A 287,012-nucleotide genomic window follows, 5' to 3' on the forward strand; every position below is an offset into this window, starting at 1 on the left:
TCTCAAAAAAAAAAAAAAAAAGTCTTATTGACAAATTCAGTAGTTTCTTGTCTTTAGTCTGCATGTGTTTCACTTGGCGGTTTGGTAAAAATCTAGATTCCCACATCCAAACCCAATTCTCTTGTTAGCATTTTAAATGACCATCCCAGGTGGTTCTGGGCTGCTCAGAGGTTTGCATATTAGTTACATTATTTATTCGCTGCACGACCATGGACAAGTGGTTTTAACTTTCTGAGCCAACATTTCCTCTTCTATCAAATGGGAATATTAATAATACTTAGCCCTTGGAGACACTGTTAGAATTTGAAGGACAATGAGTAATTTTTAAGAGAGCTTGACTTGTGAGAAAAATAAGCTTAAATGCATGAATATATATATCAAGCACAAATTTACCTAGTGCATATGCATTATACACTGGGTGCATAATATTTTATAAAATAATCCTTGTTTTATGAAATAGTGTTTCATTATTTGGGGAGAGGCATTATCATTTCCTTTCTGCTGACTTCCCCTGTTCAGAGTTTTCTACTCTTCCCCTCCCATCCCACTACCTTTCTTTGTCATAAAACAAAGCCAATAGAATCACCAACAGTTTAAGACTGGTTTACTCAAAACGAATTCGTTATTTTACATAGCTGAACACAGAAATGATAAATAATGTCCTATAAATATTTGTTGGTTGACAGCTTTGGAACAATGTCCTCTAGAAAAAGCTGAACGTAGCCACCCACCTTGTATGAGAGCCACAAAGAATAGCCATGTGCCTGAATATATGTCAACCACTGTGTGACTGGAGGGGCTGAGGAAGGGGTATAGAGTGTTGTGGGATCGCTTCCGACAAGCAGTCAAGAACACATAGAAATACATTACAAAAATTAAATAATCTAGGTAAGTTGAAATGCATGTTAAGAAGAGTCCCAGAGTGAGGTTGCTTGGGTAGGGGTAGGTTCAGGAATTGAAGGGACGTCCCTAGGGCCTGGGTCCCTGCTTCCTAATCTGTCACAAATGTAACAGTGTCTTGTTGCTTCCAGGTCACTCAGGGATTCGACTCTGAGGTCAATGATGCACTTGGCACCAGAGCTCGATGGGGTTGGCACAGACCTGCCAGCTTCAGCCACTCATTCTGGAAGCTGTTGAAAGAGAGAGTTATAAAAATTGAGGAATCAGAAGGGAATTCCTGGTCCCCTCTCTGTCTTGGCAAGCATAGGGCCTGTCCACTTGCTCAGGACTCTTTGTCCAACCTCAGCTCCCTAGACCTTTCCTCAGTGGTGCAGGGGGTCTCCTCAGGCAGCCTCCTCCTGCTAACACTTCCTCCTCTCTTCCCTCTGCCAGGGGCAGCTCTTCCCTGTTTCCTTGCAGACCCCAGGTCAGGCCAGAAAACACATCTCTGGCCCTTCCCTGTGTCCCATCACCAGATAGGACCTCAAAGGCCTGGGGTCCCCAGGATGGCCCTCAAACCAGCTGGTGCCCTTGCAGGCTGCCCCCCTCCAAGTCCTGCTTCTCTCCAGAGATGGGCAGGAACACCAGCCCTTACCTGGCCCAGCTGTGAGTCTCATAATTGCCATCTACCATTTTTCTAGGGGTCTTCTGGGGGTCCTAGGAAAAGCAGCAGATGCCTGGGTGCTTGGGGACCTGGGCATTCTGAGGGAAGGAGCACTGTGACCCTGAGTCATTTTTTACTAGGGACAGGTGAGCCAACTCCTTCTAACCAGTGATAAAATCAGAACGAAGTAGATGGAGACAGCACTGTTCAGGGGATGATTTGGGGATGAGAAGAACTGGCAGGAAGTTGGGGATTTGGGGGTGAGAAGAACTAGCAGGAAGTTGGGGATCTGGGCGTGTGAGCAGAAGAGGACAGGGCTTGGGCACTCAGTCACCAGCCCCCTTCTGGGGTCCAAGCTGTGTCCCCTTCTCTTAAGAGGTAAGCCCTGAGTCATGGGAAGATGGAGATGGCGGCTGATGAGAGAGGATGGTTTTTAAGCACTGTGGTGTCTTGTTGAATTGCACATGCTGGGGTTCTTGGTAGCCACAGGGCTCAGGGTATTTGCAAGAATAGTTGAAGTGCTCACTTGTCTTGGGGCTGTTTATGGGGAAGTGGTTTCCACAGCAAGAGGAGGTGAGATATTGGTGTCACTACAGACTACACTTAGCTAGTTCCTTCTCACTAAAGCTCTGTAGCCAGATCTATATGCTTTTCAAAAATGTTCCATACTTTATTATTTTATTCTTTCACAATCAATCAGCATACCTCATTTTATAATGAGAAATAGATTTAGTTGGTTTTAATGTTCTTTGTTTCTGAGATGCCCCTGGTCTCGTGGGGGCAGGTGGAGTATGTGAACAGGTAATTGTAGCATTTAGCAGAAAGTGCTAAGACTCTTAGTAGAAAAAGAAATGAAAGCTCAGAACCCCACAAGGGGAAGAAGTGACCTTCCACCAGAGGGTTGGGGAAGGCTTCATGGAATGGATAGAACTTTAGTTGTGTCTGCATAACTGCCTGGGATTTAGGCATCTATAGAGGGGTGGGCAGTGGAGGCCCAGCTGAGGCAGAGTCCTGGGTGTGACATTGTGGGCTCAGAGGAAAGAGGGGGTGCTTCAGTGGAGCTGCAGAGCGGTGGGGGCGAATATGGATGATAAAGCTAAATTGGGACCAAACCAGTACAGGCCTTGAAATCCCCCCAATGGGGTTAGAGTTGACACGCTTGATGCTGGAGAACAACGGAGGACAGAAGCAAGTGGGACCATGCCTTTGGAACTCTGTCCTTCCTAAGTGTCTGCAGAGTTAGGTCTTTTAATACACATGGGCTCTGTTTCCATCGCACCCGAATGATGGCTAGTGCTAGTCTTGAGGGAGGAGAAGCAGAGGCAAGATCAGGGGCTATGGTAAGTTTCACCAGAGCTTTGGCATCCACGTATCTTCCCATATCGCTACCAATTCCAAGTAAAGGTATCTCTGCCACTTGTTTCATTAGAAACCTACATCACAGGCAATGCCTCCTTCTTACCCCACCCTCTGCCTCCCAGCTCTCGTTGATACCCCGAATTGCATTCCCTCACTCACTTCTTAGGGGAACTCCCTCCATACTCGTGATTCTGTTTCTGAGAGCTGGCTTCTGTGAGTTGCGGAGCACAAGAAAAGGAAATGGAAACTGTTGAATCAGTCAGTGTTCTGATAAGGGGCATCCTCTACCTCTGTGATTACAGCACGGTGTGTTATAATTAGTTAACTATGTAATTTGCTCTTCAAAAATCTAGACCATGTCCTGTTGATTTTATTTTAGTTTCTTGTTCTCAAGAAATTTATAGTTTAATAAAGGCAATGTGGGAGTTTGAAAACAAACTTTTATTTTGTGCTAATGATAGATTAGCAGCTACACAAATTTTAGTTCACAATAAGTAATATTTATTGAGTGATTACCATGTGCCAATTTCCATAACAAGGATTTACATGTTTGAACTGTTACTCTTCAAAACAGCCCTATGATTTAGTTACCATTATACTTTCTCAGTAGAACAGGTGAAGAAACCAAAGTAAATAGAGGTTAAGCAATTTTCCTAAGGCCATAAAGCTGATGACTACCAGAGCAGGGATTCAAATCCAGGTAGTCTGACTCTAGGTATCACACACTACACGTCCTGTACCCCGACTTACTATATTTGATCCTTACAACAATCCTATCATGGCAGATTTTTTAGAGTGTCTTCTCAGATCAGAAACCAACTCCAGACTATGTCTTGTTGGTTGATTTAAACCGAATCCTAGCACACGATTATTATAACATGATGAGCCTCCTGACCTAGTCTCTATTTCTTAACATTGTGTTCTTTTTAATAAAGATGATTTATTGAATATATAATTCTATCTCAGTGTTTATATATTTGTAAGACTTTCTCTTTCAATCCCCAAACCAGGAAATAGCCCTTTGCCATGTGTTTTGCTTGCATTGAAATATAGTCGTACGCACAGCATGTGCTTATATACGTTGAATGAATAATGTAAGGGAGATGTAGGACGGGGTTGTGTTGGGAGGGTCTTAGACATTTCCTAGGTGGTAAATTGATGTTCCCAGTTGAAATGACGTGTCCAGGGTCATGCAGATGGAATTGGTCAGTTTTATATTCCACTGTCTGTGTTAGTTACCAGCGTATCTCCAGTGATAACCACAATGCCTGACATATAGTGAAGCATAATATCTATTTGATGAATAAATAAATCACTGATTTGACTAACAATATGTGTTATGCCTGAACTCTCACCATGCAATTGAAATACTCATGGGAAGGGCACGATAAGAAAGGCCATGGTGAGTGGGACGGGGACAGGATCAGGAAAAATAACTAATGGGTACTAGGCTTAATACCTGGGTGATGAAATCATTAGTGCACCAAACCCCCATGACGCAAGTTTACCTATGTAACAAATACGCAAAAACAAAAAACAAAACCCCCCCCCAACACACAAAGAGAATCAGGAGAGAGAGTCAGAAGTGTGACAGGTCTCCAGAGCCAAGGAAGAATCTTTAAATAAAATGAGAATTGAAGCCAGGCACAGTGGCTCATGCCTGTAATCCCAGCACTTTGGGAGGCCGAGGCAGGTGGATCACCAGAGGCCAGGAGTTTGAGACCAGCCTGGACAACATGGTGAAACCCTGTCTCTACTAAAAATACAAAAAATTATCCAGGCATGGTGGCACATGCCTGGAGTCCCAGCTACTCGGGAGGCTGAGGCAAGAGAATCACCTGAACCCAGGAGGTTGCAGTGAGCCAAGATCACACTATGGCACTCCAGCCTAGGTGACAGAGAGAGACTCTGTCTCAGGTAAAAAAAAAAAAAAAAGAATCGATGGTCCCAATAAAGACACAATTTGAAAGAGAAATGTAAATTAAACTTGCATAAAGAAGTTTTCAGTAACTTGGATCTAAAAGGTTATGATTTGCTTTAAAAAGAAAGGAAAGAAAGAAGAAAGAGCCTTAAGGATGTCTCTGCCTCACGCAGCCAGACCCAGGCAGAGCCACCCTGGCCAGGTGATCTCAGCTTTCAGTGAAGACACCTTCCTTGTGTCACCAGCTTGTTGGGAGCCTTTAGGATGTCTCTGCTGAGGGTCCCACAGGAGCCCAGGGCTGACCCCCAGAGCCCAAGTCAGACACCTTTCATCTTCATCAGCAGAGGGCATCTCATCCTCCCCGTGGCCACCCTCTATGTCATGGAGCCATGCCCTCTGGCTCTGATTCTGTGCAGCTGACTCTCCCCTCCCTAAGTGTCCTTCTGCCCTCCAGCTACCCGGGCTCCAGCTTCCCTTGGTGCCCACAAATGGGCCAACCAAGCCCAGATGGCAGCATCTCCCCATCCTGTGTCCCCTGGCCCAACGCCACTTCCAGGAGACAACCACAAAGCCCAGCACCCACCCTGTTCTGGCCGCCCCCTGTCGTGGCCTCAAAGTCAGGCTTGCCCTTTTTGCACCCTGGCCCAGGAGGCCTCCAGGGGAACCTCCAGCCAGGCTCCAGGGGATGTTCCCATCCCCCCTCTCCAGGGTAAAGGCCACATGGTGGGGTTACCAGATGGGAGGGTGGGAGGCCTCGGGGTTTGGGGGGCTCTGCAGCTGCCCAGCTCTTCCAGCTGATGGCTCCACATCTTGGGAGAGGGCTCTGATTTCATGATGGGCTGGGGGCTTCTCAGGGTTCCACAGCCCAAATGGCAGGACAGTCCAGGGGCTCCAAGACCATCAGGAGCATGTGGTACCCATGTCACAACCCAAGACCATGTGGCACCTGGTGAGTTTATGGTCCCCTTGGCTCTTCCTCAGAGGCCCTGCATCCTGGGGGGCTGGAGGAGCAGCGGGGGCTGGAGCCCCTCGTGGGGCTGGTGACAGGCTGGGTCCCAGCCAGGGCCTGACCTGGGATGTCGGGTTCCCCATGGGCTGGGAGTTGGGTTTCCTTTCCAGCCCTGGAGGAGACAGAGGCACAGGGATGGGGGCCCAGCTCCCACAGAGCAGGGCTAAGGACAGTGTGTCCACCAGGAGTGCCGGAAGGGGAAGATGTTGGGGGGAGCCTGGGACACTGCCCAGTGTTCTGCACTTGGGGAAGGATATTCAGAGGGCCCTGGAAGAGGGAGGTTTTTAGGGTAGCTCAGGGGGCCCTGAGCACCTCTGTTCCTCCCATCCAGACAAGGAAGGTCTATGCACACAGGGTTCCTCATTCAGCTGGCTTCTCAGGATGCTGAATGTTGGGGTAAAGAGGCACAGGGAGACCCTGGCTCAGGGACCCTCCTTGCCCTGCAGTGCCCTGCTTCCCCAGCCCGGGGATCTGACTCACCCCCCAGCCCACAGGAGGCTCAGGCAGATCCCCACAGGACACACAAGCAAGACCCTCTGCCCAAGAGGGCTCATCCCAGGGCAGAGGGTGGGGCTCAGGCCCAGCCTCATGGACAGACTGGGCCAGGACCCGACTTGGGAGGGCTCAGGGAAGCCTCAAGCCCTGGGGAAGCCCCTCTCTCCACTGAAATGAGTGCCCCCCATAAGGAGCTGCAAGACCTTGTCTGACCCAGCCTCCTGGAGGGGTCGGGTGACCTTCATGGGGAAGGTCACAGAAGCCCCAATGGGCTAGCTCGAGCCACCAGCCCCAGCCTGGAAGGGCCAGGTTGTCCCATGCCTATTTTCCCCACAGATCTCTCTTGGGCTCACCCTGCGCCTGTGGGACATGCATTTGCTGGAAGGGGAACAGATGTTGATGCCGATAACAAGCACTGCCTTTAAGGTTCAGAGGAGTAAGTCCACGTGTGCCCAATGGGGCCTGGGGAGCACTAGGGTCAGAACCTGACTAGCCAAGGGCAGCTTCCTCACACTGTCCTCATGATCGTCTGTTCTGGCCCAGGGGGAGGTCTGGCCAGGTGGGCTGGGCAGGGCACAGTGACACCGAGCCCATCCCTCACATGACCCAGATGAAAGTCTGGAGTGTGGTGAGCACTTCCCTGCCCAGGCCGCCCCCCAGCCACAGCGTTCTTGCACATCTGGACCCGTGGCATGGCCACAAAAGGATCCAGCACTGCCCACTGGGAGACTGAAGTGGCCACGGGGTGTGGGCTCTGACCCTTCCCAGGGAGCTCTCCTGGCCTGATGCCCACCTTGTCCCTAGAGCGCCATATGAAAATGTCCAGGTCTGGCCTGTGGGCATGTTTTTGAGACCAGTTCTTCCATACCTGGGCCCTGGATGATGACACTGCTCTTTTTTTTTTTAATACTTTAAGTTCTAGGGTACATGTGCACAAGGTGCAGGTTTGTTACATATGTATACATGTGCCATGTTGGTGTGCTGCACCCATTAACTCGTCATTTACATTAGGTATATCTCCTAATGCTATCCCTCCCCCCTCCCCCCACCCCATGACAGGCCCCAGTGTGTGATGTTCTCCTTCCTGTGTCCATGTGTTCTCATTGTTCAATTCCCATCTATGAGTGACAACATGTGGTGTTTGGTTTTTTGTCCTTGTGATAGTTTGCTGAGAATGATGGTTTCCAGCTTCATCCATGTCCCTACAAAGGACATGAACTCATCCTTTTTTGTGGCTGCATAGTATTCCTGGTGTATATGTGCCACATTTTCTCAATCCAGTCTATCATTGATGGACATCTGGGTTGGTTCCAAGTCTTTGCTATTGTGAATAGTGCCGCAATAAACATACGTGTGCATGTGTCTTTGTAGCAGCATGATTTATAGTCCTTTGGGTATATACCCAGTAATGGGATGGCTGGGTCAAATGGTATTTCTAGTTCTAGATCATTGAAGAATCGCCACACTGTCTTCCACAATGGTTGAACTAGATTACAGTCCCGCCAACAGTGTAAAAGTGTTCCTATTTCTCCACATCCTCTCCAGCACCTGCTCTTTCTTGACTTTTTAATGATTGCCATTCTAACTGGTGTGAGATGGTATCTCATTTTGGTTTTGATTTGCATTTCTCTGATGGCCAGTAATGATGAGCATTTTTTCATGTGTCTATTGGCTGCATAAATGTCTTCTTTTGAGAAGTGTCTGTTCATATCCTTCGCCCACTTGTTGATGGGGCTGTTTGTTTTTTTCTTGTAAATTTGTTTGAGTTCTTTGTAGATTCTGGATATTAGCCCTTTGTCAGATGAGTAGGTTGCAAAAATTTTCTCCCATTCTGTAGGTTGTCTGTTCACTCTGATGGTAGTTTCTTTTGCTGTGCAGAAGCTTTTTAGTTTAATTAGATCCCATTTGTCAATTTTGGCTTTTGTTGCCATTGCTTTTGGTGTTTTAGTTATGAAGTCCTTGCCCGTGCCTATGTCCTGAATGGTATTGCCTAGGTTTTCTTCTAGGGTTTTTATGGTTTTAGGTCTAACGTTTTTTAATCCATCTTGAATTAATTTTTGTCTAAGGTGTAAGGAAAGGATCCAGTTTCAACTTTCTACATATGGCTAGCCAGTTTTCCCAGCACCATTTATTAAATAGGGAATCCTTTCCTCATTTCTTGTTTTTGTCAGGTTTGTCAAAGATCAGATGGTTGTAGATGTGTGGTATTATTTCTGAGGGCTCTGTTCTGTTCCATTGGTCTATATCTATGTTTTGGTACCAGCATCATGCTGTTTTGGTTACTATAGCCTTGTAGTATAGTTTGAAGTCAGGTAGGGTGATGCTTCCAGCTTTGTTCTTTTGGCTTAGGATTGTCTTGGCAATGCGGGCCCTTTTTTGGTTCTATATGAACTTTAAAGTAGTTTTTTCCAATTCTGTGAAGAAAGTCATTGGTAGCTTGATAGGGATGGCATTGAATCTATAAATTACCTTGGGCAGTATGGCCATTTTCGTGATATTGATTCTTCCTATCCATGAACATGGGATGTTCTTCCATTTGTTTGTGGATGACACTGTTCTTAATCATCTTCAGGCCTCTATGAAGAAACTAACAAGGAAGTATGGGGACCTGCCACCCCCAGGAGGGCTCCAGTACCAGGTCCCCTCCTGAGTCACCCTCTGGGGCAGTCAATACTGGGGGAGTACCCAGGACCCCTAACCCTACTACCTGGGTCTTCCTCTTCACCTTTTCTTCCTCCTCTTCCTCCTGGACTCTAAGAAAGTACAGGAGGCCCACCGGCCCTCAGGGCAGACGCTCAGTGCATATGTACTGGATGTGCTGTGCATGCAGGAGGGGGATGTGGGCAAGACCCTCCAACAAGCCCCCTCCCACTTTCCATGGTGTCTTGCTCTCCCCCTCACAGGGCCCTCAAAGTTACTGGAGGAGCCAGACCCATTTGTGGGAGACCCTGCCCCTCCCTGCAATCACCCACAGCCTCAGAGAGCAGCAGAGGCCTTCACACTTTCCACAGTAGCCTTTTCTCCCCCTCACAGGGCCCTCAAGGGCACTGGAGGAGCCAGACCCATTTGTGAGAGCCTCCACTCCTCCCTGCAAGTGCTGACAGCCTCAGAGAGCAGCAGAGGCCCCTCACTCCTGCAGACTCCTCCAAGGGTGCCAGGACAACAAGCCTTGAGCCAGGGAGACAAGGGAATCAGTGTCTCTGACCCCTAGAGCATTCAGAGAGAGGGCACAGGTGGGACCCCGGGCCCCGAGCCAGAGCCAAGAGTTCAGCCAGGTGTGGGAATGGTCAGTCCTGGTATGGACAGGGCAGCCCAGGAGGGCAGAGGGTGACCCACATCCAGGCCCACTTACCGTGGAGACACGTCCCCACATGAGGTGGCAAGGGGGCTGGGTGACAGCCAAGGCCCCTCCCACCTGAGTTCTGGCTGGGGGCCATATCCAAGGCCCAACAGCCCTGGGATGAGGGTGTGTGGCAGGAAGCCCCCAGCTAGGCTGAACCCTGGGGGCAGTCCCAGGAGCCACCTGCCATGCCCCGACAGCTTCCCCATGCCAGGCGGCACACACCCCTGGGATCAGCAGACTACAGGCATGTCCTCACTGTCAGACCACAGGGGCCACACAGAGACCCTGAGGACTCCAGAGACGCAGGCAGGTGAGGCCCAGCCTGGAAAGGCCTGCATGGGCTCACTGGAGATGCTGACCATGTCTGTTTTCCTTTCAGCCAAACCCGAGCAACGGTCCTTGGCACCCAGGCCTGTGCCGGCTTCACGTGGCGGGAAGACCCTCTGCAAGGGGGACAGGCAGGCCCCTCCAGGCCCACCAGCCCGGTTCCAGCGGCCCATTTGGTCAGCTTCCACACCTCGTCCCACACCCTGTCCTGGTGGGGCTGTCCATGAGGCCAAGGCCCAGGAACATGAGGGGGCTTCTGGGGAGCCCAGGGCAGCAGACTACTCTCTGGGGGCACCTGGGACTCACGGCATGCCCAGCCTGGCCCCGGCTCAGGGAGGACCTTGGCATTCCTGGAGATTCCTGCAGTGGAACCCGATGCCCTGGCTCCCGACGGACCTGGATGTGGGGGGCCCTTGGTTCCCCCACGACAATTTCAAACAGAGCTGCTGGGTCCATGTCCCTTCTGAATGTGTCCCAGACAGCCTTGGGACCATGGTACAGGCCTAGCCCAGGAAGCCCAAGGGGACCCTGACACTGGGCCCAGCGCAGGCCCATCAGGACTAAGAGGGAGGTTGGGAGATAACCCCACTGCAACATGGGCACCTGCATCTGGCCCCCTCGGTGACCAGTGACTGACATGTCTGGAAGAAGCCAGGGTGGCACCCTGCCAGCTGTCCCGCAGCCCCAGACACCTTGGAAAATCCCATTCAATGGGGAGGCTGGTCCCATCAAGGCCACGAGAGAGAAAGAGAGAGGTGAGCATGGCAGCACAGGCCAGCCAGCAGCATGTCCTGGGGCCTCTCTCCCAACCTGTGGACCTGTGTCCCCTGCCCAGGGCACAATTCCCAGGCCAAGAGGGGCCTGGCCTAGATCCCAGCCCTGGGAAGAGAGGGTCACCAGGGGTGTGGTGGGCTCCCAGCTGCAGTCAGTATGACCATGCAGGGGACTCTGGCACTGCAGAGCTCTGCCACTGTCACAGTTCACCTCACAGAAGCCGGGTGAGTCCCGAAGCCTTGCAGCCACTGCTGCAGCCACTGCAGGTGCCACCACCAGGTGTCTTCCAGCTGCCAGTGCAGGCTTTCCTGACAGGAGGGCACCCAGAAGCCCTGGCCTCAACAGCTCAGACTCTGAAGGTATGTGTTATTCATGTTTCCAGTACTCCCACCAAAGAGAATTACTGTCAAGGATGGTGTTTGTCCTGAGTTAAGCAAAACAGCATGCCCTGTGGATGGAGCCGGCTTCTTTCCAAGCTGCCACACTTGCTGGATGGGCCCACGGAGCAAGTGGCCTTGAGACTGGCATGGGGGTGGAAGGGCATCCTGCTCATGCCCTTACCAAGGCTCACCAGGCTGACACCGCTGCTGAGCACCACATTTGTGGATGAGAGACTCACACCCAGTCCCTGGGATGGCACAGTTTCCCAGGAGGATCACCTGGCCACCTGCTGGCAGGCTGACCACACTGTGGAGGGGCTGAGATTGGCTTTCACTGCATTGAGCCACAACGTGGACACGGACTTGTGGGTCCTGCAGTGCACACAGCACTGCCTCCGAGCAGGACTCCCCATTCACAGCTAGGGGCAAGCAGCAGTGCACTCCCACCTTGGGGCCTTGGCTCTGCCACCTCTACTTTGAATGTTCTCAGTTCCCTCCAGGCTTCTAGAAGCATCTGGGCCAGGGCTCATGGCTGGATAAGCACCTGAGATCCCAAACAAGCTTCCCATCCTCGTTTTATTTTTTGTTAAACTTATGAAAATTTATCAAGATATGACTTACTTCCCTGGTAAGCGCACAGCTGAAAAGACATTCAGAGATGGAACACACCAGCCCCCAGATCACAAAGCCAACCATGCCCAGCCCCTCCCAGCACCTGCAGCCCCGAAACCAGTGTTCTGACTTCTGACGACACCATAAGCCTGCCTTCGTACTTTACACTCATGGAAGGATAACCGTCTTCATGTTGTAAAATAAATGTTTACTGTTGAAATGATTTTACATGTACACCTTCCATCCAGCTGCCCTTAATAAGGACGTTTTGCAGTACCATGGCACATAAGGAATTTAGGCCAGGTGTGGTGGCTCATGCCTGTAATCCCAGCAATTTGAGAGGCTGAGGCAGGAGGTTCAGGTCCACTTGAGCCCAGGAGTTTGAGACCAGCCTGGGAAACTTAGGTATACTCTTTCTCTAGAGAAAAGTAAAAGAAATTAGCCAGGCATGGTGGCATGTGCCTATAGTCCCACCTAGTCAGGAGGCTGAGGTGGGAAGATTGCTTGAGCAGTTGAGTTCCAGGAAGCAGTGAGCTATGATCATAGCACTGCACTCCAGCCGAAGTGACAGAGTGAGACTTTGTCTCTTAAAAAAACAAAATAAGAAATTTAACATGGGTGCAATCCTATTAGCTAAATGATAATGTGAACTATTATCTAAGGTTATTAATGCAGTAATTACATGAATAGGGTGAAATTTATTCAGACTTCACCCGTTTTTGCCTAGCTTCTCCTACCTGTCCAGGGATCCCCGCTCTGACTTACCCTCTGTGTTTAGGTCATGTCTCCTTAGCTTCCTCCAAGTGGTCCAGCCAAACACACACCTGGGCTGAGTGGTAGAGCTGATTGCTCCTGGGCTCCAAACCTCTACAGCATGTTACCATATTGAGTATTGTAGGCAATGGTAGCATAATGGTGGCTGTCTGTGTATCTAAACACAGAAAAGGATCATAAAAATACATTATAAACAATAAAAAATGGTACATTTGGCCAGCTGTGGTGGTTCATGCCTATAATCCCAGCACTCTGGGAAGCCATAATGGGAGGATCACTTGGGCCCAAGAGTTCAAGACTAGTCTGGGCAACATAACAAGGCCCCATCTCATCTTAAATATCAATTTTTAGAGATGGTACACCTGTATAGGGCGGATCCATTATAACCTTATGGGAACCACCATCCTATATGCATTCTGGCATGGACTGAAATGTTGTTATCTGACACATGATTGCATAAGTAATCTAGAGATAATTTTAAGTATACAAGAAGACGTACTTAGGTTATATGCAAATACTGCACCATTTTATATCAGGACTTTAGTATCTGTGGGAGATGGGGAAACTGATTCCCCACATACATTGAGGGGCAACTGTAAACATTTCAGGCCCCACAGAAGGATCAATTCCCTGCACCCCCACCCCGAGGTAAATTCTATTACTGGAGATTAGTTTGCTTGATTATAACTTCATATAAATGGAATCACACATTATCTATTCTTATAGATATTATTCTTACCTATTCTTACAGACCTATTCTTATAGGTCTAACTTCTGTCACTCACACACAAGCTGTGGGAGATTCATTCACGTTGTAGCCACAATTTATTCATTTTCTTTGCTGTATAGTATTCTAGTCTTGAATGTACCATGGTTTTTTATTCATTCTTCTGTGATGGGTATTTGGGAAGTTTCTAGTATGAGGCTATTACAAATTGTGCTGCTGTGAGGGTTGTTTTACTTGTATTTTAGTGAAGATATAGACACATCTGTGTAAGGTACACACGCAGGGAGGAAATTGCTAGCTCATGGGAGGCAAATGTTTAGCTTTGGTGAATATTGCCAGATCATTCTAAAGTGTTTGTTCCACTTCACCTGTTCATCCGTGAGCTGGAGCATTCCATCCACAGCTTGGGCTGTCTCAGAAAGACCTGGGTTCAATCCCAGTCAGCCACTTAGTAGCTGTGTCCCTTTGGGCAAACCATGTAACTTCTCTGAGCCTCAGGGTCCTCATCTATAAATTGGGCTGCTGGCGGTCCTTACCTCACAGGGCCACTGTGAGGACTAAGTGAGATGAAAGCTGACTCCCTGAGTGACACCACTTCTCTCTCCCTCAGACTCAACAGGAAGACGCATTCACTGCCCAACGTGAAGGCCATGGGGAGGACGCGAGGCCCCAGGGCTCCTCTGTCCCAGGAACATAAGCCCTGGATTTTTGTTTCCAGAAACAACCACCCCTGGGGTCAGGATGACTCTCAAGTCCCCATAGCCTATTCTCCCACCCCACGAAGGCAGCCTCTTCTGCAGTGGGGAAAGGGCTGCACTGTGCCAGCCTCACCCTGGCCACTGTCTGCCCTTATGATGGAGAGCACAGCGAGGTCCCCAAGCAGAGCAGTGCAGGGTCCGGCCCCAGCTCTGGGCTCTAGACATCCCAGTCAGCCCCACCTGCCCCAACCCTGCCCCCTCCATCCCTCAGCCCCCACTTGCCACCTTCACAGTTCAGGACATTTTAGCTCCTTACATGACACCACCATCTGTCTCCTCAAGTGGCGTGCAGCACAAGGGCAGTGAACTCAGTCAGTCTATGGATGTGTCTCTGGTGTCTGGGAGATGAGAAGCTCAGTACATACTTGCTCAGTGTCTGCGTGCATTTCGTTAAGAAGAAGACAGCTTTGGAAATAAGAAGAGACCCCCCCGAGGTGACAGTGCATAGCTGGCATTTTCCAGGTATTCTCGGCATGCCAGCCACTGGGCTGGACCATGGACACGGGAGCTCTGGAGCCCGTGGGGTGCCAGGTTACAGGCTGCATCTGGTTGGAAGTATTGTTTATTTCTTTATTAAAATTTGTACTTTCTGAGTTTATGTAATTGGCAGGTGTTGCCTTTGTGATCAGAAACAGTAAAGGTATAGAAAAAATGTGTAGAAAAAAGCAGAAAAACAAATCACATCTATAATAAAATCCTCACTTTTAAATAAAATGTGCAGAGAAGAAAGATGGAAAAGAAATGCAGTGGGCCAGGCATGGTGGCTCACGCCTGTAATCCCAGCACTTTGGGAGGCTACGGTGGGAGGATCGCTTGAGGTCAGGAGTTTGAGACCAACATGGCCAATGTGGTGAAACCCCATCTCTAATGAAAAAAAAAAAAATTAGCACAGCATGTTGGTGGGCAGCTGTAATCCCAGCTACTCGGGAGGCTGAGGCAGGAGAATTGCTTGAACCTGGGAGGGGGAGGTTGCAGTGAGCCAAGATTGCACCACTGCACTCTAGCCTGGGCAAGAGATGAGACTCCGTCTCAAAAGACAAAAGCAAAAAAACCTTAATAGTTGTCGTCTCTGAGGGCTGGGGATATCAGGAAACTTTGCTTTTCTGTCTAATTTTGTATATGCTCATCTCCAGATTTGAATGTATTCTATTAAATTCTCTTAGCAGCCTCCTCATTAGTCTCTCTGCCCCCATTCCTGCCTGTGCCTGCTGTGCAAAGGCTTCCCTGGCATTGTGCTAGAGAAAGCAGGTTGCTCCTAGAAAAAGTCTCCATTCTTTATGCCTAGTTAACTTCCACTTACCCATCAGTATTGTACTCAAGGTCTCTCCAACTACTTTATGGAAGACTTCCGTAGAGTCTGCTGTGACCTGCCACCCAGATGTCCACTTCAGGACCAACACCCTCATTCCCTGGCTGCTAGGAGACTTGGAGGTGGATGCTGGCAGATGAGTCTTACTCTGGGAAATGCCCTGGCTGAACGGAGCTGCCTGGGGACAATCTACATCCATTGTCTAGTTCATTGGAGCAGGGAGATAGGATGGGCAATAAAAGCCCAGACCCCTTGCCTCCCTTCACTGCAACTTTGAAGGGTCATCTACCCTCCAGAGCTCCCTGTGGGAGTGGCTAAGACCTTTGTTGCAACTAGAGTGCAGTCACTCTGTCTGGCCAGGCCTGCCAGCTTCACCCTCTCACAGGTGCTAGTCCTGAGGGCACTTCCCAAGGAACTTCCTTAACCTGTGACACCTTCTTGACCTCCCAGGCTAGGGTAGATTCCTTAATTATATGCTCTTCCAGGGCACATATCTCCTTTGTAAGTTTTACATCCATTTGTGGTATCTGGCTAATGTCTGCCTGTCCCATCAACTGTAATAGCCTCAGAGTGGGAGCTCTATCTGATTTTATTCACCATTGCGTTCTGCCATGCTGGCATGCAGTTTAAAAATACTTGTAGAGTGAACAAACAATTTTATTAACCATCTAATCTAATCCCTTAGGAGGCCATCAGCTTCCCTTAGGGCTGCAGAATGTCTCATTCATTTGTTCAATAAATATTTACGAGGAGAAGCTGGCTTCCTACCTCTCAATGCCAGAATAATTCCAGATGGTTCAAAGACGGTTATATGTAAGAAAATGAAACCAATAACTTTCTAGAATAAAGATGAGTAAGTTTTAGAAAAAAAATTGGTGGGCCAGGCATGGTGGCTCACACCTATAGTCCCAGCACTTTGAGAGCCCGAGATGGGCAGATCATGAGGTCAAGAGTTCAAGACCAGCCTGGCCAACATGGTGAAACCCTGTCTCTACTAAGAATAGAAAACTTGGCCAGGCGTGGTGGTGCGTGCTTATAATCCCAGGTACTCAGGAGGCTGAGGCAGGAGAATCACTTGAACCAGGGAGGCAGAGGTTGCAGTGAGCCGAGATTCTGCCACTGCATGCCAGCCTGGGTGACAGAGCAAGACTTCATCTCAAAAAAAAGAAAAAGAAAAAAATTTGGAATATTAAAGGCCTTCATAAGCATGACCATATAAAATTATAAACCTTTATAAAGCAAAAAGAAAGATTAATAAGCTGGGCCAGGCGCAGTGGCTCACACTTGTAGTCCCAGCACTTTGGGAGGCCGAGGCCGGCAGATCACCTGAGGTCGGGAGTTCGAGACCAGCCTGACCAACATGGAAAAACCTTGTCTCTACCAAAAATACAAAATTAGCCGGGCGTCATGGCACATGCCTGTAATTCCAGCTATTCGGGAGGCTGAAGCAGGAGAATCTCTTGAACCTGGGAGGCGGAGGTTGCAGTGAGTCAAGATCGTGCCATTGCACTCTAGCCTGAGCAACAAGAGCAAAACTCCATCTCACAAAGGAAAAAAAAAGATTAATAAGCTGGCCAGGCATGGTGGCTCATGCCTGTAATGCTAGAACTTAGGAAGACCGAGGCAGGAGGATTGCTTGAGGGACCAGATGGGGTGACAAAATGAGACCCTGTCTCTACAAAACACACACACAAACAAAAGTTAGGTCATGGTGATGCATACCTGTAGTCCTAGCTACTCAGGAGGCTAAGGCAGGGGGATAACTTGAAGCCAGGAGTTCAAGGCTGCAGTGAATCATGGTTACGCTTGTAAATAGCCACTGCACTTCAGCCTGAGCAACATAGAGCCTGTCTATATTTATATTTGAAAAAATAAGAAGTAAAGAAAAAGCAGCCAATAAGGAATATTTCCAGCTAGGCACAGTAGCTCACGCCTGTAATCTCAGCACTTTAGGAGGCCGAGGTAAGAGGATTGCTTGAGCCTAGGAGTTTGAGAACAGCTTAGGCAACATAGCGAGACCCCAGCTCTACAAAAAATGCAAAAATTAGCCAGGTGTGGTGGTGTGTGCTTGTAGTCTCAGCTACTCAGGAGGCAGAGGACGGAGAATTGCTTCAGCCTGGACGTCCAGGCTGCAGTGAGCTGTGGTCATGCCACTGAACTCCAGCCTAGGTGACAGAGCAAGTCCTTGTCTCTAGAAAAAGAAAGTAAAATAAAAAATTTAAATGAAGAGTGTTTGCAATACCTATATATGACATCTAACATACCAAGAACCCTTGCAAATCAAAAGGTTAAAAAGCCTACAGAAAAATGGGCAAAGAATGTGAAAAACTATTGGAAACCTTATTTCTATCCTATGAAATGCAAATTAAAACAATAATACAATATCACTTTTTCTATAAAAGTGACTAAGTTGAATGATTAACAATACCCAGTCTTGGCACGAGTGTAGATAAACAAGAAATTTAATTCACACTTGTTGGCAAAAATTGTCCTGAACTCTTTGGAGAGCAGTTTGGCAATATCTATTAAATTAAAGGATTCACTGTTTTTGACCTCACAACCCTACTTCTAGGAATTTATTTGTCTAAGTTCATGTTTTTGTACAGTCTGTACAACGCAGAGTATTGCCACTTTTATAATTGCAAAAAAGATGCCTGGGTGACATAGTGAGACTGTAATCCCAGCACTTTGGAAGGCCAAGGCAGGCAGACTGCTTGAGCTCAGGAGTTTGAGACTGGCCTAGGGACCATGATGAACTCCCGTCTCTACCAAAAATGCAAAAAATTAGCTGGGCATGGTTGTGTGCACCTGTAGTACCAGCTACACAGGAGGCTGAGGTGAGAGGATCACTTGAGCTTGGGAAGTGGAGGCTGTAGTGAGCCAAGATTGTGTCACTGCACTCCAGCCTGGGTGACAGAGTGAGACCCCGCTGGAAGGGAGGAAGAAAGGAAGGAAAGAAGGAAGGAAGGAAGGAAAGAAGGAAGGGAGGGAGGAAGGAAGGGAGGGAGGAAGGGAAGGACGGAAGAAGGGAGGGAAGGAGGGAAGGAGGAAAGGAAGGAGGGAGGGCCAAAAATGAGAAATGTCAACAAAAGATTTAAAGCTCAAAAATGGTAACACAGAAGATGAGAGAAAGCTGAGACCCAGGGTTTGGGGGATTAGGAAGGGGTCAACAGAGGAGAGAGCAGGAAGCACATGAGAGGCAACCACATTCTCAACATACTCTAAAGAAGCTCAAGAATTGGGGCACTGCAGACTTGGAGAGGAAAAGTAAAAGAGGGACCATAAGCAGGGCTGGCTGGAAGTTTCTGTCAACAGCACCAGGCCCCCTCCCAGACCCCTACCCAACTAAGGCAGCCAGGGGACCACCTCTCCCCAATTGAGGAGAAGACAGGAGATTTACTTTTCCTGATTAGACTGGCCTGCTCACAAAGTTTGATGATCTCAAGTATAGGGAAGCTACGAGTAAATGAACCTCCTCAAACACATTGGTGGGAGGTGGGTTGTAGTGGGTTGTAGTAACCACTTTACAGGGCAATTTGACAATGTCATCATTTTTTTAACATTCACGCACTTCATGAGCCATCAGTTCCACTCTTCTTGTTCACCTGAAAGAAACCCTGGCCCGTGTATTGAGGAAGACAGATAAAAGGATGCCCTATGCAGCATTGTTTGCTATAGTGCAAAGACACAAACAATCACTAATAGCAGGGAGGTGTTCAGTAACTATGTAACATCCTGCTGTGGAGAACTAGAAATTAAATGGAATGAGTAATGACAATGAATGGTGACACTGAAAACCCTAAAGAACTAGTTATTGGGCCAGGCATGGTGGCTCACGCCTGTAATCCTAGCACTTTGGGAGGCCAAGGTGGGTGGATCATCTGAGGTCAGGAATTCGAGACCAGCCTGGCCAACATGGTGAAACCTCATCTCTACTAAAAATATGAAAATTAGCCAGGCATGGCGGCAGGTGCCTGTAATCTCAGCTACTCGGGAAGCTGAGGCAGGGGAATTGCTTGAACCCAGGAGGCAGAGTATGCAGTGAACTGAGATCGAGCCATTACACTCCAGCCTGGGTGACAAGAGTGAAACTCCATCTCAAAAGAAAAAAAAACAAAACTACTTGTTGGGTACAGTAAATCCAGTTGGAGAGCAACACACTTAATATGATAAATTCATGTCAACATACACTCAAAAGGTGACTTATTGCTAAGGCCTATATGAATATGTACGAATATATGCATAGGTAAGGAAGGAATCTGATTGAAGGATGGCTGCCAACAGGAACCTAAGCTTAATCTCTATGGTTTTAAGTTTTATAAGAATGTATTTATGTATTTCTTGTTAATTAAAATAAATAATTTCTTAAGTAACACTAAACCACGGACATTTAGAACTAGCCAAATTTCACACAGTCAATACCCTCTTTCCCTCCCTGCACTCACCACTGACATCGCTGTCTCTGCTCATCCACACCAACCCTAGCCTTGAATTGAGAAATGAGAGAGGAAGTTTTTGAAGAGGGAGAACTAGATGTGAGGAGAAGAGAGACCCTCGAAAGGGTTTCTATGCTCCTGCCCCCACCCCTGGGTCCGCCAGGCTAGTTTTACTTCTTTACGAAACAAGAAGGCAAAAGGGACAAGAAGAACTTTGGAAGAGTCTGAATACAGGGAGAGCTCCTTGCAGCTGATGACTTACAGCTGAGGAAAGCCCCTCCCATTCTGGCTCTCCAAGGATCCATGGTCTGGAAGCATCTGAAGTTGGCCTCCCTGGGTGTTCTCACAACAGGCCACAAGGCTCTCCCAGGTGGTGGCATGGACCTGTGGGGCTACAGCTGGTGGCAGAGCAGAGGGTATTCCATGCAAGCCAGCAGCCACCTTGTGGACACAAGTGAGGTATTCCCCTGGGGACTTTCTGAAGTAACTGGAGGAGCTTTAGGGGTGCTAGAGTGGGAACCACCATGTGGGCCATCAGGCTAGAGCTATTGACCCAGTATTGAGGTATGCCTCAAACCAATCAATGTGATGAAGTATGTAGACACTGGGAAGTATGTCTGGCTGGGGGCGCTGAGAGCTATTTAATTACAGAGGCATGACCTTTGAGCAAGAAGCTGACAAACCAGTAGGCGTTTCTCAGGCAGAAGAGTAAAAAGAATGAGGGCCTGGAAGAGATGAGTAACCGGGCCCAGCTTGGGAGACTACTGGCAATTCAATATGGTTGGGCTGTCACAGGAGTGGAGGGGAGGGGGGCGCTGAGGATAAGGTCAGCTGTGAGGGAACTGTAAGCAAGACAATGGAAAGTCATTTTCATCAGGGATGGGATGTGGGTTTTGTGTGGCAAATGGGTTGATGTGCCAAGGGAAGCAGGGATGACCAGGGATAAAGAACCCAGTTTAGGGTGTTTTAAAATAGTCCATGCTAGAGATGAGAGGGTCTGATCCCAGTCATAGTGGTGGGCTGGAGAGTAAAGGACAGAGACAAGACCTGCTGTTATGACCTGATGACAAATGGGAGTGATGAAAGAGAGGGACCCTACACAAAGCACTGCTGTGTGCCAGAGATGCTGGCCGAGTCCTGGACAGTCTCAGCTGAGCAAGACCCCTGCCACCACCATCCCCCAGCCCTGGGATCCATGCCGTCTCTTGGGGAGCCTTGCTCTCACCCAGATGAGGAAGAATCCTATTTACTGTCTTGAAGAGCCCAGCACCAGGACAGGGCAGCGCCGGCCATGTCATGAGCAGCCCAAAGCCGCACTCGGGTCAGGAGGCTGATGCTCTCGGGACTTCAGCCTCCCCACAGCCCAGGTCTGGCCATCTCTGCTGTAGTCTATCTCAGTGGCTTCCTGAGAAGTGGAAACCCAGGAAAGGGGGACGGCAGGGCAAGTAAGCTAGGTCAGGATGGCCCCTGGTGTTCCTCTCCAAGTCCTCAGGGGAGGAAAAGCCAGCCTGACTGGAACCAGGGCAGATGGCGTGGGTGGGGAGGGAGAGCTGAGTTCCTGCACCCTGGTCCAGGGGCCAGCTTCCCCCAGGTGCCACATTCCACAGCCTGGGAAGACAGGGGCCTGGCCTCCTCCTCACTCCCTCTCCCTGGAGGGGAGTACGTGAGCAGGCTCAGGCTCACTCCACACAGGGAGGCACCCCCACCGCACTGATCTTAGCCAGGAGTGTCTCTCTCAGCTTTTGTCCTGCCCTACTCAATTTGGGCCTTATTTGATGCCTCTGCCCCACTTCAAGCTGTGGCCCATTCCATCTGGACTGAGGCAGGGAGAGTGCCAGACACAGGACAGAGAGAAAGAAAATGTCCGGGTGCCTGCCCAGATTCCCAGCACCCAGGCAAGGGCACCTGGGTGCTTCCCTGCTCCCTTCTGGCCAACAAACTTCCCTCCCATCAGGGTACTGGTGGGCTGAGGGGGCGATGCTGCCTCCCTCAAGAACAGATTCTGGGCAGTCCCAGATGAGCAAGACCCCTCCACAGGCAAAATCTTGCCTTTCAAAACCCATCTGATCCCCATGACTCCTGAGTGGGAAGCTTCAGGTCTGTACTTCCCCTCACCTGGGAAGGTTCCCGTCCAGAAACTCAAATTGTCCTCCTCAGATGCAGGGGTCTTGGACACTGCGAGCATTTTCACTGAACACCCGCTGTGTGCTGGAGGTCACCTCCACCCGGCGTTGGCCAGAGTATCCTCCCTGCCTACCTGCCTCCTCCCTTTATCTGGATGGCAGCCGTGCCAGCTCTTCTCAGTTCCACTGGTGTGGGTGTCTTCTCCCTCATATGTCCACCCAGATCCGCTCAGGCTGGGTCAGCATTCCCACCCCACCCACTTGCCCAGCACACATCACAGCTCTGTCTCCCCATCTAGACTTCGAGCTTCTATATCTAGCCCCAGGGCTGACTCCAGCACTAGTAAATATTTAATGATTGTTTGCCAGAAGAGAGCCTTCTCCCAAAGCCCTTTTATTTTATTTTATTTTATTTCTTCATTTAACACCAATTATGGTCCACCCTCTGCGTGCCAGGCACCTTCTAGACTCTGGGCTTCAAGAGCAGGGCAGTCAAAAGCTGCCTGCCCTCCTGGGGCTTTCATTTGGGGTAGGGGGCAGAGTAGCAAAGCCAGGGAGGGGGTCAGCAGGGAAGACCATTGAGGGGTGGTCAGGGAAGGCCTCTCTGAGGAGGTGACGCATGAACAGAGACCTGAATGAGGCAAAGGAGCCCTCAGATCCCCAGGGAAGATTATTCCAGGCCAAGGGCACAGCAGAGGCAAAATCCCTAAGGAAGAGGGAGCTTGGTCTGTTCAGGGAACACCAAGCAGGTGCAGTGGTTAAGAGGGGTGAGCCAGAATGAGGGTGTGCAGGAGATGAGCCCAGAGGAGGCCAGGACAGAGCACTTGGTGTCTGCAGTCTAATGGAGGCGCTGGCGTTTATCCTGAGAGTAATGGTGCTTTGAGCAGAGGAGTACTGGGATGCCCACCCTGCCCCTGGCTGCTCCCTGTGGAGCAGACCATGGGGCCCAGGGAGCTGGAGATCTAATAAGAGGCTCTAACAGAGTCCAGGTGAGAGACACTGGGGGCTTGTTCTGGGGAGACATCAGAGGACTTCAGGAACAGTGGCCTGCTGCAAGGGATATCCTGAGGGCAGAGCCAGCAGGTCAGGCTGACGATTCATGGTGAGGACGAGGGAAGGAGAGAATCTTGCATGGCTCCTGGTTGAGGTGTGAGCCTCGCATTTGCACTGCAGTCAGGAAGCTGGTCTGGGATGGTGGTTTATCTAATCTGCCTCCAGAAGGACATGAATCACACCCGGGGCCCTCCTAGATCTGTATTGGAAGGCGTCCTGGCAGAATTAGATTCTACTAACAAAGCAATGACTGTACCCCGATCTCTGCCAGCGCTGATGACCGCTGAGGGAGCGGAAAGACAAGGGCTGTGTCCACCTGGGCCCTGCCTTCACAGACAGAGCCCGCAGTTAGGGGTTGGTATGAAAGAGGTGACTTCCTTTTTTTTTTGTCTTCATTTTTTTTTTTTTTTGAGACAGAGTCTCACTCCATCCCCCGAGCTGGAATGCAGTGGCATAATCCTGGCTCTCTGCAACTTCTGCCTCTTGGGTTCAAGTGATTCTCCTGCCTCAGCCTCCTGAATAGCTGGGATTACAGGTGCCTGCCACAACGTCTGGCTAATTTTTATATTTTTAGTAGAGGCAGGGTTTCACCATGTTGGCCAGGCTGGTCGCAAACTCCTGGCCTGAAGTGATCCACCCACCTCAGCCTTCCAAACTGCTAGGATTACAGGTGTGAGCCACTGCGCCCAGCCAAGAGACAGATGATTTCTAATGAAGATCTGTGTTTTCCACATTTTCAAAAAAGCAGCAGTGAGCATGTCTCACCTCTAGCATGGGTTGAGGGGAGTGCTTATTATTTTCAATTCTGACTCATGCCAGGCTCCACTGGCTTTAGGCTGGCAAGCGGGGCCTTGCAGACTTGGGGGAGGGGTGCTCAGGTTAGTGAGTTTCTGGACCAGGTGAGCAGGGGGCTGGGGGAGAAGGGGCATTCCTAACAGCACCTGGAAGGAGCTTCAGAGCTGCTCCGGAGACAGGATGCTGAGGCCCTACTCATTGCAGCTCCAATCGGCTGCAGGATAAACATTCACCAGGCAGAAACCACAGAGAATCGCATAGCGAGATGGGCTGCCAGGAGCTGGAAACACCAGGAATGCCCAGGCCTGGGGACTCAGGGGGAGATAAGGGAGAACGGGGGAGATTCCCTTTGCCCCAAGGAAGAGTAGCTGATGCCTGATCCCATGCCAGGGGCCTAGTATCTGAAGGGCTTTTGAAGTCAGTTGAAAAGGAACACCACCCCACCACAAAGACACACACACAGAGTATTAACAGAAGACAAAGCCTCACTGGCTCCCTTAGGCATCTCATGTCCATTCCAGGCAGGAACTACCCAGTGCCAGCATCAGTCCTCAGCAGGCTGCCCAAGCACCAGCCCAAGGCCTACCAGCAGTGCCAGCACCAGAGAGGCACGGGGGATGCACCAAGGAACCACAGTGCCAGGATGCATTTTCTGCCCTCCCCTGGCTCAGTCCTGCCAAGACCCTTCCCCCTCCAGTGGAATGTGCTGGAGTTGGAGAGGAAAGTGCTTCCTCCAAAGTCCTTACCTGGGATTAGGGCTGGAGCCTGTGGGGATGGGAAGATCCACCAGAGATATCTGTCCTTGCTTGGTAAACATACAATGAGGACCTGGCACACAGAAACCAAACAAACACCTCCCAACAGGGAGATCCGTGTCTGAGGCTTCAGAAGAAAGGGCCGGAGCATGGGGAGAAGAGAGGAGGCTTCAGGAACCCCAAGTTTCCCATTCCTGCCATGTCCATGTTACCTCATCCTTATCCTCACCTTGACTGCTAAGAAACATAGTAAGCATCTTCTTGGCTGTGCATGGTGGCTCGCGCCTGTAATCCCAGCACTTTGGGAGGCCAAGGCAGGTGGATCACCTGAGGTTGGGAGTTCAAGACCAGCCTGACCAACACGGTGAAACCCCATCTCTACTAAAACTACAAAAATTAGCTGGGAGTGGTGGTGGGTGCCTGTAATCCCAGCTACAAGGGAGGCTGAGGCGGGAAGAATTGCTTGAGCCTGGGAAGCAGAGGTTGCAGTAAGCTGAGATCGAGCCACTGCACTCCAGCCTGGGCAACAGAGCAAGACTCTGTCTCAAAAAAAAAAATAATAAAATAAGAAAAAGAAACATAATAAGCATCTAAAAGCCCAGCAAGATGATTTAGACAAAACTCCTACACTTGTAGGATGGAGGCATAGAAATCTTTTAGCCCAGAGATTTTCAAGCCCCGCCTGCTGAGCCCTAAGCAGAGAGGTGGGAGCTGAGTGTATCCGCTGTGACCACCCACACTGACACACACTTACACACCTCACACAGTATTCACGCCTACTCACACATACACACACATGCACACACATACTCACACATACACTCACAGGCCTTCTCACACATGCACTCACACTGGTTTTATATACTCAGCTTTCTGTGAGATTTTGCTTCAGCAAAGATTCTCCCTCTTTTAAAGGCCAAACACGTGCTTTAGCCTACCTCCAAAAGTTTGTATAGGTCAGAAAACTGAGACAGAGTGGGGCCTCAGCCTGCCTAAAGTCCCACAGCTGTTGTCCTGCTCAGCAGAAACCAGCAGGCAGGTGCCCTGGACCCAGGATGTCTGTCCCCAGGGGATGACCTGAACTCAGGGAAGAGAAAGAGGTAAACACTGTAGGCTCCTGACAAAGGCAGGAGGCAGGTCGGGGTTGGAGGAGGGACATAGACCCGGGGCTGCTGGAGCTCTAAGCAGTTTCTTGCTTTGCCCAAAGCCATGCCCAGGAAACACCATTCATTCCCTCATTCACTCGTGTGCTGTGCATGGGCCCTGAGCCAGGCCCTATGCCACATGCAGAATTCAGAGATGAAAGAGACTCAGGCCCGGCCCCCAGCAAGCTCCCGGTAGATGGGAGAGGGGAGAGCGGGGGAGGGAAAGATCTACACAAACAGCCACAAAACAGAGGCCCAGCAGTATAGTGTAGCGGGTAAGATTAAGTGACCATGTAGCAAGGCAGTGACAGGCCTGGCCTTTGCAAAGAGCCATGCCTTGGGGTGAGAGCCACTCATTAGCCAGGCCTAGGTATTCCCCTCCCTAAGCTCCAGTTTCCTCCCCTATAAAACATGGACCATTATCACACCAGCATGGCATGTGGTTTAGAGCCCGGGCCTTGGAGCCAGGGTGGCCTGGGTTTGATTCACAGAGCCACCATTTTATTTTGAAGCCATGTCATGCAATGGCCATTACCTCACCTGTCAGAGCCTCAGTGTCCCCACCTCTGAAATGAGGCTAATAACACCAACCTCAGAGGACTTGGGGGGGAATAAATGAAAAATCAGGTATGAAGCACAGTATCTGGCACTCCATAAAATCAATAGCTATTACCAGCAACGCGAAGGTTAAATGGCATGTGTCAGTCATCACCGCAGGGGACAACCACTCAGGAGGTGTGGGCTGGGAGGAGCTTTTTGTTTTGTTTTTTGTTTTTTGTTTTTGTTTGTTTGTTTGTTGAGACGGGGTCTTGCTCTGTCACCCAGGGTAGAGTGCAGTGACACAATCCTAGCTCATTGCAGCCTCAAACTCCTGGGCTCAGGTGATCCTCCCACCTCAGCCTCCTCGGTAGCTAGGACTACAGACATGCGCTACCATGCCTGGGCCAATTTTTTTATTTTTTATTTTTAGAGACTTGTTCTTGCTATGTTGCCCAGGCTGGTCTTGAACTCCTGGGCTTAAGCAATCTGCCTGCCTCGGCCTCCCAAAGTGCTGAGGTTACAGGTATGAGCCACCATACCTGGCCAGGTATGGGTTTCTAGAAAAGATTTTGTGAGAGGATAGGCACAGTGGCTCACACCTATAATCTCAGCACTTTGGGAGGTCGAGGCAGGTGGACTGCTTGGGTCCAGGAGTTCAAGATCAGCCTAGGTAACATCTCTACAAAAAACTATCAGGGCATGGTGGTGTGTGCCTATAGTTCCAGCTACTCGGGAGGCTGAGGTGGGAGGATTACCTGAGCCCAGGAGGTTGAGGCTGCAGTGAGCCATGATCACACCACTGCACTCCAGCCTGGGTGACAGAGTGAGACCCTGTCTCAAAAAAAAAAAAAAAAATTTGTGGGAGTCGCTCACTGCTCCCCGTGCGGTGGGGTGGAGGGAAGGAGAAAGTGTTCTTCCAAAAACCTGAGACTTGAAGAATGAGGAGTGGGAAGAAAAGGGCTCAGGTGGTGGGTGTTTCTGGCACAGGGAAAGCCGTGGGAAATGGCTTGGCCGGGTGAGACAATGCAGGGAGTTCAGGGAGCAGTTCAGTGTTGGAGGCATCACACTGGGAAAGAGTCAGAGGCCTGGAGGCTGGGGAAGGCAGGGGGTGCTCTTTGCCCCTAGCGATAAAAAGGATTTTTGACTATCAGAATCTTTAGAGAATATTGTTGGCTGATATCTTGTGGAATGTCCCTTACTTTGCCTTGAAGGACTTTATTTATGCCTATATGTTTTACTTGAAATCTTACAAGCAAAGACCACATGATTTTTGTCTTGTTTTCCTCCATAGCTAACACACGACATGCCAATAGACTATGGTAGATTGCTTGCAAAACATTGCTTCAGTTATTGCCCTCCCTATATCCATGCCCATTGCCATGTGACTTTGCAGTTCCTCTCCTCAAGAGAAGTCTATTTCCCCTGCTCTTGAATCTGGGCTAGGTTGTGACTTGCTTGGCCAATATAATACAGCCAAAGTGACTTCTCTGAGCCTAAACCTCAAGAGGCCTTGCATGTTTCTGCTCATTATCTTGGAACACTTGCTCAAGCTAGTTGGCTGGAGGATGGGAGTCACAGACCCCATTCATCCTCATCACCCCAACCAGCATCCAGCCAACTACCAGAGGAAGAGCCACCTGGCCGACTTGCAGCGAACCACATAGGTGCATAAAGGGAAACAGAGCTTCCCAGTCTAAACTGCAAAACTGTAAGCTAAACGAATGGTTGTTATTTTTAGCCACTAAATGTGGGTTCCTTTGTTACAAGCAGAAGTTAACCAATAGAAAAGTGAACCCACACTCTTTATAACAGATTGATTATCCCTTTATTCTGTCACCAAGGATGGAATGCAATGATGCGATCATAGCTCACTGAAGCCTCCAACTCCTGGGCCCAAGCAATCCTCCCATCTCAGTCTCCTGAGTAGCTGAGACCACAGGTGCCCGTAACCATGCCTGTCTAATTTTTTTTTTAATTTTTTGTAAAGACAGGTCTCACTATGTTGCTCAGGCTAGTCTTGAACTCCTGGCCTCAAGTGATCCTCCTGTCTCAGCCTCCCAAAGTGCTAGGATTACAAACATGAGCTACTGTGTCCTGCCCACTCTATCCCTTCTTAATCCCAAAGAACAAATGGGTCAAAGTCTGAGTTTGATTTGCAGTAGGAAAGCTTTATTATAATCAAGATCATGCAGGGTGTGAGATCACCCCAGGCCAGAGAGAAGAAAGAGGTCTGTCTCCCCAACTCTGAAGTCATCAAAGATCAAAGCCAAGCAGGGTTGGAAGATGATGGAAAACCAGAGGCACATATGCCAAGTCAGTCCAGTCCTAGATGGGCACAGGGGCTCACCAGCTATCCCTGATGTCAGGATCCAATAAGCAGGCTTCATCGGGGGTCTGCCCATCTGGGGATGCTCATCTGGGGCTGGGCAGGAGAAGTTTACAGAGGCTCTAGTATCATGAAAGGAAGCCTGTGGAGAGATGGAAGGGAGATGAGGGGTAGAAGGGAGGACTGTAAGCAGGAGCAGAGAGGTTGGGACTTGGGAAAAGATGAGGAAACTCAAAGCAAGGACACTAGAGCTCAAAGAGCTGGAGAATCCTGACGGGGAAGGACCCTGGGGTCTCCCAACCTACTGATCCCCATCTAATTCCTGAATCTCTGTTGCAGCAAACCTGGCAGATGCACCCCCAAGTCTGAGGATGGGGGGCTTATGAGGCAGCCCCCTCCATTCAACAGATTTGTTAGTCAATTATTTGGATACTGAGGCAAAAGACGGCCCCAGCCTCACTCTTAGATGTACATCCATGGCCCTGCAGTGCCACTGGACACACAAAACCACATCAGACACCCTGCAGGGCAGCTCCCAGGCACCTCAAGTCTTCTCTGAGCTAAACATTCCCAGTCATATTACCCAGCCTTTTACTATAATTTCATATTACATTTCTATTTTATAAAACTCAATGTGTACATGGGAAAATTTTCCCTGATCTAGAGACCAACTCACCTGTGTGAGTCTTTCTTACATTTAGATTATGTTCATCCTTTTGGCAGTTGCATCATGTAATACTTGTGCAAGCCAACTACTGACTAAAATCCCTGAGTCTCTTTTCCACCTGAACTGTTGCTGATCCTGGTCCCCCATCCTCACGAGAGTTGAAAGTACTGGCTGTGAAGCCCCACAGAGCTGAACCCCTCATTTGTGATTGTATGACTTTGAGCAAACTAGTTATTTTCTCTGAACCTCATTTTCCTTAAAATGGGGATTATAATAAAACCTACCTCATAGGGTGGGTCATGATAATGCACAATTTTCATGACTGAGACTCAGCCATGTGTAGATTTGGTCCTAGCCTCATCCTAGGCTCTGTCAAAAATAATGATCAATTCAGAACCAAGGGCCGGTCTCTGATACCTCACTAGAGATTTCCCTAACATCTAGCTCTATTCAGAATCTGTATTCCCTAGAGATTCAAAAATACTCGAAAAAAAAGAGTGATACCTTGACTCTCCACCCCACAATCTAGAGTTGTGCCTCCCTCCACCCAACAACCTAGGATTGTCTCTTACCTTTCGTCTCATTTTGGTCACCAGATTTTGAGGAAGAAGACTGGGAATGGGATGATTTTCCACTTCCTCCTCCATAGCCACCACCACTTCCACTCCCTTCTTCACCGCCTCTGTAGCTGCCTCCACTTTCACCTCCAAAACCACTTCCTCCACCATGGCTGCCTCCACTTCCTCCCCTGGAGCCACTTCCTCCACCATAGCCACCCCCACTTCCTCCTCCAGAACCACTTCCTCCTCCATAGTTGCCCCCACTTCCTCCACTATGGCCACCTCCACTTCCTCTGCTATGGCCACCTCCACTTCCTCCATCATAGCCACCTCCACTTCCTCCTCCAGAACCACTTCCTCCACCATAGCTGCCTCCACTTCCTCCCCTGGACCCACTTCCTCCACCATAGTCACCTCCATTTCCTCCTCCAGATCCACTTCCTCCACCATAGCTGCCTCCACTTCCTCCCCTGGATCCTCTTCCATGACTGCCTCCACTTCCTCCTCGACCTCCTTGGCTACCCTCAAGGCCAATTTTTCCAGCTCGGAGGATTCACTAAGAAAGAAAGAAAACAAGAGAGTTAAAATGAGCGGCCCAGGCCAGGCGCGGTGGCTCACGCTTGTAATCCCAGCACTTTGGGAGGTCAAGGCAGGCAGATCACGAGGTCAGGAGATCGAGACCATGGTGAAACCCCATCTCTACTAAAAATACAAAAAATTACCCGGGGCGTGGTGGTGGGCGCCTGTAGTCCCAGCTACTTGGAGAGGCTGAGGCAGGGGAATGGTATGAACCCGGGAGGCGGGGCTTGCAGTGAGCAGAGGCTGCACCACTGCACTCCATCCAGCCTGGGCGACAGAGTGAGACTCCGTCTTAAAAAATAATAATAAAAAATTAGTGGCCGACACACACATATATGAGGATGGACCTGGACAGAGTCAGAACCCAAACATGAATCTTTCTGTTTTCCTTCCTGGGAGGCAGAGGACAGAGTCTGGGCTGGCACCATAGCTGGGAGGGGAGAGCCTCCAGCTGGGACTGTGGGGCCCTCCCCTCCCTGGAGCAGGGAGGCGGCTCCTTCTCTCAGTGTCACCATCCCCCTTCCCCAAAGCCCAAATGCACTGAGGTCCCTCCCGCCCCCAGGATGAAGAAGTCCTCAACCCATAAGACCCTGTGTATAAGAACTTCCCCCAGCTGCCTCTATCCAGAGGGATAGAAGTAGTGTCAGAGGCCTAAGGACCCCCAGGGGTTCCACCGAATCCTGGAGCACCTCCAAGTCTTCCTGGCCTCCCTCAAGCAGGTTGCGGTAGGTCTCGATTTCCTGCTCCAGCTGCATCTTAATGCTGAACAGAAGGCTGTATTCCTGATTCTGGCACTCAATCTCTTGCCGGACCTCAGTGATCTGGGCCTCCAAGTTACTGATCTGCTCCTGGATCATCTGCAGCTGGCCACAGTAGCGGTTCTTCGTGTCTTCCAAGCTCTTCTCCAGGGCAGCTTTCTAAGGGTCAGGAGAAGGCTTTAAGAGGGATGCAACATTATAACTCCTCTTCTTCCCACTCCTGGGCTGCAAAGCCTTCCTGTGCCCCACCTTGGCAAAGGGTCTACAGCAGAACTACCAACCTTGCTGAGCTGAGACTGCAGCTCAATCTCCAACTCCTGGACACTGTGCCGGAGCTGGGTCACCTCCTTGGCACTGGACTGCACCTCCTGACCACTACTGGATACTTCATGCTCGATCTGGGTTATCTGCAAAACCAAAGGCTCAGTAAGCACCAGGCTGGGCCAGGAGCTTCAGTGGGTGACATTCGGCCCCATTCACCAGGAGCTTCACCTCCAGGGCCAAGGCTAATCTGAAGCCAAAGACAAGTCATTCTGAGTTTTGGGTACCCTCCAGCCATGCAGGGTTGTCCGGTCCTCTCAACATGACATTCCCTCTCAACAAGGTTGCAGGACCCTTCACACTTTGTCTCACAACCGTCTTTCTAACCTAACCTTATTCCAAACTTCCCCCACCTTTCAAACATACACACACACACACACACACACACCACAGACCATGCCTTCATGTATGTGCCAGACTCTGGCTAGGCACTGGAGACTCAAGGAGGAAGGGAACCACCAAGGAGCTCAGTACAGTATGGGAGACACACTGTATCCCTCTCCTATAGTCTTACAATACATAGCATTAGATTAAATTGTTCACATTCTGCTTTTGTTCACACACATCTAATAAACTGTGAGCTTCTCAAGGGCAGCAATGTTGTTTGGCTCATATCTGAGACATCAATACCTCTGAGACATCAATACTTTACATATAACATGGCACTGAGAAGCTACTTTGTAATGATGTTTGTATGCAGTGAATGAAGATGGTTGAATGACTTCCATTGGAAGATGGATAAATGACAGCTGCACTGAGAGATGCAGAGCTAGGAGGATGAAGGAATGGGAGGAGGGAGGGATGGAGATATGCATAGATGGATGGGAGGAGGATGAATGGGCAGCCCACTCTGCTCACCTGAGTCTCATATTGATTCTCGATGTCCTTTCTGTTCTTAGCAATGGGCTACTCATACTCCTGATGCATGTCTTTGAGGGTCTTGGTGAGATCTTTGCCAGGAGCAACGTTTATCTCCACATTGACATCTCCACTGTTCTGCCCAGTCAGCTGACTCATCTCCTGCCAGGGAGGAAAGGGAGATGAGGTCAGGGATAAAGCCCTCTGCACCACCTTTCAGATTTCTCCCTCTGGTCCCCCCAGGGTACAAAAAGGGGACACAGTTGTGAAGCCAAAGCCCACCCACTACCACAGGTGATGCCAAGGAGAAGCTGAAAGTGTCCTCAAGAGCAAAGGAGAGGGTGTCTCCCAGGCAATGTTCCAAAGCTCCCCTGCTGTCTCTGTATTTCTGCTCCTCCCTCTCCCCAGTAAGCCATAAGCCCCAGCACCTTATCACCTTATGATTCTTCTTGAGGGCCATCAGCTCCTCCTGCAGAGTCTCATACCGCATCTCCAGGTCAGACTTCTCCATGGTCAGATTGTCCAGCACCTGCCGCAGGCCATTGATGTCAGCATCCACTCCTTGCCGCAGGTTTTGCTCCATCTCGAACCTGCAGACCAGCCAGGGGTAGAAAACAATCAAGAGGGAACCAGGCCATACCAGGACCTCCAGAGCGCTGAGGTTTGGGGGAAAGGGCTGATGACAGGAGAGGAAAAGAGGAGCAGGACTCACTTTATCCTGAAGTCATCCAGTGTCATGCGAGTGTTGTTGATGTCCAGAAGAGTTTTATTGTTGCCCACTGTCAGGTCCACAATCTGAAAAAAAAAGGACACAGCCATGAAATCATGCTGTGGACCACTGCTGGGAGGGCAAGAGGCCAGGCAAAGCCACAGGAAGTGAGGATTCCATGCAGGAGGATTCTCAAGAGGAATGAGGAATTTTCAACAGCTGGGACATGGCACAGACCCCTTCCAGCCTTCAGCGAAGATGTTTGGTGTGGCCTTCATTCATTCATTCATTCATTCAACAAATATTTGAAGATCTACTGCAAAGGACATAGTAGGATTTAGAGATTACTGACATCCTGTTCCTCAAGGAGCCCACCATTGACTACAAAGTCAAAAGTGTCCTAAAAGAGTTCAAGGAAAGGAGAGGTGGCTTATGGCAATGGGAGATCAAGAAAGACTTCAGGAAGGAGGTGGCTGGCAATTAAATTGGGCCCTGAAGGATGGCTAAGTTGTAACATTAATAAACAAATGGAAGAGATTTGGAGTAGAAGAAACAGCACATCCAGAGACATGCAGAAGTTAAAACAAGAGGAATCACTGAGAATATTGATGAGCCAGACTGTGAGCTCCACCAGAACTAAGTCTAGCACATCACTATGTCTACCCAAAGCAACCCTGAGGGTAGGCACTCACTGAACTGAGTGGCTGAATAAATGGATAGATAGATAGACATGTGGGTGGAGGGAGGGAGGGATGAATGGATGGATGGATGGATGGATGGATGGATGGATGGATGGATGGATAGATAGCTTCCATTCCCACAGTTCTGGATCCTCTCCATCACTTGAATAACCAACATGTACAATCGGGTCCAAAATACTTTAAAAGATCAAGATACACTCCTAAAGAAGCCCAGGAGAAGTACAAAGGAAGAGAGAGTATTGACTTAGACCAGACCTAACGGAGGTTCCACATCAAGTCCCAGCTCAGCTCATGTTAACCCAGGCCTCCTCTTTGCTCTGCCCAAACTCTGAAAGTTGAGGAAGTAGAAATGAATGCTCAGAGCACAGGCCAAAGTCCTATCCTGGGATCCCCAGAAACCAAACACAAGTTTGTTTCTGATGAAAGTGTACATTTCCAAAAGGTGGATTCCCTGGCTGTTATCTGAGCTTAGAGTTTAGCATTTTACCTTTTTTGGAAGATAAAGAATGTAAGAGACAGAGAACGAGACAGAGATGGTTTCCTGCACCTACCTGGTACTTGAGATCATCAATAGTGTCATAATAAGAGGGGTAGTTCTTCTGGGTAGCAGCAGGTCCCTTCTTGTCATACCAATCCTGGATCTTATTCTCCAGGTCATTGTTGGCCTCCTTAGAGCCTGTACCTTACCCAAGTAAGAGGCCAGCCGAGAATTGAGTTCCTGCATGGTGCTATTCTCATTAGCAGTCAGAATACCACCATCACCACCTCCAGCACCACCCCCAAAGCCCCCAAACCCACCCCCATAGCCACCCAAAGCCACCTCCAGAACCACCACCAAAGCCACCTCCAAAACCCCCAGAACTACCATAGCCTCCTCCAGAAACACCACCAAAACCTCTGGAACCACCCCCAAAGCCACCGCCTAAACTACTGGCACTAAAACCACCCCCAGATCCTCCGCCATAGCTGTAGCCAAAACTGCCGCCACCTCCCCTCCCATAGACACAAGAGCTTCCCCCACCATAGCCACTAGAAGAGCTGAATTGGCCCCCTCTTCCACCACCCCCTGAGGAGCTGCAGTGGCTGTAGGAAGACCTTATGCCACCCCCACTGCCCATGCCGCCCCCACCACCCTGGCCACTGCGGCTCAAGTAGGACAAGGAGAACTGTCTGCAGCTCATGACACAGCTGGTAGCTCACGAGTTGAGAAGCGGTGATAGGAGTGCTACCGGTTCCCAAGTGCAGGGTACAGAGCTGTCCCTGGGGCTGCCTACTTATACTCCCAGCTGAAGGTGGCACACCTGGGTGTGCCCTTGCTCTGTGCCAGCCTCCCCCTACAGACCTGAGGGAGGTCTGGGATACGAGGCAGCCGGGCTGCCCCAGGCTCAGCGTCCTTTGGTGACTGCCTGGGGGCGGCCCAGCTTCTCTCCATTGTGTGGGATATTTTGATGATATTAGGCTGTCAGGGCCACCATAAATCAGCTCTACTGCCACAGGGGTGACCTAGATCCTGGAGTCTGGTCTCCGGCTGGCCCCAACAGCAGGTCTGAGACTTAGCCTCTTCGGGATAGAAACTCCCAGGAGCAGAGTTTGATGATCCTCTATTGATGGTCATTGCTGTCTGCATCCCTCATCCCTCCTTGCTCCCACCTTGTGCCCACTGTGGGCTGAGCTGGAACTAGGGTACTAAGGAGTTATCACAGAGGAGGGGGAGGCACAGCTCCTGCCCTTATAGAGCTCCAAATGGATGAAAACCAGTCCTTGCTCTCAGGATCCTCAAGGCTTTCTGCGGAGACTGAGGCTCTGCCCTTGGGAGACTCCAGTTTGATGAGGAGACAACTGGCATGGCCAAAAGATGGAGAGGCACCAAGACCATGCCCACCGGCACTCAAGGACAGCGTGCAGAGTTCACCCAAAGGGCCGGAAGAAGAAAGTGGACCAAATAAACAAGGTGGTGCTGACACTAGCTGACCTCTGAGCAGGAATGCAAGTGATTCGACTGTCCTGGTCCTTTTGCAGGGCCCAGCAGGGAGTGTGGAATTGACCTTGGTTGAGTGCCTACCCCATACAGAGCTCGGGAGGGGATACAGAGATGTGTGAATTATCCCGGCTCCTGGCAGAAACTTGGATGTATATTCTGGTCACCAAGGCCAGAAGAGAATGGTGAAGAACACACTGGTCTCCGGTGTGCCTACCTGAGCTCCATCCAGCTCTGTGCTCATGAGCTGTGTGACTTTGATAAGTTACTTAACTACTCTGTGCCTCAGTTTCCTCCTCTGACAAAGGTTGATATGACTAGTTCGTCCATCTCCTAGTAAAAGACTTGTGAGAAATGCTCAAAAAATGTTCGGCTGTCTCTGATCATTCAGCCCCCTAACTCCCCATCAACTCTGCCCTCACCCAGACCTTAGCCATGAGCTTCTAACTGCCCTCCCTGCCTCTCCCATATCCCTCTGACTCTTCCTGCACAGCAGCCAGAATGATCTTTCTAATCCACGTCTGACAACATCACTTCACCAGTTTCCCTCCACCCTCAAGATAAGGTCCACATTCCTGGCACTTAGGCCCATCCCCATCTTTCCATTCCTGCCCCATCTCCCACCATCCCCCAGACCCCCTAGAAAATCATACAATGCTCCCCAAATGCCCTTCTTCCCTCTAAGAATACTCAGGACTTGCAATGACCTCTAATTGAAATGTCCCTCTCCATCTTTTCTACACAGAAAACTACTCATCTTCAGTGATCCGTCTGAGTGCCTCTCCTCCGTCTTCCTGTACTCTCGCCCCCTGGGTTTGTACTGTGCTCTATTACAGTGTCACACTGATCTCCATGGCTCTATGAAGCACTTGATGAAGAATAAAAGTTCACGTACTCAAAAAAAAAGAAGAAAACTCTCTCTGTTGGCAGCAAGAGCTCCTCTAAGCCTGCCCCTGCTCATCTTGTACTTGCCCCAGTGCCCAGCGCCACATCTGGTCCAAGTAGGATCCCAACACATACGAGATGGAGGAAAGATACCAGTCATTCCAGAAAGATGCTCATTGCTGAAAAGGAGCTAAAGGTAGGGAAATGTCTTTGCCAGGATGGTCAGCAAGGGCCTGAAAGAGGCAAGGCCTGCATGTTTAGGTGGCATAGATGACTGGTATTTCTTGTGGGGCTTTTAACTGATGTTCAATGACTGTTAAATAATACTGAAGTGGCCGGACGCAGTGACCCACGCCTGTAATCCCAGCACTTTGGGAAGCCGAGGCGGGCAGATTGCCTGAGCTCAGGAGTTCAAGATCAGACTGGGAAACATGGCAAAGCCCCGTCTCTACTAAAAATACAAAAAATTAGCCGGGCGTGGTGGCGCACGCCTGTAATCCTAGCTACTCAGGAGGTTGGGGCATGAGAACCACTTGAGCCCGGGAGGCACAAGTTGCAGTGAGGTGAGATCCATGCCACTGCACTCCAGCCTGGGCGACAGAGCAAGACTCCATCTCAAAAAAATAAATAAATAAAATAATAATAATAATCATCATCATCATCATCATAATACTGAAGCACTTGGAGAGAAGATTTCCTTTTTCCATGTTTGTTTGTTTGTTTGTTTTGAGACAGAGTCTCACTCTGTCATCCAAGCTGGAGTGCAGTGGGATGATCACAGCTCAATGCAGCCTTGACCTCCTGGGCTCAAGCCATCCTCCAGCCTCGGCCTCCCAAGTAGGTGGGACTACAGGCACACACCACTATGCTCAGCTAATTTTTTTTTTTCCATAAAGATGGGGTTTCCCTATGTTGCCCAGGCTGATCTTGAACTCCTGGGCTCAAATTATCCTCCTGTCTCAGCCTCCCAAATTGCTGGGATTACAGGCATAAGCCACTGCACCTGGCCTCTTTTTCTATTTTTCAATCTTCTGATTAGTCAAGGATGAAATCTCATTTGGACACTATGGCCTCTGTAATTGCCCCACCACACTTGTCAATCACCCTGTTCAAAAAAAGACAGCCAGCTTTGGGCTCAGCACCTTTAGAAAGTAACAGCATCTAGTTAGAAGTTAGGTATTTCTGTATGTCATTTCCTTCTGCTTCTGGCAGGTGATTATGATTTTCCATTTTTGGTAGTAATGTAAGATTTCCTTTATAAATATATTTATTGAAATGAAAGGTGAGTTAATTTACCAAAGTGTGTTAAATAAATATTTAAATGGGTGGTACAAAATATGTTAAATTAAAAATTGAACAGGTAGTTTAAGTTTTGAAAATTAAAAGAGAATATAATTCTCTTTTATTCAATATTCAGAGAATACTGAAGGCATTTTATGAATGGTTAACATATGGAAGACTCTTAGATCAAGGCTAGTGGGTATAATTGATTCCCCTTCTACTTTCTTAAGTGATTTTAAACCATTCAAGGTCTTTGCCAAGTTCTGCTGGGAAACCCAGAATCTGCCGCAATGTGTTCCAAAGCCTGGGAAGTTACCCTCTTCCCTATGCCCATGCTGATGCCACCACTCTGGTCGGGATGTAAGCCCCAGGTCCCGGGTCCCTGAGCTGGATGGGGAAGTCGGTGGTGCTATGGATGGGCCACCCTGGAGAGAGCTAGCAGAATGGCACTTCCAGAACCCTGCTCTGTCATCTGCAAATGTATCTGTGTTGGGAGATCCTAAGAACAGCTGAGACCCGCCTGACTGAGCAGAAGCTCCCAGCTGGGGCACCCCTGGCCAGCTAAGCCTCTTGACAGATGGCCCTGGTTTCCAGCCCTGGTGCCAAACACCAACCCCTGTCCTCACCCCCCTTCTCCACTTCCCACCCTCTAGTCCTGTCCTAAGCCTCACTCAGCCCGAAGCAGCAGGGTTCATCCCTAAGAATTTCTCCCAGCTGCCAGGGAAAGTGAGCTGTGCATGAGCACCACTGTGGGGTGGAGAGCGCAGTAGCTCCCCAGCCAGGCAGGGCTGGGCCACCTGCCAGTTTCATCCTCCCTCCTTGTGTGGTGCTCAAAGTTGGCCTCAGTTTCCTCATGAGAAGCCCCTTCGTGCACTGTTGCCAAGGGCCATAAAGGCAGAGGGCTTCCACCTGTAATCCCAGCACTTTGGGAGGCCGAGGCGGGCAGATCACAAGGTCGGGAGTTCGAGACCAACCTGGCTAACATGGTGAAACCCCGTCTCTACTAAAAATACAAAAAATTAGCTGGGCTTGGTGGTGGGCACCTGTAGTCCCAGCTACTTGGGAGGCTGAGGCAGGAGAATGGCATGAACCTGGGAGGCGGAGCTTGCAGTGAGCAGAGATGGTGCCGCTGCACTCCAGCCTGGGTGACAGAGGGAGACTCTGTCTCAAAAAAAAAAAAAAAAAGACAGAGGGCTCCCTAGATGAATGCCCAACTGCTGCCCACATGTAGCCCCTGCCACACTGGCCCTCCTCTCCCCATATCTGGCCTTGTTCCAATACAAAGAGGAGCTTGCTGTGCTTGCAGCTCCTATGGTCCAGATAGGAGGTCTTGCTCCAGCTGCAGCAGGGCACCATCTCTTCCCTTCTCTCAAGCTCTCTGCCTGGCATGGGAAGCAGACTGGGCAAGATGGGGCCAGGGATGAGGAAGGCCGACAGCCGTGGCCTGAGTGAATGATTGAATGATTTCTTCTAGGTCATGTGACATGGCTCACTCTTCCAGTCTCTCAGGGCTCAGGGTCTGCCCTCTGAGCCCCAACTTCAACATCTCCCATGGGAACTCTCCAAAGAATGAACCGGGAATGGAAACCATGAAGCCCACGGCACCCCGGCACCTGAGGCCCAGTAAGAATCAACACTGCCTCTCCAGCCAACGTGCAAGGCTGCAGCCTGGGCCCAGTGCCAGCATCCCAAATGCAGGCCCTCCCCTTGGGCACTGGATGGAGTAGGAGAGAAGGGCCTGCAAGGACCCAGATAGGCAGACAGAGGGACAGAGAGGGAATCAAAGATCCCACTTGCAAGGTGTCCCCAGAGGCAAAGGTATCATCCACTGGGGACATGGGGACCTGGAGGCAGCACAAGGACAGCTTTGCTCTGGTCATGGGAGCCCTCTTGCTTCCCACACCCTCAACTTACTCCCCATTGCTGTCTGTCATTGATCCCCAGGTACGGCAAGGGAGGGACCTGAGTCAGCATGTGGCTGGCTGTTGGGAGAGGGAGCACCCGCTGAGTCACAGCTCCTCCCTGGAGCCTCCATGAACCATCTAGGCAGGTGTGCACTGCCCACTGATGCAGGGCTGTGGGTACCTGCACCTGTCTGTCAACACTCATTCTTTCTCATACAATAGGCACTTGCCACCACCCTGCCCAGCCAGACCCTATCAGACGACAGTGAGGGGATGGAGTGGGCCCGCATAGGTGCCTCCACCTGAGTCTAGCCACCCCAGGCTTGTGTCTGCTGGGACACACCTAGCAGAGAGGCTGAGAGCACCAGCTTCGGAGCCAGGCAGGTCATAGTGTAAAGCCGGATTCTTCCACTTATTTGGAGAAAGTTGCTTCCCCTCTCTGAACCTGTTTCCTCACTGTAAATTCAGATTCATCCTTTATTGAGCACCTACTATGTGTCAGGCATTGGGTTGAGTGCTGGGGATAAAGTAATGAGCAAGCCCTTATCTTGATGAACAGTTATGGGATAAAATAGACCTGCAAAAATAAACATGCAATTCACAACTGAGGTGAGCATGGTTGGTGGGGGAATGGAGAGCACATAATAAGGGGTGTGGCATGGTTGGGGGCATCAGTGACCTTCTCCCTGAGAAAGAGACACTTGAGTGAAGGGGGAGGAGAAGTGAGCCAGGAGAAGGAAAAAGGGGAGGGGCATACAGCATGTGCAAATGTCCTGAGGTGGGAACAAGCAAAGTGACTGCCAGGGCAGGAGTCCTGTGTGGCTGAAGGGCAGTGGGTTAAGTCAAGCAAAGGATTTCCATGGGAAAAAAAATAGTTCTGACCTTGGCCAGGCACAGTGGCTCACACCCGTAATCCCAGCACTTTGGGAGGCCAAGGTGGTCGGATCACCTGAGGTCAGGAGTTTGAGACCAGCCTGGCCAACATGGTGAAACCCCATCTCTACTAAAAATACAAAAATTAGCTGGGCATGGTGGTGGGCATCTGTAATCCCAGCTACTTGGGAGGCTGAGGCAGGAGAATCGCTTGAACCTGGGAGGCTGAGGTTGTAGTGAGCCCAGATCGTGCCACTGCACTCCAGCCTGTGTGACAGAGCAAGACTTGGTCTCAAAAAAAAAAAAAAAATAGTTCTGGCCTCATGAGGTTGTTGTGAGGCTTAAAAGACCTCATATTGTAAAACTGCTGGTGTGGGTCTGGCACATAGTGGGACATCGTACTGACTGTCGGTGGCACTGTGGCTGCACCCAACTTCCCCATGGACCGTCTGGGCGACTTGGGTTCTCAGCTCCGTTGCTTATTATTTGCCCATCCCTCTGGCCTATTGAGCCCCAATTAAGATCAAAGACCTGTCCCTGTGGGGCCTGGGGAGGACACTGGATGGTTGGAGGATCATAGTTCCTTCCATCAAGGAACCTCCAGTGTTGCAGGCGAGACCCTTGTTGCTTTGTCTGCACTGTCGAATTTAATCTTCACCAACTGTTTTAGGAGGTATGTGTTAATTTTTAAATCATTTTACAGGTGAGGAAATTGAGGCTCAGAGAGGGTATCTTGGCCGCAGTCACAGAGCTAAACAAGGTGGGAGTGGAGCCAGGGCTTGTCCGCCAGTGAGAAGGAGCTACAGTGGAGACAGGCTCAGAGCTCCTGCTCTCTGTCCCAAGCCCCACACATGCACTGGGTCCTTCTCTACCTTCTTCCTCATGTTGTCTCTTTTTTTATTCAGTCTGTCTCAATTCACCCCATCTCCCCTACACCTACAACAGTTAAGTTTTGATAAGTATGTGTGAATGAATGAATGAATGAATGAATGAATGAATGAATGTTCCTCCCTGCCTAGCACTGGCCCAGCGCCCTCACTATCCTCTCTTTCCCTGGCTCTGTCTCTCTGACTCTCTCCCTCTCCTTCCCTCTCTCTCTCTCTCAACTCTATATCCATTTGTTTCTCTCTATTTCTGTGTGTCTCTTTTTGCCCTCTCTCTCATGCCAAGTCACCCCCAAAGTTCATCAGAGCACCTTAAAGGAAAAAGACTTCCTTTCCCAGGCCTGGCCTTACAGCTGAGAGTGGCACAGAAGGAAGCCCCGTCGGGAAAGCTTGCGCTCAGCAAACAGCAATGGAGGAGGAGCTGGTGACTGCCCTGCACCTGCCTGAGGCCGGTCCATCGCCCTGGAAATCCCTGACATCCCTTTGTCCCCTTTGTGGCAGCCTCCAAGGTCAGTGAGGTGGGCCAGAGAACCTCCTGGGGTCCCACCAGGACATCAGGACCCCCCAGCCCCTGAGGATCAGGCCTCCTTGGGGCTGCCTCCTCTGATGTCTTCCTGTAGGAACAGTCGCCTACATTACCCAAGCCAGGTTGTCTGTGGCCTTGGGGAAGTGCCATTTGCCTGATTAGGTAGGCACATTTGCCAGTTGCTGCCTATAGAGTTCCCTGGACACATTAGAGATCTTTTCACTATAAAAAAAAAGTTCCCAAAAATAAAGGGGATTGAGAATTTCAAGGTTAGTTCCACACCATAAAACAAAAACCATGGAGTAAGCTAAGAAAAATGCACACTGCTCCCATGGGTCTCTCGGTTTTATCTCATCCCTGAGAAAGAACGGAACAGGAATGAAGCCACCCAGGACGTGGCAAAGCCTGAGCATGGACAGGACTTTGTCATTTTCAGCCTGTAGGACCTGGAGCAAGCCAGTCTTCCTAGGGTGAGGTTGGAGGAGTCTTCTCAGTGGCTCACCTAGCACTGCCCAGTTCTGAGTACCGGGAGGGTGGAGAGAGGGTTTACAGGGAGGCGGAGCCAGAGAGGTCACCTGACCAGCCCCAGGACTCAGAGACGCAATCCCACCTGCTTCCACTAGTCACTTTGCTGGTCTGTTGTTTAGCTGAGCAGAGGCCAAGGGAAGGCAGTCACTGTTGTCAGAGCTGCTGGGCTCATATCTTGAGTTGGATGCTTGTGGCTGCCAGGCTCTGTGAACAAGAGCCCTGTTTATCAGCAGGATCCAAACACTGGCCCTCACCTCCCCAGTGAGGTACGGTGAGGAAATCCCAGGAGGACGGGAGTCCATGTGAGACCCCTGGGGCCACTGCCCTGTCTGCCCTCTTCCTCTGGAGTCTGACAGTACAGGGTGGGACCACCTCCCAGCCTCCCTGCTTGACTTCCTCCTCTCCTGGTTCTGAGCCTGTTTTCAGCCAGGTGGTCCCAGCCGCCATTTTTACCCACAAGCAAGCCCAGGTCTCCTGTGTATTCCCTCCAAACAGTAACGGCAACCACTCAGAGAGGAGGCTCGCCCCACCTCACCCCAGTCTAAGAGACCTCACGTTTCTATATTCCTCTAAAGCAGATCTCATTTGGGCACAGAGACTTTAATCTGGCACCGCCTCCAAGGTAGAGAGGTGTCTGGGGATTCTTATGAAGTTCAGGGCGTTCTGGGCTTCCATCCCTACTGGTGACTCTTGCCATATTTTGCTCTCTGTCCAGGCTCATGTGACCTCTCAAATGTGGGCCACTCCCAAGATTCTTTGCCACACTTGGGCAGGAGGTTCTTTGCCCAACTGGGAACCTTAGGAACCAGAATCCAACACCCCTAGGAGTATCACAAAGCCCCTCCCCACACTAGGGTCCTGTACCCTCTAGGGACCTCAAACCCACCTCTTCTCATTCTCTGGGGAAGCACCCTCAAACCTTCCTCCTTCCTGAGTTGTCCCCTGTATCCCTGAAACTCTAGTACTTCACCTCCAGGATGGCCCATCCTCACCCAGGGATCACCCAAGGTCAACCCTTTCTGATGTCAAAATTTAGGTTAAAAGATATCCCAGAGTTTCAGAAACACAAAGCAGTCCTCTTTTTCCTGTGGTGGAGGTAGGAACAAGAGAAACCAATATCTCTTCATTCCTTTTCCTAATAACTCACCCCATTACCATTTATAGGATGCTGACTATGTGCCAAACACAATGCCAAATTCATTGCCTGCATGAGGTCATTCACTCCGGTATCAGCCTTATGCAGCAAAGGTGTTTATTCCCTACCTTGTGAAAGAGGAATGTGGGGTTCAGTACCTTGCCCAAACTCTTCAAGGTTATTCAGCGTAGGAGCCAGGACTCCAACCCAAGTAGTCTGATTCAAAAGCTCAGGCTTTTAGATCCATTGCCCAAATTTAGTCTTTTTTCAGTCCCTCCCCTCCCCTTGACTCCCCCTACAAGTTTTCTTCAGGCAGCCGGATGAATGAGCTGTTGAAACTGACACAGGGCTAGTCAACTCTTTCCTAGCTTGGGGCAGTGAGCCCCATCCACCTCTGGAATCTTCACCACTTACTAGGGTGAGGCTCCTTCCCTTCCCACTCCTTTTCTAGCCCCTCAAAGAGAAGGAAAGGCATTCCCCACCCATGGGAGGCTCATACAGTCTTGGCTCTTAAGGTATGGTCTCTCACCGGATTCTTGTATCAACCTCAAGAAGCAGGGCTCAGCATCCTTACTATACAAGTAAAGACACTGAGACTCAGACTTTCCAAGCTCACATCTGTTACAGAACAGAGCCAGGGTTAGAAACCGGTCTATTCCCAAACCCTCTAAAAATGCTCTCATCGTGGGTGGATAATCACCATGCCCTAGAAATAGTTTACCCAGTATCGCCAGCACAGCCATGCCTTGAGCCAGCACTATGCCAGGCCCTGTGCTGGAGGCCTTAAAGGCATTCTTCCAGTGAATTCTCCCAAGAAGCCCATAAGGTAGATACTATCATTATGACCCTTTTACAGAAATGGAAGCTGAGGCTGGGAGATGGTCATCAACTTGCCCTAGGTCAACCAAGTGTAAGAAGGATTAGATCCAGTACCAGAGGCAAGAGCAGGTGGGGTGGAGGGAGATGAGACTGTCAGGAGAGCTTGAGTTCCTACCTTCGGTTCATGGACCTCCAGTAAGGAGTTCTAGGAGACCCCTGAACCCCATGAAATTGTATGCAAATGTATGTATGCTTATTTGAAGGTAGGGGGCAGAAGGAAAGATCTATAGCTTTCAATATTCTCCAAGGAATCCCTGATCACAAAAACATTAGGAATCCTTAACCTAACATAGTGCCTGACATCGGGGCACTCAATGTCTGGTGAATGAATGGACACACATGAAAATGAGTGAGGAAATGAATGAATATCCCTCCTTACTCTAGGAGACACCCCATATGACCTGGTACACACATCTATCTTTGTCTTCTGAGATGGCGAAAGATATCCTGGGACCTGAGCCCAACCCACCCATATGACTTTTCTCCCAGTCCCAGGGGCCATAGCCAGGTGCTATGACAAGCTCCAAAGAGATGCTTCTCCCACTTTCTCCCCATCCCTACCCCTAACAAAGACCAGACAGAGGTGAGAATTATGCAACTCAGATAATGAAGCTGTATTGATTGCCAGGAGGGGGTGAAGGTGAAGCAGGATCCAGGTGTGAAGTGCTTAGGGGGCAGGAGAAGGGATCTTCTAGTGGGATCTGTGTCCACACAGGGGGCCTCCTAGGCCTGAGTGGGGCTGGGCAGCCTCAGTTTTTGGTGCGAAGGACCTGCTTGTGGGTGGACACCACCTTGCCATCCTGCATATCCATGACCTTGGTGAGGATTTGGCGGCTGGAGGGGGTCACTGGGGAAGAGGCCGGAAGAGGACGTTAACAGAGGTGGACAGACAATGGACTAATCAGGAGTAAGGAGGCCAAGAAGGTGAGGAAACTCAAACTGTCTCTCCGTTGCCCTCTCCCCTGATTACTGCTTCACTCCCTGCTGTTGCCCAAGCACTGATACCGTCAACACATTTCTTTCAGACTAGGGCTCCCAAAGGTCAGAGACAGAGTCTTTGCCCTCAGATTAGAGCTTCCTAAGAGCTCACACCCAGCTGGTTCTGTCCATATTCACCCAGTGGAGTGGTCTTGGTGGGAAGAGCCCTGCAGGGCCCTGTTCATGGTGCTGAGCACCACAGCAATGGGATCTGCCACAGACACCAGGTAGAAGTAAGAGGTGGGGGCTGCCTCTCCTAGCCCTAAGGAGGGTTTAGAAAATAGCTTCTTCCATCCAAGGAGGTTCCCAAGGGAAACTGGGTGACATCACTAGAGCTCAGCCCCTCACAGAGCCCCTAGCCAATGCCTAGACCTGCTTGGGGTACAGAGGGCGGCCTGGAACCCAGGTCTGCAAAGGATGAAGGTCTTACCGGTCTTTGGATGACTGCGATCCAGAGGAGAACTGGGAGGAGGAGAGGCTGTGAAGACAGAAAAGGGCAGGATCATTAGATACATGGTGGGGCCATGACAGTGCCATGGGGGGGCGGATTAGGGGGAGGGCCAAGAATCACTGGGCATCCTCACCCTCCAGCAGGCAGCGGTAGGTGGCGATCTCCTGTTCCAGCCGCATCTTCACGTCCAGCAGGATCTTGTACTCCTGGTTCTGCTGCTCCATCTCGCAGTGGAGCTGGGCCAGCTGCTCCTCCACGCTGCCAATCATCTCCTGGATTTGGGCCAGCTGCATGAAGTAGTGACCTTTGGTCTCCTCCAGGCTGTTCTCCAAGGATGCTTTCTGTGAGGGAGGGAAAGGGAATCAAGGATTAGTGAGTGTGGCCATTCTCTCCCTGCCAGTCCTGAGCACACCACTGGGCCTGGCACTATTCCTACCATGCTGAGCTGGGACTGCAGCTCAATCTCCAGGTTCTGCATGGTGCACCAGGGCTCCGAAATCTCACTCTTGCTGCTCTGCACCAGCTCGCTGTTGGTGGCCACCTCGCTGTTCAGCTCCTCTGTCTGCAAAAAAGAGAATGCCATTCACACCAGAAGGCCCCAGAAGGCAGGTGGTCTGGGTTCCTTCCACCTCAAATGACACCCACCTTGGTGAAGAACCATTCCTCCGCATCCCTGCGGTTCTTCTCTGCCATCTTCTCATACTGGTCACGCATCTCTTTCAGAATGCTGCTCAGGTCCACACCAGGTGCAGCGTCCATCTCCACATTGACATCTCCACTCACCTGGCCTCTCAGGGCATTCATCTCCTGCACAGCCAGGGATAGTCCATAGTCAGAAGTTCCACCATGGCAGTGGATTGGGGTTCCTTAGTCAGGCCTGAATACTGCCCTCCCACCGTCACAATTCTATCTCGACTCTCCCTTCTCTCTCTCTCTCTTTTTTTTTTTTCGACAGGGTCTAGCCTTGTTGCGCAGGCTGGACTCAAACTCCTGTCTTCAAGTGATCTTCCCTTCTCAGCCTCCCAAGTAGCTGGGACTATGGCATGCACCACCGTACTCAGTCTCCCTGCACTTCTTTTAAGCTGGCTTTTCCATATAGTTCTCACCTCATCGTGGTTCTTCTTCAGTTAGGCCAGCTCCTCCTTCAGGCTCTCAATCTGCATCTCCAGGTCAGCTTTGGCCAGGGTCAGTTCGTCCAGCACCCCAGCACCCGGCGCATGCCATTGATGTCAGCCCCTACACTCATGCACAGGTTCAACTCTGTCTCATACCTGGAAAGACCCCAGAGAAAAGGAATGAGACACCCATTCTGACCACAGTGAGGGCTTTGTTCTCTTCTCCCTGCAGCTTCTCCCAGAGCTGGTGCCTTGTGGGTGGTTTAAGGAGCCAATCTTGAAAATGGCATGGTTGAACACAGTGCCCATGGATTGCTCAGATATGAACATTCCTGGGGCCTGGGGATAAGGCAGTTCATTTTGCTGCAGAATTCAGGAGGGGGTTGCGCTTCTAGCTTCAGCCAACAAATAATGCATAAGTCCTCCAACTATGATTCCCTCCTATACTTCAAGGGCAGTTGGGGAAGTGGAAAGTGCCTCTCCCTGAAGCAGCGGTTCTGAAACCTGGCTGTGGACAAGAATCACCCAGGTAACCTGCTATAAATAGCTGAATCAAAACTCCAAGGGTGGGGCCCAAGAGTCTTATTCTTTTATAAGCACCGCAGGGAGTTTTCATGCAGCTATTCTGGCACTGGCTAGTTCTATTTGGGAAACACTGCTCCAAAAAATGCCCTACTTTGGGGACACTGGATGTTCTGGCTCACCACTGCAAACTCGCTTGGTGCAGAAGTCACCCACGGCCAGATGGGCATTGTCAATCTGCAGAAGGACTTTGGCATTGTCCACTGTGGCCATGAGGATCTGCAGGATGGAAAGGGCACAGGTAATTTTTCAAATGGACTTCACAAGCCAGACTTCACTGTCACCTACATTAAGCTCTTGCTTCATGTTCTTGCCTGAATTCCCCTTTTCCCCCACAAAACTTGACCATAGCAGCCTAAAGGAAAACAGATGCCCCAGGCCTGTCCTAAGACTTTGCTAACTTATGGTCAACAGAGTGGGTAGATGCAGCCCGGGGCTTAGAATCAAAAGCCCAGGAGTTCTGGTCGCAATTCTGCCACTGACTTGCTGCAAAACCTAATGGGTCTTGGGGCTTCAAGTTCCCCACCTCCAAGTGAGGAGAATAATCTGAGACTCCCTAGCCCTCCTTCCTGAGCTGGCCTCTCTTCTCTCTGCATCAGCCAGCCCTGCCAGTCCTCTGCAGAGATGCACATTCCTTTTCAAGCTCACGGGCCATGGGACTTCAAATGGAACTTCCTCAAGAGATAAAACCCAACTGGCACAGGGGATTAGAAAAGAGGACTCAAGGGAAGAATAAGATATATTGGCCCCTGAGTCTGATTGGAGTTCCCCACCTCATCATTGAATTTCCCTAATCCATGCAAGGCATTAGAGCCCAGCAAACTCCCGCAGAGAGGGATCCTAGGTGATGTGGGAGCAGGGAGGAGGGGGCTGGAGTCAGGGCACAAGCCTGCCAGGCTCCCTTTGTGCAGGGCACATCAAGGGGCCACACTGATTATCTCTGCAGGCTCTCCATGCCTGCCTGGCTGTGGGGAGGGACCAGCCTGTACCAAGGCTTATGGGTGGCGGCAGCCACAGCCCAGACTAGTGAGCTAATGAGTGGTTTGGATGTCTTGCCTGGTCCCATTAGAGCCTCGCTCCTCGCCTGTGCTGGAAGGTAGGACACAAGGGCCCCAGCCTTGGCTCTGCCATTAATTTGCTATGTGACCTGCAGCTGGTCACAGCACCTCTTGAAGCTTCAACTGCTTCCTCTGTAAAATGTAAGGACAGGAATCACTGATCTCACTTGATCTGAGGATTTGAGATCAGAAGGGGATGAGCAGGCTGGGGAAGAGAGAGCATCCTCTCACTGATCAACTCTTAGGGCATCCAAGACCTCGAAAGAAGGGATCTGGGGTGGGCTCTGTCCTATAGAGAAATGTTAAGGTGTCAGTGTCCTGGGGAATCTATTGTTCCCAGAAGGAGCTAGCTGGAATGGCACCTTCTGCTGCCCATTCACTCATCTTGTTCCCCAGATCCTCGATTATCTTGAAGTAGGGACTGTAGTCTTTGATCTCACTGGGCCGCTGCTTCTGGTACCAGTCACAGATCTTCACCTCCAGGTCAGCGTTGGCCTCCTCCAGGGCACGCACCTTGTCCAGGAAGGAGGCCAGGCTGTCGTTGAGGTTCTGCATGGTCACCTTCTCACTGCCCACCAGAAGCCCATCACCACCAGCAAAGCCACCACCCAAGCCAGCACCCAAGACACCACCGAATCCAGCACCAAGGCCACCACCATATCCTCCCCCAAAGCCACTACCAAAGCTGCTGCCGCTGCCGAAGCCACCGCCATAGCCGCCCCCCAGCCCGCAGGCTCCCCCAGAGGAGAAGCGGGAGGAGGAGACAGACAGGCCGCCCCCGTAGGTGCTGGGGGCGCAGCAGGACCCTCCGGCCAGGACGGAGGAGATGCGGCTGGAGCCGCCCCCGATGCTGCCCCCGATGCCGCAGGAGCCCTTCATGGAGCTGGAGGAGGTGAACTGGCGGCTGCAGGTGCTCATGGTGCCGAGGAGGGAGGTGTGAGCAAGCAGTTGGCTGAGCGAAGAGAAGGTGCTCAGGTAAATTAGAAAGAGATGCCAGTGCTTTATACTCCTGGGTGGGGGGTGGGCCTGGCACTTTCCATTCCCCTTGGCTTTCATCACCCACAGGCTAGTGCCAACTCCCAGCCAGGTCCCTCCTCTCCTCCGCCTCATCATGTCTGTCATATTTTACTGGAAACTTATTGTTTGGGGTGCTTTTGTCTTTCTTGTCCCGCCAGGCGTGACTCACAGGGGAATGTGTGGGCCTGCAGGCTACACTTTCCCATGGGGTCCTGGGAGTCCCAGCCCTCAGGAACCTGCACACTGGGCTCAGCCAGGTTGACAGAGAGCAGGGCCTCTGCACCTTAAACCTGGTGACCTGCTAGCTCTCCATGAACTGGATGGGCCTTTAACATCCACTTAGAGGAAGCCCACCGCTGCAAAGGACAGGTACCCAGCTGGAGAGCACCGGCATGGCAAGGTCACCTTGGGCACAGAGACGCCTCCCTCACCATGACCCGCTATTAGAGACAAGGAGGTCTGGGGGGCCCTCCCAGGCCTGACCTGCCGTGCTGTGCTGAGAAGCCTGTCCCGTCCCTGAAATACACTCAGCCAGTCAGGTGTATGGTGATTCCCACCCCAACACCCCCATCAAAGAGAAATCCAGGCAGCTCTCCCCAGCCCTGGGCACACACCCTAATTTCCTCCCTACGGTGAGGATCTCACATCCACCACACCATAGGGCGGGTGGCCTCACGGAGGCCATGAAACAGCCTGGAGTCAGGTGGGTCCTGGCTCTGCCATTTATGCCCCTGTGACCCAGGGCTTGGCACTTCTCTGAACCTCAGTGTTCTCACCTGCAAAGTGGGAGTCATACCATCTACTCTGCCTACTGCAGTCAGCTCTGAGAAGGCAATGCAATGGCGTATGTGAAAGGCTTTTGTAAACCAAGTATGGCAAGAAGCCTGGTTGGCATTGTTGTAGCCCAGGCTTAGCCCCAAAGTGGATGGAGCTGCATCCAGGAACAGGCCTGGGGGGCCTTTTTTTCTTCCAGCCCCAGATATCCTCTCAGACCCCCAGAACATCCCTAGTGTAGGCAGAAGTCTGGCTCAGGCTCCCTCGTTTGAGCCCCTTATGGAACTGGCCCAGGAGATATTCTGGGGAGGAGTAGAGGCTGGAGTGGTGCCAGGCTGTGCCAAGGGCAAGGCTGAGGTGGACACGAGGGTCCCTGACTCCTGAAGCCCCAAGGGTCGGGGGACATTTCTAGGAGTCCACTTGGTCCTGCTTTGGAGGTGTGTATATCAAAACTTCAGTAATCTCCCAGACAACCTCCCAAAGCAAACCCTTCAGGCCCCCACCCCACCCTCCCGTCAGCCCCTCGGCTCCTCAGACCCCAGCAGGCATGTTGGGAGGAATGTGGTCATGTCTGGGGCTGCCTGACACATCCTATCTCCTCAGACAGGCCCCAACAGCCCCTGCTGGAGGCTCCAGTGCTCTTCCTGGGATCAACTGCTCCTAGAAGAGAAGCAGGACCCTCTCTCACCCCACCCCCAAACTTGACTGTCACCAAAGAAGAAGCCAGAGAGGGGAGCCCCCCACTACTGTGGCCTAGGCGCTTGGAAGACAATGCTGAGACAGACACCTGAGCTGTGGGCTCCCCAAATCTGCCAGCAAAGGACTCTCGAGGACGTGAATAAGCCAGGGCCCCACCCCGCTCCACCCACCCCTGACAGACACTCCTAATCTCCCTGCAGAGAATGGTCCCCCCACCCTGGCCCAGCCCTACAATTTCCCCAGAGAGAGGCGACAGGGGTTTTGGCTGAGGGACAGATGCTTTCGTTGGGAGGCAAGTTGCTGTTGGCTGTGGGGCAAGGGGAGGCTGTGCTCACTGGAGAAAAATGCTGTGTCCAGAGGGATCTGGGACTGGGAATGGGGTGCAGGGCCCAATACCGGCTTCCTCTGTGCCCCACCACCCCCACCTACCACCACCACCCTGTCTCCTTCTTCTGCAGGGATCAGGAATAGAAGCTCCGGCACCCAGGACATAGGAACAGCTCTACTTTCCCTTTCATTTGATTCAGTGGAACCCAGAAGAAACTCCTTCCTCCCCCTCCTCCGAGGGGAATCCAAAAGATAAAGATGGCAGGGAACCAATGACAGATCAGTCCATGCACATAATCTTAAAAGGCACTTCTGCAGCCCCGCCCCAACCCGACGCACCGACTCCAGAGCACTAGCATGGAATATAAGCCTGATCCCCCACACCCGGTCTTAGAACCGTGGCCTAACCTGGAGCCTGAGACCAACCTCTCTTCCCCTGCAGACAAGGACTCAGTGACCAAGGAGCTGCAAACAGTCTGGTCAAGCAGGGAGCAGACAGAGAGGACACCACACCCCCGTCCCCTCCCTGATGCCGAAGAAGCATGGTACTCAGACATTTTAAGGGAGGGCATTTTCTGGGGCATCAGGGGTTAAAGAGTTGCCAGTCTTGACTGCTGAGGCCCAGAGTACCCCCCACCTCTGGACTTCTAGGCAGGCTTTGTGTGAGCAGCATTACCTGACCCTCCCTCCAGCCTGCCCCAAAAGGAGGGGGGTAAAGGAGGAGCCCCGGGCAGGACCTCTTGTGGTTAGTGAGTCTCCCTGCACCACCCTACATGGGGGAGCCCCATGCCAATCCAAACAGGTGAAGCAGGCAGGGCCAGGCAGCCCCCACAGAGCCCACACTGTGTGCTGAGGACTGTGCTGGGCACCAGGAGATGGCATCCTAAGGAAGGAGGAGACCTCAGGACAGCCCCCACCCTTGGAGTGCACGGCCTAATGGAAGAGACGATCCCTGCCTGTAGGAAGATCCCAGCATGAAAGAGAAGCAGGAATGCACATCAACATTACTTAACATACAAGCAAACAGAAGAAAAGCACAGACAAGAGAGATTGGTTTCCCAGGGCTGCCATAACAAATTACCACAAATTTGATGGCTTGAAACAACTGGCTGGGCATGGTGGCTCATGCCTATAATCCCAACACTTTGGGAGACCAAGGCTGGTGGATCACCTGAGGTCAGGAGTTCAAGACCAGCTTGGCCAATATGGTGAAACCCCATCTCTACTAAAAATACAAAAATTAGCTGGGTGTGGTGGCAGGCACCTGTAGTTCCAGCTACTCAAGAGGCTGAGGCAAAAGAATCACTTGAATCTGGGAGGCAGAGGTTGCAGTGAGCCGAGATGGCACCACTGCACTCCAGCGTGGGCAACAGAGCAAGACTTCGTCTCAAAAAACACACACACAAAAAAACAGCAGAAATGTATTCCCTCTGGAACACATTTCTGGAATACATTCTGGAAACCGTAAGCCCTGAATCAAGGTGTTGGCAGGCCCATACTCCCTCTGAAGACTCTGGGGAAGAGCCCTTCCTTGCCTCTTCCAGCTTCTGGCATTGTCCTATCCCTGCCTTCATCTTCACGTGGGCTTCATCTCTGTCCTTTTCAGTCTCTTGTAGGACACTCATTGGATTTAGCAATCACTCTAATCTAGTAGGATCTCATCTCAAACCTTACCTTACTTACATCTGCAAAATCCCCATTTCCAAATAAGGGCACATTCTGAGGTCCCAGGTGGACCTGATTTGGGGGAACCCTGTTTGACCCACTATACCACATAACAGACTGGGTGCTCGTCACCTTGCAAAGCAATAGTAAAAACTAGGTAGGGAGATGGTTGAGATGAGATGTGGGGGTGGCCCAATCTGGAAGGCTTCTGGGAACAGGCTTTAGCGTGACACGTCAAGTTGCCAGGGACTGGATGGCAGGGAGCCACAGAATTCTCGGGTCTTGGGTCCGTACTTGACATCATCCACTTTTCTTTCTTTCTTTTTTTTTTTTTTTTTTTGACACAGGGTCTCCCTCTGTTGCCCAGACTCTGTTGCCCAGACAGGAGTGCAGTGGTGGGATCACGGCTCACTGCAGCCTCAATCTCCTGGGCCCAAAGGGTCCTTCCACCTCAGCTTCCCAAGTGGCCAGGACTGCCACCATGCCCAGCTAGTTTTTACTTCTTTGTAGAGACGAGGTCTCACCATGTTGCCCAGGCTGGTCTCAAACTCCTGGGCTCAAACGATTCTCCCACCTCAGTCTCCCAAACTGCTGGCATTACAGGCATGAGCCACCGCATCCAGCTTCTTTTTTTTTAATTTTTATTTTGAAATAATGTTAGACTTGGCTGGGTACAGTGGCTGACATCTGTAATCCCAGCACTTGGGGAGGCCAAAATGGGTGGATCACTTGAGGCCAGGAGTTTGAGACCAGCCTGGCCAACATGGCGAAACCCCATCTCTACTAAAAAATACAAAAAGTTAGCTGAGCATCATGGCGAGCACCTGTAATCTCAGGTACTTGGGAAGCTGAGGCAGGAAAATCGATTGAACCCGGGAGGCAGAGGTTGCAGTGAGCCGAGATCGCACCACTGCACTCCAGCCTGGGCAACAGAGCAAGACTCTGTCTCCAAAAAAAATAAATAAATAATGTTAGCCTTTAAGAAAAAGTTACAAAATAGTACAGATAGTTCCTGTGTATCCTGTGTATCCTTCACCCAGCTTCCCCTAATGGGAACATACTACATAAGAATCATACAATTTCTGAAACCAATAAATTGACATTGCCACAATACTATTTTTTTTCCCCGAGATGGAATTTTGCTCTTGTTGCCCAGGCTGGAGTGCAGTGGTGCAATCTCGGCTTACTGCAACCTCCGCCTCCCAGGTTCAAGCGATTCTCTTGCCTCAGCCTCCCGAGTAGCTAGGACTACAGGCACTCGCCATGAAGCCCGGGTAATTTTTTGTGTTTTTATTAGAGATGGGGTTTCTGGCTGGTCCCGAACTCCTGACCTCAGGTGATCCACCCGCCTCGGCCTCCCAAAGTGCTGAGATTACAGGCATGAGCCACTGCACCCAGCTGACACAATACTATTAATGAGCTAAAGGCTTTATTGGAACTTCCACCAGTTTTTCCACAAATGTTCCATTTCTGCTGCAGGGTCCAATTTCGATCTCCACATTGCATTTAGCTAGCACGTCTCCTTAGTCTCCTCCTATCCATGACAGCTCCTCAGTCTTTTCATGTCTTTCACGACCTTGACACTTTTGAAGAGTACTGGGGTGATCAATTATTTTGCAGAATATCCCTCAGTTTGTGTTTTTCTGATGTTTTCTCATGATCGCATTGAGGTTAAGCACTTTAGCAAGAAAACCACACAAGTGAGGTTGCATCCTGTCAGGCATGTTGGACAGATATGTCGTGTGTCTTACCTACTGCTGGCGCCGCCAGCCTTGTTCACGTGGCTAAGGTGGTGCTGCTGGATTTCTCTACTCTCACGTTTCTGTTTCTCCCATTGAAATTAACAAATACCTTGAGGAAGGTACTTAGAGACTCTGCAAAAATCCCGTTTCTCCTTAAAATCTGACCCACTGAATTTTGCCTCCATCAGTGGGGGGAACGAGCTCACGTCAACCTGAGTTTAAGAGCCTCATTTGAAGGAACTCCTTGAGGGACTGTGGCTTGCAGGAGAGACTTTGGGACATCCAAGCCCAGAGAAAGAACTCTTTCCTGCTCTCTTGTCCAGCCCCAAAACCTCTCAAACCCTCTCTGTGCCCCAAGACAGCAGTCCCCAACCTTTTAGGCACCAGGGACCAGTTTCATGGAAGACCATTTCTCCATGGATCTAGGGGGTTGGGGGTGGGGATGGTTTCAGGATGAAACTCTTCCTCCTCAGATCACCAGGCATTAGTTAGATTCTCGTGAAGAGTGAACAACCTAGATCCCTCACGTGCACAGTTCATGAGAGGGTTTATGCTCCTATGAGAATCTAATGCCGCTGCTGATCTGACAGGAGGTGGAGTTCAGGCTGCAGTGCTCACTCAGCAGCAGCTCACCTCCTGCCGTGCGGCCTGGGTCCTAACAGGCCACAGCTGGTAGAGTCTGTGGCCTAGGAGTTGGGGACCTCTTCCCTGAGACACTCCCATGCCGGCTTCCCTTCACAATGTATTATTGTGGAGAAATAGCACATATTTCTCTCATGATTGTCAAGAGCCTTGCTAGGCTCCCACCAGCCCTGGGGAAAGAAGTGGGGAATCTGGCTCCTCTCATGTCACAGATGGGAAGTCTTGAGTCCAGAAAGGCCCGGAGTCAAGTAACAAGTTGGAGCCCCCCTTGTGATTCCCAGGCCCCCAGAACCTGCCTGGGGCTGAGCTTCTCCTTTCCTCCTGGCAGAGTCCTGCGCCCCTCCCTATCCTCTCAGCCCTTCTGCACCCTCCCCTGGAGTACCCCCCACCTCTGGACTTCTAGGCAGGCTTTGTGTGAGCAGCATTGCCTGACCCTCCCTCCAGACTGCCCCAGAAGGAGTGGGGTAAAGGAGGAGCCCAGGGCAGGGCCTCTTGTGGTTAGTGAGTCTCCCTGTACCACCCTGCATGGGGCAGCCCTGTGCCAGTCCAAACAGGTGAAGCGGGCACGGTGAGGCAGCCCCCCCAGAGCCCAACCCCCTTCACCTTGCCCATCCCTCTCCCCGCCAAGCCTCAGAAAACTGTGTGGAGAGTGGGTAAATCTCCTAGAGCTCAGGACTGTCACTTGCAGAGACAGTGGGCTGGGGAGGGAGCAGCCTCTGCTGCCAGAAGGGCAGGGCTTCCGTGGAGGCCATGAGTCGGCTAGCAGGCAGGATGGCAGCACAAGGGAGCAGGAGCCTAGAGCACCTCCTGAGGCCCTAGGTCCCCTTTCCCCCAGAAAGCAGGAGCTTAGAGCACCTCCTGAGGACCCGGGGTACCCTTTTCCCCAGACAGCTATGCTGCCTGCTGATTTCCCAGGCCAGCCTGCCCATCTGGGCTGACACAAGAGATGGGCTGAGCCAGCGTTTCAGTGTCTGTGTCCTTGTCTGAGCCTCTGAGCTGTGCCACAAGGCTGACAACAGAGCTTGGCCAGCCCACATTATAGAAGAAGAGGCCAGGCGTGGTGGCTCACACCTGTAATCCCAGCACTTTGGGAGGCCGAGGCGGGTGGATCATGAGGTCAGGAGATCGAGACCATCCTAGCTAACACGGTGAAACCCCATCTCTACCAAAAACACAAAAAATTAGCCGGGCATGGTGGCGGGCACCTGTAGTCCCAGCTACTCGGGAGGCTGAGGCAGGAGAATGGTGTGAACCCGGGAGGCAGAGCTTGCAGTGTGCGGAGATCGTGCCACTGCACTGCACTCCAGCCTTGGTGACAGAGCAAGACTCCGTCTCAAAAAAAAAAAAAAGAAGAAGAAGAAGAAAGCTCAGAGGTGGAGGAGTTCCCCCAAGGCCCATAGCAAGTGAGCTGCTCACTCAGGGTTCCACCCCAGCTCAGCTGGCTGCAAGCCTTACTTTTTAGTGACAGGTCCCCTCCTGCTAGAAAGTCCCCAAAAGTCAGAGCCAAGAACAGCATCTAGACCAGGCTCTTAACTTTACAGATAGAAAATGTGAGTCCCAGCCAGGGGAAGGAATATATCCAAGGTCACACAGCAGAAGTGTCACCCAGGGCTCTGAGCTAGGCAGAGTAAGAATATGCCTGGGGTGAAAATGGCTGTGCCTGCACCCCAGAATCATGTTCAAGTTTTTAAAAATGCAGTCAGGTAGCCAAAGGCAAGAAACAGATTAGTTTACAACCCTGCCGCTAGCTCCCAGTTCAGGCAAAATGCAGCTTAAATGCTCCAGCCCATCACTCATGAGGCCCCACTGTAAACTGGGTCCCCTCCCCAACAGGCCTGTCCCCTTGCTGGTCCCCACATCTCCATCCATTTCCAAACTCTGCCTGAATTTCCACATATGTCGTCTCTTCCTACCCAAACCCCTCATGTTCTTTAAGGCCAAGCCTCAGTTCCGCATATAGTTTATGCAGATTCCTGCAGGCTGTGTGGCACAAAGTAGGTGCTCAATGAAGGAAGGAAGGACAGAGGGAGGGAGGAGGGAGAGTAAGAGGAGGCAGGAGAGAAGGAAGACAGAGAGAGGGAGGGAGGAGGGAGAGCAGGAGGAAGGGAAAGGGAAGAGGGTAAGGGAATGTAGAAGAGGGATGGATGGATGGATGGATGGATGGATGGATGGATGGATGGACATATAGACAGATGGATGGATGGATGGATGGCAGGTGGACAGATGGATAGATGAGTGGAAGGAAGGGGAGAAGGAGGGAAAGTGGAGGGATGAATGGGTGGGGTGTGGTCAGGCAGGGAAGTAGATGAATGGATGAATGGAAGGAAGGAATAATAATGGATGAAAGGATAGAGGGATGAACAGGAGGTGGGTGGATGGTGGGTGGGCAGGTGGGTGAAGGATGGTGGAGCGCTGAGAAAGGACAGTGAGCCCAGCTGGGGACAGAGGGGGCCAGCATCCTAGAGGAGGTCTTAACTGATCTGAACCTTGAAGATGAGTAGATGCTGAGCAAGCAGCGGAAGTGAGGATAGATGTCCCATTTGCCCAAGGAAGCACCTGGGCGAAGGGCAGACGTGTGAAAGACTGGTCTGATGGAAACTGCAAGCAGTGTTGTATTGCTAGTGTTCACAGCTCAAGGCTGGGCCTGCCTGATGAAACTGATAGCCTTAGGCCAGGTGGTGATAAAGGTGCTGGGAAGCTCAGACTTTATCCTAACGACACTGGAGCCACTGAAGGGTCCTAAGCTGGCAAGAGATGCTGTCGGGTGTTTCACAAAGGCCACCCTGGTGTCCATGCAGAACATACTTTGCCATGGTGTGGGGGATCAGTAGGCAGAATTTGCCATATCCAGGTAAGGGATGTTGTTGGCTCAGACCTCTCCTCTTCCAGGAAGTCCCACCTCATCAGCTCAGGTCACCTGGCTTTCTCCCCATCTCTCAGCCCTCCCAATGCTTCTGTGATCTGTGCCCCCACCCTTGATTATACCTCTCCATAGTGCCTTAGGGGTCCACAAAGTGTTTTTCACACAGTCAGTCCTCAGCGTTACTCTGGTCTGATGTGGGAGACACAACCCTTGCCCATGGGCTGTCCAGTCTGATGGAGGAGGGTTTCAGAGCCCAGAGTTTTCTCTGTGCCATAGGCTGAGGGGAGCCGGGAGCACAGGAGCCACAAGGTGGGGTGGATTAGCACACACAAGTTTTCTTGGAAAGCGTGTGCTTTGACTCAGGTTTTCAAAGAAGGAAGAACTCTGGAGGGTGCAGTGGGGAGAGGGCGTGGCTGTGGGAACTCCAGCACAGTGGTCAGTTACAGGGAGAGTCAGCACCTGGGAGTCGGAATGTCTGTGTCAGGAGTCCTGAGCTCTGGTCGGCAGGACAGAGGGAAAGGGAAAGAGGAAGGGAAGGGGTCGCCGAGTAGTTCTAGCCTCATGGGTAGAAAGAGTCATTTCCCACAGTCAGTGATGTGGGAACAGATTCAGCATCTTGCACCCCACCTCCCTCCCCCAGATGTGATACCGCATGGGATCAAGGAAGGAGCAGGGCCTCCCTGATCAGAAAGACCAGCTTTCAAGTCTTGGCTCCATCGCTGACGAGCCATGTGACCTTGGACAGGCCGTTGCAGCCATCTAAGCTTTGGTTTTCTGTCAAATGGGAATAGCACCAGTTCAGCCTGTCAGGACTATTGAGAGGAGTGGGTAAGTCAGGGTGGGTGGCCAACATGGTACTTGGCACAGAGGAAATGTTTGGTAAAAGTTCACTTAAATTAAGTCCTGGAGTTGGACCAAAGGGGGTAGGGGGTGCAAATGGAGAACAGGTGTCAAGGTTCAGCCAAAGACCTTGAGGCAGAGAACAAAGAAGAGTCCAGGATGTTACTGGAGCTCCTGTTGCAGGAGATGGGAGCTGCTGAGGTCAGCCAGCCAGGTGATAGGCTGGTGAGTCTGCAAGGGCCTGGCCAGGGTGGAGGCTGTGGGAATAGGGCAGGCCTGGAAACTGATGAGGAAGAGTCAGCGGATGGTTTAGGTGTGAGGGGAGGAGGCCTGGGAGCTTCCAGCAGGGCCCACATTCTGTGGCTGGAATGAGGGGATGGGGAAGCAGCCTCTCAGGTTCCAATGAGGCCATCCTGGCTGTCAGTGCAATATCTGCAAAAAAATGACCACTTCTGTCTCCCAGTTCCAAAATAAAGCATGGATGGCTTATGATGAAAGACACATTTACAATAAAACTAAAAATATCCAGCAAGGATAGAAGAAAAATCAATCAAGAATTAAGTAACAGGATATATTGATGGGCAGATTTTGGTTGCAAGCAATGGAAACGCAGCTTGAATTAACTTCTAAAAGAGGCAATTCAGGGCTGGGCATGGTGGCTCACACCTGTAATTCCAGCGCTTTGGGAGGCTGAGGCAGGAGGATCACTTGAGCCCAGGAGTTCAAGACATGCCTGGGCAACATAATGAGATACCATCTCTACAAAAAATGAAATAAAATAAATAAAATAAAATAATTAGCCAGGCATGGTGGCATACACCAGTAGTCCCAGCAACTCGGAAGACTGAGGTGGGAGGATTGCTTAAGCCCCAGCAGGTCGAGGCTGCAGTGATCCATGACCGCAGCACTGCACTCCAGCCTGGGTGGCAGAGTGAGACCCCATCTTAAAACAAACACAACAAAAAAAGACAATCAATAAAACAATAAATCAAGCCTCAATTTATAACGTTTATTTTTTTTGTGTTGTAAATATCCCCACTGTGGCCAATTTCAAGCAACCAACAGGGAGTCACTTAACACAGGGTTGGGAAGAGACGTGCAGTAGCTCACTGCCTTATAGCGTGTCCAGCATATAGATAAAATGGTCATAAGTACCTCAAAAGCACAGATATTAGTACAATGTAGTAAAATAATTTGGAAGGAATGAGTTTTCAGTATGCATTACCTTTGTTCTCAATATAATTCACTTAATTTTAAGTTCATATAATTTAATTGTTGATGAGCACCATATTTAACAATCACCTTGCAAAATTCCTGAAATTTTAATATCCGGCTCCTAAGAGCCAGCATGAGCCAGCTCCAGCATGCCAATGAGCCTCGAGGTTTAGGCCATAAGCAAGAGACTAGGAGGGACAAAGGGAAAGTTTCAGGATAAAACAAAGTGAAAGAGGGAAAACCAGATTGGGGGAGGATATTGGTGAGGGAAGGGGAAGAAGAGTTGGTGGGCCCCCGCGGTTAGGGAGACAGCCTAGGTGGACAGGAGCAGAGGCAGCATCCAGAGGCTGTCCAGCCTTCACAAGCCCCATGGGGGGATCCAAGTCTGTGCTACCTCATTATCTCAATTATCTCATCAGTGTTCTGTTGGTTGTTCTCTCTGTCAGCATCTAGTGAGGACTCTTCTACTGCAGAACTCAGTGTGCATCTGTCCTTTGACTGTCCCAGCTTGAGTGATGTCTGTGTGTCCCAAGACTTTGTTTACTCCCCATCTAACTTAACCCATATGGACAACACCCCCTTCAAAGAACTAGAGGAGTGATTGGGGGAAAGGAAGTGATGGTGCTGGGGGTATTGGAGGTACTGGAGGTAGTGGTGGTGGTGGTGGTGGTGATGGTGGTGATGGTGGTAATGGAGGTGGAGATGGTGGTAATGATGGCGGTGATTATGGTGGCGATGGTAGGGATGGTGGTAGTGGGGGTGGGGGTGGTGATGGTGGTAATGGAGGTGGAGATGGTGGTAATGATGGCAGTGATTATGGTGGCGATGGTAGGGATGGTGGTAGTGGTGGTGGTGGTGGTGATGGTGGTAATGGAGGTGGAGATGGTGGTAATGATGGCAGTGATTATGGTGGCAATGGTAGGGATGGTGGTAGTGGGGGTGGGGGTGGTGATGGTGGTAATGGAGGTGGAGATGGTGGTAATGATGGCGGTGATTATGGTGGCGATGGTAGGGATGGTGGTAGTGGGGGTGGTGGTGGTGATGGTGGTAATGGAGGTGGAGATGGTGGTAATGATGGCGGTGATTATGGTGGCGATGGTAGGGATGGTGGTGGTGGTGGTGATGGTGGTGATGGTGGTAATGGAGGTGGAGATGGTGGTAATGATGGCGGTGATTATGGTGGCGATGGTAGGGATGGTGGTAGTGGGGGTGGTGGTGGTGATGGTGGTAATGGAGGTGGTGATGGTGGTAATGATGGCAGTGATTATGGTGGCGATGGTAGGGATGGTGGTAGTGGTGGTGGTGGTGGTGATGGTGGTAATGGAGGTGGAGATGGTGGTAATGATGGTGGTGATTGTGGTGGCGATGGTAGGGATGGTGGTAGTGGGGGTGGTGGTGGTGATGGTGGTAATGGAGGTGGAGATGGTGGTAATGATGGTGGTGATTGTGGTGGCGATGGTAGGGATGGTGGTAGTGGGGGTGGTGGTGGTGATGGTGGTAATGGAGGTGGAGATGGTGGTAATGATGGTGGTGATTGTGGTCATGGTAGGGATGGTGGTAGTAGGGGTGGGGGTGGTGATGGTGGTAATGATGGCAGTGATTATGGTGGTGATGGTAGGGATGGTGGTAGTGGTAATGGTGGTGATGGTGGTGGTGGTGGTGGTAGTGGTGGTGGGGATGGTGATGATGAAGGTGGTGATGGTGGTAGTGGTAATGATGGTGGTGGTGGTGGTGGTGGGGGTGTTGGTGGTGGTGGTGGTGGTGGTGGGTGTGATGGTGGTGATGGTGGTGATGAGGGTATTGGTGGTGGTGGTTGGGGCAATGATAATGATGATTATGGTGGTGATGGTGGTGATGGGGGTGTTGGTGGTGGTGGTGGTGGGGGTGAGGGTGATGGTGGTGATGGGGGTGTTGGTGGTGGTGGTGGGGGTAATGATAGTGATGATTATGGTGGTGATGGTGGTGGTGTTAGTGGTAATGATGGTGGTGATGGTGGTGGTGGGGGTGATGGTGGTGATGGTGGTGGTGGGGGTATTGGTGGTGGTGGGGGTAATGATAGTGATGATTATGGTGGTGATGGTGATGGTGTTAGTGGTAATGATGGTGGTGGTGGGGGTGGGGGTGATGGTGGTGATGGGGGTATTGGTGGTGGTGGGGGTGATGGTGGTGATGGTGGTGATGGGGGTATTGGTGGTGGTGGGGGTAACGATAGTGATGATTATGGTGGTGATGGTGGTGGTGGGGGTGATGGTGGTGATGGTGGTGATGGGGATGTTGGTGGTGGTGGTGGGGGTAATGATAGTGATGATTATGGTGGTGATGGTGGTGGTGGTGGTGGTGATGGTGGTGGTGGTAATGATGGTGGTGATGGTGGTGGTGGGAGTATTGGTGGTTGTGGTGGTGGTGGTGGGGGTGTTGGTGATGGTGGTGGTGGTGGTGGTGATGGTGGTGATGGGGGTATTGGTGGTGGTGGGGGTGATGGTGGTGATGGTGGTGGTGGGGATGATGATTGTGATGATTATGGTGGTGATGGTGGTGGTATTAGTGGTAATGGTGGTGGTGGTGGGGGTGGTGGTGATGGTGGTGATGGGGGTATTGGTGGTGGTGGGGGTAATGATAGTGATGATTATGGGGGTGATGGTGGTGGTGTTAGTGGTAATGATGGTGGTGGTGGGGGTGATGGTGGTGGTGGGGGTGATGGGGGTGTTGGTGATGGTGGGGGTAATGATAGTGATGATTATGGGGGTGATGGTGGTGGTGTTAGTGGTAATGATGGTGGTGGTGGGGGTGATGGTGGTGGTGGGGGTGATGGGGGTGTTGGTGGTGGTGGGGGTAATGATAGTGATGATTATGGTGGTGATGGTGGTGGTGTTAGTGGTAATGATGGTGGTGGTGGGGGTGATGGTGGTGATGGTGGTGGTGGGGGTATTGGTGGTGGTGGTGGGGGTGGGTGTGATGGTGGTGATGGGGGTATTGGTGGTGGTGGGGGTAATGATAGTGATGATTATGGTGGTGATGGTGGTGGTGTTAGTGGTAATGGTGGTGGTGGGGTTGAGGGTGATGGTGGTGATGGGGGTGTTGTTGGTGGTGGTGGGGTTGGGGGTGATGGTGGTGATGGTGGTGATGGGGGTGTTGGTGGTGGTGGTGGGGGTAATGATAGTGATGATTATGGTGGTGATGGTGGTGGTGTTAGTGGTAATGATGGTGGTGGTGGGGATGATGGTGGTGATGGTGGTGATGGGGGTATTGGTGGTGGTGGTGGGGGTAATGATAGTGATGATTATGGGGGTGATGGTGGTGGTGGTAGTGGTAATGATGGTGGTGATGGTGGTGGTGGGGGTGTTGGTGGTGGTGGTGGGGGGGGTGATGGTAGTGATGGTGGTGATGGGGGTGTTGTTGGTGGTGGGGGTAATGATAGTGATGATTATGGTGGTGATGGTGGTGGTGTTAGTGGTAATGGTGGTGGTGGTGGGGGTGATGGTGGTGATGGTGGTGATGGGGGTATTGGTGGTGGTGGGGGTGATGGTGGTGATGGTGGTGATGGGGGTGTTGGTGGTGATGGTGGTGGTGGGGGTGATGGTGGTGATGTTGGTGATGGGGGTGTTGGTGGTGGTGGTGGTGGTGGTGGGGGTGATGGTGGTGATGGTGGTGATGGGGGTATTGGTGGTGGTGATGGGGGTATTGGTGGTGGTGGGGGTAATGATAGTGATGATTATGGTGGTGATGGTGGTGTTAGTGGTAATGATGGTGGTGGTGGGGGTGATGGTGGTGATGGTGGTGATGGGGGTGTTGGTGGTGATGATGGGGGTAATGATAGTGATGATTATGGGGGTGATGGTGGTGGTGTTAGTGGTAATGATGGTGGTGGTGGGGGTGATGGTGGTGGTGGTGGTGATGGGGGTATTGGTGGTGGTGGTGGGGGTAATGATAGTGATGATTATGGGGGTGATGATGGTGGTGTTAGTGGTAATGATGATGGTGGTGGTGGGGGTGATGGTGGTGATGGGGGTATTGGTGGTGGTGGGGGTGTTAGTGGTAATGATGGTGGTGGTGGGGGTGATGGTGGTGATGGTGGTGATGGGGGTATTGGTGGTGGTGGTGGTGGGGGTGATGGTGGTGATGGTGGTGATGGGGGTATTGGTGATGGTGGTGATGAGGGTGTTGGTGGTGGTGGGGGTAATGATAATGATGATTATGGTGGTGGTGGTGGTGGTGTTGGTTATGGTGGTGGTGGGGGTGATGGTGGTGATGGTGGGGTTGGGGGTGATGGTGGTGATGATGGTGATGGGGGTGTTGGTGGTGGTGGGGGTAACGATAGTGATGATTATGGCGGTGATGGTGGTGGTGTTAGTGGTAATGATGGTGGTGATGGGGGTGATGGGGGTGTTGGTGGTGGTGGTGGGGGTGATGATAGTGATGATTATGGGGGTGATGGTGGTGGTGGTCATGGTGGCAGGAGCGGTGACGATGAAGGTGGTGATGGTGGTGCTGGTGGTGTTAGAGAAGGTAAGTATGACAATGAAACCCCTGAGTCAAGTTTCTTGTTGTTCTGTAGAACAGAACAGAACCAGTTTAAGCAGTCATTCCCTTGAGCTAGCTTAGGGGTAAAACATACCCTCTTACAGTCTCATTCCACCAAAGGTTAACATGTATTGAGGACTTACCAGGGGCCAGGTCTTAACTTCATCATGTCTTCTAATTCGCAGAGCAACACTAAGGCAGGTAGGGAGTGGGGCTGGGGTTCAAGCCCAGGCAGATCTGCTCCTGGGGGTGGGTGGGGGGTGGTTATTCTCACTGTAGAGAACTCACTAAGGCTGCAATTCTTGTGGCCTTGTGGGCAGATAGGGCAAACACCAGCCACTGTTTAAGCCTCTGTAGGTCCACAGCCCAGTCCCCACCCCCTTACCTAGAAGAGGAGGAGGGAGAGAGGAAGCATCAGCCAAGGCCCAGCTATCGAGAAAGAACTCTGCCAGCAGGGGAGCTGCCCATCCCCTCACACACCAAAGGCACCTCTAGGAGGAGGAGGACAAAAAGCACAATTACCTGTGTAGGTGCTGTAAGTAAGTATCTTATTTAAGGCCAAGGTGGCTCCTGACTTATCACTGAATCCCTCCCCTGCCTCCACCCCGAGCCCAGCACAACACCTGGCCCAGAACAGCCCCTAAGTGGACTTGGACTGAATTCACTGGCCTACTGCTGGCACCCACCTTCTCTGCAAGCCTGATCAAGTCAAATGAGACAAGAGATTTGCTCAGCAGGTAAGATCTATGCAGAGGTGGCACAGGGTCGGGGGTGCAGGGCATTCTGACACCCCATCTACTACTAGTCATTCACCCTTGAGTAAGTCGCTCAGCCTCCCTGAGCCTCAATTTCCTCACCTGTAAAATGGGATGAGTCAGGTGCATGGAGATAGCAAGGAGGCCTTGCAGGGAGCATGCAGGGAGGAGGCATTTGCTCCAGCTCAGCTTTAGGAAGCAGAACACAGCTGCCTGTCTGCAGCCTAGCTGCCAGAATCAAATCAGGTAATAAAGGGTTGGGCAACATTAAAAATTGTCCAACAGGAGAGGGAAGGAGCAAAAAATATTTATTGGGTACATACTGTGTGTTTTATCCACCCTTTATCTCCTTTATTCCTCAAATAAACTCCTTCAGATAAATACAAATACCCTAAATGTATGGATGAGGAAACTGAAACTCACAAAGACCAGGGGTGGGTGAAGGATCCCTCCAAGTTCACGTTGGAAGTTCAGCTTCAGGTTAGCCTCTGCCCTCCCCCCAGCTATTCGACACTACCTCCTGCAAAGGACTGTGATCTGACCTTTTTAAAAAATGTTTTCTTTTGGTTATCAGTTTTAATTTGTATAGTTATATTATTATCTAAGCATAAAGTAAATTAAAAATCTATTTTATGATCACATAAAATTGACAGGCCAGAATATTAGTGCATGCAATCTGTTTCTAATTAGGAAGTCGATGTGGTATTCAACAAATTAATTGCTTTTTTGGTTCTTAAATTGTTGTTTAGTTTCTTTATTCATATACGCACACACACACAATTTTATGTATAAGTATTAAAATGTGTGTGCACTCTTTTTGTTCCTTTCCTGTTTTTCTTGGCTCCCCTTTTCCCCTCAACCACTGCCACCCACATCAGCCTTCAACCCCACCCCCACCGTAATGTATCTTAATAACTCTGTATGTATCTTTTCATATTGTTGGTGCATATATAATCTCACAGACACATGTACATGCATTTACATAAATGAGGGATGAAGGATTTGCTGTTTATTTCACACAAATGAAATCAATATCCTACATGTACATTTCTGCATTCCACATTTCTCTCTCCCCAATCCCTGGAGGAATCCTTCCTTGCCATCCAATAAATAGCTCCAATTTATTGACTATAATGCCTGCTTAATACTCCAGGGTAGGAGTGGACAATTATTTATTCCACCTGTCCACTATCAATTTTTAAAAATCTGTTTGCCATCTTCTGTCACTACAAATAAACAGCAGTAAATATCTTTGCACATATGCCTTTTTATACTGGTCTGTTATTTCTATTAATTTAAAATTAAGTGAAGTCCCTTAAATAATTTGAAAATCATCTTTGCTGTATAATCATATATAACAAAGCCAGAAAAGAACCTGGGAGAATAAAAGTTCTGGTGACGGAACAATGGATGAATGTTTTCATTTTCTATATATCCTTTTGTTTCATCACACTATTCATATGGTAGATAAAAGCTAGAGACGTATGGGATTTTTTTGTTGTTTGTTGTTGTTGTTGTTGTTTGAGACAGGGTCTCACTCTGTCACCCAGGTTGGAGTGCAGTGGCACACTCTTGGCTTACTGCAACCTCCACCTCCTGGATTCAAGCGATTCTCCCACCTCAGCCTCCCAAGTAGTGGGGCTACAGGCACATGCCACCACGCCTGGCTAATTTTTGTATTTTTTGGTAGAGATGGGGTTTCACCATGTTGGCCAGACTGCTCTCAAACACCTGACCTCAGGTGATCCTCCCTCTTCGGCCTCCCAAAGTGCTGGGATTACAGCTGTGAGCCACTGTACCTGGCCAATGCATGTGTTTTATGTGTAACAATCCTATCATGGTAGGAGAAAGAGGGACCCTTGCAATCAGCAGTGTGTTAACAAGGGGTGGAGTCAGAAATGGCATCTCCTGAATAGCGGCCACTATTGCTTTAACACTCCCTGATCTGCTCAAAACCCTTTGGGGGTCTTGGACTGTTGGGGATTCCAGGATGCAGACAGCACATCAGAGGAGGGGCCAGATAAGGAGCTCCACTGCCTCGTGCCTCAGTTCTGTAGATGGGGCTGTATCCATCCAGGGCTCAAGAAGATATTTGCTTTCACATCCATGCCAGCTTGTCAATACCTACCCATGGAGACTGCCCTGTGCCAACACAATGGGAGGCACGTGGAACCTGGAGAAGCCTGCCCTCAAGAAATTCTCTTCTGAGCAAGTTCTGTGGAGTCCTGAAAGAGCAGAGACTTTTAAACCAAACTTCCATGGCCTGACTCCACAAGTCTTTACTGAGTGTCCCTTGTGGGCTGGGTACCATCCAGGGGCTGTTGGTGACTAGCAAAACAAAAGTTTCATTACTGTTTATGTTTTGGAGAGCAGACAGAAGGTCTTAAACAACAAGCTACAGCAGTGAGAAGACAAGCATAAGAAATTGCTTATCTCATACACTAGGAGGGACACTGAGCTTATTACAGCTCTCAGAAAAAATGGACCCAAAGAAAGCTGAGCTTTACAAGCATACCACTCATTCATTTACATCAGCAGATGCACTTTATGGGCTGCCATTAATTCTCACTCTGGTCATTGTTTTTGCACCTCATGCAATTATCTAAAGCAATATTTCCCAAACTTTGACAGTAAGTCAAGCATAAGGAATCTGAAGGTGCGTTCAAATTAGACAAATTTCAAGAACCACTGGGAGTACTCAACCTTCTCAGCTCAGGTGCCAGGATCTTAGGGTGTGGGAAAGACCAGACAAGAGCAAAAGGCAGTCTGATTTGGGACTTGAATCTTAGTTTGAGAAATCCAGGCAGTAAGCCATTTCCACATGGAAATTCCGGTTCCCTTATTGAAGGGAAAACTCATATTTCTGCACAATATTGTCCTTCTGTTTAAAAGGGGCTCATGATTTGTTTCTACAAGATAACAGCAATGAACAAGAGATAAGTGATTCCTGCTCTCCCCCAAGAAAGTTTTTTTTTTCCTTTAACTACTGTAAACCTGGATTTCTGCATCTGTCAGGTAGAGGCCTTTCATGATGAGCTTTCCAAGGATCTGCTCCTGGGAGTTAAGCACTCTGAAGATACGGGTACAGACAACTTCTTTAAAATAGCACCCATGCCCAGGCTGGGCGTGATGGCTTACGCCTATAATCCCAGCACTCTGGGAGGCTGAGGCAGGCAGACCACTTGAGGCCAGGGGTTTGAGACCAGCCTGGCCAACATGGTGAAATCCTTTCTCTACTAAAAATACCAAAAAAAAAAAAAAAAATTTAGCTGAGTGTGGTGGCACACACCTGTAGTCCCAGCTACTCAGGAGGCTGAGGCATGAGAATTGCTTGAACCTGGGAGGCAAAAGTTGCAGTGAGCCAAGATTGCACCACTGCATTCCAGCCTGGATGACAGTGAGAATTTGTCTCAAAAAAAAAATAAATAAATAAATAAATAAATAAAATAAAATAGCACCCCATGCCCAGTTGGAGAGTATTCTACATCCTCATTTCTGAGATCTCATTAATGAACAACTCATGAATGTGTGTGCCAGCCCAGGAGTTGTTTAATAACCCAGGCCAGGACTATGTCTCTGTGTAAGGGTCCTTCCACAACACCATCTTTAAAAGAATCAGATGAATCAATTTACCAAAGAGGTTTTTAAGGGTAATACCCAAAGTTGATGAGCATGTTTTGAAATAGGCACCCCAATTCCCTGCTGGCAAGATATGCAAATTGGCACAATTTCTCTTTAAATCAATTTGGCCATTCAAATCGAGAACCTTAAAACATCTGTATCTTCTCGTCTAGTATACATCTAGGAATCTAGCCAAAGGAAATAATCAAAAATATTTGTGGGAGCTGAGGCAGCAGAATCGCTTGAACTCAGGCAGCAGAGGTTGCAGTGAGCTGAGATCATGACATTGCACTCCAGCCTGGGCGACAGAGTGAGACTCTGTCTCAGAAAAAAAAAAAGAATGCAAAATGGTATAGACATTTAGTGTCATTGTTGTTGTAATTATAGCTGGTAAGATATGTTTACTTCATTTATACATATATATGTATAAATACATAAAGATATATGCATAAATGTATTTTATTTATACATACACATATAAATGTATATATGTATAAGTGTGTATATGTATACACAGTCACGGATTACTTAACAACAGGAATACATTCTGAGAAATGCATTAGTAAATAATTTTGTCGTTGTGTGAACAACATACAGTATACTTACACATACCTACATGGTATAGCCTACTTCACACCAAGGCTAGATGGTATAACCTATTGCTCCTAGGCTATAAACTTGAACAGCAGGTTACTGTGCTGAATACTATAGGCAATTGTAACTCCATAGTTGGTATTTGTGTATCTAAACCTATCTAAACACAGAAAAAGTACAGTAAAAATATAGTATTATAATCTTATGGGACCACTCTTGTATATATATGCCATCCATCACTGAAAAAAGGCAGGAGGATTGCTTGAGCTCAGGAGGCAGAGGTTGCAGTGAGCTGAGATCACACCACTGCACTCCAGCCTCAGTAGCAAAGTGAGACTGTGTCTCAAAAAACAAACTAACAAAAATTAAAATAAAATATTTTAAAGTGGTTTTTGGTATACTCACAGACTTATGCAACCATCTTCACTATTTATTTTCAGAACCTTTTTATTACCCCCAAATGAAACCCCGTATGCATTAGCAGTCATTACCCATTTTCTCCTTCCTCCCAGCCCCTGGCAACCACTAATCTACTTTTTATCTCTTTAGGTTTGCCTGTTCTGGACATTACACATAAATGTAGCCACATAATATGTGGCCTTTTGTGACTAGCTTCTTGCATTAAGCATAATATCTTCAAGGTTCATCCATGTTGCAACATCTAGCAGTAGTTTATTCCTTTTTTTGTTTGTTTGTTTTTAATTTTTTTTTTTTTAGAGGCAGGGTCTCACTCACTCTGTCACCCAGGCTGGGGTGCAGTGGTGCTATCATAGGTCGCTACTGCCTTCAGCCCCTGGGCTCAAGGGATCCTTCCACCTCAGCCTCGCATAAAGCTGGGACTACAGGTACATGCCACCATGCCTCACTAATTTTTTAAATTTTTGTAGAGATGTGGTCTTATTGTCTTGCCAAGGTTGGTCTCAAACCTGCCAAGCAGTCTCAAACCACTTGACCTCAAGTGATCCTCCCACCTCTGCCTCCCAAAGCATTGGGGTTACAGGTGCGAGCCACCATACCTGCTCTTCATTTCTTTTTATTGCCAATATCATTCTATTATATAGATATACCACATTTATCTATTCATCAGTTGATGGATATTTGGGTTGTTTCTACTTTTTGGTTATTAATAATCCTCCTGTGGGCATCCATCTACATATTTTTGTGTGGATATATGTTTTCAGTTTTCTTGAGTATCTACCTAGAAGTGGAATGGCTGGGTGATATGATAACTCATTGTTTAACATTTGAGGAACTGCCAAACTGTTTTCCAAAGTGGCTGGACCATTTAACATTCCCAGCAGCAGCGTATGACAATTTCAATTTTCCCATGCCCTCATCAACACTTTTGACTGTCCATCCTTTTCTAGATGGGGTAGAGAGGTGATCTCACTCTGTTGCCCAGGCTGAAGTACAGTGGCATGATCATAGCTCACTGCAGGTTCGAACTCCTGGACTTATAGGATCCTTCTGCCGCAGCCTCCTGAGGGAAATACAAATTAAAACCACAATGAGATACCACTTCACACCTACTAGGATGGCTCCAATCAAAAGGATGGACAGGCTGGGTACAGTGGCTCACTCCTGTAATCCCGCACTTTGGGAGGCCGAGGTGGGTGGATCACTTGAGGTCAGGAGTTTGAGACTGGCCTGGACAACATGATGAAATCCTGTCTCTACTAAAATACAAAAAATTAGCCAAGTGTGGTGGTGGGCACCTGTAATCCCAGCTATTCAGGAGAGTGAGGCAAGAGAATCACTTGAACCCAGGAGGTGGAGGTTGCAGTGAGCTGAGATCGCACCACTGCACTCTAGCCTGGGCAATAGAATGAGACTAAGTCTTTAAAAAAAAAAAAAAGGATGGACAGAGTCAGGCATGGTGCCTCACCCCTGTAATCCCAGCAGTTTGGGAGGCCAAGGCAGGTGGATCTCATTAGCTCAGGATTGGAGACCAGCCTGGGTGACATGGTGAAACCCTGTCTCCATAAAAAGTACAAAAATTGGCTGAGCGCAGTGGCTCACGCCTGTAATCCCAGCACTTTGGGAGGCCGAGGCAGGTGGATCACGAGGTCAGGAGTTCGAGACCAGTTTGACCAACATGGTAAAACCCCGTCTTTACTAAAAATACAAAAAATTAACCAGGCGTGATGGTGCGCACCTGTAGTCCCAGCTACTTGGGAGGCTGAAGCAGGAGAATCGCTTTAACCCAGGAGGCGGAAGTTGCAGTGAGTCAAGATCGCGCCATTGCACTCCAGCCTGGGTGACAGAAACTCTGTCTCAAAAACAAAAGAAAAATCAACTCCTCAAACATCCACGCTTTTTGGCTTCTTCCTCTCCATAATCATGAACAATCTTCCCATTTTGAAAACCCTATTGTCTGACTTTGCTGCCAGCTCTAGCTGTCATCTGATTTTCCCCCTTCCTCTCAAGGTTAGACTTCTCCAAAAAAGGGTGCTGCCCTCAATTCCTCAGCACACTCCTGTCTCCTCCAGCCCCCGCTGTCTGCCCTCTGCTCACACAGTGGCAGTTCCCAGTGGTTTCCTAGCTGCTGAGATCAGTGAGATTTTTTTCAGTGCCCTCTGGCTGCTCTGCTGCATTCGAGGCCATCACTCCCCTTATCCCCCCTGCAGCCTCCATGACCATCTCCTCTTCTGGCATCTGTTCTGCTGCTCTCACATGTTGCCCGTGGCCATCCACACTCTCCCTGGATATCTTGTTTGTGTCTCCAACTCTCACACTCACAAATGCTTGTAAATTGTATTTACAGATCCTTGTTTCTTACTGCCCAGTGGAATGTACCTGTGTATCCTTTAACACCCCCGATTCAACATTCAAACCCAGACCACTCTCCCACAGCACAGCATGACAATAGAATGTACCTGTGTATCCTTTAACATCCCCGATTCAACATTCAAACCCAGACTGCTCTCCCACAACACAGCATGGTCTTCACCACTCTTTTTTCTTTTCTTTTTTTTTTTGAGAAGGAGTCTCACTCTTTCACCCAGGCTGGAGTGCAGTAGCACAATCTTGGCTCACTGCAACCTCCACCTCCTGAGTTCAAGCAATTCTCCTGCCTCAGCCTCCCTAGCAGCTGGGTTTACAGGTGCCCACCACCATACCTAGCTGATTTTTGTATTTTTTGGTAGAGACGGGGTTTCACAATGTTGGCCAGGCTGGTCTCGAACTCCTGACCTCTGATGATCTGGCCTCCTCAGCTTCCCAAAGTTCAGGGATTACAGACATGAGCCATCATGCCCAACCCTAAAGTGGACTTTTTACACAATCCAACCCCCTCTTAGCTTGTGGGAGGGGAATGAGGCCTCAAACAGTTAAATACTTGCACAGAGACAGATGACTGGTGCCAGAGTTGAAAACCCCCTCCCGTGCTCTTTCTGCCACATCAAGCAGCATTTCAGCAGCTTTCGTGCTTTCAGCTGCTGTTATAATATATAATCGTAGACTGCCACATTTTCATATTTGAGTACTTGGCCAATCTATAAAATTATAAGGTTTTATATTTCTCATATATCGGTGAGCTCCCTTTGTGTCTAATTCAGGAGTTACTACATAGTTTGTGCTCAAGAAATATGCAATGGATGAATGAAATGAGATACAATTACCTTACAGGTTTTCCCTGCTTAGGGCTTAGCCCAGTGCAGGGCAAATGGAGGCGCTCACTCAGAAGATATTTAGTGGTTGGATAATTACGGGGCATCACTAAATAGCAGGCTGAGGTGTTGGGATTCTCTGAGCATTGGGGAGCCCCACTACCAGTTCTGGGCAGAAGAGTAAAATCAGGAAAGTGCCATTTTGGAAGAATTAAATCAGTGGCAGCAGAAGGAAGACATGGGGGAGGCTAGAGCTCCAGGAGGGAGGACATGAGGGATTGGTCTGAGGTGGTGGACAAGCCAAGCACATTTTGAAGGCAGAAAGGACAGGGTGGCTGCGATACAGGAAAGGGAGGAGGAGGGGGATTAGGCAGAGGCTGGACTGTGGTGGGAAAGCGGTGCTGCTATTGAAACATGGAGCATCTGGGTGGGGAGGGGGTGAGAGACCACAATCAGAGTGCCGCATGCGGGACCTCAGCTTGCTTCTCTGAATCACCCTTTCCAGTAGGAGTTTTCAGGAAACCAACTTGAAACCCATTAAATGTCAATATCCAAACCCAGGGTGTCTGACCTCAAATATTCCTTCATCCCTCAGTGCCGCCCAAACATAGGGGAAAGAGACAGATTGGGAGTCAAGGTTACAAAATTAAAATGTACTTGTAGTGATTTGAGTTGATGGTGACAGATCATTATAGCTCTAACAGGCCCACAGTATTTTCCCTCTTAGATTAGGAGTGTTCAGAAAATTATGACCATAGGTCCTTTTTCCTGTCTCCCTCCATCTCAGAAAGAACTACAGTTTGATTCAAGAAACGACTTCCCAGCAGTCAGTTCAGAGGGCCCGGAATGGATGAGTTCTTCTGTTGGGTAGCTCTATAGGGAACTCTATGGTCTTTGAGCCTCTAATCTAGAACTGAAGACAGATGAGATGACTTTTCTCAGGTTCCTTCCAGTTCTCAGGGTCAGAAAGACCTCTCGTTAGCCCTCTGCATTGCAGTGACAACACCTCTCTTTCCTGTGGATCCTGCTGTGATTTATGCCTCTCTTTCCTGTGGATCCTGCTGTGATTTATGCCTGTTAAATGTTGTTTTAGCTGTGCATGCTGGGTCATACCTATAATATTAATGTGTTGGGAGGCTGAGTTGGGAGGATTGCTTGAGCCCAGGAGTTCAAGGCTACAGTGAGCTGTGATCATGCCACTGCACTCCTGCCTGGGCAACAAAGCAACATGTGACTCTAAAAAAAAAAAAAATTAGGCCGGGCAAGGTGGTTCACACCTGTAATCCCAACACCTTGGGAGGCTGAGGTGGATGGATCACCTGAGGTCAGGAGTTTGAGACCAGTCTGACCAACACGGTGAAACCATGTCTCTACTAAAAATACAAAATTAGCTGGGTGTGATGGCACACCCCTGTACTCTCAGCTACTCAGGAGGCTGAGGCAGGAGAATCATCTGAACCAAGGAGGTGGAGGTTGCGGTGAACCAAGATCTTGCCATTGCAATCCTGCCTGGGCAACAAGAGCAAAATTCCATTTAAAAAAAAATGAATAAATTTGTTAAGATTTTTTTTTTTTTTTTTTTTTATGAGACAGAGTCTTGCTCTGTCACTCAGGCTGGAGTGCAGTGGTGTGATCTCGGCTCACTGCAACCTCCACCTCCTTGGTTCAAGCGATTCTCCTGTCTCAGCCTCCCAAGTAGCTGTGACTATAGGTGCCCGCCACCACCCCCGGCTAATTTTTTGTATTTTTAGTAGTAACATGTATTTTCACCATGTTAGCCAGGATGGTCTCAATCCCCTGACCTCTTGATCTGCCCGCCTCAGCCTCCCAAAGTGCTGGGATTACAGGCAGAGCCACCGTGCCCGGCCAAGAATTTTTTTTTTCATAACTTTAGCTGAAGCCAAATAATTGAATGTAGACTCTCAAAGTTCTTGGTCTGGTCAGCCCAGTCCCCTTCAGAGCACAGAGAAGGAACCCCCTTCAGCTCTGTCATTACTTCCTCCCGAGCAGGCTGGGGTGTTTTCTCAGACTGCTGCATGCCAGGCCTCAGCAAGGTGCTAGACATCTGGTGAGCAAGGAGGGCTCAGTCCCTTTCTCCAGTGAATCAGACAAGTAAATGTAGAGTCACAATGCCTCATGGTACATGCTCTGATAGGGCACGCACAGGGTACCAGGGGCACATCTCTGCTCTCCAGCTCCTCTTTGAGAAAATGGAAAAAGTGCACATTGAGGACATTTTTTAAAAGCCTTGGGCTGGTGTCTCTCTGGTCTTCAACACACACAAGTCATCTTCCTTGGGCTTATTACTTCAGTGGATGAAGTGCTTTTATTGGCATGGATGTGAGGTTTTTTGGTTGTGGGATTTTTTTTCTCCCAGAAACCCTATATTAGCTTTCAAAATCAAGGAGAAAGGAGTTTTAGATTATATGCTTTTAGTACTGTCAGCACAGAGGCCACGTGTTGCCAGGAGAGTTTATTCCTAAGTACCATCCTTACTTTCTGCCTCCGCTTGGTGCCCACAGCGGTGGGGACAGGCCCACCCTGTGAAACACCAGAACTGTCAGAACTGTTGGCTCTGAGGCAGGCGTGGTGGCTCACACCTGTAATCCCAGTACTTTGGGAGGCCAAGGCAGGAGGACTGCTTGAACTCAGAAGTTTGAGAACAGCCTGGGCAACATAGTGACACCCCGTCTCTACTAAAAATAAAAAAAATTAGCCAGGAGTGGCGGTGCAGGCCTGTGGTCCCAGCTGTTCAGGAGGCTGAGGTGGGAGGATTGCTTGAGCCCAGGAGACTGAGGCTGCAGTGAGCTATGATTATACCACTGCATCCAGCCTGGGTGACAGAGTGAGACTCAGTCTCAAAAGAAAAAAAAAAAAAAAAGCCATCATTCTCTAGGATGTGCAGAAGTGTGGACAGTACAGGGCTGTATCTCTCTTCAGCTTGCAGCTCCACCTTCCAACTTCTTTCTCTCAAAAAAAAAAGGTTCTGCCAGGAGGGTGTGGGTGGCCTCCTGACAGCAGCTGTGTTGCTGAGGCCAGGCCTGCCTGCTCTTGGTCCAGGGGGAGGACCAGCCTCTTTAGAGGCTTTGTTCGAGCCCTTTGGGCCCTCTCCTCCTGGCACTGCCTGGCTCAGAAAAGTAGGAACAGAAAGTTCTCCCTTCTCAGAGGCCCTTTCTCACCATCACCTGCTCACTCCCTCCCTCCAGGTCCCTTTGCCCCTGATTGCCTCAAACCCTGGCCTGGAAGCCCTCAGTCTCAGGGGGACTGGGAAGAGGGAAGGACAAAAGGATTGTGGCCCTGAAATTCCTGCTCCCTGCTAGCTTTCCTCATCCCTGCTTTTAAGAAGTAAGATAATAATAATGGTCATTAACTTTTACTGGGCACACGCTCTGGTGCCAGGAACCATCTGAAGCATTTGATGGGCATTTCTTCACTTAAAATGTGAGTACCAACCCCAGAGGAAGGTACTCAGGCGCCCTCATTTTGCAGATGAGGATACAGATGCAGTTTCTCAGTGGATTTGAAATTGGGAACATGTCTTTGAAAAGCCATCTGGGCTCTGACTTCCACGTTCTCTCACTTCTTTTTTTTTTTTTTTTTTTTTTGTTGAGATGGAGTCTCACTGTGTCGCCCAGGCTGGAGTGCAGTGGCGCAATCTCGGCTCATGGCAAGCACCACCTCCCAGGTTCACACCATTCTCCTGCCTCAGCCTCCTGAGTAGCTGGGATTACAGGTGCCCACCACCACGCCTGGCTAATTTTTTGTATTTTTAGTAGAGACGGGGTTTCACCATGTTAGCCAGGATGGTCTCGATCTCCTGACCTCGTGATCCACCCGCCTCAGCCTCCTAAAGTGCTGGGATTACAGGCGTGAGCATCGCACCTGGCCACTCACTTCTTCCAACTTTTCCCATAGAATATTCACTCTGAATCAATCCAGGAAAAGGGCAGCCAGCCACCAGGGTTCCTGCCACGTGCCCTCCTGATGTGCTGGTGTTCACTCTCATATCTTGACTGGATATCACTTTACCCCCATCTAGCTCTGTAATCCTTTTCTGAAGTCCTGACACAGTATTCTTCTGTCTCCCTCCTGTCCCCTGCCCCTAGGACCCTGCTAGGATCTTTGAGCTTGTGGAGGTGGTTGGCAATGGAACCTACAGACAGGTGTACGAGGTGAGATGAATGGTGTGGAAGTATGACCTCCACATCTGCAGGGCACTCTTGGGAGGAGTGGAAGGAAGTAGGTTTCTGGTCTGTAGGTGTGAGGGGGGCTATGGGAGATGCCAGAGGCTGGGGCCCTGGAAAGGTAGAGGCGGGGAGAGGAAAGAGCACCCAGGAGGAGGCACTGTTGATGCCTCTCTCTACCTGAGTGCAGAGCCAATCACAGACATGGTGGGAACAGGCCAGCAGCCAGGCAGGGTGGCCTGCAGCAGTGAGAGCAGGTGGAAGGGCATACGGCCTTGTGTGTCAGAACTCTCCTGGGATTCAGAGAGAGCTAAGGCCAGAGGTGTGGGTTTGGCTTCTCCCTGGACCACAAAGAGACACAGGACTTTGAGGTACTGGGACCTAATGGGTGGCCTTCTGCAGAGGGGAAGTGACCTGTGCTCCCACAGCAGGCCTGCTGGAGCCAGAGGTCAGGCTTCCTGCTTTTGAGCTGCCTCTGTCCCTGACAGAAGTGGCATGTTTTCAGCCACCAATGGTAGCTTTTAGGTTGGCCAGCCCAGCCCTCTCGTGTGGCCTGACCACTGCTCACACTTGGATAGGGGAGCTGCTCCAGCAGGGAGTGAGGTGGCCTGACCACTGCTCACACTTGGATAGGGGGAGCTGCTCCAGCGGGGAATGAGGTGGCCTGACCACTGCTCACATTTGGATAGGGGGAGCTGCTCCAGCGGGGAGTGAGGTGGCCTGACCACTGCTCACACTTGGATAGGGGGAGCTGCTGCAGCGGGGAGTGAGGATGCTCAGGGTGAATGCTGCCTCTGATTGGAGCCCCCTGGGGCCCATGGCTTTTTCATCTCCAGACAGAGTGCTGGATACTGCCACAAGTCTCTTCTGCATCTCTAGCCCTGTGTTTCCTGTGTCACTGAGACCACCTGCCTTTCTCTTAGGCTACTTCTCTTGCAAACTTTGGGGAAACAGGCACCCCACCCGCAATCTCTTGCCTTGTTGTTGCCGTGGTAATAGTGGTGCTGTGTGCTCCTGCGTCTCTGGGCTTGGGGTCTTGAATGGCTGAGGATAAAAATTACCCATGGGCTGGCAAAGCCAGTCCATCCCCATGAGGGGCCACCTTCCTCCATCCTGCTCCTCCCCAGGAAGGCTTTGGGCTTTCCTCTCCAAGCCTTAGATGCTCCCACTAGGAATTTCAGAAGGATGTTGGGGGAGGAGAGCAATGGCTGGGACACACTCAAGAAGAGGAAGTTTCTTCCCACTAGGACTGGTGACAGGAGCATTAGCACATGTCGGCTGGCCCGTCTGTGTTTCTCTGAGTTCCCTAAAATCTCAGCTCTGTCTCTGTTCTTTCCCTGTCGACAAGAATAAAAAGCTTTGTGGGTGAAGTTGATTCTGGGAGAGGCCTCCTGGTCCAGAGTTGGTGAGTCAGGAAAGCACCGCAGCATTTTGTCTTGCTTAGGAGAAGAGGGTGAGACAAAGCTCCTCCCTCCCTAGTCTCCTTCTCCTACTCCCTCCATCCTCCATTAGTGTGGAGAAGTATCTTTCGTGCCCTGCTCTAACTTTTATACTGTAGAAAGTCCAAGCCAGAGAGGCTGGAACAGAACTTAAATGTTTCACCCTCATCTGTCATGAGTTTTTATGGGAGGAGCCCCTTCGCCTTTATTGAGCCTGTGACTTGGAAGTCCACTATAGGTGGTTTTTCTGTTGGCCATGATGGCTCGGGAGCACCTCCCTCTGTCCACTCCCATGAGCAGCACATTCACTGAGGTGTGTAGCCACAATGAGGGGTACTTTCTTTTTTTCTTATCTTTTTTTTCTTTCTTTTTTCCTTTTTTTTTTTTTTTTGAGACGGAGTCTCGCTTTGTCCCCCAGGTGGCAGTGCAGTGGCACGGTCTCGGCTTGCCTCCCAGGTTCAAGCAATTCTCGTGCCTCAGCCTCCAGAGTAGCTGGGATTATAGGTGCCCACCATGACAGCCAGCTAATTTTTGTATTTTTAGTAGAGACGGGGTTTCCCCATGTTGGCCAGGCTGGTCTCGAACTCCTGGTCTCAAGTGATCTGCCTGCCTTGGCCTCCCAAAATGTTGGGATTACAGGTGTGAGCCATGGCGCCCGGCTGAGGGGCACTTTGTAAGATAGAAAACAGTTGGGCCGGGCACAGTGGCTCATGCCTGTAATCCCAGCACTTTGGGAGGCCGAGGTGGGTGGATCATGAGGTCAGGAGATCGAGACCATCCTGGCTAACACGGTGAAACCCCGTCTCTACTAAAAATATGAAAAATTAGCTGGGTGTGATGGTGGGCACCTGTAGTCCCAGCTATCCAGGAGGCTGAGGCAGGAGAATGGCATGAACCCGGGAGGTGGAGCTTGCAGTGAGCTGAGATTGCGCCACTGCACTCTAGTCTGGGTGACAGAGCAAGACTCTGTCTCAAAAAAAAAAAAAAGAAAAAAAAGAAAACAGTTAAAAGCTGTGTCTCCTAGAGTCAAGCCCTCTCTGCGTTCAGCTCTCTGAGCATAGACTCAGATTCCTCTGTCCTGCAGGTTCAGCATGTCAAGACAGGCAGCTGGCTGCCATCAAGGTCACGGATGTCACGGAGGTAGGGAGTGGAGCTGGGCAGTGGGAGGGTCGGACCAGCGAGAAGGGAGTGTGGGGGGAGTCTCAGGGCTCAGCTCCTCCCATTTGCCCAGGACAAGGAGGAAGAGATCAAACAGGAGATCAACATGCTGAAAAAATACTCACCACTGCAACATTGCCATCTACTATGGAGCTTCATCAAGAAGAGTCCCCCGGGAAACGATGACCAGCTCTCGGTGAGAAACGCCCCCCTGCCTGCCCTCCCCCCAGTCCCTGTCTCCAGGCTGTTCACTAGGACTCAGTATCAGTGCCCAGCATCTCTCCTTGCCAGCTACCCTCCCTCTGGTCTACCCAGCCTCCCCTGTCCCTGGACCCAGAGGGGCCTCCTGCCTCATGGATGGCCCTGCACTCCAGCCCCCATGAATTGCAGCATCTCGTCCTTTGAGTGTTTTGTAGGGAGGGGTCCTGGTGTTTGCCCCAACCCTTCCCCTAACCAGTATCTCACACTGTTCGATCGGCTGTTAATAAATAAATATAATCTTGGCAAAGGCTAGAGAGACTGTGGGGAGGCCGTCCATCAGTTTTCCTGCCTTTGAGCACAGTTCCTGGGAAAGCAACAGAACCAAAATATTTGTGGGAGATAACAGGGCCCAGATCCCTTCCAGCACCCCAGATGCTACAGTGCACCCAGCCCTTCTGTGTCATCATTCAAACCAGAGCCTGCTGCGGAGCTTGGGGCCTCCCCCAAATTCCTCCTGCCTGGCCCAGAACATTCCTAAGAGTCATTCCTCTCCCTAGCCTGGACACTGGTGCTGACATGTTCTCCCAGCCTCACCCTTTGTGATACTGAGCCCAGTCCCTGAGGATGGAGCAGCAGGGAGTGTGGCAATGGCTGTCGGGAGTGTCAGCACTGATGCCAGGTCTCCCCTCCCAGCAGCCATTCAGATGACAAGCACTTACTAAGCACTTCTGTATACTCTGTATAGATGAGCACGAGCCATGGTCTTGGCCTCTAAGGCCCTTTGGCTTTTTGGGAACACACACAGTCATGCACACAAAGAAAGGGAGAAAGGTGGCAGGGAGGTCTACCTCCCAGGTGTGTGTGGTGGAGATTGTGGCCGGCTAGAGGCATTAGTGGCCAGGCGCCCCCTTCTGGACCTGTTGGGCACAGGTCCTCCCCTCCTCTCACTGTGCTCTGCTCTCCAAGGAGTAGGCACATACAAATTACTTTTATTGCATATGCAAATATACGTGTCCATCCAACCTGTTCCTGCATTTGTTGTGGCTTTTAGTGAAAACTTGGACAAGCATGCTGATTCCCAGGAAGACTGGTTGGAGCCATCTTCTCTGCCTCTGGGTCTCAGCTGCTCTCCCTGGGAGGTGCAGACCCAGAGCCCTCCTCATCTCCTGGCCTTGTTACTCTGTGCTGGAGGAGTTTCTCTCCGGGTCTTCCCAGGTTCCCTGTTGCAGCTGTCTAGGTAGACCCTACACACTCTTTCTGTCTCTAGCGGACCTGGAGAATCACTGATTCTTAGCCCCTTTTCTGCTTCTAAGTCAGGGACTGGCAAACTTTTTCTGTGAAGGGCCAGATAGTAAATATTGCAGGCTTTGCAGGTCATATTTGCTGTCCCAGCTGCTCAGTTCTGTTGTTGTACCACGAAAGCAGCAATAGACAGTACGTAAATGAATGAGCGTGGCTATACCCCCAACGCCCTCACTGAGGTCACTCATGTTTCAATGTTTTTTCACTTTCATGTCATAAAATACGATTCCTTTTTTTTTCCCCGCAACCATTTAAAAATGTAAAAACCAGGCCAGATGCAATGGCTCAAGCCTGTAATCCCAGCACTTTGGGAGGCTGAGGTGGGTGGATCACCTGAGGTCAGGAGTTCAAAACCAGCCTGGCCAACACGGTGAAACCCCGTCTCTACTGAAAATACAAAAATTATCCAGGCATGGTGGCGGGCACCTCTAATCCCCGCTGCTTGGGAGGCTGAGGCAGGAGAATCGCTTGAACCTGGGAGGTGGAGGTTGCAGTAAGACCCTGTCTCAAAAAAAAAATAAATAAATAAAAACCATTCTTGACTTGCTGACCACACAGAAGCAGGCCTTGGGCCAGCCCCTGATCCAAAACAGAAGTTCTTTTTTTTTTTGGAGACAGTGTCTCGCTCTGTCGCACAGGCTGGAGTGCAGTGGCATGATCTCAGCTCACTGCAACTTCTGCCTCCCGTGTTCAAGTGATTCTTCTGCCTCAGCGTCCTGAGTAGCTGGGATTACAGGCGCCCACCACCACACCAGGCTAATTTTTTGTATTTTTAGTAGAGCTGGGGTTTCACTATGTTAGCCAGGATGGTCTCGAACTCCTGACCTCGTGATCGGCCTCCCTCGGCCTCCCAAAGTGCTAGGATTACAGGCATGAGCCACTGTGCCTGGCCCAAAGCAGTAGTTTTTTGTTTTTGTTTTTGTTTTTTTTTTGAGACAGAGTCTCACTCTGTCACCCAGGCTGGAGTTCAGTGGTGCAATCTCGGCTCACTGCAAGCTCCGCCTCCTGGGTTCATGCCATCCTCCTGCCTCAGCCTCCCAAGTAGCTGGGACTACAGGCGCCCGCCACCACGCCCGGCTAATTTTGTTTTTTTTTTTTTAGAAGAGACAGGGTTTCACCGTGTTTGCCAGGATGGTCTTGAACTCCTGACCTCATGATCCACCCGCCTCAGCCTCCCAAAGTGTTGGGATTACAGGTGTGAGCCACTGTGCCCAGCCATAAAGCAGTAGTTCTTAACTGCTTTAGGGTTTGGAATCCCAGTGAGAATCTGATGAAAGTACTAGACCCTTCCTCAAGGAAAATGCATATACCTGCATCATTTTGTCTACAGTTTCAGGGATTCCTTGGACTCCTACCCTAAACCCAGCCCCACCCTGCCAGTTCTTTTCCATCTGTATTCCTTCTCCCCGCTCTCTCTCTTTCTCGCTCATTTTGTATTTTTTTCCTTTTTTTGAGACAGAGTCTTGCTCACCATGTTGGCCAGGCTGGTCTTAAACTCCTGACCTCAGGTGATCCGCCTGCCTCAGCCTCCCAAAGTGCTGGGATTACAGGCATGAGCCACCGCACCCAGACTTTTTCCCTCTCTCTCTTGACTTCAGGAGATCCTGTGGCCTTTGTGGGGCTTCTGTGGCCCTTGCTGTCTAGCTCATACCAGTTCTAGACCCAAGGTCTCTGGTCCTCCTCCAGGAGTTTAGTGGGGGATCAGGACAGGGGAGGAGGGGCTTGTCTGACTCATACTTTTCTTTTTGGTACCTTCCTGGGATCCTAGCTGGTGATGGGGTTCTGTGGTGCTGGTTCATGACTGACCTGGTAAAGAACACGAAAGGCAACGCCCTGAAGGAGGACTGTATCACCTACATCTTCAGGGAGATCCTCAGGGTGAGTTCAAGGCCCCTCCCCTTGTCTTCTCCTCCTCTGCTACCCTGGCTGGAGCTTCTCCATGAGCAAAGATCCTCCCTGCACTGGGAGGAGACATCACTGCCCTCTTTAGGGAGCAGCAGACCTGATGCGGGTGGGATGTGGAAGCAGGGTCCCCACCTTGAGAAGTCTCAGGCTGTTGGATGAGACAAGCTCCTGTGTTTCCAAGCTCTGCTGCTCCTCCACCTGTAACCCTGCAACTGCTGGGAATTCACCTGCAGCCACCTCTCTGAGGAAACTCTCCAGGACAGCTCAGCTTGCTTGGGTCCCTGGTGGAGAGGATCTGCTCCTTCAGCCCAGCCCTGTCCAGACTGATTGCTCCTTGTCCCCTCAACTCACTCCCCACTTACTCTTTCCCACCCCGTCCAACACCATGGCTAATTTTCCCTGCTCTCCTGTCCCAGGGTCGGGCGCATCTCCATGCCCATGAGGTGATCCGTCGAGACATCAAGGGGCAGAATGTGCTGCTGACAGAAAATGCTGCAGTCAAGCTAGGTGAGCCGGCTCCTTCTGAGGCTGACGGGGCCCTTTCACCTCCAGAGCAGAGAATGAGGGGCCCCTTTTTCCCCTCTGGTGGCTCAGGCCCAACTCCCTCCCTACTGGGGAGGCTCACTCCCTCCCCTTTCCCCTCTCCCCCTGGAATGCCCTGCCTCCTGCTGAAAATCCCTCAGGAAGCTCTTCACCTGTCACCTGTTACGGGCCAGGTGCTCTGCAGGTTGCTCTGGGGAGATGGGATCTGACGACCCTCCTGCCTGGGCTGATGTCCATGATCCTTTCATCTGGGTTTTCTCTAAGATGCAGGAAGATGGAATCGGGTTCTTCAGGGTGCTGGTGGGGTAAAGGAGGGTGCTGGGGTGTCTGGGTCAGGCCAGGACCACAGCTGGCTCAGGCAAGTCCTGTGTGTGCATGCAGGGATGTGAAGCAAGGGAGCAGAGGTGACTCCCCACGCTGACCCCTCCCTCTGTGTCTTCACAGTGGATTTTGGGGTGAGTGCTCAGCTGGACCACACCATGGGCAGCCGGAACACTTTCACTGGGACTTGCTACTGGATGGCTCCAGAGGGTCATTGCCTGTGATGAGAACCCTGATGCCACCTACGATTACAGGGTATGGAGTGGAAAGTTGGGAGCATGGGGGCTGCCAAAGGCAGGAAGCAATATGGGGAATGTGGGGACTGAGCAGGCTGGGGAACAGAGGAAGTTCGGATGATGTTAGCAGTGGGGCTGGGGAACATCTTATGGCAAGGCAAGTGTGGGTGGGAAGATGGGATGGGTTGGAGGGCACTGCTGCAGGAAGGGGTGTGGCCCAGGAAGGCTCCTGAGAGGCCAGGATGGTGGGTGAAGAGAGGTTGCACGGCAGAGTTGTCAGGAATATTCACTTGTTCCTTCTCTCCTGTCTATAGAGTGACATTTGGTCTCTAGGAATCACAGCCATCGAGATGGCAGAGGGAGCCCCCTGTAAGTTCTGAGTCTGCTGGGAGTAGGAGGGGAGGGAAGGGAAGGGCCCAGAGAGTGGCTGTAGGGAGGAGGTGGTCCTGTAGCTCCGAGGAAGCTAGTCCTGTAGCTCCCAGTGCAGTGAAAGGGACTGAGGGCATCTCTTCTGTGTCCAGCTCTGTGTGACATGAACCCCATGCAAGCCCTCTTCCTCATTCCTTGGAACCCTCTGCCCAGGCTGAAGTCCAAGAAGTGGTAGGTCTCTGAGAGTGTGGGCTCTGGGAAGGAAGGTCCCTGGACAGGGCCATCCCCACCTTCATGCCCTCTGTGCTCAGGCTTGGATCTCACCAGAGAAGAGATTTTGGGGGGCAGAGGGCGGTGACTGGTGTTGGGATATGAAGACAGGAGGGATGTCAAGGTGGCTTGTAGATGAGTGATCCACCCTCTTCCTCCTGCACCCATCCCTTCTGAGGGGACCCTCCCAGTGTGAGCCACCAGTTTCCAGGTCTGAGAAGTTCATTGACTTCATTGACACATGTCTCATCAAGACTTACCTGAGCCTCCCACCCACGGAGCAGCTACTGAAGTTTCCCTTCATCCGGGACCAGCCCACGGAGCGGCAGGTCCGCACACGGCTTAAGAACCACATTGACCGATCCTGGAAGAAGTGGGGTGAGAAAGGTCAGTGGGCAGGCTGGAGGGGGCAGGTACTAGGGGACAGTCCAGCCTGGCTCCTCTCTGCCAGCCCTGCTTGCTCCTGGCTCCCCTTCCTGCTCCCCTCCTTGGCCCCAGTTCTCCCTGTCCAAGGAGATGGTTCTCAAACTTGCAACCCCCGAGTGGTTTTCCCTCCTTTCCCTCCCAATCTGAGTCAGCCTTCCAAAGGAGGACCGGCCTTTCACATCCTTACAAAAATTCCATGTTAATAACATGTGTGTGCGAGCACAAGCACAGGCTCTGTCACACCTCACCTGCCCTGGGACCCAGTCCCGGTCCCTGTCCAGGCCCACACCTGAGACCCACTGCCCTCCCATTGCCCCCAGGAAGTGGGTGGGGCCCCTCATGCTTGTCCACCCAGACAGACCTTCTGGTTCTTCCCACCCGAGGTTTCCCTGGCTCTGGTGCACTGGGTGAGTTAACTGCAGTGGTCTCCCCCTGCAGAGGAGACAGAATATCAGCACAGCGGCAGCGAGGAGGAAGATGACGGCCATGGAGAGGAAGGAGAGCCAAGGTAGGCCTGGCAGGCGGAGTGGGGGTTGGGGGGGTCATCACTGAGTCAGGGGTCTACAGTGGTGCTTGGCTTTGGGGACTCTCAGCCTGGGGGTGGTGGGCACAGAGAGGTAGAGACTCCTAGAAACCAAATTCCTGAGTGCTAAGAAGTGGAACGAATGACTAAACAAGAGCTGGGGAGAGAGCAATTCTGGGGTGAATGTGGGGCGCAGCAGTAACAGGAAAGGAGGACAGCACTGAAGACCGCGCAGAAGGGGACGGTAAGTCTCCTGGCCACCTGGGAGTGGCCAGAGGCATAGGCTTTGATCCAGTTAAAGCACCCACTCAGGCGGGCTCACGGGGTTGAGAGTGGGAACCAACAGGGTTGTGACCCCAATGCTTCTTTGTGCCACCCCTGCCCAGCTCCATCATAAACGTGCCTGGAGAGTCGACACTACGCCAGGAATTTCTCCGGCTCCAGCAGGAAAATAAGAGCAACTCAGAGGCTTTAAAACAGCAGCAGCAGCAGCGAGACCCTGAGGCACACATCAAACACCTGCTGCACCAGCGGCAGCGGCACATAGAGGAGCAGGAGAAGCAGCGCTGCGTGGAGGAGGTGGGCTGTCTCTGAAGGGCCCAGGCCTGGCACGGTCTCCTGCTGACCTGGCTCTGGGTCCGTTAGGGCCTCGGAGAACAGGTTTTAAAATGCCTTAAATGAATGACATTTCTGTTGAAACAGTTACATGGTTTCAAATTTCATGATGAGCTGGACTTTAAAAAAAATGTAATCCCATCACTTTGGGAGGCTGAGGTGGGTAGATCACCTGAGGTCAGGAGTTTGAGACCAGCCTGGCCAACATGGTGAAACCCCATCTCTACCAATAGTACAAAAATTAGCCGGGTGTGGTGGCACATGCCTGTAATCCCAGCTACTCTGGAGGCTGAGGCAGGAGAATTGCTTGAACCCAGGAGGCAGAGGCTGCAATGAGCAGAGATCACACCACTGCACTCCAGCCTGGGTGACAGAGCCAGACTCTGTCTCTAATAATAATAATAATAAGCAATAACCTGCAGCACCCACACTGTCCACCTGCTACCCCCAAAGCAGGTCCTCTCATTGTTAAACAAAAAATAATTTGCAAGAAAACCTGCTACAGAAGAGCCTTGTGCAGTTTTGAAAATATAGGCCAGGCGTGGTGGCTCACGCCTGTAATCCCAGCACTTTGGGAGGCCGAGGGGGGTGGGGGTAGGGCAGATCGTGAGGTCAGGAGTTCGAGACCAGCCTGTCTAATATGGTGAAACCCCGTCTTTACTAAAAATACAAAAAATTAGCCGGGCGTGGTGGTGCACACGCCTGTAGTTCCAGCTACTCAGGAGGCTGAGGCAGGAGAATCTCTTGAACCCGGGAGGTGGATGTTGTAGTGAGCCGAGATCGCGCCACTGCACTCCAGCCTGGGGAACAGAGCAAGACTCCATCTCAAAAAAATTAAAAAAATAAAATAAATATAGCGTTCAGATAGCATAGTAGCAAAGTCCTTTTTTTTTTTTTTTGAGATGGAGTTTTGCTCTTGTTGCCCAGGCTGGCAAGTACAATGGCGTGCTCTAGGCTCACTGCAAAATCTCCGTCTCCCGGGTTTAAGTGATTCTCCTGCCTCAGCCTCCTGAGGAGCTGGGATTACAGGAATGCGCCACCACGCCCGGCTAATTTTGTATTTTTTCAGTAGAGACGGGGTATCTGCATGTTGCTTAGGCTGGTCTCGAACTCCCGACCTCAGGTGATCCACCTGCCTTGGCCTCCCAAAGTGCTGGGATTACAGGCGTGAGCCACCGCACCCAGCCACAAAGTCCTATCTAACAAGGTGTTGCCTGGAGAAGGCGTGCTGGCAACTTCATTGCAGAAGTAGGCACAAGTTCCCTCAAGTGTAAGGGCCCCTTAGGGCTTGTGCTTTTGTTGGGGGTGGTGGGGGTGGTGGTAGACTTTGTGGAGGCCACCACAGAAATACCGTGAAAATAAAGTACCACCTGGGCATCGGCGCTTGTCAAGGAGTGGGCCAGGTCCTTCGTTTCTGTGCTTTCTGTGCACGGGCACCTGGTGCCCTCTTGTGGCCAAAGGCTATCACTACGACCCACTCTATATGGACTTCAGGTAAAGGTGGATTTTAGGCTAGGAGTGCCGGGGAGGCTTGTTTTGAGTTCGGCTTTTGTTTGTTGTTTGGTGGGGTGTGGGGAGTGGAAGGTGTTGTCTAGCTAAGCCCACCCCACAGGCAGCAGTCAGTCTCACAGCCTCTCTCATCACAGCTACCGGCTGTTCACCCGAGCCCAGCCCCGCGAGCCCTCGGGTGGGGATGGGTATAGTTGCAGAAACAAGCAGAAGTCGGTCTCTCTCACCACCCTCCGTGGTGAGCAAGGAGAGCTCCGCTCCCTGTCCATGGAGGGGCAGTGCTGACACGATGTCCGGTATGGTTCTTAACACCACCTGGCTCTCCCCACAGCAACAGCGGCGGAAGCGGGAGCAGCGGAAGCTGCAGGAGAAGGAGCAGCAGCGGCGGCTGGAGGACACGCAGGCTCTGTGGCGGGAGGAGGAGTGGCGGCAGGCCGAGCGCGAGCAGGTAGAGCGCCGCACCCACATCCCTGCCCTCCCGCCCTCCCGCTCCTGCTGCCTGCCGCCCCAGCTCCCCGTGCCCTTCCCCCTTCTCTCCCCTACCCCCAGGTTCCTCCTGTCTTTTCTAGCTTCACTCTTTCTCTCCATTTCCTCCCACCCTTCAACCCCAACCCTGGCCCCCTCCCTCCTCCTTCCCTGCCTCATTCCCATCTCTTTACCCCATCCCTGACTCTCCCCGGCCGCTTCCTCATCCCCCCTCATTCCCTGTGCCGTCTTTTTCCCCATCTGTGCCGCATGGCCCCCGTGGGGCTCATGCCATCCCCTCCCCTACCTCTCTCTTACTCTTCCCCTGCACCCCCTCATCCTCCTCCTGCGGATCCCTTCCTCCTTCTCCAACTCGCTGCTGCTGCCCTCCTCTGCCTCTTCCTCCTTCCCTGCCCTCTGCCCCCCACCCCACACACCGCCCCCCAGGAATATATTCGTCACAGGCTAGAGGAGGAGCAGCAACAGCTCGAGATCCTTCAGCAACAGCTGCTCCAGGAACAAGCCCTGCTGCTGGTAACGGGTCCCTCAGCGTTTTCTGGGAAGATGCTTTTCAGAGCTTCTTTGCTGGAACGGGATGGGAACACTTCAAGGGAAGGGATTCACCCAGGTTATCAAGGGAATACATCTCCTCTCTAGGCAGTTGGAGAAAAGAGAGCGCAAGCCTGCTCTAACTCCCAGGGCCACACCCTCCTGAGCCCTCTCTGCCTACACTTGGGCCCAGGAATACAAGCAGAAGCAGCTGGAGGAGCAGCGGCAGTCAGAGCATCTCCAGAGGCAGCTTCAGTGGAGCATGCCTACCTCAAGTCCCTGCAGCAGCAGCAACAGCAGCAGCAGCTTCAGAAACAGTAGCAGCAGCTCCTGCCTGGGGACAGGAAGCCCCTGTACCATTATGGTCGGGGCATGAATCCCGCTGACAAACCAGCCTGGGCCCGAGAGGTACTCACTGCCTCCTTTGCCTCCTGAGACTGCAGTCCCACTGCCTGAGGCCTGGAGAGCCACAACAAGTAGTTGTTTACAGTAGCAGGCACCGAGCAGGGGAAAGGAGCACACAGCACCGAGCAGGGGAAAGGAGCACACAGCACCGAGCAGGGGAAAGGAGCACACAGCACCGAGCGGGGGAAAGGAGCACACAGCACCGAGCGGGGGAAAGGAGCACACAGCACCGAGCGGGGGAAAGGAGCACACAGCACCGAGCGGGGGAAAGGAGCACACAGCACCGAGCGGGGGAAAGGAGCACACAGCACAGAGCATAGGGCGGAAGTGGTTAGGGCAGGTGGGACCCTCAGTTTTGAGAACAGGGAGGCAAGAGCTGGCCTGCTTGACATCACTTCACATCACAGGTAGAAGAGAGAACAAGAATGAACAAGCAGCAGAACTCTCCCTTGGCCAAGAGCAAGCCAGGCAGCACGGGGCCTGAGACCCCATCCCCCAGGCCTCCCCCAGGCTCCCAGGACCCCTTTCCCAGGCTCCTCCTATGCAGAGGCCGGCAGAGCCCCAGGAGGGACCGCACAAGGTGAGTCTCTCCCCACTCCTGTCATAATGCAGACACACAAGGAGCTTTGCTCACAGCACAGGTACAAACACACACACACACACACACACACCTGTTCAGCCCTGAGCCAGGATTACAAGGCACAGGCTTTGTGGACAGAGACAGTCACCTGCTTCTTGCTGCCTGTGTCTGTCCTGACTTAGCTGTCCTCAGGCTCAAGGAACCCCTTGTCCTTCAATGGAGGAAGGGGCAACTAAAGTCCCTTCCCACCCCAGACCCCGATTTGCAGGTGGGGACGTGCCATGGAGCAGGCAGCCCACCCTCCCTGGTCTGTCCCTGCAGAGCCTGGTGGCACACCGGGTCCCACTGAAGCCATATACAGCACCTGTACCCCGATCCCAGTCCCTGCAGGACCAGCCCACCTGAAACCTGGCTGCCTTCCTAGCCTCCCATGACCCCGATCCTGCCATCCCCGCATCCACTGCCACGCCCAGTGCCTGAGGAGCTGTCAACGGCCAGAATGCAGACCCCACCTCTGAAGGACCTGGCCCCAGCCCGAACCCCCCAGCCTGGGTCCGCCCAGATAACGAGGCCCCACCCAAGGTAAGGACAGCCCTGCGGGCCCAGGGAAAATTAGAGAACTAGTCGTGAGGAGAAGGAGGGCAGTGAAGGGGCGGGCCACATGGAGGAAGAGTGTAGGGCGGGAAGTGAGAGAAAGCTAGGGTGCTGCCCTGCCGGGGTCAGCCATCCAGCTGAGGAGGCAACATGGAGGGGTGGCATCTATCCCCGTGGGGAGCGTGGGAACGGAGAAATGCCCAGGTTGTTTCAGGGGTGCTAAGGGGCAGACTTTGCGAGTTAGAACATCAGCTCCACCATCTCCCAGCTTCATAACCCTGGACGGATTCACTAACTCCCCTGAACCTCAGTTTTCTCATCCATCAAAGTGGGGGAGCTCACCTCTCAGAGGTGAGGCTTAAACGTCTGTGAGGTGCCCGTCGCAGCGCCAGCTCACAGCACGTGGACTTCTCTCCACAGGTGCCTCAGAGGACCTCATCTATCGCCACTGCCCTTAACACCAGTGGGGCCGGAGGGTCCCGGCCAGCCCAGGCAGTCCATGCCAGGTAATGCCTGGGTAGGGCAATGCCTGGGTGAGGTCTGAGGGCAGCCTAGGGAGTAGGGGGGCACAGGGACTTTACCAGCCTACCCGCCTAGGGGTGGGCAAGCCCCAGACCCATCACCTCAGCCCCCCCTTCACCCCCTTGGCACCCCGTGTTCCCTTCACAGACCTCACAGCAACTCCGCCTGGCAAATCTATCTGCAAAGGCGGGCAGAGCGGGGCACCCCAAAGCCTCCAGGGCCCCCTGCTCAGCCCCCTGGCCCGCCCAATGCCTCTGGGTAATAGAGTTGTCCCCTGACTCACTCCCCCCTCTCACTTCTGCCACCTGCTTCCCTGGCGATGGCTCCCTCTGCAGTGCAGCTCACACCCCAGAGAGGGGAGCACCCTGCCTCCCTGAGCCGGACTCTGTTCCCCCAACAGTAACCCCGACCTCAGGAGGAGCGACCCTGGCTGGGAACGCTCGGACAGCACCCTTCCAGCCTCTCACGGGCACCTCCCCCAGGCTGGCTCACTGGAGCGGAACCGCGAGGGAGGTATGTGAGCCAGGGCTGGGCAACCTGCTCTGGGCCTGGAGGCTTATCAGGATGGACCCTGCCTTTGGTAGCTTTGGACTGGGACACCCACAGGGACAGGGAGGACCTGCGTGGGTATGGAACTTGGGGCTGAATGCTGGGGCTCAGGGCCAAGGGGTCAGCCCAGGTGTGGGCTTGAGGCCATCCCTTGTCCAGGCATCAGTGACCTTCTTCTTCCACCCTGCTGTCCAGCCTCCTCCAAAGTGGACAGCTCCCCAGTGCTCTCCCCTGAGAATAAAGCCAAGCCCGATGACCACCGCCCACAGCCAGGCTGGCCCACAGTGAGTCGCCTGGCGGCAGGCATGGCCTGCCTCATCCTGGTTTGGGGCTTAGCCCCAGGGAGCTGGGTGTCAGGGGTGGGGTCTCTGCTGATCTACTGAGAAGGGCTGTGGGGATGGAGGGACTGGTGCTTCTCATGGTACTAACCTTTTCTAACCTCTCTCCTAACCTCTCTCCTGGCTCTTTCTTCCCCTGCGGCCCCTCCCAGAGCTATAAGCGAGCAATTGGTGAGGTTAGTGAGATGGGCCTGCTTGTGGGAGCCCCTCCTGTCACCCTGCTGGGGTGTCCCGGCACCCTTTGTTTGCCTCCACCCAGGCCCACCTCCTCCCTGCCCCTCACGTGACTCCTCCCTGCAGGACTTCGTGTTGCTGAAAGAGCGGACCCTGGACAAGGCCCCTCGGCCTCCCAAGAAGGCCATGGACTACTCATCGTCCAGCGAGGAGGTGGAAAGCAGTGAGGAGGACGAGGAGGAAGGCAAAGGTGTGCCATCAGAGGGGAGCAGAGACACCCCTGGGGGCCGGTATGGCATCGGGAGTGGGGCCCTCACACTCCAGGGCACAGGGAGGGAGGGGAAGTGGCAGTGGGGGAGAGGTGGGGCTTTGGGGCAAGTCTGAGGGAGAGTGGCTGAGGATCCTTCCAAAGCTGGAACAACACAGTTCTCTCTATAGATGGGAAAGGGAGACCCAGACTTTCTCAAGGTGGTCCCACCAGCCCCAGAGAAGGGGCCACAGCCAGGTCTTTGCCCACTGAGTCTGAGTTATGCCACTTCCCAACCACACTGTCACAAAGGCAAGCATAGAATCCACACCCAGACTCAGGCCTGGAAACACTGTGGTCGGTGAAGGGAAAGGCAGCAGTTTGAGTTCTTCAAAAATCAGGACTCTGACCCACCCCTTCTCTTCCCAAATCTCCTCTCCCAAGATCATGAGATCTCTCTTACCCATGGCTTGCTCAGTCCACTGCCAGCAGCTGGGCTGTGCAAACCAAGGGAGACCTGACCTCAGTAGTGCTGAGATTTTACCTATTGTCTTCCTGCTAGTAGACAAATAAGCCACCAACTTGAAATCCCAGGGGATAAGCCTATTTTCCTCACTCTACTACTTAGCTACAGTTGGAAAGTTCTGAAGTCAGAGGCAGCTGTGCTTCCTTGGCTAGAGCCAGAGTGTGGTCCTCTGACTGAGGTGATACTGCCCTCCTCCCAAAGCCATCCCCTTTGCTGGGGAGTGGAAGTTATAGCAACACAGATGCAGGCCCAGACCATTCTGAAGAAACCTCATGTGGCCCAGCAATGCTGTAACTTGATGGTCCTGGCCCACAGCAAAAAAAAAGGCACCAACAGATTCCTCCAGGGAAACTCTCAGTGCCTTCTAACAGGTGCCATTGGCCCCTTCTCCAGAGTGGGCACTCTGAATGGCCAAGAACAGCCTTCTCAGCTTTTTGCACCTCCAGCTGTTATAGGATGGCTCAGCCATAACCAAGTTCTTTAGGATTGCTTTGTCTTCCTCAAGGAGCAGCCACACTTCAAGTATTCAGCCATCTCAAGGGGTCTGATTCATGAGCCTCACAGCTTGTGAATTGACAGCACTCAATGCCAAGACCCAGGGCTCTCCCTTCTTCCTCACCTCTTCAGAGCTCTCTCTCCCCTTTTCTCAGTCACTGGAGAGAAGGTTGGTGTCACGGCTGAGTCCTCCCCAGCTTCAGAATTACCAAAATCATAGAATGGAGCAATAAATGCCTTTTAACAAAATTGCCTCCCAATAAGCCTTTTTGAAAGCTTAAAAGGTTGTGTCAAGGTGAGACATTCCTCTTTAGACCTTTGCCCCACTCTCCCCACCCCCAGGGGAGTGGAGTTGAGCACAGACACCCAGCTGATGGTGGGACTTCGGCAGCCTACCGGTAGTACCCTGCATTGCGTGGCTGGCAAGGTCCAGGCAGTCCACCCCTAAACCAAAGGAGTCGCAGAGCCCTACTGCAGTGAGGAGCCTCTGTCAACTGATATGCACCAGGCACCAGCAAGAGAGGAGGGAACCAGAGGACTCAGAAGGGGACAGGCTAGGATGAGCTCTGAATTCTGATGATAAGTGGAAAATTTGAAATCTTGGGTACCAGGAAAGCCCATGTCTGAAGTGCTGGCAGGAACATGAGCTGCTGCAGTGTTTTTCTCTCTATTGATGCCTCCAAGTTGCTACTCTCAGCATTTGGGATCTGCTTTTTGGAATACTCAGGTTTCAATTTTTGAAGTGAATTCAAATAATTGCCAAAATGCAGACACTAAAACAAGCCAGACAGTGCTGGTTGAGCCTGGGCTATTGTCCCTCCCAAGGGGACGAGGGCTTTCTGTTGACTGTCAGCCATACGAAGTCACCTCACCAAATTTTCATGAGTTTCTTTTTTGGCTCTGGGGCAAAGTGGTGCACTCCTTGAGGTCAGCGGTCATATCTCCAACTCATGGGCACCAAGTAGGAGCTCAAGGAGTTTAGGGTTTGGGATTTCACTGGAATGGGAGTGTCAGAGGAAGACGTGGTGGCCTGATCGGAGTTCCTCCCACACCTGACTGAGACTTTTTGGTTTTTCAGGAAGCAAAGGGGACAGGGGCATGAAAGGAGACACAGGGGTCATGGGGCCTCCTGGAGCCCAGGGGAGTAAAGGTGACTCCGGGAGGCCAGGTCCACCAGGTAAGAGGGCGTGTGGTCACATCCACTGACGTCTAGGTATTTCCTGTTATTTTCTGGCTGGCCGAGCCAAAGGGAAAACAAATTCCTAAAAGTTCTTTTTCATCTTAGGTTTGGCTGGTTTTCCTGGAGCTAAAGGAGATCAAAGTAAGAGCTACAGGAATCTGGGCGGCATCCCAGCTACCACTGTTCCTGGCAGAGTTAAGTTGGGGACCTGACTCCACCATCTTTTGCTTCATTGTAGTGTTCACCCAGAGCACCTGGGATTTCTTTAAAACCTGGCCCTGGCTAAGAGGAACAGAGCAGCCAGTGGGGGACAGGCCTCACTGATGTTTCTCTCTAGACTTCACCCCACTTTGCCACCCATGGCGCGGAGTTAGACAGTCACACCCAGAGCTCCTAGTAAGTCCATAAGTCCCAGACCTTGCAGATGGAAAAGATTAGTAAGTTGCTGAGAATAATTTTCCTCCTACTAAGAGGGCTAGCTCATGGCTTCTAAAGAGAGGCGTTAAAGCTGCCAAGAGGACTGTAAGGTGTGAAGAGGTACATGTCTCACTGCTGAGAAGAGAAGCACCAGGGGCGGGGGTAGCCAGGCCCTCTGCCAACCACCACAGCCTGGCAGTCACTACTTTCCTTTCAGGACAACCTGGACTGCAGGGTGTTCCAAGCCCTCCTGGTGCAGTGGGACACCCAGGTGCCAACGGCGAGCCTGGCAGTGCTGGGTCCCCTGGGCTAACAGGTGAGGTCCTGGGTCCCATGGTGGGCACAGGGAGTGATGTGTGAAAACCTGCCTAGTCCAGCCCTTATTCCTTCTGTGGTGTTTGTTGTCCAGGATGTCCAGGGAGCCCTGGGAGTCCAGGAGCCATGGGCCTGAAAGGAAACAAAGGGGACACCCAGGTAACAGAGGGTGTGCTGGGTGAGTAGGTGGGCTTGCTGGGTGGCAGGATGGATGGGGAGAAAAACTGCCTCCTGTTAGGCCCATGGAGGAGGCAGAGGGTCTTCTGTGCCTTGGCCTCTGAGGTTCCTGGTTATGGAGGGCAGTTGCCCCTGCCAGGACCTCTTAAGCCCAAGTGCCTAGGGCTGTTCTTTCTCTTCTCAGGGCTCATGAAAGGCCTTGAATGCCATGACCAAACCTCCAGCATCAGGGAGGCGAGCAAAGCACCTGGCCCATACCATCTCGCTGGTCTGCCTCCCAGCTGTATGTTTCTGCTCTCTCCTGCTGACCCTTCATTGGGACCCCCAGGAGGGGGTCCAGGAGTCTGGATTCAGGCTGGAGGGTCCAGAAAACTCTTCTTCCACATTTTCCTAGGGGGGCAGCCTGGGAGCACTGACCCACACTAGCCAAACTCACAAAGACTAGTTTATACCATAATGCCAACCGAGTATATGTTATATACCATCATGTCTATTTAGTCTAGGTCGTAAACCATTGTACCAATATAGTCTACTTTATAAGCCAGTTTGGTCCAGTTGCAGTGTGCTCACTTGGTCTAGAAAGTCCAGACCACTGTCACAATGCATAAGACCAATTCCTGCCTTCCTGCCCTCAGACGTGCAGGGTGGTGCAGTGAACAGAGAGACTGTTGCCAGATGGTGTGGGCACACTCTGATTGGGTATTTCTATGGAGAACTGTTGCACACATTGGAAAGCCAGGAGCAGGCAGGAGGGGCTATGGGGAGGGCAGGGTTGTGACGTAAAGCTGCATGTCTGCCAAGGACATCTGTAGACAGTCTGTCTCCACCCCTGTCCTCTGCCTGAGAAGAAGGTCATGCTTGTGTCAGACAACCGGGATGCCCTCACCCCCGCGCTGTGCTAGAGACCCACACTGGGACCTGGTCCTCCACAGTTCTAATCAATTGATTGATTCATTCATCACCACCTCCTGGCAAACCTTGGACTAAGGGCCTGAGCTTTTGGGTTTTTTTTGAAAGCTGTCGGGAGCCATGGCAAGAGCAGCTTTTACACCCTCTCTGTCCTTGTAATCTGTCCAGCCCCAGAGCAATTGTGTTTTTTATGGATGGTGTGTTGGTTTGGGAGGTTCCCTGCTACCTGATCCCATGTGGATGCCACCTGAAGGCCACCAGCAGGGTCTCACCATGGGAAAGGTTCCATCTGGGTATAGTCGTCAGACATTCCCGACTTGTTCACTGCCCATTCTGATCTTATAATTCCATCTCCTGTGGTCCCCATGTGACTGTGAGGCCTGATGCTCTCTTGCCCCTGAACCTTCTGTGTGGTTTCATGGAGATGACTGCTTTCATCTCGGTTGTAAATGGTAGTCACCCTCTGCCCCCACCCCCACTGCCAGACTAACGGTTCTTGACTAACCAAGAGTATTGGAGGTAAAACATGATTTTACCCACAGGAGCATTGTGCTCACTCCCCAAGCCCCAAGCCTGTGTCTTCCACAGTCTGAGGGTAGGGAATCCTGCCCAGCCCTTTGCATCCTGGGAGGATTTGCAGAACAAAAGCAGCTCCTGCTAATGAGCATCTTCTTGACACCCAGTGGGACAAGCACTCTTCGTAGCGCAACTTTACGGTCAAACAGCCATTAAGAGATGCAGCCAGGTTCAAATCTAGGCCCATACAAGACAAAGCTTGGGGTCTTATTAGTACAGTCTATCATGAGGTCTCCCTCCCCAGCCCCACCATCAGGGTGTGCTGATGAGTGACACCTCCTCCCTTCATCCCAGTTCAGAAAGGATTGGAGCAGAAGGTAGCAGCTTGCACCTAGCCTCCAAGTTGGCATGGTATTTAGGAAAGTTTCCCCAGATGGGCAAGACAGCAATGGCCCCGTCTCTACAAAACATAAAAAAATTAGCTGTGCATGGTGGTATGTACCTGTAGTCTCAGCTACTCAGGAGGCTGAAGGAGGAGGAGGAAGAGGAGGATCACTTGAGCCAAAGAATTTGAGGCTGCAATGAGCTATGATTGCACCACTGCACTCCGGCCTGAGCAACAGAGTGAGACCCTGTCAGAAAGAAAGAAGAAAGAAAGAAATTTTAGCTATTTTGAAATAACGCTTGTTTAGAAATAAGGAAGGACTCCACTTCAGCTTGTAATCATGACATTTCTCTTTTTACTGTTTACACCTCATGAAATAACGTTAGAAGCAGCCAAAACATTGAAACTCCAAAACATCAATCTGATTGGAAATTCTTTATCTCAATGGCCTTTATGTCTAAACTATAACAATGTGAATTTTCCATGCCCTTTTATTTTCCTCTTGGGGCAAAACTGAAGTGCAAATAACTCAAAATCCATTTTCTCATCTGTATTTGAAGATGTTTTACTTTAAAGATAAGCCAAAAAGATCATCCATAATAGCAGTTGAGCCCTATATCATGAATATAATTTCTCAGTTAATTCCATTCTTCATATCTAAGTATTGAGATAGTCCAATAATTTATTAAATTCTACTAAGTCAAATCACTAAATTGTCATTTATAAAACTCTTCCTCATTTTTCTCTAAGTTTCTTAGCTCTGCAGAAGTGTACACATACCCCAATTTTGAGTCCCTTATCCTTCATCTCACTTCTTACCACAAGGTTGATTTGTCAGTTATTTAGTTCAATCCTAAATTTGCCAGGTTGCACCTAGCCTCCAAGTTGGCATGGTATTTAGGAAAGTTTCCCCAGACTGGGCAAGACAGCAATGGCCCCCTCTCTATAAAACATAAAAAAATTAACTGTGCATGGTGGCATGTACCTGTAGTCTCAGCTACTCAGGAGGCTGAAGGAGGAGGAGGAGGATCACTTGAGCCAAAGAATTTGAGGCTGAAATGAGCTATGATTGCACCACTGCACTCCAGCCTGAGCAACAGAGTGAGACCCTGTCAGAAAGAAAAGAGAGAGAGGAAGGGAGGGAGGGAGGAAGGAAGGAAGGAAGAAGAGGAGAGAAAGAAAAGAAAGGGAAAGAGAGAGAAAAAGAAAGAAAAAGAAAGAACAAAAAAGAAAAGAAAGAGAAAGAGTTTTCTTAATGTATTGGAAATTTCTCCATTTCACTCAGAATGAGGAGATCTGAGCCTCAACTTGAACTTACCCCTGACTAGCTGGGTGACCACAGGCTCAGCTGCTTGACTTTGCTGAGCCTGTTTCCTTTTCTGTGGTGTGCAAGCAGTGTAGAAGAACACCAGGTCCCTGACAGTTTCACAGCAGTCTGGGTTTGAAATAGGCAGCTTCCCTGGGAGCAGGAACAATTGAAGACTTTAGTCAGAACACCAGCTCAACACTAAACAACTGGAAGGCCTGTGTTTTCTAACTTAACACACGTTTCTTGGGAGACTATTATTTCTGTAAAAACTTTGCAAGTAAGTATTTGGAGCCCTCTCAGCTTGATAAGCCTGTGATACTGGAGGAAAGCCAGTTTGCTTATGGTTAAGGAGAAAAATCCAGCACTTATTTGCTCTCCAGTGTAGTTTTACAACATGCAGCTCTAGAACCTATTTTTTAGCCATTTCTCCCTCTACTCTGCAGGAACTGATCCTATCAGCTTGCTGCCCTGATTTATAGTGAGGTAATTACTAGTTCCTCCATCGATTAGTCCATGAACAACCACTCAGCCAGTGTTCTCTTAGAGTCCAGCGAGGCTTGGAGAGAAATCACACAAACCTCAATTGTAATTTCCAACACCCATTAAATACATATCAGAAGGCATTTCATCAAGGTCCAACCTCTGCCATATAAACTTCGGGTCTGGGAGGGTTCAGACACGAGAGGGGCTGTGAGCTCCTATGGAGACAAGGAAGGCTGCTTGTAGGAAGTGGGCTGTGAGCTGGTCCCTCAAGAATGAGTGAGAGTTGTTTAGGGCAGTGCTACTCAAAATGTGGTCCTGAGACTTGCAGAATTAGCATCACCTGGGAACTTGTTAGTACTGTGGATTCTTGGATTCCCACTCCAGTCCCACTAAATCAGTGACTGTGGTGGGACCTAGCAAGTTGTTTACTAACAAGATGCACCCAGATGATTCTGATGTATACTCTAGTTTGACTACTCCTCTTTTAGGGGGAAGAAGTGGCCTCAGGGAGGCTGGAGGTGTCTTGGGAACCAAGTGCATAGACCAAGCGAAACTCCAGAGAGGAGTGAGCCTAGTACTAGTGGAACAAAGGTGCCTTCAGGGAACACTGGGAGGCTGGGCCTGGGTGACAGCCCCGACTTCCCCCATTCACTCCTATATGACCTTGAATAACTCACCTAGCATCTCTGAGTGTGTACTTTCTCCTCTGTAAAGGAGGGAAATCACACTGCCCTGGTGAGTGGCTGAAAGATCAAACAAGGTAATGGATGTAAATCCCCTGGCACAGTGCCTGGCACGATGCAGGCAGCAGAAAATGCTGAGTCCCCTGGAGGTGAGGAGCTAGGAAGGGAGAATGTGAGAAATGAAGAGGGAGGGTCAGGCTTGGGGCCATGGACTTGGTGAACAGGGGCTTTCCTATGATTCCTGTCTTTGGAGGGCATTTGCTGTTCAGAGCTTTAGGGGACAGTTGGAGGGTGCATCTCTTTTGGTGGTCACAATAAAGGGAGGTCACAGTGTTTTGAGGCCCCTTCTGCTTACCTGCATGTGAACAGTGTATGTCAAGATTGGTGGGGAGAAAGACCACCATCTATGTCTATGATGGTGATGAAGCAGGAACCAGTCCACATCCAGAGCGTGTCCCTAGAGGCAGGGTTCAGGGACCCCACAACACTGTAACCTCCCTGGATGTGGACTGTTTCCTACTTCATCACCATCATAGACATATAGAATGTGATCTTTTGCCCAACCCATCTTGACATATGCTGTTCAGATGCAGGTAAGAAGAAGGGAAACATCTGTCACTTCTCCTGGGCAATCTCAGCTAAGTCCTTCAGGTCAGTAGCAGACATTTGCTGGGTGCTAGCTGTGCAGCAATCCTGGTGCTCATGTGTGGACTCAACCTCAGTGCCTGAGGTGCTCCCCACCTGGAGGGGACACAGGACACTGTGGGTCCTGTGACATCATTTATTCAGCACTGGCCAGGCACTGGTCTCAGCACTTGACACACACGATTTCATTTCAGCCTCACAAATGCCTCAGAAGGCAACAAGGAGACTCAGAGAAGGAAACTGAGGCTCAGAGCAGGGATACCTGGCTCAAGGTCACAAAGTTGGTATAAGACAGAAATGGACTCAAGTCCGGGCTGTCAGACTTTGGAACCACTTTGCTTTACCACCTTGGGAGAAAGGATATCATGTCATGGGAGAGGGAGGGAAGGCTTCACAGGTGGTGACATCTGACATCTTTGCAGAGTTTACAAGCTAAATGTGAGTTCTCCAGGTGAACCAAAGGGGTGAGGCATTCTATTCAGAGGACAGGTGTGTGCACAAATGGCCCTGTGTAAGCTGGGGCCTGTCTGCCAGGGGCTGACCTCTAACGCACCTCCAGCTCTTACAAAAACCTATCCCAACCTCAGTTCTGTCCCTTTCCCTAACACGAGGAACAGAAGTAGCTGCCCTCTCAGAATCTTCTGGTGCTTCCTGCTTCTCTTGTTGCCCGGGTCTGCAGCGGCAGCTCCCAGCCCCTTGGCTCTCTGGCCCTCCGCCCCAGGCAGCGCCAAGCCTGGGGGTGGGATCTGAAATGCCCCTGGAGTCACAACTTCTCTTGCTCATTATTCCAAGAAGGGGCCCTGAAGAGGTCTGCCAGCCCCTTGCCTCTCCCTCCACTGACCAGCACACTGCAGGTGCTTGGGAAATCCAGGGATTGAAGTGAGTGGCAGGGCAGGGCAGGCAGAAACTTCCCTGAGGCCACTGCAAGGAGGACTGAGCTCCCTGCTTGGCCGGGGGCACAGATACTTATGACTCGCTGTTGGTGTTCCCCTTGTTACCCTCCAGTAACTGTTATTGATAGTCAATAATGAGCTTGCATTTTCCCAAGTTTGTGTAACTGCCTTGAGGAGTCCTATTTCTCTGAAATAAAATAAATATTGGCACTTAAAACCAAGAGGACATGATCTTGCTAAATGAACAAACTATTATCTCACAGTGACCCAGCAGGGTGCTGCGGACAGTGAGTCTTCCATGAAAGTTTACTGAAAAAAAGGATGAATGGATGGAAAGAAGGAATAAAGGGGGATCTTTAACATTAACTATAGTAGGATCATCAGCAATGATTGTAGTTATTATTTTTCCATTTTCTGGACATCAGACCCTTTAGCCACATAAATCTTTAGCCACTGGAGGCCACAATGAAATAAACCAACAAATACTTGTAGAGCATCTACTATGGGTGAGGACCCCTGAAGTTCCTGGTGCCCACTGAGCCCCCTTCACAGTCTTGGCAATAAAGATAACTTTATTTACCAAATATCTCCCAGTTCTCTTCCAATACAAATGCAACAGCAGGGAATGGGATTGGATTTAGATGCCAGGTCAGGTTACTGATGGGCAGGGAAGGCTAGCGGTGCATCCGGGGTCTGCCTAATCCAGGCTTTCATCCAGTACTTTGCTGTTTCATTCCCAACACACCTGTTTTCATCCATCTGCAGACTGTCTCTTTTTACGATCTGCTGAAGAGGCTTTAAACAATCGTGGAGAACCAATGTACCTTTCCATCTGCATTAATCAGACAAAAGGTAGAGGTTGTCTAAGGTTAAAAATGTCTAATATCTAAGTTTTATTATCTCCTCCCCCCCTTTTTTGTTTTGATCTTATGACTTCAAGGACAGCAAGGAAGAAAAGGAGAATCAGGAGTTCCAGGTAAAGGGCTGGCTGCATTTTCATCCCTCGGAGTGATGAAGGGGAAGGCCTGCCCGCTCAGAGAGCAGGTCTTGTTGACTTTGAATGCACAGCTGTGACCTTCTCCCAAAGTGGAGGTTAAGACTCCAGGGCTCTGTCACTCAAGCCTCAGATTTCTCTGCTGCAAAACCTGGGAACAACAGGAACTCAGCATCCTGAGGGGTGTAGAGTGTGGGGCAGGGGCTGAGGATGGCAAAGGGGAAAAATGTCAGGAGAGCTGGGGGTGCAGGCGGAGGCTCCAGGCTGTGCAGCTGCCATGGAGCTGTGCCCATTCTGCTCCATCCACGGCTGCTGCTTCCCCACCTCAGCTGTGGCCCATTTGCCTCTTCTTCTTGGTGCCCAAGCCTCTCCTGTCTGCCTCCCACTGCCTGTTGCTGGGCTTTCTTATTCTTAGCCTCACCTCCAGAGCCTGTGCTTCAGTTGGGTACTGAGCTGGCACCAGCTGCAGGGTGTTTCTAGGCCTCTCAACAGCCCTGCCCCTGTGAGTGCAAAAGTGAGATTTTTCAGACACATTTCTTGAGCAACTTTTCTTCCTCATAAGCTAGATATTCTATTACCATTTTGTGTTTTGTTTTATTTTTTTTTCAATTTTTTTAGAGACAAAGTCTCTGTGTCACCCAGGCCCGAGTGCAGTGGTGCCAGGATAGCTCACTGCAGACTTGGCCTCCCGGGCTCAAGTGATCCTCCCCCCTTGGCCTCCCAAAGCATTGGGATTACAGGAGGAAGCCACTGTACCTGGCCTCTGTTACTATTTCAGTTCACTAAAGGACACATCGAGGCTTAGAAACATTCCAGCAAATTCTCCCAGCATGGCTAGAACTTCCACATAACTATGTAATTCCAGAAGGATGAACAATCTGTGGAATACCACCAGCTATTTCAGCCTGCCTATTCTCAACAGCATTTACTTAAGAGTTGAGAGATCAGTGCAGCCCCTGTATGGACCACAGATGGGCTGAAATTCAGATAGCCCAGCCATGGGGGAGGTCTGGCAGTTAAGGGTAACTCATTTATTAAACAGCAAGGCCCTTGGGTCTCTCTTGGGAAGGCAAAGCAGGGCACCTGACCAGGGCAGTGTCTGTCCTTCCAGGCCCTGTGGGTGTGAAGGGAGAACAGGGGAGCCCGGGGCTGGCAGGCCCCAAGGGAGCCCCTGGACCAGCTGGCCAGAAGGGAGACTGGGGAGTGACAGGTAAGGCCTCTGCATCTGATTCCTTGCTTCTTAGGACTATGCTTTACAGCCAGTTCTGTACCTTAAAATAGGAAAGGCCCTGTTTTAAGAGTTTTGGGGGTTTTCAGAACCCAGGAGGGTAGTAAAGGTTTATTTCCTTAATTGATAAGTCTTGCGCTGGGGGTTGCCCTAGGCATGGAGCACACAGCAGTGGGTTAGGCGCAGCTCTAGCATCTGAGGCAGGGGCATGAACGTGCACTTGAGCCATGCTGCATGACCCAGCATCCCTGGATGGTTTCCATGAAGGAGATGAGCCCATCCCACTCCATGTCGCGGACCAGACCAAGTGTCCCTCACCAATCTAACTTCAACCCCTCTTGCTGTAGCTCAGGCCCATTTCTTCCTGCTCAATCATTGACACCCAAAGGACATCCCATCCCCATAATGCCAGGCCACGGGTGAGACCCAGGGAGAGTCTAACCACCCCCACCCCTCCACCCGCTCCCCACTCCCGCAAATGCAGGCAAAGGCATCCTGCCTGGGTTTCTTTCAAACCGTGTGGGTTTTCTCCTCATGACAGGATCTTCTGGGGAGAAAGGAGTAAAGGGAGAAAAAAGTGAAAGAGGTAATCACCATTTATATTCTCTTTAATGTGTGCTTTAAAGTCAATTCTGTACCTGAAAATTGTGTGTGTTGGGGGAAGAGACCTTGGTTCTCAAATTTCTCATTTGGCGGAAGAGCTGAGGGTCTAGTCCCTTGAATGAGCCTGCCCACAGCACAGAAGAGCAGTTTGCCTCCCCAGCCACTCTCTCCCTTCCTTCCTTCTCTCCCTTCCTTCCCCCTTTCTACTTCTTCCTTTCCTTTTCTCTCTCCCTCCCTCCCCTTTTCCTTCTTTCTTTCCTCTCCCTCCCTCCTTCCTTTTCCTCTCTCCCTCCATTCTTTGCTTCCTTCCTTCTCTTTTCTCAACTTTTCTTTTTTTCTCTCCATGACACATGACAAGACGTGGTGTATGCGATTTGCAAACCAGCCACAGGGGCACCTGCCCCCCTGGCCTTGTGTCTGCAGGCCCCAGATGCACAGAGGCTGCATGCCAGGTTGGGTTGGTACTATAAAGTGGGATCTTCCAGGCTTTGGTGACAGTCAAGCAGGGGCATTTCTTTTCCTTAACTGTAGAACTTCAAAATGAAAAGAAAGAGCCCACACTTACCCAAAGCCCCAAGGGGGCTTCCTCACCTCTCCCACATGTGTTTCTTCACCCAGGTGAAAACGCAGTGTCCATCAGGATTGTTGGCAGTAATAACCAAGGCTGGGCTGAAGTTTACTACAGTGGTACCTGAGGGACCATTTGCGATGATGAGTGGCACAATTCTGATGCCACTGTCTTCTGCTACATGCTGGGTTACTCCAGAGGAAGGGCCCTGTACAAAGTGGGAGTTGGTAAGTCAGTCACCAGCCAGGGGCCTCTTCCCCAGAGGTGTGAATGTGGCTTTCTCTTGCTGGTGGGGTGTTGGCAAGTGACTCTGTGGTTTTCCTTAAAAGAAAAGTATTGGTCCAAGCAACCAAAAAGCTCCTGCAGCACAGGGCTCCAGGTATGCATCCTTCTGGCTTAGCAACACCAGCAGAAAGATGGCCTGTCTTCTCCAGCACTGACAGTGAAGGCTGGCCTGGCTTTGGTCAATGTCCGTCCAGCCCTGGAGTCAGAATGCCACATGACTGAGGGTGTTTGCCAGGGATGGCTCTCCAAAGGACAGCTGAGTTGATGGAACTGGAAGATCACAGAGAAGATTCAGGGCAGGCAAACACAGACGTTCACTCCAGCTGTCTGCAAATCAGCAGCCTGGATTGACCAGCAGTCTTGGCTGTGATCATCTGTAAAGAGAAGATGGGAAGGGAAGAGAAAACAAATCAGAGCAGGGACTTACTAAAATTTGGGGAAAATGTCTTCGGATGCTGGAGACTCAGCCTGTGTCTTTCAGCCAAAAGTTCAAACCTTGAGCAAAGGAGTTAAGTCCCCAGGCAGAGCCCTTTTCTCTGGCCATAGGAGCTGGCCTAGCAAGACACGAGGCCAGTTCCCCTTGCTCCCAACCCCAAGTGCTCCCTGTCCTTACCCCAACCCAAAGCAAATGCCCGCTTTAGAGCAGGGCAATGGCTTGATTACAGAGGCATGTGAGGAAGGTGGACACAGCAGGAGTGAATTAGCAGGGAGGAAACTAAACGCTGGGACACCCACCTAGGAAGATATTTCAAATAGAGTGGGGTTTAAGTATTAAATATTTGCATGAGACTTTTGTCAAAGGGTAGAGAATAGAACAGAGGCAGAGTCATTATAAAACCAACAACAACAACAACAAAAACAGGCTAAGCCAGCCATCAGCACATTGGGCTGGAATGGGCCAGAATGAGTGAGAGAATTCAGCAGTCTACCCCAGATGGAAGCTCCCAGGCACACACATGGCTGCTTTGCTTTGACTCTAATCCTACCCTTCTTGCTCTCTCTCTTGCTTTCTATGTGATGTGAAGGTGTGAAGAACTTTTCACATCTTCTCCCAATGTATCAGCTACTCTCTTTGCTTCCTGCTTCCCTTTGCTAGCTAGCACTTTGGGAGATCAAGGTCAGGAGATCAAGGCCATCTTGGCTAACACGGTGAAACCCCATCTCTACTAAAAATACAAAAAAATAATTAGCCGGGCATGGTGGTAGCTGCCTGTAGTCCCAGCTACTCGGGAGGCTAAGGCAGGAGAATGGTGTGAACCCGGGAGTCGGAGGTTGCAGTGAGCTGAGATTACGCCATTGCACTGCAGCCTGAGGGACAAAGCAAGACTCCGTCTCAAAAAAAGAAGAAGAGAAAAAATAGGAAGCAAGCTGGGTATGTGCGTTTAGAGGTGCTGTGTATTTTCAGCATTATAAATGAATAGAGATGAGTGGCAATAGTTTTTTTTGGTCCATAGATTTTTGGTATCTTAACTAGTTTTGGATCTCTTCCACTAAAGGGATTGCCTGTTGAACGTTGTTAGGAATGTAAACTGAAGGCAAACTGCCTGGGTTTGAAATTTGTTCTGTCCCTTGCACCCTGCCTGGCTTCAAATCCTAGCTCTGCTTATTACGTTCTTTTAAGGGGATGATCTTTGAGCAAATGTCTTAGCTTCTGTTTTCCCAAGTAAATGGACACAGTAGTTGCTACCTTGTGAAAGATTCGTGTAATTGACCAGCGTTTACCAAGTAGCATCAGTGTTTAGTTTTAGTCATTGGTGATTCTGCAGCTGGACTGTGAGGGGGTGCTGGGGTGGGGGTGGTGTGTGTGTGTAGTACTTAATTGCATGCAGAAAGGAAAAGATACTTTTGATAACTGAGAGGCAGCTTTTCTCTGCTTTTGTGTCAAAAGGGAAGAAGGGAGTTTGGAGAGGGAAATGAATTCTCTTTAATACTAAGCTCTCTTCCACAAAACCAGAGGTAGATAGGATGTGCAATAATTTACAGAATTTCTAGACTTCAACAATCTGATTTTTTAAAATATATTTTTATTTTTTCAGGTTGAGACTGAGCTATGAAGTTAATCTGTGGCGATGTTCTGGATGCACTGGACAAACACCTCATCCCAGCAGCTACCACTGGCAAGTCCAGGGTTTTCTATTATGAAATGTAGGTTCTATGCTAGAAAGGAAAATGTAAGATTAAAAGTTGGCCTTTTTAGAATCATGACTTTCTTCTATGTAGGTTTCCAACTTTTATTTAAAAATAATTGTTTAATGTTAGAAGGCTAGTTAATGTTGGAATAAAAAGATGGTCAGGCTATTATAAAAATGTATTAGCCTTTGTTTTACTTATTTATATTCTTTTGCTTTCATGGGACTTATCTCATTCCCCTCCCCCAAACGGCCACACATTGCACAGTGCTGGCTGAATGTTTCATGCAGAAATTTTATGATTAATACACTCATGTCATTTCTTGGAACCATTTGCTTGTTTAATTCTAGTCTTTCAAGTGATAATTTTGTTGATATTTAGAGACTCCTCAGTGAATTTCTGTGGGATTTTTGGTTATATTTAATAAGGAAAATAATATGAAATGTCTAAGAAAAAAAGAAACAAAGCCAATTATCCCTGAGAGCATTTAAAATTATTGAAGTACACTTGTTAATTGTTAGTATAGAACCTACATTTTGTAATAGAAGACCTTGGACTTGCCAGTGGTAGCTGCTGGAATGAGATGTTTGTCCAGTACATCCAGAACATCGCCACAGATTTTTAGCTCAGTCTCAACCTGAAAAAATAAAAGTAAATTAAAAAAAAAATCAGATTGTTGAAGTCTAGAAATTCTGTAAATTAATACACATTCTATGCACCTCTGATTTTGAGGAAGAGAGCTTAGTATTGAACAGAATTCGTTTCCCTCTCCAAACTCCCTTCTCCCCTTTTGACACAAAAGCAGAGAAAAGCGGCCTCTCGGTTATCAAAAGTATCTTTTCCTCCATCCCAACACCCCCTCACAGTCCAACTGCAGAATCACCAATGACTGAAACTGAACGCTGATGCTGCTGGGTAAATGCTGGTCAATTAGATGAATCTTTCACAATGTAGCAACTATTGTGTCCATTTACTTGGGAAAACAGAAGCTAAGACATTTGCTCAAAGATCATCCCCTTAAAAGAACGTAATAAGCAGAGCTAGGATTTGAAGCCAGGCAGGGTGCAAGGGACAGAACAAAATTCAAACCCAGGCAGTTTGCCTTCAGTTTACATTCCTAACAATGTTCAACAGGCAATCCCTTTAGTGGAAGAGATCCAAAACTAGTTAAGATACCAAAAATCTGTGGACCAAAGTAACTTGCTACTCATCTCTATTCATTTGTAATGCTGAAAAGGTACAACACCTCTAAAACGCACATACCCAGTTTTGCTTCTTTTTTTTTGAGACGGAGTCTCGCTGTCACCCAGGTTGGAGTGCAGTGGCGCGATCTCGGCACTGCAGGCTCCGCCCCCTGGGGTTCAGGCCATTCTCCTGCCTCAGGCTTCCGAGTAGCTGGGACTACAGGCGCCCGCCACCTCGCCCGGCTAATATTTTGTATTTTTAGTAGAGACGGGGTTTCACCATGTTAGCCAGGATGGTCTCGATCTCCTGACCTCGTGATCCGCCGGCCTCGGCCTCCCAGAGTGCTGGGATTAGAGGCGTGAGCCACCGCTCCCGGCCTCCAAGCCAATTTGTGACAAGCATTTTCAGGGTACTAGTCAGAAGGGTCCCGTAGTCATGGAAACTCCTCTGCATCCCAGTCCGGTCTAAAAAAGGTACTTCCCGAACTAGCGCCCGGAGCGGGATGATGCCCCGGAAGTATTTTCCTGGGACTCTTTCCTCCCCCCACCCCCAAACCCGAACCACGTAGAAAAGATGGCTGCTGTGCAAGTTGCTTGCTGGTTGCTTTCCGGGCACCCGCGGGAGGCACCGGGAGAATCAATCCCTGAGTGAGGCAGTGGGTTTCGCCGCTTGTCCGCCAGGCTCTGCGCCCTGCGCCCAGATGACAGCAGCTCCGCCCGCACCGAGATCCACCTGCTCTTCGATCGGCTCATCTCTGAGAACTACAGCGAAGGCAGTGGCGTGGCCCCGGAGGTAGTCGGCGCACCGCTCGGGAGAGAGCCGGTGGGGTCCCTGCTGGTCCCGGCATCACCCCTCGGTGAACTCAGCTGGTGGCCTCCGCCTTCCTTTCCCTGCTCTTCCCACTCTCGAGCCTGATGATTTAGTTTCAGGCTGGCGTGCCCCCTCCTACCTTGGCACATTCTTAGTTCTCCATTCGGAAGACACTGCAGTGCTTGGCATGCTGGAGTCATTCAAAATGCAACTTGAGACTCCTGCTCTGATAATGCGTCAGGTTTCCTCTCTGATACCACCTTTCCGTTGGCCCGCACCCTCCTTGACTCTCTATGCACCCAGAACACTTTGTTGACAAAATGCATTACTACTGTTTATTGCCTATATGGTACATGGACCACGTGGGAATCTTAGAACTTGGGTAGTATTAGGTCTTTTTTGCTTATGAAAATACTGAAGCTCATAAAAATACACTATACAAAACTCCGCCACAAAGCCCCTACGTTTTCTGTTCCTACACATTAGCTCTTCCCCTCTGCCGTCTTTCTGAGTAATCTTACACACATCAGGCCTTAAATTAATGAATTCTCTCAACTGTTGACACCATGGCCTTCTGGCCCTATGTAGGAAAGAGGGAAGTGGTGCAAGTTGCCTGCTTACACAGGCATCTCAAACTAGACAGTTCCTAAAGATGAAATTCATTAGCTCCAAACACACATTCCCGTCCCCAGCCCATCCCACCTTCCAACACACATGCACCACCCACCAAGTCACACAAGACACAAACACTGGTTCTTCCCTCCTTCATCCCAGATCCTGTCCAATTCAGATATTTCAGAATGTGTCTCATATATATTTCTCAGTTCATCCCCTCCTGTCTGTTCCCATAGCGAGGGTCTTAGACCTCAGGCAAGGCGACTTATGCCTGGACTGTTCCGCTGGTCTCCTCTGACTGATCTCCTGCCTGCTGTCTCGCTCTTCTCCAAGCCAGTCATTCGTCTGCTGCCAGAATCATCTTTTCTTTAGGAGGAAAAAAAATAATTGATCATAAAATTTAAAATGTGCTTTGGAAAAGTCTTCAATATGTATTGGTAAATGGTTGGAGCAAGTTACAGAACAATTCATTCAGAATGAGATCAGTATGAAGCTGGAGGAGGGATTTTAAAATATGTGTGTTTATATGTGCAAAGTAAAATGTCTGAAAGAATTGACAACAGAATAATAGTGTATGTCATTAGGAAGCAGACTGAGATTAAGGCAGTAGTCGAGGACTTTAGCTGTATTTGTATAATTTGATACTTTTGCAACAAAACTTCGTGCCTTTCCATTCTCTCCTTTTACTCCCCCATTTGTTCCTGTGTGCAGTCATTTAAAACTTGCTGTTCTTCAGGCACCTACTGGTGTTTCACACCTCCAGGTTTTTGCATACTCTGTCCACTTTGCTTGCAGTGTTTTTTGATGCCCTATCTGGAAAATTTCTCCTCATCCTTCAAATCATTCCAGATTCTGCTTTACAATCACCTCCACAAGGCCTCCCTAATTACTGTTCCTGGACAGAGTTTGTATGTTATTCTTTCAGCACTTAATTCACCTTATTTTAATTATTTGTTGTGTTTCTTTCTCTCTCACTAGTTTGTGAGCTCTTTGAGGTTCAGGAACATGTTTGACCTTTGGAGCCCAAAAACCTAGCACGCTATGGCGCATAGTAGGTGCTCAGAACCTTGTCATTCTATAAACATCGATGGATGAATGAAGAGTGGGACTTGCAAATAGGTCCTTCTTGTTTTTTTTTTTTTTTTTTTTTTTTTTTTTAAGAATTCACTAATTATTCGTAAAATCCGTAGAAGTGTTAGGAGTTAGGACTGATTTTTCCCAATGGCATTGAAAATCTGGTTCACTTACCTTTTGATATTTTTAACTTCAGTTTGTGCTTTTATACCCTAGAAGCCTTTCTTTGGTTATTTAATTATACTGTCTCTACATATGTAGAGAACAGAGTCTTCAGCCTGACCAAAACCATACTGATTGTTTTCCTTTTTTTTTTCTCTTTTCTTTTTTTTAAGAGACAAGGTCTCAAATCTGTCATCCAGACTGGAGTGCAGCAGCAATATCATAGCTCGCTGTAACCTTGAACTCCTGGGCTCAAGCAGTCCTCCCGCTTTGACCTCCCAAAGAACTGGGATTAGGTGTGAGCCACTGTGCCTGTCTTTTTCCTTCTTTTTTAGCACATCCTATTTTTGTGCTATCACTTCATTTTTTTCCTTCCTGCCTCACATTTTCTTTCCGCATTTTGAATGTGAATATTTACTTTTATTTTCCCATTTGGCTGTGTTTTGAGGATCCTCACTTGACTAATAAGTATTTTACCTCTTCTTTACCTTTTTTTGTTTTTTGGTAGGACGTTAGCGCTCTTCTTGTCCAGGGTTACTGACTGGTACCTCTTAATCAGAATCATCTTGTCAGCAAAGTGTCCCAGCTTATCCACCACTTACTTAACAGATTACAGGTAATCATGTGGGTAACTCTAGAATTCATATCATGAACTTTGAGAGTAAGTAGATACCTTTGAAGTACTACATCTGTAGTAGGTATGATAGGCTGTTGTTGGAGATGCTATAAGAATGCTTTTAAAGCAAATATAACTCTGATCCAAAAAAAATTATTCTGTAGAATTCTAGAAGTTTGTCTATTAGTTGTATGCCTTTCTGTTTGGTTCAGTAAACCAATATCATTCAGGCCCCCCAAGCTTATAATTTCCTTTTTTTTTTTTTTTTTTTGAGATGGAGTCTCACACCGTTGCCCAGGCTGTAGTGCAGTGGCACGATCTCAGCTCACTGTAAGCTCCGCCTCCCAGGTTCACACCATTTTCCTGCCTCAGCCTCCCAGGTAGCTGGGACTACAGGCACCCACCACCACGCCCAGGTAATTTATAATTTCTTATGAAAGATACACTTGAACAAAATATATCTAAGAATAAATTGAAATAATCCCCTGCCTCTCTTCCACCAATATTTTTCCCCTTTCCTGAAGCTACCATTTTTGTGGTCTACTTTTGATGCTTCTAAAATATAAGAAGTAGCTTGGGGCCAAGGGGACAGCAGGATAAAAAGACTCCAGTTATTTATTTAAGACTGTTACCACATGAGTGTGTGAATATATTTAAGAGCACAAAACATATCAACTAGCATTATGTGAATTAGGATGCTTTTGGCTGCAAACAACAGAAAAACCATCCCAGAGTCACTAAACAATTTTTTAAAAAATAAAGAAAAAGGAATCACTCCATGTCCCAAGTGCCAAGGGAGGCATCTGTAGCTCCTTGATAATAAGAGGCTCATCTTTCCCTTCACCATCCTTAGCATGTGGGTTATCCTCAGCTAGCATCTCTCACAGTCGTAAGATGACTGTGCCAGTTCTGGACATCCCATGCCAAAGAAATGATTAATGTTCAGCAGAAGCTAAATAACTTTATTTTATGTTGTGTCTCTTGTACTTAAGAGTAAGGAAACATGTCCTATAAACTCTCTAGCAGACTCCTCAGTATCTTGCTGGAGAGACTTAGGTCATGTAAATACCTCTCTAAACTAGTCTTTAAGCAGGAGAATGGCTCCAGCTGGTAGTTTCAACATTCACTACACATTAGAATCACCTGGAGGAGGGTTTAAGCTCCCTTGATGCTTAAAATGTGCAGCCACAATTAGCCTGCATCAGAACTATTGATATTTTGGCTCAGATGATTGTTTTAGGAGCTGTCTTGCACATCATGCAATGTTTAGCAGCATCCTTGGCCGCTACCCACTAGACTCCAGTAGCACCTCTCCAATTGTGACAGTCAAAAATGTATACAGCCATTGCCAAATGTTCCTTGGGGGTTAAGCTTGCCCCAGGTTGCCCCACTCTCTTAAACTAATTAGTGTTTACCCTTAGGTCTCATGTGGGAGAGGTGGACATGCAATTAAATTAGTACTCTGCCAGTAGGGAAGGAAGAAATGGATGCTAGTAGGTAACCAACAGTGTCTGCTGCATGGAGTAAGGCTGTTTTCAGTTTAGAATCTTTGAAACTAACATGGGGTAGCTTCTGTCTGTTTACTGTTCTTAGGTGTATCATCTTTGTAACACTGGCAATTGGAGATGTTCCGGATCACCAGTGGCACCTATAGCACCTTACCAGCTTTCCAGCACTTGGTGACAGTTTGTCTCAATTGTCCATGAATTGACACTTGGATTAGCCTGGTCTGTCCCAACAACCTTATCAGCTCCTTGACAGGAGAGATATGCCCTCTCTTCATGGTGTATTCCTCATGTCATGTTAGAGATGCAGTAGGTGTTTAGCAGTTATATTGGTTCACTGTGTATTCGTTGAGTGTTTATTATGTAGAAGGCAGTTTAATTAAATTTCAGTGCATTGAAATACTCATATCTGTGTATTCACAGCTGCCAATGTCTGGTTAGTTCAAGGAAAAATTACAAGGACTTTATCAAGTTCTACTTTACTAAAGAGGAAGAAGCGAGCAAGAGTGTGGGGCGGGGAAAAGGTCCCTACATTGATCAAACTTTTAGGCCCTTTAGAAGTGATCCTTTTGACACATAAATGACAGACACACACTCTTTTATACAGCTTGATTCAAGTGCACATACATGTCCATAAAAGAATAATATTTTTTAAAAGTTGCATCAGAATATATCTTTTCCTGTGCTGTTAGGTAATTGTTGATGAACAGCACTTGGATTTCCTGTTGGCATATACTATTTCAGCTATTCATCAGTGTAGTTCCTGGACACACATGGAAATTCTTCAAGCCCTGGCAGCTCTGGTGTACTGCAATGGCTCAAAATGTCAAAAGGTAGTTTAAAGTGCTTTATCCTTCCTTTGAAAGGCCAGGAGCACAGGCTCTGGTGCCAACACTGTGTTCAGGTTTCTATCTTGCCACTAATCTCTAGCAATTCTTATTCAACCACTCTGGGCCTTGTTTCCTTGTGTATAAAATAGTTACTCTGGGCTGAGTGTGGTGGCTCACACCTGTAATCCCAGCACTTTTGGAGGCCGAGGTGGGCGGATCATGAGGTCGGGAGATCGAGACCATCTTGGCTAACACGGTGAAACCCCGTCTCTACTAAAAATACAAAAAATTAGCCAGGCGCGGTGGCAGGCGCCTGTAGTCCCAGCTACTTGGGAGGCTGAGGCAGGAGAATGGCATGAACCCGGGAGGCAGAGCTTGCAGGGAGCTGAGATAGCACCACTGCAGTCAGGCCTGGGCAAAAGAGCAAGACTCCATCTCAAAAAAAAAAAAAAATAGTTACTCTGAGGATGAAGTGAGACAATACTTGTCAAGTTCATGGCCCTCGGTAAATAGTAAGCATTATTCTTAATATTATCATTACCCATCAGCCATGCGGCCACACTAAAGAGCATCAGCAGCTACCCAGGCTGGGAGTAATGATTGTTACTGATGCTTTTTGGCATATCTTTGCATATCCATCTGACATTCATCTAACAGCTAGTCTTTTGGTGCTTAACTGCCATTTAGTTAAAAAAAAAAACGAGAGAGAAAGAAGAAATCTGTCTAAAATGTAATATTTTCCTAGAAGCTTTTCTTTGACTTATATTGACTCTTATTTTTCTTAGTACCTCCCGCAGCTGCTAGGCAAGACCAGACTTTTAATGAAGTTGAGTGACTTGGCTCAGTCTGATCCTGAAGTCAGGAGAGCTACAGTACATTGTATGGCAAACTTGCGTCTCAGGTACGTGGCTCCAGTCGAGTTTCTCAATGGTAATAAGATAGTGCCTCTATTGGGCCGTTTGTAGGTAGTTCCCTCTGCCTGAAGCCAGAACCAACTTAGACAAATAACTAACTTTGCATTTCCCGTGTACTTTACTAATAAAATCATCTTAGGTTGTTTGTTAATTTTAATATTGCTTGTGAAGAAGGAAAAAATAGACTAAGACCATATTCCTAAAATGTGGTAATAGTGACTTAATGTGCAGTATGTCAAAATTTTGTTTTCTATTGGTATAAAGTCTAAGCATATTAAGCTTTTAGAAGGATATATTCATGCAGATTTAAGTGCTGGTGAGATGTATCTGTAAAGGGCAATTTCTTTTCTTTGAAGAAGATGGAAACAGCCCCAGCTGCTCACCCTCGATTCTCACAGTAGGCAGCAGACAATGAGCAGCACAAATGTGAACTCATCTCTGCAGAGCACAGCGCTGTCCAGAGAGTAGGAAGGCAGGCACAGATGTGTGATTCTAGCTTGACAGGACCTGTCTGGATTATTTCCCTCCTAGGACTGAACAGCAGAACTAAAACAAGATTTTTCTTTCTCCATACTTTTTCTACCACAAACTTTTGTAACCTTTCCATATGGAAACCACCCTTCTTCTATATTCATTCTAGCCCTGTGCCTGTCCCCCAGCAGTAACTAATTAACCAAAATAATAATTTTCCATAGCATAGTTGAATTCAAAGATATGTTCCAACTCCAGTAGTCTATATGACTGCTATTTTTAATTAGTCTTTTGCAAGCCTCATTTTAAAGGAGACTGAGTTTGAGTTGTTTTCTCTGTATGCATTTAGTGTGCCAGGACAGCCGTATTTGGAGGAGCCCTACCAAAATGTCTGTTTCCAAGCTTTCCTGACTATTTTACAATCTCCAAAATCATCTGATATGAATGATATCACATTTTGCATGGTAAGTGGACTATCATTGATATAGTAAATGTTGCAGATGTGTCTAGAAGCAGATTGGAAAAGTGTTACTAATGAGTTTAATTTGCATTATTAGCTTTGTCTAGAGAAATACACATATATGAAATGTTTGTAACCTAAAAAGACAAAAATCATACCATTTTGGTGTAAATTATAAGAAGCTTTTTATTTGTTATATTTTGCAATTCTAGGTTTTTAGAGGAAACTGTTCTTTTTCCTTCTGAATATAAAAGCAATAGTTGCAGGCTAGTGACTGTCTTTAAGATGAAAGTGAAGAGAGATTTCACCAAATATATCTGCAGTATTTTATTTCTTTTTTAAAAATATGATGCAAATGACAGTTTGTTAACATCTTTTAAATTTAGAGTAACACATTTCAAATGTTCTGTATCTAAGATAAACTTCCTTCTAGTCTCCTGCTCAGATATAGCCACTGAAGACAATTTGTGCTACATGCCCTCAGATTTTTTTCTATATGTAAATGAGAATTACAACTTTAAATGGGATCATACTTAACATGCTGTTTTGTAACTTTCTTGTTTTGTTAAAACTGAATATCTCTGGGACATCTGTTCAGTTCCTGTTAATATACCTCATACTTTCTAACTGCTATGGCTGGGAGACCTTGGACAAATTAACTTCTTGGAGCCTCCATGTCCCTCCCTGAAAAGGGACTGATATAACCACACTGTGGGGTTCTTATGAGAAGTATATGAAATAAAGCATTCAAAGGGCCTGCTGTTATTGTTGTTGAGTTTTACATTTAGCAGAGGGTTAGCTTCTTTTATAATCATATCACAGTCATCAAAATTGAAGTTTTTAAAATTTTCCCACTATTTCAAACAAGGCTACAGTTCACATCATCCCAATGTAGGAAGTGTTTCTTAAGGAGAGAGTTCTAGAAATGAGATTACTGAGTCAAGAAATCAATCTTGGTCAGAACTGCCCTCCAGAAACCAAGTTTTTATAATTTATCATCTGTTCCCACATACATGGCCTTGCTTTTAAGAGGGCTGGGTTTGCCATATTACAGAGCTTCTGTAATTCTGATCTGTGCTATCTTTTTTATCCATTATCACATTTTTCTTGCTAAACATCTTCTGTCTTTTTTCTTGCTCACCATTTGTACATAGTGGTTTGTAAACATGTACAATAAGACCACTTCATTATTCTTTTCTTCTAGAAAAGAATTCATGGTAGTTTATCCCATCTCCTTGGATCTGCATCTCTGCTTTGTGTGTGTATGTGTGTGTCTAAAAGTTTTTTTCATCATCTAGAGACTGTCCCTCTTCCATCCTAAGTGGTGCTAGTAAATTGATTGCTGGACAAACAGATTTTATTCTGCCTTCTAACTGGGTCTCCCTTTTCCCCCTAGTTATTGCAAAATGCATTAAAAGATATACAATCATTTCTAAATGGTGGGAAAATGAAACTAACACAGACTGATGAACTTGGAGCACTTTTAGCTGTGCTAAAGGTAAGGCAAGTCTTCATATGATCATTGTCTTTCCTGTTTCAACCCATGGTACAAGCACCACTTCACATCCTTATTCTAAGGCTAACTTTGAAGTATTAAAAGTTTTTACATATATTTTGAGAGAGTAGACAAAAATGTTCATATTCAAAGACACTTAATATTAACAGAAAATAATAAATCTCCATTTAATAAATGCATCAAAATTTTAAAATTATCTATGAGTCTTGGGAAGGGAATAGGTAGAGGGGTATGACCTGTAGAAGATTTAATTACAGACTATGTTGTACCTGTTTGTACTTAGAAGAAGAGCCAGTGCTTCTCCTTGGCTTTCTCCTCCAAGTAGTAGGCAGGCTAACCAAGACGTGTGTCAGTGGGCAGCTTCCAAGCGTGCCAGTCAGTGGGAAAGTCAGGCCAGCATCTCCAGGGACCCAGTTTCTTCAGCCAGCAAAGTAAGAAGTAATTCTTTCCTTGTGGCATTCTCTTGCTCCCACATCAAATAGAGAGGTAGCTATAGGTGGAGATAGGTAAATAAAAATGACAAATTGGTTTAAAAAATTATAGACAGATAAAGTAATTCGATAAATTTTATAAATAAATAAGGAAACTAAAACCAGACTTGATTTGATCTGACCAAACCAGATCCAGCTGGAGGCCAGATAAACTTCAGCTCTTCTTTAAGCCCTATGCCTTCAAGGTATCTATTTTCTGTCTCATTTATATTTCCTTAGTAGGCTTTTGAACATTAATCTGTGAGTGTTCTGATCCAGACATGGTAAATAGTTCTGTTTTATGATTAATGGTTTATGATTAATGGTTGTGTGTGTGTGTGTGTGTGTGTGTGTGTGTGTGTGTGTGTCCTTATTCATCATTAATAGAAATTCATGTTTCACAGACTCCCTGGACTAAACATAGAGATGCCCATGGTGTTATACCCAACTCCGCTTCCTCAGTATGATGGGCGAACACCTATCAAACCGCAGCAATCAGAATCCAGTGCTTCTTGACCAACTTTGGTACATTTATGTTTATTTAGATTTAAGTTGAGGCTTATTTTTAATAGATTGCTGTGTGTGTTTTCTATGATTTGCATCACTACTACCCTAAAAGCCTACCTTGAATTTTATTTCAGTTTAGGATTGTTAGCATAGTAAATTTAAACTCATCTGATGCTCAAAATACCAGTTAAAGCATCTTATACTTCTTAGAGGTGTAGTCAGTGTAACAGCTATAAAAATGAGCATTCACTTTATACCTCAAACCAAGCATTCTCATCCCCATGATGCTCAAGACCAGGAGTCAACAAATGTTCTCTAAACTTTCTCTACTAGGCTAGTAAATACTTCAGGTGTCTGTCATAACTACCAACTCTATTTTAACAGTGCAAAAGCAGCCATAGACACTATGTAAATGAATGGGCATGACTGTGTTTCACTAAAACTTTATTTGCAGAAGCAGGCTGTGTGCTGGGCTGGATTTGGCTTTTGGGCCATAATTTGCCAACCCCTCTCTAGACCGTTAGAAGCCCACCTACCAGTCAGTGCACCATCTCCACACCTTACATTCACCTGATTTCCCAGCCTTTCCAGATAGCTGCCATCTCCCTCATGCTTCGGTTGGAGAACCTGGAGCATACAGATGTGTGGCCAAGGATTCACTTCCAGAAATGTCATACCTGATCAAAATGCTTCTTATTAGAAATTATGTCACTCATTCACTCACTCAGCATTTATCCAACATCTGGTGTGTTCCAGATGCTGTGCTAAGCACTAAGTATATAGACTCTGGCTGCTTTTAGGATTTTGATGGAGAGGGCAAAGATGGATAAATAAACAACTACAATGCGATATTATTGTTTCTCTCATTAGAATATTCACAGAGTATTCTGGGAACACATTGAGGGCACCCAGTCTAAATGCAGGAGGAAGAGGAGGCTTTTTAAAGGTATAGCTAAACAGAGATTTCAGAGTGAGTAGCAGTACAGACAAGGAGGAATGAGTGTTTCATGCAGATAAAACAAAAGGTGCATAGATGTAGAGAATGAGAGTATACATTGCCCATTTGTTAACTAGTAGGACTAGAGTTTCAGTGCGGGGAGAGAAAGAGTGGAGCCGTTGTGTAGCAGAGGCCGAATGATAAGATTCTTGTGCAGGAGGCTGAGGAGTTTGGGTTTTTATCTCGTAGGCAATAGAGATTCATCAAAGAATCTTATATAGGGGAATGATGTGATCAGATTTGTGTCTTAGAAAAATCACTGTGGTAGCAAATAAAAGAGTATGGGTCTGGGGGCCACAATAAGTAGTTCAAGATACAAGTAATGGGAACTTCCTGCCTCAAGGCCACAGACTTTGAGAACATGGAGGAAGACACAGTTTCCAGACAACTTGCATATCAGAAAGAAAGTAACAGGGAGAAAGAAAGAAAGAAATTGGTTTCTACTTAGTATCTACTTCTACAGAGACCCAACGCCCTGAAATGAGCATTGTATGTAATGGACAACTATCTCTTCTGTGCAGGCATGTGGAGTGGTACTAGCTATGTATCTTACTCCAAGAACTGATAAAATAGACACTCAAGTCATTTTCTATAGGCTTTAATGCTCTTGAGAAATTCCAGTTGAGAAGGCTGAATACCTTCACAACACCTATGCAAGGTAGGCGGTATTAGCCGCATACTTACAGATAAGTAAGTTCAAGCTCAAGAGAGGCTAAATGATTTGCCCCAAGGCACAGAGGTACAATTTAAACCCAGACCACATATTTTACTGTGTCTCGTGTATTTCATTCCTTCTTTCTTATAGTAGACAGTAAGCACTTAGCATCGTGCCTGATGCTTAGGGTATTAAAGAAGTTCCACTTTTTTCTTTTCTCTTTTCTTCTTTCTTTAAACTACATGTTGGGGACATATTTAATGACTTTAAAATGAAGAAGTAACGATTCAGTGAAAAGCCATTCTGAAGTAGCTATTATATGTGTCTTCATTTGCTCCTAAAATCAGAATAAAAAGAAAAAAATCCAAAGTAAAACCAAAGAAAATCCAGCAAGGAGAGGAGGAGGAAAAGGAATCCAGTGGTGAAGTAGAGGTGGCCCCAGTCACTGGCACAGGCAGAGTGAATCTGCATGAAGGGAACACTTGGTGTCCCTCCTCCCTGGGTGTCCAGAGTTTGCCTTTAGATGGAAGTGGAGCTGCAGGAAAAGATGGAGTCTCCTCACCCTTCCATTCTTCCAGTTGGAAAAGGGTCAGCAGTAGTGAGTCAGACTATTCTGATGCTGAAGGAGGCATGCAGAGTAAAATGAGGTAGTAGTATTTTGTTACATTTTATACCTTGTATTCTAAGTTGCATGTAAGTTTATAACTTAACTTGACTGCTGCATGTGATTTAACTTGAAGAGCCTGATTTCTGGGGGCTATGGTGTTATTCAGAACATGACTTGCTCTCTTGATCGGCCAATGCACATGTCATTCCTCTCCTTAGAATATTCTTCTTTGTCTTTTTGTCTTGCTAACCACTACTCATCTTTGATATGGGCTCAGAAATCATGTTCCCTGGGAAGCCTTTTCTGCCTTAGTGTTATTGATAATGTATTATAGTTATCTCCTTAACTGTCCCTTGCTGCCTAGCTTGTCAAGGCTGGTGCTTTGTTTATGTCTGGCAGCCTCAGCATGATGCCTGGCACATACATAGGTCATTCAGTAGATATTCATTGAATGGATGGATGGATACTCGGCAGTGTTTCCTGTCTAACACTCATTTCCTGATATCAATATGTTGTCCTTTTGTTCTCCAGTTGTGTTTTTTAATTGTCAGCCTTAATAACTTGTTATAGAAACAAATTGTCTTAACATGTTTTGATTGTAGTTTGAAAGAAATTTTTAATAACACATTGACATCTTTAGGGATTATTTAGAATGTTTAATTTTTGAATGTATCATTTGAATTGGTGGAAATAAATACCATTTCGTGTTTGCATTTTGAAAAAAAACGATTTTTTAAGTCTTTTTCCTTTTTTCTCTTGGTTATGAAAGGTCTTACCAAGCTAAAGTTCACCAAGGAGGCTTAGTTTGTTTTCTTTCTACTATGAAATTGATTTAAAAAAAAGTTCTTTATGGCTACTGGTCAGCCTTTATTCCTGATATGCCTGAACTTGGCAGCCCACAGTCAGTGTCCTTGATGACTCTTACATTGAAAGACCCTTCTCCAGAGGTAAGAGAATTTAAACTCGAAGCTTTATAATAGGAAGAAAAAATTTACAGATCCTTACTGTTTTCTCTGCCTTATCCTTTCTGATCTGAATACAGCTGTTAGTAACACTGACCCAAGTTCTGACCTGAGATCCACTGGACAGACAGGAAAATGGGAAGTGGGCTTATGTGAAGAATACATTGAGGCTGATCATGTAGGATTGCTTCCTGCCCCAGGGCTTGCTTGAAGCCTGAGCACACTGAATTCTAACTTTGGTGTCTCCCTTGAACTGCACTGAAGCAGCTGTGCTTCTCTTCCTTTTATGAAAATGTTGATTGCTGTGGTATTTATAATAAGAAAACATCAGAAATGGCTTAAACAACTCAGTAGAATATCCTGGTACATATTAGGCTATGAAGGATGCATAAGGCTTTGAAAAATGCTCAAAATGTTCTGTGAAAACACAGGATATAGAATTATATATACAGTAGAATCCCAAACATGTTTTTTTCTTGCAACTTTTCCAGTTTTCAAATCGTGTAATAAATATTTACATATTTTAATGAGAAAAACTTATTTTTAAAAAAGAAGAAAAAAATGGCAGGTATGGATACCTATAGCAAGATATCTCATGGCTGATCAAATATTTGCCTCTGCTTGAATATGTTAATTCCTCTCCAGAATTTAACCACTTAACCAAATAAGGAAAATAGCCTGCTGTTTACAATAGTGAACATTAAAAAGTCATGCTGAATGGCATCTGGGTGTCCTCAGGTAACCAACTACCCACAAAGAGAGAAGTTTTAATTAGGCCAGCAGCATATTGTTCCTTTTCTATTTTTAAGATGACTCCTTAAAGGGTCAGGGGTGGTAACCATAATACATTGGAATTCCATATGAGTCATCTCCTTGAGTAACTTACGATATAAAAAAATTTCTGGATGACCCATCAGAAGCTTTTACAAGGTAAAGAAAAATAAGTTAGCCTCAATTTTATATACACACAAAAAAATGACTTGTGGGGTATTTCAAATACTCCTTATCCTAGGAAATTAAACTGGCAGAAATTTTACAAATTAACTAAATCGATAGTGAAGGAGAACCTGGGAGAAAAATGGAAAAATGAGTGGTGATGAGTAAATCAGTAATGAAGCCATTAGAGTAATTGAAATAAAAGCTACTAAAAATATTGAAAAAATATATATGAAGACCCTCCAGCTAGGTAGGGGAGCTGCCAGCAGTGGCCAAGGAGATGGTGCTGTGGAGCAAGAAGCAGCCCAGCTTAATCACCTGTATCACAGCTGCCCAGCCAAGGGGATGTGAGACATGGGGGTTTAGAACATAAATACAAAAAGGTTATGAGGTCATAGCTGATGAAAATGAATTGGAATAATTTTCATGATGTTTATATCTTCATAGGTTTTTAAATGTTTACATTTCACTTAAAGTGCCATGAGAAATTTCACATATAGCAAAGTGGTCTTATCCATCTCCTTGATTTAGGTACCTTTTAGACTTGTTCTTGCTGTTTAACTTTGGTGAATGCAAGAGATGTGCTGAGGAAAAAAGATACAGAACTTCCTTCTGGAGATGTCGTAGATCCAGTACAAAAAGCCACAAGAAAATTCTAGAGAAATTAAAAAAAAAGTCATCCTACTTAAAGTGGATTTTAAAAGATGAAAGAAATTAAATTAGTTCAGTGTAATGGCAAGTGAAATGATGGTACTTAAGAGATTCTTTTAATCAAGTGTTAGGTTGGAAGGGTTTAAATAAGTGTGGTGATTATTGTTTACAACAAAGCTTGGAGCATACCTCTGCAGTCTGTCCATAGTATAATTAACTGTGCACCAAGACCTATGCTAGAAGAAAGTGTTGTGGTAGGTGATGTCATGGGACAGGCTTTTTTTGTGTTTGTTCTTTTTTTTTGTTTGTTTTTTTGAGATGGAGTTTTGCTCTTGTTGCCCAGGCTGAAGTGCAATGGTGAGATCTCAGCTCACCACAACCTCTGCCTCCCAGGTTCAAGCAATTCTGTCTCAGCCTCCCGAGGAGCTGGGACTACAGGCATGCACCACCATGCCCAGCTAATTCTGTATTTTTAGTAAAGATGGGATTTCTCCATGTTGGTCAGGCTGGTCTGCAATTCCTGACCCCAGGTGATGTGCCTGCCTTGGCCTCCCAAAGGGCTGGGATTATAGGTATGAGCCACTGCACCCAGCCCAGTGGGATGGGCTTTTAAAATAAAGACTTCTAAAAAGTTATGTGCATTAAAATTAAAAATAACAGATAATGTAATTAGAATGGAACAGCATTCTGGATTGACCAGGTTAAAAGAGCTGCTATGACTCCAGGCCAAGTGGTCATCTCAGGTGCTCCTTGTGCATAGAGTTAGATGGCTGGAGTTCCTCTTAGCCAGGATTAAATAAGACAACTGTAGTTTATCTTGTCATTGAAGTGCTTAGTGATTAGTTTTGACTTTATGGCAGGTCTGATATGACCCATGGCATACTCAGCTGGAAGCACAATTTTAACTGGTGTACTAAGAAATTTTCTAAAGACAAATGGATGGAAGGAAAGGTGATTAGACTCTTCCAGTCAGAATGCCAACAATAAACAGAGGCTACTTTTTAGGAAATTGAAACATAATATGCTAGAATGGTTAATTGGGGAGAAGAAAACTTAGAAATGTCCATTAGGATTTGGCAGTGCTGTGATACTTGGGAAATGATCACGTTTCCATGTTGGAAATGTGCTTCAGAGAGCACATCTTATATGCTTCCAAAAGGGACAGAGCAAATTATCAATAAAAATAACAAGACTAATTTAAGAATTTCTTGTATATGATTTCCTTAGGTGTTATAAAGGCATATTATGGAGAATATCATCAAGACTTGTCTTAAACAAACTACAGGGCAAACCTTTGTCTTGGTACCTTGAGAATTATCCTGATTTACAAATTTCATGATGATGATTTATTGCTCTTTTAGATAACTATAAAAAGTGAAAACAAATCAAAATCTAGATAATAGATGGTATAACTAGAAAAGAGAATGAAAAGGTTGGAATTGTTAACTGTTATGGAATGGTAGATTTTCTCTCATATGGCCAGGAAAGAACAGGCAATCTTTGCTTAGTGTATTAGCAAAGAACAGGCAGTCTTTAATTAGTGTATCTATATTCACACTTCTGATAAAGACATACCCGAGACTGGGAAGAAAAAGAGGTTTAATTGGACTTACAGCTCCACATGGCTGGGGAGGCTTCAGAATCATGGCAGGAGGCAAAAGGCACTTCTTTACATGGCAGCAGCAAGAGAAAATGAGGAAGAAGTAAAAGTGGAGACCCCTGGTAAACCCATCAGATCTCGTGAGACTATCACGAGAATAGCAGGGGAAAGACCAGCTCCGATGATTCAGTTACCTCTCACAAGTCCCTCCTACAACACAGGAGAATTCTGGGAGATATGATTCAAGTTGAGATTTGGGTGGGGACACAGCTAAACCATATCACTTAGATACCTCCCGACCCAGAGTCCCTGACACAGTGTTGAAATGCCGTTATGTAAAAGACAACTGACTTTGGAAGTGAGATCCAATAAAATAACATGTGAACAGTCATGTGCCCTGCATGGAAACTTCAGTGGTACCCACTCCCAGCAGGGACTTCTTTGTCACCCTTCCAGAAATATTCTGAGACCAAACACACATAAAGAGAAAAAAATTAGGATTGACTAAGCTACCTCAGCAAACATTTCTGCTACGTTCTTAAGTAGCAAAAAAGGAGAAGTACTTTTCTGTTTTATTAGCTTTAGACAAGCCTTCATGTCCAAGGAGATGAAACTATACACTAGTAAAACCAAGCACACTGACTTTTGTAAGACTGAAAAGCCTTTCATTCATCATTTTAAATATTCAGACAATAGAAACTTAACAAGATGAGCTCTCTGGAGACTCCACCTGTTACGATTTGCTTGTACATTAGTAATTTCCATGGAAAGTGCTGATTAGAATTGGAAAACAAGATACTAAATACTGATACAAGAACAAATGAAGCAAAACTTGTACCAGGTTCAGTATCTTAAGTAACAATTATAACAACAAAGATATGTTAAACAGAGTTTAAAGGAAATTAACTCAGAACTGTGAGAAGTACAATTTGATATAGTATCAAATTTTTATATAGATTTTATAACTTAGTGGAAAAAAATAACCAATTTCAATGACATTTGTTTTCATCTGTGATAGTCACGATTTTCCCCTGAAGATGCCAAAATTATGCTAAAATGTTTGACTTTTGGAACATTAGTTCAATTCTTTCCATTCGATTCTTAATTTCATTCAGTTTGTGAGCTGTTGGAATTGTGATTTTTAATTGTCTTCTAAAGAAATGAAGGTTTAGCATTAAGATCTATCTTGTTGAGTTTGGACCAGCCTCTGGTAGGGATTGGCCAACTGTGGCCTGTAAGGCAAATCTGGCCCAACACCTGCTTTTGTATGGCCTGTGAGCTAAGAACGGTTTCACACTTTTAAATGGTTTTAAAATAAAACAATAGTATCTCATGATATGTGAAAATTGTATGGAATTCAGATTTCATTGTCCGTAAATCAAGTCTTTTTGGAACGCAACCACATTTATTCCTTTACGCGTCTGTGCTACAATCACAGAGTTGGGTGGTTGTGACAGAAACTGGCCTGCAAAGTCTAAAATATAAAATGTGGACACTGGCTCTTTACAGAAAAGTTTGCCAGCCCCTGGTCTCAGTCCTTTTTGGATCAGCTGACTTGTGTTCATGCTCTCACTCTCTCGTTTTTTCACACATATACACACAGTTTCCTAATACATTGTCAATTTCCCACCTTAGGGGATTATGCTTAATTCTGAAGTCTGATGCTACTGTACTTCAAATTTCTCTTCATAGCAGTAAGTCTAGATTTCTACAACTCCACTCTATAAAAGGCCTGCCTGGTGATTTATTACCTGGTTGTTTGGAGATAATATAATTGAAGGCTTTTGGGAAAACCTTTTTTGCTCCAAACTCAGATATGCTTCACATTGAGTAACTATTTAGGTTAGATTCTAGAATTGTAATGTTGATTCCCTGCTTTTAAATTTTTTGACTGAAAATGTTAATTGTCATTTTTGGATGAGCTGGCCAAAGAGAGTGCAATATTATTCTGTATTAATAGTCCTATGCTTATTACCTATATCCCGTTTTTGTAAAGTTGGGCTTTCTTTTCCTTTCTGATTTTTAATACTACAAAATTGTCAGAGTACCAATTGAAAGTAATCTTTCAACCTTATAAAGAAAATCTTGGTGCCAATGACACCTTTGCTGACAAATACAGCAGTCCATGACAAAGATGTACTTTTTGTCCTTTCCATTCATAAGATTGTACTTAATGGTATCCCTTTTTTGAATTGTCAAATATTGTCACTGCAGGCAATGTTATTTCCCGTGCCTAAGAATGTTTCTAAAAGTTGGATCACTAGTGATGTCTGCCAAGTTGTATGTACACAAAGTTCCTAAAGTCCTATTTAAGTTAACATTGAACACACATACTTCAGAGTGGAATATGAGGCATAATGTTCTCAGGAACTTTGATAGGAAACAGACTCTAGGCACATGTATTTTTTCTACCCCATGGGCTGTTTAGTTCTAACTTTTCAGTTGGCATTCTGCTTGAATAAACCAGGCCTCTAATCCTTATTCTCATGCTTAGGATTTCAGATTTTTGTGCTATGGTATAGCTTAGGTTTATTTCTTACTGTAAAAAACCTAACAGCAATGGGTTTCTAGATTTTTTTTTAGCCAGGTGTGGTGGCACACACCTGTAATCCTAGCTACTTGGGAGGCTGACGTGGGAGGATTGCTTGAGCCCAGGAGTTTGAGGCTGCAGTGAGTTATGATTGCACCAGTGCACTGCAGCCTAGGTGACAGAGCGAGACTGTGTCTCTAAAATAAGAATAAAATAAAGATTTTTTTTTAGGTGTGGGATGCAAGTGACCTAGTTTTTAGGAACTAACAGATAATCCCATTGCCTTTATTCTTCCAATTGAAATGATTGTAAATACTGTGAACATTAAATATGTATAGGAAGAAGGGAATCTGACTCCTAATTTTCAACTAATCAGTGTGAATCATCCCGAAATTTCAGACATGTGCCTCTGCTCTGCAAGTTTTATCTGCCATCTTGGAAGGCTCAAAGCAGTTTCTTTCTGTTGCTGAAGATACCAGTGACACAGGAGGGCTTTTATCCCCTTCTCCGTAATGATCGCTTCCAGCATTAGAGAGTTGCACAGATGTCTTTTGTTAGCTTTGGTGGTTGGAGTCATTCTCACAGATCCTTACTCAGATAATTAAGGTAATGTATCAACTGTGGGTTCCAGAGGGGGCTTCTCTGTTTTAACTTTGTATACTGTTTTACATAGCCCAAAAGTAACTTGACTTAAGAATGTAACTATGTAATAGTTTTATTAAAAATACACTATTTGGAAGTCTGTACCTACTTGACTGATCTTACCTATAATCTCTGTATGTCCTAATAAATTATTTGCTAAAAATACTTCTTTATCTTTAGTTGTACCAATGAGAATACAAGTGGTATTTTTTTTTTAAAAGGGCTAATTTTTAGTTGTGTGAAAACTTTTCTTTTTTAATTAAATGCTGCAAAATTTGTTTCTATGCTGTGGTTTAATCAAGCCTTTTGATGAACTACTTTTTGTGTTTTACAGTGCCTTGCAAATTTAGTATCAAATGCACCTTATAATCATCTAAAACTGCCTGCTGACCAAAGTCTGGAACCAGATAAAGCCTTATATTCGCCACAAAGGTTTGTAGTGGCTTAAAACTGATGGCTTCTTTATATAAGTCAGATGCAGACTATTAGTAAAAATATATAGATATAGATATATGTATATATTCAAAGCATTTTTATAACTCTTAAGAGATCTCTGCTTATTCTTCTCAGCTTTTCAGGGGTATAAGCTGTTGCAAGAATTGACCCATCAAGTCCCAGTGGAAGTGAGCTAGAGAATTAATTGTAAAGTTTAATGCCTGTTTAATGCCCAGGGCAGTGACCAGAGTATCCCTTTAGAATTAAGATTGAGCCAGGTGCAAGCAGCCCCCCTCAGGAGTATGTTAGTTTATATCTCTTATGCATAGGTAGAGGATGGATGGATGGTTAGACAGACAGATGGACAGGTAGATATTACCTACTTTTTGGAAAGAAAAACTGGAATACAAAATTTAACTTCTTTAATGTTATTTCCTATGAAGTTCAGATAAAATCCCAGAACTTCAAATCTTTACTAAGTGCAGTCTTATTATTTCCTCCCACACATAATGTATGTGTGCTATAAGCACTTGCCTTTTGTAGATTTGCCTCTTTTTTGTTTGCAAGCTTTCAGATCAGACCACATTCTGATGAGTTCAGTTTTTCAGGCAGAATTGTAACAAGGAAGGAACAGTGGATGTTTTCTGTGACATAGTGGGAAGAGCATGGGACCTGAAGTCAATCCAAGAGTCTGGGGCCCACTCCCATTTCTGCCATCTCATGGCCGTGGCCCTCTCTGAACCCTAATTTCTTCCTAACAGCAAGAATTATAACTACATCATAAGATTTTTATGAGGCTCAAATGAGATAATGAGGTGTAACTAAGTCCAGTTCACTACTTACACTAATGTGTAAAAGAGGGACCCAGAAAGTTAAGTCTTCCCCTAAGGTTTCCCATCACATTCATGGCAGAAATAAGTTGAAAACAAGCCCTGCTCATTCCACTGTACCAACTTTTCATTATCTGCATCTTCAGCTGAGGAGAGTGCACCATGTCTCAAAGGTTCCTTTCAAGTATCTGACTTTATCCTCAAGTAACTTTTTTTCATTAAAATGTTCAAAACCCGAAATTCTTAGGTATGAGCCTAACAAAATATGTACAAGATCTATATGAAGAAAACTGTGAAACTCTGATGAAATCAAACAACTAAATGAATGGACCAGAGATTCCAAGTTCATGGATAGGAAGCCTCAATATTGTGAAGATGTTACCTCTTCCCAACTTGATCTATAGATTCAGTGCAGTCTCAATCAAAATTCCAACAAGTTATTTTGCAGATATCAATGAACTGATTCTGAAATGTATATAGATATGCAAAAGACCCAGAATAGCCAACACAGTATTTTTAGAGAAGAACAAAACTGAAGGACTGACATTCCCTGACTTCAAAATCTACTGTAAACCTACAGTAATTAAGACAATGTGATATTGGCCAAGGAAGAGAGAAACAGATCAATGGAACAGAATAGAGAGCCCAGAAATAGACCCACATAAATAAAGTCAACTGATCTACAACAAAGGAGCAGATACTTTTCAACAGTTGGTGCTGGAACAGCTGGACATCACATGCAAAAAAAAAATGAGTCTAGACACAGACCTTTTAGCTTTTTAAAAATATTTCTTGTTAAATTCCGGGGTTCATTCAAGGTACATGCATTGCATTTAGTTATTATGTCACTGTAGTCTTTTTAAATCTAGGGTACCCCCACCCATCTTTCTTATATCAAACTGACTTAGGAAAGAATCCAACCCAATTGTCTTATAGAATGTGAACTCTAAACTCTGTCACCAAAGATAACAAAATAAATCACATTCTCAATTTGTCAGATTGTTTCTTTATGGTGTTAACTTACTCTCCTGTCCCATGTATTTTGAAACTGGAAATGAGGTTTAGAAGTTTGATTAGATTCAGGTTACACAAGGAACTACTAATTCTTAATTGCCTGCAGGGATAACTACCATATTTACGGTAGCTGTTCCCATGATAATAAGTTCTTACTGCTTCCTTTGACAGATGTTAATGTTCCTGTGTGAAGTCTCACACTCTTGGGAGCTATAGGGTCCAGCCACACACCTTTACCTGAAGTCCAGCTACTTCTGCAACAGCCATGTTCTTCTGGACTCAGTAATAGCAATTCAGCAACCCCTCACCTCAGCCCTCCTGATTGGTGGAAGAAAGCCCCTGCAGGACCCTCTCTGGAAGAAACGTCAGTTAGCTCACCTAAGGGGTCTTCAGAGCCCTGCTGGCTCATTCCACTCTGCATTTCCATTGTCGTACTGCCCAAGGAGGATTCCTGTTCAGGTAGCGATGCTGGCTCTGCAGTAGGAAGCACCTACGAACCATCCCCTATGCAACTGGAGGCCTTACAGGTAGGAGGTTTCATTTCCTCATCTCTGAAATGGAAGTAACCATTCTTCCTTCAGAGTGACCGTGAGGAGCGAGCAGGTAAAACCAAGCCATGTGTCAGTTCATGGGAGTTGTATTTTAGGTATGGGTGGTGTATTTTTGTTGTTGTTTTGTTTTGGGGAGGTGTTCCTTGGTTGTAAAATAGCAGATTCATTCCTTTTTGTTCTTTGATTGCAAATTATTTTTGTCACTTCAGGTATTATATGACAGGTGGATGTAATAGATTGTAGAATAATTCTGAGTGAAATTGTAGAGTTAATTTTTGATTTTTGCAACTTAAATGTTTAATTTTCTATAAGCTTCTCCTTGGTCTTGTACCTGCTTAGAGTAACAAAATAATTGTTCATTCAAAGGAAGAAAACAATCCTAGATAAAAGAGTTTACTTTTTCTCTACAAAGATGATCTGAGACTAGGCCTGGTCCTGGGGTCTGCTGCTAATTAACTGGGCCACGTGAAACATGTCCTTTAATCTTGTCAGGCTTGGTTTCTTTAGCTGTAAAATTCAATTAATACCTACCTTAAAGAATAGTTGCAAGACTTACATGAGATTACATTAATGAAAAGCAATCATATACTAAAGCACCATAAAACTATGATACAGTTAATTGATATTAGTTATGAAATAAAGATTATGCTTCTTAATTTCATTCAACAGATTTCAGCCCCTGTTACATTATAAGCGATTTCTGAAATATAACACTTTTCTGGATATTGCAGCCTTGCAGTCAGGTCTTAGAGGGTTAATTCCATGCTCTCTTTGCAGCTATTGGCTCTTCTGGCAAGGAGCTACTTTTCAATGACTCAAGCCTACTTGATGGAGCTTGGAGAGGTGATTTGCAAGTGCATGGGGGAAGCAGATCCATCCATTCAGCTTCATGGAGCAAAGGTAATTTTCATCAAAACCACAATGCTTTTTCCTTCTTTTCACTTTATATCCTTCCTTTTCTTCACTTTATATTCTTCTGCCACATGTCTTTCAATTCTGAGATTTCTTAAAGAGATTTCAGGTAAGGAAGACATACATTCTTCTGTTTTCAGCTCTTATGTGTAAACCCCATGAATTGATTCGGTAATAAATTAATAAGATATAGCTGTTGATTTCAGTCCTTGAAAGAATGCCTCTGTTAAGAGTGACTGAAAAAAGAAAGAAAATTAGTTGCAAATTATGTTTCCCCTTGATTTGAGGTGATCTCCAGACTAAAATGAAGTCGTTCATTAGTTCTAATGCTCCACTTTGGTAATACTTTTTTCTTGGCAGCTTCTGGAAGAACTGGGCACAGGCTTAACACAGCAGCATAAACCGGATTCCACTGCAGCACCTGATCAGAGAGTACCAGTCTTCTTGGTAAATAAATGTCAATTCATACTTTTCTTTTATTAGTGCTTCAGTTGCAGTTTTATTTTGAAGCTCAGTGATAAGTGGAGTAGATGATATGGTTTCTTCCAGTGTCAAAAATTATGTTTTATAATCCGAGAAAACATGAAACTAGTATAAATAGGTTTTATTTTACATTTCACTTTATTTGCAATTTAGTGTGTGGTAGGCTTATGTATAACATATAACCAGCAATCGTAAAACTAATATTTCTTTTGCATAAAATCTAGTCTGGTTACTCAGCCTGCCCAAGAGACAAAGGGCCAGGGATTTTATATCCAAAGCCGTGGGATCAAATTTAGGGAACATGATTGTATTAGTCCATTTTATGTTGCTATAAAGGAATACCTGAGGCTGGGCAATTTATCAAGAAAAGAGGTTTATCTGGCTCACGGTTCTGCAGGCTGTACAAAAAGCATGGTGCCAGCATCTACCTCTGAGGAAGCCTCAGGAAGCTTTTAATCCTGGTGGAAGGCAAAGGGGGAGCAGGCATGTCATATGGCAAGAGAGTAAGCAAGAGGGAGATGCCAGGCTCTTTTAAATAACCAGCTCTCATGTGAGCTCATAGAGTGAGAGTTCACCCATTACCACAAGGACAGCACCAAGCCATTCAAGAGGGATCTGCCCCCACGACCCGAACACTCCCTGTTAGGCCCACCTCCAGTGATGGAGGTCACATTTCAGCATGAGGTTTGGAGGAGGCACACATCCAAACCATGTCATTCTGCCTCTGGCCACCACAAATCTCATGTTCCTCTCATTGTAAAATACAGTCAGTCACCTATTCCCAATAGTTTCCCAAAGTCTTAACTCTTTCCAGCATCAACTCAAAAGTCCGAAATCTCAGCTGTGACTCAAGGCAATTTCCTTCCACGTATGAGCCTGTAAGATCAAAAACAAGTTATTGATTTTTAAGATACAATGGTGGTACAGGCATTGGGTAAACAGTCCCATTCCAACAGGGAGAAATCAGCCAAAAGAAAGGGGCAACAAGCCCCACACAAATCTGAAACCCAGCAGGACAGACATTAAACCTTAAAGCTCCAAAATAGTCCTTGACTCCATGTCCCGCATCCAGTGCACACTGGTGCAAGGGGTGGGCCTCCAAGGCTTCTGGCAGCCTTGCCCTTCTGGCTTTGCTGGGTGTAGGCTGGGTCCCATTCCCAGAGTTCCACTAGGCAGTGCTCAGTGGAGACTGTGTGTGGGGGCTCCAACACCACGTCTCTCTTTGGCACTGCCCTAGTAGAGTCTCTCAGTGGGGGCTCTGTCCCTGTGGCAGGCTTCTGCATGGGCACCCAGACTTAGGGAATCCTCTGAAATCTAGGCAGAAGCTCCCAAGCCTTCTTCACATTTGCATTCTGTGCATCTGCAGGCTTACCACCACATGGAAACCACTAAGGCTTACAGCTTGTACCCGCTAAGCAGAAAACGAGGCAGTATCTGGGGCCCTTTGAGCCACGGCTGGGGATGCTGGAAGCAGTGTCCCTAGGCTGTGCAGGGCAGTGGGGCCCTGGGCCTGGCCCCCAAAACCGCTTTCCTCCTAGGCCTCTGGGTGTGTGATGGGAGGGGTTGCCTCAAAGATTTCTGGAATGCCCTCAAGGCTGTTTTCTCATAGTCTTGGCTATTAGCGTCTGGGTCCCTTTTAGTCATGCTAATCTGTCTAGCAAGTAGTTGCTCCGAGCTTGGATTCCTTCTCTAGTACAGGGGCAGGGTGCAAATTTTCCACATTTTTATGCTCTGCTAACCTTTTAATGATAAGTTCCAACTTTAAGTCATTCCTTTGCTCCTACATCTGACTATAGGTTGTGAGGAGCTGCCACGTCACCTATTGAATGATGCTTAGAATTTCTTTCACCAGATACCCTAAGTCATTACTCTTAAGTTCAACCTTATGCAAATCCCTAGGACATGGGCATAACGCAGCCAAGTTGTTTGCTAAGGTGTAACAAAGGCAACCTTTCCTCCAGTTCTCCATACTTTTTTATTTCTATCTGAGACCTCCTCAGCCTGGCTTTCACTCTCCGTATTTCTATCAGCATTTTGGTCACAGCCATTTAATCAGTCTCTAAGAAGTTCCAAACTTTCCTTTGTCTTCCTGTCTTCTGAGCCTTCCAAACTCTTACAACCTCTGCCCAGTACCAAGTTCCAAAGCTGCTTCCGCATTTTTAGGTATCTTTATAACAACACCCCGTTCCTTGGCACCAATTTTTTGTATTAGTCTCTTTTCTGCTGCTGTAAAGAAACACTTCAGACTGGACAATTTATTTTTCAAAGAGGTTTGTCTGGCTCACTGTTCTGCAGGCTATACAAGAAGCTTGGTGCCAGCATCTACTTCTGGTGAGGCCTCGAGAAGCTTTCATTCATGGTGGAAGGCGAAGGGGGAGTAGGCATGTCACATGGCGAGAGAGGAAACAAGAGAGAGATGCCAGGCTCTTTTAAACAATTAGCTCTTGTGTGAATAACAGAGTAAGAACTCACTTATTACCACAAGGATAGCACCAAGCCATTCAGTAGGGATCTGCCTGCATCACCCAAAAACCTTCCTCTAGGCCCACCTCCAACATTGGAGGTCACATGTCAACATGAGATTTGGAGGGGACACACATCCAAACCATATCAGCCACTTAATGGATATGTGGTTATAGGCATGGTTTCCTAGTTGTAAAAAGGAATAATAAACCATAACCCTTCAGTCACAAGGCTGTTGAAAAATCGAATGACATGTAAAGATGCTAACACATAGGAGGTAATTCCGTTACCTGCGTCCCCCCAACCCCCCACCAGCCCTACCATGATTCTGTTCAATTCCTGTGATTTCAGGTTGTTTCTGCTACCCCTACACTGTGCCAGTTCCAAAGATGGATGAAGGGCATGTGATCACACCAAAAAAGGCTTCTACTTAGTGCTAAAAGCAAAATCAGCTCAGTATTGGTGGTCTTTGCTCCCTCTGCCCTCCGCATTCTGCCTGCTCTTTTCCCTTCACAATTTCTGTCATCCTTGCAGTGAATTAAAGACTCTAACCCTCGTCCCTGCCTTAGACTGCCACTAAAGCTTTCATATAACATGTGTGGGAAAATGAGTTGAGCTTTGTTATCAGACAGAACTAGGTTTGAATTCAAACTTCTCCCTTTGCTAGATAAATGACTTTGGGCAAGCCTCTTAACTGTTCACACTCAGGTATTGTTCATCTGTGAAAAAAAAAAAGACATGTTTTCTGTATTGCTTGTCTATTAGTGAGTAACAAATTAAACATTTAGCAGCTTAAAGCAATGTACATTTATTTTCTCAGTTTCTGTGGGTCAGGAATTAGGAGTGGCTTGGCTGAGTGATTCTGGCTTAGTTCTCACATGAAGTTGGGATCAAGATGCCCCCAGGGTTGCAGTCAACTGACAGGTTGCAAGACTTGATGGGGTTGGAGGATCTTCTTCCAGGGTGGCTCACCCATAGACCCAGCAAATTAGTGTGGCTGCTGGCAGACGGCCTCAACTCATTTCCTCCCCGTGAGGACGTCTCTAGAGGGCTGCTTGAGTATCCTCTTGACATGGCAGCCAGCTTCCTTCACAGCAAGTGATCCAAGGGAAAGAAAGCAAGACAGAGCTGTGGTGCTTTTTATGACCTAGCTTTGGAGGTGTCATGCTGTCATTTCCACAACATCCTATTGGTTACACAGGTCAGCCTGTTCAGTATGGGAGGGGACTACACAGGTGTAAATATTAGTAGGTGAGTGTAATTGTGTGCCATCCTGGAGACTGACAACCACTTTTTGTCCACATTCTTCTGGAGTGGGGCAGGGAGGACCCAGACTGGGTTTCCAGGAGCTGAAGTAGGAGAAAGACAGAACTGGTGCTTGAAATACACAGCAAAACCCAGGACTAGGTCCATGGGACAGAACCAAAACATAGCTAAACCACAGAGATTCACAAATGAACATGAAATCACAGGATATGTATAAAGCATGGAAAAGAAACTGTTGACATGGCTACTTTAGAGGCTGTGAAGTGAGGTAGTTCTTCAAAGTGCTGATAACAGAACCTACTGCCCAATTTAAGAGTGTCCACGGTGTACCAGGCCCTGCGCTAGAAACCTTACACAGAGTATTACATTTTATTATCACACGGACTCTGCAAAGTAGTTGAAAAAGCCCTAGCCGAGCGTCAACTGATCTGGATTCTAGTTCACCCCTGCTGCTGATTAGCAAGTTGTACTGTCTGTGCCTCAGTTTCCTTGTGTGAAAAAGTAAGGATAATGCTACAGACCGCATTTATTTGTGCCAAGGAATAAAATTAGTTGATATGTGTAACATACTTAGAACAATGCCTGGCATGGGATGAGCTCTCTGAAGAACATTAGCTGCCGCTGCTGTTGCTGTTACTGTCATCACCATCTTCAGCCTCCTCTTGATTATTATCACTGTTGCTGCGTAACTTTATCAGACTGCAATCTCCTAATCAACAGGAGTTGAATGGGAGACTTAAACACTGCAGTTGTTTTCTGAAGTCCTTTCATCACTGTGGAAGAAGAACCAATGAAAACATTTACAGAAAGCTGCTGCTTTGAGGAAAAATGTTTCACTACTAAGGCCATTTCTGGTAGGCTTAGCTCCGAGTTGGTTCCCCTGTTATGTCTTGGGCTGCAGCTTTTCCTTTGCCTCCGTTCCAGGTGGTGATGTTCTGGACTATGATGCTGAATGGTCCTTTACTCAGAGCCCTGCAGAATTCGGAGCACCCAACTCTCCAGGCGAGTGCCTGTGATGTCCTGTCTTCCATCTTGCCAGAGGCCTTCAGCAATCTGCCGGTGATGTAAGAGTGTTTTCTCACCCTTAAATCATGACTGGAGCACCAGAGCTAGAATTTGATGCTTTTGCATTTTGAACCAGTATTCAGCATCATCTCTGATGAAAAGGTGCTACTTCACTTGAGTTGGGGATGAGGGCACTGGGGAACAGCAAATAGGAAAATTTGAAGCCTTAATATATCAGGAAAGCTGTTTCCCCCTGTGCGTTAGAATGTAGGTGGTAGAGGCAAGGGTAGCAGAAGCTTGGAAGGCAGAGAGATTTCAGGAAGATTTCATATCCAAACTTTAAAAGGCCTGAGTTGAAGCCCAGCTCTTCGACTTGCTAGCTCTTTGACTCTTAACCTCTCTAAAACTTGGTGTTATCATCAATAAGATGATAGTCATGTGAAAAATAACAAGTATGTGAAAATACTTAGATTTGTTGTCCAACACATATGGTATTTGTCTTAGTCTGTTTGAGCTGTTATAATAAAATACCATAAATTGGGTGTCTTCTAAACAACAGAAATGTCTTTAGAACATTATTTCCCAAGATGGAAATCAACCAAGCAAAGAGTTCACAGATAACTGTCCCAGGCCAGGTTATATATTCAATGTTCATAAGAGCAAAATCCATAGGCTTCTCGGGTGTCCATGGCATGTACCAAAATCATGGGAGCTTCCCCTGGGATTTTTTTGAGTGTCCAAATTGTAAAATATCAGAAGAACAGTAAATTGATTGAGTAGATGAATTTTTATTTCCAAGTAGAAATGTGCGTGAAGGCTTCTAGCTTTATCTGAAAATAAGTTTGAGAATTTCACAGGTAGCAGCATGACCTGCTGAAGTAACTTCAGTGTTTTGTTTTGTCTTATAGGATGTCATATTTGTTTCAGATGCAACAAGTACAATATTGATGTCACTTGAAGACAAGTCTCTGAATGTTCGAGCCAAAGCAGCCTGGTCCCTGGGCAACCTGACAGACACTCTGATTGTCAACATGTAGGTGACTGAGCTTGCTTTCCCCTGCTGACTTCTGAGATTGAGGGCCCAAGAGAATGTCCTCGATCTCTACCATGAAAGAATCAGCAGTAGTTCCCGCATATTACGCAGTCAGTCTTCCTGCTTTGTTTTGTTTGTTATTCCTTCAGAAAATAAAATTAATAAGCTGTTCTTAATATATATTAGGAATATGTTAAGACATATATGTATTAAAAATACTGTATGCCGATATAAGTAATATGTCCACATTATAGAAAACATAAAAGCAAATCCTTAGTAATGGTTACTGTACTTTTAAAATGCATTTAAAAAAATTTCTTAAAGTAGTATATTCACAGGCTAAAAAAAATCCAGATAGTACAAAGCAGCATTCAGTGTGAAGCCTTTCTTCTACCCTGACACCTTAGTTCCCCTCCCCAGAGGTAGCTGGTTATTTACGTGCAAGTGTCCTGCTTTTTGTCACTTCACCATATAAGCAACATGTAAAATGTGTAAGCATTCTATTATTGACTTGTTAGAAATCCTTATTTATGATTACATAATGAACACTGTGTGATGATTATTTAACCATTTTTCTATTACTGAACATTTGTTTTAGGCTTTAGGCTTGTAGGCTTTTATATTCAGTGAATATTTTTGTGCATGAAATCTGCATTTTGAGATTTTTTTTTGGAGACATTCCTAGGTGGGGAACTATTGAGTCAAAAGATGTATACTGTAAGTTTCTTGATATAACCTAAGCAGATTTGTTAAACTGTTTTCTTAAACTTTTATGCTTATGCTAAGTGAATATATTTCTATATGTATATATTTAAGTGTATTTATCTTTTAACATGTGTTGCCTGCTTTGGGTGGAACAGGGAAACACCAGACCCAAGTTTCCAGGAGGAGTTCTCTGGTCTCCTGCTCTTGAAAATGTTACGATCAGCTATAGAAGCATCCAAGGATAAAGACAAGGTAGACTCACAACAAAACCCAGTATCTCCCAAACAGATACTTAATGTATTGTAGCTGCAGTGTGGTAGTTTAGTGTGGCTTGATGTTCCTCAGACTATCCCACCAAATATACTCTTGTTCAAAGGAGACTGCGGGTGTGCTCAGGGTATAAACCCCCCACCCAACCACCCACTCCAGGCCTCCCACATAATCGGGTCACTAAACAAATCCCAGAGGGCCCAGCCCCAGCTGTTGCCTGGCTTTTCAGAAACAGAATTCAGTTGGGAATGGCAGCTGCTTAGACAGGTCTGTCCCCAGAAAGCCCTGGGTATGGATGGAGTCCCGTCTACCCTCTGGTTTCCACTGGCACATTTATCTACCAACATTCTGTCCAAGTCTCCTCTTCTGAGCCCTCACCAGAATCACCCTTAATGAAGAGTCACAGGGAGAAGACGTCCACCCATGCATCAGGAGACAGGCCTGGAACAGAGCCTTCCTGCACAGCCTCAGAAGGGACCCACCCTGCTGACACCTTGATCTTGGACTCATGGCCTCCAATACTGTGAGACAGTAACATTCTGTTGTTGAAGGTGCGCAGTCTGTGGTACTGTAAAACAGCCCTAGGAAATGAATGCAGCCTGTTAGCCCACAGATGGTGAAGGGATGGAATGCTCCATGGAGCTCCAGGCTCACTGTCTGCAGCTCCTAAAGTGTGCTATGGGACTCTTGGGTGGGTGTAGGTATGCAGGGTAATTTTGGGTGGTTCAAGGTGAATAATTTCAATTGACATAACAATGTATTTATCTTGCTGGGTAAATGAGGGATCCCCAACTGTTAGGAATCAGGCTACACAGCAGGAGGTGAGCAGCCAGCCAGTGAGCAAAGTTTCACCTGTAGAAACAGCCACTTCCCATCCCTCACATTACCGCATGAGCTCTGCCTCCTGTGAGATGAGCGGTGCCGTTAGATTCTCATAGAAGCACGAACCCTACTGTGAACTACGCATGCCAGGGATCTGGATTGCGTGCTCCTTATGAGAACCTAATGCCTGATGATCTGTGACTGTCTCCCATCACCCCCGGATGGAACCATGTAGTTGCAGGAAAACAAGTTCAGGGCTCCCACTGATTCAACTGATTCTACATTATGGTGAGTTGTGTAATTATTTCATTATATATTACAGTGAAATAATAATAGAAATAAAGCACACAATAAATGTAATGGGCTTGAATCATCTCCGCATCATCCCTTCCCCTTCTCCTGGGTCCGTGGAAGAGTTGTCTTCAAGAAAACTGGTCTTAGGTAGCAAAAAGGTTGGGAACCACTGGTGTAAATGCTTCAAGGAATAGTTAAGCAGCTTAAGGTTTACATGCTACAAAAAATACAGGTTTAAATGCTAATAAAAATGGGTGCAAATGAAAACACTCTCTTGCTGTGGTCCAGGGAATCTTAAGCATTCTATCAGAAAGACTTGCAGCTTGGAGCTGCAGCTGCCCTCCCACATCCTGTCCACTGTAACCCCTGCAACACACAAACACGCACACACACACACACACATGCTGTGCTTCATGCCCTCACTAGAGTGGCCTGGGAGGGAATGCATGTGGTTTTTTTTTTTTTTTTTTTTTTTGAGTTGGAGTTTCACTCTTGTTGCCCAGGCTGGAGTGCAATGGTGCAATCTCGGCTCTCTGCAACTTCCACCTCCTGGGTTCAAACAATTCTCCTGCCTCAGCCTCCCGAGTAGCTGGGATTACAGGCATGTGCCACCATGCCTGGGTAATTTTGTATTTTTAGTAGAGATGGGGTTTCTCCATGTTGGTCAGGCCAGTCTCGAACTCCTGATCTCAGGTGATCCGCCCACCTCAGCCTTCTAAAGTGCCGGGATTACAGGCGTGAGTCACCGCGCCCAGCCGGGAATGCATGCTTTTAGGAGAAATGAAGACAACTCAGGCCCCTCATTCTCCTGGTGTTTGCACAAGTGCCTTCTCCGCAGACCATGCTTCAGTCTCTTTCTTAGTTCTCCTTCTTACTGAAAGAGAGAAGCAGAGCCCCAGCATGTACCCAGCTGCTTAGGGCCCAAGCCAAGTACACAAGTTTCCTGGGGAGCCTGGTGAGTGGAAGGCACTGCAGATCCTCCCCAAAAGCGGCATCAGTTTTTGATGGATCCTTGAGCCCAGGACGGCAATAGACAAGACATCACGGTTCACCAGAAGAGAAACCAAAAATGCAGTGAGGAAGGGCAGTAGTCAAAGGTTCTATGCTCCAGGAGAAGGGGTTCTCAGGGCTCTGAGCAGCAGGCAGAAGACTTTATTGCATGTGTGGTTAGGTGATGGCGACCTACAGTTTTCACTGGGAACTGGGATCCAGAGTAACTCGACCTCCTACTCATGCACGTCTCTCTCTGTCTCTTTGCGTTTTGTGTCTCTCTCCATCTCTCGCCCTCCTTATCCTCTCAGTCTCCTCTGTCTCTCTCCCAATCTCTCGTCCTCTCTCTCATTCCCTTCTCCTCATCTCTCTTTCTCCTTTTCCAGTTCTCTCTCCCTCCTCATCTCGCTGCATGCTACTGTTCAGGCTCCCGGGGCTCCACGTGGATGGGCGGACACGGGACTCCTAGGCTAATTTTCACGGCACAAGCACAGGGCTGCAGGACCTAGGTCCCCCACTTTCCAGCACCCTCAAAATGAGAGGTGTGGGGTGTGCCAGTGCTCTCCTGGGTGGGCGCCCCACGCTCCAGGAAGCAGAAACTGCAGGACAAAGCTGGCGCAAGTGACATGCCCACATGGCTGCCAGCTTCCATCTTGGGATCTGCTGAGGCCAAAGCAGAGGACACCTGCCCACGACCGACCCCACACCAGGGTGGGGGGAGGGGTGGGTTTGGGGGTGGGAATGGGGATGGGAGCAGCCACTGCAAAGCAGTCCCTGGCTGGCTTCGTGCCCTGCACCCTGTCATGCAAGGCCTCTCCTCCTGCCCCACCCCTGCCCCTCACCACCTCCACCCCTAGGCTGTCCAGATCCAGGCTCCAGAAGTCTCCTAGGATCCAAGAACTAAGCGCAACCACTGGGCTCCACAGCCCCTAGTCCATGAGTCAGCCACCCCTCTGCATGCTGACAAACCTTGGCTGTCACTTATCCTCCACCCCAAACCAGCCTCAGCCCCATCCTACTGCAGGCCTGTGTGGCTGCTGGAGAAGCTGGGCTCCTTTCCTCACCCTGAGGCTGCCTGATAATCTTTCTGGATCCTGAAGAAAACTGACCCACTATTCTCATACTGGTGCAGCTTCTTCCAAGACCTCAAAACTGGACAACGTGAACTTGTCTTGTTTCTTGTCTCTTCTTGGTAGGACTGTCATTGGGACAGTATGAGATCAGGGGTCGGGGGAGAAAATGGATGAATGGATGGATGAATGGACATCCCCCCACCAGCATTACCACCTCCTCCTAAACATAGTCCTGAGAGCTCTATTTCCTGGTAAACTTCCCCCTTCCCACCCTGGTCCAGGGAAGCCCAAAGGCCAGCGCCCTCCACCCACCCTTCCTGGGGTCCACTCTACTGTCTGCTTGCCCAGATGTCTTAACCCAGCTTTACCAAGCTAGAACAGATAGCAGGGATGAGCCCCCAGCCTCTGCCAGGAAGATTTGCCAAAATGTTCTCAGTTTAGAAGCAGGGGCAGTGACGGGGCCTAGGGATGACTCCAGGGTTGTCACTCAAGTAGCAAGAAGGGCAAGGAGCCCTGTTTCCTGCCCTTACCCTGGGAGAACTTGGCCGGGTCTCCACAAGGCCCTGCAGGGGCAGCAGGAGAGCAAATCCACCCTCCTCTTGAGGAAGTCACCACCATCCCTAGGAAGCAGCAGATGGGGGTGCACTGGCAGAGACCTCGTGTGCTATAGGGCAAGGCCAGCAGATCTGTACTCAGCTTCAGCCCCAGGGGAGCTGCAAGATAGACTGATACCCTCACAGGTTTGGCTCTGTGTCCCCACCCAAATCTCATCTGGAATTGTAATTCTCCTGTGTCAAGGGAGGAACCTGGTGGGAGGGGATTGGATTTGGGGACAGTTTCCCCCGTGCTGCTCCCTGGATAGTGAGGTAGTTCTCAGGAGAGCTGATGGTTTCAAAGTGTGGCACTTACTGGTTCTCCACTCACTCCCTCCTGCCATCTTGTGAAGAAGGTGCCTGCTTCCCCTTCACCTTCTGCCATGATTGCAAGTTTCCTGAACTGCAAGTCAATTAAGCCTGTTTCCTTTATAAATTACCCAGTCTCACGTATTTCTTTATAGCAGTGTGAAAACAAACGAATGTAGTCTCCTTCCCTGAGGTGCCTTCTCCTTAGGCAACCAGCTGCCCCCATGCTCCTCCTCTGCCCCCTGGTATTTCCTTTTGCCTCATGAGGCCCAAGTGATCCACATGGCCAGCCCCAGCCCCATCCTACTGCAGGCCCGTGGGGCTGCTAGAGAGGCTGTGCTCATTTCCTCACCCCAAGGCTGCCTGATATGCTTTCTGGATCCTGGAGAAAACTGATCCACTCTTCTCATACTGGTGCAACTTCTTTCAAGACCTCAAAACTGGACAGCGTGAACTTGTCTTGTTTCTTGTCTCTTCTTGCTTGGGCTGTCATTGGGACAGTCCAAGATGTGGAGTCGGGGGAGACAATGGATGAATGGACAGTAGTCCAGGGAGATGTCCCTGTGAGTCCCGAACTGGGCCCTTCCTCCAGTGAGAAGCCTTCCTGAGTGAGTTTATACAGTCAACCCTTGGTATCCATGGAGGATTAGTTCTAGGGTCCCCAGAGATGCCAAAATCCATGGATACTTAAGTCTCTGACATAACATGGCCTAGTATTTACATATAAGCTATGCACATCCTCCCATATACATTAGACCATCTCTAGATTATTCATGATGTGTAATACAATGCAGATGCTATATAAATGGTTGTGATACTGTATTGTTTAGGGAATGATGACAAGAACAAAGTCTGCACATGTTCAGTAGAGACACAACCATCCAATTTATTTTCTGAATATTTTCCATCTGCTGTTGGCTGAATCCACAGATACAGAGCTCCTAGATACGAGGGCCAAGTATGCTTTGAGAGTAGGGTTGGTGAGGTTGCTAATGAGTACAGGGGAGCAGGTGTTGATCAGGAGGGCCCTGCACTGGGGCATCTGGACGCCCTGTCTCAGGACTTGAGACTCCGTTTGGATGGCACAGGCAGACTAAGCCCAAGTCAGAGCCCTCTCCTTGGATGTTCATTTTATCCCAAGCTCTTTCTGGACCCTGGAATTTGGCATCCCTTAGGCCGTGGGTGGAAGGACAGCTGAGCCACGTGTTAGATAACATGTCTAGAGGAGTGAGCCCCTACTGTGTGCCCGGCACTTTCCCCACAGGATCCTCTAGCTAAAATATCCAAGGGTCATGGAGAGAAATACCCAGTTAAAATACCAGAAATGAAGAAGCGATACAATTGGAGACACTAAAAAGACCATTAGAGATACTAAATAACCATTAGTTAATAGTATTAGCTTTTGTATTCTGAAATTCAACAGAAACAGTCACTTCCCTCCACCCCTATGTGTATCCCAGGACCACCCTGGGTAGGGAGGGCTGAGTTCAGGGAGGTCTGGTGCTGGTCCTGGGCTCCGGGGATGACAGTGATGAGGAACTGGGTGCACACATGAGTGGGGGAGCCAGGCCTGGCCAGAGAAGTAACACACATGTGCACAGACATGTTTACCCACATACACGTGGGCACGCATGTGCACAAACACAATGCAGGCAGGCATGTTGACGCCTCAGGCGGCGGAGGACCCTGACTCTGGGCCCTGCTGACCTGGGCAAGGCCCCATTGTGATGCGTGCCATGACATCAGAATGTCACTGGTGCTTAGCTCCTATCCGCTCTCAGCCTGTGTCTGTGTTCTACAGCAGTTACTAACACACAGTGGTGTTGGTGAGCAGCTTGTGGACTCAAAAGTTTTCTCCCTGAGAGGCATAACCCAGGCCAACTGATTCATCAGAATCAGGTGAGTGTCACCTGCTCTCTTCCCTCCAGGCTGACTTGGGGACAGTGGCTATGGTATGGGCGGTGTTGGCCTCTGGGCAGCTACAGAGGAGGGTCATCCCTGAGCAGTCAGCGGGCGCCCGTTCTACACTGCCTGTGTAGACAATTTTCTCTTTCGTCCTCATGGTGGCTTCGTAGAGTGGGTGCTGTTCCCGAATGTACCCATTCGACAGGTGAGACATCTGGGGTCAGAGAGGCGGTAACCGGCCTGAGAATCCAGACACGACTCTGGGTTTTGCTCTCAGCCCTGCTGTGTTCCGTGCTAGACTTCAGGCCTCAACCCTGAGACCTCCCTGCTCTAGATCCCAAATCTGCCCAGATTTCCGATCCCGATGGGGCAGAACCTGGCCGTGGAAGACACTGGGATGGATCCACTGTGGTTGGAGAGGAGGGAAGGGTCCTCAGAACACACCTGGGGTCTAAGCTGGGTCCTGATGGTCACTGTGGGACCCACTGGACACACACAGTCCCTTGTCTGTGAGTGGCATGGGGAGCCTTCTACCCTTGGGGAGTTGTGGAAAGTGAAGGAGCCCTGGAGGGCTGGCTGAGGGGAGACTATCTTCTCTCATATTCAAAGGGGTCCAGGCACTGGGGTTCTCCTCAGGTATTTCTTGTTCTGTCTGGCCTCGCTTTCCTTTTGCCCCAAGTATTGTCAGGAAGGATGGTCCATCTAGATGTTCTCCAGGAGCAAGGACCCACTGTTCTTCATCAGTGACCCAGGAAAATGAAGCCCCCTCCTGTAGGGACAGCTCAGAATGGTGGAGTCCACAGTCCCTCCCTGAGAGACGTGGTTCCCATGAGCACAGTGGCTGCTTTGGAGACAGTAGATCATTTTCATCCCCAAAACCAAACACACTCCTGCTCAAATGGCGTTATTCTAAAAGCAGCTTCACTGGTTAGACTGAAGGGCCATGGTAGCCCAAGTGATGAGCAGGGTAGAACGGAGCAGTCAGGAGAGATCTTGTTCCCCGAAGGAAACTGGGCATCTCTGTGGTCCTGAGCATCCCAGGAGGCCGATCGTACAGAGACTTCTGGTGCCTGACCGCAGTTCGCATCCGCATCTCTGGAATAGCCCATCACAGGCTTTTCACCCTTGGCAAGTGGATACCATTCACCCTGCCGGGGCAGGTGTGTGTGCATTTCCTGGCATAAGGGGACAATGGGATTCTCTGTCCAGGTCCCACTCTTCTTGAGTCCTTGGGAAGATGCCCACCCCTGCTTGGGGCTTCAGAATGCAGAGACCCATGGAGGTGTGGGCTACGGGGTTTGGCCCCTTTTTACCGGAGTGCAGTGGTGGAATGAAGGTTATACAACCAGCCAGCATCTGGGAGCCCGGTGGGAGTGGTTCAGGGGTTCTCTGAAGCTGTCGGGTACAGTGTAACCTTTAGACAATTTTGTCTCACAGGATGGACATGATAGAGGACACAGATAGTTTGCAGGCACAGGAGCGGGAGGACATAATTATGAAGTATCAGAAGGTACAGTTGGGTGTGCTCCTTGGAGGGAGGTCTCTTCCAGTGCACCCTGGTCAAAGGGTCCTGGGTTCCCTAGGAGCACAGGGCAGGGACGGGTGGCCAATACCCCTAGGCCCTTGCACCCTTTACCTTGGACCCCTCACCAAGGCTCCCTCTGTGTTACAGGGACACCAAGCTGGGCTGCCAGAGGACAAGGGGCCTGAGCCTGTTGAAATCTACAGCAGCATTGATCGCTTTGGGATTCTGCAGTGAGTCCTCTGCGCTCCCCTCACCCCTAAAGCAGCTGTCTCAGCTCAGGGATGGGTTTGCTTTTAGAAAAGCCTTTCTGATGCAGGACATGTCTCGCCAGGTCGGGCCAACCTCTTTTCCAGGGTCAGAACTCCTCCCTGGCTCCCCTGGAGGTCCAGCCTGAGGTTGTTGTTGGGCCAGAGGTGCAAGGCCCATGTAGGGAGCAGGTGGGAATGGAGACTGGGCTAGGCCAGGCCCCTGGGCTCTCAGCAGTTCTGTCGGCAAGTTAGCACAAGAGGAGCGGGGCAGCCTGAAGTTCTGGCCCTGTGTACCAGGAGACAACCCCGGTGAGATCCAAGGGTTGTGGCCACAGGGTGAGGAGACACCTGGCCCAGCCTCAGGGCTGTTGTCCAGCAGGTCTCTCAGAGCCCACCTGCCCCTGTCCTCCCTCATTTCCCTAGAACTACAGCCCTCACTGTCCCCATGGGGAAGCGGGAAAGGTGTGGGGACAGTGGGGGCTTTGGCCCAAAGAGAATGGGGGAGAAGGCGGGAAGGGCCCCGCTCTGGGCATCTCATGGTGAGACTAGGGAGGCAGCAGGGCTTGTGGCTAAAGACCCTGGGTCTGGTGCTGGGAAGGGATCTGGGGCCAGGTAAGAGGAGCCCAGCCTGGAGCCCATCCCTCAGGGATCACAGGATGGAAAGACAGCGGATGCTGGGCAAGATAAGGTGGGAGGGAGCTTATGAGGTGTGCCACTTCTGAAATGCAGGGTGTGTGGTTCAGGTATAGGGAGAGGCAGGTAGATCCTTGGCCAGCCTTGGGGCTGTTGTCCAGCAGGTCTCTGAGGGCCCACCTGCCCCTGTTCTCCCCCATGTCCTTAGATCTACAGCCCTCACTGTCCCCATGGGGAAGGGGGAAAGGCATGGGGACAGTGGGGGTTGTGGCCCTAGGGGAATGGGGGAGAAGATGGGCAGGGCCCCATTCTGGGCATGTCACGGTGAGGCCAGGGAGGCAGCAGGGCTTGTGACTAAAGACCCTGGGTCTGGTGCCGGGAAGGGATCTGGGGTCAGGTAAGAGGAACCCAGCCAGGAGCCCATCCTTTGGGCATCATAGGATGGAGAGAGAGAGCATCCCGTGGGAGGTAGGGTGGGAGGGAGCTGATGAGCCGTGCCACTTCTGAAAGGCAGGGTGTGTGGCTCAGATGCAGGGAGAGGCAGGTGGATGCTGGGAGGTCAGAACCTGCAAGAGCCTTGGGGCTGTCAAGTGGGATGGGTCCCTGGTGCACCCAGAGTACACCGGGCAGGTCTCAGGGCAGGCTCCCTTGAACCTGGTGGGGTGATGTGGTCACTCCCTGAGGTACTCCTCTCAGGGCCCGGTCGCCCACCCTAGGTGGCCCCCATCCCATCTCAGGGCTAACCTTTCTCAGCTCCAGCAGAAAGCACCACCTCGAGTCCAGGACGGGCAGCCCCATTGTGCAGCCTGACCACCCCCCATGCCAGGGTCCCAGTAACCCCAGCCAGGCTGTCCCTGCACTCCTTCTTCTCCCAGGTCCTGCCTCTCCTGGGAGTCAGCCCCACAGGAAGGCCCTTGTCCTCCCTTCCCTGTGCCTTCTCCCGGGCTGAGTCCTGAGCTGGATAGGGACAGAGCCAGTCCTTTCTGGGGGTCGGCTCCCAGGCTTGGGCGGTTCCAGGCCCTGTGCAGGTCCTCAGCTCTGCCTGGGTTGCCTTACAGTGAGACGGAGCTCCCTCCTGTGACTGCCCGGGAGGCGAAGGTAGGAGCCTGATGCATGGAGGGGCTGGTCCAGGGATGTAGGGACTGGGCGGGTGGTCAGTGAGGCAGAGGAAGCAGCTGGCCTGGGTGGTGGTGGGTGAGGGCAACACGCTGTCATTGGGAGGGGCAGCAGAGACCTGACCCCAAGTTGCCATAACTTTGGCAGTTTGTTAAAATTCCAAAGTGAGAACCACAGTCCTGGCTTGGAGGTGGCTGCCTGCTTGTATCAGGAACCCACCTAGAAGCTGGGACCTAAGACTAGTGTATCTGTGGCCTGAGGATGGCACATCCTGGGGTCCCAAAGCCAGCCCACTGGTGCTCATTTGCTCAAAGGCTCTCAGCCCTTAGGGTCTGCCCTTCCCTGGCTCCTTCCAGCTGGGTCCCACCAGGGATCCAGAGCCCAAGACCCAGCATCCACGGGTGGCTCTGGGAAGCCTGGCAGCTCCACTAACTCCAACATTCCTCATTTGGCAGCAAATTCGGCAGGAGAGAAAAAAAAAAAGCAAGTGGCTGGAAATGCTGAGTGAATGGGAGACATAGAAAAACAGCAAAAAGGTAATGTGTGGAGGGAGAGGCCCCTGGAAGTACTCTCTGCAGAGACAGGGGTCAGGCACTCATGGCTTTGGCCTGGCACCGTCAGCCTCTCAGAGGGGGGGTGGCACACTGTCCTCGCCCAGAGGACTGCAGGCCTGGTCGCCAGATTGCCTGCCTATTCGTGCAAGCATCACCTTGCTGGGAGGGAATCTGAATCTAGGGCTGGGACCACCTGGAGTTCAAGGCTAGGGATGCCCTGGTGACCTGAAGGAAGAAAAAGATTCAGATCAGAGTTTCGACTCTGAGTGTCCATCCACTCTTTCAGTCCTGGGAAGGCAGACCCTGTCCCAGCTTGATCTCACCTCTACTGAGGAATCATGGGGCCAAAACCGACAATTTCCAGAATCACCAGGCTCTGTTCCTTGCTGGGGTCACCCCGTGGCCTGTGACACCAGATTGTTTTCTGCCCACAGCTCATAAATCACATCTGTAAGGGCATTCCCATGAACATCAGGGGCCCAGTGTGGTCAGTCCTCCTGAACATTCAGGAAATCAAGTCGAAAAACCCCAGAAAATATAAGGTACTGTCAGCCAGAGCACAACAAACAGGACAGGCCGTGTCAGGGGCCCAGGTCTCCAGCTGGAGGGAACGTCAAGCCCACCCTGTTGGGGGTGGGGGGGGGATGGTCAGATGCACATCCTGGGCGTGGACAGTGGCATAGTCACCACAGACAAACTCAGCTCTGGTGACCCTCCCTGGCTTCAGTAACAAGCCAAAAAGCAGCTTTCTGCAGAAGGAAACCTTCCTTCTTTCCTTCCTTCCCGAAGTGCTGACTGTGGGCTGACTGCCATTTGGGGCAGGGAGTCTTCCATCTGTTCTGAGGCTGCTTCCTCCTCTTGGCCCTGCTCTGCAGATCATGAAGGAGAAGGGCAAGAGATCATCTGAACACATCCACCAGATCAACCTGGACGTGAGCAGGACTCTCCGGAACCATGTCTTCTTCAAGGATCGATATGGAGGCAAGTAAGCCTACGGGAGCCGCAGGGTCCCAGTGGAGATGGGGTGAACGAGAGGGATGGAGACTTCCCCGGAGCAGAAGCCAGGGTCACCCAGCAGGGATGACAGAGCTGCCAAGAGCTCTCCTGGCCCAGGGAGCAGCCGGCACCATGAACTGAGCACCTCCCTGGTTCCAAGCCCTGGGCCAGGCTGGAACATGTGGGGCCAGAACCCAGGAGGATCCTGAGGAGACAGAAGAGAGCAAAGAAAATCATGCACAATGGTGAAAGGTGCTCTCCCTGACCCATGGGGACGCATTGTAGGACCCACGGGAGGGTGGCAGGATGGAGGGCCCATGAGCCTCTCCAGGCAACACTGACAGCACCAAATGCTGGGAGAATTAGGGGTCCTGGAAACTCTCATCCAGGTCTGCTGGGAACATGACATGGCACAGTCACGTTGGCAGCCAGTTGGGCAGTGGCTCACAAAGCTCAATGGACTTGAACCATGCATCCCCAAGGTGTCACAGATATTGAACCCACTGATTTGAAAACTGACATCCACATGAAACCTGCATGCCAGTTTCACTGCTTGATTCCTTGTCACTCACACACGGAGCCTTCGGGGATGGCCTTCAGCACGGGAATGGGGAGAGACAGGCTGTTCCTCTGTTCAAACGGGAAGACCCGGTGAGAAAAGGGAAAAAACCAGTGATGGCTGCACGAACGTGGGTGGATCCTAGATGCATTTTGCTAAGGGAAAGAAGCCAGACCCAATAAGCTACCACAGTAGGATTCCCATTCCTAGGCCATTCTTGAAAAGGCCAAACCATAGGGACTGAGAAGCAGTCTGGGTGGCCAGGGGCTGACGGATTGGGGAGAGGCTGGGTGCATAGGGGAAACCCTGGAGATTTGGAAGATGAAGGAGTCTCTCCAGGAGGGGCTGGAGCAGTGGCCAGGAGACTGCACATTGGTTTGGAACCATGGAGGAACTGTACACCCAAAGACTGAACTGGTGTGTGTGCAAACTGAAAAAAAAAAAAAAATCATTCAGCGTGAAAAGGATCGGTCAACTCACTGTAGAACTGGGCTATTTGCATGTCACAGATGTGGATTTTACTGAAACATTTCTTCATCAGTCTCAGGCCCTGAAGAGCTCACTGCTTATCTAGTGAATCATCTGAACCTGAAATGGGATTTGTTGTTAGGATTTGTAGACAAAGTGAAACTAACAGCATCTGCACAAACCAAACCATAGCCCCCTTTCTCTGTTTCCTAGGCAGCGGGAACTATTCTACATCCTCCTGGCATATTCGGAGTATAACCTGGTGAGTATTCCCAGCAGTGAGGTTCCCGGGCCATATTTCCATATTCACAGGAGTGGGTGTCTGGTGGGGGTGTTGTTGCTTCTTTTAAAGTTAGTATTTGTGACCCACCAGGATATAGGAGGTAGGAGTCCAGCTCACTGCTGGCATAAACCTCCAAGCAAGGCAGTGGTCTCAAGGGGTCAAGCTGAGACACAAAGGAGTTGGGGCCTGGACTCCTGGTGTCACCTGGGCCTGACCACCACTTCTCAGAACAAGAAATGACGCCCTCCTCCTGGGGCTGCCCCAAAGCCCGGGAGTTTGGCAGTGTCACATGTAGGACAGTGCTCTCAGGAGACATTTTGGACAAGGTGCTGAAGTGCCTGATGGACTTGGCTCTTGTCATGAAATGAATTTGCATCCTGAGGAAGCCTCTTCTTCATAGGAAGCCTCCCCAGTCACCTCTGCCCTCTCCAATGACATGAGTCCTCCCAGGTGACCTCAGCCCTCCCAGGTGATGTCCTTCCATGGTGACTCTGGCTCTTGCAGGAGGTGGGCTACTGCAGGGACCTGAGCCACATCGCTGCCTTGCTCCTCCTTTATCTGCCTGAGGAGGATGCATTCTGGGCACTGGTGCAGCTGCTGGCCAGTGAGAGGCACTCCCTGCTGGGTAGGTGAACAGCTGCCCCTGGGGCCTCATGCAGCCAGACCCGGGGACGGCCACCGTGGCCAGATGATCTGGGCTTTCGGCCAAGGCACCATCCTTGTGTCACCAGCTTGTTGGGAGCCTTTAGGACGTCTCTGCTGAGGGTCCCAAAGGAGTCCACAGATGCCTTTCATCCCCATCAGCCGAGGGCATCTCATCCTCCCCGTGACCATCCGCTGTGTCCTGGAGCCACACCCTCCAGCTCTGATTCTGTGCAGCTGACTCTCCCCTCCCTAAGAGTCCTCCTGCCCTCCAGCTGCCTGGGCTCCTGCTGCCCTTGGTGCCCACGAATGGGCCGACCAAGCCCAGGTGGCAGCATCTCCCCATCCCGTGTCCCCTGGCATGACCCCACTTCCAGGAGATGACCAGGAAGCCCAGCCCCCACCCTATTCTGGCCGCTCTGTTGTGGCCTCAAAGTCAGGCTTGCCCTTTTTGCACCCTAGCCTGGGAGGCCTCCAGGGGAACCTCCAGCCAGGCTCCAGGGGATGTTCCTGTCCCACCTCCCCAGGGCAAAGGCCACATGGTGGGGTCACCAGACGGGAGGGTGGGAGGTCTTTGGGTTTGGGGGCCTCTGCAGCTGCCCAGCTCTTGCAGCTGATGGTTCCACATCTTGGGGGAAGGCTCTGATTTCATGATGGGCTGGGGGCTTCTCAGGATTCCACAGCCCAAATGGTGGGACAGTCCAGGGGCTCCAAGACCAACAGGAGCATGTGGTACCCAAGTCACAACCCAAGACCCTGTGGCATCAGGTGAGTTTATGGTCCCCTCGGCTCTTCTCAGAGGCCCTGCCTCCCGTGGGGCTGTAGGAGCAGGGAGACTGGAGCCCCTCATGGGACTGGTGACTGGCGGAGTCTCAGCCAGGGCCTGACCTGGGACGTTGGGTTCTCCATGGGCTGGGAGTTGGTTTCCTTTCCTGCCCTGGAGGAGACAGAGGCACAGGGATGGGGGCCCAGCTCCTGCAGAGCAGGGCAAAGGGCAGTGTGTCCACCAGGAGTGTGGGAAGGGGACAGTGTTGTGGGGAGCTCTGGACACTGCCCAGTGTTCTTCACTAGGGGAAGGGTCTTCAGAGGCCCTGGAAGATGGAGGCTTTTAGGGCAGCCCAGGGGGCACTGAGCACCTCTGTTCCTCCCATCAGGACAAGGAAGGTCTATGCGGACAGTGTTCCTCGTTAGGCTGCCTTCTCCGGATGTTGATTCAAGGGGTAAGGAGGCATAGGGAGATCCTGGCTCAGGGACCCTCCTTGCCCTGCAGTGCCCTGCTTCCCCATCTCGGGGGTCTGGCTCACTCCCAGCCCACAGGAGGCTCAGGCGGGTCCCCAAAAGTCACACAAGCCAAACCCTCCGCCCAAGAGGGGTCATCCCAGGGCAATGGCTGGGGCTCAGGCCCAGCTTCATGGACAGACTGGGCCAGGACCCAACTTGAGAGGGCTCAGGGAAGCCTCAAGCCCTGGGCAAGCCCCTCTCTCCAGGAGCCACATCCCCACTCAAATGAGTGCCCCCTATGAGGAGCTGCAAGACCTTGTCTGACCCAGCATTCTGGATGGCTCAGGCGGCCCTCATGGGGAAGGTCACTGACTCCGGAGACTGAAGCCCCAATGTGCACAGCTTGAGCCACCAGCCCCAGCCTGGAAGGGCCAGGTTCTCTCACACCTGCTGTCCCCACAGATCTCTCTCGGGCTCACCCTGCGCCTGTGGGACGTGTATTTGCTGGAAGGAGGACAGGTGTTGATGCCGATAACAAGCATTGCCTTTAATGTTCAGAAGAGAAAGTCTACGTGTGCCCAGTGGGGCCTGGGGAGCCCTGCGGTCAGACCCTGACTGGCCCGAGGGCAGCTTCCTCACACTGTCCTCATGATCCTCTGTTCTGGCCCAGAGGGAGGTCTGGCCAGGTGGGCTGTGCAGGGCACTGTGACGCCGAGCCCATCCCCCACATGACCCAGATGAAAGTCGGGAGTGTGGTGAACACTTCCCTGCCCAGATCACCCCCCAGCCACAGTCTCCTGTGTACATGTGGATGCCTGGGGTGGCCACAAAAGGATCTGGCACCGCCCAGTGGGAGACTGAAGTGGCCACAGGGTATGAGCTGTGACCATTCCCAGGTAACTCTCTTGGCCTGATATCCACCCTGTCCCTAGAGCGCCTCATGAAGACATCCAGGTCTGGCCTGTGGGCACGTTTTCGGAACCAGTTCTTTGATACATGGGCCATGGACGATGACATTGTGCTCAAGCATCTTAGGGCCTCTATGAAGAAACTAACAAGGAAGCAAGGGGACCTGCCACCCCCAGGTGGGCTCCAGTGCCATATCCCCTCCCATGTCACCCTCTTGGGCAGTCAGTAGTAGGTGAGTGCCCCGGACCAGCAACCCTACTACCTGGGCCTTCCTCTTCACCTTTTCTTCCTCCTGGACTCTAGGAAAGTACAAGAGGCCCACCGGCCCTCAGGGCAGGCGCTCAGTGCATGTGTACTGGACGTGTTGTGCACGCAGGAGGGGGATGTGGGCAAGACCCTCCAACAAGCCCCCTCCCACTTTCCATGGTGTCTGGCTCTCCCCCTCACAGGGCCCTCAAAGTTACTAGAGGATCCAGACCCATTTGTGGGAGACCCTGCCCCTCCCTGCAACCACCCACAGCCTCAGAGAGCAGCAGAGGCCCCTCACTCCTGCACGCTCCTCCAGGATTGCCAGGACAACAAGACTTGAGCAAGGGAGACAAGGGAATTGGGTGTCCCTGACCCACAGCGCATTCAGGGAGAGGGCACAGGTGGGACCCCGGGCCCAGAGCCAGAGCCAGAGCCAAGAGTTCAGCCAGATGTGGGAAGGGTCAGTCCTGGCATGGACTGGGCAGCCCAGGGAGGCAGACGGTGACCCACATCCGGGCCCAATCACCCACTGCAGAGACAGGTCCCCATGTGTGGTGGCAAAGGGCTGGGTGACATCCAAGGCCCCTCCCAGCTGAGTTCTGACTGGGGGCCATATCCCAAGCCCAACAGCCCTGGGACGAAGGTGTGTGGCAGGAAGCCCCCAGCCAGTCTGAACCCTGGGGGCAGTCCCAGGAGCCACCCGCCATGCCCCAACGGCTTCCCCATGCCAGGCAGCACATACCCCTCACTCTGGGATCAGCAGACTACAGGCGTGTCCTCAGTGTCAGACCACGGGGGCCACACAGAGACCCCAAGGACTCCAGAGATGCAGGCAGGTGGGGTCCAGCCTGGAAAGGCCTGCATGGGCTCACTGGAGACACTGAGCACGTCTGTTTTCCTTTCAGCCAAGCCCGAGCAAGGGTCCTCAGCACCCAGTCCTGTGCCAGCTTCACGTGGCAGGAAGACCATCTGCAAGGGGGACAGGCAGGCCCCTCCAGGCCCACCAGCCCAGTTCCAGCGGCCCATTTGGCCAGCTTCTCCGCCATTGGCACCTTGTTCTTCCACACTCTGTCCTGGTGACGTTGTCTGGGAAGACACCTACCCTGTGGGCACTCAGGGTGTGCCCAGCCTGGCCCTGGCTCAGGGAGGACCTCAGGGTTCCTGGAGATTCCTGGAGTGGAACTCGATGCCCCACCTCCCAACAGACCTGGATGTAGGGGGCCCTTGTTTCCCTCATTATGATTTCGAACAGAGCTGCTGGGTCCCTGCCATATCCCAGGAGGACCAGCTGGCCACCTGCTGGCAGGCTGAGCACTCTGCGGAGGGGGTGAGATTGGCTTTCACTGCGCTGAGCCACAATGTGGACATGCACTTCCGGGCCCTGCAGTGCACCCAGCACTGATTCCAACCAGGACACCCCCTTCAGAGCTAGGGACAAACAGCCATGCGCTCCCACCTCAGGGCCTTGCCTCTGCCACCTCTACTTGGAAAGTTTTCAGTTCCTTCCAGGCTTCTAGAAGCATCTGGGCCAGGGCTCATGGCAGAGGTAATTTCCCGAGGCTTAACAACCCAAGCAGGTTTCGCATCCTCATTTTATTTTTTGTTAAACTTATGAAAATTTATTAAGAAAGTGTGCAGCTCGAAACACATGCACAGATGGAACACACCAGCATCCAGATCACAAAGCCAACCATGCCCAGCCCCTCCCAGCACCCCCAGCCCTGCGACCAGCATTCTGAATTCTAATGACACCATGAGCCTGCCTTTGTACTTGAAACTCATGGAATGGTAACCACCTTCATGTTTTAAAATAAATGTTTCTTCCTATTGAAATGATTTTAGATATACAGAAATATTGAAAAGGCACTACAGTGTCCTCCTACACCTTCCATCCAGCTGCCCCTAATAATGATGTTTTGTAGTAGCATGGCACATAAGAAATTTAGGCCAGATGTGGTGGCTCACAACTGTAATTCCAGCAATTTGAGAGGTCGAGGTGGGAGGTTCAGGTTCACTTGTGTCTAGAAGTCTGAGACCAGCCTGGGAAACATAGGTGGACCCTGTCTCTAGAGAAAAGTCAAAGAAATTAGCCAGGCATGGTGGCATGTGCCACCTAGCCAAGAGGCTGAGGCAGGAGGATTACTGGAGCCCATGAGTTCCAGGAAGCAGTGAGCCATGATTGCACCACTACACTCCAGCCTGGGCAACAGAGCCAGACTCCATCTTAAAACAAACAAACAAACAAACAAACAAAACTTATTCGTGTAACCAAACACCACCTGTTCCCCAAAAACCTATTGAAATTTTAAAAAAGAGAAAGATAATGCTTGTGAAGTACACATTGTCTTTCTCTCATACTGCCACCTAAGTTATATTTATGAACAACTATAGTAGGCCAGATATTTGTGATATAAGTTATGTAACTACAAAGAAGTTTTTTTAAATTGTTACTCATTTTTATCTCTGTATTTGTTTGAAGTTTACTAACCAAATAATAAAAACATTTCCTCCTCCTTACACAGAACTGCGTTACTCTTCTGGATGATGAGGATCATAGATTGGAATATTTGAAAATCCAGGATGAACAACACCTGGTAATTGAAGGTACAAGATGGAAGCATACATCTATATTAAATTTTCAAGGGAAAGAATTTAAAGAGTTACTAATAACCCATTTTATAATTTTCTCCAAGACGAAACCCTTTGGAAAAAAAAGAAAAAGAAAACCCTTTGAACTCTTATGTAATCCTACCATATGATTTAGATTGCTTTAAAGGGAAAATATTCTGTTTTTAGTCATTGACAAAGGATGGGAATGGTAGATAAAAACAAGTGAATTCAGTTTACAAATTTATAGTTCCTTAAAATTTTCAAGTTGCTGCTTTGAGTTTGAGTAAAGAGAGCAACTTTCTTGCATTGTTAGTAGCACAGGCTTTCATTAATCATCAACAATGGCTATTCACTGACAGAGCTACTTGTATATTCATAGATTTACACACTGGCATACACATGCCATTAAAAACTTTTTAAGTGTATCTTTTCCCATCAAGTTTTGTGGCAACGTTGTTAGCTGCCTTTCTATTCAAATGAATAGGCTGGGCACAGTGACTCACACCTGTAATCCCAGCACTTTGGGAGGCCAAGATGGGTGGATCACTTGAGGTCGGGAGTTCAAGACCAGCCTGGCCAACATGGTGCAATCTGTCTCTGCTAAAAATATAAAAATTAGCTGGGTGTGGTGGCACGTGCTTGTAGTCCCAGCTACTCAGGAAGCTGAGGCACGAGAATCAGTCAAGCCCAGGAGGTGGAGGTTGCAGTGACTCAAGATCACGTCACTGCACTCCAACCTGGAGGACAAAGCCAGACTGTCTCAAAAAAAAAAAAAAAAAAAAAAGGAATAAATTACTCTGATAGTTGTTACAATTTAAGAAAGAATTGTAATATTTCTAATGTTTTAAGTATAAGAAATTCCATTGTTTCTGAACTTTAATTACTTCTATAGATGGTTAAGTATAATTTTACTTCAAGTAGGTAATTGAGGGAAAAGATTATTCAAACCAAGTGACTTTAAAGTCCTCAATATGAGGAATAGGAATGGTTTTAGAGCCAATTACAGGCATGTGCTGCATAAAGATGTTTGTTAACAAAAGACCTGTATACAGCAGTGGTCCCATAAGATTATAATACTGTATTTTTAGTTGTACCTTTTCTATGTTCTAACATGTTTAGATACACAAATACTTACCATTGTGTTACAGTTGCCTACAGTGTTCAATACAGTAACATACTGTACAGGTTTGTAGCCAAGGAGCAACAGCCTATATCATACATAGCCTAGGTTTGTGTAGGTACACTCCGTGATGTTCACACAAAGACAAAATCACCTAATGATGCATTTCTCAGAATGTAACCTCATCGTTAAGCAATGCATGTACTAAAATTAACTAGATTTTAAAACTTCTGATTTAGGTATAAGATGTCTTTAAAAAAAAAAAAAGCAGAAGCAATCGAGTGGGTGTAAATTAGATAGATAAGAAATTAACACATTCCTATCTGTCCTTCCAGTTCGCAACAAAGATATGAGTTGGCCTAAGGAGATGTCTTTTATAGCAAATAGTAGTAAAATAGATAGACACAAGGTAGGTCTCCAGTATTATCTTTTAAAGAGATTATTTTAAATGTTTTTTTCTTCTCTCAACTATTAAAGTGCTAACAACTTTTGGTTTTCTAGTTCAAAAGTAATTAGGGCCCTTCTTCTTTTTCTTTTTTCCTGAAGCAGTATTTGATGTTGGCAAACCCACCATCAAATTATTTTCTAAATTTCTTTCTAACTCTGCAATTAAATAATTTATATGTTTTAAAAGACATACTAGAAGAAGAATTGTTTGAATTATTTTGAAAAATCACAGCAATTAAAAAGAATAATTGCTGCTTCTGGGTTACAGATGAGCAGGGATCAGCACTGTTGCCAGACACTCTATGAAAAGCCTTCTCTAGAATTTCAAAGACCTGCTAGAGAATTATTAGCACCATTTAGCTGATTATGAGAGTTATAAAAAATCTTTTGATTGAATATAAGTAACTGTTTGTGCCATGGCACATTACTACAGCTAAGCTTTGGTTCTCATATTGTTTGTTCCAGTTCCCATAGAAAAGGGAGCCACAGGTCTAAGCAACCTGGGAAACACATGCTTCATGAACTCAAGCATCCAGTGCATTAGTAACACACAGCCACTGACACAGTACTTTATCTCAGGGAGACATCTTTATGAACTCAACAGGTAATCTTTCTTCACCTGGCCTCTTAACCTGTGACTTTGATATAAACCCAGTATCACCCAAATTTCCTTTTTTCACCCTGTGGGAGACAGATTTTATCTTATTTGCCCTATTTAATATGAAATAGGCCAAGGAATACATCCTTGTTTCAAAAATAAAATATATTTTGATGTGAGATGCTAGGCATTTTTGTGCCCACATGATTGTAATTTATGAGAATCTTTGGCAACAAATTTTCCTCTCAAACCTCTAGGACAAATCCCATTGGTATGAAGGGGCATATGGCTAAATGCTATGGTGATTTAGTACAGGAACTTTGGAGTGGAACTCAGAAGAGTGTTGCCCCATTAAAGCTTCAGGTAAGCAGGTTAAAATAATATAAAAGTATTTAATTCCTAAATAGTTGTTTAATCATTTTTCTCTACTTGTTTTTTGTGTTTAGCCTTTTAGCTTAATGAAAGTTTTTGGATCCTTCACTTGGTATAAACAAGAGGCCAAATTCTTTTTGCTTGTTTAAATATTTGCAAAATACTACTGTATATGTAGTGGGTAGGATAAAGACCAAAGGTACACTTTAAATTCGGGATGTCATTCATTTTACTAATTTGTCAAACATCTTATATGAAGAGTAAACCTTTTTTGGTAATACTTCACTATTAGCAGTGTTCTAACTGCAAGGTGGATTAATTACATCCAATCCAATCCATTTCCAACATAACTGAGATAGTTCTATCAGTAGAATACAAAGAAGTAGGCTGGGAGCAGGGGCTCACGCTTGTAATCTCAGCACTTTGGGAGGCCGAGGTGGGTGGATCACTTGAGGCCAGGAGTTCAAGATAAGCCTGGGCAACATGGCAAAACCCTGTCTCTACTAAAAAAAATTAGCCAGGTGTAGTGGTGCATGCTTGTAATCCCAGCTACTTGGGGGGCTGAGGCACGAGAAATGCTTGAACCTAGGAGGTGGTGTTTGCAATGAGCCAAGATCGCACCACTGCACTCCAGCCTGGGCAACAGAGTAAGACTCTGTCTCCAAAAAGAAAAAAAAAAAGTAGAAGAATGAATAAATGAAACAAATGAATATAAGTTTTATATTAATATCAGATGTAGTAGATTTTAGTGAAGTTAGGATTATTCATTATTTTTATTTAAATACAAAGCAAAAGCTTTTTCTATTACAAATTATTAACTATAACAGCTACACATTTGACTACTTACCTCTTGCCAGGCACTATTCTAATTAATTTATACCTTCTAAATAATTCTAATGCAGTTAATAAAAGTTAGGATGCAACAAGACCAGAAAATGTAATTGTTGAAGACATTACATTATATAAAATAATATATACACATATTATTTTATACATGCTATGTATTATTATATACACATTATTTTATGCATATGTTATGTATATATTATGTACCTATAAAATACACATATTTTATATGCATACAAAAATGTGTAAAACATTATAGAACAGGATGTCTTTCAACATGAGCAAATGCTGTTTTAGTATTTCTGTCTTAAATAACATCTATGTGCCTGAAGAACAGTTTGCTTCCGTGATACTGACTGAGGACACTGTATTGGCCAAAATAGTTCTCTCTTTTTTTTTTTTTGGTCATTTGACGTTAAGATTCAAAAGGTTTCATGATTATCCAAAATACATTTGTTGAAATGGAGGCAGACTAAGTACTATACTATTTATTTTCTTACAATGGCTCTGATTGGATGATAGGACATGTTCATTCTAAATTTTATGGGTAGGAAATAATGACTGATACTTCTCTTATATTTATAGTGGACCATAGCAAAATATGCTCCCAGGTTTAATGGGTTGCAGCAACAAGACTCCCAGGAACTTCTGGCTTTTCTCTTGGATGGTCTTCATGAAGATCTCAACCGAGTCCATGAAAAGCCATATGTGGAACTGAAGGACAGTGATAGCCAGCCAGACTGGGAAGTAGCTGCAGAGGTTTGTCAGTTTTGAGTTTCTAATGTAAGCAATAGACAAAATGTTCTGGCCACAAATACATGTAGCACAACTTAAATGCAAACTAAACTATTCTGAGATCAGAATTTTACAGTGAAAATGAAGGAATTTCTGTTCCTATGGTTAATTGTTATGCAATAATGCCAAAACAAAAATACCTTTAATGAATATAGAAAACTGTTGCCATTTCACATTGTAAACTTGATGGGACTGGATGTAGGAATAATTATCCAGTGGAATTTAAAGAGTCCCCATAATTGTTAAAGTAATGCATACAGTGACCTATAGGCATGCTTTATAATTGTTAATGGACAAATAACTTTAATATTTACCATTGTTACCTTGATAAGAACAAATGAAAAACAGGATTTTCCATCTCAATTTAATATTTTATGTTAAATGAAGAGTAAGGATTATATTCTTTACATTTAAATGCAATATATTTAACCAGTTTCTGTGAATTTATATAGAAATGCCTCTCTTATGGATTTTGAGAGAAAATTCTCATCCTTTTTATTGCTAGGCCTGGGACAACCATCTAGGAAGAAATAGATCAATTGTTGTGGATTTGTTCCATGGGCAGCTAAGATCTCAAGTCAAATGCAAGACATGTGGGCATATAAGTGTCTGATTTGACCCTTTCAATTTTTTATCTTTGCCACTACCAATGGACAGTGATATGCACTTAGAAATAACAGGTAGGTCATAAAGTTCTGAAAAATTACTTGACTCCATTAAATTTACTTTATTTAAATAGCCTGAATTTGTAAGCATAGTTATTTGTTTACAAATAAAGACTGGTAGTCAGCATATTATAACTGAGCAACCTAATTTTAGGCATGACTTGAGGTTTGAAAGATGTAGATTGGGGCATTTTTTCTTTTGGTTTCAAATATGCCAGCAACTCTCTTTAAAACCCCACAAAGCCACTCATACTTTTATGTCAGATGAACACCAAAAAAAAATACAGATTTCACTTAATATTATCCCTAAGTACCATCTGTTTTAGTGTTTACACATAAAATAAAAATTCTAGGCTAAAATATTTGCTATTATATTTACAGGTCAGATATATCTGTACACAGCATTTAAGGCTTTCAATGAAACCTGCATTTTACTGATAAAAGATCTTTTCTCTTTACTAGTGATTAAGTTAGATGGTACTACCCCTGTACGGTATGGACTAAGACTGAATACGGATGAAAAGTACACAGGTTTAAAAAACAGCTGAGTGATCTCTGTGCACTTAATTCAGAACAAATCCTTCTAGCAGAAGTACATGATTCCAACATAAAGGTAATGTTAACTACTCTAAGAAACTTTTGATTCTATCCTTCAAAGATGACATTTTTCTCGATTATTATGATCAGTTGTTAGGTTATGTGACCAAGAGAGATACTAAAACATAGTGAAAACTGAACAACAACAACAACAACAAATGCCAAGTTTTCCAACCCAGAAACTTAAAAGAGTTTTCTACTAGAATAAAAGGATAATACTCATGGTGGTATTTTTGAAGAAGGGAAATATGTAAGGCTGCCTGTATGGAGTGTTCTAGCTGTGTCACTATAGTATAGGTTTCCTCCAAAAACTGCTGCTATTACACTTCACAGCTCTTCTATATTACCACTGTTACTAGAATTCTTCCTAGGTTAAAGTATTTTATGTGTTTATGAATGTGTGTTTTTAGTATTTATGAATATATATACTTGGTCTTTTAACACACTAAGAAATTAAGAGTAAAGACAAATTGACACCAATCATGTCTTTCTACATATCAGCTGGGGAAACAAATAATCTAATAAATATATTGCCTACTCTAAATTAAGCTCCTGCAACTGGTATTATTTATATTTATCTTTGGGATTTCTGAACACACTCTCACCTCATTGACATTTTCTTAATATGAAATGCAAAAATGGGGTGTCTGAGGGTTGGAATTTAGATCCCTGAAATGAAGGAAAAAACTGAAGAAGTCAGTCATATACAACACACTTCTTCCTGTGAAAAGAGATAATAGTTCAACAATTGAGGTTAGTTTTCAGTTATTTTTATCAAGCATTCATCCTTGATGTAGTTGAAAAATTATTCAATCATCTCATTGGTTTTACGGATGAAAGCACCTAAGACATTCTTTTGAAACACATTAGAGAGAGAACTTTTCCTTTTTATCTGAAACATCCCCCCCTTCTCATCTTGCTGCTGTTTCTGTAGAACTTTCCTCAGGACAACCAAAAAGTAGGACTGTCAGTGAGTGGATTTTTGTGTGCATTTGAAATTCCTGTCCCTGCATCTCCAATTTCAGCTTCTAGTCCAACACAGACAGGTAAGATAGAACTAGAACTCCTTCTCATGATTGCACCTTTAGATATTTGTCTAAGAGTTGTCATCTTTGTTATATTTGTTCATGCTGAGGATATTATAGCAGAAGAGTTTTGGAAACCAAGGGAAACCTTACTGATTATTCCATATTTTTTAGATGAGAAACCTAAAATTTAGAGAACCCAAGTGACTTCAGTTAGATAGGTAGTTGTTAGCTAACATACTCTTGGAATTCAGATCTCTTTGGACTTTTATCTAATACTAACATGGCAACAGCTAGTATGAGAGGAACATACTACCAGAAAATATAAACAATAGATATAGCTAGAAAGAAATCCAATATTATATGTAATTTAATGTGGTCACTTACTGAGTCCTTTTAACCACTAGTATGCTTTGTCTATTCTTTATATTACTTACAGTTAGGTCAATTAGGCTAATTCCCCAACTATATAGGGCTTTATGAGGCTCCCCTCATTGATGTGCAGTAGGTAGATAGTCCTGACAGTGAGTTGGTGGATGATCTAATTTTAGTTTTAATTTAGAGCATCACTGTCCAATAGAATTCTGCAGTGGTGGAAACTTCTGTGATCTTTGCCATCCAATACAGTATCCACCAGTCACATGGACTGTTAAGCACTCGAGATGTGGCTAGTGTGACTGAGAATAATGCATTTTTAATTTTTATTTTATTTTATTTATTTATTTTGAGAAAGGGTCTCACTGTCTCCCAGCCTGGAGTGCAGTGGCATCATCTTGGCTCACTGCAGCCTCTGCCTTATGGGCTGAAGCAATCCTCCCACCTCAGCCTCCCAAGAAGCTGGAACTACAAATGTGTACCACCATGCCCAGCTGTGGTGTATCTTTTGTAGAGATGGGTTTTCACCATGTTGCCTAGGCTGGTCACTAGCTCCTGGGCTCAAGGGGTCTGCTACCTCAGCCTCCCAAAGTGCTAGGATTACAAATGTGAGCTGCCTCATCCAGCCTAATTTAAATTTTAAATGTAACATCTGGGTAGAGGTTACCGTATTGGACAGTGTCTTCAAAGGTGAAGAGAAGGAAAAGAAAACAAGTGGTAGAACTGTTTGTGTGCTACAACATGGTGCTGATACAGGTTTCTGCAAAAATTCTGCTTAAGAGTTTCCAGCAGTTACTCTTTCTTTTTCATTTGGTCAAAAGTGTGAGTTAAGGAAGTAAAACTGGAAATTAAAATCTTCCAATAAATCTAGAGTTATTTATACTATGATTTCTCCCTGCCCTGTGTTAAGAGACTACACTGTCTCTGGTCCTCAGGATACTTCAGAAAAGAGCAAAGATGAAAATACCACAAGCTTATGATGCTGTACTTATCTTTGAATTTGTAGATTTCTTCTCTTCGCCATCTACAAATGGAATGTCCACCCTAACTACCAATGGGGACCTACCCCAACCAATATTCATCCCCAGTTGAATACCAAATGCTGTTGTGCCATGTGGAACTGAGAAGAACTTCACAAATGGAATGGTTAATGGTCACATGCCATCTCTTCCTGATGGCCCCTTTACAGATTACCTCATTGCAGTCCACCATAAAATGGTTAGTTAAATGTTAGGCAACTCACTGCCAGTCTTGCTAGTGTCATTTGTGAAATAGCCATTTTCTGTCTTTGCAACATCATTGAATGCATTTTCTTCTCTTTTTTTCTTTAATTTTTTAAAATTTAATACTTTTACAAATTTTATTTTTTTACTTTTTTATCCTGTCCTTAAAATCTGTTGTTATGAATGCATTTTCAATGTATTATATATGCTAATATAAGTGATCAGAGCCAGGATTTAGTATTACTCATGATGGCTAATGTATGAAATGACATTCCTCATCCGTATATTAAGAGGCAACAGGATAGTCAGTGCATCTGAGTACTACTTTCTTGAAAAATTTGTGTCTCCTGGCCAGGTGCAGTGGCTCACACCTGTAATCCCAACACTTTGGGAGGCTGAAGCAGGGGGATCACCTTAGCTCAGGAGTTCAAGGCTAGCCTGGGCAGCATAGTGAGACCTCGTCTCTACCAAAAAAAAAAATTTTTTTTTCTTTTATTATTATTATTATTATTATCATTATTATACTTTAGGTTTTATGGTACATGTGCGCAATGTGCATGTAAGTTACATATGTATACATGTGCCATACTGGTGCGCTGCACCCACCAACTTGTCATCTAGCATTAGGTATATCTCCCAATGCTATCCCTCCCCCCTCCCCCCACCCCACAACAGTCCCCGAAGTGTGATGTTCCCCTTCCTGTGTCCATGTGTTCTCATTGTTCAATTCCCACCTATGAGTGAGAATATGCAGTGTTTGGTTTTTTGTTCTTGTGATAGTTTACTGAGAATGATGATTTCCAGTTTCATCCATGTCCCTACAAAGGATGTGAACTCATCATTTTTTATGGCTGCATAGTATTCCATGGTGTATATGTGCCATTTTTTAAACTAAGCAGCCATGATGGTGTGGGCCTATAGTCTCAACTACTCTGGAGGCTGAGGCAGGAGGATCACTTGAGACTAGGAGGGCAAAGCTGCAGTGAGCCATGCTTGCTTGTACCACTGCATTCCAGCCTGGGAAAGACCCTGTCTCAAAAAAAGAAAAAGAAAAGAAAAGAAAGAAAGAAAATGGCCGGGTGCAGTGGCTCATACCTGTAATCCCAGCACTTTGGGAGGCTGAAGCAGGTGGATCACCTGAGGTCAGGATTTCAAGAACAGCCTGGCCAACATGGTGAAACCCCATCTCTACTAAAAATACAAAAATTAGCCGGGCATGGTGGCATGTGCCTGTAGTTTCAGCTACTCGAGAGGCTGAGGCAGGAGAATTGCTTGAACCCAGGAGTTGGAGGTTGCAGTGAGCGAAGATCATGCCACAGCACTCCAGCCTGGGTGGTAAAGTGAGACTTTGTCTCAAAAAAAAAAAAAGTATCTCCTAAGCCAGACATGTTTAGGAGGAACCCTTGAGGACAGGATTTTGAAGCTATAATATGCTACAATGCTCACACCTGTAAATAACTACTCCACTCCAACTTGGGCAATAAGTGAGACCTTGTCTCTAAAAAATTAGAAAAAAACAAAAACCAACACACACAAAATTTATGTTTCCTGTGTGTTTATGTAGGTATGTACATCTTCACTGCCACATAAATGTGGATGGTTTGGAAAAGTTTTTTGTTTTGGGTTTTTTTTTTTTTCTTAGAGGACACAAGAATGTTCTTGGGCAAAATCAGGTTGTGCATAATTCCTCTCTTGATAGTCTAATATATAACTATTGCATTAAAGGTTCACTCTTTGGTAAAAAAGAAAAAGGAAGGTTTGAAAACTGTGGTGAGTGGATAACTGTTAAAGAGGTAGTCTTCGGGTATAGTGGCAACTTGGTAGAGTAAAAAGAGCACTGAACTAGGAATTTAGCCACCTAGGTTTTAGTTCTAATTCTGCCACTAGATAGCTGATTGAGCTCTTTGGACTTTAGTGTCCTAATTTTGTAAAGGAAAGGAAAGGCCAGGCACAGTGGCTCATGCCTGTAATCCCAGCACTTTGGGAGGCCGAGGTGGGTGGATCATGAGGTCAGGAGTTTGAGACCTCAGGCATAAAACAATCAGCCAGGCATGGTGTCACACACCTGTAGTCCCAGCTACTCAGGAGGCTGAAGCAGGAGAATTGCTTGAACCTGGGAGGTGGAGGTTGCTGTGAGCCGAGATCATGCCATTGCACTCCAGCCTGGGTGATAAGAGCGACACTCCATCTAAAAAAAATAAATAAATAAATAAAATAAGTAAATAAAATAAAGTAAAGGAAAGCAGGGTTTCTAGATCAAGTAAATCGATTGTATAGCAGCAACAAGAGAAAATGAAATTGTAAAAAAGGTACTGTATTGGTTTCTTAGGACTGTTATAGCAAATTACCATAAATTTGGTGGCTTTAAACAACAGAAATATATTCTTTTTCTTTTTTTTTGATGGAATCTCACTGTGTCACCCAGGCTGGAGTGCAGTGGCACAATCTCGGCTCACTGTAGCCTCTGTCTCCTGGGTTCAAGCAATTCTCCTGCCTCAGCTTCCCGAGTAGCTGGGACTACAGGCACATGCTACCATGCCTGGCTAATTTTTGTATTTTTAGTAGAGATGGGGTTTCACCATTTTGGCCAGGATGGTCTTGACCTGACCTCGTGATCTGCCTGCCTCGCCCTCCCAAAGTGCTGGGTTTACAGGTGTGAGCCACTGCACCCGGCCCAGAAATTTATTCTTTCACCTTCTGGAGGCCAGAAGTCTGAAACCAAGGTTTCAGTAGGGTGGGGGCTTCCTCCAAATGTTCTAGGAGAGAATGCTTTCTTGTCTCTTCTAACCTCTGGTGGCTTCAGGCATTCTTTGGCTTGTGACTGCATAACTGCAATCCCTGCCTCTTCATATGGCCTTCTCTCTGTCTTTCTCTGATAAGGATACTTATCATTGAATTTAGGGCCCACCCAGATAATCCAGGATGATCTCATCTTGACATCCTCAACTTAATTATATCTACAAACATCCTTTTACCAAACTAGGTCACATTTACTCATTCCAGGGGTTAGAACATGGATATACTGTTTTAGAGGCCACCATTCAACTCAACTGCAGATATTATTTATCTTAGTATCAAAAAAATTAAATGCTGAGAAAAATTAAGTACCTAGGAATAAACTTTAAAAATGACACATAAGACATCTATATAGAAAATAAAATATTGATAGGAGTTAAAGAAGACTTAAATATTGGAAGGAGTAAACCATGTTCATGGATTAGAAGACTCGATATTTTAAGATATCAGTTCTCTACAAACTAATCTACAGATGACATATTGCACAATCCCAATAAAAATGCAAAGTCTGCATGTGTTCGTGTGTGTGTGTGTGTGTGTGTGGTGTGTGAGTTTATAAGCTGATTCTCACACGTGGAAATACAAAGCATCAGGAATAACCAAGATACTCTTGAAAAAGAATAAGGTATGAGGATATCATCAAGATTGGATATCATCCAGATATCAAGATTTATTTCACAAAGATATGATACTTAAAATAATGTCATATTGGTACAAGAAAAGACAAATAGACCATTGGGATAGAATAGAGAGCCCAGAAACCAGTTCACAAATGTATGAACACCTGATTTATAACAAAGATAACATTGCAGGGTGGTGAGAGAAAGACAGTTTTCTCAGCAGGTGGTGCTGGGACAATTAGATATCCATATGAAACTTGGCACCTACCTTTCACCACAATTCCAGGTGGTCTATAGAGCTAAATTTGAAAGCAAAACAATGAAACAGCCCTTGGAAGATAATAATGGTGAATACATTCCTGACACTACTCGAATAAAAGAAAAGATTAAATTGGACTTCTTTAAAATTGATAACCTGGCCGGGTGCGGTGGCTCAGGCCTATAATCCCAGCACTTTGAGAGGCCGAGATGGATGGGTCACAAGGTCAAGAGTTCAAGACCAGCCTGGCCAATATGGTGAAACTCCATCTCTACTAAAAATACAAAAATTAACTGGGTGTGGTGGTGGGCGAATATAGTCCCAGCTACTCGCTAGGCTGAGGCAGGAGAATCGCTTGAACCCCAGAGGTAGAGGTTGCAGTGGGCCGAGATTATGCCATTGCATTCCAGGCTGGGCCACAGAGTGAGACTCTGTCTCAAAAAAAAAAAAAAGTGATCAACGACACTAGTAATCAGTGTAATATAAATTAAAACAATATTATTATATCAGTGCACTCACCTGAACAGGTAAAATTAAACAGACTGGCAGAGTTGCTAAGTAGAGCAACAGGAACTCTCATACCATGCTGATGAGAATATAAATTAATACAACTATTTTGCAATACAATTTTCTAGTTAAAGATAAGCAGTTCTACCTGTAGGTATCCATCCAAAAGATATATGTACCAGGAGTTATGTACAAGAATATTCATAGCAGCGTTATCTATAGTAGCCCCAAAATGAACACATTACATGTCCATTAGTTGTAGAAGGGATTGGGAAGTTGAGATATATTAAGATAATAGAACATTATGCAGGAATGAAAATGAATGGACTTGTAGTTATATCCAGTATAAACGAATCTCATAAACCTAATGTTGATGGAAAGAAGCCAGACAAAAAAGAATTAGGCTAGGCACAGTGGCTCACACCTGTAATCTCAGCATTTTGGGAGGCTGAGGTGGGCCGATTGCTTGAGCCCAGGAGTTTAAGACCAGCCTTGGGCAACATGGTGAAACCCCATCTCTACAGAAAATACAGAAATTAGCCAGCGTGGTGCCACACACCTGTAGCCCCAGCTACTTGGGAGGCTGAGGCAAGAGAATCTCTCAAGCCCAGAAAGTGGAGATTGCAGCAAGCTGAGATCACACCACTGTGCTCCAGCCTGGATGGCAGAGCTAGACCCTGTTTCAAAAAACAAACAAACAAAAAACACGAATTAAGTAATTCTATTTATAAATATAAAAACTTTTAAAACAGGGAAAATGAAATCTAGTGTTTATTGACTTCTGCAAAGGATATAAAACTGTAAAGAAAAGCAAGAAAGTGATTACTATAACATTTAGAATAATAGTTATCTTGGTTAGGAAGGGAGAATTTGTGATTTGGAGGAAGCAAATGGGAGGCTTTTGAGTGCTCACTATATTCTGTTTCTTAAACTCAGTGATAATGGAAAGCTAGTTGCTTTGTGGTAATTATTTGAAATTTACTTTTTTTTTTTTTTTTTTTTTGCAATGGAGTTTCACTCTTGTTGCCCAGGCTGGAGTGCAGTGACACAATCTCAACTCACCGCAACCTCTGCCTCCTGTGTTCAAGTGATTCTCCTGCCTCAGCCTCCTGAGTAGCTGGGATTAGAGGCATGCACCACCACACCTGGCTAATTTTGTTTCAGTAGAGTCAGGGTCTCTCTATGTTGGTTAGGCTGGTCTCAAACTCCCAACCTCAGGTGATCCACCCACCTTGGCCTCCCAAAGTGCTGAAATTACAGGCATGAGCCACCACGTCCAGCCAGAAATGTACGCTTTTACCTCTGATTTTTATTTTTCTCTGAATTAGTAGCCCTTGGTTTAAGGTTTCTTTTTTTCTTTTCTTTTTTTTTTTGGTGGGGGGGAGAGTCTTGCTATTGTCGCCCAGCCCAGGCTGGAGTGCAATGTCATGATTTCGGCTCACTGTACTCTCTGCCTCCTGGGTTCAAGTGATTCTCCTGCCTCAGCCTCCCAAGTAGCTGGGACTACAGGCACCTGCCACCATGCCCAGATAATTTTTGTATTTTTAGTAGAGACAGGGTTTCACCATATTGACCAGGCTGGTCTCGAACTCCTGACCTCATGATCTGCCTGCCTCGGCCTCCCGAATTGCTGGAATTACAGACGTGAGCCACTGCACCTTGCCCTGGCTGGAATTTTCTAACCATGTTAATAACTGGGAGTAGAATTTATCTCAGTAGTAACTGAGAAACTATGGGCCCTAGGGCACTAGGAGAAGTTCCTTAATGAGAGGATGAAAATTGTGTGGGTTTAGCTATGTTTTAAAATTTTATAAAATATTTGTACTGAACTCTTTCTGGATTTCTCTGGGTCTTATAATAATAGTAACATATGAAATATGGTCTTAAAATTATGTATTTAAGCTTAAATGAAAATGACAAAATAAAATGCTTAATAATCTGAATAAAGAAGGGTCTTTTTACTTAGAAACTAGCTAACTTAACCCCTAGTGAGTTGACAAGTTGTTGATTTAGCTTTTCTAACTACTCAATAAATACCAAACTTCTTAGGGAATTAAATCTTCAAAGATTCAGCAGCTTTGGATAACCTGCAACTCCCACCAACCATTCCATTATACTAAATGTTTATTAAACAACCATTTCCAGCATAATTCTGTGCAGTATCTCTATATTAAGGAATATCATAAATATCTCTTTAATATACTCAAAGCAAATTTTTAAAAACTTTACCTTACTTTTATCCTATCCTGTATTTAAAAAACAAAAACAAATAAAGATTAAAATCACTTAACTACTTTTAGGAAGGTGGATAAGCTTGTTACAAAATAGAATTACTAGGTTTCACAAATCTCCAAAACTTTGGGAATTGCCACTCCAACAACCACTATCAACAGCTTATCCCTAGAAAACTATAGTTGAGGGAGTCTTTTTTTTTTTTTTCCACTGGCATCTTTTCATTTCTTTTTCTTTTTTGAGACAGGTCTCACTCTACCTTCCAGGCTGGAGTGTAGTGGCATGATCACAGCTCACTGTACCCTCAACTTGCCAGACTCAAGCAATCTTCCCACCTCAGCCTCCTGTATAGCTGAGACTACAGACACATGCCACCATGCCCAGCTAATTGTATTTATTTCTTTATAGAGATGGGGTCTCCCTACATTGCCCATTCTGATCTCAAACTCCTGGGCTCAAGGGATCCTCTTGCCTCAGCCTCCCAAAGTGCTGGGATTACAGGCATGAGCCACCACACCCAGTTTACTGGCATATTTTCTGGAGAAAGAAAGAGTCTTAATTGTTTAAAAGCCTTTAGCTATGAAGCTATTACTAGTTTTTACATGTGATTCAGTGTATGTGAGAAATGTTTATCAGAGAAAACTGTGGTTTGAATATATTAATTGCTGAAACCCAAGTTTGTTAGAATAGACAACAATTCTAAAACTGGCAATACCTCAGTGCTTTTAATGACTCCACCGTAACCATTGTCTTTGTGTCAATAAAGATGGTTTTATAAACATAGAGAAGAATGTGATAGTGACTAATCTGAAACGGTGATAATGCCTGTCATTGGCAGGGTTAGAAGAACTAAAGGGAGGAATCACAGGCCTGTCTTCTCAACTCTCTATTCTCGTTTATACATACAGATGAGGACAGAACTGTATTTCCTGTCACCTCAGGAGAATAGCCCCAGCCTCTTTGGAATGCCATTGGTTGTTCCATGTACTGTACATACCCGGAAGAAAGACCTATATGATGCGGTTTGGTTGCAAGTATCCTGGTTAGCGAGGTCACTCCCACCTCAGGAAGCTAGTAATCTTGCCCAGGATCAGTGAGTTCAGGGGATCCATCTTAACCTGTGGTTTCCAAACTCTAGAAAAATAATTTATATGAATTCTACATGACTGATAGGACCCAGCCTATGTCAAGTTAATCACTCTTGGAAGAACCACTCAGACAGCATACAATTCAACCATTTGGTTTGATATTTTGAGTAGGAGAGATGATACAGCTTCCTTTTGCCAAACATTGTAGCGTCTAATAATCCTTCCATTCTCTAATCTTTTGCCTGGATTCGTCCTGCTAATGCTTCAAATAATATCCTTGTCTTCTGTGTTGCAAAAGTAGAGAGTATGAATTCACCAGGAAATTTGTATAATCTCAGTCCTCTGAAATTCAGGATGAGAGTAACTGCATAAATGAACTCTGAAAAAGTCTCATGATACAAAAAATAATTCTGTTGGATTATTTCCATACCACGTCATTCTTTTTTCTTTTTCCCTTACCATGTCATTTTAACGTGAAGTAATTTCATAAATCTAGATAAAAATAATTAACATTTTCTGTTTTATTTCCCTTTTTTCTACCACTGTTCTATTTGATTAGTAAATGCATTTACTCTGAATAATTTTTGGGATTGTGATGATGTCTTATTTTTATCTCAATCAAATTGTAGATCATTTTCTTTTCTTTTCTTTTCTTTTCTTTTCTTTACGACAGAGTTTTCCTCTTGTTGCCCAGGTTGGAGTGCAATGGCACGATCCTGGCTCACTGCAACTTCCACCTCCCAGGTTCAAATGATTCTCCTGCCTCAGCCTCCTGAGTAGCTGGGATTACAGGCATGCGCCACCATGCCTGGCTAATTTTGTTTTTTTTTGTAGAGATGGGGTTTCTCCATGTTGGTCAGGCTGGTCTCAAATTCCAAACCTCAGGTGATCCACCTGCCTCAGCCTCCCAAAGTGCTGGGATTACAGGCGTGAGCCACCGCACCCAGCCTGTAGATCATTTTCTTGCCATCATGGTACAAATGAGAGTTCTATTTTATGGTAACTAAAAAAAGTTATTTACTTATTTGTTATGATATGGGGTCTTTTGATGATTAGGGTAGGGCTTAGGATAAATACATCTTTTTTTTTTTTTTTTGAGACAGATTCTTAATTTGTCACCCAGGCTGGAATGCAGTGGTGTGATTTTGGCTCACTGCAAACTCTGCCTCCAGGTCCAAGTGATTCTTATGCCTCAGACACCTGAGTAGCTGGAATTACAGATGCTTCCAACCACACCCAGCTAATTTTTGTATTTTTAGTAGAGGCAGGGTTTCACCATGTTGGCCAGGCTGATCTCAAACTCCTGGCCTCAAGTGATCCACCTACCTCAGCCTCCCAAAGTACTGGTATTATAGGTGTGAGCCACCACACCTGGGCAGATTTAAATTTAAGGATTTAAATAAATCTTTATTTAAATAAGTTATTTATTTATTTTTATTTTGTATTTTTTTGAGACGGAGTCTCATTCTGTCACCCAGGCTGGAGTGCAGTGGCATGATCTTGGCTCAATGCAACCTCCACCTCCCGGGTTCAAGTGATTCTCCTGCCTCAGCCTCCCGAGTCACGAGATTACAGGTGCCCACCACCATGCCTGCCTAGTTTTTGTATTTTTAGTACAGGCAGGGTTTCACCAGGTTGGCCAGGCTGGTCTCAAACTCCTGACCTCCAGTGATCTGCCCACCTCAGCCTCCCAAAGTGCTGGGATTACAGGAATGAGCCATCGCGCCCGGCCAAAATAAGTTATTTAAATAAATAATTATTTAGAATATTTATTTTAAGATTTAAATAAATCCTAAAGGAAAACTGCAAATAATAGATAAGCAGTTTAGTTAATGAATGTTGTGTTTAGTAAAGATGAAAGTTGGACAAGATTAAATTTGAAGTCAAGTAATTGAATGAAAGAGCTTCTAGATGAGGGCTTTTCCCAGGACTTGCTAATGAATTGGATGTGGAGTATAGGGAAAGAGGAATCCAGGCTGACTTCTTTTTTTGTGGGGGGGTGGGGAATGGAATCTTGCCCTGTCACCAGGCTGGAGTGCAGTGGCATGATCTCGGCTCACTGCACCTCTACCTTCCAGGTTCAAGCAATTCTTCTGCCTCAGCCTCCCGAGTAGCTGGGAGTACAGGTGCACGCCACCACACTTGGCTAATTTTTGTATTTTTAGTAGTGACAGGGTTTCACCATGTTGTCCAGGATGGTTTCAATCTCCTGACCTCATGATCCCACCTCAGCCTCCCAAAGTGGTGGGATTACAGGCCTGAGCCACTGCACCCGGCCCAGGCTGCCTTTTTACCCTGAACAATTGTTTGTGAATGGTGGTACCATTTAATGGAAAAAGGAAAACTGGGGAAGTAGCAGATTTTGGCAAGAAAAGACAGGAATGAAGTTAAATTCAAGAAGTCTATTGTATATTCAAGGGGGATATTCACTTGAATGTCCTCTGCTGGAGATATAAATATAAATGTCATCAACAAATAGGTGGTATTTAAAGCCCTGAGACCAGATGATTGACATTTCGAGAGTGAGATTTAAATAGAGAAGATTCCCATGATCTATACATGAACTCTGAACTGAGTTCATATGCATTCTGACATTTAGAGATTGAAAAGGGAAAAAAAAGCATCAAAAGAGATCGAGGCTGGGTGCAGTGGCTCATGCCTGTAATCCCAGCACTTTGGGAGGCCGAGGTGGGAGGATCAGTTGAGGCCAGGAGTTCAAGACCAACCTGCCCAACATGGCAAAACCCCGTCTCTACTAAAAATGCAAAAAATTAGCCAGGCATGGTGGTACATGCCTGTAATCCCAGCTACTTGGGTGGCTGAGGCACGAGAATCGCTTGAACCCTGGAGGTGGAAGTTGCAGTCAGCTGAGATCACACCACTGTACTCCAGCCTGGGTGACACAGCAAGACGCTGTCTCGAGAGAGAGAGAGATAGAGAGAGAGGGGGAGGGAGAGACATTGAGAAGGAGCAGCCCGTAATGTAAGACGAAAACCAGGAGTTAAGTGAAGAAAGTATTTCAAGAAAGGAGTGATGGTTGTTTCAAATGCTGCAGAGGACTGGGAATTGCCCACTGGATTTGATAACATGGTCTTTGGTGATCTTTGTGAAAGCTATTTTAGTATAGTTAAAGGAGTAGAGATTGGAGTGGGTTAAAGAGAGAATGGTCCTTTGGACATTAAAAAAGATAGCCAGGCATGGTAGCTCTCACCTGATTCTAGTGGTACTTGGTAAAGTTGTGGATGAAATAAGAGTGGCCTGGAGTTGATGATTTTTAGAGTTGGGTAATGAATACATGGGGTGTTCATTGTATAGTTCTCGACTTCTTGAATGTTTATGTCAATAAATTGGAAATTTTAGATGAAATGGACAAAATCCTGGAATTAAGGGTCTATGTAGAAGAGTGATTATTTTCAGGGACAGTGGGTAAAGAGGCAAGTGAGGATTTCAGGGCAGCGATTGGAGGTTTCTTTTGGGTGAAAGAATCATTAGAATAGGGATGTTTGAATAAGTAAGTAACCTAAAAAGATAGGAGGTTGTGGTTGCAAAGTAGGATACTGGGAATTGAGATTTTGGAGGCAGAAAAGTTTGTATTCACAAGGTCTAGAATATGACATTTGGAGAGGGTTTACATATGGGGTGGGGGAAGTTATTGTTGAAGAGAGAAGACCAAGTTACTGTTGTATTAATTGCATTGATGTTGATGTCACCAAGAATAATAACAGGAGAAGTGGTGGAGAAAAAACACAGTGAACTGGGTGCTACAATCTTTAGGGAGTAAAGAAGATATGTACCTTCCAAGGAGGAATAGCCAGTGGCATAATTCAGTAGCACATGCTACAAAAAAGCTGGAATGTTTTAGAAAAGGAAAGAAGAAGAGATCATGTACAAGTGGCATAGGAATAAGGAAGAGATCTATTTTACCTCCAGGTTCTGGAATGTATTAGAAAAAAAGGTGCAGAGGGTAGGGTGTGGTGACTCAAGCCTGTAATCCCAGCACTTTAGGAGGCTGAGGCAGGAAGATCACTTGAGCCCAGGAGTTCAAGTCCAGGCTGGACAACATGGCAAAATGCCATCTTTACAAAAAATGTAAACATTAGCCAGGTATGGTGGTGCATGCCTGTAATCCTAGCTACTTGGGAGGCTGATGTGGGAGGATCACCTGAGCCCAGAAAGGTGCAGGCTGCTGTGAGCCATAATCATGCCATTGTACTCCAGCCTGGGCAACAAGAGTGATACCCCGTCTCAAAAAGTAAAATGGAAAAAGTCTGCAGGGGGAGCAGGATTCTCAAGAAAGCCAGGCTTCATTCAGTTAGAGCAAAAAGGTAAAAGAAATTTTCAGAAGAGAAGTGCTGCACAGCTTTCTGTGAGAGTGCTACTTGGTTGTTTTATCCCATTATCTTTCTTTTGATTCCTCATTTAATGCTGGCCTGAGTTGGACATGGTACTAGACAGTACAGTCTATCAGTGATCATTCACTGGATGAGTTATGCAGAAAGATGGGAACTCCTATGCCAGATGTGATTCTCACTTTTGCCCTTACAGTGACTCTTTATCATGGTTTCATTACCTTTAATAGCCCATGTAATAACCCCTATCAGTTGCCAGATGAGCTGTAAAGTATGCCACTCTTATGTTATATTCCTTGCATTGCTTCCTTCTCTCCCACCCCCAGCTTTATTGAACTATAATTGACAAGTAGGAATTTTATATGCATCTAAGGTGTACAGCTTATGTTTCAATAATATGTATAAATTGTTGCACTGCTCCTTGTTAGGGTAAGGATGAGTAAATTGTTTTAAAAGTTGGAAAATTCACAGGGCCATCTTGACATAATCATTGGCAGTTAAAAGAAGTTACTCCGTGGTGTATATGTGCCACATTTTCTCAATCCAGTCTATCGTTGTTGGACTTTTGGCTTGGTTCCAAGTCTTTGCTATTGTGAATAGTGCCGCGATAAACATACGTGTGCATGTGTCTTTATAGCAGCATGATTTATAATCCTTTGGGTATATACCCAGTAACGGGATTGCTGGGTCAAATGGTATTTCTAGTTCTAGATCCCTGAGGAATCATCACACTGACTTCCACAATGGTTGAACTAGTTTACAGTTCCACCAACAGTGTAAAAGTGTTCATATTTCTCCACATCCTCTCCAGCACCTGTTGTTTCCTGACTTTTTAATGATCGCCATTCTAACTGGTGTGAGATGGGTGCAGCAGACCAACATGGCACATGTATACATATGTAACTAACCTGCACATTGTGCACATGTACCCTAAAACATAAAGTATACTAAAAAAAAAAGAAGTTACCCCAAAAATGGTATGTAGCTTATAACTCTGAGTAGTTAAGGCAGTACTTAGCATGTACCACATCAGTGATTCTGATTCAAGAAGACTTCTAAATATACAGCTTTCTGCAATGTGTCAGTGTTCTAGTCATGGAAAGATCTAATTATTTTAGTTTAATGTGAATTAAATCCTCTGATAGAATTAAGGCTGAAGGATAATTGGTATTTGATTTCATGATTAGCTTATCTTGTAAAATTTTCATGGGCCACATGGCTCCCTTAGAGACATCTGGCAGTCGTATGTCTACCCTTCTGTAAGCCCAGATAGAGGATGGGAAGCCAGAGTGTATTTGGTACTGCGCTGCAGCTAATGGATTAGGGGAAGTAACGTTGAGCTGTCAACATGAGCATACTGCTGTGACAAATGCCCCTTCCTAGGATTACTTCAGGAGAAAATGAAAAGGAGTTGGACCTCGAACCAGAAATGCTTCTTACACTCTTTTTGTTCTCTTCTCTTTCCATGATGACAGTATCGGCTATCAATATCCATTCACTCTATGAGTTGTGCAGAAGGATGGGAACTCCTGTGCTTGGTGCCCACAGTATAGGTAAAGTGACCTGCAAAAGAATTACATTAGTAGAATTTCAGCTTTAGATATGATACAGTTTTCCTAAGATTTCCAATTTTGAGAAGTAAATAGTGAATAATGAGAAACTTAAGAATTGTGGCTGGGCACGGTGGCTCACGCCTGTAATCCCATCACTTTGGGAAGCCGAGGTGGGTGGATCACCTGAGATCAGGAGTTTGAGACCAGCCTAACCTGGTAACACCCCATCTCTACTAAAAATACAAAAATTAGTGGGGCATGGTGATGCGTGCCTGTAATCCCAGCTACTTGGGAGACTGAGGCAGGAGAATCACTTGAACCCATGAGGCAGAAGTTGCAGTGAGCCAAGCTTGTGCCATTGCACTCCAGCCTGGGCAACAAGAGTGAAACTCTGCCTCAAAAAATGTTTTTCACTTCCTTTTGAGGTCAATAGATAAGTTTTGCTTTTGAGACTTAGCTGGTTTTATAAACTACAGTCCATACCAGATTCATAGCTTGTGATAAACATTTATTACTCCATAACTTCACCTCTCCTTTTTTGTTTTGTTTTGTTTTGTTTTGTTCTGAGATGGAGTCTCACTCTGTCACCCAGGCTGGGGTGCAGTGGCTCAATCTTGGCTCACTGCAACCTCTGCCTCCCAGGTTCAAGCAATTCTCCTATGTCAGCCTCCCGAGTAGCTGGGACTACAGGTGCACACCACTGTACCCAGCTAATTTTTGCATTTTTAGTAGAAATGGGGTTTCACCATGTTAGACTGGTCTCGAGCTCCTGACCTCAGGTGATCCACCCACCTCAGCCTCCCAAAGTGCTGAGATTATAGGTGTGAGCCACCATGCCAAGCCTCTCCTTAAATATAAATGTTTGCCAGTTCTGAGCACAGTAGACCTTAGTCTTTACTAGACTTTGCTGGAAATCTGTTCTTGGTTTTTAAAGAGTTACAGAGATTGATTGGTCATTGCTGTTACAGCAGGGAAAGTGCCTAATGATACTAAAGTCCACCCTTAGAGAACTGCAATAGACTTAGCAAACTGAGTCTAAAGTAGGCATTGGTCGGGCGTGGTGGCTCACACATGTAATCCCAGCACTTTGGGAGGCAGAGGTGGGCAGATCACAAGGTCAGGAGATCGAGACCATCCTGGCTAACACGTTGAAACCCCGTCTCTACTAAAAATACAAAAAATTAGCCAGGCATGGTGGCGGGCACCTGTAGTCCCAGCTACTTGGAAGGCTGAGGCTGGAGAATTGCTTGAACCCGGGAGGTGGAGCTGGCAGTGAGCCCAGATCGTGCCACTGCACTCCAGCCCACGTGACAGAGCGAGGCCCCATCTCAAGAAAAATAATAATAATATTAATAAAGTAGGCATTGGAACCATGACTTTATTATATCCTCCTCCCCTACCCCATCTCCCACCCTACCGCTGCAACTCTATAAACTTTTTTTTTTTTTTGAAACATAGTCTCACTCTGTCGCCCAGGCTGGAGTGCAGTGGTATGACCTTGGCTCACTGTAACCTCCACCTGCCAGGTTCAAGCAATTCTCCTGCCTCAGCCTCCCAAGTAGCTGGGATTATAGGTGCCCACCACCGTGCCTGGCTAATTTTTGTAGTTTTAGTAGAGACAGAGTTTCACCATGTTGGTCAGACTGGTCTCGAACTCCTGACCTCAGGTGATCCACCCACCTCGGCCTCCCAAAGTGCTGGGATTACAGGAATGAACGACCATGCCCAGCCTCTGTAAACTTTTATATGCATTTATTTAATCTGCCATTTTACAAACAAGGAGCTAGGTGTTATACCAGATAAATTGTCCTACCTCAGAGCATTAAATAACTGAATTTGGAATTTCTTGAGTGCTGTAGTATCTCAAACAGCCAATTCCCATGTCATTTATTTGCCATAAAGTTCACATCTTCCTGTGATTAACAGATGGTTATCAAGTACTTTGTAAAAATAAAGACTTGAAAAGTGAAAAGCATGATTCCCTGAAATGGTAACAATTATTAATAAGTATCCCTACATTTATCAGAGTCTGAAGTTAGAAGCCCATGACAAACTGTGAGGCCCAAGAGGAAAGCAGAAAAGTAGGAAGGGAGAATATTTTTTATTAAGAAAACTTAAATTCCTTCATAATTATTTCTTCCTCTGTGGATCTTTCCCCCCTTTTTAGATTTTGCAGAGGGTGTAAAATTGATTGTGGGGAAGACAGAGCTTTCATTGGAAATGCCTATATTGCTGTGGATTGGGACCCCACAGCCCTTCACCTCCGCTATCAAATGTCCCAGGAAAGGGTAAGTATTTAGGGCTACCATAAAATGGTGGATTTTATATGGGAAATTTCCCCCAGTGTAACTCTTATGCCATTTCTGTTTTAGACAATTTAAAAACAACCAGAAAAGCCTTCATTGGCATCCTCTATGGCACCTAATATATTGACATGTTTGCTTGAGCTTTTTCATTTTCCAGCTTCTGAAGTTCATTGTATTGGGGCATTGTCTTTGTCCATTTTGTGTTGCTATAACAGAGTATGTGAGGCTGGTAACTTATAAAGAAAGGAGGTTTACTTAGCTTACTGTTCCGCAGCCTGGGAGGTTCAAGGTCAAGGTCCTTGCTTCTGACAAAGGCTTCTGTGCTGCATCATAACATGGCAGAGAAGATCAAAGGAGAACAGACACAGGCAAGAGGGAGGACCAAACAGGAGGAAGATCCTCACTTTCTAACAGCCCACTGTCTTGGAAACTAAGTTCTCAGAAGAGAACCCACTAATGCAAGAATGGCACAAACCATTAATGAAAGTTTCACCCCTATGACCCAAACACCTCCTACTAGGCCCCACCTCCTAAAAATGCCACATTGGGAATCAGATTTCAACATGCATTTTGGTGGAGACAAATAAACCATATCCAAACTATGGCAGGCACGAAATTTCAAAAATATTAATCAGTGAACCTTGAAACCAAATTGTGTCTGGCCATGACATATCAATAAGCATCTCTCTGTTAAATATTATTGAAGTTGCAGCATTTGGTAATCACGGTTACTTAGTTCAAATATGTCCCAGGGCTATAGCTGCTACCTTTAATAGGCATAGTGATCAGAAAAGTTAGAGAAAGGATTGAAATGTTTCAATTTTGGGTACCTAAGAGCACATCTCAATGGCCACTCTTCACACTTCACATTCTTCTATTTTCACTGTCTGGCCAGAGCAATTTTTAAATTTTGAAAATGTTGCTTCAGAAATAATTTTAACTCCATACCTAAAAATGTTCACCTCAGGCAGTTTTTAATCAACCAAATATTATTTGAAAGGTAAAGACATTAAGAATCTGATAGAGAGGTAAAAGCCACAGAGTCAAAGGAGTTCCTTAAGTCACATGAGGAATTGTAGTGGTTTTTGCATTTTTATGGCTCTTGATAGGCAGAAATTTCCTTTACTATTTTTTAAAGCATTCCCTTTGGATAAGTTAGTAATGGTAACTGACTTTTCTGTCTTGTTATCCTATGGAGGACTGGGGAAATTACAAATTCTAGACCTAGTTTCCTATTTAGATCCCAAAATATGCCCCACACACCAAGGCTCCTGGGAGCCCTTTCTAGCCAGGAATAAGTATAATTTGTGGATACTTGTCAAATGAAAGATCACTAGGCTAAAGCTAAAGAAAGCTGAAGAGAAACTAATGTTCTAGATCATGCTCACTAGCAAGGAGGGAAAAATTTACCAGTTGATAGATTCATAAATCTTTGTCAGCACAAAATCTGACAGGGCATTATTCTGACAATACATTACTGTCAATGATGATAAATTATTTGGCTCTATAAATCTCTTCCCCTTTTTAACAAATCCAGTGTGCAATCTGGAAAGCTCTTTAGGACATCCTGCTTATAGGAAATGGCCTACATGACCTGTTAAATCTCACCCTACTTCCACTTTCAGTGATGCACTTAGGATACCATGGAAATGAAGGGCTATTGATGCCTTGCTAGGGAGTGGGGCCATATGACTAATCTGGGCTCCACTACATGTAGAGTTTCTGCATGTGCTTAGAAAGTCATGTAGACAAAAGAGATACCATGGTTTAAATTGGGATTATTGCCCATATGCTTTATACTTTTTATTCCAGTGATTTCCCTTTTAGGAATTTATCTGAGGGGAGAATACTCTGTAATTACTCCATAATTTGCAGGCAGATATCATCATAGCATTTTTTAGGAGAGTAAAAAGTTATTAACAACTTAAATTTGTCTCACATTAGAGGAATGGTTAAATAAAGCATGGTGTATTCATTGGATAAAATATAATGCAGTTGTTGAAAATGATTACCAGGGGTTTTTGCTAACATTTATGGGAACATGCTTATGATATGTGAACATTTTTTTAAAAACAAGACATAAAGTTGCATATACTGGAAATAATACCTTCAATATTGAAAAAAATACTATTTAGGAAAAAGGACAGAAGAAAATCTGCCAATATTTTGACAGTGGTTGCCTTTGTATTAAGAATATAAAAGGATCTCCTGCCTTTTTACATTTTTCTGTGCTTTCCAAAATTTCCACATGAATATTATACTAGTAATCAGAAAAAAATAGAGGGACAATCACTCTTATCCTTTTCATTTCTCTCCTGTTTGGACCTCAGATTCCTCAGCAGAAAATTAAACTAGATGCCAGCCTGGGCAATATGATGTCACCCTGTCTTTACAAAAAATGCACAAATTAGCCAGGTGTGGTGGTGTGCACCTATAGTCCCAGCTGCTTGGGAGGCTGAGGTTGGAGGATTGTTTGAGCCCAAGAGATCAAGGCTGCAGTGAGCTGTGATCTCACCAGTGCACTCCAGCCTGGGTAACAAAGCAAGACCCTGTCTCAAAAAAAAAAAAAAAAAGAAAGAAAGAAAAAAAGAAAATTAAACTAGACAAATTCTTAGGCCTCTCTCTTTTTTTTAATAGTCTTATATGAAAACTAATACTTCATTTCCTGTGTTTTGTGTTAAGACGAGCTTTAAAGCAACTCTGAAAAAGAAGAGGGTGCCTATAAGTAATTTATAGACTGTTTAAACAATAGTAGAAGATGTAAGCATGGATCCCAAGAGGTAAAGGGAATCTTTATCACCTTGGGAAATTTTACTGATAAATAGAAATTATTGTCAGTACAGTCCACAAATATGTTTTTTATCAGCCTTCTTTCCTCCCTGTCTTCATCTAGCACTGTAGCCTGTGTTCCACAGAAAATATAGTCAATAAAGATCAACATTCTTTACTAGCTTACTCTAATTTGTGGTTGGCCATAAAGTATTCCTGGTAGAGATAATAGAGATAATATTTAACTGGCTATGAGAAAGGAAACACTATCGTATATGATACACCCCTTTTTCTACTCATTCCAACAACTATGATACAGCATGTTTCCTTTTGAAGCACGTCAGTTTTTTCCTTGAGTGACCAGTTCAAAAGATGATGACAGTTAATATCTTGTTACTACAGAATTTGTACTCAAAAAAGAAGTCTATAACCCAAGTCCAAGCCAGATTTCCCTTTCTAAAAAAAGAATTTTCCTCTAAGTTCCCCTTTTTAAATGAGCTCTTTAGCCTGGATAGTTATGCAGTGCTAGAGCCTTAACTGCATGATCAAACCCAACCTTGCTAGTTTATAACAGCATTTGACAGCCTCGTGACTCTCATATAGGGAAAAAGTCTCGCCTGAAAAACCCATGCTAAGCTGAATGTCCTGAGCTGTGCCAATTTGTATTCCAGGCAGCCTGAGGTTCCCATCATGAGATTCAGGAAGGGAAATTCATGGAGGAAGTTCACCTCTGGAAGGGAGGAGCAATAAATAGGGTGGGTGATGGACATATGTGATGTTTGCCACAGAGAGGCAGTCAGTGTGGGCCTTGTGGTCCGGGCTCTGCTTTGGGACACAAATATATACTGTGTGAAGTCTTATGGTAGCATTCATAACCCTGATGCTTCAACCACCTTCCCATACATTAGAGGGACAAACAGAAAGTTCCCAGCTCTATGGTTCTTGATTGTTTGTCAAGTAGCAGCCAGGCATGGAGAGGGAAAAATTCTTTCTTTTTTGCTGCACTCTAGATCCTTCCTTCTCTCCTTCTTCTTCATTCTACACCATCCCCAACATACATCCATGCACCCCACCCATTCTTTGCTCTCTCTCCTTTCTTACACTTAACTCCTTCTTGCTCCACAGCCTAACATGCTGATTAACAGGACCCCAAAGGTTTGGGTGGGTATTAGGGGCCTTCTCAACAAAAGCAGCACACTCTTGAGCTTGTTCTTCTTTTTGTTGCCATCTCAGATAAAAAGGCCCCATGAGGGAGGAGACAGATAATTATAGACTTGGTAGTCTGATAACTCTGTGATACATGGGATCAGATGCAAATGAGTTGTACCCTGTGGTGTTTCATGCTCTGCTGTGTTGTCTTCTCATTGTGAGCTTTTCTGTGCCCTTATTTCATCCAGCTCTGGTTTCTGTGTTTCACATTATTTCTCCTAGCCTCTGTAAACTCTGCAGCATACTAATAATGCTCTGGCTTTCTGATTAAAAATAAATGGCTTACTATCAGCACCCCTGGCTTGAGGGCCAACTCACATGTAATCCCTTATAAGATTCCAAAGTTGTTAAATAAATGCAATTCATTTTGTTTTTGTCATTTTGAAGCATTCAAAAATTTTTCAAGAAAAGCTATGGTTATATAAGTAGAAATTTTATCCAGAATGTTACGATGTAACATTTGTGAATAAATGTGTAGGTGCTGTATTTGCTCAGACTCTAGTTTGGGTTGTGTTTTCTTTTCCCTTTTTTTTTGAGACAGGGTGTCTCTCTGTCATCTGGGCTGGAGTGCAGTGGCATAATCACAGCTCACTGCAACCTCTGCTCCCAGGCTCAAGCAATCCTCCTGAGTAGCTGGGACTACAGACGTGCACCACAATGCCCAGCTAATTTTTAGATTTTTCTTTTACAGAGACAGGGTCCCACTCTGTTGGCCAGGCTGGTTTCCAACTCCTGGATTCAAGCAATTCCCCCCACCTCGGCCTCCTAAAGTGCTGGGATTACAGGCCTGAGCCACCATACCCAGCCAGTTGTATTTTCTTTTTCCTTATATAGAGTAAAAGAAGGGTGAGTGACCGAGAGTTTGATGCATAGCTGTATCACCAGTTTAAATGCCTTCCCACATACCCCTTTCCTCCTGTTCCCTCTACCTACATGTTGTAGATAAGCATGAAAGTGTGCAGCAGAGTCGGCGAACACAAGCCAAGCCCATCAACCTGGACAGCTGTCTCCGTGCTTTCACCAGTGAGGAAGAGCTAGGGGAAAATGACATGTACTACTGTTCCAAGTGTAAGACCCACTGCTTAGCAACACAGAAGCTGGATCTCTGGAGGCTTCCACCCTTCCTGGTATGTTACAGTCCTGCCTCTGAGAGAGCAGGAATGTAGCATAAAAGAAAGAAGACATGAACAAACAGGAGGTTTTGTTATTTTTGAAAATAAGTCTTTTCCTGCAGCAGCGTTTAAAACACTTTCTGTACAAGGTTTTTATGTTGAATACAGAGATGGATCTTTCTACAAATATTTGGTAGTTCCTTTTCCTAAAAAGCTTATAACCTAGAAGAAGAGATCAATCAGGTAGACCAGTAACTACAATTCAGTGCGATGTGAGAACTGCCACAAGGGTACAATGTGGTGAATTTGAACTTCAGGAGAGGTTGAACTTCTGGCTCTGTGGAGAGAGGAAGCTTAAGCTAGCCCTTTGTGGACTCTAGAAGAGCAACTGAGCCTGGAGCCCCCAACACCCACTGTACATAGTCATGTGGCTCTGGCACGCTGCTGAGTTGAGTGTGTGTGCACAAGCATACCAGTGCACTAGGGCCTGTGTGTTCTTTTAGATTTAATTTACTTCTGCCTTCTCCCTTCATGGATTAGGAGACTGTCCTTTTGTTTGTCAGGAGAGTTTGAAGTGACAAATCTTCCTATTCATTAAGATCAGTGTAACTGTAACAGGCATGAGCCACTGCACCTGGTCTTCTCACAGTTTTTGAGGCTGGGAAGTTCAGGATCAAGGCACTGTCATCTGATAAGTGTCTTCTTTCTGTGTCCTCACATGGCAGATGGTGTAAAGAGAGACAGAGCACACCGCTACCTCCAGCCTTTGTATAAGAGCCCTGATCCCAACCATGAGGTCTCCATGTTCAAGACTATATCACCTTTTGAAGGCCCATACCTGTTAGTACTATCACACTGGCAATTAAGTATAAATCCTTTTGGAAGGGAGACATTCAAACCAGAGCACGATGAAAACAGCAGCACTGGAAGACAGGGCTCCTCACATCAGTCTTACTCAAGGGTGATGGGAGCCACCCTGCAGAATGCAGCTCAGTCTTGGGGAGAGAGAGGAGGAGATAAGAACGGGACTAGGAATAGACACAGGAGTGCCCCCTGCTCACAGGACAGAGAGGAGAAGCATCAAATCGGGTAGAAATAATGAATGCCTCATTTATTTCTTCTTGCACTTATTCAATCATTTCAGTAATACATATTCATTAGCCAACTACTCCTCAGGTTTGGGCTCCTGGTGTCAGTGGGTGAATTTGGTTTATCAGGTTGTTCACATATTTTTATATGCATTTTTTTTCTGCTGATTCACTCAGTTAATAAAAGTGTGTGCCATTATTTATAACTATAATTGTGAATTAATTCTTTTCCTTATTCCTGCTAATTTATATTTTATATAGAATGTATTATTAGGGACATGTTTTTTGGGTTTTTTTTGTGTGCGTGCTTTTTTTTGTTTTGTTTGTTTGTTTGAGATGGGATCTCACTGTCACCCTGGCGGAAGTGCAGTGGCACTATCTTGGCTCAATGCAACCTCCACCTCTCAGGCTCAAGGGATCCTCCTACCTCAGGCTCCCAAGCATCTTGGACTACAGACACATATGCCACCATGTCTGGCTAATATTTTTTTCTGTACTTTTTAGAGATGCAATTTTGCCATGCTGCCCAGGCTGGTCTAGAACTCCTGAGCTGAAGCAATCCACCCACCTTGGCCTCCCAAAGTGCTGGGATTACAGGCATGAGCCACCACGCATGGACTCATGTGTATTTTACAATTGTTATGTGTTCTTGTTGAATATTTCATTTTATACACATAAAATGTCCCACATTTCCTGATGTAAATAGTGTTCATTAAAATTATCTGGTCTGATAAGATAACCACAAGAGCTTTCTGCAGGTAAATGTTTGCATAGTGTATTTTTAGCATCCTTTAAAATTTAACACACAAGTAACTTTATTTTAAGGAAATGTATTTTTATCTGGTTCATCAGTACATTTACATTGAATATAATTGCTGATATTGTGTTTAAGTTCACCTTTATCTTATTTGGGCTTTTTGCTTTATTTCTTTTTGCTCACTTTTTATTTTTCATGAATCAAGTGTTTCTAACTGTATCATTTTACGTTAGTACCTATTTAGTTTTACATTCTACAAGTTCAATAGGAACCCTAGATATTGCAACATATAAACTCACCTTATTAGTGCCCACATTATTTATACATTTTGTGTAATTATTTTATAACACAGAACCTCATAAAAGTTTACACAATGCCTGTTCTTTGTGGTAATTATGGTTGCTAGAGGTTGTATATGCACCTAAGTATGAATGATGAAAACCATTATCAGTGGTGGAGGTGGTGTTTTCAACATCAAAGTCATCTTATGTATCCAACACATTTCCTTCCCTGTGCTGTGACCCTGCAGGATTTTTCAGGTGAGTGCCTGGTAGGTCCCTGTCTCTTAAGCATCAAGAATGGAGAAATCCCCTCCTTCTGTCTTTCAGAGATTTTGCCTCATCTTTTTTGCCTCTTTCTTAATGTGCATTGGAATTCAGCATCTGTTTGCACAAGGACCTAATGGGGGTTTGAAGCCCTCAATCTCCAATTTGTTTTTAATCCTCAAGGACACTGAATTACCCTCAAAGCTATTTCAGTATTCTTTGGCATGATCAAGTGCATACTTGCTGTTTAGCCCTTGCTGACATCTGTACCCTCATCCTGTCTTGTCTTTTTGTCCCAGTCATCCATTCTATGGGATGTTTCCTCTCCATTTATGGAGAATCTCAGAAACCTGCAGGCTTCAAGAGGCTGCCTCAGGTACAGGGAAGGGCAGGAAGGTGTACAAATTTTATCTTTGACAACAGAAACCTCAGCACATTTTTCCTGGACCATGTGGTGACCACTCTCACTCCTAACCCCAAACTTGACCTTAGTCACGGACACAAACACATGCCAAGTCCATGTACCCAGAGATCTGGAATCACCAAGAGTATTTTCCTTCTGAGCTACCTGTCTGTGTGGCAATGCCCAGGCTGGGAATGTTTTATCCTAAAAGCCCAGTATATATATTGACTGGATATAAGGCGACAGACAAATGGAAAGGCCTTAGTCTGTCAGTCCTGGAGGAAAAAATGACTGCAGGAATGTCCTGAGTCAGGTGATAGTCATGCAAAATGAAAGTGAGTCTATAGGCCAGGCTGTGTGATCAGATGGGAGGCTTGTGCCTCGTGTCCCCATGAGACAGTGTCCTGGGTTAACACTGAGCTCTTTCCACATCCTGAACAGTGATCATCACCTGTATCCTCAGACAGGATCCCAGAGTATTTCAGGAGCCCAAGTGGCCAGCCCTAGAGCAAGAGCCCGAAATCAGAAACCTGCAAGCTGGAGACCAGCAGGCATTACCATCTGGGGCTCCCGTAGGAGCTGGTGGTGCCAGGCCACACTGTCCACTTGACTCTGCTGCTTCTTCCAGTGCATGAGGAGGTGACCTTAACTTCCAGACAATGTGGCCAGCTGAGGGAACACGGACTGCATGGAGGACCTTGGAAGAGCTTGCAGGGCACAGCCGTGTTGGCACAAAGTCTGACACAGAAGGACACAGCCACCCCTGCATGGTGAAGAGTGACCGATACTTGTCATTTACAAACCTCTTCTTCAGCTCATCCCCATGTTGAAAGCAAGAGCTGCCGAGGTAGGGTTACATGGAGCCAAAAATGAAAACTCAGGTTCAGAGAGTATGTGATTGCTTCAATGGGCCCAGAGTAGTGATGAGATATCCCCAGTGCTGATGTGACAAAATCTTGCCATTCTACTCATAATGTTGCTTCTTCCAGGGCAGTGGATGTAGGAGTCTCTTCTGGAAGCTGAACCTTTGCAGGAGGCTGGACTAGGCAGGGAGAGAGGCAGAGAACTGTGGGCACAGGACAGGGTCCACCGATTGTAAAAGCAAGAATGGAATGAGAAGTATGAGCAATGGATTAATATACTAGTTGAATTGAAATAAGATATTGTCAGAACTATTTGTCCAAGGAAAATCAGGAGTTCACAACAGAAGTTACATTCTGAGCTAGATTTGTCAGAGCCACCAACCGGGATCACTGCACCAGGCCTAGAGAGCAGAGGGAAGATTTGTATCTCACTTTCCCATAGGCCTGGAGCACAGCATAAGCCTCAGAGCCGCTGTGAAATCCACTGCTCCTGTGCAGACCCCGAGACAGACCCATTCTCAGGCTGCAGCACAGCGATGTGCAAAATCCTTGCAAAGGCCGATGCATCTTTAGATCCCAAGATGTGGCTGGGAGACCCAGAGCCCTGTTTCTTACTTGAGTCCAAGTAGAATTTCATGAGATATTAGAGAGGGTTCCCTGGATTCTGCCAGAAGCAGTCACTGATTTCTTCTGATGGAATCACTGATTCATTGTGGTGATTATCCAAGGGTGTATAAACATCTTAAAACACACAAAATTGGGCACTTTAAATATCAGGGGTTTATTTTATATTAATTATTCCTCAATAAAAAGACACATAAAAAATAGGCTGAAACAGGCCGGGCACAGTGGCTCCGCCTGTAATCCAAGCACTTTGTGAGGCTGAGGCGGGCGGTATCACCTCACGCCAGGAGATCGAGACCATCCTGTGAATGGTGAAACCCCACCTCTACTAAAAATACAAAAAATTAGCCGGGTGCAGTGGCAGGCGCCTGTAGTCCCAGCTACTCAGGAGACTGAGGCGGGAGAATGGTGTGAACCCAGGAGGTGGAGCTTGCAGTGAGCTGAGATTGTGCCACTGCACTCCAGCCTGGGCAACAGAGCGAGACTCTGTCTCAAAAAAAACACAAAAAAACAAAACAACAACAGGCAAAAGTCATTTATGGAGACAGAAGTCAGGGTGGTGGTTGAAGAAAAGCAAGAGAGTTATGATTATAACAATTGTGATACTGAGTACTCTAGAATGACTGAAAGGCAAAGAAAAAGAGAGAGGCTATTGGGTTACTAGTAATACTCTTTCTTTACCTAGGTGATACCTACGCAGGTGTTCTGCTTTGTAATAAATCACTGAGCTGTATATTTCTGTTTTATGGATTTTTCTATGTGTATTGTATCTCATAATTTAAAAAGGATAAAACATAGCTCAAATTCCTTTCAAGGTTAGTGATCACATTGGGAATACCATAGAGACATAAAACTAAATTCTTCATAGGTTTAAATTATCATAATTCTCCATATAACAATGTTGTGGTTAACTATGGACCACATATATGACAGTGGCACCATAAGAATATAATGAAGCTGAAAAGTTCCTATCGCCTAGTGACATCACAATGGTTGTCATCAAGATATGTAGGCCTAGGCTAATGTGTATGTTTGGGTCTTAGTTTTTAAGAAAAAAGTTTAAAAAGTAAAAAAAGAAATTTTTAATAGAAAAAAGCTTATGCGGTAAGGACATAAAGAAAATATTTTTGGATAGCTGCACACTGTTGTTTGGTGTTTTAAGCCAAGTGTTATTACAAAAGAGTCCAAAAGTTTAAGAATATTTGAAAGATTATAAAGTAAAAAAGTTACAGTAAGCTAGGATTTACTATTGAAGGAACAAAAATATATTCAATAAATTTAGTGTATCCTAAGTGTAGAGTGTTTATAAAGTCCACAATAGTATATATACAGTAATGTCCTAGGCTTCACATTCACTCATTACTTACTCACTGACTCACCCAAAACAACTTACAGCCCTGCAAGCTCCATTCACGGTAAATGCCCAAAACAGGTGTGATATGGTTTGACTGTGTTCCTACCCAAATCTCATCTTCAACTGTGGCTGCCATAATTCCCAAGTGTTATGGGAGGAGCCAGTGGGAGATAATTGAATCATGGAGGCAGTTTCCCCCATACTGTTCTTGTGGTAATAAGTCTCACATGATCTGATGGTTTTATAAGGGGTATCCCCTTTCAATTGGCACTCATTCTCTCTTGCCTGTCACCATGTAAGATGTGCCTTTCACCTTCCGCCATGATTGTGAGGCCTCCCCAGCCAAGTGGAACCATGAGTCCATGAAACGTCTTTTGCATCATAAATTACCCAGTCCCAGGTATGTCTTTATCAGCATCATGAAAAAGGAGTAATACAGTAAATCGGTGCCAGGAGTGGGGTGCTGCTATAAAGATACCCAAAAATGTGAAAGTGATTTTGGAACTGGATAACAGGCTGAGTCTGGAATTGTTTGGAGGGCTCGAAGAAGACAGGAAGATGTGGGAAAGTTTGGAACTTCCTAGAGACTGGCTGAATGGCTTTGACCAAAATGCTGACAATCATGTGGACAATAAAATCCAGGCTGAGATGATAGGTGGAGATAAGAAACTTGTTGGGAAATGAAGTAAAAGCAACTCTTGCTATGTTTTAGCAAAGAAATTGGTGGCATTTTGTCCCTGCCCTAGAAATTTGTGGAATCTTGAACTTGAGTGAGATAATTGAGGGTGTCTGGCAGAAGAAATTTCTAAGCAGCAAAGCATTCAAGAGGTGATTTGGGTGCTATTAAAAGCACTCAGTTTTAAAACAGAAACAGGGGACAGAAGTCAAAAAAATTTGCAGCCTGACAATGCAATAGAAAAAAAAAAAACCATTTTCTGAGGAGAAATTCAAGCCAACTGCAGAAATTTGCAAAAGTGACAAGGAGCCAAATGTTAATCACCAAGTCAATGGGAAAAATGTCTCCAGGGCATGTCAAAGACCTTTGCAGCAGCCCCTCCCACCATGGTCCCAGAGGCTTAGGAGGAAAAAATGGGTCTGTGGGCTGGGCACAGGGCACCCCTTCTGTGTGCAGCCTAGGGACATCTCAGCCACTCTAGCCATGGACAAAAGAGAAAAAGGTACGGCTTGGGCCATGGCTTCAGAGGGTGCAAGCCCCAAGCCTTGGCAGCTTCCATGTGGTGTTGAGCCTGTGGGTACACAGAAGTCAAAAATTGAGGTTTGGGAACCCCTGCTTAGATTTCAGAGAATGTGCAGAAATGCCTGGATGTCCAGGCAGATGTTTGCTGCAGGGGTAGGGGCCTCGTAGAGAACTTCTGCTAGGGCAGTGCAGAAGGGAAAGGTGAGGTTGAAGACCAAACACAGAGTCCCCACTGGGGCACTGCCTTAGTGGAGCTGTGAGAGCCACCGTCTTCCAGACCCCAGAATGGTAGATCCACCAACAGCTTGCACTGTGCATCTGGAAAAGCTGCAGAGACTCAACGCCAGCCCATGAAAGCAACCAGGAGCAAAGCCACATGGGTGGAGCTGCCCAAGACCATGAGAACTCACCTCTTGCATCAGTGTGACCTGGATGCAAGATATGGAGTCAAAGGAGATGAATTTGGTGCTTTAAGATTTGGCTGCCCTGGCTCACACCTGTAATCCCAGCACTTTGGGAGGCTGAGGCAGGTGGATCACGAGGTCAGGAGATTGAGACCATCCTGGCTAACACAGTGAAACCCCATCTCTACTAAAAACACAAAAAATTGGCCGGGTGTGGTGGTGGGCACCTGCAGTCCCAGCTACTCAGGAGGCTGAGGCAGGAGAATGGCATGAACCTGGGAGATGGAGCTTGCAGTGAGCCGAGATCGCACCACTGCACTCCAGCCTGGGTGACAGAGTGAGACTCCATCTCACAAAAAAAAAAAAAAAAAAAAGATTTGACTGCCACCCTGGACTTCGGACTTGCATGGGGCCTTTAGCCCCTTCATTTTGGCCAATTTCTCCCATTTGGAATGATGTATTTATCCAATGCCTTTACCCCCACTGTATCTAGGAAGTAACTAACTCACTTTTGATTTTGCAGGCTCATAGGTGGAAGGGACTTGCCTTGTCTCAGATGAGACTTTGGACTGTATGAAATGAGTTAAGACTTTGGGGGACTGTTGGGAAGGCATGATTGGTTTTCAAATGTGAGGACATGAGATTCGGGAGGGACTGGGGAAGAATGATATGGTTTGGCTGTGTCCCCACCCAAATCTCATCTTGAATTTTTGCTCCCAGAATTCCCGCATGTTGTGGGAGGGACATGGTAGGAGATAATGGAGTCATGGGGGCAGTTTTCCCCATACTGTTCTTGTAGTAGTGAGTAAGTCTCACAAGATCTGATGGTTTTATAAGGGGCTTCCCCTTTGGCTTCACTCTCATTCTCTCTCACCTGCTGCCATGTAAGATGTGCCTTTCGCCTTCCACCATTGTTGTGAGACCTCTCCAGCCACATGGAACTGTGAACCCATTAAATCTCTTTTCATCATAAATTACCCAGTCTCAGGCATGTCTTTATCAGCAGTGTGAAAACGGACTAATAGAAGGTGCCTCATCTTTTATACCATATTTTTACTGTACCTCTTCTATGCTGAGATATATTTAGATACACTAACACTTTCCATTGTGTTGTAACTGCCTACAATATTCAGTATAGTAACATACTGTATAGGTCTGTAGCCTAGGAGCTACAATGTGTGACAGCTTAGGCTATATCCATATAGCCTAAGTGTTTAGTAGGCTAAACCATCTAGGTTTGTGTTAAGTGTCTCTATACTGTCCATGCAACGATGGAATAGCTTAGCAACACATTTCTCAGAACATATCCTCATTGTTAAATGATTCATGACTATTCTTGAAAGACAATGTTAGTCATTGTTAGCAGTCTGCCCTATCCTCTCAAAATCTTCTCTATCTCAACCCGTTCTTCACATATGTATGCATACATACATACACATATTTAGCTTCTTTATAATGAGGTACCACCTTACTTTCTTGACTCTAATAAAAGTAATTTTCTGTCTAATATATAACCTATAATTTAAGAGTTAACCAATTTCTCCTTCATTCAACTTAAAAGGCAATGCTTTTTAGTGAGTGCAACGTGAAGAACATAAGAAAAGCTATCACATATTGCCAGGAAGATATTTCTTACCTTTTTCCTGATAACAATAATACATTAAAAACTCAAAATTACCTAAAAATAGAAAATTTGTTGGACGAATTATGGTATATCCATGTGAAGAAATACTATGAAGTCATCAAAAAGCAACAAAGAGGAAATTGTCACAATATAGTATGTGGATAAAACAGATTATAAGACTGCACTGTTTGATCCCAACATTGTTAACAAGTATGAAAAAAAGACAAAGATCAATTGATTGGGCAATCTGTGAGCCAGAACTTTTGAAAACTATTTTTTGAGAAGTACTATTGATATGCACAAAATAAGATGGTAGGCCAGACACTGGGTTCATATTTTCTTCTTTCTTTAAGTAATTAAAATTTGGCTGGGCACAGTGGTTCACGTCTGTAATCCTAGCACTTTAGGAAGCCAAGGCGAGTGAACTGCTTGAGGACAGAAATTTGAGACCAGCCTGGCCAACATGGTGAAACCCCATCTCTACTCTTAAAAATTACGAAAATTAGCTGGGTGTGGTGGTGTGTGCCTGTTGTCCCAGCTACTCAGGAGGCTGAGGCATGAGAATTCTTTGAACCCAGGAGGTGGAAATTGCAGGGAGCCCAGACCACACCACGGCACTCCAACCTGAGTGACAAAGCAAAACTCTGTCTCAAAACAAAAAAATTAATATTAAAATTAAAATTAAAAAAGATAATCACTCCTGCCAGACCCAACTCTCTTGGAGATAACAATAAACTCTAGACCAAAACTAAAGCAAAACAAGCAAATAAAAATCCTTTAGGCAAGGAAGAGTAAAGAAAAGCAATACAAATCCAGATAGGAGTTGACTCTTGGGAAAAAGGTAATGGCACAAAGTGAGTTATCTGTTTTTAATGACTTTTAGCCTGAGTACACATCAAAGTTGGCACCACACAGGTTACATAAAGCTCCAATAGAAAACTCAGTCTTTCTGGCCTGAAGAACCACAGGGTAGAGTTCAGGGAAATCAGAGCTGCAGAAAAGTAAGGTGGGGATTCCTGGAAAGGAGAGATTCCCAAATTCTGTAAATAAAGCCTGTTCAAATATCTGGCTGATCTCTGAACTACCACCTAAGACAAAATTTGTAGTTTAAGTCCAACCAACTTACTTGTCTGGTAGAAGGGAGGAAGAAAGAAAGGAAAGAAGGGGAGACAGTCGTGTTAGTCTGTTTGCATCACTATAAAGGAATACCTGAAGCTGGGTAATTTATTAAAAAATGTGGTTTCATTTGCTCACAGTTTTGCAGAGTGCACACGAAGCATAGTGCCAGCATCTGCTTCTTGTAAGGGCCTCAGGAAGCTTACACTCATGGCCGAAGTCAAAGGGGGAGCAGGCACATCACCTGGTCACAGCAGGAGCAAGAGATGCACAGGGGAGGTGCCATGCTCTTTTAAACAACCAGATCTCACAGGAACTCAGAGTGAGAAACTCACTTTGAATCAAGGCGATGGTGCTAAGTCATTCATGAGGGATCTGCCCTATGATCCAATCACCTCCCATCAGGCCCCACCTCCAACATTGGGAATCACATGAGATTTGGAGGGGACAAACATCCAAACCATATCAGGAAGGAAAGGAGAAAGGGAAGGAGGAAGGGAGGGAGGAAAGAAGAGAGGGAGGAAGGAAGAAACCTTCTCAGAGGAATGTAACTGAACCTAGAGTCTCCACAATGTAACATTCAATATTTTTGATACTGATATCAAGAATCCAACCCCAAATTACTCCATATACAAAGAAACAAGAAAATGTGATCCCTTTTCAAGAAAAAAGACAATCCACAGAATTCAAACCCAGATGACCTAAATGCTGAAATTAGCAGACAAAGATTTTAAAGCTCACATACATGAAAGAGAATTGGTTTACAATAATGTAAAAATCAGAAATTGCAGTAGAGGAAAACTATAACAATGAACTGTAAATTCTAGAACTAAAAAATGCAATGTCTAAATAAAAAATTCATCAATAGGCTTAACTGCAGAATGAAGATAACAGAAGAAGAGACAGTGAACTTGAAAAAAGATCAATATTATTGACTTTAATTAAGAGAGAAAAAAGATACTAGAAAAAAAATAGTCTCAGAGATCCACAGAACCATATCAAAAGGTCCAACATATACCTGTTTCCCTAATTGGAATCCCAGAAGAAGAAAAGAGAGGGGATAAGACAAAATATATGTGGACAAATACTGTAGATCTTCATAGAGATTTGTATTACACCGATATACATTTGTCAATATTTAATAAATATACACTTAAAATTCACAAATATACACAAAATTCAACAAACATTCACCTGGGGAGCTCATTGTGCATAAAACTGATGTCAGAAGAAAACTGTAACGAGATCGTTGAAGTCCAGTAAATGATGTATATGTTTAAGTATTTAGAAGGAAATATTTATTGGTGTCTTCAATTTACTCTGAAATTCATTCTCTCAAAAGGAGGATTAATAATGGATAGAAGAATGCATAGTAGGATGGATATTTGATAAAGCAAGTGTAGTAAGTAATGTTAATGGCAGACTCTATGTGGTAGACATACGGGTATTTGCTATTAAGTGTTTTTACTTTCCTGGATGTTTGAAATGTTTATTTTTCTTTCTTTCTTTCTTTTTTTTTTTTTTTTTTGAGATGCAGTCTCACTCTGTCACCCAGGCTGGAGTGCAGAGGCACGATCTTGGCTCACTGCAAACTCCACCTCCCGGGTTCACACAATTCTCCTGCCCCAGCCTCCTGCATAGCTGGGATTATAGGTGCCCACCACCATGCCCAGCTAAATTTCTTTTTGTATATTTAGTAGAGACAGGGTTTCCCCATGTTGCTCAGGCTGGTCTCAAACCCCTGACCTCATGATCCACCTGCCTTGGCCTCCCAAAGAGTTGGGATTACAGGTGTAAGCCACCGCACCCGGCCTGAAATTTTTCTAATAAAATTTTGAGGGGAAAAAAGCCATTGTGACTTATGGTGTTTCAATGGGCTAAGACAAATTGTTTTTTAAAAAACAAGAATCAATTGTTTCATCTTCTCTCTATTAATCCCTTGGCTTCTACATCAGCCAAATTCAGCCAATGGATTATTCAAGTAACTATTTAGACTGGGAAGTAGACTGGTGGAGAAAGCAGGGAAGGAAAAGGACTACTTGATTGTTTCCTTATTTTTCATTGCACCAAATATTAGAAAATAATAGATAAGAGACATGTTTTCTATGTTTACTAACCAAATACAAAATAATTCCTTTCTCTTTCATTCTAGACATGTGAAAGATAACTGAGGTATTATTATTACAGTTATCCCTCAGTATATGTGGGGAATTGGTTCCACGACCCTCCTTGGATACCAAAATCCATAAATACTCAAGTCCCTTATATAAATGGTGCAATATTTGCATATAATCTGCACATATCCTCCCATATGCCTTAGATCATCTCTTGATTACTTATAATACCTAATACAATGTAAATCCTATTGAGATAGTTCTTGTATTGTATTGTTCAGGAAAAAATGCAAAGAAAAAGGCTGTACATGTACAGTACAATCATCATTTTTTCTGAATATTTTTGATCTGCAGTTGGTTAAATCTACAGATGTGGAACCCATGGATATGGATGGCCAATTATATATTATTTCTTTAAAAAAGTCCAAATTGGCCTGGTGCAGTGGCTCACACCTGTAATCCCAGCACTTTGGAAGGCCAAGGCAGGCAGATCATGAGGTCAAGAGATCGAGACCATTCTGACCAACATGGTGAAACCCCATCTCTACTAAAACTATAAGAATTAGCTAGGCCTGGTGGCACACACCTGTAGTCCCAGCTACTTGGGAGGTTGAGGCAGGACAATCACTTGAACCTGGGAGGTGGAGGTTGCAGTGAGCCGAGTTCACCCCACTGCACTCCAGCCTGGTGACAGAGTGAGACACTGTCTCAAAAAAAAAAAAAAAAAAGGATATAAAAGAGAAAGTAACAGCATTCAAATGCTGCATATTGATTTTTAAATCCTGTTTTCTTGTTTACCTTAAAGTTCTTCCAGAGGTGAAGGAGTTCCTTAGTGTCCTGGGTTGAATATAAAATAACTTAAACTGGCACCACCAATGGTGGTACTTTGCCATCAGACGGCAATTTGGAAAGCAAATGATCTCCAGTACAGCCAACCTGAGGCTTTACAGAAAGGAAGTCAATGGAGATACAGAGATAGCAGCATTCTATTTGGGACAGTTGCTTTAAAAGCTCTTTTCACAGAAACTGCACATAAAAGAAAAAAGTCACAAATATAGATTAAATATAATAATCTATACCTAGCATACTTTTATATTTAATCATTTAAGAAGAAATTCCTGTCACATAAAATACTCTTGGGTCCTAACAAACACTTCTGGGATCTACATTAATTGTGTCCAGACTATGTTTGAGCAATTAATACATTATTGCCAAAGTGCATTAACTTATATCATAATGGTAAAAGCAGCTTTAAATGGTCTTATTCCCACAAGAATTCATAGATGGAAAACAATTTTATTTTGTAGTTAGTTGCACAGCGCTTTCAAGTAAAAATCTAGTCATTTAAAAATACTGTCAACAAAAGCAATTCTTGTCAGTACTACTGGTTAATATCAATTTTAATTACATATAGCAACAATACAAAGAACCTAAAGGTCTCCAAGTGATAAAAAACCTCAACCAAATCACAAAATAAAATGCACACTGATCCCAGATATAATTAATAATACCAGTTCTCCCAGTCATAGCTTCTATGACCCATTTTATTCATTCTCTAGATCATATGTGATTCCTAAGCTTCATGACTTAAGACGGGAGGTAAGTTACACTTTACATTATTTAATACTATCTGCAGACTGAATGAAAGTACAACTACTATAGTGTAGAAATTTATGAAATGTTTTAATGTAAAAAAGAAGCCTTCCAACTCATATACACTAGGAAGCTCTGCTCTAGGTTAAGAAATAAAAGAAAGAGGCCAGGTGCAGTGGCTCATGCCTGTAATCCCAGCACTTTGGGAGGCTGAGGCAGGAGGATCACCTGAGGTCAGGAGTTTGAGACCAGCCTGGCCAAGATGGTGAAACCCTATCTCTACTAAAAATACAAAAATTAGCTGAGCGTGGTGGCAGGTGCCTGTAATCCCATCCACTCAGGAGGCTGAGGCAGGAGAATCACTTGAACCTGGGAGGCAGAGGTTGCAGTGAGCCGAGATTGCACCATTGCACTCTAGCCTGGGTGACAGAGGGAGACTCCATCTAAAAATAAAAAAATTAAAAAAAAAAGATAAGTATCTAAGCTAACTGATATGCTAGGTAGCTTGATTTAGCCATTCTACAATGTATGTCTGTGGCTATATATATATATACAGATTCAGCTATTCTACAATGTGTGTCTGTGTGTGTATATATGTATAATGTGGTACACCACAAATACACACAATTTATCATTTAAGTTTTTTAATTCCAAAGATTTTTTTGGCTAATATACAACCCAACCGCAAGTTTAAGAGCATTCTAATTAGATGTCCTTTCCAACACCTGATTTTGTCAGTCTTTCTTTTATATATTCTGGTTAACGGGTAATGTTATTACATTTTTATTGATTTTGGTCTTCTAATTATTAAAATGCATGAGACCATTTTCATGTATGTTTATTGAAAATGTATATAATCAGGCTGGGCACGGTGGCTCATGCTTGCAATCCCAGCACTTTGGGAGGCCAAGGTGGGTGGATCACTTGAGGTCAGGAGTTTGAGACCAGCCTGGCTAACATCATGAAACCCCGTCTCTACTAAAAATACAAAAAAATTAGCCGGGCTTGCTGGTGGGAGCCTGTAATCCCAGTTACTTGGGAGGCTGAGGTGGGAGAATCACTTGAAGCCTGGAGTCGGATGTTGCAGTGAGCTGAGCACTTACTATTGCACTCCAGCCTGGGTGACAAGAGCGAAGCTTCATCTCAAAAAAAAAAAAAAAAAGTAGCTACTTGGTTGAAAGGCTGAGGCGGGAGAATGGAGCGGAGAACACACCACTGCTCCAGGCTGGGCAGAAGAGTGAAACTTCATCACAAAAAAACCAAGCCAAAACAAAACAAAACAAAAAAGAAAATGTATATAATCATATTTTCAGGGATCTGTGCAATATATATATATATATATATATATATATATATATATATATACTTTTTTTTGAGACAGAGTCAAGTAGCTCTGTTGCCAGGCTGGAGTGCAGTGGGGCGATCTGGGCTCACTGCAACCTCCACCTCCTAGGTTCAAGCAATTCTTTTGCCTCAGCCTCCCGAATAGCTAGGATTACAGGCATGCACTGCCATGCCCAGCTAATTTTTTTTTTTCGAGACAGAGTATCTCTCTGTCACCCAGGCTGGAGTGCAGTGGCACGATCTAGGCTCACTGCAAGCTCCGCTTCCCAGGTTCACACCATTCTCTTGCCTCAGCCTCCCAAGTAGCTGGGACTACAGAGGCCCACTACCATGCCCAACTAAATTTTTTGTATTTTTAGTAGAGACAGGGTTTCTCCATGTTGGCCAGGATGGTATTGATCTCCTGACCTCATGATCCACCCACCTCAGCCTCCTAAAATGCTGAGATTACAGGCATGAGCCACCATGCCCAGCCAAGACTAGTCTTAATTCCCAAGGGCAGCCACTGTGGTTTGAGCACGTGCCACAGCCTGTGCTTGGGTTGATGCCCCACATTCCCATGGTTATCCAAAAGAGGCCCTCAGACTCACAGTGGCCATTATTAATACTCTGAGGTTCAGCAGTGGTGGCACCTGAAAATCTACAAGCATCAGAAGAAAGAAGTGCTGCAGAGAGGAGCCACAACCATCACAAACCTGGAAGGCTGGGTTGGCCATCCCCTGGATCCCATCGGCTGCCTCTTTCTCACTTTGACTGAGACCTGCCTCCTGAATCATGATGGCTATCTAGATATGAATGAAAGCAGACCCCCTGTGTACCAACATGTACCTGTGGCTGTAAGCTCCCCAAACAGCAGTGAGTCCTACTTGTCATTGGCCCTGGAAGCTGCCTCAGGTGCACAGGACAAGGTGTGCCGTAATGAGGAGCAGCTCCTCAGCCAAATCCAAGAGCTGCAATTGGATGATGACCCAGTGCAAACATTCCAAAAATAGTGCATCTTGCTGCTGGAAGGGGGCCCTTTCAGGGATCTGGGAGAAGTCATCCACCGAGAGAGCATTTCCATGCATATCTCTGCCGAGTATTTGTTCTCAGCTCTGCTGTCTCATGATCCAGACCCTGCCTGTAAATTAGGCTTGCTTGTCATAAGGTTACCTGTTTCAGAAAATTCAGGTTGTGCAGCTGAAACGTCCCTCACTCACCGTATGGTGTCTCTGGTGCCCAGCCATTATCCTCCCTGGTTCAGGCTTGGACACTTGGAATCACAGCGGTGGGAACTGGCCTCCACTGTGCTGACTGCTGCCAAAGGAGACACTTTGAGGCTCTGAAGAATTCTGGAAGCAATGTAGAAGCACATTCATTCTTCCCCCCCTCATCTTCAAACTGGCCCAAAATGTGTTCAAGATTGCTACTCCCACTAACAGTAGTACTGACAGCACCCTGCTCAACGTGGCCCTGGAACCTGGGTTACAGGTGATGAGATGACCTTATCATCCTTTAACTGGAGACACAGAGAGATGGTACAATGGTTGGTGACCTGTGCTTCAGAAATGAGTATCGCCCACCTCCATCTACTCCCACAGGAAAGGAGTTTCTATACCCTACTCCTGAGACAGGACAACAAATCCTTGGAGCACTCATATTCCTATTCCTGATGGCCTAAGAAAGGATGGGGCTGCTGGTGGGAGAAGATGGCCTCTGTTTGGCCAGCCCAAGTTCTGTCCTCACTGCTTAAACCAACCATATGCTGATGTCAGCAGCACATTGACCCTCTCATCAGAGACATGTCTAAGAGAATGAATTTTCAGCTGCCAATACTCAAGTGTGCCCTCGGGAGGTAGTGGGCCTGGTGGTTTTGTCCCTGTCCTTGTCCATGCTTGTGAGAAATCCCAGACACCTTGGAGGCCCAGGACCGTTTCTAAAGCCCAAATCCCCAGCACAAGACTCTACCCCGAGAGGCCCCACTTCAGCTAGAACCCCTGGCAGATCGGCAACCCTAGCCTTGGGGCAAGGAAACCACAGGCTCTACTGCTCCATCCTCCTGAGGGGCTAAGAGCACCTGCAGAAACCTTCAACCCTCTAACCTGGGGAAGGAAAGGATAGGAAGAGACCCCAAACAAGGTTTGGCCATCTGGGATGCTTCTCTTGCCCTGGTTTGCCTCAGATCATCTCAAGGTTGCTGAGGAGGAGGGAGAACTCATCTCTGCAGGCCAAGTTCAAACCCCACACAGTAATCTGGGCTAACCTGAATCAGGACCCAGATGGCCACGGCTTAGCTCAGGCTCTCCCTGACAGGTGTGCGGGCCCCAGAGAGCATCTTGCAGAGCTGGTACACATTCTTCACCCCTACTGAGGCTGCTAGTATTGTAGCTGCCACAGCCATATCCCACACCACTATCCTGTGCCTCAGTCTTGACTATCCACAGCGGAAGGAACTGGCTAGCTGTGCTTGCACACTGGCCCTGCAGTGTGCTATGAAGCATCCACAGAGCTGTGCCCTGTCAGCCCTTACACTCTGTGAGAAAGACCACATTGGCTTTGAGGCAGCCTGCCAGATTGCCACTGAGGCTGCTGCCGGTGGCATAACCCATTCACAGCTGTTCACCATTCCCTGCTACGTGGAGCTCCATGGCTACATGCTCTGTGCCTTCAAGCTGGCCTCATTGGCCATAAGCCATCTTAACCTGGCTCATAACCAGGACACCCACCCAGCCATCAGTGATGTGCTCTGGGTTTGTGACCTCAGCCACTCTCTGGGCAAGAATGAGCTGGCAGTTCTCATCTCCCTGGTGGTGAAGAGTGTGCACATTGCCATGGTGCTTTCAGACATCCTGTGTGCAAGGCTGCACAGTGACTGCACCTGGCCTGGCCAGCACCTGAGACCGCCGCAACTCTGGAAAGCTCATCTCCACTGACACAACTCCATGGCACCAGTTGCTGTTGCAATGCTTACTTCAACACCACACACTACACCTAACACACATTAGCCATTGCCAGTATGGACAGTTCATTGAGTTTCTAACCAAGGCTCGGGAGACCCTCCTGCTGCTCTAGGATGGCTTCCTGCAATTTACCCTGTTCATCAACAACCACAAACAGATCTACAAAGGCAAGAAAAAGCTGATGCTGCTGGTTTAAGAGCCCTTTGGCTGAGAAAGCAGATAGCTCACCATCCCGGCAGCCTGGGTCCCCAGGTAGTATCAGGTCAGGCCAAAAATGCTGAAACATTTGTTCACCTTGAGAGGACTCTGAGCACCTGTGGCTGAGGCCAAAGGACCACAGCGCTAAGGATGGGGGAGTCCAACTCTAGTCGATATGCATACCTTTGCAAGCTTCTCACTACAGCCCACTGTTGATGGAGGAAGTGGGCCCTGCAAATCGACCAGAAACCCCCACCATATGCCACCTTCTGCCCCTATGTCCTGCATGTCCTGGGCATTGGCCCTGTCTCCCTTGGCAAACACAGAACACTGTTCCATCTCAGAGATTGCTTAACCAGAGAAATAGATGCATTCATGATACTGTAAATACTATAGTATATGTGTTGCCAATTACTCTAAAGTCATAAGTATTTATAATCCTGGTTCTGATTTGATGGGCGCTTGAGGTAGCTATGGGTGGGAGGATATGCTTATTGTCTCAGGAGACTCACAACCATTTCTCAGGTTTCCCTTGCAGAGTGTATGCCATTACCAGTGAGATAGTGGGGGTGCCAAGGAGTAAAATGGCCAGTTAGAAAAAATCCCAAGACTAGTCTATGCAGAATCTCTCACCTACAGACAGGGCATTAATAGCCCAGTGGTGGGTGAGCAGCAGAGGCCAGGACTGGACTCAGACTTTTGCCTCACAAAGCTGTGAGGACTCTGAAGCTCCTGCCCCTTCCTAACACAGCCTCACCAGGAGTCTGCTGAACACCTTTGAAACAAGTGCAGGGAAAAGATGAAGGTCTGGGAAACCACAGAGCTGACAATATTCATCTACATTGGTCACCTTTGTGTTAGAGAGTGTGTGTATCTGTACGACTGAGTACGTGTCTATGTGCATAGATATATCTGTGCATGCCTGTCTGTATGTGCACATTATATATTGATGTGTATGTATGTCAGTTCTATGGCTGTGTACCTGTGTGGATATGTGCACACTGGACTGTGGGTCTCTGTGTGAGGATGTAACATTTGTGTACATGTGAGGATGCATATCTATGTGTAAATGCTGTCATGTTTTGCATGTATAGTGTGTGTGTATCTGGGCACACATGAGTGCATGTGTAGAAATATGTGTCTGTGTTTATGCTTGCTCTCCATTCATCTGTGTTTTTATATGTGTAACTGAGCATATTTCTACATGTAGGGATGACTGCGTGTTCATCTTAGAGGATCTGCATGAATGTGTCCTTTTTGCCAGATTTCTCTTCCCATTCATCTTAAATCTCTCTCACTAGTTAAATGTTTGTTCCCCATCTCTGTGCCTCCTCTGTTCATTCCCTCTCACCAAATGAGCTTCTAAGCATCAGTCTCCCTCTGCCATCAGATTGACTACTTTCGCCGCACAGTTCCCTTCTCGCACTGTACTTGCTTTCTTCCCCTGCCTTTCTACCTCAAGCTTCCTCTGCCTGCTTTTGTCACAGTCTCATTGCTTGCTGACTTGGAGGCTAGGGCTGGTCTGCACTTAGCCTCTCCCTTCCTAATTTCTAGCCCTAGTGAGCAGCCCTGTCTTAGCCCTGGCTGCCCTCCACAGTGTATCGTCATGTTCCTGCTACCTTCCCGACCCCAATGCTCAGCCTGGAATTGTTGGAGGAGACAGCAAGGACATTCAGAAGAGTCAGTTGGTTACCAGTGCCTTCGTGTTTACTCTTTTATGTGTTAGATCCTGAGTTGGGGGTGGGGTTTGATAAGGAAGGGGTGGTATAGCTAGAATGCAAACTAATAACTTCATCTGCTTTACTTTTTCTTTTGTTGACAAACTGTCACCTTTTCTACTCCAAACTGACCAAGAAGTTGTATTTGCTATTTGTGGCTACTCAAGTCCTACTGCCCAGCCAAGGGTCCCTACAATGTCTCAGCCCAATGGGTTGGTTAAAAAGAGAGAGAGAGTGAGAGAGAGAGAGGGAGGTCACTCTCATTTTTGTATCAAAATTGCCCTTCTTTTTAGCAAGTGTGTGAACTCACAGTGCTTTCTATGACTAAACCATGGATCACATGAAAGATCATTTTTCTTAAAGAAAACAAAAATTGTCTAAATTTTTGTTTAGACAATTTTGGTTAGACAATCCCCAGAGGGGACCAGCAAATACTTAATAGAAGATTATATATTTCCTGTGAGTGCATATGGCTTGGGGTGACCTGATTCTGTAAAGCAAATGTTATTGTCCTCCTCAAATTCATGTGTTGAATTCTATGTGATGGTATTTGGAGGTGGGGCCTTGGAAGGTGATTAAGTTCATGAAGGCAGGGACCTCATGAATGGAATTGGTGCCCCTATCAAAGGGACTGCAGAGAGCTCCTTCATCCCTTCTGTCATGTAAAGACACAGTAAAAAGGTGGCATGAACCAGGAAGCCAGCCCTCTGTAGACACGGAATCTGCTGACCATTTGACCTTAGATTTTATCATCTCCAAAACTGTGAGAAATCAATTTTCTATGGTACCTAGTCTACGGCATTCTGTTTTGACACCCAGATTAGCTAAAGTACCAGCATATCAACTTGCACACATAATTCTTGGAAACTGATGCCAAATCCATGATGGTAAAAGGTGATTTATCTGCCAGAGGCATGAGCCTACATAATCTCTCCACAATAAACCAGAGAGTCAAAACAGGCAAGAGTGGGTCAAGGTCTTCTAAAAGCCATACCTGAAAGGTTTCCAATAACACTTCACTCGATGGTAATTCAATCACACAAACAACCACAACAAAAGACACAACTATCAGAGATTTTCAGGATAGCCTCAAAAACACCATCTAATATTAGGGAGTTCAAAAAGGCAAGAAGTTTCAGAAATCAAACTTTATTTATATTTCATTTCATAAACTTGTAATTCTAACACCATTAATCAATGCTAGGGCAGGTGGTGGCATGGAGAGCCTGGGGCACAAAGGCTGTCTTTTAAAGCTTTGCTTGCTGTACCCTTTGGAGCCACCTCCTGGTCCCTTCACCCCCTGCCCACCTCTTAAGAGCCCATTTGGGGCGGCACATTAGGGGCAAACAGCCTGGATACCCAGTTGCAGACACACATCCATGCCTGGAGGAGAAGATTGCATCTGAGAGCAGTAGAAGCTGCTGGAACTCTTCTTCCCAGCCTTCTTTTAATGCTCTTGCACACCTCCTGCACACAGATAGACCCCACCAGCATTAGCACAATAAACAGACCCTGCAGCAGCAGGGCTGTGGTTCTAGTGAATGAGAGAAGCCTCTCTCCAGCAAGACAGAGGAGTCCAGTCTGAATGCCCTGGTCTCTGCCTCTATGTTTTCCACCATGCCCAGGACTAGGGGCAGCATGGGAGCTGCTGGCTGGGGCTGTGCTTGTCACCCCCTCCCTCCCACTTCTCTCTCCAGCCACACTTTCAGCTCCAGGGTGAAGGCCAGTGGCTACAGTAGGTGCCATGATTTCAGGCAGCTCCTGGCTGGGCTGGTCCTTGGCTGGAGCTCCCTCCAGCTCCAGGGCTCTCTCTGGAGGGGGCTCTTCCCATGCTGGCTCTGGCTCTACAGCTGGTGCTGCAAGTGCTCCTATTTCTGCATATGGACCAGGAGCTGAAAATGGAGAAAGGGTGACCAGCGTCAGTCACTTTCCACGGAATTTCCAAACACAGAGAAAACCTCACTGAATTCAAAGGAATTCCAGCCCAAAAGCACCACCCCTGAAAAGTCTCCCAGGCTGCAGCCACCTCACCATGTGTCTGTGCCTCCCTGGGCTCCCATGGAGCTGGTTATGGGGCTGACTCTAGGATGTGGGCACCTGGTTACCAGAGTTCTAAGTTCTGTCTGGGTCTGTCATCAAGGAAGTGAGGTTGCTTCTTTAAAGTTCTGTCCCCTCAGCCCCTTCCTTCCATAAGCCTACTCAGGACTTCACTGGGCTACTGACTACTCACCCTCCCCTCAGGTCATCTCCTTACCTGTACACAGTTATGTCCACCCAGGGTCTGCTTGGACACCTATGCCTGATGTTCACCAGGGGCCGGATGTCTTCCTCAGGCCTGATGTCCACCTAGGGCCTGATGTCTGCCTTGGGCCTATGTCCCTCTTGGGGCCTTGTGTTCACCTGGGGACTGTATCCAGCTGGGGCCTGATGGCCTACTGGGTCTTGTTGTTCACCTAAGGCCTTGTGTCCACCTGGGGACTGGTGATCACCTGGGGCCTGGGTGTCAACTTAAGGCTGGATGTGCAACTAAGGCCTGAGTTTTCACCTGGGCCTGATGATCACCTGAGGACTGGGTGTGTGCCTTGGGTCTTTTCCCTTTTCCTGAACAGGGCTTGCAGTTTCCAAACCAGACACAATCTCCCAGTTGGAGAAAGAAAAAGGATCTTAGATGATAGTGAGACAAATTTCAGGAAACTCCATCCAAATAAGTAAATGAGAATGAGGATAGGATTCATTGTAAGTAACATTCTCAGTTGGTGTTCCAAAGTTATCTTTTGCCTGGGTACGGTGGCTCACACCTGTAATCCCAGCTCTTTGGGAGCCCAAGGTGGAAGGATCACTAGAGGCCAACAGTTTGAGACCAGCTTGGGCAATAGATTGAGACCCTCATCTCTGAAAAAAAAATTAAAAAATTTACCAGGCATGATGGCATGTGCCTGCAGTCCCAGCTACTTTGGAGGCTGAGGTGGGAGGATCGCTTGAACCCAGGAGTTCAAGGCTGCAGTGAGTGAGGATCACAACAGTGAATTCCAGCCTAGGTGACAGAATGAGACCCTGTCTCTCTAAAAAACAAGCAAGCAAACAAACCAAAAACCACAAACAAACCAAACCCCTCTTAGCAAAATACTTGCATGAGGTAATAAAAGATATGTACCAAATGCCTACAACAAACATACGTCATGATGAAATGTTAAATGCTTCCCATGGAATTAGGTTCAAGACAAGGTTCCATCCACCATCACATTTCAATTCCACATTGCACAATGTAAAGAGGCCTGCCCAAGGTCATAACGTTGCTCACTGGGTAACACAAGAGAACCCAGTACAGCCCTTTAGATCCTTCATTATAGTTTTGTTCTAAAACTGCTTCTGTTATCCTTTGGACATGAGTCTCTTAAGTGTTATCATTTGAATTCATGTATACAGTTTATTTTCACACTGCTCTAAAGAATACCTGAGACTGGGTAATTTATAAGCAAAAGAGGGTTAATTGGCTCACAGTTCTGCATGGGTGTGAAGGCCTCAGGAAACCTACAATCATGATGGAAGGCAAAGGGGAAGCAGGCAATTTCTTCACCAGGCAGCAGGAGAGAGGGGAGAGCAGGGGAAACTGCCACTTATAAAACCATCAGACCTCATGAAAACTCACTCACTATTATGAGAACAGCATGGGGTAAACCGCCCCCATGATCCAATCACATCCCACCAGGTCCCTCCCTCCACACATGGGGATTAAAATTCAAGATGAGATTTGGGTGGGGACACAGAGCCAAACCATATCATTCTGCCACTGGCCCCTCCCAAATCTCATGCCCTTTTCACATTTGAAAACCAATTATGCCTTCCCAACAGTCTCCCAAAGTCTTAACTCATTCCAGCATTAACCCAAAAGTCCAAGTTCAAAGTCTCATCTGAGGCAAGGCAAGTCCCTTCCACCTATGAGCCTGTAAAATCAAAAGCAAGTTAGTGACTTCCAAGATACAATGTGGGTACAGGCATTGGGTAAATGTTCCCATTCCAAATGGGAGAAATTGGCCAAAACAAAGGGGCCAATGGGCCTCATGCAAGTCCAGAATCAGGTAGGGGAGTCATTACATCTTAAAGCTCCAACATGACCTCCTTTGACTCCATGTCTCACATCCAGGGCATTCTGATATGGGCTCCCAAGGCCTTGGGCAGCTCTGCCCCTGTGGCACTGCTGGGTATAGCCTCTTTGGCTGTTTTTGCAGGCTGGCATTGAGTGACTGCAGCTTTTCCAAGCACATGGTACAGCTGTTGATGGATCTACCATTCAGGAGTCTGGAGGATGGTGGCCCTCTTCTCACAGCTCCACTAGGCAGTGCCCCAGTGGAGACCCTGTATGGGGGCTCTAACCCTACATTTCACTTCTGCACTACCCTAGCAGAGGTTCTCCATGAGGACTCTGCCCCTGCGGCAGACCCAAAATTATATATAATTATAGTTGATATTCTGAGGTAGAGACACAATAAGCTATCAGTTTGATTAGGAGGTCTGGGTTTTGCTTTTTCTATGGTAATGTAAAAGGGCAGGAAGGTTAGTATGTTACAAGTTCACTGCAATTACATATCAGTTTCTGTGCATATAAGAAACCACAAAGTCACAGACCTAAGGTCTTGATAGATATGAAAGCAACCCTATGTGATATCATGCCCACATCTTTACCTTAAACTCTCACCTAAAATTACTAGTGAGGACTTTTTTGTTCTGCTGTTAGTATTTGATAATTCTAGCCAGCATGCAATAAGATATGGATATATGAATAATAACTTGATTTTATAATATTAATAACAGCTTAATTTTAAACACATATGTTGTGCCTTGTACTCTACAGAAAATGTACACTTTCCTTTTTTCTCTAAATTAGGTTTAATTTATTTCAGAAGTTTCTAGATTTTATTGTCTCTATTTAGCCAAAGCTACAAGAAAAGTGAAATTCATATCTTTAAATGCTATCATTATCAATCAAGAAAGAACAAAGTGAAATGAACAAAGAATTTTACTCAAGAAGCTAGTGAGAAATCAAAGAAATGTCCAAAAGTAGGATACAAGAATTAATCAAAACAGATTAACAATGGAATAAATATATGAATCCAACTGGTTCTTTGTAATGGAATGTGGAAAGACATACTCTATTCTTCTGGATAGGAAGATGAAATATCATAATCACATCAATGCAAGTTTTATGCATGCTCAAACACGTATAAACTAAGAAAAAATCTGAAAGGACAGACAGTAAAATGTTTGCAGTTTTTTTCCTCCAAGTGGTAACATTAAAGGTAATACTTTTCTTTTTTATACTTTTCTGTATTTTCTAAATCTTCTGTAATGAACACGTAATTTTATGATGAGGAAAAAATAAGACATTTTTAAGATGCCAAATTACTTCTCATTAATACATATAATGCAATGCCAATCAAAATAATAAATAAATAAATATAATAAATATATAAATATAACAAAAGAGACAGATGATGGACTGGGGAAGAATTTCAAAAAGGGCCACATGGGAGATTAAACATTATGCAAAAGAGTAATGAGGAATCTAGGCCGGGCGCAGTGGCTCACGCCTGTAATCCCAGCACTTTGGGAGGCCAAGGCGGGCGGATCACGAGGTCAGATCGAGACCATCCTGGCTAACATGGTGAAACCCCATCTCTACTAAAAATACAAAAAATTAGGCAGGCATGGTGGCAGGCACCTGTAGTCCCAGCTACTCGGGAGGCTGAGGCAGGAGAATGGCGTGAACCCAGGAGGCGGAGCTTGCAGTGGGCTGAGATGGCGCCACTGCACTCCAGCCTGGGTGACAGAGCGAGACTTCGTCTCAAAAAAAAAAATAAATAAAAGAGTAATGAGGAATCTTAAAGCAAAAAAAGAGAAAGTAATCTTATTCTACAAGATATTAAAACCTAATGCAAAGCCTGGCTAGTAACTTCTACTAAAATTACTTCTATACTTTAAATAAAATACATGCAAATTTAGAACACAGACAAAAATAGAAACTCCTCACATGACCCACCACAAAGCCCATCAGATGGCAGAATGCAGAATCAGGTTGCAATGGACTGATCTTAAAACAGGTGAAGCAGTGGAGAAAAATATTCCTGGAGCTGATGGTATAATTTGCTTCTTGAAACAATGACAGTCCATGAAATAAGGTGGGAAGATGTTTTGAACCTCTCTCACCAGCAGATCCCTAAATCACAGACCCAGAACTTGGAGGAAACAGGAAACAGGAAACAGGAAACAGGAGGCCATCTCTGCACCTCTCCAGCACTGCTCTGGTTGGTGGGCAGAATATCATACAATCATCACGATTCTTATATCAAAAACCAAAATTCTAGACTGATTAAATAATTATTTTTTAAATGAGAAAAGTTATCATTTATTTGATCTTGGGCTAGGGAAGATATTTCCAAGCAAAAAGGGTAAAAAGAAGGAAAAAGAAATGATTAACAGATTGGAAGGCAATAACAACGTAATACCAAGTGTTGGCAAGAGCTCAGGGAAGTGCGTATTCTCATGACTGCTGGAACAAATTGGTGTAATATTTCTGAAGGGCAATCTGGCTGGATATGTTAGAAGCCTTTAAAATGTTTATGCTCTGACTCAGTAATTCAACATCTAGGAATTTTTCCTAAATAAGTAATAAGAGAGAGATGAAAAAAAGTATTTAGAATATTGGAAGACTGGAAAGAACATAAAGGTTCAATAATACATATATGTTCAACAACAGTGGACTAGTAAATATGAATTATTTATATGATAAAATACTGTCTAACCTTAAAATAATGTTTTAAATAATATTTAATGATGAGAATATGCTGAGAAAAGTTTAATCATTTTAAAAAAGTTAAATGCAAAATGAAAGTTAATAACATGTACAAGATTATTCTAATTTTTTTTTTTTAGATGCAATCTCACTGTTGTCACCTGGGCTGGAATGCAATGGAGTGATCTCGGCTCACTGCAACCTCCACCTCCCAGGTTCCAGCAATTTTCCTGCCTCAGTCTCCTGAGCAGCTGAGATTACAGGTGCCCACCAACATGCCCAGCTAATTTTTGCATTTTTAGTAGGCATAGGGTTTTACTATGTTGGTCAGGCTGGTCTCAAACTCCTGACCTCAGTTGATCCAACCTCCATGGCCTCCGAAATTGCTGGGATTACAGGTGTGAGCCACTGCACCCGGACTATTCTAAAACTTTTTAAACTTATGAGATACACATACACACACATATATCTGGAAGAAAACTCCAAAATAGTGGCAATGTTTTGGAGGGAAAATTGGGAGTGATTTTAATTGTCTGTTACTAGCAGCTAAAAGCATGCCAATAGACCTGGCAAACTCCCACTCAATCTTCAGAACTCAGCTCAGTTGCCACTTCTTCCAGGAAGTCCTCTTGTACTACTCACTCCTGTATTATAGTAGGTGTTCTACTTTGCACTAAACTAGAGTCTGGGCATAACTCTATGATTTTTTTTTCTTTCTTTCTTTCTTTCTTTCTTTTTCTTTCTTTCTTTCTTTCTTTCTTTCCTTCCTTCCTTCTTTCTTCTTTCTTTCTTTCTTTTTTTTCTTTCTTTCTTTTCTCTCTTTCTCTCTCTCTTCTTTTTTTCTCATTGTGTCACCTAGGCTGAAGTGCACTGGTGCAATCTTCTCAGTTCACTGCAACCTCCACCTCCCAGGTTCAACCAATTCTCCTGCCTCAGCCTCCCAAGTAGCTGGGATTACAGACACCCACCACCACTCCCAGGTAATTTTTGTATTTTTAGTAGAGATGCGGCTTTGCCATTGTTGGCCAGGCTGGTCTCAAACTGCTGACCTCAGGTGATCTGCCCACCTTGGCCTCCCAAAGTCCTGGGATTACAGGTGTGAGCCACAGTGCCCAGTTGATATTCTTTATCACTGCATTGTACTCTCTGCTTTGATTCTCTACATCCCAACTACACTTTGAACTGCCTACCATCAGAAATTTGGGTGTTTCTATATTGTAACCCAGTGCCAATCTGTCTGCAATCTAACAGGCCTTCAAAAGCCGGAACGCTGGCTTCATGAGTGAAATAGAGTGAGGAAATGCTTCTCTGTGCTCTGTGAATTTATAGGTTAAGGACAGAAATGAGAACAAGGATGGGCAAATGCCAGTAAAAAGCTGTCTCTCCTCACCTTGGCCAGCAGCTGGAAAGATGTTTAATTTCACCAATTGCCTTTAGTAATTCTTGTCTGAACTCATTGCAAGACCGTTCCAGTAGATCCAGAATACCATGCTGCCTACTAATGCATGAGACACATATGAGTTTCCTGTGGATCTGTGACAATTGACCAAAACCTTGGTGGCTTAAAACAATAGAAATTATTTTCTCACAGTTCTAGAGGTCAGAAATCTACAATCAAGGTGTTGGCAGGGCCCTACTTCCTGCAAAGGGCCTAGGGGGATTCCATTTCTCACCGCCTCCAGCTGCCAGTGGTTCCACATGCTTCTTCTGTGGCTACATCACTCTCCTTCAGCTTCCCAGCCCCTGCAGGTCATGAAGGCACAGGAAGAGAAGGTGGGAATGGGTGTGGAGGGCCACACACCAGGCCAGGGCAGCAGGCGCTCAGAACACAGTGGCCTAGAAGCGGGGTACCAGGAAGCCACACCAGCCTTCAGGGCCTCAGTCAGGCTCCCTCCTGCCAAAGGCCTTTGTGCATGTTGTTCCTGCCTTCTCAAATGTTCCTTCCTATCCTCTCTGCCTCTGCATAGCAAGGTAACTTCTACTTAGTCAAAATTATCACTGTCTAGCACAATCTAAATATCCGTAAACAGAAAACATCAACAAATGACAGTGTATTCATGCAATGAAATACTATACAGCAATGAAAAAGAATGACCTATGACCACATGCAACAATATAAGAGGATCTCACAGATGTCATTGTTGAGTGAAGAAGGTGGACTCAAAAGAGCACCTTCCACATGCGTCTATAGAAGGCAAAAAGAAGTAGAATTAATCTACAGCAAAGGGCTGAGAAGAGTGGTTACTTCTAGGGGGAAGTATTGGATGGGAGGGGACAAAAGAGCCCTCTAGGGGCTGGGCATGAACTTGGTCTTGTCCAGCTTGGTCTGGGGGCTGAGCCTGAATACACCCGTGGGTAAAAGTTCATCAAGCTGAACACTTAAACTGTGCACTCTTCCTACGATGAAAAAGTAAAAATAAAACAGACCCCTTTCTCTGAGAAGCCTTTTCCCAGACCAGAGCACCTTCCCCAGGATGAGCTGCCAGGGTTCTATGCACCCCTCCTGCAGGCTATTGTTGCACTGTGATGCTCTGTTTCCCTGTGGGATGGTGAGGTGGTTGGCTCCCCCTGACAGTAAGCTCCATGCAGGAAGTCTCTCTGTCTTTCTAGGGCCTGTATCTCCAGTGCTCAGATCTGAAGCATCTGCTGCAAGCATAGGTGACCCCCATCATGGAAAAAGCCCACTCTCTGTCAATAGCAATGTGAGCCTTCTGCTTCCAATGTGAGTTTGAAATCCATGGCCAGTGAGAGATTCATCAGATTTGTAACAGATTAATCCTGGACCTATTAATCCTGGACCAGCTCACGTTGTCCAGCTTCAAGGCCCTGGGAAGTTGCCACCAGGATGGGGTGTGGATCAACTTCCTCCAGGATCCAGACAGCATCCCAGCCAGCCTCAGGGTCAGGAAAGGAGCCCAGCCTCTCCAAGAGCCAGACAGGCTCACAGCAGTGTGGGTTGGGGGCATATGGATTGCTTGAGCCTAACGAGGGGAAGAGGAGGAGGCACTGCAGACAGGGGTCTCATGCTGTCTTGCAGCTCTCCTGGGGCTAAAGCTGAGTGTGGATCAGCTGGCCCTGGTCTACAGTACGCTGGGGCTCTGCCTGTGTGCCATTCTCTGCTGCTTCCTGGTGGCGGTGGCCTGCTTCCTCAAGAAGAGGAGGATCCCTGCTCCTGCCAGCCCTACTCAAGGCCCTGTCAAAGTCCGGCCAAGTCTTCCCAGGGTGAGTGCATGAGATTGTGGTCCTCACCCTTCTCGCTGCTTGGGTGACAAGCCTCGGGCCATCCCTTAGTCCTGTCACTGCCCCTGCTTCTAGGTGGAGAGGCCCGGGGCTCATCCCTGTTATTCGCTGTAGCTTGATAAAATCAGATTAAGACATCCTGGCAGGCAGATACCTAGGAAAGTGGCACCTGGGAAGGGTGGGTGTAGGGTGCCGGCCTTCGGGCTTGCCTGGGCCGGGGGCTCTCAGGATACAGGGACATCAGGGTTAAGCCCTGGAGGAGGTGTCCCTTTGGTGGGCATGGCAGACTTGGGGCTGGACAGAAGTGAGAGCCAAGATTTGCCTGCCCACCCCTGCCCCAGCACAGGTTCTGGTCAGCAAGTGAGGGACACTGACACCCGCCTGGGTCCCCTGGTCCCCCTGGTGATCCTAGCCCGGTGACTGCCCTTAGTTCCTGGGTCATGGGAGATTATGGCTGCCCACACCATCACCCCTACCCCGGTGCAAGGCCAGGCCTGGCCCACACCCTTCACTATCACCTCTGCAGATCACGAGATGGAAGTTGGCAGTCCTGTGGGCACATCTCCTGAGTCAGTGGAGACCTGCAGCTTCTGCTTCCCCGAGCACAGGACCCCCACCCAGGAGAGTGCAGTCATACCTGGGACCCTCAACCCTGTGGGTGATGGAAGGTGGAGGCGCCCTGTGAGGGTGCCCTGATAGATGGTGGCCTTGGCATTGTGTGCAGATGCACCCTGGAGAGGGTCCCAGGTGCCTGAACAGGGGCAAGGAGGAAGAGGAGGAGGGAAAGAGATGGAGAGAGAGAGAAAGAAAAGGAGAGATGAGGAGAGAGACACAGGATGCAGAGAGGAAAAGAGAGACAGAGCAGGAGGTCATGGCTTTCTGGGTCCCAGTTCCCAGTGCAGCTGTAGGTCATCATCACCTAAACACATGTGCAATAAAGTCCCTGTGCCTCCTGCTCACAGCCCCCGAGAGCCCCTCCTCCTGGAGAATAAAGCCTTTGGTGGCTGCCCTTCCTCACTGCATTGTGGTTGTGTCTAATGAACCAAGATGTCCCCGTCTCTCCTATCACCTTCCTGGGCTCAAGGCTCCACCGAATGCTGCCCCCTTGGTTTGGGAGGACCTGTGGCGCCCCCATCTCACCAGGCTCCTGAGGAAGCTTGTGACCTTGGGTTGAGCCCTAAGCAGCCGGGTACCCACTAGGGCACTGCTTCTCTCTTTCACTAAGAGGGAGAAAGAGACCAAGGAGCAGTCTGCAGGGAGGGCACCTGTGCAAATGCCCAGGGAACCAGGAGCTTGAGCCATCTTCATTTCCTTATGGACACACATTCCCTTCCATGCCTCCTTAGTGAGGGCATGAAGCAGAGTGTGTGTGTGTGTGCAGGTGTGTGCATGCATATGTGTGTGTGTGCATGTGTGTGTGTGCATGTGTATGTGTTGTGGGGGTGTGCAGTGGACAGAAAGGAGAGGGCAGCTCCAGCTCAAAGCTGCAAGTCTCTCTGAAAGAAAGATCGAGATTCCCTGGACCACAGCAAGAGAGACTTTTCATTTGCATCCATCTTTTGTTAGCATTTAAAGCTATATTTTGAGTAGTATGCAAACCTTAAGTTGCTTAACTCTTCTTAGAAGCATTTACACAGTAAGATAATACATGATAATGTACATTGAAATTCTTCACCCTGCACCCCCCCCAAAACTATCTTGTATACCTAAACCCCCAAAGAATCCCATGGGAGATGGGGTAGGCAGGGAACTGTAGCCCAGTTGGGACCCCTCAGTGGGGGCACTTGGTCAGCCCCCAAGGCTCTGCATGTCCCTCTAGAGACTCTGCTTCCTGCTGGGTCAGTCAGCACCACAGAGGGTGGATGGGGGAGGTGGAGTCAAGGCAGTCAGGACTGTAGGGGGAGGACAGTCAGGCACCCCATGTCCTGGTTTTTGCAGTGGCTGAGAGGAGGCTGAGGGCTAAAGGCCGACTGCCCTGAGAGCTGGCTGAGGCTGGAGGTGGGGTGGTAAGGCCATCCCCACTGCCTGCAGGGCCCTTGGTCATCCTTGTCACCCCAGGCTTCTCCCCAGCATTGTTGGGCAGCCCAGTGAGAAAGTGGCCAAGGCAGGGTTGTGGACGGATCAGGGAAGGAGGGCTCATTCTTAGGCTCTGACAGGAAAAGGGTCAAAGAAAGGCCAGGGTGGCCAGAGGGAGTCTAGGCCAGGCAGGATGGGGGAATATGGGGAGCAGACAGGGTCAGCAGCCAGAGTGCAGGCAGAGGCAGGTACACACTGGGAGGTCACACCCTGCAAGGCCCATGGGGAATGTCGGATGGGATGGGTACCAGGTGCATCCTCAGGGCACCAGGCAGCTCTCAGGCCAGGCTCCCTGGACTCTAGTGGGTGATGTGGTCACTCCCGAGGCACTGCTGCCAGTCAGGGCTCAGCCACCCACCCTGGGCGGCATCCACCCGTCTCAGGACTGGACTTTCTCAGCATCCACAGAGGGTGTCACCTCCAGCCCTGGAGGAGCAGCCCCATTGTGCAGCCCGAGGCACCCCATGGGCCCCGAGTGGCCCCTTCCAGGCCAGCCTCGAGCTCCCTCTTCTCCAGGGTCCCAGTGCCTCGTGGGTGTCAGATCCACAGGGAGGCCCTTGCCTTCCTTCTCTGTGCCTTGTCCCGGCCTGAGACTTAGGGTGGCTGGGGATAAGCTGATCTTTCCCTGGGCCCTCTCAGAGAGTGGGATGGCTCCTGGCCTGGGCAGGTCCTGAGCTCTGCCTGGGTTGCCTTACAGTGAGACAGAACTGCACCCAGTCAGTGACCCGGAGGTGAAGGTAAGAGCCTGTGCCTGTTGCGTGGGAGGCTGGTCCAGGGACCAGTAATCAGGGGTGGTCAATGAGGCAGAGGGGGTGGCCAGTGGGCCCAGGAGGTGGTAAGTGGGCCACAGCTGTCACTGAGAGGGGTGGCCTTTCCTGCTGGACTCTGTTCCCATGAGGGCTTGACCAAAACCCAAACCAAGAACTGCAGTCCTGGCTCAGAGTCCACTGCCTGATTGTACCAAGTCCCCAGCTGAAGGCTGAGACCTGACCAAAACTTGGGGCATCTGTGGCCTGAAGATGGCGTGTCCTGGCATCACCAGTCCAGACCACCAGCTCCAATTCTTTCAGAGGGTCTCAGTCCCCAGAGTCTGCCCTTTCCTGGCTCCTTCAGGTTGGGTCCCTTTAGGGCCTCAAGCCCTGGACCCAGCATCCACGGGCCACTGCCAGGGGCCTGGTACCTCTGCTAACTCTATCATGGCTCATTTGACAGCAAAGATGTAAGGAAAGTAAACGTACCAACAAGTGGCTACAGATGTTTGCAGACTGGACAAAATATAGAAGCAGCAAGAAGGTAACATGGGGAGGGAGTGGCCCCCGTGGCTGCCCTTTGAAGAGCCAGGGGACAGGTGCCCATGGCAGACCTGGCACTGTCTGCCTCTCAGTGGGTAGGTGGCACCCCGCCCTCACCATAGGATGGCAGGCCTGACCGCCACCTTTCCTCTGCAGGTTTGCCCTGTGTCCTGTCTCACTGGAGTGTTCTTCTGTCTGTGGCTGTCTCAAAGAGTGTATAAAGGCATTCCCCTGGCAGTGTGGGGCTGAGTGTGGTCACTCCTGCCAGATACTGACAAAGTCAAGTCCCAGAACCCAGAGAAATATAAGGTAAGGCCCTCCCACACTCAGCCAGGGCAGGACAAACAAGCAGGCTGTATCAAGAGCCCAGGACCGCAGCAGGAAGGAATGTCAAGCCCGGGTTAGGGGTGGGGACTGTGGTCAGATGCACATCCTGGGCATAGACAGTAACTCAGGCACTGCAGGTGCACTGGGCTCTGCTGACCCTCCCTGGCTTCAGAAACAAGGCAAAAAGGAGCTTTCTGCAGAAGGAAACCTTCCTTCCTTCCTTCCAGAAGTGCTGACTGTGGGATGACTGCTGTTTGGGGCAGGGAGTCTTTTGTCTGTTCTGAGGCTGCTTCGTCCTCTTGGCCCTGCCCCACAGGTCATGAAGGAGAAGGGCAAGAGTTCCTCCAGAGTCATCCACCACATCCAGGTACATGTCAGCTGCACCCTACAGAACCACGTGATGTTCATACAAATATTTGGAGTCAAGTAAGGCCTATGGGGACTGCAGTGGTCCCAGGGAAGATGGGGGCAATCCAGAGGAATGAGGGTGTCCCCAGGGCAGAGGCCAGAGTCACCCAGGAGGGGTGACAGAGCACCAAGGGCTCTCCTGGCCCAGGAAGCAGCCGGCACCATAGACTGAACACCTCCCCGGCTCTAAGCCCTGGGCCAGGCTGGAACATGTGGAGCTAGAACCCAGGTGGCTCCCAAGGAGATGGAAGGCAGAAAAAAAATCATGCAGATGGTGAAAAGTGCTCTCCTGACCCACAACTACCCAAGGTAGGGACCCATGAGAAGGTGGCAGGATGGCGGGGCACGGGAGACTTCCCAGGCAACACGGACAGCCAAAAATACCAAGGAAGATGCGAGGCCCCAGAAACTCTCATCCATGGCTGTTGAGCACGTGACAGGGCACAGCCACTTTGGAGGTCAGATGGGCCATGGCTCACAAAGCTCAGTGGCCTCGTACCACACATCAATATTTGTGTGATTCTTTAAAATTTAGAAGGCCTAGAAGGATGCTTTTGCTTTTACAATACAAAAAAATGGCCTAACACAGATATAGATGATAGAGATATAGATAGATAGGGGGTTGCCTTTTGAAATTTATTTATCTAAGGGACTTATTTCACTTCAAGTTTGAAATTATTCTGGTTTTAAATTTAACAAATGATAAACCTTATAGAATGATAACACAATTGTACATGTTATAAAGTCACAGGCTATATCTAATGATGAACCAATCATTTTGTGTTGAGGTTGGTAGTATTTTCTTTTTTTACTGAGACTTCAATTCTCAGTAATGAGAACAGTTTTTATACAGAGGGGCCCTAACACCACCACATACTGGGGCTGTTCTCAGACTGTGACGTTCTACCCACCCCAAGCCAGGATGAGAATTTTATTCCTCATATTGTTCTCGGTACTTGTTTGTATTCCATAATATCCCCCCAAAAGTTCATTTTTTATGCTGTTTGCTATTCGCTTACATTTAATACATGTATCAAAAAGTTATCTTCATTTTTTTTTTTTTGAGACGGAGTTTCACTCTTGTTGCCCAGGCTGGAGTACAGTGGCACCATAGTGGCTCACTGCAACCTCCGCCTTCTGGGTTCAAGCGATTCTCCTGCCTCAGCCTCCCACGTAGCTGGGATTACAGGCATGTGCCACCAAGCCCGGCTAATTTTGTATTTTTAGTAGAGACAGGATCCTCCATGTACATGGTCAGGTAGATAGTATGCCAAAAATTATAGAAAACTAGTGACAGGCCAGGCCCGGTGGCTGTAATCCCAGCACTTTGGGAGGCTGGGAGTGGGGGTGGATAATGAGGTCAGGAGTTCAAGACCCACCTGACCAACATGGTGAAATCTTGTTTCTACTAAATATACAAAAATTAGCTGGGCATCATGGTGTCCACCTGTAATCCCAGCTTCTCTGGAGGCTGAGGCAGGAGAATCCCTGGGAGGCAGAGGTTGCAGTGAGCTGAGATCATGCCACTGCACTCCAGCCTGGATGACAGAGTGAGACTTTGTCTCAAAAAAGTAAAAAAAAAGAAAACTAGTGGCAAAATCAGTAACTTAGCAGTTTTCCTTGAACTCTTCGATGTGGTCCAATAAATAATTTTGTGGGGTTTTTTGTTTTTTTTTTGATGGAGTCTGACTCTGTCACCCAGGCTGGAGTGCAGTGGCATGATCTGGGCTCACTGCAACCTGTGCCTCCTGGGTTATCACGTAAACTTCTGATTTGAATACCAAAAACCAATTTCAATAATAAATATATGGTATGAAAACCCCACAAAGGTCAAGTAGGATGTATTATACTTGAATGAAATTATGAGTTGAGAATAGGAAATCTATACATCTAATCAAACAAATTGAAGATTTATGAGGAAAGTGTACTGTCAATGTATTACTTGGCAAGATATTCAGTGGAACACAAAGATATTCTTAATAAAGTTGCATATATATTTTAAAATGTTTTCATTGAAATGGATGTCTTAGGCCGGGTGGGGTGGCTCATGTCTGTAATCCCAGCACTTTGGGAGGCCCAGGCAAGTGGATCACCTGAGGCCAGGAGCTCGAGACCAGCCTGGCCAACATGATGAAATGCCATCTCTACTAAAAATACAAAAATCAGCCAGATGTGGTCACACGTGCCTGTAATACCAGCTACTGGGGAGACTGAGGCAAGAGAATCGCTTGAACTTAGGAGGTGGAGGTTGCAGTAAGCCAAGATGGTGTCACTCCATTCCAGCCTGGATGACAGAGCGAGACTCCATCTTGGAAAAAAAAAAACCTCAATAAGTATTCAGGGATAAAGAGAGAAAAAATAAATTTAGATTGTTGTTTATACATGTAAATATATTTTAAAAGACAGGCTTGTCTTTTTTTTTATTTCTTAAATAAAAGAAGCAGATATTTAAATCCCATGCCTGCCGGGCATGGTGGCTCACGCCTGTAATCCCAGCACTTTGGGAGGCCGAGGCGGGTGGATCACAGGTCAGAAGATTGAGACCATCCTGGCTAACACGGTGAAACCCCGTCTCTACAAAAAATACAAAAAATTAGCTGGGCGTGGTGGCGGGCGCCTGTAGTCCCAGCTACTCCCGAGGCTAAGGCAGGAGAATGGCGTGAACCCGGGAGGCGGAGCTTGCAGTGAGCCGAGATTGCGCCACTGCACTCCAGCCTGGGCGACAGAGTGAGACTCCATCTCAAAAAAATAAATAAATAAAATAAATAAATAATAAAAATAAAAATAAAAATAAATCCCATGCCTTTCATTTTAAAATTTAGGAAATGCTTACAGCTTCCCACACTGAAATTTATGCTAACACAGCTAATATAATCTATGGATAACAAACTAAAAAAGAAAAACGGTATTCTCTCTTTTTTCTTTAAAATGGTATATAAATTTTACTGCAGTAAAGCTATTAAAAACAAACGGCATACACTATCATAAATCATAGTTTCTATGTTTAAGACCTGTTTCCTCAGAATTCTCTTGACCAATCTATTTTCTTGATTTTTGAAAGTCTAAATGTATACTCAAAGAAAGGAAAGTATTAATAATTGATTCTCTTATTTGAAAATATTTACTGATCATTTACCTTCCACTAAGTGATCTCCAGCTCATGGAGATAGATCAGTGGAAAAATATATGAAGTTGCCCAGCTTCATTAAGCTTAAATTCTAATGAAGGAGAAAAGAAGTAATTGAGCAGGGGCTTTTTTTTTCTTTTTTTCTTTTTTTTTTTTTTTTTTTAGATGGAGTCTCGCTCTGTCGCCCAGGCTGGAGTGCAGTGATGCCATCTCAGCTCACTGCAAGTTCCGCCTCCCGGGTTCTTGCCATTCTCCTGCCTCAGCCTCCCGAGTAGCTGGGACTACAGGCGACCGCAACCACGCCTGGCTAATTTTTTGTATTTTTTGTAGAGACGGGGTTTTACCGTGTTAGCCAGGATGGTCTTTATCTGACCTCGTGATCCCCGCGCCTCCACCTTCCATAGTGCTGGGATTACAGGCGTTAGCCACCGCGCCCGGCCTGCGCAGGGACTTTAAAACAGGAGTATTATGATAGGGCTTGGAATTCTAAAAATTGCATACTGTGGTTGCTGTGTGGAGACAGCATTGAATAAAAGGGCAATGATAAAAGCTAAAATTCATATACAATATGGCTAGCTTATAATTTTGAGGGTCCCTGAAATGAGAATGTGTAATAGTTCTCAGGCTGGGTGCAGTGGCTCATGTCTGTATTCTCAGCACTTTGGGAGGCCAAGGCAGGTGGATTGCTTGAGGTCAGGAGTTCAAGACCAGCCTGGCCAACATGGTGAAACCCTGTCTCTAGTAAAATACGAAAATTAGCTGGGTGTGGTGGCAGGTGCCTGTAGTCCCAGCTACTCAGGAGGCTGAGGCAGGAGAATGGTATGAACCCGTGAGCAGAGATGGCACCACTGCACTCCAGCCTGGACCACCGAGCGAGGCTTCCATCTCCAAAAAAAAAAGGAAAAAACTTGTATTATTGGCTTTTTTAGAAATAGCATTTGGACTTATAATTTAGACACCATCAAAAAATAATGTACCAAAAAATGCTACTTCATTTCCCTTCTCTTCTTACCAGACAATTGTCAATTTTCTTTTCTTTTCAACTCCTTTCTTCTACCAGTTTTTTTTTTAAATTGCACATTTCCAATTTTAGTATTGCAGAAACAAAATATGTGATCAAACCACATACACAGGAAGAGTTGAATTATATTGAAGAATTTTTCAAATAAACAAGTCCCCCACACTTTGTTTTGTGATTATTTTATGTAATCAAATGTCTTCCAGATGTACATCCCAAACCAGTGGTTGTCAAGCTCTGCTGTGTCATCTAATTGCGTCAGAATTATCCAAAATTCTAATGATAAATACAGATAAATCAGCACAACTCCAGATTTATGAAATCAAAATTTCCAGAACCCAGGAATATGCATTGAAAAAGGTCTCCCTCAGGTGATTCTGATGTGATATGTGGTCCAAGTTTAGAATGCGAGGAAAATTACCTTCCTTACCCTCCAGTTGACCCTTATATCCACATGTCCTCTTCCCCTTTCGTATTCTGCTCTCTCTCCTGCTGCACCTTTGTCTGTCCTCTCTTCCCTCCACTTCTCCTCATCCAGATCCCAAGCCCTCCCTCACCAATTCTCCTAAAACTCCAAATGGTCAGTTGTGTCTAATGTTCCCTCTGTCCCATGAACAAGTTATGCGGGCAAAAGTAGAATTTAAGCTTGGTCCCAGCTGAATCAAGAGCTGCAATTAAAGATTTCCCTAAACCCAGAGGGGACCAGCAAATACTTATAGAAGGTTATAGATTTCCTGTGAGTGCAGATGGCTCAGGGTGACCGGATGCTATGGACCAAATCTTATTGTCCCCCTCAAATTCATGTGTTAAAATCAAATTCCCTATGTGATGGTCTTTGGAGGTGGGGCCTTGGGAGGTGACTATATCATGAAGCAGAGACCCCATGAATGGGATTAGGCTGAGGCCTGTAATCTCAGCAACTTCGGGAGGCCAAGGCGAGTGGATCACCTGAGATCAGGAGTTCGAGACCAGCCTGGCCACATGGTGAAACCCCGTCTCTACTAAAAATACAAAAATTAGCCGGGTATGCTGGCAGGTGCCTGTAATCCCAGCTACTCAGGAGACTAAGGCAGGAAAACTGCTTGAACCTGGGAGGCAGATGTTGCAATGAGTGGAGATCACACCACTGCACTCCAGCCTGGGTATCAGAGTGAAACTCTATCTCATAAAAAGAAAAAAAAAAAGATGAAAGCAGGAGGTAAATCGTACATACATGCAAGCATCACTGTCATGACACCTATTTATCAGGATTTGAGAAATTAATTAATTTGACTGATTTTGGGCCACAGAGTCATTGGATAACTTGATTCCATTTAAAATAGGGGAGGATTGTTTTGGTTTCAACCTATTCTGTTTTTCTAATTCTTCCTCTCCAACACTCTACTCAGAATGAATTTGACATTGCAAAACTGGCTTGTATCATAATGGCTACTATGCTTTAAAATAGGGAAGGTGCTTTGGGATCTTTGGAGTTTTAATGTAGAAACCATTCATAATTTATCCCCAAAGCAGAGTGTGGATTGTTTTGTGAATGTTCTACATCCCCTGATCTGAAAACTGACTAAAAAAGCCATCACTGAGATAAAGGAGGCACCCCACTTAGGGGCCTCCTTCCTCCCACTCTCCAACAAGCCTGGAAATAAAGGAAAATCTTGAGTTCCTTCAAGGGAAATTCCAGCTGGCCCTGAGAAGTAATGAGCAACTTGATAAACAAGAACGTTAACAGTAGCTTAAAACAATAGCCAAGGTAGTTAGAGTTGTAAGATGTTTGGTTCTCTATAGAAACTAATGGTAACATCTTAACACAAGTCCCTGAGTTGTTTTTCAGAAACCTGAAGCCCCACCAAATGGATCCTTTGGCAAGCAGACCTCAGATAAGGGGGAAACAGAGAAATGAATTCTGAACTGTATTCTTTCTTCTTCTTCTTTTTTTTTTTTTTTTTTTTTTTGAGACACAGTTTTGCTCTGTGGCCCAGGTTGGAGTGCAGTGGTGTGATCACAGCTCACCGCAGCCTTGACCTCCTGGGCTGTGGCGATCCTGCCATCTCAGCCTCCTAAGTAGCTGGGACTATATGCATGTGCCACCAAGCCTGGCTAATTTGTTCTTTTTTTTTTTTTTTTTTGATAGAGTTTTGCTCTTGTTGCCCAGGCTGGAGTGCAATGGCGTGATCTCGGCTCACGTCAACCTCTGGTTCCCCTCTGCGTCCCACACTCAAGTAATTCTCCTGCTTCAGTCTCCCAAGTAGCTAGGATTAGAGGCATGCACCAGCATGCCTGGCTACTTTTCTATTTTTAGTAGAGGCGGGATTTCTCCATGCTGGTCAGACTGGTCTCAAACTCCCAACATCAGGCAATCCGCTCACCTCGGCCTTCCAAAATCCTGGGATTACAGGTGTGAGCCACCGCACCCGGCCTTTTTTCTTTTTTTTTTTTTTTTCGGTAGAGATGGGGGTCTCAGTTTGTTGCCCAAGCTGGTGTTGAACTCCTGGCCTCAAGTCATCTTCTCACCTTGGCCTCCTAAAGTGCTAGGATTACAGTTGTGATCCACCATGACTGGCCTTGGTTCTCTGTTCTGAACTTCTTCCTGAAAGGCCTGGAGGAAATCAAACCCACGGGCCAGACCCCACATTCTTTTCTGCTGACCACAAGTTTTTCAACAAAGCTTCCCTTCTTTCGCCAACTGCAAATCAAAAAAAAAATCTTTAAATCTGTGACCTGTAAGCCCCCCACTTCAGCTATCTTGCCTTTTTAGCCAAACCAGTGTTTAACCTCCATGTATTGATTAAAGTTTTGCTTATAACTTCTGCTTTCCTGAAGTTAACCCCTGCCTTTAAAAACCCTTGTTTGTAAGCCATCGGGAAGGTCAGGTCTTAGGGATGAGCTGCCCCATTCTCCTTGCATGGTGTCTTGCAAATCAACACCCTTCCTTTTCCCACTATAAAACCTAGGTGTGGCCAGGTGTGGTGGCTCATGCCTGTAATCACAGCACTTTGGAAGACTGAGGCAGGCTGATTACCTGAGGCTGGGAGTTCGAGACCAGCCTGACCAACATGGAGAAACCCTGTCTCTACTAAAAATACAAAATTAGCAGGGCGTGGTAGCACATGCCTATAATCCCAGCTACTGGGGAGGCTGAGGCAGGAGAATCGCTTGAACCTGGGAGGTGGAGGTTGCAGTTAGCTGAGATGGCGCCATTGCACTCCAGCCTGGGAACAAGAGCAAAACTCAGTCTCAAAAAAAAAAAAAAAAAAAAACCCAGAAAAAAAACCCCACTTTGGTGTGGATGTTTGGCCTTACTGCGCCAGACAAGCAGACTCCAGTTTGGCTCAGTAACATCACTGAAACCAAGCTATGATATTTGCAGATACTATAGCTCTTTATGGTGATGCTGTAGCCTCATAGTTTGGTTTTGTCTTATTTTGTTTTGCTCTAGTTCCACATTTAAAAAGATCTCATGGTCTGGGTACAGTGGCTCATGCCTGTAATCTTAACACTTTGGGAAGCCGAGGCGGGTGGATCACCTGAGATCAGGAGTTCAAGACCAGCCTGGCCAACATGGTGACACCCCGTGTCTACTAAAAATACAAAAAATTAAAATAAGAAATTAAAAATTAGCTGGGTGGTCGTGCGCACCTGTAATCCCAGCTACTCCGAAAGGCTGAGGCAGGAGAGTTGCTTGAACCTGGGAGGCAGAGGTTGCAGTGAACCAAAATCGCACCATTGCACTCCAGCCTGCGCAACAAGCGCAAAACTCCGTCTGAAAAATAAAATAAAAATAAAAATAAAAAGATCTCAGGGAGATTTCTTACCCAAGACTGGCATTTCCACACAGCATTTTGCCAGTCTTTCTAAGAAGCAGCTCTAGGGGCCAATAACACAGCTGCATTTTTATTGTGAAAGGCACAATTAAAATCATAATCTCTTTGGGAGGCCAAGGCAAGCGGATCACCAGGTCAGGAGTTTGAGACCGTCCTGGCTAATGCGGTGAAACCCCGTCTCTACTAAAAATACACAAAAAATCAGCCAGGTGTGGTGGCGGGCATCTGTAAGCCCCAGCTACTCGGGAGGCTCAGGCAGGAGAATGGCGTGAACCATTTTCCCCCACTCTCGGGCACCAGCTGCCCTTTGGTGGCGTTGGGCACGGATCACCGCCTGGCAGAAGCCCGCGACAGCGTGGAGCAAGCGGTGCCCCCGCCCAGGACTCCCGTGGGTGATGGCGCCAGGAGGCCTTGGCCGGGACAGATCGGTCGGTCAGCGGCTCGCGCCCGGCGAGGTTTTCAGAGGCTTTTGGACACTGCCTGCCATCCCGCCGCGCCTCTCGGGGTCCGCTCCCCCGGACTGGCCCTGTCCACGGCGCGCAGGTAGTAGCGGGAAGCCAGGAGCCAGTGGCTGGAGCCGCCGATGGGAAGACCGGCAGGAGGCTACGCTGGAGCCCGCTGGGCAGCGCCGACCCCTAAGGCAGCCGGGCGGGTGAGCTAGCGGTGGCGCGGGCCGCTGAGGGGCTGAGGCGGCTGAGGGGCTGAGGCGGCTGAGGCGGCTGAGGCGGCTGAGGCGGCTGAGGGGCTGAGGCGGCTGAGGCGGCTGAGGGGCTGGGGCGGCTGAGGGGCTGAGGCGGCTGAGGCGGCTGAGGGGCTGAGGAGCTGAGGGAGCTGAGGCGGCTGAGGCGGCTGAGGGGCTGAGGTGTGAGGTGCTGAGGCGGCTGAGGGGCTGAGGTGTGAGGGGCTGAGGTGTGAGGTGCTGAGGCGGCTGAGGGGCTGAGGTGTGAGGTGCTGAGGCGGCTGAGGCGGCTGAAGCGGCTGAGGGGCTGAGGCGGCTGAGGCGGCTGAGGGGCTGAGGCGGCTGAGGAGCTGAGGCGGCTGAGGCGGCTGAGGTGTGGGGGCTGAGGCGGCTGAGGCGGCTGAGGGGCTGAGGTGTGAGGGGCTGAGGCGGCTGAGGGGCTGAGGCGGCTGAGGGGCTGAGGAAGCTGAGGGGCTATGGTGGCTGAGGGGCTGAGGGAGCTGAGGCGGCTGAGGCGTCTGAGGGGCTGAGGGGCTGAGGCGGCTGAGGGGCTGAGGAGGCTGAAGCGGCTGAGGGGCTGAGGCGGCTGAGGGGCTGAGGCGGCTGAGGAGCTGAGGCGGCTGAGGCGGCTGAGGCGTGAGGGGCTGAGGCGGCTGAGGCGGCTGAGGCGGCTGAGGGGCTGAGGTGTGAGGGGCTGAGGCGGCTGAGGGGCTGAGGAAGCTGAGGGGCTATGGCGGCTGAGGGGCTGAGGGAGCTGAGGCGGCTGAGGCGTCTGAGGGGCTGAGGCGGCTGAGGCGGCTGAGGGGCTGAGGTGTGAGGGGCTGAGGCGGCTGAGGGGCTGAGGCGGCTGAGGGGCTGAGGAAGCTGAGGGGCTATGGCGGCTGAGGGGCTGAGGGAGCTGAGGCGGCTGAGGCGTCTGAGGGGCTGAGGCGGCTGAGGCGGCTGAGGCGGCTGAGGCGGCTGAGGCGGCTGAGGGGTGAGGGGCTGAGGGGGCCGAGGAGGCTGAGGCGGCTGAGGGGCTGAGGCGTCTGAGACGGCTGAGGAAGCTGAGGAGGCTGAGGTGGCTGAGGCGGCTGAGGGGCTGAGGCGGCTGAGACGGCTGAGGAAGCTGAGGAGGCTGAGGTGGCTGAGGCGGCTGAGGGGCTGAGGCGGCTGAGGGGCTGAGGGGCTGAGGCGGCTGAGGGGCTGAGGCGGCTGAGGGGCTGAGGGGCTGAGGCGGCTGAGGGGCGGGCAGCCTGGCAGGTCCCTGCTGCAGGGTCCACCGCACGTCATGTGGCCGAATCCCCGGGCTGCTTTGTGTCCGGCTGCTCAGCCACTTGTTTTCTTACTGTGAACCTCGTGGGCTCCTGCTCGGTGTCCTTTCTTACTCTCTGTTTTTGCATTCTGTTGGCAAGTATTTTATTTAGGCTATTTTACTGATATAACTGAGGATGAACTGTGTTTTGCAGCATTTTATTTTATTATGCGTTTCCTCTTAGATTTTGTTATCATTTTTATGCTGACTTGATTAAACATTTTGGAAACTTTCCTGGAACTGACAAAATAGCTTTTATATGATCTTTTTCTTGAGGTAATAAAATAATTTACCTTGAAATATCTCAGCCTAGCAACTTTTGTGCTTTTGTTGTTTTGTGCGGAGGTGGGAAGACTCCTTTGCATTTTTGGTATAACTTCTGTGTTAATGATTTTGTTGTTTGTTTCGCAAAATCACTTAGTGATCCGTGTTTTCCAACTTAGAGTTAACATTTACCATTTTGTGAATTAAAAAAATGTCTGGTATATCTCTTTGTATGTCTCTTTTCGTTTGTCATATATGGAATTGTCATTTTTTTCATCATTAGTTTAAAGTAGGAATTTATTAAATATTCCAAAAAGACCGAAGTTTTACTTCATCTCCTAGGCATTCATTTTTCAATGTGTTATTCACTGATTTCTCCATGTTCATTAATATTGGGAATAATTTATATAAATTGATTATTGCTGCGTTACAAGCTTACAGAGCAACATTCTTTGTCTTCAATATTTGAATGTATTTTTCTATTAAATATACTTTAGTCACTTATACTGTATTTAGGCTTATTTTCCTGATTCTAGACCCACTAATTATTAATTGGAATGCTGATAATTTTCCCTAAGCTTCAATTGTTTATAATTTATGACACATGAGCATAAAACTACTTCATGAGGAAGATTTAATGATATATTGTGTAGATATTTTATACTATGTGCTTGGACACAAACACTCTTAAATAATTGTTGTATTTTTTCCTACCTGCTTTTGACATAATGCAAGTGCATTTTTAATTTTTAAATTTTTTTATTTAGTTGTAACAGACTTTAGGATGTAATGGTCCCAGATTCTTTTGTTATCTGTTTTTTAGCCACATTGTTTATTCTGTTGTCATTATATAATATTTACATGCTGTATTAGTCTGCTCAGGCTGTTATAACAAAATACTATAATCGGTGCTTTCAACAACAGACAATTATTTTTCACAGCCCTGGAGGCTGGGAAGTCTATGACCAAGACAATGGCTGATTTGGTTCTTGAACAGGCTTTCTGGCCTCTTCTTGTAAGGGCTTTAATTCCAGCATAAGGACCCCACTCTCATGACCTCATGTAAACCTAATTACCTTCAAAGGCCCTGTTTCCAAATCCCATCACACTGAGAATTAGATCTTCAACACATAAATTCTGGGGGAAACAAATGTTCATGCCATAACACACATGGCTTACCCTTTCTTTCCATTTCCATAGTTGTTTAATGTTATTATTTATAATATTTTGGAAGAATACTCTAATTATATTTTGGGTACTTATTAATTTTTTAATACAAAATGCATCTATTAAGCAGTGAAAATGCTAATAAAATCATATAGTAGTTTCTTCCTATACTATATATATCTTGTGATATTTGAGAAAGATAGATTTTGCATAATATATGTAATGCTATCATTCAAACATCTTTAATAAGTAGGTCAGAAAGAGAAGAATATTTCCATGTTTAACCAAACTAAGGATACATTCCAGGTCCAAATCACCAAATACATTCAAATGTTTGTAGTCAGGCATTCAACTGTTTAATTAGAGTCCACCCGGAACACACATTTTATTCTCAGTTCTCATATCAGCAGGGCATTGATAACATGTATTTGTCTAAGGGCAAGTCCGAGCATTAGCTTTTGATAGCATCTTAACCCAATTTGACATTTCTGTGTGTGCTTAAGTGTCCAGACAAGCATTCTCCAACACTTTTTCTGATGCTGGAAATGTTCTCTATCTATGCTATGAAATATGCTAACCACTACCCACATGTGGCTTTTGAGAACTTGAAAGGTGGCTAGCGTGACTAGCCAAATTTTTATATTATTGTAATTAATTTAAATTTAAATATAGTAGCCATGTGTGGCTATTGGACAACATGCCTCTAGGTCATTATCACTGGTATCTAGATAGTTCAGACAATTCACAGAAGCCTCACACTTAACCCCATTCTTCTTAATGTCAAGGCATGGGGCCTGCTACTTCATCTCTCTACACTTTTGAGTTATCACTCATTTTTACCCTAACATAAGTCAAGGTAGACAGTATGCCAAAAATTATAGAAAACGATTGACAGGCCAGGCCCAGTGGCTGTAATCCCAGCAGTTTAGGAGGCTGAGGGGGGGTGGATAATGAGGTCAGGAGTTTGAGACCCACCTGACCAACGTGGTGAAACCCCATTTCTACTAAAAATACAAAAATTAGCCAGGCATGATGGTGTCCACCTGTAATTACAGCTACTCTGGAGGCTGAAGCAGGAGAATCCCATGAACCTGGGAGGCGGAGGTTGCAGTGAGCCCATATCACGCCACTGCTCTCCAGCCTGGGTGACAGAGAGAGACTCTGTCTCAAAAAAAAAAAAATAGTGCCAATCTGATGCCAACAGTGGAAAGAATGCTGGGATTGGAGTTGAATAGACCTGGATTTGCGTCTCAACCTTGTCACTTACTAGTTTGTGACCTGGACTAATTTATTTAGCTTCTTTGAGCCTCAATTTTCTCATCTGTTAAGTAGGGATAATAATACCTTCTCCAGTTGTTTTGAGAAATAAGATGATGTGTGTGGAAGTGCTTGGTGTTTTCTTCCCTATTGTCTGAGCAAGCGGCAGGTGCCCCTACATCTTTCTTCACTGCAAACATTCCAGATACCCAAGCCATTCACCCAAGGCACGACTCAGTTTATAAACAGTTCCTGCAACTTGGAGAACTGAAGTGGCCTCACTTTGGCATTCCCTCAGCACTTTCCCCTCATTGCATTTCAGAGAGATTTGAAATCAGGCCCATTTCATCGCACTTTCTACAAACTGGGAATGGAGTTTATAGCAACATTTTCACTTTGCCAATACACTGTGGGTGTACCAGGGAGACAGTGTTAGTTAGTTGCATTTTATTGATAATGCCTAAAGAAAGGTATAGAATTATAGACCACGACAACTGAAAGGATCTAGAAATTCTGTCATGAGGGCCAACTGCCTTTACAATGAGGACTCTGATGTTGGAGTGGGGGATTGACTAGCTGCAGGGAATGCTGGGAGTTAGTGGTAGACTGGCAGATGGTTCTCTTGATCTAGCTCTCGGTCTAGCTCTCTTTCCCATAAACCACAGGATCTTTCCAATCTCCAGTGGTTTTAACTACTTGTATATCAAGTGATCTGAAAGCAATTTGCTTAATCCACAGGACTCCCCCTGCCTTTTTGTGTTAAAGGACATTCCCCAGTTTAGACCACTTTTGTGAACTTTCAAGGCAAGGTAAACTCTGGCACCATAAGGGACAGCAAAAACCACAAAGAGGCCAGGGTATGTGGCCACTCAAATGAGAAGTCAGACAGAATAAGCATCCCTGGAAAAGGACAGAGAGACTCCAGAGGCCTTGGTGGAAAACGGACTGCTGCTTCTTCAGTCTAAAGACCCATGATGCAGAGGGGGTTCCCACATGGCACTCTGGGCTTTGACATTAATTAGGGTCATGAACAAGCAGCTGCAGTATGGACAGCTCTGGGGACAGTGGAGGCAATTGTTGGTGACACCACATGAGGCCTCCCAGGCACAGCTCTCCCTCCCTCCTTATCTTCCTTTTTTATTCCCTAAACTTACCTTGAACACCTTCTATATGCAAGATTCTGTGCTAGAACCTTAACCCTGAACCCAAATAACTGGTGCTTTTTTCCTCCTTGGTCTCTCTTCAAAAACTCATCTGTCTTTTGTGCTCATCTCTCCACCTTTTGTCCTTCCTTCTGCTTCATCTTTTTTTCTCCTCTCCCATTTGTCTTTATTTGTAACCCAGAAGTCAGTTGTGGTTGCCTGGCCTTTGAGATCTAGATGTTATTGCTTTGAACTCATTCCATGCCCTGTGGAATTTCAAAGCCTTCCCACATTTCTAAAAACTCCCATGGCAAGTGGAGGGGGCTTTTATTTTCGTGGTCACTTCTGACTCTGACCTCAACACTTCCCTCAGATCTGTTTGGTTCATAGGCCATCTTTACCACCACCGCAACTCCCCTCGCCTTCCCACCATCCAATCGTCCCTTGCCAGTTGCCCCTGACATGCGATTCTACCTCTGACTTGATTTCCATAAAAACAAAAATAAACAACACTGTAGTGAGTTGAATAGTGTCCTCCCAAAAATTCTTGTCCACCTAGAACAGCAGAACATGACCTCATTTGGAAACAAGATCTTTGAACATGTAATGAGTGAAGTTAAGATGAGGTCATGCTGGAATAGGGTGAGCCCTAAATCCGGTGACTGTTGTCTTTATAAGAGGACCCACAAAGACACACAGTAAAAGGGCATCCATATGAAGATGGAAGCAGAGTTGGAGTGATGAGGCTAAGGAATTCCAAGGATTTACAGGACCAACAGAAGCTAGGAAGAGGCAAGGAAGGATTCTCCCCTAGAGCCTCTGGAGGGAACATGGCCCTGCTGACACCTTGATTTTGGACTTCTGGCCTTCAGAACTGTGAGAGAATAAACGTCTGTTGTTTTAAGCCACTCAGCTTGTGGTACATCCATTGTACAGCAGCCCCAGGAAATGAATACATTCCATTTGCATTGGGGTGTGTAGGCACATTTCCTGAGGATTTGAGAAGGGTGGGACAGAGAGGAATCTGCATTTCAGCTCTCCATCCCTGCTGTTCCCCTGGCTCTCTCTTCAACCACCCATCCTTCCTTTCCCCTGCTCAACTTGCTTCTTCATTTCTTCTTCCTATGTAGTCCCGAAACTCCAAATTTATCTTACTCTATTATGCAGAACTCCAGCTCACAAACTCAGCTCCCAGCCCACTGTTCAGGTCAGAAACACCCACAGATCCTTAGTTGCACAAAAATACATTGCAAAGAATAACAGCCTCCTCTCTGAAGAGAGAGGTGAGTTAAAAGAGCTATTCCTGGCCGGGCGCGGTGGCTCACGCCTGTAATCCCAGCACTTTGGGAGGCCGAGGTGGGCAGATCACGAGGTCAAGAGATCGAGACCATCCTGGCTAACACAGAGAAACCCCGTCTCTACTAAAAAAAAATTAGCCGGGCATGGTGGCAGGCGCCTGTAGTCCCAGCTACTCGGGAGGCTAAGGCAGGAGAATGGCATGAACCCAGGAGGTGGAGCTTGCAGTGAGCCGAGATCATGGCACTGCACTCCAGCCTGGGTGACAGAGTGAGACTCCATCTCAAAAAAAAAAAAGCTATTCCTGTCCCGCTTTGGGGAGGACTCACTCCTTCTCTATTTCCTGGCCTTCAGCCTAGCAGAGGCAATGTGGTGGGCTGAGCCAGCCTTTACCTGCCTTTACTCCTTAGAATGTTCAGGGTATGGATTTTGGAAGTCAAGAGGGACTGTCTGTCTGTCAGTCTAGACTGATTGCACTCTTCCCTGTGTCTAGATACTTCCCTAGGATGCTAACATAATTTAGTATCTCCTCAAAGGAGATGCTAAAGGAATACAAGAGGTGTCCGTCCATTGAGGAACACTCCATAAGACAACTCTTAGCCTTTCTTCTTTAAAGGCTTTGTTCAGTTTGTTTGGTCTTTTGCATCTTCAGATAGGAATCACTTATGTTCTACCTCCCCCTCCCCCTCCTCCTCATCCTCTTCCTCCTCTTCCTCCACCTTCTCCTTCTTCTCCTCATCTCATTTGTAGAGCTTTTAAAAGTTATGTCATTTATTATTTTATTTTACTTTTTATGCCTGAATATTGCTAAGGCCCATGGGTAAGTATTTTTCCTTCCAATTTCTATAGGAAATAAGGAAAATCAAGCCCAGGTTAAAGTAAGTTGCCCAAGATCATCTGTGTTGAAGTCACAGAACTTGCCCTAAACCCTAGGCCAGTACCCTTCCTGCAAATTCCACAGCTTTCTTAGAGTGCTTGTAAGCTGTGCCTTTAAGCCTGGAAAAACCCATATAACTTAGATCTGCCTTCTTCTTCTTAGAGCTAGAGCTGAAGTTTGGTTCCACTTCAAAACTCTGCTGTGTTTTAAGAACAGACTTCTAATTTTAAATTTGTTTGTTTGTTTATTTATTTATTTTGAGACAGAGTCTCACTCTGTTACCCAGGATGGGGTGCAGTGGTGTGATCTTGGCTCACTGCAACCTCCACCTCCCACATTCAAGGGATTCTCCTGCTTCAGCCTTCTGAGTGGCTAGGATTACAGGTGCCCACCACCACGCCCGGCTATTTTTTGTAGTTTTAGTAGAGATGGGGTGTCACCCTGTTGGCCAGGCTGGTCTCAAACCCCCAACCTCAGATGATCCACCCACCTCAGCCTCCCAAAATGCTGGGATTACAGACATAAGCCACTGTGCCCTGCCTAAATTTAAGTTTATTAATCAATTTTGAAAACTCTGTATTTTGACTCTGGCTTCAGAGAAATATTCTTACTAGCTTACATGAATATTTTGAAACTCAGTCCTTTTTAAAAAAAATCAATAAAAGTTTGCACAAACAATGCATCCCACAGGAGAAGCTTATGCCATATCCCGTTTAACATGCTTGCTTCAGATATTAAGATTTCATGGCCTGTTGTGCTTGTTAAACCAAAAAATGTAAGCCCATAGAAATGGTTTTTAATGACTAGAAATGCTGCAAGGTCAGGCTGAATTCTGGGCAACTGTGGCACTTCAATAACATTTTCGATAGCAGATTGTGTGTGTGTGACTATGTGTGTGTGTGACTGTGTGTGTGTGTGTGTGTGTGTGCATGTGCATAATTTTTTTGAAAAAGCAACCCAAGCAGAGAATTCAATGAAGGGGAGCATGAACTCTTTAGTTTTGACTCAATTTCACTTCAATTGATCCATGGAGAAATGTTCAAAAAGTTCCTTTTCTAGTTCTGACATTGATGTCTATTTTGTAATCACTTACCTAGGTCTGCCATGCAATGAACCAGCTATCTACTGTTCAGTCTTGGGGTTCAGATGCCATTAACATCTACTGGGAACTGACCATGCCAATTATTATGCTGTGCATATGTTACACCATTTAACCCTCATACCTGGCACCTTCACTACTACATGCTGAGTCCCAGCCACCTTCCTCTCACTTTAATTATAGCCAGAATCAGCTGACTGGCCTCTCTGCATGCACCTCTGCCCCTGCCCCTTGCAGTCTCTTCTCAACCCAGCAGCTGGAGTGATCTGTACAAACATGAAATCAGTTCATGTTTTTCCTCTACTCCAAACTCTCCAATGGCTTCTCAGCCTATTTAGAGTAGCAGCAAATGTTTAATAACAGCCATGCCATCTTCTTTACCCCGAACCCCACCCCATTTCTGCCCTCTTTTCCTACCCTTCTCTCTCTTTCTCCTGTTCCAGTTGCTCTGTCCCTCTCACTTTTCCTCAAACATGTCATGCAACTTTCTTCCATATGGTTCACTGGTCAAGCAAAGGTTAAAGCACACATATTATATTTCACCTATTAAGGTAGCAAAGTGAGAGATAATTTGCTTTAAACAAGTTAGTGATCATTGGTGGGGGGAAGAATTCAAAAATTCATGATAATCTATTTTTCCCCAACAATCTTTGCTGTTGGAAATTTGAGCAAAGACAGGTTTCCCTCATAAATTGAAAAAGTCAAGGTTAGTGAGGCAGACATTTTTATCCCAATAGAATATGCCTATTGCTGGGAGACTGTCCATTTTCACCTACTGTACAATGTTAAGAATTGTGAAGTTTAAGTTACAGGAATATAGTACCTGTGATTAACTTATTGAACCATTGAATGAGCAATGATACTTGAAAACTAAGGCTACCATGAATAGTTAGAAAATGAATCATTTTGGGAAATATATTTCAGATAATTCAGAAAATACTTTTTGAAGCACTAAACCTTTAAAATAACTTTAGCCATTTTGGTCGATATTAAAAATGAAGTATTGACTACCTTTTGTCTTAGTAGCCAGACTCCACCATGTATAAAGTTTTACTTGATGATGATTTGGATAAACATTGGTGGCATAATCCAGTGTGGAGGTTTGTTTGCCCATACACCGAATGGCACCAGGCTAGTGTGCTTCTTGGATCCTCATGTCTTCTTTGTATAATTTTACATGGGCATTTGGGAAGAGAAAAAGAAGTCATAAATAAGCAATTTTCAGCCTGAGAATTTTCAGCCTGAGCCTCAGCCATTGTGATACTTCAAAGGGAGAGGTAAGGTCATGTGCTAACTATAAGTGAAGGAGTCTTAGGTGATTTTTAAAACCTAATTCTCAGCTGGATGTGGTGGCTCACACCTGTAATCCCAGCACTTTGGGAGGCTGAGGTGGGTGGATCATCTGAGGTCAGGAGTTCAAGACCAGCCTGACCAACATAGAGAAACCCCATCTCTACTAAAAATACAAAATTGGCCAGGTGAAGTGGCACATGCCTGTAATCCCAGCTACTCAGGAGGCTGAGGCAGGAGAATTGCTTGAACCTGGGAGGTGGATGTTGCAATGAGACAAGGTTGCACCATTCCACACTAGCCAGGGAAACAAGAGCGAAACTCCGTCTCAAAAAAAAAAAAAAATAGAAAAAAGAAAAAATCTTCTTCATTCTGATTCTACTGCAACAGCATCCAACAGCTCTAGAGCAATGGCTACTTACAGAATATGGAACCAGAGACACCTTGACACACTATTTAGACCAAACAGAGGGAGAACAACCAAAGAAAGGATGGAGGGGTACTGTACACAAATTCCATTCACTTATGGCTTGTTTATAGGAAGCTCCATTCATGACACTGAAATTGTCATTCAGCCCAAGACCAACGTAACTTTGCCAATGTAAATATTTATGCATACTCTCTATTATTGTAAAGTGGTCTTCATTATATAATTCACATTTAAATAGTGCTTTAGAGAAGTGGTCCCCAATCTTTTTGCATTGGTTTTGTGAAAGATAATTTTTCCATTGACTGGGGGTGGGGGGATGGTTTCTGGATGATTCAAGTGCATTACATTTATTGTGCACTTTGTTATTATTATATTATATGAAATAATTATATATCTCACCATAATGTAGAATAAGCAGGAGCCCTGAGCTTGTTTTTCTGTAACTAAACAGTCCCATCTGGGGGTGATGGGAGACAGTGAAAGACCATCAGGCATTAAGTTCTCATAAGGAACATGCAACCTAGATCCCTCACTTGTGCAGTTCACAATAGGGTCTGTGCTTCTATGAGAATCTAATGCTGCCAGTGATCTCACAGGAGGCAGAGCTCAGGCAGTAATGTGAGTGACGCAGAGCAGCTGTAAATACAGATGAAGCCTCAGTTGCTGGCCTGCTGTGCACCTCCTTCTGTGTGGCCCAGTTTCTAAGAGGACACAGACAGATACCAGTCCATGGCCTGGGATTTGGGGACCCCTGATTTACAGTGTATAAAATGCTTTTGTGCTTTTTCTTTCACTCACCAAGTATATGTTCAGGATGTACATCACTGACCTAGGCTTTACAGTGGACATTAGAAATGTAAAGATGATTTTTTTTTTTTTTTGAGATGGAGTCTCACTCTATCTCCAGGCTGTAGTGCAGTGGTGCCATCTTGGGTCACTGCAACCTCCGACTCCCAGGTTTAAGTGATTCTCCTGCCTCAGCCTTCTGAGTAGCTGGGATTACAGGTGCCCACCACCACGCCTGGCTATTTTTTTGTATTTTTAGTAAAGATGGGGTTTTGCCATGTTGACCAGGCTGGTGTCGAACTCCTGACCTCATGATCCACCCACCTCGGCCTCCCAAAGTGCTGGGATTACAGGTGTGAGCCACCGTGCCTGACCAAATACCCTTTCTTTCTTTCTTTTGCCTGATTGCCCTGGCCAGAACTTCCAATACTATGTCGAACAGGAGTGGTGAGAGAGGGCAACCTTGTCTCATGCCGATTTTCAAAGGGAATGCTTCCAGCTTTTCCCCTTTCAGTATGATATTGGCTGTGGGTTTGTCATAAATAGCTCTTATTATTTTGAAATATGTTCCATCCATATCTAGTTTATTGAGAGATTTTAGCATGAAGGGGTGTTGAATTTTATCGAAGGACTTTTCTGCATCTATTGAGATAATCATGTGGTTTTTGTCATTGCTTCTGTTTATATGGTAGATTACATTTATTGATTTGCATATGTTGAACAAGCCTTCCATCCCAGGGATGAAGCCAACTTGATAGTGGTGGATAAGCTTTTTGATGTGCTGCTGGATTTGGTTTGCCAGTATTTTATTGAGGATTTTTGCATCGAAGTTCATCAGGGATATTGACCTGAAATTTTCTTTTTTTGTTGTGTCTCTGCCAGGTTTTGGTATCAGGATGAGGCTGGCCTCATAAAATGAGTTAAGGAGGAGTCACTGTTTTTCTATTGTTTGGAATAGTTTCAGAAGGAATGGTACCAGCTCCTCTTTGTACGTCTGGTAGAATCCGTCTGGTCTTGGACTTTTTTTGGTTGGTAGACTATTAATTACTGCCTCAATTTCAGAACTTGTTATTGGTCTACTCAAGGATTCAACTTTTTCCTGGTTTAGATGTGGGAGGGTGTATGTGTCTAGGAATTTATCCATTTCTTGTAGATTTTCTAGTTTATTTGCATAGAGGCATTTATAGTATTCTCTGATGGTAGTTTGTATTTCTGTGGGATCAGTGGTGATATCCCCTTTATCATTTTTTATTGTGTCTGTCTGATTCTTCTCTCTTTTTTTCTTTATGAGTCTGGCTAGTGGTCTATTTCATTGATCTTTTCAAAAATCCAACTCCTGGATTCACTGATGTTTTTGCAGGGTTTCTCGTGTATCTCCTTCACTTCTGCTCTGATCTTAGTTACTTCTTGTCTTCTGCTAGCTTTTGAATTTGTTTGCTCCTGCTTCTCTAGTTCTTTTAACTGTGATGTTAGGGTGTCGATTTTAGATCTTTCCTGCTTTCTCTTGTGGGCATCTAGTGCAATAAATTTCCCTCTAAACACTGCTTTAGCTATGTCCCAGATATTCTGGTACATTGTATCTTTGTTCTCATTGGTTTCAAAGAACTTATTTATTTCTGCCTTAATTTTGTTATTTACCAAGTAGTCATTCAGGAGCAGGTTACAGTTTCCATGTAGTTGTGCAGTTTTGAGTGAGTTTCTTAATCCTGAGTTCTAATTTGATTGCACTGTGGTCTGAGAGAGTGTTTGTTATGATTTCCATTCTTTTGCATTTGCTGAGGAGTGTTTTACTTCCAATTATGTAGTCAATTTTACAAGAAGTGCAATGTGGTGCTGAGAAGAATGTATATTCTGTTGATTTGGGGTGGAGCATCCTGTAGATGTTTATTAGGTCTGTTTGGTCCAGAGCTGAGTTCAAGACCTGAATATCTTTGTTAATTTTGTCTTGTTGATCTGTCTAATACTGATGGTGTGGTGTTAAAAGTCTCCCACTATTATTATGTGGGAGTCTAAATCTCTTTGTAGGTCTCTAAGAACTTGCTTTATGAATCTGGATGCTCCTGTATTGGGTGCATATATATTTAGGATAGTTAGCTCTTCTTGTTGCATTGATCCCGTTACCATTATGTAATGTCCTTCTTTATCCCTTTTGATCTTTGTTGGTTTAAAGTCTGTTTTATCAGACCAGGATTGCAACCTCTGCCTTTTTTTGTTTTGTTTTCCACTTGCTAGGTAAATATTCCTCCATCCCTTTATTTTGAGCCTATATGTGTCTTTGCACATGAGATGAGTCTCCTGAACACAGCACATTGCTGAGTCTTGACTCTTTATCCAATTTGTTAGTCTGTGTCTTTTAATTGGGGCATTTAGCCCATTTACATTTAAGGTTAATATTGTTATGTGTGAATTTGATCCCGTCATTATGATGCTAGCTGGTTATTTTGCCAGTTAGTTGATGCAGTTTCTTCATAGTGTCAATGGTCTTTACAATTTGGCATGTTTTTGCAGTGGCTGGTACCGGTTTTCCTTTCCATGTTTAGTGCTTCCTTCAGGAGCTCTTGTAAGGCAGGCCTGGTGGTGACAAAATCTCTCAGCATTTGCTTGTCTGTAAAGGACTTTATTTCTCCTTTGCTTATGAAGCTTAGTTTGGCTGGATATAAAATTCTGGGTTGAAAATTCCTTTTTTTTTTTTTTTTTGAGACAGAGTCTTGCACTGTCACCCAGGCTGGAGTGCAGTGGCACGATCTTGGCTCACTGCAACCTCTGCCTTCCAGGTTCAAGCAATTCTCCTGCCTCAGCCTCCCAAGTAGCTGGGATTACAGGTGCCCACCACCATGCCCGGCAAATTTTTTGTATTTTTAGTAGAGATGGGGTTTCACTGTGTTGGCCAGGCTGGTCTCGAATGCCTGACCTCATGATCCACCCGCCTCAGCCTCCCAAAGTGCTGGGATTACAGGTGTGAGCCACCACTCCCAGTCAAAAATTCCTTTCTTTAAGAACATTGAATATTGGCCCCCACTCTCTTCTGGCTTGTAGGGTTTCTGCAGAGAGATCCACTGTTAGTCTGATGGGCTTCCCTTTGTCGGCAACTCGACCTTTCTCTCTGGCTGCTTTTCATATTTTTTCCTCCATTTCAACCTTGGTGAATCTGATGATTATGTGTCTTGGAGTTGCTCTTCTTGAGGAGTATCTTTGTGGTGTTCTCTGTATTTCCTTAATTTGAATGTTGGCCTATCTTGCTAGGTTGGGGAAGTTCTCCTGGATAATATCCTGAAAAGTGTTTTCCAACTTGGTTCCATTCTCCCTGTCACTTTTAGGTACACCAATCAAACATAGATTTGGTCTTTCCACATAGTCCCATATTTCTTGGAGGCTTTGTTCATTCCTTTTCATTCTTTTTTTCTCTAATCTTGTCTTTATGCTTTATTTCATTAAGTTGATCTTCAATCTGTGATATCCTTTCTTCTGCTTGATCAATTCAGCTATTGATATTTGTGTATGCTTCATGAAATTCTCATGCTGTGTTTTTCAGCTCCATAAGGTCATTTTTGTTCTCTAAACTGCAATTCCTTTAACCTTTTTTTGAGGTTCTTAGCCTCCTTGCATTGGGTTAGAACATGTTCCTTTAGCCCAGAGGAGTTTGTTAATACCTATTATCTGAAGCCTACTTCTGTCAATTTGTCAAATTCATTCTCTGTCCAGTTTTGTTCCCTTGGTGGTGAGAAGTTGTGATCTTTTGGAGGAGAAGAGGCATTCTAGTTTTTGGAATTTTCAGCTTTTTTACGCTGGTTTTTCCTCATCTTCATGGATTTATCTACTTTGGTCTTTGATGTTGGTGACCTTCCAATGAGGTTTCTGAGTGGACATCCTTTTTATTGATGTTGATGCTATTCCTTTCTGCTTGTTAGTTTTCCTTCTAACAGTCAGGCCCCTCTGCTGCAGGTCTGCTGGAGTTTGCTGGAGGTCCACTCCAGATTTTTTGCCTGGGTATCACCAGCGGAGGCTGCAGAACAGCAAAGATTGCTGCCTGTTCCTTCCTCTGGAAGCTTCGTCCCAGAGGGGCACCTGTCAGATGCCAGCCAGAGCTCTCCTGTATGAGGTTTCTGTCGACCCCTTCTGGGAGGTGTCTCCCAATCAGGAGGCATGGGGGTCAGGGATTCACGTGAGGAGGCAGTCTGTCCCTTAGCAGAGCTCGAGTGCTGTGCTGGGAGATTTGCTGCTCTCTTCAGAGCTGGCAGGCAGGGATGTTTAAGTCTGCTGAAGCTGCACCCACAGCTGCCCCTTCCCCCAGGTGCTCTGTCCCAGGGGGATAAGGTTTTATTTATAAGCCCTTGATTGGGGCTTCTGCCTTTTTTTCAGAGATGCCCTGCCCAGAGAGGAGGAATCTAGAGAGGCAATCTGGCCACAGCCACTTTCCTGTGCTGTGATGATTTCCACCCAATCCAAACTTCCCAGCCTCCTTAGCACTGTCAAGGGAAAACTGCCTACTCAAGCCTCAGTAATGGCGAAAGCCCCTTCCCCCCCAAACTCTAGCATCTCAGGTTGACTTCAGACTGCTGTGCTGGCAGCGAGAATTTCAAGCCATTGGATCTTAGTTTGCTGGGCTCCATGGCAATGGGATCCACTGAGCTAGACCACTTGGCTCCCTGGCTTCAGCCCCCTTTCCACAGGAGTGAATGCTTCTGTCTCACTGGCATTCCAGACACCACTAGGGTATGAAAAAAAACTCCTGCAGCTAAGTCGGTGTCTGCCCAAACAGCCACCCATTTTATGCTTGAAACCCAGGGCCCTGGTGGTGTAGGCACCTGAGGGAATCTCCTGGTCTGTGGGTTGTGAAGACTGTGAGAAAAGTGTAGTGTCTGGTCTAGAGTGCACCATTCCTCATGGCACAGTCTCTCAAGGCTTCTCTTGGCTAGGGGAGGGAGTTCCCCGACCCCTTGTGCTTCCCAAGTGAGGCGACGCCCCACCCTGCTAAAATGTTCAGTTTTCATGTAATAGCTTTAGTCAGTCATAGACCTGTGTTTACAAAAGAAAGGCAACAGTGATCCTCTGTTTTAGCCACAAAAAGATCTATGTCTACTGAAAATTCATTGAAAGACTCATATTTATATAACCATATTTGTCCTTCAGTTTCATAGATCACTGGATTTGTGTTCAGCAGTTTTTAAAAATCTCTCTATCCGTGTATGCATCCATATATGAATGTATCTATCTACATATGTAGATAAGTATGAATGTTTGCATGTATGTGTGTACCTATCTATCTATGATCTATCTAGTCCCTTGGTTCTCATCTGTGATGCCACGATTCAATCAAAGAAAAGCAATATGGCATCACTGCTGTGACATGGTTACTCCACATGCAGTATAGCATAGGATTTGGTCAGCCTCCTCAACCATTTTCTTGTCTACTTGATTTTAGAGTCAGTTCTTACTAACAGGAAGCTACTAATTAGTTGATATTAAAACCAGCCCTTGTTTAGTCATTTTACTTCAATAATATAGTTTTTATTGTTTAGGCATTTTATAAACTTAACCTTTCTCTTGCTATCTCTCCAGAAAGATGACAAGCCTGCACTTATAGTTTTGCAGCTACAGATAATTGTACAAATAACTAAATATTGTTAATATTTAGTTCTTGGATAGTTCTTGGATGCATTTGCCGTAGTTCTTGGATAGTTCAATCTGGAAGCACTCCTACTCAGCCCTGGAGGCAGAAGTTTGGGTTGAAGCATGCCAGGGGCTTGGGGCCAGATGCCGAAGGGTGGTGGGTGACCACACCTACCCCAACCACCTGGAGTTCTGCTCCCATCCTGGGCAGACCTGCAGACCCTTCAGGCCCTGAACCTGCTTTTTTTGCCTCCAGACCTTTGCCCAAGTTGTTCCCTCAGTCCAAACCCCCTTCCCTTCCATCCTCCCAGCTCTGATTCTGAGAGCAGCCCTGGCCACCTCCCCTAGTAATCCCTCTGGGATGCCTGCACTACACTTCCCTCCCCACAGCACCACACGGCACTGGTGCTGCCTCTCCCTGGAGCCCAGGTCCTGCTACTAGTCTTTTCAGAAGCCTGTGGGCTGCACGGGCCTGCTTCAGGGCTGCCTGAGACCTCTACCACTGTGCAAAAGCATGGGTCAGTCAAACCGACCAGCTAGCCCCAGCTGCCCACTGCCCAGCAAGCCCCAGAGGCCCTCACATGTGCGAGGTGAGCCGTGTGAGGGAGCTGAGGCCGCTGCCACCCACACCCAGCAGGACTGCATTGCCCAGCGCCTGGCGTAGGGTGCAGCTGATGTGGCAGATGTGGCTCATAGCGTCCATGAAGAGGACCAGCTTCAGCTTGGCTGTGTTGATCTGGTTGTAGTCCTCTATGTACTCCTCGATCACCTGCATCATCTGCACACCAAGGCAAGGATGGGGAAGGTGGGGTCTCTCTTACTGTAGGGGTCTCTCTTACTGCTCCCCCCCACCCACCCACTTTCTTCTCTGTCCTGACTGAGAAGCACAGGTGCCTTGACCACCCTGTGACCCAGCCAGCTGCATGTTTCCCCTGCAGGCTCAAGCCCAAGCTGAACATTCCCAAACACTGATAAACTTGCTTAGATTGTTGCTCAAAACACTGAGGGATTGACCTAGTGTGGTGGCTCACACCTCTAATCCCAGCACTGTGGGAAGCCAAGGTGGGAGGATCACTTGAGCCCAGGAGTTCAACACCAGCCTGGGCAACATGGCAAAACTCTGCCTCTACCAAAAATAAAAATAAAAATAAAAATTAGCTGGGCATGATGGTGCATGCCTGTGGTCCCAGCTACTCAGGAGGCTGAGGTGGGATGACTGATAGAGCCCATGAGGTGGAGGCTGCAGTAAGCCAAGTTCGTGCCACTACCCTCCAGCCTGGGTGACGGAGCAAGACCCAGTCACATACACACACACAAACAAAAACAAAAGCAAAAACAAAACCCACAGAGGGATCAAGCATATTGTTAAATACATAGAAGCTAGCCCCAGCCCACCCAAATTCCTTCAGTCCTCATGTGAACTCCATAACTCGTATGACTCCCTCGTTGCAGACATACCAAGCTAGAACATCTCTGCTCTCTCCCGTACGTGAGTTCCCCTAATAAATGCTCTGGACTAATTACCCTGTAATTCAATGCTGCTTTCTTTGGAATCTCAACCAGCCCAATCTAGGGATGGCTTGGGGGCAGTCCCTTGTAGGAACTTGCTTGCTGCCACTTTTGGGGCGACTCCAGCCATGGGCTCAGCTGATCAGAACACCGTGTACCGGGGCCCTCCCTGACTGGGAGCTCACCTGCCACAGCATACCCCATTCCTCCTGTGCATGGTGGGGATGCTGGGCCTTAAGAAGCCAGTCCCCCTGCTTCTTAAGCCTGACATAGGGACACATGGAGGCCTAAGAGTTGGGTCAGAGCCCTGACTGCTCCTTCTGGGGCTCACCAGGGTGTGCTGACCCTGGGACCCTGGTGGGAGCTCTGGGAATTAGGAGAGGATGCGTGTGGAGAGAAACTGTCAGGAGGCCTGCTTCAGCCATGCAACACTGGGGCCAAGTGAGGCCTCTTCCCTGCCTCCCTGGGGTCCTGACTGAGACCCATGGCCCCAGGCCCTGCCCCCCACCCCCTGTGGAGGGATGATTGCCCCTGTGTCTAGAGTCCATCTCAGCTGGACCACAAGCTGGTTCTCAAGAGATAAGCAAAGAAACTGGTACCCAGAGAGAGCAAGGGCATGCCGGGAATCTCCTGGAGCTGGCCTTCTTACCCCGCATCCTGGCCCCCTGGTTATAGTGTGGTGGTCTGTTAGTGGTGACTGCAAGGGGCCTGGGCCCCAGGGAGGCAGATTGAAGAGGACTCCACCAGGGGTAGGGTGCCTGCCTGGGCCCCTCACCTTACTCTCACTGGTGATGAACTCGTAGGACTTTACATCGGAGCCTGGTGACATGAAGTCCCCTTAAAGAATGGGCTGGAAAGGGCAGACCTTGTTGAAGGTCACCTCCCACTGCTCCATGCAGCGCTTGAGGAGCTGGTTGAACCAGCTGCGGTCCTTCTCATTCACCAGTCGGTCTCAGAACACGTGGCAGTTCTCGTGATACCACAGTTGCAGCAGCTGCACTTGGTCCTGTGGTAGCCCCAGCATCGGTGCCTGTCCTTGGCCCCCGAGCCCTCAGCTATCTCTCAAACCACCAGGCAAGGGAGGGTGGGCCCCAATTCCTGGGGCCCTGACTGGAGCCTGGCTCTCCCACCATGGCCCAGGGACAGTGTGTGGGGGCTGCTGGCAAGTTCAACTGCTGGCTGGCTGAGGATGGGTTGGATTGCACAGTGCTGCCTGGGCCTCCTCATGCCTCAGCTCTGAGTCCAGCTGGCCAAGTGCCCTCTGGGTGTCTGGCTCTGCTAGCTTGTCACAAGCACCTCACTTCCACCTTTTAGCCCCCTGTGGCTCCCCTAACCCCAAACCTGGGAGGGATGCTTGATGCTCCTAACACCTTCCCAACAGCCCACATCTAACCACCCACCAAGCCACACTGACATGACCCACCAATCTCCTCTGAACCTGCCCCTCTCTCCATCTCTGCTGCCGCCTCTGTCCCAGGTTCCCTGCATCTCCCTGGGTGGCAGGACTGCCCTCCATAAGCTCCCAGCCTTTTCTGTAGACTTTGTTGGCTACAAACGTGGCTACAAGGCCAGGGTCAGCTTCTGTCCTGCTCACCCCATCTCCTTAGCCTGGGCTACACACACACTGGCCGCTCAGTCCCATTCCCAAGTGCAGGTCTGTCCCCCGCCCACCCACATGGCTCCTCATTACACCCTCAGAACAAATTGAAGCTCCATGCTGGCCTCCCACCGTGCCTAGCACCTGGCCCCACCCCTGCCAGTGCCCCTGACACCTGGCTCCCTGCTATACTTCCTCCTCCTTCCACATGGGTGTTTTTGGTTCCCAGAGGGCACCCTGCTCACTGTCCCTCAAGCATTCTCACATGCAGGGCCCACACCAGAAGCCCTCTTTCTCCCTCGTCTTGCCCTGGCTCTCTTATGTGATCCCTGTCTCAGCCACCATTCCAGGTGTGGGTTCAACCAACAAGACTGGGCTCAGCTGCACCAAGGCTGGGCTCTGGAGGGCCTGGCACCTCCATGTTCCAGGAAGCCCCACTCAGGGCCTGTTTGGGCAGGAAGGCCTGAAATTGGTGGGGCTGGGGAGGATGGGGAGAGCAGTGTTGGCATTGGGGAGGGTGCCTGCCCGGTCCTCACCTCGACCTTGGCCGGGTCAGCCATGAGCATGCCTTGGAAGACCTTGGAGAAGTCCCTCAGGTTGAAGATGTAGTGGGACTTGGCTGGAGTGGGCAGCAGCTGGGAGGTGATGGTGGCATACACCATGATGGTGGCTTCCATAAGGGGCTCCATGAAGTGGGCAATGTAGGGGGCCCCAGCTGGGGGAATAGGAGAGTGGCCTGGGTCACATGCCAGGAGCTCCCTCTGCCACCTCTGCAGGTCCTGACTTCCTTGCCTTTGCTGTGCTCTGCCCTCCCACCAAGCCCCTTCCCCAGCCTTCAGGCTTGGATCCCACGTACCCTTTGGCCCCATCTCGGATGCCCCCAGCTTGGGGGAGGTGAAGAATCTCCTGCTCTGCACTCCCTTATATCTTTATGCTGACATGGCCTGTCAGAGCACTGGGACTCTTCATGGAATTGGGGGCGCTCGTGGGGTCAGTGCTGGGTGGGTCCATTACTGCCTTGTCCTATGGGGGCTGTGCACAGACCTGAACATTCCACCTCTGAGCCGCACGTGGGGAGGGTCTCATGGTCCACGTAGGCCTCAAGATGCCTAAGGTTGGGTGTGGGGAGGCCAGGAGCACACCACCAACCTTGAGGGTTCACCGCCCACTTCAGGGCTGCCCACCCCTCAGCCTGCATTTTCACCACTCACACACCTATAGGCCTGTTCTTTGAAAACTATGCAATTGTGTTCTGGGAACCCAAATTCTGTCAGTGGAAACTTGGCGGAGAAGTGGAAAAAATGGAAAGAAAGGGCGGGAGAGGGGCTTGTCTGTTGACACAGGCACTGGGCACAGAGTGACCCAAACAGACACACTCCTTGCCCTCAAGCTGACATTCTTGTCAGTAAGGATGACAATGAGCTGATTAGCAAGTAACAAAGACAGCAAACAGGTGGCAAGGGCTACGGGCAGCTCTGCAGCAGGAGAGGGGCCCAGGGAGGGCCAGAGATGGGCTTGGGGGCAATTTTATGGGACACTGGGGGAGGCCTCACAGAGGAAGGGGACAGTCAAGCAGAGAAGTGAGATGCAAGCTTGCACATAACTGGAGAAAAATTGTCTCAGGCAGAGGGGACAGCAAGGGCAAAGGCCTGGAGGTGGGAGCAGGCCTGGCATGTTAAGGACCAGCAATAAGGGGGTGAGCAGGAGGCGGTGAGATCAGAGGATGAGGCAGGGCAAACTGAGGACAGCTTTGCCTACCACTGCCAGGACCCGGGCTCTTGCCTGGATGTGATGGGTGAGAGAGGAGGAATGTGGCCTGTTGGAATGATTTCATGGGTCCCTGTGGCCCCAAGCAGAAGATAGACCTTAGGCAGGTGAAGGCAGCCACCAGGAGACCATGGCAGGGCTACAGCACTGGCCGGGTGGGCGAGGACAGGGTGGTGAGCAGTAGTAGCCAATAGGGATGGGTTCTCAAGGGAGAACCTATGGGGCCTCCTGACAGGTGAGCTGTGGGGTGAGGGAAGTGGGGATGGACGATGGCGCCAAGACTCCTTGCCTGGAGCACCTGGAAGGATGGAGCTGCCATCGCCTGAGATGAGAAGAGTGCGGGGACTGGGGCACTCGGGAGTTTGGCTCTGGAGAGGTTTGGCCTGAGATACCCTGTGGACATCCCAGGGGAGATGTGGAATCAGGCATTCAGGGAAGAGGTCTGGGCTGAGGAGGTAGACTTGGGAGTTGCCAGCACAAAGATGGTTTTCCCCGTCAGAGGTGGGCTGGGACTGTCTCAGGAGAGTGTGGTTGGAGGGAGAAGAGGCTGGAGACCAAGCCCCAGTCCATCTGAGAATGGGCAGCTAGGGATGGGGGAGGCCTGAGAGAAGCCTATGGCAGGAAGGGGACATCTGCCGGTCAGCACTACTGACCCCTGGGAAGGCGAGGACGAGGGCTGACCGCTGGTCTGGCCACAGAAGGCAACTGGTGACAAGAACACTCTCAGAGGGTGAGGGGGGCATTCACAGGAAAGTGGGAGGGGAGGGCAGGTGCTGCGGGAAAGACAATGCTTTGGAGTTTTGCTCAGCCGTGGGCTGGGGCAGGTGGGAAGGGGGCCCAGGGAGGCTGTTTTGCATTTGGTGGTTAAGACAGAGAATGGGGCTTGCTTGTGGAAGGCCCAGTGGCAAAGGGAGTACTGGTGTCGGTGGGGAAGAGGGGAGCCACATTCCCAGGCAGGCCCAGGAGGAGGCTGGGCTTTGCTGTGGAGCAGCAGTCGGTTCCCAGCCACAGGAGGGAAGGCCGGGTGCAGGTAAGCAGGTGGGTGCAGACTCAAAAGGGAGCTGTCTACTGACAGCCTCTTTCAGCTGAAGGCAGGGGGAGGAGGTAGGCCTGGGCAAGGACAGGGACTGCAGTGGTCAGCCACCTTGCCGCGATGATGGGCAGATTCACCACGATGCCTGCCCCACACAAACCACTCCTGGCTTTCCTGCACATACCTGCTTCCTGGAGTTCTGATTCTTCACACAGGGTGGGAGTTTTTTGGATTCCCTTATTCATGCATTCATTTTGCATTTAATTTGCCTCTATCATCAGCTGGACACTAACACAGGCATGGAAGGGCTGGCTGACTCTAAGAATGGGTGAATGAGCCTATGGGGCAGCCAGTGCCTGTGTCAACCTTCGCTCTGGCACCCAGTGACCCAAGGTCCCTGCATGAACCTGAGGATGGTTCACCACGGTGCCTGGTCCCAGCCTCAACTCACCCAACCAGAGCCCAGAGCTCCTCCTGGAACCAGTGCCCCATTCCCGCCCAGGCCCACACTTACACACAGGCTCCCAGTAGCTTTTTTCTCCAAGGAGTCCATCTAGAGGATGGAGGGAGAAACACTGGGCTCAGGGTTAGGTGGACCTCTTGCTGCTCACCCTGGCCAGGTGAGATAGTGGGGGGAACAGCATCTTGGGGTAAGCTTTTCCCCAAACCCCATAAAGGCTCAGAGACACTCCGTCCATCTTCTCTTGTGGCTTTTCCTGATTTACAAAAGTAACATGCCTCTCCCAGAGTTTCTGGGCAAGTACTAATGTATATGTATGTATGTATGTGAGTGAGTGCATATCTGTGTGTATCACACATCCAGCAATCACCACGTGCCAGGCTTCATGCTAGGTGCTCTACATGCAATATCATACCTAACCCTCATGATCTGGAATGGTAGGTACAGATGAAGAAACAGGCTCAGAGAGATTCATGAGCTGCCAAAGGTCACACAGCTGAGTGAGAGGTGAAGCCAGGGTTGCGGTCATGGTTTGGCCACTCCACCCTTTCTGGTGGCCACCCAGCTGTCCTTGGTGTGGCTCCCTGGCCTGGGCTTCTGCCTTTGTCCATGCTCACCCACACCAATATTCACCCATCCAGTTGCGCAGGATGGTGGAGAAGATGTGTTTCTTGCTGACCTCGTCCATCTCAGCGAAAGACAGGTAGTTGAAGTGATGCATCAGCCGTGGGGTGACGGTGTTCCTGCCTCCACCCGGGGGACCGATGGCACAGACAAAGTTGATGTCCACTAGGTTCTTGAAGGTGCCTGGAGTAGGGGCAGGAAGTCAGGAAGGGCCCTGGCCAGGGCTGCATCATGACCTTTGTGGCCCCTTCTCCATACAAAAATTCAGAATTATACTTTAGAATAGTATTGGAATAAAGACAAATACATCAATATTACACAGGAAAATTTTTCTTTGCCCTAAAAATTCATCCTCCTCTCCTTTAACTTTTTTTTACAAAGTTCAAAAGTACTTTTTATTGCAGACATTTTCATATACAATGTTAGTGAAATCGAGCCCCCTCCCCCCTCTCATGGTGAAGACATATTCTTATCTTATAAAAACATTTCAAGTAACCCTGGACATTTTCATATTACTCTCTTTTTCAGTACCTGGGGATTGGCTTTGGCTAGATTTTCTATTTTAACCCATGCTTCTTCCCGTACTTTCATTTTTAGCTTCTCTTTTAGTTTCTCTGCCTTAAATTGTTGTGTACAGTCATCAGATAGCTTTTGGTTCATTTCCATGAACAGCTTCAGGGCATTGTATATCAAACCATGTATTATCTTGTTCCAATGGGTCTTTGAGTTGTGGTACAAGGAAGGAAACATGATGGGCAGAATCTTTGCTGCGTTGTCACTGATTAAACTCATGATGTATTCATTATTCCAGTAATAGAGAGCTCGCTCTGCCACCTGGAACTGTGGGCTGGAGACACATTTGGCCAACTGCTGGAAGAGGGGCTCCATGGTCTTCACAAATTCTGATGGTTCTATGACATCTAAAATCGCTTCTAATTCATTTAAGAACATTACTTCTTTTGGACTGTGAGTCTTTGGCCAGTATTTGAGAAGTGCCATCACCACTGGTTCTGTAGGGGTGCTATCCTTTTCTAAAAACTGCACTCCACAGTATGCCAGCTGGGGGTGGTAGACACTCAGAGATTTCACTTTGTTCAAAGGTAGTAACACCTTCAATAAGAAAATCTTGTGTTCTTCTTTTAGTGGTAAGGCAAATCCATTAATTATACTTCCCAATATTTCCAGTAACTCTCCTATGCTGTTATGATGATCTGTTTCATAAATAAACCTATAAAATATATTATCTGTTTTCTGATGTAAGCTCTCAAGCCTAGGAATTTCCCATAGATTCTGTGAAGGGTGGTTTTAAGAAAATCTCTCTCCCGAGGATCTTCACTGTCAAAGAGCTTTAAAAGCTGCAATACAAACTTCTGATCAATATATTTCTTCGCTATATTAGGTTGGAAATCCGGAGACTCTAAAAATCTTAAGAAAAATTCATAAACAATTGTAGATGAAGCCATGCTGCTTCTAACGTTGGTTCATCTTCCTCTGGGTCAAATTCTGCTCCCCTAGGATTGGAGGAAGGTGGTAATGTTCAAAACATCTTAACTGCAAACATATGGACTACTTCTGGGTAAATAGCTCTGTGATCACGTTCCAATTATGGGTGATATGTTCTACCATTTCACTTAAAGCAGCTCGTTTTATTTCCTTCCACTTTAGGTCACTTAGTGGATCAGAAACAAAGTCAAAAAAGACACAACACTGACATAACTTCTGGATAAAAAGCTTCTCTTGATCAGCAGGAGGAACATCTTTTAAGGATGGTAGTTTTTGAAGTTCTCTATTATTGCTTGCACTAAACCTTGAAGAATTTTGCCGTGTCTTTCTTCACTATGGGCTGAGAGACAGTACTTTTATTTTAGCAGACACTGTAGACGGGACAGCAACACGGCTGTTTTTCTTGACGGAAATTTGCTCTGATTGTACTGTGTCTTGTCCTTCTTTTGAACTTTTTCCACTCTTCCCTGCTTTTGGTGATTCTTTCTCCTTCTTGTTTTATTCAGCATGGCTGCAGCGGGCCGCCGCCGCCCTTGCCGCCGCCTGCCCCTGCAGCAGCAGCGCCCCGGCCCCGGCCGTCACGCTCCCGCGGCCACTGCCGCCACCGCCTGGGGACTGAGTCTTTCGCTTGCTCTCGATTCCCCTTTTCCAGGCTTCCAGAGGCCGCGGCAGCCGCGGCGGCGGCGTCTCTCCGCCCCTCCCCGGGCCGGCCCCCTCCTCCCCTTTAATTTTAAGAGAAATTAAAACATTTTTGTGGGTGCCTTAAAGTATTGTAGGCCTTCAGTGCTGCGCCTCCTGTGCCCCTGCACAGCACGCCTAGCCCTTGCCCTGCGAGCCAGGCCGGCCACACTCACCAATGATCTTGCGGTCGTACCAGCCACCTTGGTCCATCCACTGGTACAACAGCTCGATGCGTGGCTGTGTATGTCTCCAGGGCCGACATGTTCAGGTCATCGATGAAGAAGATAAAGTTGCACCCCAGAGGTGGTCCAAACACACCCTTCTGCCTGAGGGGAGAGGCTGTGTGAGCCCAGCACCCACAGGCACAAGGTCCTCTGAGAATCCAGGGGCGACGCGGTGGCAGCTTTGCCTCTGGAAAGCCCTTGCTAAATTTCAGCTTCCTCCAAATTGCTAGACGTCTTGACCCACCCTCATCCTTGTTCTGAGTGCCCTGGGATAGCTGGGACAGGCTGACTTGAGTCTGAGCTCCCTCAAAGTGAGTCTCGCCTCCCAGGCAGATGGACAACAGGCTTCTCACAGACAAACCCAGGGCCCTGTCCAAGGGCCCATCCAGGGCAAGCACCCACACTCTGACTGGCTCTGTAGGAATTTTTGATACAGGGAACGCTCTGGAGCTGCCTGTGAGGGAACCCTGGGCCCCTCGGGGGGCTGTCAGCTCTCCCTGGGAGGTTTCTGGCAAACCCAGGAGCATAATTTGGTGGAAAGGTGGGACAGCAGCTGGGTTGGCCAGGCTGGGGGGATGCAGGGGTGAGGAAGGAGGGAGGGGTGCCCTGCCTCTTGTCCAGCTTGCTGTCAATGAGTTCCTGGGTCTGGTTGGCTGAAGTGCGGGCTGAGAAGGTGAGGAAGTGGCTGACGTAATCCAGTGCCAGGTTCTTGAGGAGCTTGTCAGAGATGGTGGGCATCTTCCCCGTGCCTTTTGGCCCAATGCACAGCACCTGGCAGAGCGGGGATGGCACAGAAGGAGCACGCGGTGGGCCTGGTGCACAGGAGGAGCTGCCCCCCTATCTGTGTGGGAGGCTGGTCGACCCCCAATATAGGCCTTGGGGACAGTGGAGGCAGGGCCTGGGGGGTGCTCACGGGCTTCTTGTTGGTGAGCAGCATGTCCAGTAAATGGGACGTCTGCACGGTGTCCATGGTGGGCACAATGATGTTACAATAGTTGGTGTCTGGTACCATGGTGAATGGAGCTGAGAAGTCCATCCACTTCACCCAGGCAACCTGGAATCATAGGTGGCTCAGCGGTGGGCCTGGAACCCATCCCTGCCCCACTCCTGGCTGCGGCCCCATGGCCAAGTGCAGAAGGGCCAGGAGCTGTAAGGCTGGGCTTTGGCAAGCGGGTCCAGGTGCAGGGCTGCTTCCGGAGGAAATGGAAAGTCCTGTGCCCTGCTTTCTGCATGGGGAGTAGGACTCCCAGCACAAACAGCCAAGAATGTGGACTCTGAGCACAACTGAATAGGAGGGCTCTCCCTGCCCAGGTTGGGGGCTCCCTAAGGACTGCCAGGCCCTGAGTCTCTGCAGAAAGGAGATGCTCCAAGAATTGAACAACCCAGAATGCAAAGGTGTTTGCTGTTTAGTTTCAGGCTACCCAAGAAATGTGGGGACCAGAACCATGGACACTGGTGTCAGCTGGAAGCTGAGAGGCCCCTGGGTCCAGTCTTCCCAACACTGTCCCTGCTTGCACAAATCCTTTCACTCACAGCAGCCCTGATCCAGCTTACAGACATCCCCTGATTGGGGGATCACTATGGCCAAACCAATGCATCCCACTGAGCACAGTCCTAAATGTTAGACCCAAATGTGCCTTAGAAGCCCCCAGCAGGACCCTGCACAGTAATGGACAGGTCTCTGCAGACACCTTCCTACCTCTGTCCTCCTGGGCTGGGGTCTTGACCTTGGGATGAGGATGGGCTCCTGGAGCCTGTGCTAGCTGATAGTAGCGATGAGGGCACAGAAGCAGGCTTCAAAAACTTGCCCCCCAGCCCTGGGGAGACCAGTCTCTGGGAAAATGGGGCTTTTAAGTGGAACTGAGGTGGCCAGTCCCTGGGCTCCGCATCAATGTGGAAGAGGCAGCGTGTATGGCTGGAAAGGAAGGTACTCGAACGTCTCCCCTCTTAGCCCAGCCCTAGGTTCAAGTACAGTTCTGCCACATCTAGAAAATAAGCACAATAATAACCACTCTACAGGGCCATGAGGATTCATGAGATGATGCAAATAACCCCCTCCTGAGACCTGGTGGCCATCAATGTGACCGCTCCCTGTGTGGCCATAATTCATTGCAGGAACAGCAGCCACCCAGTGGTCCCTCCCTGTGCAGTCTCTGGGGAGGGCCTGCAGCCACCTGCTTGTATTCCTCCTCTTCATCCTCATTGTCATTGGTGCCACTGATGCCCGCGTCCTCCAGCCTGTAATCGAACACCAGCCTCTCTTCTGGGAAAAGCAGAGTCAGCTGCCGAGAAGCAGGTGGAGAAGCAGGCTGTGAGGCCTGGTAGGACTGAGGCTCCTTGTCCCTGGGGGCCGCCGGCTCTCACCTGTTCATTCTCCATCTTGAGCCTTAGCCAGTGGCTGAAGCTGGTGCGGCCACTGCTGTCCCCAGTGGCACCCACACTCCAGATCAGGGAGAAGAAGAACCAGGGCTCGATCAACTCTATGATGTGACTCAGCTTTTCAGAGGGTATTTTCTTTAGGCCCTGGGGATGAAGGGAACAGTATCATGCTGAGACAGGAACAGTATCAAGTGGCCTGAGGAAGTGGGGCAGGGGCATGTCTTGACCTCTGCTACACAGCTTTGTTTCTCTACAGCCAGTTGGACAGGTGGTCTCGTGACCCATGTTGCACCAGTCTGATTCTCTCTTTCAGGCCCCGGAGAGCAAGGGCAGCAGTGTGCGGAGAGGGACCAGGTGCATCTAGCCCCACTCTCAGGGCTGTACCTCTCTAGGTAGAAAGGGCTTGAAGAAGCAGTCCACCAGCTTGAGGAGGTTCATGGTCAGGTTGCAGTTGGTTGAAGCGATCACCTCCTTCACTGAGGACCGAATGAAGAAGATGGATTCCTGTAGGGAGCAGGCACCCAGTTCTCATGGCTGGCAGCCACAGTGCCCTGCTGCCCTGCCAGGGTCAGACATACCTGTGGCCTCACTCACCTCCAGGAAGCTGACAAAGAGGGCCTTGATATGCTCCTCATAGGGCTTCAGCAAGGGGGGCAGCTTCCTCAGCCAGCACTCAATGAAGGGTATGAGCCCCAGGATGCTGGGTTCCAGGTACAGCATGCCACAGCGGGAGACCGTAGCTGGTGCAAGTGGTGAAGCCACTTGCACCTCGAACATCATGGTCATTACCTGGTGCCAAGACGAACCACATGAGTGGGCTGGCTGCCAGTCCCCAGTCCTGGAGAAAGGGCTGCAGGGCTGCAGGGCTGTGGGGAGGGGCTGCACATCCTGTAAGTGGGTGGTGTGGGCAGGCTGTGGGGCAGGGGCAGTGCTGGGTGGGATGCAGGAACCGCTGGGTCCTCAGCTGATAATGTGGCTCTCCCTGGAGCCCTGAGGAGGACCCCAAGTCAGGAGATTCCTGAGGTTAGCTGACCAGACTGGGGTCAGGGCATTTTGGGGTCCCTGGAGGCCTGGGGACATCTGATGGGAACTATGTATTTTGCTCCAGAGCCCTCCACCCCTGTGCACATAGACACAGGTCCACAATGACTGCCAGGTATTTGCTTTTAGAAGGATTCAAGAGCTGGACTCAGTGTAGACCCGTGAGCTGCTCTTGTGCCCAGGCCATATCCCTCTTTCTCTGACAACTGCTCCTCACACACCAGGCAGGTCCCTGTGGTGTCTATGCCATCCATCTCCCAGACCCCGGGCACACTGCCAGGGCCAGGTGCACACCTGACCTCACCTGACCTGACTGGGGCAACATGGCTGAAAGTGGGCCTGGGAGGCAAGAGGCAGCATCAGCCAGGGAGCAGTGGGACAGGCATCCTGGTGGGCTCAGAGCACAACAGCAAAAGGGTCTGTGTAAAGGGTGTTCTGAGCAACTGTGTGGGACACCCTGAGGTGTGGGAGCTCAGGCCAGGGAGGGGCACTAGGAGATGAGCCTAAGCTCCTGCTAGCAGGAGGGCTCTTGCTGAGTCACGGTGACAGCCTGAGATTTACCCAAGGCCCTGAGAGAAAGGGGTGAAGGGGCAGAGTTTGGCCAGCCTCCAGGCCCACCCAGCCTTGGAGAAGAGTGGGCAGGTGGACAGGTGGGTGCACTTCCATGAGCCTGATGATCTCCGCAGAGCTGAGGCACAGCTTCTTGTTGTCATCCAGCACCGTGTTCATGTTCTCAATCCAGATGGTGTCCACCGGCCCATCGAACATGTACCACTTCTTGTTGGTGTCAGAGGTGATGGCCCCCGCCCGGATGAGTGAGAGGAAAATCCTGTCTGTCCTGCAGCGCCAGGGAGGAGAGGGCTGGAGACATCAGGGAGGTGGTGCTTCGAGCACAGCTGGCTCCCAGGGAAGCCTGGGTGGGCGGGCTCTACTTTACGTTTTCCTTTGATCTCTTTGTTCTTTTAAAAATTATAATAGGAAAAGTGGGACTTTTTGGTGTCACATGGTGTAATGAAAACATGTGCTTATGTCCCTGCCCTGCTGAAGCCCCATTAAAGGTGAAATCCCAACAAGAAAAAGGGAGCAGGCGAGGAGGCAATAGCAGAGATGGAGGCAGTGCAGCTCTGGAAGACAATGGACAAGGATGGAGGAGGGTAAATGACAGGGCAGAGAAAGCAGCCTGGTGAGAAGTGGCCAGGTCTTGCCTCAGAACCCAGGGGGCTCAGACCTCAGAGTCAGCATGCACCAGGGAAGGGGCTGGTAGGGCTGACAAAGATGCTGTGATTGGTCCAGCCTTAGGCTCTGGAACCTTCTCCTAGGTGCTCATATATGCACGTCCTTGTAAAATCCAGTTTCAGTAAAGAACCCTGCTAAGTCAGTTTAGCCAGAACCCTTGATATCTGATTACTCTTGAGGCTTCTTCCCTGCACCACCCCCAGGCAATGTCTGGTTACCCTGAGGCCTGTCTTCAGGTGGAATCCTGTTAGGTTGGTTCAGCCAGAATCCCCCTCACCACTGATGTTTCCTCTGGATTTTCCACCCACTGATGCTCACCCTGCCCCTTGGCTATAGATTCCCACTGGCCCATGCTGCATTCAGAGCCCAGTCTCTCCCCTTAACTATAAGGCCCCAGTGCAATGGTCCCTGTGCCTGCCATGCTCCTGAATACATTCTTCCTCAGCATGCTTTAAAAACTATCATTGAGGGCCGGGTGCAGTGGCTCACGCCTGTAATCCCAGCACTTTGGGAGGCTGAGGCGGGCAGATCACCTGAGGTAAGGAGTTCAAGGCCAGCCTGACCAACATGGTGAAATCTCGTCTTTACTAAAAATACAAAATTAGCTGGGCATGGTGGCACATGCCTGTAATCCCAGCTCCTCGGGAGGCTGAGGCAGGAGAATCGCTTGAATCAGGAGGCAGAGGTTGCAGTGAGCTGAGATGGCGCCATTGCACTCCAGCCTGGGCAACAAGAGCGAAACTACATCTCAAAAAAAAAAAAAAGTATCATTGAATAACTTTTTTTCTTAAACGGGACTTTTTTCTGGTCTGACCCCCAGCCCCCACACCTACCTACATAAGAGACTGGAGTGGGTATGGGGGAGAATCTTCACCAGAAATGGGGGAAGCAGTACAGGTTCATGTTGTGGAAGGTGACAGTCCCTCCCCATTGACCATCCTCTACAGGGTTCCCAGAACACTGGAGCCAAGCAGACACCCCCAGTAGAGAACTGGAGACTCTTGTCTGGAGAAACAGAATAGTCTTAGAGAAAAGCCCCTGAGGGGCCAATGTCTCAGCAGTCTCTGTCCAGCTGCCCTTCTCCCATCTCAGTGCACTTCCCCTAAAATGCACGCCCCGGCCTGGGAGCAGGGGCCCGGAGAGGGCCCACCAGCTTCTCTCAGGTCATGACAATGGCCAGATACTGCAGAGGCACTAAGTGTGTTAAGTCATTCTTGCCTTACCATAAGCATGGTGCCATTATTGTCCCCACTTTGCAGATGAGGGAATCATGGCCTGGGGGGTGAGGAGGGTCACTCAGCGAGGAAGTAGAATGGAGAATAGAATACCAGGCATTGGGCTGCAGAGCCCGGCCTTCCCCTGGGCTAACAGAGGGAGGGGTGACCGCGGCCCACAGTCTCCAGAGGTCTGGGAGCAGGGCGTCACTGGCAAGGCTGGGGGGTCACTCACCACTCATGGGTGAGAAGGTCAAACTCCCCGTACAGCTGGCCGATCGTGATGGACTTGGGCTTCAGCACATAGTACTTGACAGCCTCGTACATGCCACCACTGATGGATGGCTGCCCTTTCAGTGATGTCATGGCAGCTGCCAGGACTCTGTAACACTGGGAGATGGACCGCCTGAGAGTGAGGCTCCCAGAGAGCAGGGCTGGAGTGGGCTGGGGGCCATGGGGAGGGGGAGGGGTATTCTATGCCAAGGGGCACAAATGGAGGTCAACCCCTGTTGAAGCTGCACCCCCCCACAGGCCCACTATCCGGATACTGGCTGCCAAGCTTGGCTCTGCTTACAGTACTCTTGCCGAAGCCTGTGGGCCCGACGAGCATGAGGCCGTGTCGCACCACCGTGGTCTCGTAGAGCTGGATGCACTTGGTCAGGAAGCCTGGGGGACATGGCATGGGGCCCAAGGGTCAGAGCATGGGCTTGGGTCCTGGCCACACCACTAGCCTGTGTGACCTTGGGTGAGTCACTGCACTCCCTGAGCCTCAATTTCCTCATCTATAAAATGAGGATGGTGGTAGCACCTACATCATAGGCAGGGGCAGGTGAAGCCCTAAGCACAGAACTTGGCACAGAGTAGAAACTGTGTAAATGCCAGCCATTCTTTCCACTGTGACCACCATTCCTTCACAGCTGTTGGTCAGGTGGTCAGCCATCACCAGCTTGCTCAGTGTCAGCTGTCACAGGCCCCAACTTCAGCCCCAGCCTGCTGAGATCACCACCCCAAGTAAGTGCTGACTCCTATGAGCAAACTCCTAGAGACAAGATCCTAGAGTCAGTTGGGAGCTATAGAGACAGCTGCCAGCAGGCAGAGCCAGGCCCACGGGGGTAGGGAATAAATGCCTCACTTTGGCCCAAGAAGGGTGGTGGTGGCTGTGGCCCTGCAGGTCCAGGGGTTCCTGCCAAAGGGATAGGGCCCAATTAGCCAGGGACTGCAAACATGACCTAAGGCTGTGAGGGAGAGAAGAGTTTGAGGCTTCATTCAACAAGGCTGCTGGGGTCGGGGGTGCAGGAGGTGACCAGAGGAGGAAGCATTCGAGCTGCACGTGGAATTGAAGTGCAATGGAGGGCACCTGGGAGAGGCCTTGCAGGGCTGAGCAGGAGCACATCAACTGCCCGGGGTCCCGAGAAGGGCCCTGTGTGGCCAGGGTGACTGGCCATGGCTTCCCGGAGGAGCTCCTCCCGCAGCCCCACCAAAGGACCCGCTGGAGGGGGTGGCCAGCTGGGGATAAACTGAGACCCTCTTCCTACTATGAGGGGCGAGGGTTCGGGATGAGAGGGAGCCTATTTGAGGGCAGTGTCCCCCCAGCCCTCCCAGACACATGGTGGCCTTTGCAACAAGTCAGTGAAGGAAGAGCCCAAATGTTCTTTCTTTAGGGCAATGACGCCAGGAGTGTCACTCAACAAGGAACGTGGGCAAGTCCTGCTAGTGGGGTGGAGCCAAGAGGCCTCTGGAAGAGGTGAGTGGTGGCTGTGGTGAGGTGGGCTGGGGTGCAAGGAATATGGCCTTGAAGCTCCAGTCACATCCCAGCAAGGGCCAGGCCCTGATGAAGCAAGGCCCAAGAGGAGCCCAGGGCTCTCAGCCCACAGGGAAAGGAGGGCCCACAAAGGGGACAACACCTGCTTCCCCATCACCAGGTGGGTTTTGGTGGAGACTGGGCCGGGACATCTGCCCTGCCTCTGGATTGCTCAGCTGAGAGCCCTGGCCTGCAGCACACTTGGCCAGGTGTGAGGGCCCCTGGGGCTGGGCTGGACTGTCCTGTCTCTGTCTCCCTGACCTGGACTCCAAGGTGGCCAGGGCCAGCCCCTCCACGAACACTCGGCCTGAGGCTCACCCTCCACATCCTTGAGGTTGCTGTTCCTGCAGGCCTCACAGATGGCCTCGTCCAGGATGCCATAGTCCGTGTCCTCCTCCTTGATGGTGGGAAACAGATCGGACACGATCCCAGAGAAGAGCTTGAGGTCCTCCTGCAGGAACTTGGGCACGTTCAAGTCACGGATGGCCCGGAGTCAGATCAGCTCCTGCAGCAGGTGCTGGCTGAGCCTTCAGGGCGGTGGGCCAGCTGCCCTCCAGCTGCCCAGGAGCCCTCCCAGAGTTCCACTCCTGGAGCCTTGCTGGGTGGAGTTCACCTCATTCACACTGGGGTTTTCTCACTTGAGGTTCCCAGCAGCCAAGATCACAGTCTTCACGGCTCTCATCCCAAAGTCACAGTGATCCTGTCACCATACAGAAGGAGGCATGGGTGAGCACTGTTCCTCTCCAAGGCTTCTGCCTGGAATACTCTGCCTTCCACCTGGCAGCTGGCCAAGTCTCATCACCAGCTCACAGCACTTCCCTTGCAGACCTGCTGGGACCTCCTACATGCCCAGCCTGGGCAGGTGCACCTTCTTTGGGCTCCCTGGGCACCCTGTACTTTACTGTCCTGATAGCCCCCTCCTTTATCCGATACCCATCCTGTATCCTTTGGTCACTGTCCCAGCACATGGCCAGGGGCAGGAGGGCACTCTAGCTGTGCTGGAAAAGTGAATGAAGGAGTTTCCCATCTGTGCAACAATCAGCTTGGCCTTAATGGCCCTTGAGCTTCCTTCTAACATTCTCCCATAACATTTCTCCAGACCCATCTTTTGGCCACTCCACCGTGGTTTTTCCCCCAGCCTGTTTCTCTTCATTACACCGTAAGTGTGTTGGAAATAGTTAAATTAATCATTCTGCCCCATGGTGCCCAACCAAGAGGGCTCCATCTAGACCCAACCCACAGACTAGCATATGTTCCAGAAATCTTGGACTTGGAGCTGCATGAAGAGGCTGGGCTTGACTTTGGGTCATTTCTACTTGGAAAGAGTTGAGTGCATTTCCAAAACCATGTGGGATAGTTGCTCTGATTGGGGGTGGGGAGCATTTTGGAAAGAAGGGTGTGTCAGAGCGCCAGCACCCAGTAGTGCACTGTGATGAACTGCCAGTGCTTTTCCTGGTAACAGGCTGCATCTCTTCTAGCTCATAGATTTTGGCGGACTACATCTGGCCAAAGGTAGTACTGATTACCCCTTGCCACAGTGATTGGTGTTCATGGATAAGCAGGTGATCCAGAGAAGGCCCATTAGGGTGACACCAGGGATTTTTTTCTGAAATCATGATGGAAGACAAACTAAGTTGCTAGCATGTCAGCCCAGAGGTGGGACTCGTCTCTGCTGCTGCAAAGTGGGGGCCTGTTTGGGAACCAAGCTGAACAGGAAAGCTCATCCACCAGCACTGGTGCCTGGGCCACCCCATCTGTCCTTGGAATCTGGGCTTAGTAAGCTGAGTGGAAGGATGGTGGTGCTGGAAGGCTCGGAGGGCCTGGCTGTCCTGCTCTGGTCCCTACAAGGCCCAGGTGCACTTGCTCCCCAGCCTGGGGTTCTGAAGCTCTTGGTGCCCTAATGATCAAGGCCCTTGCACCTGAACTAGCTACATGGGCATCTGTTCCTGGCTCCTGCTCCAGCGCTGCTGTGTACTGCATAAGCCTGGCCAGACCTTTAACTACCTAGGACCTCAGTGTCCTCAGCTGACAAATGGGCATGTAACTCCTATCTCCAAGGATTGCAGGGAGAAGCCCACAAAGTAATGCCTGTAAAGCACTGGGCATAGAGCCCGGCCCTCAGCAGGTGCCCTGGAGGCTGGGAGCAGGCAGAAATTCTCAGACCCTGGAGCCCCATCAAGGCAGGACCGCACCTGGGAGCTGAGCTGCTCAGAAGACAGCTTGAAGGTGGTTGTGATCTTCTTAGCCAGCACGCTGGCCTCATTAAAGCCAAAGGAATAGAGAGAGATCTTAGCGATCATGGCATAATCTGGAACCATCATGGCCACAGGTCGGAAGAGCACCTGGGACACACAGTGCACATGTGAACAGCAGACAGAACTCATCCCCAGAGCACCCCCAGCTTCATCCGGCCCTCCTCCCTAATGCGCTGGGACTCCCTGCTGCACCAAACCTGCCACAGCTGAGGCTTTCACTCCCCTGAGGCTGGTAGCTCTGCCATTAGAGTGGATCCATTGTGTTGATCCAAACTGGACCCCACATGACTCCCAGGAGATGCCCCTCTTGGCTCCTGTTTTCCTGTTTCTCCTGAAGGTCCAGGGTGAACAGGTCTCATAAGATTCCCCCTCCACACCACATCCATAGGCAGCCTGACTTCTCCTATGCCTTGAGGACAAGTCTGAGGCCCTGAGGCCTCCCCTCCATGGCTAGGAGACTGCCATAGGGAATCACAGTCCCTGGAGTCCAAGCAACTGTGTCCTTGCATAAGTGACTTAGCATCTCTGAACTCAGGCTAGAGCTCTGGTGCTTCCTGGGCCACTCTGGGACTGCACTTGCCTTCAGATTGTCAGGCAGCTCCGTGCGGCCAGCGTAGCCTGGGTTCATGGTGATAAACACTGCGCAGGATGGCACCAGTGGGATCTCCACACCCTCAAACATGATGCCCCTGTCCTGGCTGTAGCTGGTAGGCCAGGCCTGGACCCCTGATCTTGGGTTGTACCCTCTCTCAGGATCTGGCCTGAAACCTCAGGCCCCAGTGGCTACCCACGGCCTCCCAGCTCCTGGCTTCAGGCCCTTGGAGGTCTCCACATCTCCTGCTTCCCACTCACTCCACCCCCAATTCCCCAGCCCCAGGAAAGCTCAGCCTGACTAGAAGAAGTGGGGGAGGGGGTAACTGCAAGCCTCTCAGCTCCTGTCCCCAGAACACGGTCCCTGGCCGCCCTGCACATGGCTAGAGAGAGGACCAATGCCTGGGGCTTTCCATAAAGGTCAGGATGTAATGAGGAGGGTACCCCTTCATCCCTCGCAGCTTGGCCTGGGAGCTGCCCACAGACTGGGGTGAGGGTGTGCTCCCTGGGACAAGAGAGGCTGGACCCAGGGCGGACCCTAGCACCTGGCTTCTCAGCCTGCAATGGGGAGCAGTATGGTGGCGTGAGCATGGCAGATCTGAGGGAGTAAGGTGGGGCCCCCAGGCTCACCCGCTGCTGCTGCGCCTTCTGGACGGTGGTGATCTGCTGTGCCACCACAGACAGCATCTCGATGTCGATGCGATTGAACTTGTCGAAGCAGGCCCAGGCCCCAGCACTGAGTGAGGCCGGAACATTGGATGGGGCACATGTGTTCAGAGCCCAACCTGGGCACCTCCCTCTGAGGGCCCCCTCCAACTCCACTTGGGAGGAAGCCCTCAGGGGCAATCTCCATCAGCTCAGTCTTCAACCCACTGCCACTCCCCACCCCAATGCCCCCAGGACCAAGCCCTGATGCCTATTACCCCCTTCTGTCCCCTCCACCATCCTTCAAGGCCCGTCTCAGGCAGTGACCTCACCTAGCCCTCCCCAAGGAGAGTTCGTCCGTCCTACCCCATCCTGTGCCACGCTGACACTCAGCCTCATCTGGCCAGGCCCTAGAAGAACTTGCCCATGGCCATGAAGTCGAGCTGGTCAGAGCAGTTGAACACAATGGTCTGTATGGCCAAGGCCTTGCCCAGGTCTATGGTGGTCTCAGTTTTGCCTGTGCCAGCTGGGCCAGCTGGGGCACCCCCAAACTTGAGGTGCAGAGCTCTGGTCAGTGTCAGGTAGCACCTGCAGGAGAGAGAGGAGGTGAGCTCGGGCCACACATGGCCTGGACACTCCCCCTTTCCTTAGAATTTCCTGTGGACTGGGGCCTCTCGCCCCCATGCCCTTTTGGGGGGCCGGGGTGTGCCCAGCCCTGGCTCCAGAGTCAGGACTGGATCCTGTGGACACCTGCCCAGCACGTTCCCTGTCCCATTTCACCGCCCTGCCCAGCTTTGCCCAGGGACCCCTGGGGATGGCCGACATGTGGCCACACTTCACTTTCCTCACTCAAAACACAGCTTGAAAATCCAGCTGGTGCTAGACACAGGTGGCAAGATGACATGACTGACTGAGCTAGGAGAGAACTATTAGAAAAGAGCTCACCCATGATGTCTCTCAGCTCAGTTCCTCTGGCACATTAAAGGAGAAATTGATGGATAAAAACAGGAAAGTGCATACCCATTAGATGCTCACTGAGTGCCACACATGTGCTGAGATCTCCACATGTATCAGCTCATGAAATTCTCATTACCACCGTGAGGAGGCCTCAGAGGAAACTCAGGCACAGAGGGGTCAAGTCACCTGCCCGAAGTCATTCCACCTGTGACAGGCAGAACTGAGGTCTGAGCCCAAAGCCCTTGGTCCTAACCCTGCACTGCTCTGATGGGCTAGATCACCCCAGAGTGGCCATGGTCCCTGGATTCCTGGGCCAGAGAACTGGAGGGAGGATCTCAGTGTGGGAAAGAGCAAGAGGGGAACCCTCACCTCTCGGTGAGGGGCGTGATCACCAACCTCCCACTGTTGCCCAGGTACTCGTAGCCATAGATGAACTCAGCATTCGCAGCACGGATATACAGGTCATTATTTGTCCAGTAGTACCTGGCGGTGCAGGGAGATGAGGGCCTGGCCATGGGGCCATGGGCCACTGGGCAGGGTATATAGTCAAGGAGAGAGCATTCTTTTTGGGAATGAGGGCATCAAGGCACCCATACCCAGCTTGTCCCAGAACCTCGAGGACAGGGACCAACTTATTGCTAACTGACTTTCCTCTTTTCCCCTGCCCCTTCCTGGCAGCTGCTCTGGCCCTGGGGGCATCCCACATCCTCACCTCAGCTGTGAGATCCACTCGAAGTCATTCACACTGACCGCGTTCTCCTGGATTAGCTTGCTCACCACGTCCTTGGCATGGACCTCAATGATGATTAGCACTGACAGCACTGCCCGCTGCATGTAGGACAGCTTCCCCTGCACCAGGGCCACCAGATCACTGAGCTGCAGGAGTGGGGTGCACTGTCAAACATCAGGGTACCACGAGGAGTCTCACCCTCCCCTTTCACAGAGGGTGGGCTTCTGCCACGAACAGTCCCTCTATCATGGGGGGCTCTGATGGTCTGAGTTGGGAGGGGAGCAGGGACTGGGCAGATGAAGGAAGGAAGGAAGTAGAATGGAGGCACATGCCTGGCGTCTGCCTCCCTGCAGCATGTGGTGCTGTCTGAACCCTCAAGGCCGGGAGGGGGAGCCTGGCAAGGCGCCGGAGCACAGGGCAAGGGGTGCCTGCCGTACTGTGCAGGAGGGACCAGGCGCGTGGCTCCCTCACTGACCCTTGGGGAGGGGGCATCACCTCAGGCCCATCCTTCCTGTGGGTGGCTGGTTGTGAGACACTTCAAGGGTGTCTGACCTCCCCTTTAGACCCAACCCTGGGCCTCTTCCAGACTCAATATAGGAGAAAGCTCCCGGAGGGACTGGGCCCTCCTGTGCCATGTGGGGGGTGGAGGGGGACAGACAGGGGTCCTCTTGACTCCAACCTGCTGGCAGAGCTGGGGGAACAGCCGGCTTCTGAGGTCGCCAGCCTCCAGAGCCTCTGCCACCTCCATGGTCCAGTAGGTCTGGCACCCAGCGATAGTCACCTGGCCAGGCCAGTTCAGAACCCACTGGGTCGTGGGCATCTGGGAAGACAGCATGGGCAGGCTGACCCGGACAGCCGCAGCCCCAATCCCATTCTTTCTTCTTCCTCTGAATGCTGTCTGTGCTCTGGCTTTCAGACTTGGCTCCAGTTGTTGATGCCACCAGTCCCTTCAGAGCAGGGAAGCCCTTATGCTCTGGGCTTCTTGGGGTGGCAGATATATCTCTGAACTGACTCTGCAGGCTGGGCAGTCACCTAGAGCCCAGCTGCCGGTTATGGTCATGGAGCTGAGAGAAAGACTGCAAGACAGGGCCCAGCCTGGGGCCTGGCACCCAGTGAGTGCTGGGAACCAGAACAGCCATCTCGATGATCATTAGGAGTGAGTCTCATTTTCTGGAGTGTGTGGAAAGGAAAGACTCCAGAGTCCCACCTGAGCTCCCAGGGACCTCATGGCTGCAGCCTGAAGACAAGGCCAGCTGGAGCAGGAGGGGCACTGAGAGGGAGCAGAGGGGCGCAGGGTAGAAGGCTGTATGGGCTGCGGGCGGCTCACCGTGGGGTAGGCCCTGATGGCCTTCTCAATGATGTCGTGCACACTGGCCTTCATGCTGTGCTCCACCTCCTGCAGCCAGTCCTCCACATTGCTGGAGGAATAGATGGAGAAGGACAACTGCACCTCCTCCCCCTCAGCCGAGTACATGTGCGTGATCTCCAGGTCCTCCTGGAACAGCAGCTGCAAGCAGTGGAGGAGCAGGAGTGAGGTCACACCTGGTGTGCCCAGATGCCCTGCCCACCACAGCCTCAGCGCTGAGCCTGCCCAGTGCCCTCCACCTCAGGAAGAAAGCTCTTCCTTCCCATTCCCCCGAGAGTCTATCTTGGCTGGGCCTTCCCAGGCTAGATGGCCTGCTTTCTCTCCAGCAGTGGTCAGGCCCCAGCCCAGGCCCGGCATGAAGCAGGCTTTGGGGAAGGAGGCTGACTGCCTTGCATGTCCCCGGCCTCCTGCATAGATGAGGGAAGACAAGGCAGGTCACAGGCCTCTGGCCTCAGGTTTTGCAGTGTGCTGGGGGGACAGGGAGCCCCTGGTAAGTTAGAATTCCAGGGCCCCCAGCCCTGACCTGGGGATTCTGCAGTTGACCTTCCTCCCACAGGCCCCAGGTGTGTCTCCAAAGACCAGGAATGTCATTTGACACATTTCCTGCTAAAAGGGCTCATCACAAAAGGAGAGACGTTCTCCCTGGGAAGACACCTCATGCTCCTGGCCCTGAGCCCCGGGCTCAGCTGCCCACTCGGGCGATGTTCTCGAAGCACTTGCGCAGGTGAGGCTGCACAGCTGTGGGGTCCTTTGTCTGCGACAAAATCTCTAGTAGTTCGTCATCTGACAGGAAGTAGAATCTGCCAGGGGAACAGGGGTGAGGAAGCAGGTCGCGCAGGCTCCCTGGGCCCCAGCTGCCCCAGCCCTACTGACATCCCCGCACCCTAGCCTGAGCAGGGCCCTGGACGCCTCAGCCTCATGGGCAGACAGTGGCAGAGTGGGCATGGGCCAGGTGGCACCCACCTGGGGAAGGCACTCCACTTGGTCTCCAGATACTCGCTGAGGCCCTTCTGCACCAGGTCCAGAATCTTGCTGTAGTCCCGCAGTCTGTCCAGCATCCTCAGGTGGGAACACACGTTGATCACCTGCAGGGCCCAGGCCATGCACAGAAATGGGCAGTGAGCATGGTCCAGGTAGCAAGGCAGGCTCATCCCAGAGCACCCACACCAGCCAAAGCCCCTCAGCGGGGCCTGGGAAGGAAGATGCAGAAAAATTCTCCCTGAGCCAGTGGCTGCATCCATCAGCTCCACAGAAAAAATTCTATGGTCAAACAAGTTAGAGTTAAACAAAGCTAAAGAGTTTGCTTTGCTGCAGGACTTGTCAGGGCTTCTAAAATGCTAATATGGGCCGGGCATGGTGGCTCACACCTGTAATCCCAGTGCTTTGGGAGCCTGAGGAGGGTGGACCACCTGAGATCAGGAGTTTGAGACCAGCCTGACCAACATGATGAAATCTCAGCTCTACTAAATACAAAAAAAATCAACCAGGCTTGGTGGCACATGCCTGTAATCCCAGCTATTTGGGAGGCTGAGACAGGGGAATCCCATCTCAGCCTCCGGGAGGTGAACCAGGGAGGTGAAGGTTGCAGTGAGCTGAGATTGCACCATGGCACTCCAGCCTGGGCAACAAGAGCAAAACTCCATTTCAAAAGAAAAAAAAAACAAAAAAACAAAAACAAAAAAACGCTAATATGGGCTGTGGATCTCCAAGAGAAAACCCGTCAGTGACTGTGCCTCTAAGGAGCAACTCTGAGGCTGGGGAGCCCACTCTGGAGGACATGGGTCAAGACCAAGTCCTCAGGCTTGTCCACCAGCCTTTTCTGTGTAGGGAGGGAAGAGACTAGGAGGCTACCAGCAATGTGACCAGGGCCCTTGGGGATCCCAGCTGCCCCTCCCACCCCCATTGAGCTTGCCTCCCAGTTCTCGTAGGCACTCTTCATGATCTTCTTCCGGATCCACTCCATGGTCTGGTAGCGCTTGCTCTCCACAGGCAGCTGCCGGTTGATGTCCTCAGAGCTGAAGATGGGCTCCAGATAGAGCCAGGACTGCTGACAGTTCAGCCACTCCTCCAGAACCTCCTGGGGAGGGGAAGGGAAGAGAGGGGTGTGATATGGACTGTCAGGGTCCAAGCTGGGGTTTGTCCCAATGACTGAGACATTTCACCACACCAGCATGTTGGGCAGAGCACTGGACACCAAAGCCAATGTATACAGGGAGATTTCTAGATGGTGCTGTCATCTGTGATACTCCAGGGAACAAAGAGGATACAGGGATGCCTGCCCTCCAGAGAAGTCCCACATCCCCACAGGATGTCCAAGCCTCCAAAGGAGCTGGGGGAGCTGCTTTTCCAAAGGGAGGAACACACCCACACCAGCAAAGCCTGCAGTGACAGGAAATACTCAGTGCCTGGGAGACCAACCAGCCTCCTTCCTGGAAGGACTTCTGGGTCCATGACCCCAGGATTCTCTGAGATTCAATGGGTCTTGAGTATGAGAGTCCTAAAATACTCTCTGAAACATGAGTCCAAGGGTGAGACATCTTCAAAATGAGCCATTTCCCCCTTCTGCCTCAAAATTCCCCATTCAAGATATATCTCTTGTCTTCTCCCATCAGTGCAAACTCACGCACTCATCCATTTCTTCCTCATGGGATGGGGGTCACAGTCAGCAGTGTCAGGACTGTGCCAGGCCCTGGTGGGCACTAGGGGAAACAGAGGGGAATGAGGCCTGGTCCCTTCCCTCGAGGGGCCCACAGCCCACTAAGAGGCCAGTTCTGCCCCTGAATCATGGGCCCGGCATGTGTAGTGGACTCTGTAAGAGGCACTGACAGTGGCCTCGGTGGGAACCCCTTGAAGGAGGGTGAGGGAGAATCAGCGAGGCTGCTTGTTGCTGGGCCTTGGAGAAGATGGAAGGTGGGTGTCGAACTCCAGGTCAAGTGGACAGTGTGAGCAGAGGGGGACCTGGGACAGTGCTGACCAGCTCAGGTATCTCTGGGTGGTCCAGGCACACAGATGAGCCCTCCCCACCTGCTTCTGGCCTTAGCTGGAGGTCTCTGAACAGCTCTCAGGGAGGCCCGGGGAAGGGGCTATCACAGTCACATCTGCAGGCTGGCCCCGGGACTGCCCTCCAGGGCTCTGTGGGCAGCTCTTGCCTCTGGCCTTGAGAGCCCAAGACAAGTGCAGTCCCTGGTGGCCCAGTCCCCTCAACCAAGGTAGCTTCAAATGAGATGAGGATAGAAGCTCAGGACAGGGTGGGAAAGGGCACTGAGGTGCTCTGGGGCCTTGTGACATCCGGCCCAGAAAGTGTCAGTGCTGGAAGTCCTGGTCCAAGCTCAGGCAGCCCTGGGGAGGCCGGCTGGCCGTTCTCAGGCCCATCCTCAGCCACATTTTGGGACCCAAATGCTGCCCCTACGCACCCTTATCTGCCTCATCCAGTAGCTGAACCTCATGGATGGAGAACCCATCTTAGTTGCCCCCCCTGAATGCAGTAGGGAGGGGCCTGCCAGAGAGCCAGGTGCGGTGTGAATGGGGGCAAGGCACTGCAATGCTTTGAACCCCACCCAGAGACTATCAGTGACACCTGTGGGCCAGGGTCTCTGAAGAGGGGGAGCGATGAGGGAAGGACTGGGGGTAGGGCCAACCTGGGTTAGCTTCAGTTTGTTCTCCCAGGAGTTGATGCGCTGCTCAAAGGGCTTCTTGTAGGGTGAAAATGACATGCTCTGGGTCATGATGATGTGGTCACCCAGCAGCTGCGAGGCCTCATCCGGGCTCTTCAGGATGTAGGTGTCTGTCGCTTTGTAGGGCAGTGCATTGAACAGGATGGTCGACCACTCCTTCTCCATCTCGTCCAGTGCCTGGGGTGGGGGACAAGCCAGGCTGAGTCCTGGGAGGGGCTGATCCTGATGCTATCTGACCAGCCCTGCCCAGGGAAGCAGCAGACAGTACCTGGCCATGACTTCCACATGGCCGCTCTGGCAAATACTCTTGGCTTGTCTGGCAACAAGTCCCATGTGAGCCCCTCCTCTGAATTCAGGGCCAATTCACTCTTTTTTTTTTTATTTTTTTTTTCTGAGGTGGAGTCTTGCTCTGTCACCCAGGCTGGAACACAGTGGCACAATCTTGGTTCACTGCAATCTCTGCCGCCCAGATTCAAGCAATTCTCCTGCCTGAGCCTCCCAAGTAGCTGGGATTACAGGCATGTGCCATCACACCCGACTATTTTTTGTATTTTTAGTAGAGATGGGGTTTCTCCTTGTTGGCCAGGCTGGTCTCGAACTCCTGACCTCAGGTGATCCACCCGCCTCGGCCTCCCAAAGTGCTGGGATTATAGGCGTGAGCCACTGTGTTCAGCCCAGTTCACTGTTATTACACATGTGCTGCATGTGGTTGTACGCACATGTTGGGAGGCAGCTAAGGTTAGGAGGAGTGTGGGCGTTGGTCTCACCTCCAGCATTTACTGTGTCACCCTGGCCAGTTGCTGAATCTTTCTGAGCCTTAATTGATTTATGTGTTTTCGTTTGTTTGTTTGTTTTCTTTTGTTTTGTTTTGAGACAGGGTCTCAGTCTGTCTCCCTGGCTGGAGTGCAGTGGCATAATCACCGCTTACTGCAGCCTCAGCCTCCCAAGAAGCTGGGACCACAAGCCTGTGCCACCATGCCTGGCTATTATCTTAATTTTTCGTAGAGATGAGGGTCTCCCTATGTTGCCCAGGCTGGTCTCAAACTCCTGGGCTCAAGCGATCCTTCCTCCTCAGCCTCCCAAAGTGCTGGGATTTACAGGCATGTGTCACTGCACCTGGCCTGACTCATCTGTTAAATTGAGGCTAATGCTATTAGCTCCTTCCTGGGGCTCTTGAGAGGAGTAACTGAAGAATAATAGCAACGGTGGACACTGTCAAGAATTTTATGTGCATTATTAACTCACTTAATAGAACGCATCTCAACCCCTGGGCCTCATGACCCCAGGGATGGGGCTTATTACTGTCATCCTCCCAAGTGGCTGTGGTTGCCAGAGCAGGAGGCCAGGCTGGGGTGGCTAGGCCCACTGGTGGCTGCCCATATGCTTGATGATGTACTCCTTGCCAGCCACCTCGGCCACCTTGCTGATGCTCTCGATATGGTCCTGCAGATTCATCTTGAGGCAGTGAGCAAAGGTCAGGTTGGCCTTGGGCCTGATGTTGATCTGGTTGGACAGTGTCTCCCAGTGCCGGTTCCACATGCCAGCATTGCGCAGCCCATAGATCAGCAGGATGTATGGTTTGAACTCCTCAATGCGGGCTGGGATGTCCAAGGCCACTTCCTGGTAGGCTGCCGGGTAGGACAGAAAGGCATGAGAGGCAGGTGGCAGAGGCAGGGAGGAGGGGATTGGTCAACTTGGCTCCCTACCTGGCATGTCCTTGAACTGCTTCACGCACTTGTGCATGGTCTTGAAGGCTTCAACCACATTCTTCTCCAGCTGCTCGGCATCGATGGTGGAGAGGGGGTCATTTATCCAGCTCTCCAACCAGAGCAGCCAGTCAGAGGCTGTGGTCCAAAGGTCCAGGTAGGGTTGGAACTCCTTCACCATCCTGGAGAGCTTGTCATACTGCAGGGACAGGAGGGCAGAGCTGGGGCTGTCTTGGGATGCTCCCCAGTCTCTCTCCATGTTGCCCCTTCTTGGGCCAGGTCCTCTCCCTCTCCCTTGTTCCTGGCTGATGTGCCTGACCCTGCCCCCACACACCTGGGCCTGGCCTCCCTTCTTCCCTTCCCACCTGAGATCTGGGCTCTGAGCTGTTGCACCAGACCTGGGCTGACCCTCAGGTCCCCTGCCTGGTACCAGGGGCCTCCTCAACCTGAGGGCCAGGGTTGGGCTATCTCCACTCTGCAGCCTGCTGGCTCCTGCCCCCAAATGCCAGAGCCCTGCCTCCTGGCAGCTGCATCTACATGAGCTGCTTCCTCAAGCCCGGGGGAATGGGGGCAGGGTGCCTGCAGGAGGCCTACATTGGTGATAGGCAAGCTGAAGATGCGCTTGCGGTTGTTTCTAGAGCATGGCCAGCTGCTGGCAGTCCTTCAGCTGCTTCTTGACATGCCGCACCTTGTTGGCAATCTCCTGTGCCCATAAAATCTCCACGTGGATGGAGAAGCCAGCTACCACCAGCTTCAGGCCAAGGAGCAACGGGTCAGATGCCCCTGCAGCCCCACATGTGTCCATGCCTTCCCATGCAAACCCAGGGAACCGGAGGTCCCAGGATGTCCACTCCTCCTAGTTCTAAGGAGGTTGTTCTCCTGGAGTCAGCAGTTTCCTCACAGCAAAGCCAGGAGAGACCCAGTGCCCTGACACTGTGCCCACTGCCCAGTAGGCCACCAAGGACACAACAGAAGAGCTGGGGACTTTGCTACTCTGTATCTTTCTGGAGCTTGCTGCCTAGGCATCTCTTTGGCCTTTGGGTTCATTCTTTCAGCCATTTATTCATTCATCCATCTGCTCGCCCATCACATGTTGACTCAGCACCTCCTGAATGCAAGAAGTGAGGCCAGGCAGTGGGCGACTGGGGCTGGCTGATCGCTTTGACTGACCCATGTTTTGCACAGTGGTAGAGGCCTCGGGCAGCCCTGAAGCAGGCCCGTGCAGCCCACAGGCTTCTGGAAAGATGAGTAGCAGGACCTGGACTCCAGGGAGAGGCAGCAGCAGTGCCCTGTGGTGCTGTGAGGAGGGAAGTGTAGTGCAGGCATCCCAGACGAGACCCCGGACAATTAACAAATTGTTAATTTGTGTCAAGCACTGTACTAGGCATATTGTATACATAATTTATTTACTCTGTATAGCCACAGTATAAATTAGTTACCTTTAAAATCCACATTTTTCAGATAAGGAAAATGAGGCACAGAGAATTTAAGAAATATATGTAAGTTACACTAGTAGGATGTAGCAAAACCCACATTTAAACTCACATTTCTCCCCAAAGAGCTTAAACTCCTAACTTTTATGTTATACTGATTTGGTACTTATCACTTTTGAGTCTCAGTTTTCTCATCTAGGAAGTATACTACTTCATTTATTCATTAATTCATTCAGTCGTTTCATTGTCTACCATGTGCTAGGTTATGCGGAGGTGCAGGCACAAGGATTAACCAGGAACAAAACAGACTGTGTATGCTGTCAAGGGCATAACTTTCCAGTGAGAAGAGTCAGAGAGCCAGGAAATAAATGACTGTAACATGTCATGTGGTGACAAGAACTTTTATGAAAAATGAAGCAGGCTAAAGTAGAGAGAAAGTGTTGTATTGGAAGCACATTTTATATCATATGTGGAAAATTCTGGTAATGAGACATTTGAATAGCAAGAAGAAGATTCTAGGCAAAAAGTAAGACAAATTTAAGTAGGAGGATGTTCTGGGAAGAATGTGTCCATCAGTGAGGCCAGAGCAAAGTACACAACGGGAGGATGGTAGATGACAGTTTCAGAGCAATGCCAGGAACTAAATAATGCAAGGCCTTGGAAGACATTGTGGTCAGTTACTGTCCAACCAGGAGACCGAAACTGCACAGTAATTTGAATAAGGAAAATTGAAAGTAAATAACTGTTAACTATTTCAGGGAATTATCTCTTAAAGCAGAGGTGTCCAATCTTTTGGCTTCCCTGGGCTGCATTGGAAGAATTGTCTCGGGCCACACATAAAATAAATACATGAACACTAACGATGGCTAATAAGCTAAAAAAAAAAAATCACAAAAAAAATCATAGTTTTTTGTTTGTTTCTTTTGGTTATTTGTTGTTGTTGTTTTTGGTTTTTTGATTGGTGGTGGTGGTGGTGCTGTTTTTTGATATGGAGTCTCACCCTGTTGCCAGACTGGAGTGCAGTGGCAAGATCTCGACTCACTGCAACCTCTGCTTCCCGGGTTCAAGAGATTCTCTTGCCTCAGCCTCCTGAGTAGCTGGAACTACAGACATACACCACCATGCTCAGCTAATTTTTGTATTTTTAGTAGAGATGAGATTTCACTATGTTGGCCAGGATGGTCTTGATCTCTTGACCTCCTGATCTGCCCGGCTCGGCCTCCCAAAATTCTGGGATTACAGGTGTGAGCCACTGCACCCAGCCTGTTGTTTTCTTTTTTGAGACAGAGTCTTGCTCTGTCACCCAGGCTGGAGTGTAGTGGCATGATCTTGGCTCACTGCAACCTCTGCCTCCCAGGCTCAAGCAATTCTCATGCCTCAGCCTCCTGAGTAGGTGGGATTACAGGCATGTCGCACCACACCTGGCTAATTTTTGTACTTTTAGTAGAGAGAGACGGGTTTTCACCATGTTTGCCAGGCTGGTCTTGAGCTCCTGACCTCAAGTGATCTGCCCACCTCAGCCTACCAAAGTGCTGGGATTGCAGGCCTGAGCCACTGGCACCTAGCCAAAAATCTCATAGTGTTTTAAGAATGTTTACAGATTTGTGTTGGGCCTCATCCAAACCTGTCCTGGGCTGTGGGTTGGGCAAGCTTGTGAAAGGCAATGCAAACACACACACAAAATAGGGATAGCAAATTCAGGGAGTTGCCACTGCACTCTACAGGGCTTCAGGCAAGCACTGCAGGAAGAAACAAATCTGGAAGAATCTGCCACACACACCAGAGCTGAGTGCTAGACCTCCTTGGAGAGGGTGAGGATGTGGCCTGCTTGACAGCAGAGAATTTTGCTGAGTTTCTACACTGAAAAAACACGGGGAAGCTGCTCCCCTAGGTGCTGCCTGTGACCTGCTCTGTCCCCAGAGAGGTGATGGCCACTGTTGGCTACTGTCCCCCAAAAGAGCAAGCTAAGAGGAGCACTCAGAACTAGGAAGAAGAGTTCCATCCTTCTCCAGCATCCCTCCAGCAGATGCTGCAGAGTTTCACACTGTGCCAAAGACAAAGCAAAGCTGGCAAGCAGGGTAAAGGGGGGAGGTTTGGAACTGATGGTAATCAGCTCAACAGTGCAAGAAAAATGAGTTTTCTTTTGAAAAGATGTCCAACATCAGAGATCATTAGAGAAATGCAAATCAAAATCACAATGAGATACCACCTCACACGACTCAGAATGGCTATTACTGAAAAGTCAAAAAATAACAGATCCTGGCAAGGTTGTGGAGAAAAAGGGAACACTTAGGCACTGTTGGTGGGAGTATAAATTAATTCAGCCATTGTGGAAGACAGTGGCGATACCTCAAAGACCTAAGACAGAAATACCATTCAACAAAGCAATCCCATTACTGAGTATATACCCAAAGGAATATAAAATTTTATTATAAAGACACATGCATGTGTATGTTCATTCCAGCACTAGTCACAGTAACAAAGACATGGAATCAACCCAAATGCCCATCAATGATAGACTGGATAAAGAAAATGTGGTATCTATATACCATGGGGTACTATGCAGCCATAAAAAAGAACTAGATCATGTCCTTTGCAGGGACATGGATGGAGCTGGAGGTCATTATCCTTAGCAAGTTATAAGTGGGAGCTAAATGATGAGAACACAGGGACACACAGAGGGGAACAACAAATACTGGGGCCTTTTGAAGGGTGGAGGGTGGGAGGAGGGAGAAAAGCAGGACAAGAAACTAATGGGTACTAGGCTTAATACCTGGATGATGAAAGAATCTATGCAACAAACCCCCATGACACAAGTGTACCTATGGAACAAGTGTGCATATGTACCCTGAACTTAAAAGTTAAATTAAAAAAAGAAAAAGAAAAAGAAAAAGAAAAGATGAGTTTTGTCCACATTTAAAGGATTTGAGCCAAAGGGTGACATTTTATTTTATTTTTTTATTATTTATTTATTTATTTTTGAGACGGAGTCTCGCTCTGTCGCCCAGGCTGGAGTGCAGTGGCGCGATCTCGGCTCACTACAAGCTCCACCTCCCAAGTTCATGCCATTCTCCTGCCTCGGCCTCCCGAGTAGCTGGGACTACAGGCACCCGCCACCATGCCTGGCTAATTTTTTTGTATTTTTAGTAGAGACGGGGTTTCACAGTGCTAGCCAAGATGGTCTCGATCTCCCGACCTCGTGACCCACCCACCTCGGCCTCCCAAAGTGCTGGGATTACAGGTGTGAGCCACCGCGCCCGGCCAGGGTGACATTTTAAATGATATTTTTGAAAAAATCAGCTACGTGGCTTCATGGAAAGACAAAAGGAACAGTAGAAGGAGTAAAAAGCATCTATAAGGACAGGCTACTAATCGAGACCTGAGATGATAGTGGCTCGGTGGAGTGGCAGCAGTAGACCTGTAAGAGATGCTTGGATTCACAATATGTTTTAAAAGAATCACCAACACGATCTACTGATGAATTGGTTTGGAGTATGAGAGGAAGACAGTAGTACCAGAGAATTCCAGATTTCTTAGGGAAGAATAGAAGTAACATTTATTAGATGGTAAAGACTGAATAAAAGTGAAAAACAGTGAGCTTCTCACTTCAAGAAAAACTGACAATATCCTATATGTCAGTGATAAAATTTAAAATCTGAATTAAAAACAAGAATTTTGGAAAACTTTTATCAACTACTGTGAGCCAGACTGCTGTCCAAACACCTAAAGATCTTTCTGGTTAGGCTGGCAATGATTTAACAAAGCTGTTGTTTATTTGACATTGTATAATGAAATGTGCCAACATTTAAAAGATCTGCTTAACTCCATGAAACAATGTCTAATGGGTGATATTATAAAGTTGGGCATAGGTAAAACTTAATTAAAAGTATAAGATGGAGCAACAGATTTTAGAGTAAATTTAATCTTTTTTAAATCTTAAGAGTTTTAGGAGTTTTCATATTTAAGGTTCCAGATTCCACATTACAGCTAACTTTTAAGAAACTACCCCTTTAAAATTTTCAGTGTAGTATCGAAGAAGATTGTCCCCCATTACCTGAAAAGGTTATTAAAATACTTCTCCCTTTCCAATTATTTTTCTCTGTGAGACCAGATTTTCTTCATACACTTGTTTAAACTCAATAACATATCTTAACAGATTAAATGTGGAGTTAAATATGATAATCCAGCTACAATCTATTAAATCAGACATTAAAGAGGTTAATAAAACTAAGATAATATCACTCTTCACATTTCTATTTTGTTTAATTTTTCATGCAAATTTATTACTTATGTTAACACATAATGAGTTTGTCATCATTGCTTTGAATCAGCTAACATACTTCTTTCAATTTATTAGTTTCAATTTTAATATGGTAAATACCTACACATATAATGCAGATAAATAAAATTACTCTGTGGTCCCCAATAATTTTTATGATTATAAGCAGTTCCTGAAGCCAAAAAGTTTGAAAACTTGTCTTCATTCTTTTGTACTGTAATTTTCATTCTGTTTTCAAGACTACATACTTGCTGTCCAGAAAGACTCAAGTTGAAAAAAGACTGAAAACTAACCGTAAATTTAATACATAGACCATTACTAAATTAACAAAAAGGTGTATTTATCTCTCTTAAAATTTATGTCATGTTTGACTAGAAGAACCTTACTCACATTATCAATCACAATTTTTTCCCTTAACCTCTGAATCTGGAAATATCATGCATAGTTGTACCTTTACCAACTCTTTCACATTTTATTTATATCATCAAGAGCTACCAAGGATCACATTTATCCAAAAATGTAAAGAAAGAGGTGATAGAACTATGGGTTTAAGTTCTTAAAGGAAATGTCTAGTTGTTTCAATGTAAATAAGAATTTTCTTTTTTCTGCTAGGAGCTATAGTATTCCACCTTGTGCTACTCGTGTTATTTGGCTTTCATGAATTTCTGTCCTTCCCTATTTTCAGAGCACATGCATTTCCTAACATCTTCATATTTCTACCGTGTCCATCCGCTAAGCTTTCCCTAACTTGTGAAATAACATAATGCCTTGGAAATGACAGCAAAAAACATGGACTCCTCCAAGTCAGCAAGATCAATCTTCATTCTTAATTTCTTTAAGTTTTAGACTGTAATCATGTGCATAAAATATGAATATACTGCTTAAATGCAATAATCACCTATAAATTTCATACCCAAATCAAAATAATCATGAAATAAACACCTATAAATTCAATACTCAGATCAAGTTTCCTCAACAGTCTAGAATTTCCCATCTGCCATTTCCCCAATCACAATTTACCCTCAATAGTAGTCGCTGTGAAATCTCCTACCACTTTCTCAGGTGCTTTTTGTCTTGCCTGCTTTTTGTTGCCTTTTCTCGGCACTTCTTGCCTTTTTTTGATGAATGTAGATTTTCTTAAACATTCATTTTATTCCCTTTGGTTTGGAATTTATACACTTTTACTCTCCTGTGAGTATTTACTAGAAATTACATTTTTTTTTTTTTTTTTGAGACAGAGTCTCGCTCTGTCACCCAGGCTGGAGTGCAGTGGCATGATCTGGGCTCACTGCAAGCTCCGTCTCCTGGGTTCAAGCAATTCTCCTGCCTCAGCCTCCCAAGAAGCTGGAACTACAGGTGCCTGCCACCATGCCCGGCTAATTTTTTTGTATTTTTAGTAGAGATGGGGTTTCACCATGTATTAGCCAGGATGGTTTCGATCTGCTGACCTCTTAATCTGCCCACCTTGGCCTCCCAAAGTGTTGGGATTACAGGCATGAGCCACCGCACCCAGCCAGAAATTACAATATATTTTTTGACTCATCAAAATTTAATAGTTATTAATTCTTTTTACTATTGTTCTGGAAAATGCAAAGAAGGACCTTAATTTTATTATCCCTCCTCTTTTTTTTTTTTTTTTTTTTGAGACAGAGTCTCGCCGTGTCACCCAGGCTGGAGTGCAAGTGGCTTGATCTCGGCTCACTGCAACCTTTGCCTCCTGGGTTCAAGTGATTCTCCTGCCTCAGCCACCCAAGTAACTGGGACTACAGGCACCCGCCACCACACCCAGCTAATTTTTGTATTTTTAGTAGAGACGGCTTTCACTATGTTGGCTAGGCTGGTGTTGAATTCCTGACCTCATGGTCCACCTGCCTTGGCCTCCCAAAGTGCTGGGATTACAGGCCTGAGTCACCGCACCCAGCCCTGTTATCCCTTCTCACATGTACTTATACTTGCGTGTGAATTGGGTCTGTGCTATGTATTTAATATCCCCAAGGCATTGCTGTTTTAGTCCATTTGTGTATTGTCAAGATATCTGCCACTTTTGCTGCTCTCCATTCATCCCTGAATTCTTGAAAATATTTATTTGTCATCATTTTGCTTTTTCTTCTTTCTCAATAAACATGCTTTAGAATTTCACTTAGGGTCTATCTGCTGATAAAAAAAAATTTCTGTCAGTTTTTACTCATCTGAACATGTTTTAATGTTATCTTTATTTTTAAAAGATACTTTGGTTGTGTAGGGAATTTTTTGACTAGCGGTTAGTGTCTTACATCACAGTGAAGCTCTACTAATTTCTACTTGTTTCTTGGTTTTCTGCAGCTTCATTACCAGGAGTTTGTCTTTCTGAAATTGTAGGTTATTACATTTCATTAAGTTTAGAAAATTCTTAGCAATTGGATCTTTAAATATTTTTCTGTCCCATTCTTATTTTCCTCTCTTTTCTTCAGTGTATATTAGATTTTATTATTAAATATCCTCAGTGACTCTTAAGCTCTTGTAACCATATATCTTTATGAATGTATGTATAAACATGCATATTTTTTCTGGTTAGTTTCTTATGATATCAATTATAATTCACTGCTTCTTTACTTAGCTGTGTCTCATTTGCTGTTAAACTCATATATTGAGTGACCTTTTTCTTCCTCACATTTTTTAGTCTTAGAATTTTTGTGTGTTATTTACCCTAATCTGTCACTTTTATAGTTTCCACTTTCTTGTTGAAGTTTCCAAGCTTGACCTTACATCTTTGAATATAGTAATTCTAGTTGCTTTGACACATTTTTTTCTTTTTCCTTGGCATCTGTTTATTCCTTCTCACAGTGTGTTTTTTTCTTCATTGACCCTCATATCTTTGAGCAAATGTACAAAACATAGTGGGTGAACAACTGGTTTTGTCTGTCTTTAGAGGCCCAACTAATGTTTTCTTTCTCAAATGATTGCTATTTGCTCATGCCAGAAGTATAAGGACAATCAAATTCTGAATTACTTTCATAAAAATTTGGAGTTGGAACCTTTTGGGGGCACTCAGGTGGAGAGCAGCCAGCCTGCTGTGGTGACTGGGTGAATTCTGGTGCCTTCTCACTGCTTTAATGCACCAGCAGCCTTTCATATCCATGACCAAACTGGGGGCCTCTACAAGACTAACAGAGGTTTAACACAACCTGGGTAGATATCCCATCTGAAGTAACAAATGGCTCCAGGCCAAAGCAGCTCTTATTTCTCTAGATGCTGTTTCTCTCCAAATCCTAGCCTGACAATTCTTAGCTGTGCATTAACTCAGTTAATGTTAAAAAAAATTAAATTATTGCCTCTGATTTATTTTTATTTATTTTATTTTATTTTATTTTTTTGTGATGGAGTCTTGCTCTGTCACCCAGGCTGGAGTGCAGTGGCACAATCTCGGCTGACTGCAACCTCCACCTCTGAGAATCAAAGGATTCTCCTGCCTCAGCTTCCCAAGTAGCTGTGACTATAGGTGCATGCCACTACTAATTTTTGTATTTTTAGTAGACACGGGGTTTCACCATGTTAGCCAGGCTGGTCTCGACCTCCTGACCTCAGGTGATCCATCTGCCTCGGCCTCCCGAAGTGCTGGGATTATAGACGTGAGCCACCGTGCCTGGACCTGATTTGTTTTAAAATGTTATTTTACATACAAAACCTAATTTACATTATTCTAAGATACCTGGTCTGTCTTTATCAGAAGCATAAGTCTGATATTTATTCATCATAAAAAATGGTATTTGAAATTTTCTCTCACTTGTGTTTTGTTGTTGACCTCACAAAGTTATCTCATAAAAATGTTCTTGATTATGTCTGATAATATTGTTTACCTTGACAAATAATTTTTTGTTTCTTTGTGCCATTCTTGAAACTTTTATATTGTAATTGGTTAGATGAAAGGAATTAAAAAATGTTTTAAACTGGTGTTAGAAAGCAGTGCTTACTAAGGACCTATGTGTTAAAAGAGAAATGGCAATATTTGTCAAAATGTCTGTGCAAGCACCTAATTTGAATGTATGCTATACTACAAATAAAATGCTTATATTTATAAATGTCTTTTTTGTCACAGCATAGAATTATGTTTAAAAAGACAAAATTATGATTTTTTCTTACATTTTAAAATTTTAAATTATTATTATTATTATTTTTAGAGACAGAGTTTTGCTCTGTCACCCAGGTAGGAGCACAGTGGCACGATATGGGCTCACTGCAACCTCTGTCTCCTGGGTTCAAGCCATTCTCCTGCCTCAGCCTCTGGAGTAGCTGGGACTACAGGCACATGCTGCCACACCCCGCTGATTTTTTGTTATTTTAATAGAGATGGGGTTTCACTGTGTTGCCCAGACTGCTCTAGAACCCCTGAGCTCAGGCAATCTGCCTGCCTCAGCCTCCCAAAGTGCTAGGATTACAGGCATCAGCCACTGCACCCTGCTATTCTTCATTATTTTTTAAGGCTAGTTAAGTGAAGCAGTGGGAGTGGAGAAGGAACAAAGAAATCTGTAAGCAGTGTGATCAATCAGTTGTAAACACTAGCCTCCAAATTATCTGTTATTAATTGTTGGTACTGAGAGTTCACAGTGAAATAGAACAATCAGAAAACATGGGCAAATAAAATTATTAAAAATTCATCTCTATGATGTGCCATGTTCTGAATAGCCAGTTTCTGAGTGTCCAGGCCATCTGTACAAGAAAGAGAGTTGTTATTTGGTCAAGGACACATGCATTTTTCAGTCTAGAAGAATGTCATCATTTTCTTGAAGTAATTGCAGTGTTCCTACTCTGTATCAAACAGCAAATACCTCTGAGTCCTAAGTCAGCAGCATAGTTATTATTTGATTTTTTCCAAGTGAATAAAATGAAAAATAAAATATTAATGTCACAGTCCCAAAATATTGCTGGCATATGGAATAGTTGAGATGATAGAACATGATTTTACAACTCTAAACTGAAAATATCTATCCAAGCAGTTGTATCCCTGAAAAACTATTATATTGTCTGGCAAAAGACTCTCTCATGATAGGAAGTTTTTCTAGATTTTTCTAGAAATAGAGACAGGGATTAAATTTTATGTGGCCCCAAGAAAAGGAATCAGAATTGAGTACTGTCGATGATGGCTTATGGGCTTGAGAATTAAGAAAAAAAGACCCCTCCCCACAAGTACTGACAGTTACATAACCAAGGGTGCCATGGAACTAATTTGACATATTGAAACAATTTTCTATAATCATTCAGTATTTGTCTATGACAAATCAAAATATAACTATCAAATTCATATTTATCTAAGTTACAAGTCAAATCTTATTTTAAAAACATCCAAACTCTTTGAAGATTTAGCTTAACAATGACAAAGCAATTGATTAGGAAGTAGTATTGTTAACCATCCAATTGACCATTTGACCAAAGAATACTGTATGGATATATATTTAATTTCTATTGAAACAAATGAACATAGTTGTTTATACCATATATAGTTTTATTTGATTTTTTAAAGAATTCGGCCAAAACCATCAATCCTGAAGTATCAAACTCCAGTGACTTCAGCAATTCTACTTTTGAATTCAGTGATTTGGTAACAAATGTAAGTAAAATATTAATAATTTCATGGTAACAATCTCCATTTTTTTCAGAATCACAACAATAATACATTTTATCTTTGCTGATTATTAAGGAATGTTCTCAGTATCATCTACTATTTATGTTCTTTGCAAATGCAAGCACTGAACACATATTTTAAATAACATTATCTTGTTTTTAAAAATCATGTATCTTTTCATGCATCTGTAACCATATGATCAATGATCGGAAAACGGGAAAGTAAGTATCACTCGGATTCTCTCAGAGAGTCACATTTAATTGGCTGGGCCCAAGGCCTTTGAATTTCTATCTAGAATCTTCTGAGATTAATGTACAAGTAATCACTCTGCATAAAAGCAGCTTAAAATACTGGACATAGCTTCAGTATCAGAATACTTTCAACTATAGAGTGACGGGCACAATTGCTTTGTTTTTCTTGAATATTTTCTCTCTTCCACTTGATTAAGAGTTTAGCAGACAGTGCTTTTCTGGAGAAAAAAAAAAAACAATGTTGGAAACCAAGTTTTATTTAACAAAATTCAGTGACTTAAGCACAGATAGATTTTCATCTTAATTCTACAGTACATGTTTCACAACAAATTTCCTTGTATTAATGGTAGGCCATTTCACACACAGAGCAAGTTCGAGCACCGCAGAACACAGAAATACCTGTGCTAAATAACCTTGTCCTATTTTCATGAAAATGAACAGTGTTCAATAACCCTCAAAATATTTTATTTCATGCTGATTCAGATTTTTTCTAACCATTTTTTTCTGTGACATTCCTTCCACAATAACATAGAATGTTTTTAAAAAGGCAAATGTAGTTCGTTTTCATTTATCTTTTTCAGATACTGTCTTTCTTAAGAAAGCATAGTGGCTTGCAGGTATTATCATGTGTATTCGGTTTTTTTGGCAAAAGGATATAATTAGTTTTAAAAACCCAGTCCAAACACTGTCCTATGTATATATAGGGTGGCCATGCTGTTAAATTTGCACACAGAGACTGTCAGTGACTAAGAATGACTCAAATTGCAACTTCCTGTTTTAATGTTGCAAAGGTTGCCTATGCCTGATGCTGTGTTAAATACCCAAAGCTTGCACGGAGGGAACTAACAATGGACCTTTTCACTGGGTGGTGGTGCACAGTTGTGCTTCCAGAATCTTTAACCACTTTACTTCATATTAAAACAACAAGACAAAAACAAAACACAAACCACCTGATCTCCAACACAAATCAAAACCACCATGT

The 287,012-nt window shown here is 47.4% G+C and overlaps 5 protein-coding genes and 8 pseudogenes across 10 annotated transcripts in view; 7 read left to right on the forward strand and 6 right to left on the reverse strand.

The window, feature by feature from the left end:
• The first annotated feature begins 4,258 nt into the window (after positions 1–4,258).
• On the forward strand, positions 4,259–9,538 carry LOC100938030 (putative TBC1 domain family member 29). The gene is made up of 6 exons (XM_054535952.1): positions 4,259–4,304; positions 5,278–5,439; positions 6,164–6,228; positions 6,664–6,763; positions 8,900–8,958; positions 9,371–9,538. Exons 1-6 carry the CDS (start codon positions 4,259–4,261, stop codon positions 9,536–9,538), a joined length of 600 nt encoding a protein of 199 aa, XP_054391927.1.
• A 13,314-nt stretch (positions 9,539–22,852) lies between these two features.
• LOC129051158 (keratin, type I cytoskeletal 9-like) lies at positions 22,853–34,838 on the reverse strand (annotated as a pseudogene).
• Positions 34,839–45,279: 10,441 nt separating this feature from the next.
• On the reverse strand, positions 45,280–49,632 carry LOC129051230 (keratin, type I cytoskeletal 14-like; annotated as a pseudogene).
• A 12,589-nt stretch (positions 49,633–62,221) lies between these two features.
• On the reverse strand, positions 62,222–64,609 carry LOC129051231 (basic proline-rich protein-like; annotated as a pseudogene).
• A 24,724-nt stretch (positions 64,610–89,333) lies between these two features.
• On the forward strand, positions 89,334–103,161 carry LOC100460047 (misshapen-like kinase 1; annotated as a pseudogene).
• Positions 103,162–105,281: 2,120 nt separating this feature from the next.
• LOC134759389 (HEAT repeat-containing protein 6-like) lies at positions 105,282–118,915 on the forward strand. Of its 6 annotated transcripts, none has more exons than XM_063718055.1 (8): positions 105,282–105,574; positions 112,117–112,224; positions 112,499–112,640; positions 114,474–114,562; positions 115,345–115,460; positions 116,294–116,408; positions 117,801–117,902; positions 118,795–118,915. In XM_063718055.1, exons 4-8 carry the CDS (start codon positions 114,503–114,505, stop codon positions 118,855–118,857), a joined length of 456 nt encoding a protein of 151 aa, XP_063574125.1. In that variant the 5' UTR covers positions 105,282–105,574; positions 112,117–112,224; positions 112,499–112,640; positions 114,474–114,502; the 3' UTR covers positions 118,858–118,915. The 6 variants fall into 6 exon arrangements, with proteins under 6 accessions (XP_063574125.1, XP_063574124.1, XP_063574123.1 ...); XM_063718054.1 differs by lacking the exon at positions 105,282–105,574 and adding an exon at positions 109,497–109,769; XM_063718053.1 differs by lacking the exon at positions 105,282–105,574 and adding an exon at positions 109,497–109,739.
• Positions 118,916–118,925: 10 nt separating this feature from the next.
• On the forward strand, positions 118,926–140,636 carry LOC100460407 (HEAT repeat-containing protein 6-like; annotated as a pseudogene).
• Positions 140,465–187,618, forward strand: LOC129051232 (ubiquitin carboxyl-terminal hydrolase 6-like; annotated as a pseudogene).
• On the forward strand, positions 184,306–204,483 carry LOC100433038 (zinc finger SWIM domain-containing protein 5-like; annotated as a pseudogene).
• A 2,954-nt stretch (positions 204,484–207,437) lies between these two features.
• Positions 207,438–209,369, reverse strand: LOC112129680 (CMT1A duplicated region transcript 15 protein-like protein). The gene is made up of 3 exons (XM_054535953.1): positions 209,365–209,369; positions 208,220–208,236; positions 207,438–208,080 (listed from the first exon to the last, which is right to left on the reverse strand). The coding sequence occupies exons 1-3, from the start codon at positions 209,367–209,369 to the stop codon at positions 207,500–207,502; spliced, it is 603 nt and encodes a 200-aa protein (XP_054391928.1). The 3' UTR covers positions 207,438–207,499.
• A 36,127-nt stretch (positions 209,370–245,496) lies between these two features.
• Positions 245,497–275,273, reverse strand: LOC100447387 (dynein axonemal heavy chain 1-like). Its single transcript, XM_024235464.2, is given in 35 exon segments — positions 245,497–245,572; positions 246,057–246,253; positions 247,760–247,990; positions 249,118–249,296; positions 251,896–251,934; positions 252,475–252,648; positions 254,823–254,890; positions 254,892–254,975; positions 255,484–255,644; positions 255,787–255,927; positions 257,048–257,155; positions 257,238–257,396; positions 257,637–257,756; positions 257,847–258,041; positions 258,954–259,131; positions 260,979–261,133; positions 261,318–261,409; positions 262,863–263,049; positions 263,158–263,244; positions 264,737–264,886; positions 265,380–265,493; positions 266,021–266,126; positions 266,417–266,623; positions 267,362–267,475; positions 267,705–267,868; positions 268,402–268,542; positions 269,050–269,229; positions 269,783–269,888; positions 270,052–270,173; positions 271,001–271,165; positions 272,727–272,942; positions 274,146–274,390; positions 274,469–274,667; positions 275,063–275,104; positions 275,106–275,273. Coding segments are annotated over 35 exon segments (5,070 nt in total).
• LOC129051234 (serine/threonine-protein phosphatase 2A 56 kDa regulatory subunit gamma isoform-like) lies at positions 252,812–254,655 on the reverse strand (annotated as a pseudogene).
• Positions 275,274–285,981: 10,708 nt separating the features above from the next.
• The window catches only part of LOC100936714 (uncharacterized), a 5,902-nt gene continuing 4,871 nt past the window's right edge, over positions 285,982–287,012 (forward strand). The window contains exon 1 of the mRNA XM_063719050.1: positions 285,982–286,000. Coding sequence (XP_063575120.1) covers positions 285,982–286,000 — 19 coding nt within the window. The remainder of the gene's footprint in view (positions 286,001–287,012) is intronic.

Source organism: Pongo abelii, chromosome 19 (assembly GCF_028885655.2).
Source record: "Pongo abelii isolate AG06213 chromosome 19, NHGRI_mPonAbe1-v2.0_pri, whole genome shotgun sequence".
Classification (NCBI taxonomy): Eukaryota; Metazoa; Chordata; class Mammalia; order Primates; family Hominidae; genus Pongo; species Pongo abelii.

Coding starts and splice junctions, on each gene's coding strand:
- LOC100938030 (XM_054535952.1), top strand. CDS start 4,259: ATGCAATTGAAATACTCATGGGAAGGGCACGATAAGAAAGGCCATG. Junction 6,229..6,663: donor TCAGGATGCTGAATGTTGGG/GTAAAGAGGCAC, acceptor TTTTCCCCACAG/ATCTCTCTTGGGCTCACCCT. Junction 8,959..9,370: donor CCACCCCCAGGAGGGCTCCA/GTACCAGGTCCC, acceptor AGGGCCCTCAAG/GGCACTGGAGGAGCCAGACC.
- LOC134759389 (XM_063718055.1), top strand. CDS start 114,503: ATGGAAATTCTTCAAGCCCTGGCAGCTCTGGTGTACTGCAATGGCTCA. Junction 116,409..117,800: donor ATGATATCACATTTTGCATG/GTAAGTGGACTA, acceptor TTTTCCCCCTAG/TTATTGCAAAATGCATTAAA. Junction 117,903..118,794: donor CACTTTTAGCTGTGCTAAAG/GTAAGGCAAGTC, acceptor CATGTTTCACAG/ACTCCCTGGACTAAACATAG.